Source organism: Canis lupus, chromosome 16, assembly GCF_003254725.2.
Source record: "Canis lupus dingo isolate Sandy chromosome 16, ASM325472v2, whole genome shotgun sequence".
In the NCBI taxonomy this organism is placed as follows: domain Eukaryota; kingdom Metazoa; phylum Chordata; class Mammalia; order Carnivora; family Canidae; genus Canis; species Canis lupus.
In genome coordinates, this window is record NC_064258.1 from 34,384,211 (window position 1) to 34,672,568 (window position 288,358).

Genomic DNA, 288,358 nt, shown 5'->3' on the forward strand with positions numbered 1-288,358 from the left:
TTCTTTGGTGCGTTAAGTCAGCCTCGTCTGACTCTGCCATTTGGTCTCAGCTCCTGTGAAATGTAAGCACCTGACAGTTGGCCTTTTTGATTGCAGTGGAAGTGCCTGACATTAAGCTTTTGATTGCTAAGGCATCCACTTCTAAGGCTGCTTTCTCAAATAAACACATTGCCAGCCACCAGACTAAAAAGTTAAGCAGACCCACCTTTGAAGTTTCCTTTGTTTTAGAGATCTCTGGCCAACTTAGCTGGAAAGTTGACTGGAAAAACCATTGTTTTTCCTTTTCCAGTCTTTAGTTACCAATCTTATTTTTTAAATTTACCAATAAAGAGCAGAACCCTAGGCACTCAACCTGATAAAAGCAGAAACCCAGATGCACATGCACTCTCTCCCTGAGACCTCTTGTATGGTCCCAGACCAGCCATGGGCCCTCCAGGATCTGTGAGAAATAAACCTTGTTTTGTTTTGTTTGTTGGTTGGCTTTAGGATTTTATTTATTCATGAGAGACACACAGAGAGAGGCAGAGACATAGGCAGAGGGAGAAGCAGGCTCCATGTAGGGGGCCTGATGCAGGACTAGATCCCAGGACCCCGGATCATGACCTGAGCTGAAGGCAGACGCTCAGTCCCTAAACATTGTTTTTCTTTCCAAAGTTCCCTGATAGTCGGTGCTGAGGTGTATCTTATAATCAGAACGAGAATCACAAAAGCCATTTCAGCCACAACGTTGGCTCTGAAAGGGGAAATGTCTGTGGGGTCTCACCTTGGGCCTAGGTGAATGACCCCAGGCAGTCATAGCCAATAGCGTCACTATCAATGGGCTGAGGTTGGCACAAAACACCCAGTCTCTGAAATGGTCCCAGAGAAGCCTGCTCCCTCTTCCATTTGCCAAATATCAGCGACTGCTTACTCATGTCCTACACTTGGCAGGCTCAGCCTCATTAAAGTGAAAATCTAGTGTGGTAAGAATTAAGAAGCTCCCCTCAATACTAAGTACTGGGGGTATGGAAATAATTGATATACCAAAGAGGAAGAGAGTCCTGGAAGCCTGTGTAAGCACTGAGCCACAGCCTGCCTACAATTTTTCACTCCCAGAAGGCAAACAGATACACACCCACACTTATGGCTCCCAAATATAGCCAGTGTGTCTGATTTGTCTACTAAGGTTCTCTGCCCCCAAGCAATTTCCTTACTGAAAGTAAAGGTTGGTCCTAAATCCCAGCTTGGTAAACCATAATCCAGATTTCCTTCACTGAGTTTATTCCACTGTCTTTGCTCCAGAATTCTTGGTATTCCCCACAATGACTCTACTCTGAGTCTTAAGATTCTGGAAACCCACCCGCACAGCATTATGATCATTGCTATCAGAATCAAGTTTTCCCTTTGAAGAATATCCTGCCTTAGAGTCACCTGGAGTTAGCCACATCCCCATGAATTTGCTGGTTTGATTGCACATCTTTTCCTCAGGCTGAGCTAATGCCCCTGGGGTTTCTCCACAGCACTGCCCCTTTCTGCTCCTAGGTCCCTGATCCGGCTTGTCTGAATGTCCCAGCATGCCATGCAGCTGGGACTGTGAATTATGACATATGATTGAAAGAATGTTAGAACTTGAAGGAATCTTACAGATCATCTTGTCCGGTGCCTCTCAAACTTTTCTCTGAACCATGAATCTCAGGAAAAAACACAAACAATAGCAGTGAATACCTTCTCTTTACAGACAAAAAACAAGAAGCTAAGTGCCAAAGGTCTTACAGCCAGTTATGATTAAGAACTAATTACATGAAAATAGTCTATAGCATTTATTTATTATGAAGAGTCATATTCTTTTGGATCTTTTTTCTGCTAGCTTGGGTTCATCACTCACCTATAAGAATTTTGAGGACTAGTATGTGCACAGTTCAAATTAACTAAATCAAGCTAAATCAGGGATCCTGACAAGTATTGAAAACAATAATACTTAAGGTGGAATTAATTCTTTTAAAAAAAAATTCCTAACTTTATTGAGCTACAATTGACATACCACACTGTGTAAGTTTAAAGTGTACTAAGAAAAAATAAAATAAAGTGTACTAAGGACTTGATACATGTATAGAGTAAGAGATGTTTACCACAATAGTAATAACATATCTTTTAGTTCATGTAATTGCCATTTTGTTGTTGCTGCTGTTGTCATTATGATAAGAGAGAATTCTTTACTTCTGACGTTCACAAAAAAATAATAGTTTGACAATTCTACTTGACTAGAAACAGTAATCCTGATAGCCTGATGGGGAGGGTCACCATTTTTCAAATGGATTCAGATGAATAAAGTTAATATGCAGGGTATAAAGAAGATAATAAAATGTGTATGGAAATTAAGGTATTTTGGCAATTTAATTCTAAACCAGACTTATGAGGTATATTTTTCTTAACCAGTCATTTCAAAAAACAAAAATCACATTGTATTACGTACATTTTCCTCAGTTTCTTATCTAAAGAGCACAAGACTCTATTTTAATAAAATCTGAGCAACACAAAAATGATAAGAAATGGTTGAGAGAAAACAAGATTGAGGACAATAGATAGAGATGAAACTGGAAGTTTGAATCCTTTGAAAAAAGACAAGAGGCGATCTTGGTTAAATGAAAGAATCTTCAAGAAAGATACTAGGGCACTGTATTAAGCCTGCCAGGGCTGCCATAACAGAGTATCATAGTCTGAATGGCTTAAACAACAGAATTTTATTTTTTCACAGTTCTGGGGATTAGAAGTCCTAGGTCAAGGTAATGGCAAGATTGGTTTCTGCTGAGGCCTCTCTTCCTGGCTTGTGGATAGATGCCTTGTCTCTGTGTCCTTACGTGGCCTTTCCTTTGTGCTTTCACACATACAGAGACGGAAATCTCTGGAGTCTCTTCCCTTTCTTTTTCTTTTCTTTTTTTTTTTCTTCCCTTTCTTAAAAGGACACCAGTCCTATCAAATTAGCAGCCCACCCTTCCGACCTCATTTAACTTTTACTACCTCTTTAGAGGCTCTACCTCCAGTACAGCCACATTAGAGGTTAGGGCTTCATCTGAATTTTGGAAGGACACAATTCAGTCCGTAACAGGCACTTATTCAAGTTTTTCTCAATATTATGCACTAATTCACTGCTTTTTTGAAAGTTATCTTGTGTGTTCACAGAAGAGAAACAAAGAACTAGTGTCTGTCAGGGTAGCAGCTTTGCCACTGCAATACAATGTTTATTGTGTGAGTAATGGGTTTATCAGTCTCCAGAGAGCATGCAATACCTGCATTCACCTCCCATTTGATGTAAATGGAACACAGAGGATTTGGCCAGTCTTCATCTTGTGACAACTCACTCTGCACTGATCAAATCGATTATTAACAGCTCCCTGCCTTCCTCATGATTTTGTTCAGGCCTTTGCTGTCACCGGGTAGCTTAGTTTTTTCTTTTCTGGAAATACTGCAAGTTTTCTACATATTGTTACCTTGGCAGTCATATATATTAAAATTGGTTCAACATGCTGATATCTGATACAGTAAAAATGGAAAATATTACAAAGGCCATAGATAAATGTGCAACTAAATATCTCCCTTGAACACCGAAGTTGTATGTTGGCAAATTGAACACCAATAAAAAATAAATTTATTATAAAAAAAAAAACACTGTAGTTAATGGTGGTAATAATGTTGGTTGATTTTATTAAGCCCTGTATGTAAAATGCTTTCCTTTATTTTTTTCACTTATTTTAGTTGTAAAAGCAATACATGATATTGTTTTTATCTTTATTTTTTAAACCAACCCAGGAGTATAGAGTAAAAAATTAAAATCTTATCTCCCTAGGGTACCTGTGTGGCTCAGCCAGTTGGCCATCTGACTCTTGATTTTGGCTCTGGTCATGATCTCAGGGTTGCGAGATTGAGCCTGAGACTGAGGTGGGTGTGGGGCCTGCTTGGGATTCTTTCTCTCCTCCTTTTGCCCCTTCTCCCCTACCCACCTCCAGTTCATTCTCTCTCTCTCTAAAATAATTTAAAAAAAATAAAATCTACTTACCTTATTCTTACCTATCTCACTCCCCACACTAGAAATAATCACGTAATCACAGATGTGTTTTTTTCTAGATCTCTTACTAAATACACACACACAGAGGCATGCACACACTCTCCTTCTCTTTCTGTGTGTGTTACTTTTTTTTTTTTTTCAATTTTTATTTATTTATGATAGTCACAGAGAGAGAGAGAGAGAGGCAGAGACACAGGCAGAGGGAGAAGCAGGCTCCATGCACCGGGAGCCCGATGTGGGATTCGATCCCGGGTCTCCAGGATCGCGCCCTGGGCCAAAGGCAGGCGCCAAACCGCTGCGCCACCCAGGGATCCCTGTGTGTGTTACTTTTAAAATAAAAATTGGATGATACTTTGTGTATTTGTGCATTTGACTCCTCAAATATATCATGAACAAAAGAGAGAGATGAAATGAAAATTGCAGAATGTTGATAATTGTTGAATCTAGATAATGGATACACAGAATTATATTATTCTCTTTATTTCCTGGCTAATACAAACATTCTTCAATGTGAGTACCAAAAAAAAAAAAAAAAAAAAAAAGCAAAAACAAAAACAGACAAAAAAGCCTCATAGAAAAAAATCAAATATACCAGAGACAGGGGTAAAGAGTGGAAGAACTGGACGAAGTTATTCAAAAGGTATAAATTTCCATATATAAGATAAATTAGTAATGAGGATGTCATGTACAATATGTTCACTACAGTTAACACTGCCATGTGGTATATTTGAAGGCTGAGAGAGTAAACCTGAAGACTTCACAAGGGGAAAAAATTTTTTTTCTTTTTTTTTTTTTGTATCTATATGATGATGGATATTTACTAAACTTCTTGTGGTAATCATTTCACAGTAAGTCAATCATTATACTGTACATCTTAAACTCATACAGTGCTGTATGTCAATCATGTTTCAGTAAAACTTGAAAAAATGTTCCACTGTATAGCATCATTTACAGAAGGAGACTTCTAATGGAATAATTGGATTTTCCATGTGTTATGTCAAATTATGCCTAATATCTCCTTTCTGCCACCAACCCCCTATCTAAACCAGGGAATACTTTATCACTAGGGTCAGTTCTAATCTTTGGAAGGCACTGAAGGAATTCTAAACCGAAAATATTGGACTTGATACCATCACATCTATTCTTCCATACTTCTGACATTTTACCTGAATTATCATGACCAGCATTCTTCCATCTTGTTCCACATTCCTTAATTCTAATCTTGGTCACCTTTCCAGGTTAGCAATCTTTTTAGGATCGGAGATCTGATTTCTTCTCAGTTGTCAATTCCAGTGGTTGATCTCTCTACCTTTTTTTTTTTTTTTCAGGTAGGTTCTATGCTCAACGTGGGGCTCAAACTCACAGCTTCAAGATCAAGATTTGCATGTTCTAACAACTGAGCCAGCCAGGCACCCCTTTACCTATCTATTTGCATCTCCGATTTTCATTGCCTCCAGAATTCACCTTTATTTATTCCACAAGCCTCTTAAGCACTCCCTATCTTACTTTTGGACTACCTTGAGATCAATATTGTTGATTTTCCAGATCTCTCAAAAATTTTATTCTGTCTGTTGACCTGGACTCCCTCCCCACCTTCCAGGACATTCTGTAGCTGCTATTGCAAGGCCCATTCCACCTTGTAGGTCTAGGTCAGAGTCTCCATAATCTCCCATCTACCTGTGATCTGGACTATAATAAAACTCTTCAAATGCAAAAAAGACCATTTTCTTCATACCTCAGAAAATGTCACATGTTTCTAGAAATGTATAAAGGAAGTGTCATTCTGAATTGAGAGAAGCCAGTAAGGATCAAATTATAATAGTTTAGGTGAAACTGGGAAAGACTCACTCTGTAAAGAGAGATGATGATGGTGTGAGTGATCTCATGAGGCTGGTTAAAGATGAGTATTTCAGAATAAATGAAATTGCACAGAGATTAAGGGATTATATTGTCATAAATAATAAATTCTACAAAGCAGAAATTGCTGACCAAAATAATACTGAAAAATAGAAGCTATCAATGAAAAGGAAACTTTTCAAAAAATCAATTGCCTGGAAATGTTAAATGACACCTCTAAATAACTCTTAGGTAAAGAAGAAATTAAAATTGAAATTAGGGCAGCCCCGGTGGCGCAGCGGTTTAGCGCCGCCTGCAGCCCAGGGCGTGATCCTGGAGTCCCGGGATGGAGTCCCACATCCAGCTCCCTGCATGGAGCCTGCTTCTCCCTCTGCCTGTGTCTCTGCCTCTCTCTCTCTCTCTGCATCTCTATGAATAAATAAATAAAATATAAAAAAAATAAAATAAAATTGAAATTATATAATAAAATTGAAAAAACTTTGAAATTACCAACTATTTAGAGTATAGCAACTATGTCACAATATAGTTAAAAATCCTATTCAGGGAAAATTCAATGCTGCTTAATATTTATATTAATAAGGAAAAAACATTGATAGATTATGCATTTACCTCTAGAAACAAAAAAGAGAGAGGGCGGCACCTGGCTGGCTCAGTCAATAGAGCATGTGACTCTTCATCTCAAGGTCAAGAGTTCAAGCCCCACATTGGGCATAGAGATTACTTTAAAAAATACACAAACAAAAAAAAGAAAGTAAAACAAAAGAATGTTTTAAGAACCACACTAAAATCAGAAACCATGAAGGAAAATATTTACAGGTCTAACTACAAAACTTATTTTTAAACTTCCAGAGCAAAATAGACCATAAATAATAATAAAATATAAATGACAAACTGGGAAAAATACACGCAGAAAATACATAGCAGAAATGTAATTAATGCATCTAGCATTAGTACATCTTTCAAATTGATAAAAAAAAATCATCAAACATTTCAGTAAAACAATGAATGGAGATTTAACAAAATTTGCAGAAACAGAAGCTAAGATGGTATTACACAGACTTTATTCTAATTAATAAAATCATGAATGAAAAAGGAGAGATCACAACCAATACCAAGGAAATATACAAATTATTTTAAAAACATTATGAGCAGCTATACGCCAATGAATTAGGCAATCTAGAAGAAATGAACACATTTCTAGAAAACCACAAACTACCAAAACTGGAACAGGAAGAAATAGAAAGCCTGAACAGGCCAATAACCAGGGAGGAAATTGAAGTAGTCATCAAAAACCTCCCACGACACATAAGATAATAAATTCACTGAAAATCAGAGAAACACAAATCAAAAGAAAAATATTTTGAATCAATGAAGCTAAGAAAAATTTGAAGAGAGATTTAGCCCAGCGCTGGCATGGGAATGGGAAACTGGCACTCTTGTCAACTACTGATAGAAGTGTAAACTGGTACAAATTTTATTTTGGAAGATTGATTTTGACAATATGTTTTGAAATTTAAAATTTGCATATTAATTCGGTGGCCTGAGCAAATGTGTTTATCTCACACCTGCCAAACTCGCATTGAAGTGATAGAAAAATACATAAAAAGAAGTTCTTGGGGTCCCTGGCTGGCTCAGTCAGTGGAGCATGTGACTCTTGCTCTACAGGTTGTGAACTCGAGCCTCACCTTGAGTATAGAGATTACTTAAAATCTTTTTTAAAAAGAAAGTTCTTTGCCCTATGAGAAAACTGTAAACTAAGAAACCTGAAACCCAATATAGAGGCCTAAATCCAGCTGAGCATCACTTTCACCAGTGGTTTCTAGGAAGAACTCCCAAGTTCAGAGTGAGCTGCCGCATGTCCCCTAGAGGCAAAATTGCCCTCGATAGAGAACCACTAATACAGATGTAGGGATGAACATGGCCCTATCTATACTGTCTTAACAATGATATTTGTGGTATGGGATTACAGAGTTTGACCTCTGATATGTTATTTGAATATATGATATATATTCACATACATGTGTACATTTCATAGCAGTCATTATTACTATTACTAAAAAAATTCTGAGGAGATAAAAGGTTGAGGCACACCATTTTGTACTCATTGAATAAAGACTGGGATTAAATAAAATCTGAATTATCTGAATATGTTATTCTGAGTTTAAGGGTAAAAATCCAAAATCTCCAGGTGAGAGAAACTGGAGCTGGTCAAACTGAATTGCATTTTATTTATTTATTTATTTGTTTGTTTTAAGATTTATTTAAGAGAGAGAGAGGGCATGAGTGGGAGGGGCAGAGAGAGAGAGAGAGAGAGAGAATCTGAAGCTGACTTCAAGCGCTTAGAGCCCAACAGAAGGCTGGATCTCACACCAAGATCCAACCAGAGCTAAAACCAAGAGTTGGATACTCAACTAACTGCATGCACCACCCAAGCACTCCAAACTGAAATGCACTTTAGGAGAGAATCAGAAATAACTCCTGAGAAAATATACCTGTGGTATTTTGTGAGCGACTTGTTTTCTGAATAATTTCAGTGTGAGATCACCTGTTTTACCTTTACCTTGAAGAGTTTGCAGCACAGCTGAGCTAGGCAACGCTTTCAGGGGAGCCAACCAGAGGATCCACCACTGAGTGTATGTGTTACCTTCTCTTAGACTTATTGTTATTTCTCTAGTCTCTTCCTTTGTAGATATAAAGTCTTAAACATTTCCAGTGACCTATAGGTTAGACTAGGAATTAGAGAATCAACACAACATAATGTTTACTGGGTGCCAAGTAAATTCTCAGAATTCTGGATAAGAAAAATCACCCATGAAAGTAGGCTTCTTGCCAAAAACAACCCTGTAGAAAAAGAAATCCTGTGCTAAAATTTTAATAAATCTCTTGTATTACTTTATCAAGGTTTTGTAGGTAAAAGGATACATGCCTCAGAATAAGAAATTTAGCTATAAATTTAACTTCTCCTTTCTATTTTTTAAATCAATACAGTTCACATACAATAAAATGCACCCTTTTAAACAGTACACTGCAGTGGTCTTCAGTATATTCACTACCTTGTGCAATTAGCCCCAATATGTAATTCCAGAATATTTGTCATCACCCCCAAAAGACACCCATATCTGGTAACAATGACTCACCATCCCCCAGAGTCTCCTGGCAACCACTAATCCACTTTCCGTTCTATGCATTTGCCTATTCTGGATATTTCATAAAAATAGGATTATATAGTATGTGACCTTCTATGCATGGCTTCTTTCATCTAGTGTGATGTTTTGCAGACATCCATGTTGTAGCATGAATCAGAACTTCACTTCTTTCAATGCCTGAAGAATATCGTATTGTAGGGACATATTACGTTTTGTTTAGTATTTATTAGTTGACGGATATCTGAGTTTCTGCTTTTTGGCTATTAGGAACAATGCTGGTATGAACATTTGTGTACACTTGTGTAGATGTATGTTGTCCCTTCTCTTGTTTATATACTTAGCAGTGTTAATGCTGGACCAAATGGTGAATCTGTATTTAACTTTTTAAGGAATTTCCAGACCATTTTCCTTAGCACATGCACCATTTTACATTCCCACCAGCAATGCATGAGGGTTTAATTCTCTACATCCTTATCAACACTTGTTATTTCCATTTTATTGACAAAGAAATTTAACTTTAAACTTATTGGACACGAATTTAAGATGAAATCTCAAAATGTGAGCATGCAAATGTTCTTCAGATATATACATTGCTTATAACAAACCCGAACTGATTAGAAGAGGTAAGACAAGACTGATCTTCAAACTGACCTTGGGATTACAGGTCTGAGTTTGAACCCTACAAATTTTGTGACTTGAAGTTGTTAATCTCCTGAGGCTCTATTTTGCTATTTCCAGAATAGAAGCCAGGATTTGGGGTCCTGAATCTTATACAGTTTTGAGGGCCCGAGTTTAAGGAAAAGAATAAAAAATTATGAACACAAAATTGGATATGAATAAGAAAAGACACCATAACAAAGTACAGATTTAAGCAGTTGACAAACATCACAACATCACAAAACCCAGGAAAATAATATATTTTATTAACTACCTGACACTCCTCTAATATATTTTCTCTCTGCATTTAATCTTCATTTTCTCTGAATACCTCTTTGTGTGATGTAAATGTTGTAGTACCATTTTCAGTGGTGAGAATAGGAAAACAATTTAGTCTTCCAGCTTGGTTAGATGATTTTTTATTTTACTACTGTTAGTTGGGATATTAAAACATAAGAATTCCTACATATATACTTGCTGTTGGAAGCTCTATTACAGATTTGTGTCCCACAGACAGAGGAATTCTGATAAATATTGGTGCTTTTGTACACATTTAAATCATGATGCAACTTCTCATCGTATATGCTAGACACAGAAGTGGCTGTGAGATACAAAAATATATGATATAAACTCAAATTAAATTAAATGTATCCCTAATTTTAGATCCCCACAATCACATCCTAAAATTACCCACAGCCCTTTAACACTACCCCCAAAGGAAGAGGGAAGTGGAAGAGGGGAAATGAAGTTTAATTCTTGATCTTAACCAACTGCCATTAAAAGATCTTTTGGGGGCATGTGTGGCTCAGTTGGTTAAGCATTGGGCTCTTGATTTCTGCTCAGATTATGATCTCAGGGTTGTGAGATAGAGCCCCACATTGGCAGCACACTCAGCGTGGAGTCTACTTGCGACTCTCTCCCTCTGTTCCTGCCCCCACTTGTACACTCTCTCTCAAATACATAAATCTTTAAAATAAAAATAAAAATAAAAGGTTTCCTGTAAATTTTAACCAAAACATACAGCCATGCAAAGACACTGTTGCAACCCCTTTCAGGATCTTGGGAGGGGTCATACAAATGAGGATCCTGAATCATATTTCTTTAGCTTCCTGATAAACCTACCTCTGCATATTTCATAGAACAGCTGTGAGAGTGAATGAAATAACATGTTAACTATTCACTTTTGTTTTACACAGAACTTTACACAGTTCCAATCTGTCCAGGATAGTCCATTTTCTACTGTCTAAGATCAGTGCATCTCAGTGGGTACATCTTTTCTTTTGGAAAAAAAAAAAAAAAACAAGAGAAATCATCCTTTCTCCAGTCCTGCACACTACACAAAGCTATACTAGAAATAGAATGCCCTTTATGAACATGATTACCTCTATTTTTTTCCTCTAAGGCAGCTTAGTGTATGATATGAGCCAAAAAGTCATATGGAAATAATTTCTCTAAAGGTCAAGTTAATGTAATATATTAAAGGGTGATGACAACACCTAGAATTTCTAGAATTCTGTATAAATATATCAATATATCAAAGTATTATTGTTTTGTTTTGTTTTTTTAAAGATTGCCCATATGGATTTTTTTTTCAAGTGTTTTCTAGTAAGAGAATTCTGCATTTCTAAAGAAGATTTTGATTGAGATTTTCCAATAAAACAAGAAAAATTGTTCAAAATAACTGATCTTGATTCTGTGTCTATTGGCATGGGCCCGAGGTGGGGTGGGGTGGGAGTAGGGGAGTGGCCCTCCCTGCTATAATCAGAGAGTGGAAGGAATAGAATTTTTCAAATTCAGAAGGCTGGTTTACTCAGTCTTGATGTAGGGGTTGCTCTGTACAGTACTGTGTGCACAGCTGCCCTCTACTGGATGGAACGACAATTTGCCCAAGTTCATTGAAACTGGAATTCAGTTATTCAAGTGTTCATTTAGCAGTTAACAAATATGACTTCCCTAAGTATTGTGTTGGTTTTCAGGGATACAGACATGGGGAAAAAGCAGTGCTTTCCCTCAAATGGCTCACAGAAAATTGAGGGAGACTCATAAGAAAATAAGTGACTGCAATCAGTGTTAAGTGCTATAATATTGGTAGGCATAAGTACTATTATTAGACTACAAAGAAAATACTATTTATTTATTTTTAAAGATCTTATTTATTTATTCATGAGATACAGAGAGAGAGAGAGAGAGAGAGAGAGAGAGAGAGAGAAGCAGAGGGAGAAGCAGGCTCCATGCAGGGTGCACCAATGTGGGACTCGATCCTGGGACTCCAGGATCATGCTCTAGGCTGAAGGCGGTGCTAAACCGCTGAGCCACCCAGGCTGCCCGAGGAAACACTATTTATAGTCCGTTTTGGTTTATTAACTGGTATGACTCCTGTTTGAGACCTCATCTGACAAAATTATACAGACATTCTCTAATTTTTACCTTGGAGCAGAGTTAGGGGTAGAGTTGACATAAAAACGGATGCACAATTAAATTTTAATTTCAGATAAAGATTACATAGAAAATACTTATATTATTGTTTCCTTTCCAGGGAAACATCTCTCAAAACCAAACGATTTAGAATTAAGTCTAAAAATATTTAAGAAAATTTTGGCATTTTAATATGTCTGAGTAATCTTAGGAATCTAGTTGAAATTGTATAGCTAAATAATCTATTTACACTATAATTTTAAGCCTATCTTAAGCTTACAATATTGGAACACTTTAAAGATATCAAGAAACACCATATTTATGTGTAACTTTTTAGCATCATAAAAATTATTTAATACTTGGGGAAATTTGTCAGTTGGACAACTCATATGTATCAAAGAATCATTGATTAAATTTAAATATATTAAATTTCCAAATGCAATTCAAAAAAATGAATTCAATTATCTAAGTTTATAAATGGGACCAAATATTTAGCAAATGCCCCCCCCCCTTTTTTTTTCAGAGAGGGAGAAGCGAAGGGAAAGAGAGAGAGAGGGAGAGAATCTTAGCAGGCTCCACACCCAGCAGGGAGCCTAAGGCAGGAGTCAGTCTCAGGAACCTGAGATCATGACCTGAGCCAAAATCAAGTCAGTCACTTAACTGACTGAGCCACCCAGGTGCCCTGCAAAAGGTTTTTAGAGTATTACTACAAATGTATACTTTAATACATTTATAAATCAAATAGTAAGATTTATAAGGTGGATTTAAAAGCTTTAGGAAGAACCAAGCTTTAAATCTATAACTTTAATAAATAGCACATTAATTTTACAAAAGCAAGGAATCCTGGAGTAACCTTTTCTGGGTGTAAAAGCAATCCTGAAGAATACAAATGCATACATTGAAGCCAGTCATTCATTGGATAAATATTTATGAAGCATTTACTATGTGTGAAACACAAGCACACAGTAGTTAACAAAAGAAACCGGAATGGGCTTAAAAGCATAGTGTTTGAGAGGATATGGGAATTACAGATTTTAGTCCAAATAAGCAGACATCAATCAATGGATAGAAGGAAGGGAAAATTCTATAAATGAAATAGCTGAGTATTCCTACTTGAGCCTAAGGAAAGATCCTGCAGTATAAAAGGAGGAAAAAGTAACATTTTATTTTCAAAGGAAGTGCATATATTTGAAAAAAACTAAGGGATGCCTGGCTGGCTCCGTTGGTAGTGTGTGTGACCTTTGATCTTGGGGTTGAGAGCTTGAGCCCCATGTTGGATGTAGAGACTACTTTAAAATAAAATAATTTTTTTAAAAAAAGGAAGAAAGAAAAACTAATAGAAGAAACATAATTTTAGAAAACATCTTTGTACTTGGAAAACTCAGAAAATATAGATAAGCCGAGGGATGAATGATGAGATTATAAATCAGTAGACTGTGATTAAAAAGGAGGTAGAAACAGAAACTGAATTAGGTGCCAAGTACAATGAATGGCAGAGTTAGAAAAGTCATTGTTTTGTGATCATCACGGTGAAAATTGATTCAGACAAAAAAAAATCAGTGGATACCAAAATTATTAGGGACAAGTTTGATGATAAACAGGAACTATATACAGTCTCAAGGTATATACAGTCTCAAATGTCATATTCACTATAAAGGAAAAAAGTAATGTTACAGTGGAGAAATCTGATGGACACCACTTTAAATGAGGGATCAAAGTTAAAATCACCAGTAATAGGACAAACAGACATAATGTTCTTCCTGATGTGATTGAGAAGGATCATGGGATGCCTGCATGGCTCAGCGGTTTAGCACCTGCCTTCGACTCCAGGATTGAGTCCCACATCAGACTCCCTGCATGGAGCCTGCATCTTCCTCTGGCTGTGTCTCTGCCACTCTCTCTCTCTCTCTCTCTCTCTCTGTCTCTCATGAATAAATAAATAAAATCTAGAAAAAAAAGAGAGAGAGAGAGAGAGAGAGAGAGAGAGAGAAGGATCAGCATCATGTATGTGGTATTCTTGCCAAAACTAAATAACCTGATTCTAATTACAACAAACCCAAATTGAGAGATACTACAAAACAATTGGCCTATACTCCTCAAAACTGTCAAAGTCACAAAATACAAAGCAAAGCTGAGAAAGCATTCTAGGTTGAAGGAAACTAAAGAGACCTAATAACTAAATGTAATGTGTGCTTACTGATTGGCTCCTGTATTAGAAAAAAAATTTAAGCATTACTGAAATAAATGATGAACTTTGAATATGGACTATATTTTAAAATAGTATTGTAACAATGCTAAATTCTCTGAATTTATTTTTTTAATTCCCTGAATTTAATCATCGTACAATGGGTTATGTACAAAAAAGTCCTCACTTTGGGGAGGTAGAAGATGAAAGGTAAAGAAAAATGATATATGTAATTACTCTCATGCATTTCAGCAGTAGTAAAAATAACACATATATATTGAGTAAGAGGATAATAATGTATTCATAGAAAGATATCCTGATAAAGCAAATCTATAAAAATATTAATAATTTGCTAATCCAAGAGGCACATGGGTGTCTCAGTTAGTTAAGCATCTGCCTTTGGCTCAGCTCATGATCCAAGGATCTTGGGGTCAAGTCCAGCCTCAGGCTCCCCGCTTGGAGCCTGCTTCTCCCTCTCCCTCTGCCTGCCACTCACCCTGCTTGTGCTTTCTCTCTCTGTCAAAAGAATAAATAAATAAATAATCATTTTTAAAAACTGATGAATCCAGATGAAAATACATATAAGTTCATTGTACTTTTCATGAGATTTTCTGAGTTTTGGAAATGTTTTTTCAAAATAGGAAATTCCAAATAAAATAAAAACAGAACAAATTAGAGAAGATCTCACAGATAGAAGAAAAAAAAGAAAAGAAAAATGATAAACAGGAAGCTAACAAAAATGAAAAAGAACAAAAACATATCAGGAACATATTCCTGATAAACAGGAAGCTAACAAAAATGAAAAAACAAAAACATATGTTTCAGGAAACATATCTGGTTTCCTGAAGAAGCAAGAACAAACGTTATGTTATATATGCTATAATTAATGCAGTTATAAAAAAAACTGTTAATTGCAGGTAAGCTGGTTTGCAGGCAAAAGGGTCCATCAATTACCAGGCAAAATTAAGTTTTCTTTACTAATATTTAGGTATGTCTGGGTGGCTCAGCAGTTGAGCATCTGCCTTTGGCTCAGGTCATGATCCCGGGGTCTGGGATCGAGTCCCACATCAGGCCTATGGGGGAGCCTGCTTCTCCCTCTGCCTATGTCTCTGCCTCTCTCTGTGTCTCTCATGAATAAATAAGTAAGTAAAAACTAAAAAAAAAAAAAAAAGGAAGAAGGGTAGCTATAATAGGACCAATTAAAGTAGAAGTCAAAGGAAGGAAAAAAAAAACATTAAATCTGATAAAGAGGGTCAGGGGATGGGTGAGATAGGTGATGAGGATTTTTTTTTAAGGTTTTATTTATTTATTTATGAGAGACACAGAGAGAGAGAGAGAGAGGGAGAGAGGCAGAGGGAGAAGCAGACTCCATGCAGGGATCCCAATATGGGACTCGATCCTGGGATTCCAGGATCATGCCCTGGGCCAAAGGCAGATGCTCAACCGCTGAGCCACCCATGCGTCCCACGTGATGAGGATTAAGGAGTGCACTTGTGATGAGCACCAGGTGCTGTATGGAGTGTTGAACCAATATATTGTATACCTGAAACTAATATAACACTGTAAGCTAACTGGAATTAAAATAAAAGCTTTTAGGAAAGGGGCACCGGGGTGGCTCATTCAGTTATGCATCTGCCCTTGGATCAGGTCATGATCCCAGGGTCATGGGATCAAGCCCTGATCTGGGCTCAGCAGGGTGTCTGCTCCTCCCTCTGCCCCTTCCACCCAGCTCCTCCCCCCTGTTCTGTCTTTCTCTTGCACGCTCCCTCTCAAATAGATAAAATTTAAAACAAAAAAGTTATAAAAAGATTTGTCCTACATTGATAAAAGATACACAAAAATATAATCCTCATAAAGCTTTTTAAAAATATTTTATTTATTTATTCATGATATACACAGAGAGAGAGAGAGAGAGGCAGAGACACCAATGCCAGAGACACAGGCAGAGGGAGAGGCAGGCTCCATGCAGGGAGCCCTATATGGGACTCGATCCGGGGTCTCCAGGATCATGCTCTGGGCTGAAGAGGACACTAAACCGCAGAGCCACCCAGGCTGCCCCCTTCATAAGGCTTTATGATACAGCTCTACATATATGAGGAGAAAGCAGTCATAAATTTGAGGAGAAATTGATAAAAACACATTTCTCTGAGTGCATGTTTCTCTGATTTCTTGGAAAGATCAAAAGGCAAAACATTAAGTAGAAAAAAATAAAAATTTGAACAGTCTGAATAATGTGAGTAGTAAGATAGATATAATGTGTGTATGCTAAACTTTATACACTGTAGAAAACAGCACTGGGAATTTTATAAATATCAACACATTTTAGGCTACATATTAAAACTCCAGTAAGTTCCCCAAAGCAAAATTGCACAGATAACATTTTCTGATTATATTGTAATTAAACTGGAAAATAAGAACTGAAAAAAAGCAACACCTAAATCACTTGGAAATTAAAAAGGCTTTTCCAAAGTAACTCTTGACATAAAGAGGAAATTAAAAATGTAAATATAAATTCTTTAGAAAATAACAATAATGGAAATGCTAAATATAAAATCTCATAGGATGATGCCAATATATGGCCTCAAAGGCAGACTCACAGTCTTAAAAATGTTTTCTTAATATGAAAAAGATGAAAATAAAATAACCAAACCACGAAGTTAATAAAAAATGAAGGATATTTAAGAAAATAATACTGAGGAGCAAGATGGTGGAGGAGTAGGCTCCCTGTATCACCTGTCCCCACCAATTTACCTAGATAACTTTCAAATCATCCTGAAAACCTATGAATTTGACCTGAGATTTAAAGAGAGAACAGCGGGAACACTACAGAGAGAAGAGTTTGCGCTTCTAACAAGCACAACTCATTTTTAGCCACTCTGCACTGAGCAAAATGACTAGAAAGAAGAACTCACCACAAAGGAAAGAATCAGAAACGGTACTCTCTGCCACAGAGTTACAGAATTTGGATTACAATTCGATGTCAGACAGCCAATTCAGAAGCACAATTATAAAGCTACTGTTGGCTCTGGAAAAAAACATAAAGGATTCAAGAGACTTCATGACTGTGGAATTTAGATCTATTCAGGCTGAAATTAAAAATCAATTAAATGAGATGCAATCCAAACTGGAGGTCCTAACGATGAGGGCTAATGAGGTAGAAGAAAGAATGAGTGACATAGAAGACAAGTTGATGGCAAGGAAGAAAGCTGAGGAAAAAAGAAGAAAAACAATTAAAAGACCATGAGGAAAGGTTAAGGGAAATAAATGGCAGCCTCAGAAGGAAAAAATCTACATTTAATTGGGGTTCCAGAGGGCACCGAGAGGGACAGAGGACCAGAAAGCATAGTTGAACAAATCATAGCTGAGAACTTCCCTAATTTGGGGAGGGAAACAGGCATTCAGATCCAGGAGATAGAGAGGTGGCCCCCTAAAATCAATAAAAACTGTTCAACACCTTGACATTTAATAGTGAAACTTGCAAATTCCAAAGATAAAGAGAAAACCCTTAAAGCAGCAAGAGACAAGAGATCCCTAACTTATATGGGGACAAATATTAGATTAACAGCTGACCTCTCCACAGAGACCTGGCAGGCCAGAAAGGGCTGGCAGGATATATTCAGAGTCCTAAAAGAGAAGAACCTGCAACCAAGAATACTCTATCCAGCAAGGTTCTCATTCAGAATAGAAGGAGAGATAAAGAGCTTCCAAGATAGGCAGAAACTGAAAGAATATGTGACCACCAAACCAGCTCCGCAAGAAATATTAAGGGTACTCTGTAAAATAAAGAGGACAGGGGATCCCTGGGTGGCGCAGCGGTTTAGCGCCTGCCTTTGGCCCAGGGTACGATCCTGAAGCCCCGGAATCGAGTCCTACATCGGGCTCCCGGCATGGAGCCTGCTTCTCCCTCCTCCTGTGTCTCTGCCTCTCTCTCTCTCTCTCTGTCTATCATAAATAATTAAATCTTAAAAAAGAAAAAAAGAAAGAGGACACCCAAAGAAATAATCCACAAAAACAAGGACCGAATAGGTATTACGCTGACATTAAATTAATACCTTTCAATAGTAACTCTGAACTTGATTGGGCTTAATGATCCCATCAAAGATGCAGGGTTTCAGACTGGATAAAAAAGCAAGACCCACCTATTTGCTGTCTACAAGAGACTCATTTTATTTTATTTTTAAAGATTTTATTTATTTATTCATGAGAGACAGAGACAGAGAGAGAGAGACAGAGACACAGGCAGAGGGAGAAGCAGGCTCCATGCCAGGAGCCTGACGCAGAACTCGATCCCGGGTCCCCACGATCACGCCCTAGGCTGAAGGCAGCGCTAAACCACTGAGCCACCTGGGCTGCCCTACAAGAGACGCATTTTAGACCTAAGGACACCTACATTCTGAAAATGAAAGGTTGGAGGACAATTTATCATTCAAATGGTCCTCAAAGGAAAGCAGGGGTAGCAATCCTCATATCAGATAAATTAAAGTTTATCCCAAAGACTGTAGTAAAAGATGAAGAGGGACACTATATCATACTTAAAGGATCTATCCAACAAGAGGACCTAACAATCATGAATATTTATGCACCTAATGTGGGAGCTGCCAAGTATATCAATCAATTAATAACCAAAGTAAAAACATACTTAGATAATAATAATACACTAATACTGGGAGACTTCAACATGGCACTTTCTGCAAATGACAGATTTTCTAAGCACAAACTCTCCAAAGAAACAAGAGCTTTAAATGATACACCGGACCAGATATATTTCACAGATATTTACAGAACTTTACATCCAAACGCAATCGAATGCACATTCTTCTCAAGTGCACATGGAATTTTCTCCAGAATATACCACATACTGAGTCGCAAATTAGGTCTTAACCAATACCAAAAGATTGGGATAGTCCCCCTGCATATTTTCAGACCATAATGCTTTGAAACTTGAACTCAATAACAAGAAGAAATTTGGAAGAAACTCAAACACGTGGATGTTAAAGAGCATCCTGCTAAAAGATGAACCGGTCAACCAGAAAATTAGAGAAGAATTAAAAAGATTCATGGGAACTGGTGAGAATGAAGATACAACCATTCAAAATCTTTGGGATACAGCTAAAGCAGTCCTGAGAGGGAAATACATCACAATACAAGCATCCCTCAAAAAATTGGAAAAAACTCAAATACACAAGCTAACCTCACACCTAAAGGAACTGGAGAAAGAACAGCAAATAAAACTACAGCAAGCAGAAAAAGAGAGTTAATAAAGATTCGAGCAGAATTCAATGAAATAGAGACCAGAAGAACTGTAGAACAGATCAATAAAACCAGAAGATTGTTCTTTGAAAGAATTAATAAGATAGATAAACCATTAGCCAGCCTTATTAAAAACAAAAGAGAAAAGATTCTAATTAATAAAATCATGAATGAAAAAGGAGAGATCACAACCAATACCAAGGAAATATACAAATTATTTTAAAAACATATTATGAGCAGCTATACACCAATAAATTAGGCAATCTAGAAGAAATGGACATATTTCTAGAAAACCACAAACTACCAAAACTGGAACAGAAAGAAATAGAAAGCCTGAACAGGCCAATAACCAGGGAGGAAATTGAAGCAGTCATCAAAAACCTCCCACGACACAGAAGTCCAGGGCCAGATGGCTTCCCAGGAGAATTCTATCAAACGTTTAAGGAAGAAACAATACCTATTCTACTAAAGCTGTTCCAAAAGATATAAAGGGATGGGATACTTCCAAACTCATTTTATGAGGCCAGCATCACCTTAATTCCAAAACCAAAGACCCCACCAAAAAGGAGAATTATAGACCAATATCCCTGATGAACACAGATGCAAAAAATCTCAACAAGATACTAGGCAATGGGATCCAACAGTACATTAAGAAGATTATTCACCATGACCAAATTGGATTTATCTCTGGGATGTAATGTTGGTTCAACACTCATAAAGCAATCAACGTGATAGATAATATCAATAAGAGAAAAAACAACCATATGATCCTCTCAATAGATGCAGAGAAAGCATTTGACAAAATACAGCATCCATTCCTGATCAAAACTCTTCAGAGTGTAGGGATAGAGGGAACGTTCCTCAGCATCTTAAAAGCCATCTACAAAAAGCCTATAGCAAATATCATTCTCAATGGGGAAACACTGGGAGCCTTTCCCCTAAGATCAGGAACACAACAGGGATGTCCACTCTCACCACTGCTATTCAACATAGTACTAGAAGTCCTAACCTCAGCAATCAGGCAACAAAAAGAAATAAAAGGCATTCAAATTGGCAAAGAAGTCAAGCTCTCCCTCTTTGCAGATGGCATGATACTGTACATAGAAAACCCAAAAGACTCCACCCCAAGATTGTTAGAACTCATACAGCAATTTGGCAGTATGGCAGGATACAAAATCAATGCCCAGAAATCAGTGGCATTTCTATACACTAACAATATGACTGAAAAAAGAGAAATTAAGGAGTCAATCCCATTTACAATTGCACCCAAAAGCATAAGATACCTAGGAATAAACCTAACCAAAGAGGTAAAGGATCTATACCCTAAAAACTACAGAACACTTCTGAAAGAAATTGAGGAAGACACAAAGAGATGGAGAAATATTCCATGCTCATGGATTAGAAGAATTAATATTGTGAAAATGTCAATGCTACCCAGGGCAATTTACACATTTAATGCAATCCCTATCAAAATACCACGGACTTTCTTCAGAGAGTTGGAACAGATCATCTTAAGATTTGTGTGGAATCAGAAAAGACCCAGAACAGCCAGGGGAATATTGAAAAAGAAAACCAGAGCTGGGGAATATTGAAAAAGAAAACCAAATCACAATGCCAGATTTCAAGTTGTACTACAAAGCTGTGATCAAGACAGTGTGGTACTGGCACAAAAACAGACACATAGATCAATGGAACAGAATAGAGAACCCAGAAATGGGCTTTCAACTCTATGGTCAACTAATATTCGAGAAAGCAGAAAAGACTATCCACTGGAAAAAGAACAGTCTCTTCAATAAATGGTGCTGGGAAAACTGGACAACCACATGCAGAAGAATGAAACTAGACAATTCTCTTACACCATACACAAAGATAAACTCAAAATGGATGAAAGATCTAAATGTGAGACAAGATTCCATCAAAATCCTAGAGGAGAACACAGGCAACACCCTTTTTGAACTTTGCCACAGCAACTTCTTGCAAGATACATCCATGAAGGCAAGGGAAACAAAAGCAAAAATGAATTATTGGAACTTAATCAAGATAAAAAGCTTCTATACAGCAAAAGAAACAGTCAACAAAACTGAAAGACAACCTACAGAATGGGAGAAGATATTTGCAAATGGCCTATCAGATAAAGGGCTAGTATCCAAGATCTATAAAGAACTTATTTTTTTTTAATTTTTATTTATTTATGATAGTCACAGAGAGAGAGAGAGAGGCAGAGACACAGGCAGAGGGAGAAGCAGGCTCCATGCACCGGGAACCCGATGTGGGATTCGATCCCGGGTCTCCGGGATCGCGCCCTGGGCCAAAGGCAGGCGCCAAACTGCTGCGCCACCCAGGGATCCCTATAAAGAACTTATTAAACTCAACAGCAAAGAAACAAACAATCCAATCATGAAATGGACAAAAGACATGAACAGAAATCTCACAGAGGAAGACATAGACATGGCCAACAAGCACATGAGAAAATGCTCTGCATCACTTGCCATCAGGGAAATACAAATCAAAACCACAATGAGATACCACCTCACGCCAGTGAGAATGGGGAAAATCAACAAGACAGGAAACAACAAATGTTGAAGAGGATGTGGAGAAAGGGCGACCCTCTTACATTGTTGGTGGGAATGTGAACTGGTGCGGCCACTCTGGAAACTATGTGGGCGTTCCTCAAAGAGTTAAAAATAGAGCTACCCTAAGACCCAGCAATTGCACTGCTGGGGATTTACCCCAAAGATACAGATGCAATGAAACAGCAGGACACCTACACCCCAATGTTTCTAGCAGCAATGTCCACAATAGCCAAACTGTGGAAGGAGCCTCAGTGTCCATCAAAGGACGAATAGATTAAAAAGATGTGGTCTATGTATACAATGGAATATTACTCAGCCATTAGAAATGACAAATACCCACCATTTGCTTCAACGTGGATGGAACTGGAGGGTATTATGCTGAGTGAAATAAGTCAATCAGAGAAGGACAAACATTATATGGTCTCATTCATTTGGGGAATATAAAAAATAGTGAAAGGGAATAAAGGGGAAAGGACAGAAAATGAGTGGGAAATATCAGTGAGGGTGACGGAACATGAGAGACTCCTAACTCTGGGAAATGAACAAGGGGTGGTGGAAAGGGAGGTGGGCAGGGGGACGGGGTGACTGGGTGATAGGCACTGAGGGGGGCACTTGATGGGATGAGCACTGGGTGTTATGCTATATGTTGGCAAATCTAACTCCCATTAAAAAATATACCAAAAAAAATAGAAAATAATACTGAATAAAACAAAAATTAATTTTCTAGATAATGGAAAACAAATGGTAGGGTATTTTTTTTTTCAGAATTTCAAAAAGGAAACAAAACTGAGAATAGGGGAAATAGAAACTGATATTGCAGTTTTGGTGTAGTTATATAGTGTTGCTCACAAGATAATTCTTTTGCTCAGTTTCATCATGACATTTTACCTTTGTCCTTTGTATACAGAGAGCAAACTAGTGGTTGCTAGCAAACTAGGGGAGTGGGGACAGGTGAAATAGTTGAAGTCGATTAAGAGGTATAAACTCCAGCTTATAAAATAAATCATAAGGATGAAAAGTACAGCATGGGAAATATAGTCAATAATACTGTAATACCTTTGTATGGTTACAGATGGTAACTACATTTGAGCATTTCATAATGCATATAATTGTCAATTTCAGTATGTTGTACACCTGAAACTTACGTATGTCAACTATATTTCAACTTTTAAAAATATCATCTATTTTTTTCCTACTGATGATATATGTCCATTTTAAGAAATTTGAAAGCTACAGGCCGCCCGGGTGGCTCAAGTTAAGCGTCTGCCTTAAACTCAGATCATGATCCCTGGGTCCTAGGATGTAGCCCCTAATCAGCGGGAGTCTCCTTCTTCCTCTCCCTCTGCCCCTCTTTGCTTGTGTTTTCTCTCTCTCTCTCTTGCTCACTTTCTCTTTCAAATAAACAAATAACATCTTTTTAAAAAAAGAAATTTGAAAGTTACAGAGAAACACAAAGGAGAAAATAAAAATCACCTATAGTGCTGCAACACACTTTCTTGGAAATCACTTTTTGCTTTTCTGTATACTTTAACCATGCAAGTATGCATCCCTAAATGAGCTTAGTTTTGCCTATTTTTTTAAAAAGATTTTTATTTGTTTATTCATGAGAGACAGAGAGAGAGGCGGAGACAGGCAGAGGGAGTAGCAGGCTCCATGTAGGGAGCCTGAGGTGGGACCTGATCCCAGAACCCCGGGATGACACCCTGAGCTGAAGGCAGATGCTCAACCATGATCCACCCGCTGAGCCACCCAGGCATCACAGTTTTGCCTATTTTTTAACTGTATGTAAATGGCAACTCACAATATGTATTCTTTTCTGCCTGATTTCGTTCCCTCACTATTGTGTATCTCCTCATGTTATTGCATATAAATTGTTGTTTTCATATATAAAACTGTTAAATATACCAGTGGATGAATATGCCACCATTTTCATTGACAGATATTTGGGTTGTTTCCAGTATTTGGCTATTATGAACAGTGTTGGTATGGAGTTCTTATACATGTCTCTTGGGTACAAGTTCCTAGGAGTACAGTTGCTTGGTACCCTAATTCTTTTTCTTTTTTTAATTTTTATTTTTAAATAGGCCTCATGTCCAGCATGAAGCCCAATGCAGGGCTAGAACTCACAACCCTGAAATCAAGACCTGAAGTGAGATCAATAGTCCAACAATTAACTGAGCCACCCAGGGAAGTGGAAAGGAAGGACTGAACCACCCTGGTACCCTAATACTTAAGTGTAAAAGGAAGGATAAAAGGGGCACCTGGCTGGCTCAGTGGGTAGAACTTGTCACTCTTGGATCTCAGGGTCATGAGTTCAAGCCCCTTGTTGGGTATAGAGATTACTTTAAACAACAATAACAACAACAACAACAAAAAAACAAAAGGAAAGATGAGGGTCAGTGAAGGAGAAAATGAGAAATAGATTAATTTTGAACTTTTGTTTAATATCAAATAGATTTTTAAAAATATTTTATTTATATGAGAGCAAAAGACAGCTCATGGGTTGGGGGAGGAGCAAATGGAAAGGGAGAAGGAGAAAGAGAAAATCTCAAGAAGACTCTGTACTGAGCCAGGGAAGAAGGGACTCAATCTCAGGACCCTGAGATCATGACCTGAGTCAAAACCAAGATTCTGTTGCTTAACCAACTGAGCCCCCCAGATGTCCCTGAAAACAGATTATTAAGAGGAACAATAAAATTTTATTTTACACATGGAGTAAAACTGGAACTTAAAATAATTTTTTAAAATACTAAGGTTTTATAGGCACATAAATAAGAAGTGGTTCTTACCACTTTGGGGAGAGTCACATATCTGAGAGTCTGGTAACAGTTATAGAACCTTTTCCGTCTAAATTGAACTTAAACATTTTCTTTTTTTTTTTTTTTTTTTAATTTTTTTTTAAGGTATTTATTTATTTATTTGTGATAGTCACAGAGAGAGAGAGAGGCAGAGACACAGGCAGAGGGAGAAGCAGGCTCCATGCACCGGGAGCCCGACGCGGGACTCGATCCCGGGTCTCCAGGACCGCGCCCTGGGCCAAAGGCAGGCGCCAAACCGCTGCGCCATCCAGGGATCCCGAACTTAAACATTTTCATATCGTGTTAGTGTATTCATAGATCCATGAAGCTCCCCTTTCAATCTAAATTAAAACAAAAGAGCAAAAACCTTACTGTGTACTTTTTTTTTTTTACACGTCTCCTGTTACATTCAGGTTTTAAAGTACATTTAAAATTTGCCATATAATAAGTGACTATTGGGAAATGGAATGCTGTATCCTTTGGGTTCCTTGCCTCAACATCTTTACCCATAAACACTGCAGGATGCTTCAGGCATGCAAATGTGACATTAGATCCAAGTTACTGTACTGGAGAACCTGGATTCTCTGGTCTACATACTCCTTGAATACAGCTGGAAGAGCCATGCAACAAAGATTTAATTTTCTGAATACACGGAGTCTTAAAAATCTTGATATCTCAGATCCCCCCAATTTGTGATGTGTTTGCTACCTTCAGGCTCAAGCCTTAACTAAGGCAGTTGGCCATTACCTGCGGAACAGGAATGGCCCTTTTTGGAAGGGCCATTACCCTTCCAAATTTTTTAAATCATAAAGTCAACCAAACATGTACCAGAATGGCCCCTTCCTAAGAACTGAGGATGCCTGGAGGCTTACTTAAGCAAGGCCCATTCGCCCAATTTAAGGAAGAGAAGCCAGGCTTTCATCTGGGTTGAAAGGGTGCCAGTCGCGGTAACATTCCATTCACGTGGTCATTCAACCAATGTTTGTTGAGCGCCTACTGTGTGCAAGCTTACTGAGCACGCAGCCCACGGTAGGACACCGACTGGCCTATGAAGTCCCTTCCCTCGCAGCCGCTAGCACCCCCTCGGGCCCAGCCCCCAGCACCTCAGAGCTCCTCAGGCCCCACCGCGTGCTCTGCGCAGCCGCATAAGCGCCCCCTCCCCGCCCAGAAGCCTCCGCGTGCGCACGTGCGGGGCGAGCCCCGCTTTGTTCCTGAAGTTTCCGAGGAAGCAGGTGCGAGCAGCTGTGTTTCGCCGGGAAGACTTGGAGTCCGAGGAGCTGACTGGACCAACCAGGCTGCCGAAGGTGGGTGTGGGGCACGTGGCGGCAGGGCGGTGGAGACACAGGCGAGGTTCTCCGAGAATTACAGAGGGAAAGGCTATTATAACGAAGCTCGCGGACTTCTTTTAAAGATTTTTTTTTTTTAAGTAATCTCTACACCCAACGTGGGGCTTGAGCCTAGAACCCCGCGAGGGTCACAGGCCCCCCCACACTAAGCCCGCAAGGGCCTCAAAGTTCAAGATTCTTTACTTGAGCCCAGAGGAGGGCCCCCCCCCCACCCCCCGCCGTGGGCGCGGGCGCCCTGGTCCTGAAGGTGAAGTATCCGCTTCCCTCAAATGAGCCACTTCCCACGCTCGCGCCCCGTTTGCTCCGGTGCAGAGCGCCATTGAGGTCGCCCGACGCCTCTGTGGGCATGTGGGGAAGATGAGGCACGGGGTTGGAGGGGACCCTACAGCCTGGACGTGGCTGAGAACCCGGCTTCCGGGAGGCTCAGCTGCCGGAAGGTCGCAGGGAGCAGCGCGAATCCTGTGAGCCTCGGCGCGGAGCCTGGCGCCTCCAGCGTTCCTTCAGCCCGGGTTCCAGGCCGCGCGCGCCCTCCCCCCCGGCGGGGGCGGGGGCGGGCTCGCTGGGGGCGGGGCGGGGCCTCGCCGGGGCGCCGCCCCCTCGGGCCGCGACTCGGGCCCCACGCACTGCCCAGCGGCTCGCGAGCGCGGAGGCGAGGAACGCCGCCCGGGTGACTGCTGCTCTCGCGCCGCCGAGAGAGGCGAGGCGCTGAGCCGCCCGGGCCCCCCGGACCCCCCGCGCGAGCCCGCACTCAGAAGATGCCCGCCGGTGCCGGCCGCCCGCTGTCTCGCTGCAGCAGCCGGTGGACGTGGGGGCGCTCGGGTAGGCGAGGGCGGCTCGGGAGGCGGGCGTGCAGGTGAGCCCGAGGGGAGCCTCCTCCGACGCGCCCCGGGAGGCGGCCGCCGCGTGTCCGTGGCGCCTCGGCCGTTGTAAACAGGGCTGAGTGGAGGTTTTGCGAGACTGCTTCGCCTTCAGTTCTTGACGTCTTGGTTCACCTGTTTGAACGTACTGAAACTTTTCGGGTCCCACAGGGCTGTGGGTGTAGAGAAAGTCTCCTGACCGTCAGGTAGTTTAGTATGAGCCGCTACTGAAGCCCGTTCCTAACTCATCTCTTCTGAGGCAGTTTCCATCTTTTTTTTTTTTTTTTTTTCAAAACTTTGTTTATTTATTCATGAGAGAGAGACAGAGAGAGGGCGGCAGAGACACAGGCAGAGGGAGAAGCAGGCTCCATGCAGGGAGCCCAATATGGGACTCGATCCCGGGACTCCAGGATCATACCCCGGGCTGGAGGCGGCGCTAAACCGCTGAGCCACCCAGGGCTGCCCAGTTTCCATCATTTCCACTCTAGGGTCGGATATACTTGGAGTGCTCAGCTTGAGGTGCTCCGCCGCCCTGGTGGCGATGTGGGAGACACTGTTTAGTAATGAAGTTACAGAAAGTGAAAAGGTCCAGGGTTATTGGTAACCTCAAGGCTTTAAAAGAACACAGTTCCCCTCCAGTTTTAAAAACTGTGGGCTCCAAGTGCAATGTAAAGCACCCCAACACCGTAAGTGCACTGTTTGCCTTTTGGGTGACAGCAGAAATATGGGACTCTTTGGAAGTATACAGTGGAAGTGACAAGATTATATAATTCGTTTATTTAAGTTTTTGAATTTGCTTTTTGACAATTATGTGTTAACTCTGTGTAGAGAGAAGTGGTACAAGCTTTAAGAAAAGGGTCATTGAATTCGCATTTAGAAAATGGTTAATTTTGTTCATTAGAGAACCTAAAGAGGTTTTAGGCTTCATTCAAAATATTGTTCAGTGGAAAGGAGGGTACATTTTAATGTTAGAGGCCAAGGCACCTGGAGGAGTGAAATGATTATTTATAGGTATTTTCAATGTTCTGTCATTGCTCATTTTCTTAAAAGCTTCTAATTTAAACACACACACATCAAAACTGTCTTTATTTTATTGCCCAGATATTTTAAAATCTGAACTTAATCACAAAGATGTCAAAAGTTTGGAGACAATACCTAAATGTCTTGAATAGCCATGCACATATTCTTTTTTAAGATTTTATTGAGGCATTTGGGGCCCTTGACTGGCTCAGTTGGAAGACCATCTAACTCTTGATCTCAGGTCATGAATTTGAGCCCTGCTTGGGTGTAGAGATTACTTAAAACAAAAAAATTGTATGAAGAATTCATAGAACTAGGGTAAAATGGAATTAGCTTTAGAGGTTAATAGTTAACCAGTAGGGAAAATAGCATAAGTTTTATTTACATTTTCTGACATTTTAATTCTAGTGGCTAGTGATAATTTTAACATGTATTTCAGCCATATTTTATAGATTAATACATTAAAAGTGTTTTATTTTACAGCACATACATATGAAATTACCACTGTACACCTGAAACTAGTAAAATGTTATGTCACTTATATTTAAATTTTGTTAATGTTTTATACAACCAGTAAAATGTAATTATGCTACTTTTATTAATAACATATATCATGATGGTGCTTTACTCTATTGCAAGTGACTTGAGGATCACTTTTTCTCTCAGTACACCAACTACTATACTTGGGCATTTTTAAATTGTAAAGTTATTTTTTATTATGCCAAAGGACAATATACTGTACTTGGATTGCAGAATTTTTTTTTAAGATTTTAGTTATTTATTTGAGAGAGAGAAAGGGAGAGAGTAGGAGAAGCAGACTCCCCACTAAGCAGAGAGCCCTACGCAGGGCTCAGTCCCAGGATGAGAGCTGAAGGCAGACACTCAACGGACTGAGCCACCCAGGCTCCCCCAAATTTTAAATTAGAGAAAACAATCACCCTTTTCATTATGCCTGAAGATTAATTTTAGAAAATTGACAGTTATGTTTTTTGGTAAATGTGTTACTTTGGTCTGCTTCCTGTGTCCTATTTTTTCTGTCATTTATTTCTAAATGCCTTTGCTTTCATGAAGGATTTAGGGGATTAGAAGTGCCTGTAAGTTATTCTGTTAGATGTGATGGAATCTGATTAACTGCAAGCCTTAAACGTGTTGCATTATTGGGATTAGTTTTCCTTTAACAGTGCCTTTTTTTAAATCATATTTGTTACTTGTTTTTATTTATCAAAAAGGAACTTTTTGTTTAACAAATATTTCCAGAATACCAGTGTTTTGGGTTTTTTAAAAGATTTTATTATTTATTTATTTTTTAATTTTTATTTATTAATGATAGAGAGAGAGGCAGAGACACAGGCAGAGGGAGAAGCAGGCTCCATGCAACGAGAGCCCGATGTGGGATTCGATCCCGGGTCTCCAAGATCGTACCCTGGGCCAAAGGCAGGCGCTAACCTGCTGCGCCACCCAGGGATCCCCTATTTATTTTTTTAAAAAATATTTTTATTTATTCATTCATGGGAGAGAGAGAGAGGCAGAGACACAGGCAGAGAGAGAAGCAGGCTCCATGCAGGGAGCCCGACATGGGACTCGATCCTGGGTCTCCAGGATCACGCCCTGAGCAAAGGCAGATGTTCAACCACCCAGGAGTCCCAAGAATACCAGTGTTTTACATTACTTTTTGTGTCTGTTTATAAGTGATAATCTAGACTGATTTGTTTTTACTTTGTCATACTTGCGGTTTTATGAAGTTAATCTAGGTGTATGGTTAGATTGTCAGAAATAACTTTTCAGTAATAGCTCTATTTTACAAAATGAAGTAAGGTTTCGTAGTAAACTGAGCAAATTTCAGAAAATTTTAAACTCCTATATAGAATAAATTTGATGATTGCTTTAATGAGCAATTTTGCCTATTAAGATAGTCCCTGAAGTCTGGTAGCAACTCTATATCTTTGGAATGTATAATCCACATAATGCACAGCCTTTGTAATTACTGGTCTTTGAAACTAATGATAGTTGCTCCTGAGAGTCTGTCTTTAATTACAACAGCTGAGTCTTTGGCAGAGCTGCAGCTACTGCTTTCACTAGTGTGACTGTGGATATATGTGAACAATTAAATCCTTATCAGAATGTAATCTTCATATTGGATTCCTTGGTGGTACTTATTAGACCCTAGATTTATTTTGATTTTTAAGTTTTTCAGACAAGTTTTTTAGCCTACTATAACTCAACTGGAGGATTTGAAGGACAATATTGCAATAGGGAAAACCACTGTTGTATCTAGTTTGTCAGGATACAATTCTGAAACCTGCACACACACCTCAAGGGGGGAGTACTTTCTGCCAATGAAGGTAAAACTTAATTTCTTTTTCCCTTTTATAAGCATAAGTTTGTTAGCACTGGTATGTTTATAGGTGGAACAGCAAAACTGCAAAGTGCATGTGTGAGAGAAAGAGGAAGAAAGAGAAGGGGAATGACTAAATGGCATTTTTTATATTAAACCAACAGGACCATTGTAATACTCTTGTCTAAAAGTTCTTAACTTGGGATACGTGGACTTCAGTGATTATTTGAAGCCCCTGATTGTTTGCAAAAAAAAATGTGTGGATTGTGTTGATTTTTTTTTTTTTTTTTTTATGATAGGCACACAGTGAGAGAGAGAGAGAGAGGCAGAGACACAGGCAGAGGGAGAAGCAGGCTCCATGCACCGGGAGCCTGACGTGGGATTCGATCCTGGGTCTCCAGGATCGCGCCCTGGGCCAAAGGCAGGCGCCAAACCGCTGCGCCACCCAGGGATCCCGATTGTGTTGATTTTTGCTGAGGAAAACATACAGCTTTATCAGACTCGAGAAGGTGTGAGCCCCTCTCCCCCAAAACAAATTTAGCAGTAATAAGCTTGAGGTTGTTTTATAGGAACACGTTACCAATGTTATAAACCAAGATAGCTAGATACTAGCAAAACTAGGAGTCAGACTTAAGTTTTTGACTACTAATCCTTTGCTACTTTCCACAAAGGTCCACAGTTACTGAACCTTATAGTGACCTTTTTTTTTTCTTTTTCTTTTTTTTTTTTTTTTGGTAGGCCCATGTTCTCTACTGTGTGGCTCATAAGTAAAGCTTTTAGAGAGACATTTCAAGTTATGGAAGAGTTTTAATGACAGGTCTTAACAGAAACTATGAGCAAAAAATGAATTATTATATGTAAAGGAAGACAGGAGCAAATACTTTCTGATATAGGTAGATGAAAGCTTTGCCATAATTTTGTGCCATTAATATAAAAGAACAAATCCAAAAAGGACAAAGCTTTTCTAAAATCAACAAATTCTCTGTTAGAATTACATATTATAATAGTGGTCAGGGAAGTCCATAAGCCCTTTGACCTTGGGCTTATACTTTTTTTAAGTTTCTATACAAATTCAAATTCCAATTAGCTGACACAGTGCAACACCAGATTCAGGTGAACAACATAGTGATTCAACACCTTCACACAATACCCAGTGCCCATCATAGCAATCCCTATCACCCACTCCCTCCCACCATCAGTTTCTTTTCCACAGCCAAGAATCTGCCTCTTGATCTGCCACCCTCTTCCATTGAACCCCTTGTTCTGTCTCCTAATTTCTGTATGTGAGTGAAACCACACAGCATTGTCCTTCTCCAGATGACCCACCCTACCCAGCACACTTTCTAGGTTTATATATCCTTCATTTTCTGTAGCATATATTGTATACAATGACATATTTAGACAAAGAATATGAAGCAACTTCAGGAAATAGCAGAAGGACAAATTTTAAAGAAAAGTTCTGGAGCACCTGGGTGGCTCAGTGGTTGAGCATCTGCCTTTGGCTCAGGCTGTGATCCTAGGGTCCTGGGATCGGGTCCCACATCAGGCTCTCCACAGAGAGCCTGCTTCTCTCTCTGCCTCTCTCTCTGTGACTCTCATGAATAAATAAAGAAAATCTTTAAAAAAAAAAAAAAGTTCCTCAAATCCATCTTTCTCTTTCAAAAACCCAATGGTTTTGTATTTGCAGGTGTCTTTCAAGCCCATTTCAATCTAGCATTGTAGTTTTTCAAGTTTATTATGTGCCTGCCCATCTGAGGTATTTAGCCCATACAAATACATACACTTCATATGTTTTGTTCTCTTAAAGCTAAAAAAGAATAGGGCTTCACACGTCAATAAAATGGCTGTTGGGAAAAATGGATGAATATTAGATGATTAACATTAAACTATAAGAATTTAAAAATTACATCTCTTTATGTAATTAAACATGTGCTAATAATAGCCAACACTCAATAGCACTTTGTTCTATAAGTTAGTGTTGAATGTACTGCACATAATTAATCATACAGCAAAAGAATATTGAACTGAATTAACAACTTGAGTAGGTATTTGTTAATTTTTTATTTTTAATGTATAAAGAACTGAAGCACAGAGAGATTAGGTAACTGGTCCAAAGTTGCACAGTTATTAATAAGGGGCAGAGCAGGATTTGGAACTAGGTGATCTGGCTTTACCAAACTGCCACCAAAAATATATTTCTCTGATTTATGGCACAAATGAGTCAAATAATTTTCTTTTAAAAATAATTTATCTGAACTACTTATGTTAAATTTTTTTTTCATAAAGATTTTATTTGAGAGAGAAAAGATAAAGCAGAGGGAGGGGCATAGGGAGAGGAAAAAGCAGACTCCCCGCTGAGCAGGGAGTCCAACTCAGGTCTCCATCCCAGGACCCTGAGATCATGACCTGAGCAAAAGGCAGGCACTTAACTGACTGAGCCACCCAGGCACCCCCTTACGCTCAATTTTTTTAACAAAAGTTATTTGCGGGACGCCTGGTGGCTCAGTGGTTAAGCGTCTGCCTTCAGTCCAGGGCGTGATCCTGGGGTCTGGGAATTGAGTCCCGCATCGGGCTCACTGTATGGACCCTGCTTCTCTCTCTGCCTGTGTTTGCCTCTTTCTCTCTGTGTCTCTCATGAATAAATAAAATTAAAGCAAAAAAAGAAAGATTAATCGCTGCAAATTTTCTGAGCCTGAAAAAAAGCTAATGGCAAATTGTTCTGTTTTGTTCACCTTGTATTTATGGACTATCTAAAAGCAGGACTTACATTTTTAGCCTAATGGAAGACTAGCATGAGAAATGCCAAGAAAAATTATCTAAGTTCATTTCTCTGCCTAGGATGCTATAACCCATGTTCTAGTTAGTTTGGTTGTGGAGACTCGATAATACTCAAGTTTTGCCTACACTTTTCTTTGAAGTCTACAGTCTGTCTACTTGGTATAACCCCCACCAGGTTTATTTCAGTATCCTTAAGAAAGGGAGAGAGAGAAAACGAGAGAGGAAAGGGGGTGGCAGTGGAGGGAGAGAGAGATTCTTTTTTTTTTTTTTTTTAAAGATTTTATTTATTTATTCACGATAGTCACAGAGGAGAGAGAGAGAGGCAGAGACACAGGCAGAGGGAGAAGCAGGCTCCATGCACCGGGAGCCCGACGTGGGATTTGATCCCGGGTCTCCAGGATTGTGCCCTGGGCCAAAGGCAGGCGCCAAACCGCTGCGCCACGCAGGGATCCCGAGAGAGAGATTCTTAAGCAGGTTCCATATCCAGTGAGGAGCCCAAAGGCAGAGCTTGATGTAGGCCTTAATCTTAGGACCCTGAGATGATGACCTGAACAGAATTCAAGAGTTGGATGCTTAACCCACTGAACCACCCAGGTGCTCCTTAGACATTGCATTATTAAAATGCTTCTACAGAACTTTTGAGAAACCTGCTTGTTGCTACAGTCAGGTAGAATCTTAAAATGAATATAATGTTAGAAATAGACAAATTATATTAAAGTCCATTCTTGATAGGAGTATTAGTAAGGATGCATATTATTATTGCTAGTTGTTCTCTTGTCATGTTTAACTTAAATATAGGAAAAGATTTTTATTATTTTTAAAGATTTTATTTATTTATTCACAAGAGACATAGAGACAGAGAGAGGCAGAGACACAGGCAGAGGGAGAAGCAGGCTCCATGCAGGGAGCCCGATGTGGGACTCGATTCCGGGTCTCCAGGATCACGCCCCAGGCTGCAGGTGGCGCTAAACCGCTGCGCCACTGGGGCTGCCCTAAATAGTATCTTAAAAAAAAAATTTCTTGTACCTCTGGCCCCAGCCATGCATTTCTTGTAGGTTCAGCAGATTGGAATTGGTAACTAATGATTGGTGGCTACATTTTCCATACAATATGTGTAGAAAGGAAGCTGCTATTGAATTTTTTGAACCAACATAGATAACTTAATATTTTAAAATGAAAAGAACACCTTGAATAACAAGAATGATTCAGGGCACCATTCATTGACATTAAAGGGGCAATCTGAGGAATACTATTGGTTTTTAATTAGAAAACCATCCAGGGCAAGAGGAAAAATTGATTTAGTGTTGGTCAGACCTAGTTAGAAATTTATCAAATAGTGCTTCATATATTACCTGTATACATTAATAAGAATGAATTTTGTGGGTTTTTAAATAAGACCAATTTTAGAGATGACTTTGTTGTTGGAGAAAACTGATAAATTTTCTACAAGGATTAAATAAGAAGCTCTTTATTATTCTTTCTCTTCCAAGAGTTTCATGTGTTTAATTCCCTTGAAAATTATGTGTCATTATCTTTAATCATCTGATTAGTTCTTTGTATTTCCCTAACGTCTTTTTAAAAATCTCATAATGGCAATAGATTAGTTACTAATCTTATTCCTGTGCCTTTACAACAATTCCCTAACTCCTTTTGTATGTGATTTTCTTCTGCTACACAGAGAATGCGCTCAGTTTGGAGTTCAATTGATTGATCTATTCATCTTTCACAGCCTGGTAGCACCATATTTTACACCCTTCTGTCAATACATCTGATTTTCAGGCAATCATTTCTCTGTTTATATCTGCATAGGGAGGAAAGAAGTGGCTTTAGGCTGGCAAGGTGGTAACTTTCTTGCTATTTCATCTGCTTTTCACTAGTTTTCAGTATATTAATTTAGAGGAAGGCATTCTTTGTATTTAATAATTGGGCTCACTAAGTAGTAACAATCTCTCATTATGTTCGTCTATAGATTGATACATAGGAGAGGGATAGGTAATCCCAGATTTTTTTCCGTGTTGTGCAATAGCAAATTATCCTTTGCTAGTTTACTTCTTGGTGGAGTAGTTCTGTTTTGCTTAAGCCAGTCAGAACTTGGGCATTTGAGAAGGTTGAAGGAAGAACTAGGAGTAGAGGATTGAGTTAATAAAGCGTTGAGCTGTTTTCTCACCTTTTCTGTGGCTGGGATGACCCTGGCCCCTTTGTGGAACCTGATCTATTTTTACCAACGCTCCTAGACTCCAAAGGGAAAGAAGCCAGGGGAGTCCTAACCCTTGGGGGCCCCTTAACTTTAATTATTCCCCTGATGAAAAGCAGCTGGACTAGAAGTACTCTTTCCCATAGCCTAGACTCTTGGGATAGTCTTTAAAGCATATAAATTACTTTTAACTTTACTCTCATTTGACCATGTATAATTAAATAGATACGGGATCCTCCTTGGGCCTGAAGGGACAGACTTCCCCAAATTTTTAGAGAAATTCATTTATATAGTATAGGACAATTAAAACAAAATTTAGACGTTCTGAATCACAACAAAATCATGGAAATGTTGGAGTACTAGCTTTTGCTTCTAGTTTAGGAAAACTTTCATATTGGAAGTTGGTTGAGGCAACATAGACACCTGAAGATAGGTTGTGATAAAATAGTTAAATCACATAGTTTAAAAAATAATCCATCCCCCCTTCCCTATTCTCTCTGCCATCATGGCAAGAGACTCTCAGCAGTAAATATACATGAAAAGGTCTTGAGAAATGAACTGGTAATTCTTAGACATTTCTTTCCTGGAGTGCCCAAACTTTATGATGCCTGATCATCTAGATTGGTGGTTATCAAAGTGTGGTCCCTGGCCATCAGCATTACCTGGGAATTTATTAGAAAAAAAAAATCTTGGGCCTCAGCTCAGACAGACTGAATTAGAAACTCTGGAGGTGGTACCCACTAATCTATGTTTAATGAGCCCTCCAGGTGATTCTGATAGATGTTAACATTTGAGACCCACTAGCCTTAGATATCATGGATGGACCATGTTTTTTTTTTTTGCTTTGCTAGTCCATTGCTTCAGTGTAAATACAATTATTACTTATCACTTATTTGGTATTGCCAGGAATAGGCAATTATGTTATTAATTATATTGTGTTAATTATTTTGAATGGTATCCAAATTAAAATTGTTGGTAGCTTCCGGAGTTCTCTTTCTTGTCTTTCCTCCTTGCTGAGTACCCTGGAACAAGGTAGCTGTTCGGTGATTACTTTGTTAGATGAATGGTTTGCCTGCTTCCCTTCCCACCCTACAAGAGGCATTCTTTTTTTCATTTCTTTTAGATTATTCCTTTGCAGGAGCAACATTAAAAATGAGGTTTCCAGTTAAGAACATTTCTTTCTCCTAATAGTGACACTAGTTGAAAAGATTGCTAATAACTAAAAAGGAAAAAGGAAAAAAGAAACAGTTCTTATGTAGCTGATAGAATGCTTTCCTCGGAATTATCTACCAGTAGATCTCAAACCTAGCTTACATCAGAATCACCTGGAGAACCTGTCAGATCACAGTTTGCTGGGCCTAATTCCTAGAGTTTTGGATTCAGTAAATCTAGGATTGGGCCGGAAGATTTGCATAGCCAGTAAGTTCCCAGGTGATAATGGATGCTGCTGGTCTAGGGACCACAGTTTGAGAACCACTGCCCTTGACTCACTGAGACCAAAAATAATAGGTAATTTCCTGAATATGAATGTTCCTGGTGCTTGTGTAGCCAGTGATCTATAATTGGAAAGTATAATATAATTGGATAACAAACTTACTGAATACTACTTTTTAGAGGTTTCTGGAAAATCTTTTTTAACACAAGACTTTTTCAAGCCTCTTTAAAAAGCAATTCAAGGGATGCCTGGGTGGCTCAGCAATTTAGCGCCTGCCTTTGGCCAGGGCATGATCCTGGAGTCCCGGGATCGAGTCCCACATTGGGCTCCTTGCATGGAGCCTGCTTCTCCCTCTGCCTATGTCTCTGCCTCTCTCTGTGTGTTTCTCATGAATAAATAAATAAAATATTAAAAAAAAAAAAAAGCAATTCAAGGGATGCCTGGGTTGCTCAGTGGTTAGCGTCTGCCTTCAGCTTAGGGCATGATCCCAGGGCCCTGGGATGGAGTCCCGCATCCAGTTCCCCACAGGGAGCCTGCTTCTCCCTCTGCCTATGTCTCTGCCTCTCTCTCTGTGTCTCTCATGAATGGATAAATAAAATCTTTAAAAATTTTTTTAAATGATTCAAAACTCAGCCACCTAAATAATTGAATTTGAAAGGGATAGATTCTTCCTAAAGCGTGCCACACAGATCATTTCTCTGCTTCTCTTTCACCTCAAGTTTTTTGAGTTTAGCTAAGCTACTCCACAGTATTGCTGCCTCAGCAATCATTTTGTTTGGCCAGGCAGCCTTTGGTGACCTTAAACTGACACTAGCCCCCTCATGCAAATGCGCACCCTAGATACTAGCCCTCAGACTCAAAAGCACATGAAAGTTTATGAAATGACTTCCCCAACAGCCCTTCTGATCAGCAGTCTCCTGCCTCCCATTGCCTTTCCCTTAAGCGCATTTAATAAGACCCCTGTGTAGCTTAGCAAAACCCTGCTCTTTTGGTTTATACTGACCAATGCAGCTTAGCCTAGGAACACCAACATGCTTCACCCACAGACCCTAATAAAGGTGTGTGCCCAGGTCCTGCCTCTCTGTTTGCACTCTGCCTTGGTCTCCCCATGCGGCATGTCAGGGACTTCTTCCAGGACCTCTAAAAAATTCCTCTTGTGGTCTGTTGTTGAACCTTAGCTCATCATTCTGGCATCCTGTGCTCCACTTCATAAATGTTAATTTGACAAATTCATAACAAGCTTACCTAATTTTCCAATATTATTGGAAAACTACAAGTGCCTAAAGAACAGGAAAGTTGACATTTCTTGTGGATTTTTTTCTCACAACTAAAGTTTTGTAGGCTTGACTGCTTGTCACTTGAGTTCTTACATTGTTAGCATCTCCTAAAACAGTTTAAAATGAGGTTCCCCCCAACTCTTTTATAAGCCTTTTTTTCTTGCTAAATGAGTGGTTCTAAAGAAGGAAATTTGAAATCTATCTGTGAATATAGAATTTTCATATTTGATAGAAACTTTATTTTTTATTTATTTATTTATTTATTTATTTATTTATTTATTTTATTTTTTTTTTTGATAGAGAGAGAGAAAGAGAGAGAGAGAGAGGGGCAGAGACACAGGCAGAGGGAGAAGCAGGCTCCATGCACCGGGAGCCCGACATGGGATTCAATCCCGGGTCTCCAGGATCGCGCCCTGGGCCAAAGGCAGGCGCTAAACTGCTGCGCCACCCCGGGATCCCTAATAGAAACTTTAGTTGAATATTTTCAACCATACCAATATGAACGCATATCTCCCTCTGCAGATTTAATTCAGAGGTTACTGTACTGGATACGTTCTAGTAGAGAAAAGTCTTAGAAGACAGTTTGTTGTTGTTTTTTTCCCTTAATAAAATATCTCTCATCAACTTACGGAAAGGCTAACCAAATCAGTACCTTCTTTGTTAAATCTGTAGTTGGTGTTGCTCTGTAATTTCAGTGTCCCCATAGCCAATATTTCTCCCTATTTTCAGGGGTTTGCCTGTTTTGCTATTTTAGAAAGTCTGGAACAGTTCTGTGCAGGTGTTCTTGTGTTACTATCCTTTCCTGAGCAACTTTTATTAACAAATTAGGAGTATTGGTAACTTCTACATCTTCATACATACTTGTTTTGTACACACTCCAGTTGTGGTAATTTATGTTTGCTTCAGATTATTATTAATGTACTGACTTAAAAAAAGTGTCCTTAGGTTACTACAATTATAGTAGACATGGAAATCAATTTCCAAATGTATATATTATCCATATAATTTTATTAAATATTTCATACCTTTATTGATATGTGAATGCCAGCTCTCATCATGGAAATTTATGAATGACAGACCATCGCTATTAAATTCTCAGAATTTTTAGTTTCCAAATTATTTGGTATTTTATTTTTATATGTCAGTCTCTTGTCCTTATTACCTTGGTTATATTTACTCCTTACAGTTTCTTTATGTCCTCTACTTTTATTTCTCTGGATCTCTTTGGCAGTGACACTTCATTAAAATACTTAACTAAAACATAGGCAAAATAATCAGTAAAGGGTAACATATTCTTTTGTTTTTATACAGTTTTAAAATGAGTAGTAGTGATCTTTTCAAAAGTAAATCTACAGTGTCTATTTTAAATACCTTTTTCAGGGCATTTGGGTGGCTCTGTTGGTTAAGTGTCTGCCTTTTGTCAGGTCATGACCTTGGGGTCCTGGGATTGAGCCCGAGTTGGACTGCTGCTCAGTGGAAGTCTGCTTCTCCTTCTCCCTTTGCCCCTCTTCCCCACTTGTGCTCACTCTTTCTCTCTCTCAAATAAGTGAAATCTTTAAAAAAATAATATCTTTTTTATTTGTTTGAATGCTTAACTTGGAGAAAAGAAGAACTCTAGAATTTGGAGTCCAAAGTTTTGCTGGATGTTTCACTAATAAAAAGATACTTTTAAAAAAATTTCTTTTTAAGGTTTTATTTATTTGACAGAGAGAGCACAAGCAAGGGGAGTAGTAGCAGGCAGAGGGAGAGGGAGACTCCCTGCTGAGTAGGGAGCCCAATGTGGGTCTCAATCCCAGAACCCTGAGATCATGACTTGAGCTGAAGGCAAATGCTTAACCAACTGAGCCACTTGGTAACCCCAAAAATAGTTTTCTTAAAGAATGTGTAGCATTAAATTTTTTTAAAAGATTTTATTTGAGAGAGCTAGCATGAGTAGGGTGGGGCAGAGGGAGTGGAAGAAGCAGATTCCTCACTGATCAGGGAATCTGTCTCGGGGCTCCATCCAGAACCCAGAGATCATGACCTAAGCCAAGGGCATGTGCTTAAACCAGTGGAGCCACCCAGGGCACCCCAAGATGTGCAGCATTTTAATGTATGGAATAGTATCATATAGCCACCTGGGTGGCTCAGTGGTAAGCATGTGACTTCGGCTCAGCTTGTGATTCTGGGGTCTTGGAATTGAGTCCTGCATCAGGCTTCCCACAGGAAAGCAGGTTTGGGAAGCCTGCTTCTTCTGCCTATGACTCTGCCTCTCATGAATAAATAAATTTTTTTTTAAAAAAGGAAATAGTATCATATAGATATTACATAACCAGTAGTATTATCCTGAAATCAAGACAAAAGTCTGTTATCCTGAAATCAACACATAAATGTGAAGCTAATTATAACAGATCATTAAGATTCAGCTAATTATATAATTGTTTGTGTTTTCATGTTGCATACAGTTACAGCTTAAATGTCTCCAAAAGAAACTTAAGAAATGGTTGGATAGTTTAGTGGTTTAGAACCCAGACATCAAGCCTAGGGGGAGTTGAAAACCAACTAAGCAATTGGTTAACCTTAGCAAGTTTCTTAAACTTTGGGAATCTCTCTGTTCTCATCTGAAAAAATGGAAATACTGCTACCAATCAGTGCAGATTAAATGAGATACTGTATATAAAGTACCTAGATGGTACATAGCATGTACCACAACTGTTATAATGACTTAATTAAAATTTTGGTATAAAACTGTCAGTGTTAGTGTTCAGTGTCTTTTGCTATATGTAAAAATCCAAGAACAAGCTCATCTGCTGTGTCACAATGTCATTTTGTGTACTGGATGACAACGTAAAAGTGGTGACCTGACTCTGAATAGCAGATGAGAATGTACTGAAGAGAGGAGAAAGACAATCAGAAAGAGGAATGAGAGAGGAGAAAAGAATGCAAGGATGTTATAGAGAAGGCACTGAGACATGTGGAAAACAGACCCCTTCCTCCTCACAAATGAGAGAGGACTAAAAGGAAAGCGGAAATCAGGAGGAAAAAAATGGAATGGACAATAAAGTGCTTGTTCTGGAGGGAGCTTCTGACCATAATTCTCTTCATGTCTCCTTTTTCTTTTTTGTAGGTATTCCTTTGTCATTTTTCATGTATGGACTGAATTCTGATCATAACTGTATGATGGTAGATTCCATTGAAGAGTGGTAAGTATTTCAAATAATGGTTTTGCTATTGCTGTTACTTATAATGCTGTATTAATTTTTTTCAACTCACTGTCAGTAATCTGCTTTACAGTTGACTTGTAAATAATTTGGCAATAAAAAAGATACATGAGGGGGATGCCTATGTCTCAGTTAAGCATCTGCCTTTGGCTCAGGTCCTGATCCTGGAGCCCTGGGATCAAGCCCCGCATTGGGCACTCTGCTTGGCAGGGGGCTGCCTCTCTCTCTGCCTGCCACTCCCCTTGCTTGTGGTCTCTCTCTCTCTCTCTCTCTCTCTCTCCTCCCTCTCTCTGTCAAACAAATAAATAAAATCTCTAAAAAAAATATACATGAGGAATATGTGTAGTCTTTCACATTTTGGAGGAATGCTTTTAAAGCGTCCTTTGCAGTAAATATTTATTGGGTACTTATTTTATGAGGATTTGTGATTGGAGCTTAGATTGAAAAATGGGTAAATTATAGTCCAGGGGAGAACATTGGCCCAAACAAAATTGACCTTAACTTACCATAAGTATTCAATTTTTTATTAACTAAATTGGAAAGTCAGACCAATATGCAGATATTGCTTAGAGCATTTATGTTATTCGAGATTTGGAACTGCCTTTGAACCACTACTTAAAAAGAATACGAAACTGGGATCCCTGGGTGGCGCAGCGGTTTAGCGCCTGCCTTTGGCCCAGGGCGCAATCCTGGAGACCCGGGATTGAATCCCACGTCGGGCTCCCGGTGCATGGAGCCTGCTTCTCCCTCTGCCTGTGTCTCTGCCTCTCTCTCTCTGTGACTATCATAAATAAAAATAAAAATTAAAAAAAAAAAAAAAGAATACGAAACTTAGTTATTTTGTAGCCAGATTTCTTTCCTTGCTCCATTTTTAATCAAAAGTAGCATTGTCAAATTTGGTCACCCACATATTAATCAGATGGGTTTTAAATGATATTTGGTTGATTCTAAAAACAAAACATATCAGAGGATGGAAATTGGACCAACTGTTGACATTTAAAAAATAAAAGTGCCATAGTCAGAGACAGAAGTACTCTAAGGAAATAAGTTGTCTAAGTAGTTTAAAAGTTAGGAGAGTTATCAAGGCTCTAACTTATGAAGCTGTTAGATTTTTATGACATGGACTTACATATGCTGTACAGTTTCTTGCATATGCCTATATGTGGAACCACAGAGAAAATGAAAACAAAGCCTGAAAGTGGTAGAAAGAGATATAGGTAAAGGAGGAAGCAAAACATTTTATAGTTTACAATACAGATTTAAGTGTTACTGAAACAGATGAGAAAAGTAAAGATTAAGAGTAGACATTTAGTGAGCAGCAGAATCAGGACAAGAAACCCATGTCTGAAGACTTCTTGAACAGAGCCCTTTCTTTACTGTATCATAAATACTTCAAAAACATTCTTTTTCAAGCTAATTTTGTAAAGACAATTTGAAAAGAAAATGAGAAGTTGGATTGTTAAGTCACAGTGAACGCTATATAGCCAGGTTAGCCTCAGCTACTTGTAACTGGGCCTGAGGATTCAAGATATTTTTCTGCCAATGTGATCAGTTCCAGACTTTTTGCATTTGGGGAAAAAATTGCTTGTTCAATCTTAGCAACATCTTCAAAACAAATCTCAGAGCTCTTAATTTTTGTTTGATAATTCACAGATTTTTATTTAACATTTCATAATGTATTTATTACATTCAGCCTTAGGTAGTAAGATTTTATTTGTCCCTAGTAGTTCAAATTAATATAGTTTTTTAAAATAAATTTCTAGGAGGTTAGATAAATAGTACATTCTAATGTATGAATTTTCTTTTCATATAGCACATCTTTCTAGAGAAGTGGTTGACATGGGCACTGATTTTCAGAAGCACACAGTTCTACTTGTCTAAATCTTTTAAACCTAAGAAACCTATTGACAAAGTAGAACTGTTCTCTTGGGAGTTATGTTGGCTTTTTTTTTTTTTTTAAATCTTCCTTGTTTTCTGTAAGTGAGTCCAGGTAGCTACTGGAATTACTGTGTAGTTATTATAAGCCCTTGTCTCTGATTCAGAGTAATGGCCTCCAGGGAAGTAGGACTCAACAGATGGCTCATCTTTTCCAAAAGCATTTGATAATCTCCACATGGTGCTCTTTCTAAAAGATTCTGAGATTTGGCAGTGACAGAATAAACAAGATGATCAGAAAAGAAATAAGGTAGTCCTAGTGTCCATCATAAATAAAATTTAAAATAAAATAAAACTTCATGAGCTTCCTCTGTTAAATTTTCCACTAATTTTATAGAAGATGGAGATGATCTAGAAACATTTTTTATTAAATAATTTCTACCTTTTGTGTATAAGACTGAGCAGGTTTTTTTTTTTTAACTTATTTTTTTTTTTAAGTATTTTATTTGTTCATTCATGAGAGAGAGAGACAGGCAGAGACACAGGCAGGGGGAGAAGCAGGCTCCATGCAGGGAGCCCAACGTGGGACTCTATCCCAGGATTCCAGGATCACTACCTGAGCCGAAGGCAGACGCTCAACCACTGAGCCACCCAGTCATCCCTTTTTTAACTTACTTATTTAAGCAATCTCTATACCCAACATGGGCTCAAACTCAAAACCTCAAGATCAAAAGCCACATGTTCTACCCACTGAGGGAGCCAGGTGTCCTAAGAGACAGTTTAAAAAAAAAAAAAAAAAGTCAACAACTTGTTATTATCATTGTTCTGGCATCCCTCTCTCCTCCTAAACCAAACCTCAAGAACTTGACAAGGATAGAACTTGCAGAGTCACTACTGTGATGAAATTGTGCTTTCTTAAATGTATGTGTTCATGAAGTGTAGGGGTGCCTGGGTGGCTCAGTTGGGCATCCAACTCTTGGTTTTGGCTCAGGTCATGATCTTGCAGTTGTGGGATTTTGAGTAGGCATCAGGCTCCATGGGGATTCTCTCTCTCCCTCTCCCCCCTCCCATCCCAACTTGTGCCTTTCTCTCTCTCCCAGAAAATAAAATTATAAAAAATAAATGCATGTGTTCACGAAATTTTGACATGTAAACCTTTGGATAACTTATAAATGTATCTAATGGGATGTGTGTCATGTAATAATGGCTAAATAGATATTGAATCTGAAATCAGTAAGAAGAAATGATCTGACACTCAGCCAGATGCTGCTGCCCAAATTGATAGACAAAAATCAGTAACATTCTGTAAGTGAAACAAAAAAATTACCAGATTTTACTGATAGCAGCTTAGGGGCATTCTCTGCTCCTTCAAGGGGTTACAAGCTTCTAGTCCATGAAAAACAACATATTTTTTTACCTCTTCAGTCACCCCTCTCTAATTTAAGACTTTATTGAAAATCTATTTGTGTAAACTTAGGTGTTAACCTTTGAATCATTATGCTATATGTTTTTTTTTTGTATGAGCTTTTTTTCTTCTCATGCTATAGATCACAATCCTTTTTTTTAAAAGATTTTATTTTCTTATTCACTGGAGACACTGAGAGAGAGGCAGAGACATGGGAAGAGGAAGAAGCAGGCTCCATGCAAGGAGCCTGATGTGGGACTTGATCCCAGGACGCCAAGATCACGCCCTGCGCCAAAGGCAGATACTTAACTACTGAGCCACCCAGGCGTCCCAGATCATGATCCTTTTGATTATGACCTTGCTCTTTTATGTTAGTTCAGCCTCACCAGTTGGAGAGCTTTGAAAATTCCTCCAGTATTCTATTCATATTTTCTCTCTAAGTGTTCTATTTGTTTATTATGGCATCCAGAAGAAATTTCTCCTTCCAATTTTCTGTCACCACCCGATTCCTCTCCATGGGCCTGGACCTTTCTGCTCTTGGTTTCCTCAGTGTAATGCTTCATTTCCACTTGGAAACTCTTCATTACCAGAAACCAATACTAGCCACTGTGCTAGTGTTACAGACACTTTAACCCTCTTTTTTTGAGGGAAGGAAAAAGAATTTATTTTACATAACTGATTGAAAAATAGTAATTCAGGAAATAGTAAATAAAATAATAATATGGTCTCATGCACCCTGAAGGAGGTGGTGCCCGATTTGGAGTTGTGATTGCTATGTCCAGACAGTCTCCTATTTGGAACTTCTGTGACTGCAGGGTCATGGAGTCATCAGTCTCCTTCCTCCCAGACATGGTGCTGCCAATTTCCTTTACTCAATAGGCAGGCCTTTTAGGATCTGTAAAAACAATAGCAAAATTGAACTGTGTGCCCTTCTTTCTAGCTTCTGGGTAGACTTTTACTAAACTAGTCAGTTCTTTCAGTGTTGCATCCATCCAAGTGTAGATCTGCAACTCGCTGGACGGCATGTTTCCATGGGAAAACTCGTCCATTCCGTGGTGGCCGCCGGTATTGGTGGTGAAGATATGCAGCAGTAGCAGGCACGTTTTTTCCTGATTTTTCTCCGGCTCCTTCTTAATTTCCTCCTGGGAAACGCGCAACTCCACTGCCATCTTCCTCCTCCCTTGTTTTTTTTTTTTTTTTTCTTAAGTAGGCAGCGCAGAGCTTGAACTTACAACTGCAAGATCAAGACCTGAGCTGAGATCGAGAGTCAGATGCTCAACTGACTGGCACCCTTCTTTACTTTTTTTACTATGATCTCTTTTCTTGATGTGTCTCCCATTCCATCTTTCCTGTTGTGCTTTTTTAGCTTCATTATAATCTCTTTATCTTTAACCATTGTTGTTGGTTTTTTTTTTTCCAGCTGCTTTTGCCATACTTTGTATCATGATCGAAGCTAAATTTCCTCCTGGTCTCTTACTTCATTAATAATTTTCCTAAGGTTTTAGATTTCCTTTCCCCTGAAATGCCCACTATTGCTAAAGAGTGTCGTGAATGATTGTACTATACATTCATACCCAACTTGAAATTTTATATTACGTTCTCGGGATCTTATTTCACTACAAATATGTAACCATTTATGTTGGCACTATTTAAAAGATAGGAACTAGGGAAAGAAGAAACTTAGCTGTAATTTAGTAGAGGAAAGAAATAACAAAGGAAAGTCAGAAATAAATAAAATAGAGACCCAGGTAAACAATAACATAACATTGAACATGATGACCAGTTTTTTTAAAAAATAAATAAAATTGGGCAGCCCGGGTGGCTCAGCGGTTTAGGGCCGCCTTCAGCCCAGGGCCGCCTTCAGCCCAGGGCCTGATCCTGGAGTCCCGGGATCGAGTCCCATGTCGGGGTCCCTGTATGGAGCCGGTTTCTCCCTCTGCCTGTGTCTCTGCCTCTCTGTGTGTGTGTGTGTCTCTCACGAATAAATAAATAAAATCTTTAAAAAAAATACTGATCTGTTCTATAATGATTAAAAAATAAAATAAAATAAAATTGACAATACTTTAACTATATTAACTAAGACAAAGAAGAGTGCCTGGCTGACTCAGTCCATAGAACATATGATTCTTGATTTTGAGGTTGTAAGGTTGAGCCCTACACTGGGTATAGAGATTACTTAAAAATAAAATCTGAAAAAAAGAGAAGACTCAAAAACCAATGAGAAATGGAAGAGAAAACAATACAACAGATAATCACAGAAGTATATACTATAATAACAGATTACTATAAACAGTTATATACTGGGGGACCTGGCTGGTTTAGTCAGAAGAGCGTATGACTCTTGATCTCAAGGTTGTGAATATTTTTTTAAGATTTTATTTATTTATGAGAGACACAGAGACAGAGAGGCAGAGACATAGGCAGAGGGAGAAGCAGGCTCCATGCAGGGATCCCGATGTGAGACTCAATTCCGGGACTCCAGGATCATGCCCTGAGTCAAGGCAGATGCTTAACCACCGAGCCACCAAGGCATCCCAAGGTTGTGAATTTGAGCTCCACATTGGGTGTAGAGAGTACTAAAAAAAATAAAAACTGAAAAACAAAAAAAGAATTATATACTAACAAATAACTTAGGGGGAAAAATAGTTAATTCCTAAAAACACACAGATTACCATGTGACTGAACCATGAATCCAAGAAATAGGAAGTCTTAGACCAATAACAAGAATGAAAGTTGATAATCTCCCAGCGCAGAAAAGCCCAAGACCACGTTTTCATTGGTGAATTCTACCAAACATTTAAAAACAGAATTAATGACAATCTTTATCAAAATCTTCAAAATCTTATAAATAATGGAATAGAGGGAACACATTCAAAATTATTTCCATAAGGTGTACCTGGGTGGTGCCATCGGTTAAGTGTCCAACTTTTAGTTTTGGTTAAGATCATGTTCTTGGAGTCATGAGATGGAGCCCTGTGTCAGGCTCCGCACTCAGTGCAATCTGCTTGAGATTCTCCTCCCCTCTCCCTCTGCACCTTCTTCTCACGCATGTGCATTCTCTCTGTCTCTGTTTCTCAAATAGATAAATCTTTGGCTGTCTATAATTTTTTCCTTAGAACTAATAAATGCTTTTGTAGCCTGTTTTTCTATAAATCTAATATTTTTTTCTGCAAATGTGTTGGTACTTGTCAGTAATGGTTTTTTGAGTGGTAAGATATATAAGTTCCTTTTTCTTTTTTTTAATCTGGAGAATTCTCTTTTTTTTTAAAATTGTAGTTGATATACAATGTTATATTAGTTTCAAGTGTATGGTGAGTTTTTTTTTAAGTCTTCCATTTCCCTGTTTTAGTCTAGACTGATGATTTCCTAGAAATGGTGTGTTACTCTCATCCATCCTAGGGTTACTGCCCGATGTTGTATCCATTCATTTTTTTAATCCCATTTTAGATTCAGTCTTTTTTTTTCCCCCAAAGCACATCTTCCAGTAGCTTTCTAAGAAAGGGTGTATGTTAAATATATACATGTATCTTAGACCTTGCCTACCTTTAAAAGACTTTCTCTTACCCATGTACCAATATTAAGTGAGCCAGGCATGGTAAAAGAGCTAAAGCTTCTATAACTTTCTACCCTAGCCCTCTTTTTCCTAGTGTTACCTGAGTTATGAAACTTTAGTCTTACCAGTAAGAACACTGCATTCTGGTTGCACAATTCCTGTCTCTATTTATACTAATTCCATATTCGGTGGTGATTATAGCCAAAACTATCAAAGAAACAATATTTGGTCAAAGTATCCTTTGTTGACATAATCTATTAGCAGTGGTCTGATTAGAGATTTGATCTCACCATCTCTACATATCATGAGATGAATTAATTTTAAAACATTGAGATGTTTCCAGTTAGGATGAACAGAATCTAATTAATACTATTTTTATTTTATTTTATTTTATTTTATTTTTTTACTATTTTTAAATTTATGGTTACTTCCTTAATAAAGTTAGGAATTCAGATTGATAAAAAATGTTAAACTCAAATAAATTATTTAAAGCCAAATTTTAATATAATTCTGGTTGTACAAGTTCCCCCTGAAACATTAGACCAGTTTTGTCATAATAGGCTGGATATTAGTTCAGGATGAGTGCCAGTATGATACTTTAAGAAATTTATAAAGTGTAATAGTTATAGTATGGAATGGTAAATGGAAAGTATTGGAATTATTGGAAAATAGTAAATTTTTGGTGGTCACATTTTCTTTGTTTTTGACAGCATTTAGCTGCCATTCAGTTAACACATTTGTATTTTTTCTGTTGTAGATTGCCATTTGATACAAGACCTATCAACTTAATTGTAATCTTTGGTGGGGGAGATAATAGAGTACATTAAAATTCAGTTGATTTTTAAATTTTTTATTTATTTCAACTTCTTATTAATTTTAATAAATGTCCTAATTAAACAACATTGAAATTTGAAAAAATTGTTTTCTGGAAATGATATGATAATTCTATCAGTCATCAATCATGGGTATATAATGAAACCCCATGAATGAGTGATAAGGAGGAGGAGAATATTTCTGTAGATCTGTTAAGCACAAATTTGTCTAAATCCTTCTTCTGTATGTATTTTTTTTCTAGCCTCACTTAGTTGTTCACCTGGTATAGAATTGAAAAATTTTTGTTGAAACTAACCAAGGTTGCTATACACCAAGCTGATGACTTGCTTGCTATCATATTTCTTCTTTTCTTTTTTTTAAGATTTATTTATTTACTTTACAGAGAGTACACAGGGAAGGGTAAAGGGAGAGGGACAGAGCATCTTAAGCAGACCCCACACTGAGCATGGAGCCCAACATGGGACTCAATCCCACAACCCTGAGTTCACAACCTGAGCCAAAAACCAAGAGTCAGATGCTTAATTGACTGTGTCATCCAAGTTCCCCAGTTTCTTCTTTTCTAAATTATTCAGTTTTACTTTCTTTATATAAATGGCATCATACTTTAATCTTTCCAATGTGTTTTGACATTGTTTCATATAGCTTAGTTCATTTTCACTTGTGTTATATTTCCTGACGTATTATATACTATAGTTTATCCACTCTGGTGGTCAGCAGTGGACATTTCAGTTACTCAGTAACAGTGCTGCTTTGAACACTCTTCTACTTGCCTTTAGGTATACATGAATGAGAGCGTCTCTGGGGTAATAGTTCTCAGAGATTTGGGTTTTAAAATTTGCTGTTTCCACCTTAACTGTAGTGTAATGCAGTCCAGTTCAAACACTAGCCACTGACGCCTGGGTGGCTCAGTTGGTTAAGCATCTGACTCTTGTTTTCAGCTCAGGTCATGATCTCAGGGTTGTAAGATCATGCCCCATGTTGGGCTCTGCACTGGGCGTGGAGCCTGCTTGGGATTCTCTCTCTCTTTCTGTCCCTCCTCCCCTTCTCTCTTTCTCCCTCTCTCCCCCTCTTTCTTTCTGCCTTACCCCCTCTAAACACACACAACCACAAAAGCTCTCACACCTGGACTGAGTGGCAGACTCCACAAGACCTGAGTCTTCCACAGAACTTCCCTTACTTCGGATGTTAGTTGCAAGTGGGTTCCCGAAGCCATCCACACCTATGGCCAACTGGTTACATATTCAAGGGTTCCCATGGACCCCTCAACTTCAATAATTCACACAGAACTCTGGAAAGCACTTCACTTAAAACTACAGTTTTATGACAAAGGACATACATAGAATAAAGTCTTGGAGGTTCCTGAACACAGAGCTTCAATGACCTCTCTCCATGAAGTCCAGAAGCATCACCCCTTCCAGCACATCAGTGTGTTTATCAAGCAATAAGCTCTATTGAGCTTTAGTGTTTGGTGTTTATTGGGGTTCCATTAAGGAGGCACAATTGATTAAATCATTGTACATGTGGCTAAACTCATTCTCCAGCCCTTTTCCCCAATAGAACAACTGAAAAGTCCGAACTCTCTAATCACAAACGTCTCTTTCTGGTGACCAACCCTCATTTTGAAGCTGTGTAGGGTCCCACCATGAGTCACCTTTTAGCAAAACAAAGTCACTCCTTCAGGAAATTCCAAGGTTTTTTGAAGCTCTTTGCCAGGACAAAACCAATATATTCTTTATACAGGATCCCTTTCATTACCCTTCAAATTTAAGACCTAAAGAACTTTTGTTGATGAGGGTTACATCTATTGATATTTACTGTATCAAGTTAAAATCCAGAAATTTTTTCATTTAAAAATAATAACACATCCATCATGTATTAATATAAATATTTTAGTAAAAAATACTTCCCACAGAAAAGTGCTGTTGTTTTTCATTATTGCAAATCAGGCCTAATAGAAGTCAGGTGAATTCTCATACCTGCTTCTGCATTTAGTCTTTTGCGATTTCTGTTGTTTTGATAGAAGAATATAAAGAAATAAGACCTCACAGATACGTAGTTGCTGACACCTTGAAATGCTCTTGTGGGGACCCTCAGAAGTTTTCAGATCACACTTTGTGAATTGTTGCTTGAGTGTTGATGCCTAGAGAATGGAGTTGCTAGTCAGAAGATAATGCACATCTTCAACCTTAAAAGATAATAGCTGATTGTTTTTTCTAAAGTGACTGTGCCAGTTTACACAATCACCAGAAGTGTATGAGAGTTCTGGTTGCTCTGCACCTTTTTCAGCATTTAATATTGTCAGACTTTAATATTTTATCCTCTAAGGGGTATGGAAAAAATACACTTCGTTGTAGTTTTAACTTTTGTGTTTTTGTTTCCATATGGCTAGTTACTGTTTAAATATGATGGATTCCTCACTGGTTTTTTTTTTAAGATTTTATTTATTCATGAGAGACACAGAAAGAGAGAGTCAGAGACACAGGCAGAGAGAGAAGCAGGCTCCATGCGGGGAGCCCAATGTGGGATTTGATCCCAGGTCTCCAGGATCATGCCCTGGGCCAAAGGCAGGCACTCAACTGCTGGGCCACCCGGGCGGCCCATCTTATAACCTTTAGTATTATTTTTGTCAACTTCAAGATTGAATCAACTTTACGGACTTAATATAGGAAGATTTTGCATATCCACAGTAGTAAGTATTCCTCAAAAATAAAGTATGCCTGTTCCCCCTTTCAGCAAATTTTTTATGACCCTCAGTTTTTTAGAAGTATTCCTATTAGCCCAGACCATTTCTTATGCTTATGCTTAGGTATTTTATGTTTTTTGTTACAATAGTGAGATTATTTTTGTTTTTAAGAGTTTATAAATTATGAAGATAAAAATTAAGGTAATAAAGATATAAACTAATAAATCGCTCTCCACCCTATTTCTAAATCACTTATTATTCCTTTCTTCATAGGCAATTAATATTATCTTTTTCTTTTAAAGATAATTTATGCACACTTAGCTGAACACTCTTATACTTCTATTTTTCTTCTGGAAAATTCTAACATATATGACGACAGAATACTATAATGAACCCCAGATACCATTTTCAAGCTTTAGCAATTATAAACTGGATAATTTTAAAGCAGAAAACCCAGATATTATATCACTCCTTTTTTAGTATGTGTATGTTAAATCAACTAGTGATTTTATTTTTTTTAAAGATTTTATTTATTTATTCATGACACACACACACACACACACACACACACACAGAGAGAGAGGCAGAGACATAGGCAGAGGGAGAAGCAGGCTCCATGCAGGGAGCCCAATGTGGGACTCAATCGCGGGTCTCCAGGATCAGGCCCTGGGCCAAAGGCAGCCCTAAACCACTGAGCCACCTGTGCTGCCCTCAACTAGTGATTTTAAATCAAGTTTATTGAGAATGCAACCTAGGAAAAAGCAATGAAATATATGAATTAGGAGTTAAGAAGCATGAAGAATAAAGGTAGAGATTTGAGCATAGGTAACTAAAAGTTGTAAGGAAATGGAGCAATACCACAACAGTACAAAGATAACATTGCCAAGAATTTCACATAAATGTCAAAGATACCAAAAATTAAATACAAGAAGTCCATGATATGCTTATACTAGAATGTTATAATGAAAATGAAGAACACCAGAGACAAAGAGATCTTCAAAAGCTGTCAGAGAAAAAAGATTTGCCCATAAATGAGTGGCAGTTAGATTGGAGGCAATTTCTTAATAGAAGCAGTGGATGGCAGTAAGTAGTGTGGGATAATAGCTTAAGAGTGCCAACAGAAAATGTCAGTCAGTCTAGAATTTTATACCCAGGAAGATTTAACCTGATATAGCAGGTCTTTCAAAAAAATAGAATTTATCCAGTTCTAAAATATTTAAAACATCCCCTTGAAGTTAGGGAAAGACCAATGCATCTGACATTATCACTTATATTTGGCATATGTTGGAACTCCTAGCCTGCCCACTAAGGCAAGCATAAGAAATAAATGGTATAATAATTGGAAAAAAGAAATAAACTGAAAATTGTTATATACCCTTCATCATTTACAAAAGATATAGTTGTTTATGAAGACAAATTGTTAGAATTAACAGGAGCTTAGCAAGGTTCCCCAGGAGTCAATGTATAGAAACCAGTTTCACTGAAGGTCATTTTGCTCATAGTGGGTGCATTCACTCTGATACCAGACTGCCTGGCTTTGAATTCCAGATTCAACAAATACTGTCTACTGTATGTCCCTAGGCACATTATTTAATTTATGCTTTTTTTCATAATTTAAAATAAAGGGTATCTCCTAGGGATACAATGATTAAATGGATCAATATGTATCTAAACCACTTAAATAAGTATTCCTAATAAGTGTTGCAGATGAATGTTAGTCATTATTTTTATCATCCTGTAAGCCATTTTAAACATTAGCAATGAATAAGTGAAAAATTTTTTAAAAGACAGCATATGTAGTAATTTTAAAATTATTAAAAACTTAGCATAAATTCTTTAAAACCTGTTATATCCTCATGGAAAAAAAATAAAGCTTTATAGAAAGATATTAATGACATGAATAAGTGGAGAGATAGCCCATGTTCAAGATAGAAAAACTAGTAAAACAGTGTCATTGATCAGTAGTAGGTTCAGTGAACTTCCAATTAAAACCTAAACAAGATTTCTTATTAGACAAACATTTAAAAATATGCATGTCAGAGCAAAGATGTTTCAGAAGAACAAGATTTCTTTTTTCTTTTCTTTTGGTTATGTCCAAACATGGATCACTTAACATGGTGTGGTGTTGGTATAGGAATACAGATGCCTGGGTAAGTGTCTGCTTTTGACTCTGGGTGTGATCCCGGACTTCCAGGATTGAGTGCTGCATCAGGCTTCCCACAGGGAGCCTGCTTCTCCCTCTGCCTGTGTGTCTCTGCCTCTCTGTGTGTGTCTCTCATGAATGAATGAATGAATGAATGAATGAATAGATAAATTAATTAATTAATTAATTAATGTTTTTTTAAATATAAAAAAAGAATACAGAAAGATACCAACCAATACAACAGATCAGAGTGCCCAGAATATGTGCATATATGGGAAGTTGGTTTATATTAGAGATACCATAGATATATAGGGAAAGGAAAGATTTTTCAAATAAATACTAGCATGATTTTATACTCACATGGAAATATTGAGCCCTTCTTACTTATCTCAGACCAAAATTAATTTCAGGTGCATTAAAGACTTAAAGGTAAAAGGCAAAACTATAAAACTTTTAGAAGAGAATAGAGGGGATTATCTTTAAACCTTAGAATCATTTCTTAAATTTGATCAAAAGCAAAAATATAAAGGAAAAAAAATAATTTCAACTACATTAAATATTTTTGTTAAAGTGAAAAACAAGTTTAAAAAGTGGAAAATTATTTGCAACAAGTGTAACTGGTAAAGACCTAATATCTCAAAAAGATTTTTTGTGCAAAAACCATAGAATAGGATAAATAGCCTCATAGAAAAGTGGATAAAAAAACGTGAACAGGCATTTCACAGGTTTGAAAACTCAAATGACCGATAAATATACTCAGTCTCATAAAAAATCAAGCAAATGCAAACTAACCATAGTGAAATAGCTTATGCAGATATCAGATTGGCAGAAATTAATGCCAATCAAATGAGATGAGGATATGGAACAACAGGAACTGTCACACACTGCTGGTGATAGAATAAAAATCTAGTACAATAAAAGATTGAAAAATTAAATAACAGGAAAATTAAAATTTTGCTATGGGAGGCAAATGCCATAAACAAAATTAAGAGAAAAATATTGCAACACTTATTATGACAGACAAAAACTAATTTCTCTGTGTGTAGAGTCTTTAAAAATCATTTAAAAACCATCTTACCTGTAAAAAGAAAAGATGGGAACAAATGATAGAAAAAATAAAATTACTCAACCTCATGAGTAATGAAAGAAATGCAAATTAAAACCTCAAGATTCTGATTTTGTTGACTAAAATTAGTTGGATAACATACTAAAAAAATCTTCAAAGAGATTATTCTCTTCTTTCCTTTATGTAGGTAAAACTTAAAACAGTAATAAAAACCAGGTAAAGATGAATTATTAAAAGGCTGAGAAAAGAAAGCACTGCTTGAAATCAGGATTATGAAGTCACAAAAGTCAGGGGAAGAATGTATTATTTCAGGCATAGATTGGTCAAAAATATCAAATGTAGAGAGGCCAAGTAGTTTATGAGCCAGGAGTATCCTTACATGAGTGAGAGACTGATGTGAAAAATCATTAATAACCATTGAGGTAAAGTCAGAAATCAAAATAAGATTGAGGAGAAAGTGGGAGATGATCTAGATAAGGGCAAAGATGACTCTGGCAGATTCTGTTTTTGAAATGATTGGGTTTGAGCTTGTTTAAATACTTTTGAGCAAGATCCAGAGAAGCTAAGTGAGTAGGGATAAAATTCAGAATACAGTGGAAAGGGGCACCTGGGTGGCTCAGTCAATTGGGTGTCTCTGCCTTCTTCTCAGGTCATGATCCTGGGGTCCTGGAATCGAGTCCTATGTCAGGATCCCTACTCAGCAGGGAGCCTGCTTCTTACTCTCCTCCCTGCTCATGCTCTCTCTCTCTCTCTTTCAAATAAATAAGTAAAATTTTTAAAAACAAAACAATACAGAGGAGACATCAGTGAGACAATGGGAATATAGGAGAAAGAACTCTAAAAGGGGAAATCATGAGACCTAGTTTTTATTGTCCCTATTCCTAGATACTTAGTTGTATTGCATCATCTCTAACAGGTTGGCAAACTTTCTGTAAAGACTAAACATTTTAGTCTTTGTAGGCCATAGAGTCTCTGTCACATTTACTCAGCTGTGCTTTTCTAATAGTAAAGCAGCCATATAGCCATAAAGCAGCAGACAATAGATAAATGGGTGTGGCTGTGTCCCAGTAAAACTTACTATGGATATCATATACCTTTTAAGTGCCATAAAATACTGTTCTTGATTTTTTTGTCATTTAGTTTGTAGTCCCTATGAAAACTAACAGTGAGCTGTAACTTGCCAATCCCTGATCTATAAAATGAAAAATAAGACAAAAATATATTTTATCTTTACATTATACAATCTTAACTGAGGGATTCTTGGCTTAATGTCACTATATATGTAGTTTAACATATGTATGATCTGATTTAACCTTTTGTTTATCAGAGGTAATTCTTAGTCTGAAACATTTAACACTCTGCAGAACAACTCAGAATTTACTTTTGTGACTACAGTTCTGAGAATTTTATTTATTCATCAGAAACTCTGTCCCAAGATCACTAGAAAAGCAATGAATGATCTTTGCCATATCATCATTATATATCATTACAGTAATTACTGTAATATTATAAAATAGAGTTATTTTTACTTAAGCATATTTTGGGATGGAACATGGATTAAAAATCAGTATTTGGTGCAAATAAAAGGTAATTGTGAAAAGAAGTTAAAATAGAACATTGTTATTTGCCAGAAAATCCTGAAACAGTCATTTTTTGTTGTTGTTAGAGATTAGCAAACTTTTAGACTTTTTTCTTAAAGATTTTTTTAAATTTATGTATTCATAGAGAGAGAGAGAAAGACAGAGACACAGGCAGATGGAGAAGCAGGCTCCACGCAGGGGGCCCGATGTGGGACTCAATCCCGGGTCTCCAGGATCACACCCCGGGCTGCAGGCAGTGCTAAACCTCTGCGCCACTGGGGCTGCCAACTTTTAGACATTTTAAAGATAACAAGCTGACCCATCAAAAGTTTGAGGGAGAACTGAAAAAAAACTTTCTAATTAATGCTTTGTGTATCTGCAGTTATTCTCAGTTACCTTATGTTAGGAAACCTTTTCATAAATGATAGCAGTTGAATTTTATTAAACTCTAGGGCTCTCTAAGTTTTTCCATTGAAACACCTAGTTATGTTATTAAGAATCTGACAGTAATCAAGTAAAAGATTTTGCAGGTTTATTTGGTAATCTCTAATCTCCCAAACATTCAGATTCTTAACGTTTGATGGTGGTCTTAGGAAACTCAGTACAAAAACTCTTTTAAAATAGACTTTGAGAGATCAGATCTTTAGACTAGTTGACATAAAAGGGGTTTACTCTTTTGCTACCAACTTGTCGCTGAACAATGTATTACGATTCATAGTGCACACAGAGTAATACACTGTTGATGTTAGTGAGATATCTAAGGGTTAATTGATTAATTTCTAGTGTTAGAATCAACATCACTTCTAACCTGATTACCTTTGCAATACTGTGCTTCTTGACAAATTCTGTGACTTGGTTTCATAGGATGAGCTTTAGGAATACACACACAGTTAATTCTGTGCAGTTACAGTGTACAGGTGCTACAACCATGTGAGGTGTTGATACTGTTAACCTCAGAGAAGTTAGGCATTTTGCCTAATGTAACATTGTTAATTAATGGTAGAACCAAAATTTGAAACATTTTTTTGTCTTACTTGCTATCTACCTCTGTGAAATAAAAAGTATATAAAGGCAAGCTAAAGGGGAAAGGTAAAGGCCACAGGGAAATGAATTCTGCAGAGCCAGGGCCAGGTCTTCTGTCTTCACCCTCCTCTGATTGGCATCTAGCGTGGCATATATGTCAGCAACGTGAAAGAGTGTGAGTCTCAGCTTGTAGGAGAAAATTTAGGTGGATAAAGTTTTAGATGGATGAATGAATTTTACTTAGGTAAAATATCATAACAGCCCACTGTTAAAAGGAAACAGAGATAAAGGAAACAAACATATTCTTGTTTTATTCTTAATTTAGAAGGTAGTGCTTCTGGTAGTTAGCAAATTCCTATAAATTTTTGGTAAATACTCATCAAATTATGAATGTTTCCATCAATTCTTCTTTACTAATTTTTTTTAAAACTGTAGGTGAAATTTTTTTAGATTTTTAAAAAAGATTTTATTTATTCATGAGAGACACAGAGAAAAGGCAGAGACCTAGGCAGAAGCTCAACCATTGAACCACCCAGGGGTTCCTTTTTTTTTTTTTAGATTTTATCTGCTTCAGAAAGAGTACAAGGATGAGCGGGGGCGGGGTGGGGGAGAGAAGCAAGCTCTTTGCTGAGCAGGAAGTTCAGTCTGTAACTCCATCCCATGACCTGGGAATCATGACCAAGCCAAAGGCAAACATTCAACTGACTCAGCCACCCAGACACTCCAATAAGTGAATTTTTAATTTGACTAGATGCTTTTTCTGCATCTATTGAGATAATCGCTTGATTTTCCTTTTTTTGAAGGTTTATGTAGGTTTTTGAAGGTTTGTGCCTGGGTGGCTCAACGGTTGAGCGTCTGACTTTGGCTCAGGGCATGATCCTGCAGTACTGAGATCGAATCCCACATCAGGCTCTCTGCATGGAACCTGCTTCTCCCTCTGCCTGTGTCTCTGCCTCTCTCTCTCTCTCTCTCTCTCATGAATAAATAAATAAATAAAATCTTTAAAAATATAAAAATAAAGATTTATGTAGTAAATGAAATGTACATATTTCCTGTGATAAATCTCCTTTGTGTTGCAGGATGAACTCAGCTTGTTTTTGATATATTAATGCTTTTATTTTTATTTTTTTTAAGATTTTATTTATTTATTCATGAGAGACACACAGAGAGAGAGAGAGACAGGCAGAGGGAGAAGCAGGCTCCATGCAGGGAGCCTGATGTGGGACTCGATCCCAGAACTCCAGAGTCACATCCCGGGCTGAAGGCAGGCGCTAAACTGCTGAGCCACCCAGGCTGCCTTGCTTTTATTTTTAGAATCAGTTTGTAACTACTAATTTAATTTTTTCTTAATAGTACTAAGATGATGAATTCTTTTAATTTCTTGAATCAGTTTTAATACATTTTTCTTAAAATTATTATTTTGTATAATTAGTTTTTTTAAAGATTTTATTTATTCATGAGAGATAGGTAGGGAGAGAAGCAGGATCCCTGTGGGAGCCTGAATCAGAACTCAATCCCAAGACCCTGGGATCAGGACCTGAGCCAAAGGCAGATGCTCAACACTGAGCCACCCACATGTTCCTAATCTTTTTTGTTGTTGTTGTTAAGATTTTATTTATTAGAGAAAGAATGAGCCCAACCAGGGGATGGAACAGAGGGAGAGAGAGAATCTGAAGCTGATTATACTCTGAGTGTGAAGCCCAACTCAGTGCTGAATCTCACAACCCTGAGATCATGACCTGAGCTGAAGTCAAGAGTCAGGCACTTAACTGACTGGTTATATAGATGCCCCTTATATAATTTTTAAATGTATTAGCTTAAAGCTGCTCATAATATACAAGTCCTATATGAATAGATGTTTTAGCTGTTGGGGAACCTTTCTGCTTTTGGTTTCTTTGTGTGATCTTTTTCATTCATTCATTCATGCAAATATCTGCTAAGGACCTAATAATATGTGCTGTGCCCTGTGGTTTAACTATTCTTGAAGTTTTTAGAATTGATTTTTCTCTACTACTCATCTAGAATAACCCAGGATCTCATAGGACAGCCTCAGCATAAATACTTAGAATTAAAATATATGATATATGTCATATATGTAGCATTTACATAGTGGTTAGGACTATTGTATATATTTTGCAGTATATAATGGAATATATTTTTGCATATGTATGTAAAAATAATATAAATTAATGGTTATGGAACTTATATATATGAATGTAAAGATTTGTATGAAATTGTTATCACTTTTACATGGCTGATTTGTTTGGCTGAAGTTAAAAGAGTATTATTCCTACTTGAAAAATTGCTGAGTGTAACCTATTTAATGAAGAACATTGAATACCATTGTGCCCTGAATATTCGTCTTTCATCACAGTTTTTAACTTAGCTACTTGGAGGGGCACCTGGCTAGCTTACTCAGTAGAGTATGTAACTCTAGATCTCAGGGTTATGAGTTCATGCCCCACATTGGGAATAGAGCTTACTTTAAAAAAATAATAAAAATAAATGCTTCCTAACTTAGCTACTTTGTGGCTAAGTATTATCCTAAGCACTAAGGAACAAAATCACTGAATTTCAGAGGTCTACTTTATTAGTAAATTCTATTAAAGGAACATTTTATAAGAAACCACAGAGCTGAGGGCAGCCTGGGTGGCTCAGCGGTTTAGCGCTGCCTTCAGTCCAGGGCCTGATCCTGGAGTCCCGGGATCAAGTCCCATGTCAGGCTCCCTGCATGGAGCCTGCTTCTTCCTCTGCCTGTGTCTCTGCGCTCCCCCCCATTCATGAATAAATAAAATCTTAAAAAAAAAAAAAAAGAAAGAAACCACAGAGCTGAAATAGCATTATTCATCTTTACTGAAAATACAATTTAACTATAGTTAAAAGCAATATTGAGTATTGTTGCAGTACTTGGCTCCTCAAGTATATTCAACTGATAGTATACCTTTGTGTACAGTAGGTATAGATCATGATTAATTGAAGAGGTTCTTTTGTAATTTAATTCATTAAATAAGTTACTCTTCCCTTCCAACACAGGGCTCAAACTTATACCCCAAGTTCAAGAGTCGTGTGCTCTACCAACTGAGCCAGCCAGGTACAGTGTATCTTAAGGGTATTTTTTTTTTTTTTTTTTTTCTTAAGGGTATTATTGTTAGGAGGCAATTACTAGTGTCTATCAATGAGACTGGATGAGGAAACAGACTGATTTTCTTCTATTTCTGTTGGTCTCTGTCCATTCCCTATTTTGATCCACGTTTGATTGGGAGACTGTAAGATTATCTTTCATAGGGATCCCTGGGTAGTGCAGCGGTTTAGCACCTGCCTTTGGCCCAGGGCGCGATCCTGGAGACCTGGGATCAAATCCCACGTCGGGCTCCCGGTGCATGGAGCCTGCTTCTCCCTCTGCCTGTGGCTCTGCCTCTCTCTCTGTGTGACTATCATAAATAAATAAAAATTAAAAAAAAACATTATAAAAAAAAGATTATCTTTCATAAAGGGTGGAGAGGAGATTGAGGGCAAAATCTTTTGTGAGCTTTTTGTAGAATCTTATCCATTGTGATCCTTCTGTAGAATTTTGGCAACTCTTAATATAGATTATGATCTAAGTTTGGACTAAGCAGTTGATAGCTACCAGGAGGCCTGTGAACCATATTATGAAATGGTATGAAAAATCCATGTCTATATATATTTTTCTGTGTGTACGCTCCATAACTCTCCTTCAATACCTAGTATGAGTTTTACTTAAAAGGTTAAGAATCATTGTGTTGAATGGGGAGAGAGGGAGGGCTTCAGAGAGGAAGGAGAAGGGAGGAAAAGAAATCTGATACTAGTATAAATATATAAGGTCTTAGTCCATTTAGTGATATTATGGAACAATAGCCAGTGAGTGACTGTTTAGGCAATCAATTATAGGGATAGTTGTGCAGAATTTGGTTTACAACTTTAATAAGTTTCTTCCAAAGGCAGAGATTCTGATTTAGAGAATATCATTCTATTCACAGAAATGTGTTGGCATAATACTTTAAAAACTACAGTATCTGGTGAGAATTTTACCAAATGTTAATAAAAATTGTTTGGAAGTTATTAAGCTTTTCAGGAACACAGACTTTTGGTTACCTAATTACAGTTACATATATATTACTCAGGAAAGGTCTATTAGAAACTACAAAATAAATACTCAAGGATTATATAAAAGCTAAAGTTGTTAATTTATTTTTTATTTTGGGTAACCTGGCAAATTGAGATTTGAATCTGTTGTGAATGGACCAAGAATAAATATTCAATTCTATGTAAAAATTTTTAAAACATTTTACTAAGATTGCCTCTTATATATGTATTGACCTTTTGTTTAATAATTTGGGGTTGATTTTAGGCCACCAACAAAATGGAAATGAAAGAGATTGCTAAAAACAAGACACTATGGAAAATGAACTCAGTCAGTGAACCACTATTAGTCACTGGTGTAGAAGTCAATCCTCTGAAAAAATTCACTATTCCCAAGATCCGGAGGACAGCTGAGAAAGGTAATATTTACTATCTCCATGGAAGATGGGGTTATTTCGTAACTATTACTGCATTTCTCTGATTCTTACTTTATGTTCATCTTCTGTTTTGACTATATAAAATTAGGTTAAGTCATGCATTTAATTCCTTAAACACACGTGTACCTACACAAAGCTACATGGAACAGACATGTTCATTAAGTATACTTAAAAATTCTGGACATCATACATAAAACAAATATTAGAAGACTTTGAAAGGTTTAGAGAAGAAAATGGACCAGTTAAGGACTCTGGTAATCAAGGAATGTTGTTACAGTAAGTTCTCTGGATTTTATTTTTTTGTTTCCTCCATGTCTTAGGTTGGATGCCAACAGTCTAGGAATGCCAGCTGGAACAGACACAGAAACCCCCAAGAAAAGTCTGTTCTCCCTTGCCAAGGACTGGGAAAGACATATCCTAGAAAAATAGATACCTGATTGACTATAAATACCTTACTCCTACAAAATACTAGGGGTAGGAAATAAAACCTGTACACCTTTGTCAGCAAAGATTTAAGTGGAGAACTTGGACTTCCACTTAGGCCTTTCCTTTTATGGGTAACAAGTTCCCCTCCCTGCCATCCCCTACCTCTGCAGTGTCAGTGGTTTTCCACCCCTGCCCTCTGGTGATGACCCACCCCTTCTTACTTGGAGTAGAGTCAATGAAGACCAAGTAAAGAGCCTGGACTTCTATCACACCTACCAGTTACATAGCACACATCTCTCTCCCACTATGTCAGTAGAAGCTGAGTTAGGAGCACTGAATTCTACCCCTTCCTCATGGTAACAAAGCATCTCCCGACAGTGTTACTAGAGTGTCACTTTCCACTGCCCTGTGGAGAGCCAGAACTTCAGTCCCACCTGGTAGCAAAGAATAAGTACCTCCCTTTCCCTGCTGGTAGATTCCCTTGCTGGCTCAGTTTCAGTAGAAGCTTGCTAAAACCTAAGATCACTTAACATCCAAAATGACCAAGATATAATTTTTGAAATTTTTTGAAATCTGTCATTTACCACCAACAAGGAAAATCTCAACTTGAGACAAGAAAATCCACAGATGCCAACACTCTGATGAAACAAAAGTTGGAATTATCTGACAGGGCTTTTAAAGCAGCCATTTTAATGATGTTTCAGAAAGCAATTATGAACACTCTTGAAACAAATGAAAAATAGAAAATCTCAGCAAAGAAATGGAAATGTAATAAAGAACCAAGTAGAAATTTTGGAACTGAAAAATACATAATTGAAATAACTCAGTGGATGGGTTCCAGAGATGAATTGAGAAGACTCTGGGAAGAGTCAGTGAATTTGAAGATAATAACAATAGGAACTACTCAGCCTGAACAACACAGAAAAAAAGTTGGCAGAGCTTCAGGGACATGTGGAACAATAATAAAAGATTAAACATTTTTTGTCTTCAGTGTCCCCAAAGTAGAAGAGAGTGTAGAAAAGTATTTGAAGAAGTATTAGCTAAAAATTTCCTAAATTTGGCAAAGAGCATATAGTCAAGGGGCTGAATAAGCTTTGATAAATAAGATAAACCCAAAAAAGTCCATGCTACAGCACATCATAATCAAACTCTGAAAACTAAGGATAGAAAAAATCTTGAAAGCAACAAGAGCAACCATATATCTATAGGGGAAAAAATTATTTAAGATTTATTTTTTTAGAGAGAGAGCACATGGGGGAGGGGGCACAGGGGGAGGGGGAGAGAAAATCCTCAAGCAGACTTCCCACTGAGTGTGCAGCCCAACACAGGAATCAATTTCAGGATCTCAAGATCATGACTTGAACTAAATTAGCCACCCAACCAACTGAGCCACCCAGACTACCCTGGGGGAAAGTGTTTTTAAAGTAAGTTCTACACCCATTGGGGGGCTTGAGCTTATGACCTCAAGATCAAGAGTCATACGTTCTACCAGCTGAGCCAGCAAGGTGCCCCAAAGGGGACAACTTTTTTGAATGATGGAAGATTTCTCATTAGAAACCGAGTCCAAAGGAAGTGGCACATTTTTCAAATATAGAAAGAAGACAACTGTCAGCCCAAAGTTCTGTTCTGTCCCTAGCAGAAATATCCTTCAGAAATAGAAGTAAACATTGTCAGATGAAGTAACAAAATTTTTCATCAGCAGATATACCCTGAAAGAAAAGTTCCCTTAACAAAAAAATGACAAAAGAAGCTCGAAACATTAGGAATGAAGAACAATAGGAAGAGTCAAAATATAGGGAAATTTAATGGACCATCCTTCTCTTGAGTTTTCTAATTGTATTTGACAGTTGGAGAAAGAAGAGTATTCTTTGATGTGATTCTCAGTGTTATATAGAGGAAATAATTATAAAATGAAATATTACCATTGGAGGGAACTGGGTGAATGAGAATAGGTTCTCTCTGTGTTATATATTGCAACTACATGTGAATATACAGTTACCTCAGAATTAAAAATTTTTTACAAAAACAGATCAAAATGAATTTTTTAAATGTTTAAGTAACCCACAGGTAGTCAGGAAAATGAAATAGAGAATTGAACAATGAAGGGAAAAATAAAATAAACAGATAAATGGTAGGCTTTAAGCCCTAACATATCAGTTTTATTAAGTGTAAATGATCTAAACATATCAATTAAAAAACAGGTTGACACATTATATTAAAAAATATGACTCAAGTATACACTGTTGATAAATTCACTTCAGATACAGTGGTACATTTTTTAAAATAAACATAATCCAAAAGATAGGCCATGCAAACAATCAAAATAAAGTGAGAGTAGATTTATTAATAATCTATAAAGTAGACTTTTGAGCAAAGAAATTACCAGGAACAAAGAGGGATAATGCGCAGTGATGAAAGGGTCAGTCTGCCAAGAAGACATAGCAAACCCTATGTGTATGCACCAAACGACAGAGTTTCAATATGTATGAAACAGAATTATTAGAACTGAAAGAAGAAATAGACAAATCCAGAATTATAGTTGGAGACTTTAGCACACTTCTCTCAACAATTGATAGAACTAAAACCAGACAAGGACCCCAATAAAAAGAATTTTACATCAATATTCCTGATGAGCATTGATGGAAAAATTCTCAACAAGATACTAGCTAATTGAATCCAACATGTTAAAGGGATTATTTACCATGATCAAGTGGATTTATTCCTAGGCTGCAGAGGTGGTTCAGTATCTGCAAATCAATCAACATGATATACCACATTAATAAAAGAAAGAATAAGAACCATATGATCCTCTCAATAGATGCAGAAAAGCATTTGATGAAATACAGCATCCTTTCTTGATAAAACACCCTCAGGAAAGTTGGGATAGAGGAATATACCTCAACATCATAAGGGCCATATATGAAAGACCACAGCTAATACCATCCTCAAAGGAAAAAAATCTTGAAAGCTTTTCCCAACTAAGGTCAGGAACATGACAGGGATGTCCACTCTCACCACATAATACTAGAAGTTCTAGCCTAGCAGTCTTCAAGATACAAGCTTCTGCAGAGCGAAGAAACAATCAACAAAACTAACAGGTAACCTTTGGAATGGAAGAAGATATTTGCAAATGACATATCTAATAAAGGGTTAGTGTCCAAAATCTATAATGAACTTACCAAACTCAATACCCCGAAACCAAATAACCCATTAAGAAATGAGCAGAAGATATGAATAAACATTTTTCCAAGGAAGACATCCAGCTGGCTAACAAACACATGAAAAAGTGCTCATCATCACTCATCATCAGGGAAATACAAATCCAAACCACAATAGATATCACCTCACATCTTCAGAAGGCTAAAATGAATAACTCAGGAACAACAGATGTTGGGTAGGATGTGGAGAAAAGGGAACCCTCTTGCACTGTTGGGGGGAATGTAAGGTCTGGAAAACAGGTTGGAGGTTCCTCAAAAAGTCAAAACTAGAACTACTTTATGACTCAGCAATTACACTGCTAGGTATTTATCCAAAGGATACAAAAATGCTGATTCAAAGGGGCACCTGCACCCCAGTGTTTATAATAGCATTATCAACAATAGCCAAATCATGGAAATTGTCCAAATATCCATCAACTGATGAATGGATAAAGAAGATGTGGTATGTACACATACACAAACACACTGGAATCACACTCAGCAATCAAAAGAATAAAATCTTGCCATTTGCAACAACGTGGATGGAACTAGATGGAGTGTATTATGCTAAGCAAAATAAGTGAGAGAAAGTCAAATACATGATTTTGCTTATATGTGGATTTGAAGAAACGAGACAGATGAATATAGGGGAAGGGAAGGAAAAATAAGATAAAAACGGAAATGGAGGCAAACCATAAAAGACCTCTTAATTATAGAGAACAAACTGACATTTGGGGGGGAGCAATGGAGCAATGGGCTAAATAGGTGGTGGGCCTTTAGGAGGGCACTTGTTGGGATGAGCATCGGGTGTTTTAAGTAAGTGATGAATCACTGAATTCTACTTTTGAAATCAATGCTACAATATTAACTAGCTTGAATTTAAATAAAAAAATAATTGGTAGAACTATTAAGATAGAAAATCAGCAGTTGGGGCACTTGGGTGGCTCAGTTGGTTGAGCGTCTGACTCTTGATCTCAGCTCAGATCTTGATCTCAGGGTCATGAGTTCAAGCCCAATGAAGTCAAGCCCCACATCAAGAAAGAAAGCAAAAATATAGAAGAACTTAATACTGTCAAGCAACAGGATCTAATTGACATTTATACGTAAGTTCACCCAACAACAGCAGAATAGACATTCTTTTCAAGAACTCTTGTGACACCCATCAAGATAGACGTATGTTGGGCCACAAAACACATCTCAACATATGTAAAAGAATTGGAGTCCTACAGAATATGTTTTTGGACCACGTGCAAAGTAGAAATTAATAGAAAGTAATATGTAACTCTACAAACACACAGAAAATAAACATATTTATAAATATTCATGAGATTTCAAGGGAAATCAAAATATACATCAAATAAAAATGAAAATATTTCAAATTTAAGGGACACAGCTAAAGCATTGCTAACAAATTTTTAACTCTAATTACTTACATTAGAAAATAGGGAGGAGGGCAGCCTGGGTGGCTCAGCGGTTTAGCGCCGCTTTCCGCCCAGGTGTGATCCTGGAGAACCAGGATCAAGTCCCACGTTGGGCTCCCTGCATGGAGCCTGCTTCTCCCTCTGCCTGTGTCTCTGCCTCTCTCTCTCCCTCTCTCTCTCTCTCTCTGTGTCTCTCATAAATAAATAAATGAATAAATAAAAATTTTAAAAAAAGAAAATAAGGAGAAAAGAAAAAGAAAAGAAAGTAGGGAGGATTTCATATCCTCCAGTAATATTGCTACTGGGTGTTTACCCAAAGAATACAAAAACACTAATTTGAAAGATCTATACACCTCTATGTTTATTGCAGTGTTATTTGCAATGGCCAAATTATGGAAGCAGCCCAAGTGTCCATTGACAGATGAATGGATAAAGAAGATGTGATACACACACATTTGTGCGCACACACACACACACACACACAAACTGGAGTATTATTCAGACATAAAAAAGGCTGAAATCTTGCCATTTACAACGACCTGGGTGGATCTAGAGAGTATAATGTTAAGCAAAGTAAGTCAGCAGAAAAAGACAAATACCATACGATTTCATTCATATGTGGAATTTAGGAAACAAAACAGATGAATCTACAAAAAAAAGGTGGGGGGAACCCTCCAAATAATAGGTTCAGCAAGGTCACTCACTGGATACAAGATCAAAATAGAAAAATCATAGAAGCAGCCTAAGTGCCCAAGATGGATGAATGGATAAAGATGTGGTATATGTATGTACACACACACACACACACACACACACACACACACACACACTGGAATATTACTCAACCATAAAAAAGAATAATGTCTTTCCATTTGTGGCAACATAGATGGACCTAGAGGGTATTACACTCTGTGAAATAAGTCATACAGGAAAGCACAAATACTGCATGATTTCACTTACATATGGATTCTAAAAAACGAAACAAGTGAACAAACCAATCAAAAGCAGAAATAGACTCATAAATACAGAGAAGAAACTAGAGTTTGCCAGAGGGGAGAGACGTACAAACTTCCATTTATAAGTAAGTCATGAGGATGAAAAATACAGCCTGGGGGATAGTCACTAATATTGTAGTAACTTTGTATGATGACAGTTGGTAATTACACTTTCTGTGGTAAGCATTTTGTAATGTATATAATTGTTGAGTCACTATGTTGTATACTTGAAACTAATACAATATTGTATGTCAACTATGTTTCTATTTAAAAAAGAAAAATTGGGACACCTCGGTGGCTCATTGGTTGAGCCTCTGCCTTCAACTCAGGGCATGATCCCGGAGTCCCAGGATCAAGTTCCACATCAGGCTCCCTGCATGGAGTCTGCTTCTCCCTCTGCCTGTGTCTCTGCCTCTGTGTCTCTCATGAATAAATAAATAAAATCTCATAGATAGATAGATAGATAGATAATAAGAAAAATCAGTTGAATTTCTTATATTAGCAAAGAATACGTGAAAATCAAAATGATATTAAACATGCCATTTGTAATAGCTCAAAACATGAAATACATGTGTATAAGTCTAATAAAACATCTACAGTATTTTTATGCTTTATTATTTTTTAAATATTTTATTTATTTATTCATGAGAGACACAGAGAGAAAGAAAGAAAGGCAGAGACACAGGGCTGAAGGCGGTACTAAACCACTGAGCCACCAGGGCTGCCCTGTTTTTATGCTTTAAACTGCAAAAGCTAGGTGCCTGCGTAGCTCAGTCAGTTAAGCATCGGACTCTTGGGCACCCAGGTGGCTCATTGAAGCATCTGCCTTTTTGGCTCAGGTCATGAACCCAGGATTCTGGGATCTGCTGAGCAGGGAAGCCTGCTTCTCCCTTTGCCCCCCCACCCTACCACTTGTGCATGCGCGCGCGCTCTCTCTCTCTCTCTCATAAATAAATAAATAAAATCTTTTTGTAAAAAAAAAGCATCAGACTCTTGATTCGGCTCAGGTCATGATCTCAGGGTCCTGAGATCAAATGCCACATTGGGGTCCATGCTGAGTGGAGCCTGCTTAAGATTCTCTCTTTCTCCCTCTGGCCCTCCCCCACCTTGCTCTCATGAGCACAATCTTTCTCTAAAAAAAAAATAAACTGCAAATGCTGATTAAAGAAATCAAAGAGAATCTCTTATTAGGGAGATATACTTACATTCATAGATTTGAAGATTCAACATAATGATACCATTTTTTTTTTTACAAATTTATCTTTAGATTTATTGCCGTTTTTCTCAAAATCCCAGCAAGTCATTTTCTAAATAAACAAATTTGTTCTCAAATTTACATGAGAAGGCAAAGAAACTAGAATAGCTTAAACAATTTTGAAATAGAGAAAGTTTGTAATTACTCTGCTCAATACTAAGGCTTACTGTGTAGCTACAGTAATCAAGATAGTGTAGCAATGGCAGAGGGAAAGACACATCAGTGAAACAAAATAGAGATTCCAGAAATAGACCCACATAAATATGCTCATTTGATTTTCTTTTAGTTAATTTTTATGAAGGTATATTCAATTGAGGAAAGGTAGCCTTTTTGTCAAATGTGGCTGGAGCAATTGGACAGCATCCATAGGCAAGACAAGGAACTTCCCCCTACTTCACACAAAAAATAATTCAAAATGAATCGTGGTTGGAGCCCCTCGCTGGCTCAATTGGTACAACATACAACTCTTGATCTTGGGATTGTGAGTTCAAGCCCCATATTGGGTATAAAGATTACAAAACAGACTTTAAAAAATAAAAAACAATTGATACATTAACTTTATCACAATTAAAAAGCTATTTTCTGAAGGACTGTTAGTTAAGTGAAAAGGAAGCCTAGAGTGGGAGAAAACGTGGGGTTTTGGTTTTTTGAGGGTAATAGTTGACATACAGTGTTATATTATTTTGGGGTGTACAACAGTGATTCAGCAACTCTATACATTATACTATGCTCACAACTAGTGTACTTACCATGTGTTTACCATACAACACTGTTAACAATCCCACCCACTATATTCTCTACTCTGTATCTTTTCTCCCCGTGACTTATAAATTTCATCATCAGAAGCCTGTATCTCCCATTTTACCCATCCTCCCATCCTACTTCCCTCGGGCAGTTATCAGTTTTTCTATTATAGGTCTGATTCTGCTTTTTATTTATTCATTTGTTTTTCATTTTCCACATATAAGTGAAATCATATAATATTTGTCTTTCTCCCTCTGACTTACTTAGCATAATACCCTCTGGGTTTATCCATGTTGTTGTACTTGGCAAGATATCATCTTTTTGATGGCTGAGTAATATTCCTCTGTGTGTGTGTGTGTATGTGTGTGCATGTGTGTGTCACCTCTTTATCCATTCACCTATTATTGAACACTTGGGCTGCTTCCGTATCTTGGCTATTGTAAATAATGCTGCAGTAGACATAGAAGTACATGTATCTTTTCACATTTGTGTTTTCATTTTCTTTGTGTAAAAACTCAGTAGTGGAATTATTAGATCATATGATACTTCTATTTTTAATTTTATGAAGAACTTCCATTTCCACCAATAGTGCACAAGGGTTCCTTTTTTTTTAATTTACATTTTTAAAAGATTTTATTCATGAGAATACACAGAGAGGAGAGAGAGAGAGAGAGGCAGAGACACAGTCAGAGGGAGAAGCAGGTTCCATGCAGGGAGCCTAACGGGCTCGATCCCAGGTCTCCAGGATCACGCCCTGGGCTGAAGGCGGCGCTAAACCGCTGAGCCACCCGAGCTGCCCCAAGTGTTCCTTTTTATCCAGATCCTCACCAATACTTGTAAGTCATGTATCTGAAAAAAAGTGCTTTCAAAACTCATTAGTAAGGGCAGCCCCAGTGGCCCAGTGGTTTAGCGCCGCCTTCAGCCCAGGGTGTGATCCTAGAGATTGGGATCGAGTCCCACGTCGGGCTCCCTGCATGGAGCCTGCTTCTTCTGCTTGTGTGTGTGTGTCTCTCTTTCTGTCTCTCATGAATAAATAAAATCTTTAAAACAAAACAAAACTCATTAGTAAGAAAAAAAGAGGGGGAGACAGTCCAATTAGTAAGGAAAAAGGCATAAATAGACATTTCACCAAAGAGGATGTATGGATGGTAAATGAACACGTAAAGAGATGTTCAGCACCATAGCCATTAAGGAAATGGAAACCACAATGAGTTATCACTACACAGCTGTTACAGACAGCTAAATTGAAAGAGTAGCAGTGCCCAGTGTTAGCAAAGATATGGAATAACCAAATCAGTCATATAACCAGTGGAAACCAGGTAGCTCAGCCACTCTTTGAAAAACAGTTTGATAGTTTCATTAAAAACTAAACCTGCAACTACCATATGACCCAGCAGTTGCATTTTTAGGCATTTATCTGAGAGAAATGAAAACTTACATCCACACAAAAACCTATACACAAATGTTCATAGCAGCTTTACTTGTAAAAACTAAAAATTGGCAACCATCTGGATTTACAGCGAGTGAATGGTTAAACTATGGTACATCCATACCATGGAATACTTAACTCAGCAACAAAAAGAAACCATCTATTGAAATAACTTAGTTGGATCTCAGAGGGATTGTCCTGAATGGAAAAAAAATCAATGTCCATGGGTCACAACTGCAAAATTCTACTTACAAAATATTGTTGAAATGACAAAAGTACAGAGGTGGAGAATAGATTTGTAGTTTTCAAGACTTAGAGGCAGAGAAAGGGAATACAATTATTAGTATGATTCTATTTCTAAAACAGCATAAGGGAGATCTTTGTGGTGATGGAACACTTGTGTATATCAGTTATAATGGTTGACGTGGATCTATACATACAACAAAAGTTGCATAGAACGATATGTACACACACGTGCATGTAAAACTGGTAAAATCCTAAGATCTGTGAGTTTTACTAGTGTTTTTCTGGTTTATATTATAGTTATATGTGTCATTGTGTAGATGTACAAAAATATAATTTTAAAGTCAAATAACCACTTCCCTTTTCTTTATCTTTAGTTTACTTATCACCTTGTTGCACCAATACTAGAGAGTATAGTTTCATACATGATACTCTTAACCAGTGCCAGCTTGATGTAGACTGTGATCTACAATCATCATGGCAGTTTGGAGACACAAAACTGGTTCACAATGAGGATCTGGAAAAAAATTTTACTTCTAAGAGGTAAGTTCCTACCACCCAAAGGTGGTTGAGATTTGGGGGGGGTGTTCTTTTAATATTGAAGTCATGTATCAATTAGCAATTTCTACCATTTAAGATTTGGTAAGTATTACTAAGAAAATAAGTACAGAGATTGTTTATTCATTATTTTGTTGGCTTCTCATAGCCTTGAGTAATAGTGAAGAGCTAAGTGTAAGATTTAGAGGTTAATGTAGCCAGAGTTTCAGACACTTCTAATTTTTTAATCTTGGTAAATTTTTCAGAAGCATACATAAGCACATTTGTTAAGCACCATTTTGTATATCCCTTGTGCCTCCTGCATAATATAAAACAGCAGTGAAAGTATTCAGAAAAATAACTTTTTCTTTTAATTGTTTAGAGACTTAGTTGATGTTTTAATTAGGCAGGATTGTATCTGGCTGTGTCTACCCATTCTGCTAGAGCCGCTATTTTTTTCTTTAATTTTTTTTATTTGAGTATAGTTAACACGAGTGTTACATTAGTTTCAGGTGTACAAATATTTTTGATACTAATTCTTTAAAAGTACTACTTTCATAAGAAAGAAGAAAAGCGTATGCAAAATTCTCATTGTAAACATTTTATATTTATAGATCTAGATCTTATGTGAACACAACTTGTTCATTTTCTGAATTTCCTCCTTCACTAATTAACATTTAACTTAAAACCTGACTGTAGTTTGTATATGTGCTGCCGAAGCGAGCACTGTAGTTTGATCAAGGAAACACACTCAGAACTCATTTTGGAATGTTTTTGGTTTCTTTGTTTGTTTGTTTGTTTTAGAATTAATTCCTCTTGACTCATACTTATCCCCTGATATCACTTTGAGAGAATTGGTAGGAGTGACAGATTCAGGTGGTAGCATACATACTCTGTCATCCAGAAAACAGTTTTGAGCAAAAGTGGAATGCAGTGGGCATTTCCTGCCACTTCCATGTTGAAATGACAGTTTGATCAAAAATTTTTCCTGGTATTGTTCTTTGGTTTCAGTTCTTTTGGTATTGTAAAACTTGGTCCTTTTTCATAATGCCCCCTTCATTTACAACCTGTTGATGTTAACCAGAAAAATCAGAACAAGTACCCAAAAATATGAGACATGTTAGAACATTGCTAATAACCAACAAATGTAGGATTTATTGGTTTCTGAGTTATTTGCACAATTAGACAGACTCATTTGTTTCCCATAGTACATTATACTCATTTCATAGCTTAATACCGTGTGTTTTGTGTGATTTTCCTGCATTGTGAGTTTTATCTTCTTTGTTCTTATGTCCGTAGTATGAAGCTGACAACACAGTGGGCACATAATTGTTAAGATACATTTTTATTTCATTAAAAAAAAACAGTGATGCTATAAAATGCCCTTAATTAGCCTTAAGGAACAGTGGGGAAAAAATAAAAGGAAAAATAAAAAGAAGGAATAGCAGAAGAAAATAATATAATGAAAAAAATACGTTAGTAACTGCCTCTGGCTATTCTTTCTTCTAAAGATATTTATTTATTCATTTATTCATTTATTTGAGAGAGTGGGGAAGTGGTCAGAGGGAGAGGAAGAGAATCTCAAGCAGACTCTTCACTGAGAACAGAGCCTGGCATGGGGCTTGATCTCACAAACAAGTGTTGGATGCTCAACCAGCTGAGCCACCCAGGTGCCTCATAGCTTTTCTATCATTCTCTTGAGAGGAGTTACTGTATCTATGAGCTCAGCAAAAACAAGTATTTCCAAAAGGATACCAATTTCTACTTCTTATCTGCATTCTATCTACCACTTCTTAAGTCTGATAGTAGCAAAGGCATTAAAAATCTAAACATGGGGATGCCTGAGTGGCTCAGTGGTTGAGTGTCTGCATTGGGCTTAGGGCGTGATCCTGGGGTCCCAGGATGGACCCCCACATCAGGCTTCCTGCAGGGAGCCTGCTTCTCCCTCTGCGTATGCCTCTGCCTCACTCTGTATCTCTCATGAATAAATAAAATCTTTAAAAAATATCTAAACATCTGTGTATTCAGTCATTAAACATTTGAGTGCCTATTGTGTCAGACACTATATTTGATACCCTCAAAGAACAATGAATATTTTTTCCTGTCTTGAAGAATTCACATTCTAATTTAGAAGACATACAACTAAATATGAAATGTTATAATAAAGATATAGGTGCATAGATGAGGGACTGATTAGTCTTAAGAGTTTTGAAAGATGCTTTGAAGAGTTAAACTTGAGCTGATCTTAATGGGTAAAAGAGAAACTGAATTATTCTTAATTCTGCTGCCTTACTTGTATTAGTTTGACCTTTTTAAAAAAAAATATTACTTACTTTTGGGGAACCTGGATGTCTCAGTAATTGAGCATCTGCTTTTGGCTCAGTCCATGATCCCGGAGTCCTGGGATCAAGTCCCATGTCAGGCTCCCCACGAGGAGCCTGCTTCTCCCTCTCTCTCTCTCTCTCTCTCTCTCTGTATCTCTCATGAATAAATAAAATGTTTTTTTTAAATGATTACTTTTAAATTTTTCAAATTTGTATGAAAGGATGTCGTTTTAAAGATTGTCAGTACCCAGATTAATGTTGTGATTGAATTAGTACTTGACATATCAGTTTCTGTTTACTTCAGATGTAGTCTGTGGTTAATTTCATTTAGTTTATTAAGAGTTGGTTTCAAGGGTGGACAGAAGTAAATCAGTTTGGGTCAGTAACACACTCCAAATGGATTGGCTTGGGTCTCTGGGGAAGAGAAGCCAATCTGATGTGGACAAGGAATCATGTTGCTTAAGCTACTGATAGTACCCTTGAGCTAAGAAAAAGACTAGTGGGGCAGCCCCAGTGGCTCAGCGGTTTAGTGCTGCCTTCAGCCCAGGGTGTGATCCTGGAGACCGTCCCACATCAGGCTCCCTGCATGGAGTCTGCTTCTCCCTCTGCCTGTGTCTCTGCCTCTGTGTGTGTGTGTGTGTGTGTGTGTGTGTGTGTGTGTGTGTGTGTCTAATAAATAAATAAAATCTTAAAAAAAAAAAAAAGCAGAACAAAGAGATGGAAAATACCTGGATCCTTGATGACATCTGGAGCTGTGGAATCTATCAATCCTGATAAAGGCTGCCTGATATCTGAATTTCTTGTTATAAGAAATCAACTTATTTTTAAGCCTAGTTGAGCAAGTTTTTGTACTTGAAGTTAACAAGCATTCCAGCTGATAGTTTTGTACTGGATAGGAGGTACTGGCAAATAAGAGATTCCTAATTATAGATATAAGTTGGATATTGGGAAGTAAGGGTACCAACTTGAGAAGTTGGTAATAATCCTTTATATCTTGGGGCATAACCATTTGCTTCATGAGGCTGTGGTTTTGGGAGAAGTTATACAGAAAATTCAGGATGTTGAAGTACCTTGATCATGTCCTGCTTCAACTCAAAAGGCCTTTAAAATTCAGATTTGTTAAGGATTCTTTCTTCTTATGGTCTGGTTTCACAGATCAGCTTCATAAGATTAGCTCATCTTCTCTGAAGTTAGTTTGAATTTGGGTTTAAAAAGGAGATTTAACAGGAGGTAAGTATGCTGCAAAGCACAAGTCTATTGCCTTCAACCTTTCCCAATATCTCCTTTTAAGTATTTTCTACAGGGTAAATGGAAAGTACTCAGGTTTATACAATAAAGATATATTTCAAGTGCAATTTAGGGGAAGAAATGGGTAGTTTCTTTTTTTTTTTTTTTTTATACTCACACACACAGAGAGAGAGAGAGGCAGAGACACAGGCAGAGGGAGAAGCAGGCTCCATGCACCAGGAGCCCAACATGGGATTTGATCCTGGGTCTCCAGGACCGCGCCCTGGGCCAAAGGCAGGCGCCAAACCACTGCGCCACCCAGGGATCCCCAAATGGGTAGTTTCTAATTGGAATGCAATAGGTAAAGGCCATTTCAAATTCTGAGCTTTGGAGGATGAGAAGGTTTCAGAGGTTTGTTGCCAGGAGACTGAAGGTCCTAATTGCAACCATAGTCTAAACATGATCTTGCTATGGTTACTAGCCTTTGGAAATTTGAAGGTAAAGAATCCTAGGTTCTTCTTTCAAAAGGATATACTGTTGCTAAGTGTCAGTTAATACCATTTTTGTGTCATTCTTCGTTTTTCTGGATTTAATTGTAGTTATTCCTAATTTTTTCCCTTCATCAGAGTATTTTTTGGTGTAGATAACTTAATCTTATTGCTATATATTGCCTAAATGGATGTTAACTATATACATTTATATTCAGACCTGTTAGAAATGAAGGCATATTACTCACAACATGTATCTAAAGTTAGATGCAGTAACTAGATGACACTTTGGATGGTTCCCTTTTTGTGAGGTGGATCGAAAGTGTTTTATGTGAGCATGAGCACTTCTGAAAGTGTATATGTTGGAAGAAGGATGTTTATGAAAGGTAGTCAAGTTAGTAGACTGCAGTCTTTCTAACAATTCTAAATCATCTTACATAATTTAGACTATTCCTTGTCTTATTCTCCTTTATTGGTTTACTGATACACAAGCCTAGCTTGTATGGCTCATTAGAACACAGCATGAGACTTGCCTGGAAATCCTGAGATGAAGTCAATGTCTTTGTTAAGGACTACAAGCAAGGAAACCTATAGGTCTAGTTGCTGCTTGGCAGCCTTCTTAAGACTTAGAGGAGCCAGAAAAAGAATAAAACTGTGAGCAGCAGTGTGGAGTGTCAAGGCAAAGAAACTTGAATTGTTAATATTGTTGAGCTAAATAAATTCAGAATCTGCCTGCAGTAGGCAGCATATTGCACTCTCAAAGATGTCCACATCCCAATTCTTAGAATCGGTAAATATGTTACTTTACATAACAAAAAGGACTCTGCAGATCTGATTGAACTCACAGACCTGCAGATAGGTGATTATCTTGGGTTACCTGAGTGGGCCCAATATGAGTAAGTGGACTTACAATATGAACTCTTAGAAATGTAGAGGAAGGCAGAAGAATGGGTCAGAGAGAGGAGACAAAAGAAGAATTTCAGAGGGATTCAGCCTGCTTTCCCTGGCTTTAAAGATGGAAGAGGCTTTATGACTCAAGGAATGTGGGTAACTTCTGGAACCTGGAAGCAGCCTTCAGCTAACAGCTAGAAAGGAAATGGGATGTTAGTCCTCCATCTACAAGCAATTAAATTTTGCCAAAAAATGAAGAGATCCTCCCTTGGAACCTGAGACCAGAACACAATCCAAGTGATATCTTTATTTTAACCCGATAAGACCTATATTGGACTTATGTCCTGCTTAACTGTAAGATAATAAACTTGATTTGTTGGGGGCACCAGGGTGGTTCTGTCAGTTAGGAGGCTGACTCTTGGCTTTAGTTCAGATCATGATCTCCGGGTCCTGGGATCGAGCCCCGTGTCAGGCTCCCCTCCGAGTCCTGGGATCGAGCCCCGTGTCAGGCTCCCCTGAGCAGGGAGTGTGCTCTGGGATTCTCCGAGCTCCCTTTGCCCCTCTCCTAACTCACACTCTCCCTCTAACATAAAAAAATGAATCTTTAAAAAAAAAAAAAAAACTTGATTTGTTTTAATCCACTAAGTCTGTGGGCATTTATTACAGCAGCAATAGAAAATTAATACACTGCATTATCTCCAGACTTCTTGTGTAAGTTAGAAGATTTTTCCTTCTAGCTTTGAAATATGATTAACATATGACACTGTGAAAGTTTCAGGTGTATAATGTGATGATACATTATGAAATGTTTACTGTGATAAGGTTAGCTAACTCATCTTTTACTTGACTTAATTAACTATTTTGTTTGTTATTATGGTGAGAACATTAAAGCTTTATTATAGCAGCTTTCCAGTATATGATACAGTATTGTTAACTGCAATAACCATGCTGTCCCATAGATCTTCTGAACTTATTCATCTTATAATTGAAAGTTTGTATCCTTGACCAGCATCTATCTCCCCATTTCCTCAATTCTCTAGGCCTGGCAATCACTACTCTCATCTCTGTTTTTATGAATTTGATGTTTTTAGATTCCATATATAAGATCATATGGTATTTGTCTCTCTCTAACTTAAAGTAATGCCTTCAAGGTCCATTCATCTTGTCACAGACTGAAGAACTTCCTTCATTTTTATTGCTGAATAATATTCCATTGTGTGTGTGTGTGTGTGTGTGTGTGTGTGTGTGTGTGTATACCACATTTTCTTTATCAGTTCATGTGTTGATGGATACTTAGGTTGTTTCCATGTCTTGGCTATTGTAAGTACTGCTGCAGTGAACATGGTGGGTGCAGATATCTCTTTGAGATGGCAGTTCCATCTCCTTCAGATACATACCCAGAAGTGGGATTGCCTGATCATATGGTAGTTCTATTTTTAATATTTTCAGGAATCTCCATACTATTTTACATAGTGGCTGTACCAATTTATATTCCAATTAACAGTGCACCAGGGTTCCCTTTTCTCTTCATTCTCACCAGCACTCTTTACTTTGTCTTTTTGAGAACAGCCATTCTGACAAGTATGAGATAATATCTCATTATGGTTTGATATGCATTTCCCTAATGATTAGTGGTGTTGAACACTTATTCGTGTACTTACTGGTCATTTATGCATTTTCTTTGGAAAAATATCCATTAAAGTTCTCTGCCATTTTTTAATCAGATTGGTTTTTTGCTTTTGAATTGTATGCTCCTTATGTATTTTGGATATTAACCCCTTATCAAATATATAGTTTATAAATATTTTCTCCCACTCCATAGGTTATTTTTTCTTTTTGTTGATTCTTTTTGCTGTGTAGAAGTATTTTAGTTTTATATAGTCCCATTTGCTTATTTTTGCTTTTGTTGCCTTTGTTTTTGGAGTCAGATCCAAAAAATGATTGCTGAGACCAGTGTCGAGGAGCATACTGCCTAGGTCTCCTTCTAGGGATACATGATTTCAGGTCTTACATTCAAATCTTCTATCCATTTTGAGTTAATGTTTATGTATGGTGTAAGGAAGTGATCTAGTTTCACTCTTACATGTGGCTGTCCGGTTTTCACACCTTTGTTGAAGAGACTGTCCTTTTCCCATCGTGTATTCTTGGCTTCTTGGTCATAAATTAATTGACTGTATATGCCTGGGTTTATCTCTGGCCTCTCTATTCTGTTCATTGATCTCCGTGTCTGTTTTTATGCTAGTACCATGCCATTTTGATTTTTATAGCTTTAAACTGTAATTTGAAATCAGAGAGCATTGTGCTTCCAGCTTTGTTCTCTCGCAAGATTGCTTTGGCTATTCGTGGTCTTTGTGGTTCCATACAAATTTAGGATTATTTATTCTATTTCAGTGAAAAATGGAATTCAGTAGGGATTGCACTGAATTGTAGATTGCCTTGAGTTGTATGGATATTTTTTAAAATCTTAACTTTTCCAATTCATGAGCAAAGAATATCTTTCTTCATATTTGTGTCTTCTTCAGTTTCATTCATTAATGTCAGTTTTCAATGTACAGGTCTTTCCCTTTCTTGGTTAGATTTATTGCTAGGTATTTTATTATTTTTGATGTAGTTGTAAATGGGATTGTTGTCTGAATTTCTCTTTTCTGGTAGTTCTTTTAAGTGTATAGAAATGTAACAATTTTCTGTATATTAATTTTGTATCCTGCAACTTTACTGAATTCATGTATGCTAAGGGTTTTTTGGTAGAGTCTTTAGATTTTCTGTGTGTAATATCAACTCATCTGCAAATAGTGACGGTTTGACTTCTTCCTTTCCAATTTGGATGCCTTATATCTCTTTTTCTTGCCTAATTCTTCTAGCTAGAACTTAAATACAATGTTGACTGTTTAGAGCAAGTTTGAATTCTTAGTAGGGTAAATCCTATATCTTCATTTCTTTGTGCAAGTTACTGGAGGTTTACTGTATGCTTTTGGTGGAGACCTATTTCCCTGATTCTTCATAATCCTCATAGCTTTGCATAAGTGTCTGTAAATTTGAAGAAGTGGTCATCTCTTCTAGACTTTATACATTGAACTTTGGTCTTCACCTGCAGATGGGGCCATGCTAGAATGTTGGTTAGTGGGACAGGTTGCTAAGTGCAGGGCCTGTGGTTGCTCCAGGTGTTGGTTGTTGGGTGAATAACAACTCATTGTATCATGCCTTGGGTGAATAGCAATTCATTATAGACAATTGTGTGGTTTTTGGTGAGTGCTGCCAGGCATTCTCATGAGATAAAAAGGCTATTGGGATTTTCAGCATCTCCTCCTGGTCCATCAGATAGGGACCAGAGTAAGCAGTGGTAATGGCCTGAGTCTGTTATATGCATACACTCAGTTGTAGGGGCCTGTGTTGTGGCAGGGGCCAGTTGCTAATGCATAGGTAGTGGTGGGTGCCAGGAGAGGCAGCAAGGGCCAGCCAACAGCACGTGTGCACTGGCAGCTGTGGGGATCCTGGCTGTTGTTCATTACCATGTTGGCTGTATCTCACCCTGGACACATGGCAGTATAGAGGTTAATGATGGGGATGGGCCAAAGGATATTCAGGTGCATAGCTGGAGTGGCAAGCTGCAGGTGAGCCTAGTGATACAGGCTTGACAGAAGACAGGACTTGATCTGGGCCTTCATGCAGCTAAAGGAGCCTTGGCTATGGGTGTGGTCTAATGTGGCTGCAGGATCTTGCCATGGTGTGCACATAGCAGTTTAGGCTGGTGACAGATGTTTAGCCAACATCATGTAAGTACACAGCTGGAGGAGCTAGCCCTGAGCACCTGCATGTTGGTGGGTCAGCTGCAGGATCTAGCTTTGTGTGTTACAGTCTTGGAACCAGAGAGTCTTCGGCTGGCTTCTGGTAGAAGATGGGTGGGGAGACTCAGGTGGCTGGTGTCAACAAATATAAATACCTAAGGGTCTGAAACTAGTGAAGTTTGCAGGGGTATGCTGCAGCTGCACTGGCTGTCAGTGTCATCTTTCAGTGGTGAAAGATGCTGGTGGTATTTGCTGAACAGTTAGTGGGAAGGTGGTTGCTCCTACTGTGTCATTGCAATTGGTAGCCTCTGCTTTTCTTCCTTGTTCCTAGCAGTTTCTTTGTGTCTCAGCTTTGCCATTCTCCAGTTAGGGTAAAACCAAAGCTGATCCTTGATCCTTCGTATAGTGCCTCTACTAAGGTTGGGGAAACTGGTTACTCATCTCACTCTCACTTTCCTGGTGAGGGGAACTCTTTTTATCTGGGGAGTTCCCTCTTGATACTGAACAATGTCAGCTCAGTGTGTGGAATGGTACAGGCAAATTGAAGCTCTTCATCCTTCCCTTCTTGTGCAATTATTCTCTGACTTTTTGCGCCACCATGTTGCCGAACTCCAAAGCTCCCCCAGAGCTGTTTTGTTTATAGATAGCTATCTTACTGTTGATCTTTGTTGGGGGTCAAGTGGTAGGGTCTGCTACTCTACCATCACTACTCTTGAATCAAAAATGTACTTCTTTGGAGGCACCTTGGTGCCTCCATTGGTTAAGCATCTGACTCTTGATTTTGGCCCAGGTCATGCTCTTAGGGTTGTGGAGTGTAGCCCTGTGTTGGGCTTCTCACAGGGCTTGAGGTTCTCTCTCTTCCTCTCCCTTTGCCCCTCCCCATCCCCACTCTCTCGAAAAAGGGAAAAAAAGAAATTTACTTCTTTTGTAAACTTAGTTAAATCCCAATTTTTCTTACCTTGTTTATGCTTTATTTCATATATCTTACTTTCTGCCGGCTAGACATTGATCACTTATCAGCAGTCTGATGGATTTGAAAACAAATTATTTTTCCAGCTCTCCAAAGCCAGTTACTTCATTTTCTTTAACTGTTTCCTAAAAAATATACTTATGCTTACATTCTCCCCTCCACATAACCCCAGTAGCTAAACAGAGTTCTTTTGTTTCCGGTTAAAGTTTGAGATATGATACTAAAAGTGTTTGATTTACTCAACAAAAAATTATTCACTACCTATTATAGACAAGGTATCTTGGAAATCTATATAATTTAATTAATTAGGATATGGGCATTCCACCTGAGGCACTTATCCCTTTTATTCTATTGTAGTTGGTTTTGGTAGATAAACATCATAGTAGCACACAGTCAATTTTAAGTTAACGATCTTCCAAAAGATATCCAAATTTCTAATATTGTTTCTACCACTCATTTGTTGTGCTGTGTTCACTTATACGTAACTTCTCTGTCCACACAAATTTTCTTATCTAAGTTTTTACATTTCCTTACTTAATGTTTAATAAAATGGTGGTAAAAAAAAAAATAATGACCAACCCATAACCAAGAGTATTTCTACAGGCTGGGTTGATTTTAAACTTTCCACTCCAGAGCTTAAAGTATGTATAAGGTACAGGGCTGACAGATTGTGACACTTCCTCCTCATAAGTGTGCCTGCATAAAAACAGGAGGAAGTATTTTTGGAAAATTACTCTTTTTTTTTTTAATTTATTTTTTATTGGTGTTCAATTTACTAACATACAGAATAACCCCCAGTGCCCGTCACCCATTCACTCCCACCCCCCGCCCTCCTCCCCTTCTACCACTTTGGCCTAGTTCGTTTCCCAGAGTTAGCAGTCTTTACGTTCTGTCTCCCTTTCTGATATTTCCCACACATTTCTTCTCCCTTCTCTTATATTCCCTTTCACTATTATTTATATTCCCCAAATGAATGAGAACATATAATGTTTGTCCTTCTCCGACTGACTTACTTCACTCAGCATAATACCCTCCAGTTCCATCCACGTTGAAGCAAATGGTGGGTATTTGTCATTTCTAATAGCTGAGTAATATTCCATTGTATACATAAACCACATCTTCTTTATCCATTCATCTTTCGTTGGACACCAAGGCTCCTTCCACAGTTTGGCTATCGTGGCCATTGCTGCTATAAACATCGGGGTGCAGGTGTCCCGGCGTTTCATTGCATTTGTATCTTTGGGGTAAATCCCCAACAGTGCAATTGCTGGGTCGTAGGGCAGGTATATTTTTAACTGTTTGAGGAACCTCCACACAGTTTTCCAGAGTGGCTGCACCAGTTCACATTCCCACCAACAGTGTATGAGGGTTCCCTTTTCTCCGCATCCTCTCCAACATTTGTTGTTTCCTGCCTTGTTAATTTTCCCCATTCTCACTGGTGTGAGGTGGTATCTCATTGTGGTTTTGATTTGTATTTCCCTGATGGCAAGTGATGCAGAGCATTTTCTCATATGCATGTTGGCCATGTCTATGTCTTCCTCTGTGAGATTTCTCTTCATGTCTTTTGCCCATTTCATGATTGGATTGTTTGTTTCTTTGGTGTTGAGTTTAATAAGTTCTTTATAGATCTTGGAAACTAGCCCTTTATCTGATATGTCATTTGCAAATATCTTCTCCCATTCTGTAGGTTGTCTTTGAGTTTTGTTGACTGTATCCTTTGCTGTGCAAAAGCTTCTTATCTTGATGAAGTCCCAATAGTTCATTTTTGCTTTTGTTTCTTTTGCCTTCGTGGATGTATCTTGCAAGAAGTTACTATGGCCGAGTTCAAAAAGGGTGTTGCCTGTGTTCTTCTCTAGGATTTGGATGGAATCTTGTCTCACATTTAGATCTTTTATCCATTTTGAGTTTATCTTTGTGTATGGTGAAAGAGAGTGGTCTAGTTTCATTCTTCTGCATGTGGATGTCCAGTTTTCCCAGCACCATTTATTGAAGAAACTGTCTTTCTTCCAATGGATAGTCTTTCCTCCTTTATCGAATATTAGTTGCCCATAAAGTTCAGGGTCCATTTCTGGATTCTCTATTCTGTTCCACTGATCTATGTGTCTGTTTTTGTGCCAGTACCACACTGTCTTGATGACCACAGCTTTGTAGTACAACCTGAAATCTGGCATTGTGATGCCCCCAGCTATGGTTTTCTTTTTTAAAATTCCCCTGGCTATTCGGGGTCTTTTCTGATTCCACACAAATCTTAAAATAATTTGTTCTAACTCTCTGAAGAAAGTCCATGGTATTTTGATAGGGATTGCATTAAACGTGTATATTGCCCTGGGTAACATTGACATTTTCACAATATTAATTCTGCCAATCCATGAGCATGGAATATTTTTCCATCTCTTTGTGTCTTCCTCAATTTCTTTCAGAAGTGTTCTATAGTTTTGAGGATATAGATCCTTTACATCTTTGGTTAGGTTTATTCCTAGGTATCTTATGCTTTTGGGTGCAATTGTAAATGGGATTGACTCCTTAATTTCTCTTTCTTCAGTCTCATTGTTAGTGTATAGAAATGCCACTGACTTCTGGGCATTGATTTTGTATCCTGCCACGCTACCGAATTGCTGTATGAGTTCTAGCAATCTTGGGGTGGAGACTTTTGGGTTTTCTATGTAGAGTATCATGTCATCGGCGAAGAGGGAGAGTTTGACTTCTTCTTTGCCAATTTGAATGCCTTTAATGTCTTTTTGTTGTCTGATTGCTGAGGCTAACACGTCCAGTACTATGTTGAACAGCAGTGGTGAGAGTGGACATCCCTGTCTTGTTCCTGATCTTAGGGGAAAGGCTCCCAGTGCTTCCCCATTGAGAATGATATTTGCTGTGGGCTTTTCATAGATGGCTTTTAAGATGTCGAGGAATGTTCCCTCTATCCCTACACTCTGAAGAGTTTTGATCAGGAATGGATGCTGTATTTTGTCAAATGCTTTCTCTGCATCCAATGAGAGGATCATATGGTTCTTGGTTTTTCTCTTGCTGATATGATGAATCACATTGATTGTTTTACGGGTGTTGAACCAGCCTTGTGTCCCAGGGATAAATCCTACTTGGTCATGGTGAATAATTTTCTTAATGTACTTTTGGATCCTATTGGCCAGTATCTTGTTGAGAATTTTTGCATCCATGTTCATCAGGGATATTGGTCTGTAATTCTCCTTTTTGGTGGGGTCTTTGTCTGGTTTTGGAATTAAGGTGATGCTGGCCTCATAGAACAAATTTGGAAATACTCCATCTCTTTCTATCTTTCCAAACAGCTTTAGGAGAATAGGTATGGTTTCTTCTTTAAACGTTTGATAAAATTCCCCTGGGAAGCCATCTGGCCCTGGACTCTTGTGTCTTGGGAGGTTTTTGATGACTGCTTCAATTTCCTCCCTGGTTATTGGCCTGTTCAGGTTTTCTATTTCTTCCTGTTCCAGTTTTGGTAGTTTGTGGCTTTCCAGGAATGCGTCCATTTCTTCTAGATTGCCTAATTTATTGGCGTATAGCTGTTCATAATATGTTTTTAAAATCGTTTGTATTTCCTTGGTGTTGGTAGTGATCTCTCCTTTCTCATTCATGATTTTATTAATTTGAGTCTTCTCTCTCTTCTTTTTAATAAGGCTGGCTAATGGTTTATCTATCTTATTAATTCTTTCAAAGAACCAACTCCTGGTTCTGTTGATCTGTTCCACAGTTCTTCTGGTCTCGATTTCGTTGAGTTCTGCTCGAATCTTTATTAACTCCCTTCTTCTCTTGGGTGTAGGATCTATTTGCTGTTTTTTCTCTAGCTCCTTTATGTGTAAGGTTAGCTTTTGTATTTGAGTTCTTTCCAGTTTTTGAATGGATGCTTGTATTGCGATGTATTTCCCCCTTAGGACTGCTTTTGCTGCATCCCAAAGATTTTGAACGGTTGTATCTTCATTCTCATTAGTTTCCATGAATCTTTTTAATTCTTCCTTAATTTCCTGGTTGACCCTTTTATCTTTTAGCAGGATGGTCCTTATTAACCTCCACGTGTTTGAGGTCCTTCCAAACTTCTTGTTGTGATTTAGTTCTAATTTCAAGGCATTATGGTCTGAGAATATGCAGGGGACAATCCCAATCTTTTGGTATCGGTTCAGACCCGATTTGTGACCCAATATGTGGTCTATTCTGGAGAAAGTTCCATGTGCGCTTGAGAAGAATGTGTATTCAGTTGAGTTTGGATGTAAAGTTCTGTAGATATCTGTGAAATCCATCTGGTCCAGTGTATCATTTAAAGCTCTCGTTTCTTTGGAGATGTGCTTAGAAGACCTATCAAGGATAGAAAGAGCTAGATTGAAGTCACCAAGTATAAGTGTATTATTATCTAAGTTATTTCTTCACTTTGGTTAATAATTGATTTATATATTTGGCAGCTCCCACATTCGGGGCATATATATTGAGGATTGTTAAATCCTCTTGTTGAATAGATCCTTTAAGTATGATATAGTGTCCCTCTTCATCTCTCACTACAGTCTTTGGGGTAAATTTTAGTTTATCTGATATAAGGATGGCTACCCCTGCTTTCTTTTGAGGACCATTCGAATGGTAAATGGTTCTCCAACCTTTTATTTTCAGGCTGTAGGTGTCCTTCTGTCTAAAATGAGTCTCTTGTAGACAGCAAATAGATGGGTCCTGCTTTTTTATCCAGTCTGAAACCCTGCGCCTTTTGATGGGGTCATTAAGCCCATTCACATTCAGAGTTACTATTGAGAGATATGAGTTTAGTGTCATCATGATATCTATTCAGTCCTTGTTTTTGTGGAATGTTCCACTGAACTTCTTCTTAAAGGGGAATTTTAAGAGGCCCCCTTAAAATTTCTTGCAGAGCTGGTTTGGAGGTCACATATTCTTTTAGTTGCTGCCTGTCTTGGAAGCTCTTTATCTCTCCTTCCATTTTGAATGAGAGCCTTGCTGGATAAAGTATTCTTGGTTGCATGTTCTTCTCATTTAGGACCCTGAATATATCCTGCCAGCCCTTTCTGGCCTGCCAGGTCTCTGTGGAGAGGTCTGCTGTTACCCTAATACTCCTCCCCATAAAAGTCAGGGATTTCTTGTCTCTTGCTGCTTTAAGGATCTTCTCTTTATCTTTGGAATTTGCAAGCTTCACTATTAAATGTCGAGGTGTTGAACGGTTTTTATTGATTTTAGGGCGGGATCTCTCTATTTCCTGGATCTGAATGCCTGTTTCCCTTCCCAGATTAGGAAAGTTTTCAGCTAGAATTTGTTCAAATACATATTCTGGCCCTCTGTCCCTTTCGGCGCCCTCGGGAACCCCAATTAAATGTAGGTTTTTCTTTCTCAGGCTGTCGTTTATTTCCCTTAATCTATCTTCATGGTCTTTTAATTGTTTGTCTCTTTTTTCCTCAGTTTCCCTCTTTGCTATCAACTTGTCTTCTATGTCACTCACTCGTTCTTCCACCTCGTTAACCCTCGTCGTTAGGACTTCTAGTTTGGATTGCATCTCATTCAATTGATTTTTAATTTCTGCCTGATTAGCTCTAAATTCTGCAGTCATGAAGTCTCTTGAGTCCTTTATACTTTTTTCTAGAGCCACCAGTAGCTGTATAATAGTGCTTCTGAATTGGCTTTCTGACATTGAATTGTAATCCAGATTTTGTAACTCTGTGGGAGAGAGGACTGTTTCTGATTCTTTCTTTTGAGGTGAGGTTTTCCTTCTAGTCATTTTGCTCAGTGCAGAGTGGCCAAAAGCAAGTTGTATTGGGAAAAGGAGAAAAAGAGAGGAGAGAAAGAAGGAAAGAAAAGAGAAAGAGAAAAAAAAGGGAAGAAAAAAAACGAAAAAAAAAGAAAAAGAGAAAGAAAAAGAAAGGAGAAAAAAAGGGGGTGGGGGAAGGAAGCAAATCAAAAAGCAAAACAAAACAAAACAAAAAAAAGAACCACGGGGGAGTATCTTCTGATTCTGTGTACTTTAAGTCCCTTGGCTTCTCCTGGAAGTTGTCAGTCTAGCTGGTGTCCTGGGGGAGGGGCCTGTTGTGCTGATTTTCAGGTGTTAGCAGTTGGGGGAGCTGCTGTGCCCCTGCCTGGTGCAGGGCTCAGTGGGGGTTGTTTACCCCGTGAGGCCGCAGGAGGAACAGCCCCAGTGACGGGGCCAGCTCTGGAAACCTGGATTCAGCTCCGGCAGGAACTCCGTCTGCAGGGCCTGGAGGCTCCGGGGCGGGGCCGCTGATCTGCTCAGCTCGGGGCAGGAGCTTCCTTGCTGTCCTGAGCCCTCCCAGCCTCTGCCTGTCCCGGGGGAGGCCGGATCCTGGGCTGTGTCCCGGCGCCCTGTGCTCCGGGGCCTGCGCTGTTGGATTCGCGCTCCCGGGCCGCGCAACCCCCTCCGCGGAGCTGCCGCCCGAGCCCCTCCGAGCTGCTCCTGGAACCGCGCAGTTCCCTCCGCGGAGCCGCCGCCCGAGCCCCTCCGAGCTGCTCCGGGTGCCGCCGCGCTGCAGCCCTTAGGGAGCTCGGCGCACTCTCCTGGGCGCGCAGTTGCTCTGTTACTGTCCCAGGGAACCCGAGGGCATCCTCGCCCTCCTGGGTCCTGCTCCAACTCCCTGGAGCCCCTTTCCCCCGGGAAGGTCGGTGCAGCTCCTGCGTCTCCGGGACGGGGCTCTCCTGTCCTGGGGACACTCGCCCCGGCCTCAGCCCGGCTCCTCGCGGGGCCCCTCCCCCTTGGAGGCCTTTGTTCCTTTATTTCTTTTTCCCCCGTCTTCCTACCTTGATAGATGCGCGAACTCTTCTCACTGTAGCATTCCAGCTGGTCTCTCTTTAAATCTCAGGCCGAATTGATAGATTTTCAGGATAATTTGAAGGTTTTCTAGGTAATTTGGTGGAGACAGGTGATTTGGAGACCCTACTCTTCCGCCATCTTGCTCCTCCCCCCCTGGAAAATTATTAACTTATTACTTGTTTCTTTATATTTAAGATAATATAAATATTGCAGCATTATTTATAACAACCAAATGATGGAAGCAGCCCAGGTGTCCATCAACAGATGAACGGATAAAGAAGATATGGTGTGTGTGTGTGTGTGTATATATATATATATAATATATATATTATATATATATAATATATATATATAATGCAATATTACTTAGCCATAAAAAAGAATGAAATCTTACAATTTGCAACAACATGGATGGCCGTAGAGAGTATAATGCTAAGTGAAATAAGCCAAGCAGAGAAGGACAGATACCATAGTATTTCACTAATATGTGGAATTTAAGAAACAAAACAAAAGAACAAAGGAAAAAAGAGAAGCATAAAATGGACTCTGAACTATAGAGAACAGATGGTTACTGGAGGGGATGGATGAACTAGGCAAAGGGGATTAAGGTTACACTTACGGGACGCCTGGGTGGCTCAGTGGTTGAGCGTTGGCTTTCAGCTCAGGATCTCATTGAGCTCCTCACAGAGAGCCCGCTTCTCCCTCTGCCTGTGTCTCGGCCTCTTTCTCTCATGAATAAATTTTTTAAATCTTTAAAAAAAGAGAGACATTTACCTTGACAAGCACTGAGTAATATATGGAATCGTTGAATCATTATATTATACACCGGAAACTAACATAACACTGTATGTTAACTACACTGTAATTAGAATATTTTAAAACTTCTAAAGGATAATTTTTTATTGCTCACTTTTATCTAAATATTTAGTCCTAAATGATTTTCAAGTGTTATTCTGAAAACATATATTGAAAACAAGAGCATATTCAGTTTTATTACTAATATAAAACTCAGAGAATATTTTCTACTTTAATTTTAAAAGGTTTTTGGAGCTCTGGGTCAAATCTTTATTAAGTTATAATTACATTTTAGTCAATCCTTTAAGAGGATATAGTGCTAAGCCAGTAAGATGACTGGATAACACAAAGAATTATTTGGCCCAAAATGTTAATGGTGTGTGCCACTGTTGAGAATCCTTGCTCTAGGGTTTACACACAGTGTACCTTCATGTAATGTCCTATTCATGTGTAATGTAAGAACCTTGCAACAATGAACATTTTCCTTCCTTCCCCCCAAACTTTGAGCTGTTGTTAGTACTGTCATATAGGAATTCCTCCTAAGCACGCTCAGAAAGTTAATACTTTTCCAGATTTTAGGGAAAACTAGTTGAGAAAGTACTCTAATTATTCTGTAATAATTAGACCTTATCGACATTGATATCTTAGTAGTTCATAGAATTACTGATGTTACGTTGTAAGCAAGAGCAGGAGATAACAATATGTGGAGTTCAGAGTTAGGGTTGACGTTTCCGGGAACAGGACAAAATGGTCATGATCTAATCAGTCCTTTTTTTTTTTTTTTAAGATTTTATTCATTTATTCATGAGAGACACACAGAGAGATGCAGAGACACAGGCAGAGGGAGAAGCACGCTCCCTGTAGGGAGCCCGATGGGGTACTCGATTCTGGGACTCTGGGATCAGGCCCTGAGCCAAAGGCAGACACTCAACCACTGAGCCACCCAGGTGTCCCTAATCAGTTAGTCTTCCTTGTACCTGTTGCCATGTGTTTTGTGGCCCTGTATACTGTAAACATTAAGTTATTCATGCAAATAAAATAGATACTAATATGCTGATGTGCTTAGTGTAATTTATACAAACTCTGTGAGTGGTATTCCAGGAAACAACAAATATTGGTAGCATGTGGTATTCAAGAACAGTTTTCCTTTTGTTGTATACACATTACTTTCTAGGTTCTGAAATTCTCCACTGCTGACAATCATTTGGAATCACATTTCTGTCCTATTCTAGTGATCGACCTCTCTACTATATCACCTAGTATGGCAGACATAGCTGCTACTATGTAGATTCCCTGTCTAATCTGCTAGTTGGGGTATATGTCTTATACAGTTAAGTGGCTCTTGTTATGGAATATAAAATTTGAAGAGTGTGTACTTCAGATTATAAGTGTGTGTACTTCTTTTCTGAGGATGATTAATAATTTCCTTACTTCTGTGATAGGAGTACTCTGTAATCAAATCCTAGCTTGTTTCTTCCAGCTATTACCTGGACCCCTGAAAAATAGAGAATGTCCCTAATAATTTACCATGTATGTATCTCTATATATTTATTTAAGAAATGCATGTTCTTTAATCCATAGCACAAATAAGAACTTGAGGAACGCCTGGGTGACTCAGTGGTTGAGTGTCTGCCTTTGGCTCAGGTCATGATCCTGGGGTCCGGAGATTGAGTCCCACATCGGGCTCCCCGCAGGGAGCATGCTTCTCCCTCTGCCTGTGTCTCTCTCTGCCTCTCTCTCTCCATGTCTCTCATGAATAAGTAGTTTTTTAAAAAAAGAATAACTTGAGCTCTGGAACTTAATGAGCAAAAGTTCATATACATAATTCCAACTCTGTCACCTTGCTGTTTTGGCAAGTACACTCTCTGAACTTAATATTCCTCATTTTAAAAAGGAGTCTAACAGAGGCAAGGGAGATGAGGGGGAAAATGGCTATAACAACAATAAAATAATAACAATAGCAATCAATTTTTGGAAAATTCATAAAAATTTCAAAAAAATTAGTGTGCTAGGTTTATTAGTAGCATTCAGGAAATGTTAGCCCTTATTATCACTGGCCTCTACCGAGTGTAGTCCATAATTCTGGATGAGTAGTTATCTACTTCTTGAATTCTTTCTTTAGATGATTTTCAGCCTCACTTGTTATTATAGGATAATGATGCTTCTGAATGTTATCAATAGTTGTCTTGTTTTCTAACTGTTGTTAATCTGAAGTATTTACCTTCTCCTTGAAAATTCTGTTAATATTCTCATTTAACTATACACAGTTTGTTTTGCCTTAGGTCAGAGATGCGTGAGAGTGGAAGACATGGCAGAGAACTTGAAGAACATTTCTGCTTTTTAGCACTTTCTCAGAATGATGTGGCTGAAATATATCAAAATGGGATAAGTACCAGAACATCTACGTTGAAGATACTAGGAAATCCTCTTCTTGGAACTTATATGTTTAGACATGTTGATGTTGCTTTGAATTATGCTCATAGTAGAAGCATTACTGTAGAAAGTATTATAATTTTTAAGGTGGGTAGCATAAAACAAATACTAAATATTATATTCAGCTGCTTTAAATTGACCTGAAACATATTGTCCTTTCAGTATGAATTATTAGTGTTTTTAAGTTGCATTATATAAAATAAATAATACATATATTACTTTCATCATCATGATGATTTGGAATTTTCCCCTATTTCTGACTTTAGTTGGGTATGCAGCATAAAACAAAACTCCAACTAATTAAATACAGCCATTATCATCTTTGTCTTTCCAATTTATATTTTTTTCTGTCTTAAATGACTCTTCTCTCTCTTTTGTTCAGACTATAATGAATACTAGAGTATTTTAAGTATTTTTCTCCAAAACATTGGTTATAGTAATTCTGCCTTAAGCTAGTTACTAAGCTCTTATTCTTTATTTTAGGTAATAGTATTATACAATGTTAATTTCTTTTTTAATTTTTTATTGAAATGTAATAGACATACAGTGTTACATTTGTTTCAGGTTACAACATAGCAATGTTTCTTAGTTTTGATCATTTTGCCATGCTTATGAAAGATGTTAACTTTAAGAAAACCTGGATACAGGTATATAGGACCTCTGAAAAGTTTCACAACTTTTCTGAAAGTCCAAAATTACCCAAAATTGAGAAAAAAAATAAGTCTTACCAAATCTTAAGCATCAATAAGTGTGTTTAAGACACACTTTTATAAAGTTTTATTTTATTTTTTTAAGATTTTATTTATTTATTCATAGAGAAGCAGAGAGAGGGAGAGGCAGAGACACAGGCAGAGGGAGAAGCAGGCTCCATGCAGGGAGCCCGATGTGGGACTCGATCCTGGGACTCCAGGATCATGCCCTGGGCCGCAGGTGGCGCTAAACCGCTGCGCCACCGGGGCTGCCCTATAAAGTTTTATTGTAGCTTTGTCAGGACTACTAAAATCACAGTAAGTAGGCAGGATCCTCAGGTTTATAACATAAGATGTGTGTACATAAAACCATTGCTTCCATTGGAAGGTCTCAAATATTATCAAATTCATAAAGCATAATTTATTTTTATATTAAAAAGTAATACATACTCATTTTAGAAAATTTGATGCATACTAAGAAATTCCAAAAAGCCCGTTAATAACCACAGTTAATTTTTTATATATCTGTAGTCTTGTATATATAGATAGATATGCATGTATAATGATAATTAAAATGTATTCTTTATATACTGTATAACTTTTTTTTCATTGATTATAAGACAGAGTTTTCATTGCATTAAATAAGTATTCTTCTCCAATAGCCTTTTGTTGTTGTTGTTTAATTTTTTTTTAAGTAAAATCTCTACACCCAGCATGGAGCTCAGACTTAAAACCCCAAGATCAGTAGTCACACACTTTACCAGCTGAGCCATCCAGGTGCCCCTCTAATAGTCTTTTGAATAACTAACTACATAGTATTCTACTATATAGCTCTACCATAAGTCTGCATAACAAATTTTTTAATTTGAGGTTATAAATTGTTTGGTTTTTTGTTTTGTACTTTTAATTACTACTTTGTTCAAATACCCCTTGTAGGTATTTTACACACAACTCTGGTTATTTGCTAAGAATTAATTGATTAATTCCTACCTAGAAATCAGATTAGGAACCAAAGCTATATATACTTTCATAGCTTTCGATATGTAATGCCCAGTTGTCCTGAGAAAGGTTATATTATACTTTTTTAATAATCTTTACCAATCTTAAATGTAATTTAATTCTCATTGTTGGTTCAATTTTTTTTTCATAGTTACTGCTGAATTTAAGCATTCTACATATATTCCTTAATAATATATGAGTGTGTGACTCTTGATTTTAGGATTGTGAGTTCAAGTCCCATACTGGTCATGGAGCCTACTTAAAAATTAAAAAAAAAATTTAAATTAAAAAATATAGTTGTCTATTTATATCCTTTCCCAGTTATTATCCATTCATTAAAGTATATTTTGAATATACTTTGAATTATATTTTATCACTTAATATTTTCTTTTTTAGAAAAATAAACTTTCATTTTGGAATGAATTTAAATTACAGAGAAGTTAAAGGTAGTACAGAAAGTTCCTGTATACAGTTCACTCAGTGTCCCCCCTAATGTTAGCATTTCATATCACTATGGCACATTTGTCAAAACTAAGAAAAGTAGCATCATATATGTCAATTATATTTCAGTAAGAAAATTAAAATAATAAAATGAAAAGACTAACATTGGTACAGTACCGTTAACTATAGACTTTATTTGGCTTTTGCCAGTTTTCCTACTATTTTTTTCTTTTCAGTACCCAAATGCAGTATATCACATTACATTTAGTATTTTTAATTTTGAGTGAATGTATTATTATTATATTGAAAAATAACACTAATAGAATTGCTGACTTTAATTAAAATGTGCACTTGTCATATTAATTGTACTTTCTTTTCCCTTATTTTTTACCAGTTAATTATGTTTGTGGTTTGGGTTTTTTTTTTTTAGGATTTAATTTATTTGAGAGAGAGAGAGTGAGTGTACAAGCAGGGAGAGTGGAAAGGGCAGAGGAAGAGGGACAAGCAGACTCTGTGCTGAGCACACAGCCAATGTGGGGCTAGATCCTAGGACCCTGGGATCATGACCTGAGCCAAAGGCAGACACTTTACCAACTGAGCCACTCAGGCACCCCTGTTTGTTTTCCAAACACAGCCACATAAGTGTTCCTCACTATATCCTACTCAATGCCATTATCTTCACCCTGATCCAGATTAATATATATATGATACATCATAGTCTTACTTTATTTTATTATTATTTATTTTAAAATTTTAATTCCAGCATAGTTAACATACGGTGTTATTTTAGTTTCAGGTGTACAGTGTAGTGATTCCTGAGTTCCATATATTACTCAGTGTTCATCAAGATAAGTGTACTCTTGGAGCACCTGGGTGGCTCAGTTGGTTAACCATCTGACTTGATTTCAGCTTAGGTCTTGATCTCAGGATCATGAGTTCCAGCCCTGTGTTTGGGCACCATGCACCACCCCCCTGAAAAAAGATGTGAGTACACATCTTTTTTAATCCCTTTCACCTATTTCACCCATCCGCCCCCTCTCTGATAACCATCTGTTTGTTCTCTATAGTTCAGAGTCTGTTTTTATGGTTTGTCTCTCTTCTCTCTCTCTGTCTCTCTCTCATAGATTGTATACCCAGTATGGGGCTTGAACTCACGACCCTGAGATCAAGAGTCACAAGTTCTGCCAACTGAGCCAGTGAGGCATTCCTGTCAATTTTCCCTTTGCTCTTTTGTTTCTTAAATTCCACAATTGAGTGAAATTCTTTGACTGCCTTATTTCACTTAGCATTATATGCTCTGGATCCATCCATATTGTTGTAAATAGCAAGATTTCATTCTTTTTTATGGCTGAATATATTCAATTGTATACATACACCAAATCTTTATTTATCGTTGGGACACTTGGGTTGCTTCCATAGTTTGGCTGTTACAAATAATACTGCAGTAAATAGAGAGGTGCCTATATCCCATTGAATAAATATTTTTTATTCTTTGGGTAAATACCCAGTAGTGCAATAGTTAGATCATAGGGTAGTGTTATTTTTAATTTTTTTGTGGAACCTCATACCATCTTCTACAGTGGCTGCATCAGTTTGCTTTCCCACTGCGAGTGCACAAGGATTCCTTTTTCGCCACATCCTTACCAACACTTGATTTTTGAGTTTTTTATTTTAGCCATTCTGGCAGGTATGAGGTGATAGTAGTTTTGATTTGTATTTCCCTGGTGATGAGTGATGTTGAACATCTTTTCATATGTCTGTTGGCCATCTGTAAGTCTTCTTTGGAGAAATGTCTGTTCATGTCTTCTGCCCATTTTTTAACTGGATTGTTTTTCGAGTGTTGAGTTTTATAAGTTCTTTATACATTTTTGGATACTAACCCTTTATTGGATATGTCATTTGCAAACATTTTCTCCCATTCAGTAGGTTGTCTTTTAGTACATTCATTTGTTTTTGATGTACAAATGTTTTGAAATGCCTTACGATTTCATGGTTTTGGTTTATGGGTTCTTGGCACATATGCTTAGAAAAGAATTCTCACTTTGAGATTAGATAAATGTGACATATTTCTTTCTACAGTGTTTGCATCACTAAATATTTAACTTGTTTGGCACTTATTTTGGTCTATATATTAAGAAGGGAATTTAATTTTTTTCATTTGTCTCACACCATTTATTGAATGTTTTTGGTTCATTTATTTCAAATGGTACTTTAAGCATACTATATTTTTACAGATGCTTGGATTTACCTGAAGCTTTTTATTTTATTCATTCCCTGCCCTCCCCACCCCACCCCCGCTTCTTTTTGTGGTAGTAACATCCTTTTAAAAAATATTTAGGAGTGCCTGAGTGGCTCAGTTGGCTAAGTGTCTGACTCTTGATTTTGGTGCATTTCATAATCTCAGTTGTCCTGAGATCGAGCCCTGCATCAGGCTCTATAGGATTCTCTCTCTCTCTCTCTCTCTCTGCCCCTCCCCTCCTATCTCAATCTCTCAAAAAATTAAAAGAAAACAAAAAAATTTAATACCTTGGAAGTGTAAGTCACCTGCCCTGTTCCATCATTCTCTTATCTCTGACCCAACATTTTTTTCTAAAAATTTTTTTCCAAATTTTCTAAGCTATTCTTTTTTACAGAGAGAGAGAGAGGCAGAGACATGGGCAGAGGGAGAAGCAGAGTCCATGCAGGGATCCCATTGTGGGACTCGATCCGGAACTCCAGGATCACACCCTGAGCTGAAGGCAGACACTCAACCACTGAGCCACCCAGATGACCCTTCTAAGCTATTCTATTTTGTTTAGTCTTCTAGATAAGTTTTTAGACTGACTAAATTTCATTTCTACAAATAGATTTTCTAAAAAAAATTTTTTTAACATTTTATTTATTAATTTATAGAGACACAGAGAGAGGCAGAGACGCAGAGGGAGAAGCAGGCTCCATGCAGGGAGCCTGATGTGGGACTCGATCCCAGGTCTCCAGGATCAAGCCCCGGGCTGGAGGCGGCACTAAACCCACTGAGCCACCAGGGCTGCCCCTATTTTCTAAAATTTTAATTACAATTACTAGAGTATTAGAGTTTAATTTAGAAAGGGAATTGACATGATTATAACTTATCCTAGTCATCTAAGACATGGATTCTCTCTCCATTTGTACTTTTTTCCTTAAAAAAAGAGTTAGCCTTACTTTGCGTTCTAGCATGAGAGTTTAAAATGTTCTGGTGTATTTTTATGAACCTTCTTTTTGCCTAATTTTTTTTTTTTAGGTTCTCTTTGGAAAGGTGAAGAAAATTCAGCCTTCAGTGTGTAAAAACAAAGTTTCTTTGGATCCTTCTCCTAATTTTGATTGCCATATGTCAAGAAGTGTACCTTCTCTGAAAGATACCATTGAGTTACAAGCCTACAATTCAGCAGTATGTTAACTTTTTAGGTCATTTGACTACTTGAAAGTGACATGCTTCACTCTGTATGATACATGACTTAAAACAACTTCTCAGAATATTAAATGAAAATCTCTTAATTTATTCAATATAATAAGAGCATAAATAATTAGTATAAGTTGTATTAATATTTGTGATCTAGGAATGTTAGTAAAAAAGTTTCCAAATTTGCATTTAACTATGTTCAGAATACAGTGACTGCTTTCTTTTTTTTATTTCTTCCATAGATTAATTAATTCCTAACTAGCAAAACATGACAACTTTTTTATAAAAAGCGATTTTGAAATAATGTTATTGATTTTCTCTACTTTGCAATAGGAGAAAGACTTAATGTGTTCATTATGCATGAAACATTAATTTTCTATCATAAATTGCTGAAACAGTAGACCCTTCTTCTTCTATAGAAGATTAAATTATATGTAATAAACATTGAATATCATCATATATATGATTAAATGAAGATAAATTTTCTAGAAGTATATATATGCTCCCACATGTAAAATGTATTGAGCTATTGTTATTTTTCTAATTGACGTTTTCTTCCAACTAAAACATTACAGGTGTTCACAGCATATGCAAAACATTGAACTTTTAATAGAAAAATACTTTTTTGTTCAAAAACAGATCATTTCTGCTGCTGCCCACACTGATACCCTACCAAGGAAAATATGTGTGGTTGGCAGAAAAATTTATAGTTTTAAAAAAACTAGGATTGAAGAATGAGGAGAAGCGGCAGGTATATAGAAGCCAGTGAATAAATATCATGCAGTCACACAGCTTTTAAAAAATATGAGCAGGGAATCCCTGGGTGGCTCAGCGGTTTAGCGCCTGCCTTTGGCCCAGGGTGTGATACTGGAGTCCCGGGATCAAGTCCCACATTGGGCTCCCGGCATGGAGCCTGCTTATTCCTCTGCCTGTGTCTCTGCTCCTCTCTCTCTCTCTCTCTCTCTCTCTCTCTCTCTCTCTATAGTAAATAAATCTTTAAAAAATAATAATAATAATAAATAAAAATAAATTTAAAATATGAGCATATCCAATTCTGCTAACACTAATTAGCTTTAAAATGTTCTTTTTTCCCCTTCTTTATCTTTCAGGTATACTTCTATGAATACAATGTTCTTTCAAAGCCAGTAGATAAACCTAGGCAATGTCTTCCATATGCAATAGTAACAGTAAAATTTATTGGCCAAAAAATAGATAATGGGCACCTTATGACATCTTTGAGATTCCTCTCAAGCGGATTTCCTAAGAGGGCTGGTAAGATACATCTATTATTCTGTTTCACTAGCATTTGTGCATGTCTTAGAACTTCTGAGTATTATTTTTGAATACATTATGAATATGTAAGCAAAATAGTTGTGCTTTAACCTATTTTTTATTTAATGTATGTAGAATTATAATGCAGATATTTTTTATGACTGCTTTTGCCCAGTATTATGTTTGTGTGGTTCTATGCTGTTAGGTATACTTGTAGTTTTTTCATTCATACATATGTATTCACATGTTATTATTCCATTTGTTTGTTGACTATACACTATTTCTCTGGGGATATGTGGATATTTGCCGGTTTTCCTCATATTGCAAACATTGCTGTTTTAAACATTTATGTGTCTCAGTGCATATGTGTATAGAGTATTAAATATCTACATCAGAAATGTGCAACTTAATCCAAAGAGGATATCAACTAGTTTTCAGAAGCAACTGCATCAGGTTACATAATTACTTTATATCCTTGCCAACACATACTTTTAAAACATTTTTTGTTTCTGCTAGCTTACAGAATGTAATATGTTATCATCATCATCTTAAAAAGAAACTGTGTAAAAAAAAAGAAAAGAACTATGTGCTCTTAGAAAGCTATCTTATCTCTTTCCTCTCAGTCCCTTGCCCTTAAAGCAGTCACTAATATACTTTCTGTCTTTATGTATAGCTGACCCTTGAACATGGAAATTTGAGGTACCAACCCCCTTGCAGTCAAGTCATGTATGACTTTCGACTCTCTGAAAACCTAACTGCTAATAGCCTTGTGTTGTCTGGAAGCCTTACCCAGAACACAAACAGTTGATTAACACATTCTTTGTAGTTATATATTCAATATACTGTGTTCTTACAATAATACCTATTTCTTAATTTTTACTGGCATTTTTAGGCTACCTCGTTCATCTGTGAGTTTTTTTAAGTTGTGGCAAATATCAAAAAAATTTTCCAATATATTAATTGAAAAAAATCCATGAATGAGTGGACCCACACAGTTCAAACACATATTATTCAAGGATCAACTGTATTTGCCTATTGTGGGCATTTAATATAAAGGAAATCATAAATATGTGAAGTGGCCTTTTGTGACTAGTGACTTTTCACGTAACAGTATTTTCAAGGTTCTTGCATATTGTAATATGAATTAATACCTCATTCTTTTTCATGGAGTAATATTACATTGAATAGATACACTATATTCATCAGTTGAAGGATGTTTGGGTTGTTTTCATCTTTCGGCAATTATGAATAATTCTGCTATGACCATTCTTGTACAAATTTTGGTGTAGACATGTGTTCACATTTCTCTTGGTATATACCTAGGGTTGGAATTGCTAGGTCATATAATGACACTATGTTAACCATTTAAAGAACTGCCAAACTGTTTTCCAGAATGGCTGCACCATTTGCATTCACACCAGCAGTGTATGAGTGTTAGGATTGTCCACTTCCTATGTTATTATCTGACTTTTTCTTAATAGCCAGCCCAGTGAATGTGAAGTAAAGGTTTTCAGGGTGTAAGTTTTATGCTGCTTTTGTTAAATTTACTTCCCCCTTTATTTTCTTCCTTTTTAAAAATTTTCTTTATTTATTTCCCTCCTTTTTTGGCTTTGGGTTTAGTTTGCTCTTTTTTTCTGGTGTCTTAAGGTGGAAGGTTAGGGTATTGCTTTGAGATCTTTCCCCTCTGATAATATATGTATTTACAGCTATAAGTTTCCTTGAAAGTACTGTTCTAGGGATCCCTGGGTGGCGCAGCTGTTTGGCGCCTGCCTTTGGCCCAGGGCGCGATCCTGGAGACCCGGGATCGAATCCCACATCGGGCTCCCGGTGCATGGAGCCTGCTTCTCCCTCTGCCTGTGTCTCTGCCTCTCTCTCTCTCTCTGTGACTATCATAAGTAAATTAAAAAAAAAAATTAAAAAAAAAAAAGAAAGTACTGTTCTAGCTGCTTCCCATAAGTTTATGTTGTATCTTCATCTTCATTTTCATTCATCTCAAAATATTTTCCCATTTTCCTTTTATTTGTCCCATTGGTTTTCTTAGAGACATGTTATTTAACTTCCATGTATATGTGAATTTCCCAGTTTTTTCTGTTACTGATTTCTAATTTTTTGTCCACTGTATCTCCTACTCTCAAGAATACATCTTTAGGGGATCCCTGGGTGGCGCAGCTGTTTGGCGCCTGCCTTTGGCCCAGGGCGCGATCCTGGAGACCCGGGATCGAATCCCACGTCGGGCTCCCGGTGCATGGAGCCTGCTTCTCCCTCTGCCTGTGTCTCTGCCTCTCTCTCTCTCTCTCTGTGACTATCATAAATAAAAAAAAAATTAAAAAAAAAAAAGAATACATCTTTATTATGGTCATACTTCTACTATAGCTTACTATAATTAAAAAGTATAATTACAAGTGGTTATATAATGTAGAAGTCTTCAACAAAGCTATCTTTCAATATATTGTGATATAGAATCTCATGATACATCCCAATAATATGATTATAGTTTCACATATGTCATAAATCTCACCATCAATTTCTCAACATTATGAGGTTTTTTTTGGTATTACCTATGAATGCTTTGTGAACGTTTTATTTGGTAAATATGTATTTTTACAAGTTCCTTTGTTATTACATTTAGTTCTTTATGAAATTGTAGGAATGAATTCCTATAAATTAGAAAATATGATTCCATTTTCCAGATTTTTATCTATATATATTATTTGCAGAAATACCTATTTCACTATGGAGCAGGGGTAGTGCTTTTGCTCCTGAGGAGGATTTTATGGACCCTTTTTGCTCTTTTCCCCTGTTTCCCCACCTCATTCCCCTTTTCTGTTTTTCTTCTCTCCTGACAAAGAGAAAAGCAAGGTAACAATAGATGAAGACATTTTTGCCTTATTAATATGAAGATTCTATTATTAGGTATCTGAATATAGGAAATTAATACAAGAAATACCTAGTCTTTGAGGTCTTTGAGCAACATGTTTTTATTCCTTTTTAATTTTTCTCTTTCGTCATAAAAAAAAATTTTCTCTTTCTTTGTATTTGTCAGAATTCAAAAATTTTTATGGCAAATACTTTTTTTAGTAAGGTCTGTAGGACAGAGTTTCACGTTGCATCATTTCTATTGTATGATTTGTCATTCATCCTCTTCTCTCCTTTTTTCTGATGAGACCTTCCTTAATCATCATTAGGTTATTTAATGAACTTTCAGTTAAAACCACTGTGACATAGTTTACTTACATTAAGAGTTGAATGTAGAAATCCTTTTCCTTCCTGTTTTTTCTTATTTTTTTATCATTTCCACAGAAAGAACATGCTCTCTGAATAACTGTACAGTGGCCAAAAGAATTGGAAAAGGAAAAGATGCTACTGTCATCTTTGAGCATTTCAGGAAACCTGTAGATCCATTTGTTCCGGAAAACTGTTCTTGCAGTGTACTAAATGCAGAGATAAATCCTTCCAATGCAAATATTTCAAATACCTATGGAAATGTGCAAAATGGAAACATTTCTATACATGAAACATACAATGGACAGAAGGAGCACAATTTAGCAGAATGTAGAGACATGTCTCAAGTACATATATGTGATTCAAGTCTTTCATTTATTCCCAGTGGTACCAGAGAAAGTGTTAATGGTGACCTCATGTTAAATTTGACACATTTTACAAATGTTTTAAGTGGTCTTTCTGCTGCTTTTCCCCTTCGTAACAATACTGGCTCAAGCACAGTTATTACTTCAAAACTCATTAAAGACCCAAGACTGATGAGAAGAGAAGAAAGCATAGAAAAACATAATAATATTGCAGGCTTAAATGAGATTTTGCCACTTGAGAAGAGTTTAGATTTTGTTAATTCAGGAATAAACCTATCATCGATGCCAAGTAATTCTGCCTCCTCATCTGAAATTGTGGCTGGTGATCATTCTGTGCTTACTAGTTGTTTGGACACCCCTTGCTTCAAAATTTCTCTTGACAATTCACAGTCACAGGCGCACAACTTGGACTTTCAGAGCTATAATTATACAACTCCCAATAAAATGGCAGGACAGTGTAAGGGCCAAGACAATTTTTCCTCCCCAATGTGTTTGCCAAACATAGTTTCAGAAGTTGAAAACCAAAAACACAGTGAGGGAGAAGTCCAAAGATCCCAACAGAGAAGCAACATCCCACTTTTAATTGAAGAAAAAGATGAACCACATAACTCTTATGAATCAGTGAATACTTGTATAAGAGGGTACAGCACTCACATCTCTCAGAAATCATGGTCTTCTAATTCAGAAACTGTATGTCAGACTGGTCAGCAAATGTCTACAGTTTTTCCTCTCCAAAGGAAGGAAAACATAGATGGGTACATTCAAAACATTGAAAAAATGAGAGACTTCACTGACCCAGAAGATAATTCCAGGCATGGAGAAAAGCAGATTTTATGGAAAGAAACTGAAGCAAAAATCAGTCCAATAGATAATTACATTTCTTTGTACCAAGAATGCAAAGGGGATGAGAGTCATGATTCTTTTGGGAAAAATTCTGATCAAATATTAATTACACAAGAATTAGAAATACCAAAATCTTCCACATCTGCCACAAAGGATAAATATAAGTTAGACCATCTAGCATTGGAATTACAAAGTAATCTTACTCCAAGAACAGAAACCCTTTCACAAAAGCATCCTCAACCTTCTTTGGAGTATGAAGATAACATTCATACAAGTTTTGCAGTTTCTCAAAAACTAATGGAACTAAAATTGGAAAAGCCAAATGAGAACTGTGTTAACATTATGACTAATGCTTTCCAGGAAGCAAAAGACATTCCCCAGGCCAAAGAACTGCCAATTGATGGGGTTATTTCATCTCATGACGTTAAAACAACTCATGACAATTCAAATTGCAGCGTATCTAGAGAACATATCTATGTCCATAGGAAAAATGAAAATGATCGCATGTCATTGGAGAACATGCAGAGAGACTGCAAAGTAACTTTTCAAATTGCTGATAAAGGTCAAAGTCATACTTTGTCATGTAATGCAGAGTTGCACAATGATATACACCTGAATATTGATTTCAAAGAACAAGGAGATCATGATAAAGAAAATGAAAATGAGACTAAAGAGGAAAACACTGCTTTGTCTACAGAAAACAACAGAGTAGATATATGTGGACATGAGAAGCAGGGTTCTCATACAAACAAAAATTATGCCAATATAGATGAAAGAAAGAATAAAAATTACAATAATGTAGAAATTTTGAGTTCTGAAGAATTTTGTACATTTAATTTGACTGGAGGAGAAAAATGCATATCAACAGAAGCTACATTTTTAGATAGTGAAAATACTGTCACTGCCATAAAACAAAAAGATACTCAAAATACAGGCAGAAGTGTAGAGCACTTGACTTCCATAACATTTCCCCAAATTGCAGAGTCTTCAGTGCATGTAGCCTCAAATGCTGCAGTACAGATAGCTGGTAGTATGGTGCCTACATTAGGCACAAATCATGAAGATCACCAAAGATACCAGATTAAAGAGGCTTGTTCTTCTGAGAGTCTAGATTTTGGTTTATTAGTAAAACATAAGGTTTATGACTGTGAAATGGATATAGATGACAATAAATTACATGAGTCATTTCATCAATCAATAAGTGACAGCTCAGTTCTTCAAAGTTTTGAAGTGGAAAATAAGATTGAAGTAGGATCAGAACAGTGTAATGATGCTTTTCTAATTCAACAAGATCCTCCTAGCCATGGAAATGTTCTGTATGAAGAATTTAGGGCCTCATTTGAAGCTCTAAAGTCTCGTATTGATTGGGAAGGTCTGTTGGGAAGTAATAATGGGGAGAGGGAAGTTTTGAAAAGCTCCAAAAGAAGGGAGAATAATGATCAACGTTACTCTGAGAAAAGTAATTGTCTTTATTCCTCTATACAAAAAAACAAAGCAGAACTCTGCCATCCAATTTTACTTCCAGATTTACAAGTGAGAATCACTAATATATTTCTGCCAGGATTCAGTCCCACTTCTGAATCCCTTGCATTGAAAGATAAGTTTTGCAAAAACATAACTAAAACCACAGAACCAGAAATAAACAAGGAGGGTAAAGTGCCAGGATTTGAAATGTATTCCCAGTGTTCTGGTGAAAATTCAGGTTATTCACTTGAAGATGAATTTGGTAATACAAGACAAGAATCAGGACTGGTGAGTAAATCTGAAATCTCGCATTCTCTTGACGTGAATCATAATACACAAGGGAATCATGCTTCTGAAAAACAAAACAGTGGACCTTTGCTTAGTGAACCCTCTAATGTCACAACATTAAATAATGAAAGCAGATATTCCTTGACAAAGTCAAAAACTAATTGTAATGATACTAGAAGTAAAAAGGACACAGAATCAAAAATTAGCAAAAGAAAGCCACGTGTGCCTTTTAAGGATGAGAATATGGCACATAAGGATTTAAGAAATCATGAAATTTATGGCAAGAGGAGGAGGCTAACCAGTCAAGATTCATTTGAATGTTTTTCTTCATTATCCCAAGGACGAATTAAAACCTTTTCAAAGTCAGAAAAACACATTAAGAGTGTCCTGGATATTCTAAATACTGAAGCATCTTTATGCAAAAGCAAACGTCTTTCCAGAAAACTTGACAGAGCTGTTCTTCACTTAAAAAAAGCTCATAGGAGAGTTCACACATCTTTGCAACTTATAGCTAAAGTAGGAGAAAAAAGAAAAGGCCCATTACCAAAATCATATGCAATAATATGCAATAATTTCTGGGAAAGTTGTGACCTTCAAGGTTATAGCTCTGTGTCTGAAAGAAGATATTATTCTACTAAACATTTTTTGTCAAAAAGAAAATACGACAAGCCAAGAGAGAAAAGGGCTTTGGGATTTGAAATGGATAAATCATTAACTCCTGTATCAAAGCACAAGTCTTACCAAGCAAGTAGAGAGAGAATCACAGAGTGTCTTTCTAACACAAATGTGGCCAGCAGTGTCTCCAGTCACACCACTGTTCATGTAAGAGAATTTTGTGATCAAGAATATCCTGAATCACAGTTAACCCTGTGCTCTACACCCCAAAGTACAAGTTGGTCAACTTATAACAAGAGCAGTATGAGAAGTCTAAGATCATCAGAACTTCAGACATTTTCTGGAAAAACTGGGTGCCTGTTTTCCCCACCCTGCCCAGATGAGAAACTAACTAAAAAAGAAAATCAAATTGGCATAAAGTTTTTATCTAACATCAGTAAATATGAAAAGCCTGGGAGCCATTCAGCAAATCATAAAATTAAGGATACAATGAAAGAAAGCCATTCTGAGACTAATAAGGTAATAAATAAGAGTAATTCAGTATCTTTAAGTAACATAAAAGAAAACAATGTAAGTTTTAGCAGAGACAAAAATTATGATGCAACTTGTATAACACACACAAAGGTAAAAACTGACATAGTTATTTCAGTTTTGGAATCAAATGTGAAGCACTTTTTAAACGTTGATATCTATAAACCAGATAACCTTATTTTATCTGGTTATAAAGGAAACCTGGAAGTAAATTTTCCTATGGAAGAATGGACAGCTCCTAATCAGAGCTCCAAACCAGGCATTATTACAGAAGACTTCCTTATGGACCCATTAAATCTAACTCTGATAAGCCACAAAAAATACAACAGTGTTCCTCAGTTGTTACCAACTACTCCAGTGACAGACAATGAAGTAGAATCTTCAGAATCTTATTTGGATAAACAGAGAATTTTTGCTAAAGATTCTTTTGCAACATCCACCAATGTACCAAACTGTCAGCCAGAATGTGGTGGAAAAGAGTTTCTAAAGGCAGAACAATGCTCTTCAAGTCATTGCTTCCATATAGATGGGAATGAATCAAATGTTCTTGAGAATCCTAAGTTGGGTCTTAAATCCGTAACTGAAGAAGGTAAAAGTTACAGGAAAAATACAATGAAGAGGCTATTTTTCAATGATAGTTCTTTGCCCTTAAAAGATAATGTAAAGGATTCTTCTTCAAAAAAATGTATGGCAAAGACAGACATTCAGGCCAGAACAATGTGGAAAACTAAACAAGCAGAAAAAGCAAAAGATTCACTTCATAGAAAAAGCTTGACTGAAGGATCCATTGCTAAGACAGAGTACAAAAATCAAAAGAATAAGACCTTAGAAGAATCCTCCTACTTAGGTGAGAAAAGAATTAGAAATAACGTGATTGATTCTCATCTAAGCATTGAAGATATTACTGAGGCAGTAGTCTCTTTGAATAACCCAATTTCTAATCATCTTAGCAAAAGAGAGAAAGAAGGGGGAGTTAAAGTTGGTAATGACTCTCATTCTGACTCTGCGTTGCATTCAGAAATAGCCTGTAATTCCAAACCAGGCATTATAAGAATGAATCATGGGCCTGCTTTACATAGGCACTCTCAAACCTCCCAACCCTCTACTCCTCAGAAGATGACTACATCAAACATGAACGGATTAAAAGAAAAACATTGCTCAGCTAATCATTCAGCTCTTATAGCTAGGCTAATTCAGATTTTGAGAAGGGCAGATGAAACATCATCTTTGCAGATTCTACAGGAAGAAACTAAGGCTTGTCAAAATATTCTCCCTTTATTTGTTGAAGCTTTTGAAAGAAAACAAGAATGTTCTCTTGAACAAATCCTGATTTCAAGAGAACTATTGGTAGAACAAAACCTGTGGAAAAATTGCAAACACAAATTAAAACCATGTGCTATTGACTCCTTGGTAGAACTCCAAATGATGATGGAAACTATTCAGTTCATTGAAAACAAAAAAAGAGTCTTAGGAGGTGAACCAACATTCCGAAGCTTGCTTTGGTATGATGAAACATTGTACGGTGAACTGCTTGGTAGACCACGTGGATTTCAACAGCAATCCAATTTCTATCCTGCTTTTCAAGGAAGGTTAAAATATAATGCATTCTGTGAGTTGCAAAACTATCATGATCAATTAATTGAATTGTTTGAAGAATCCAAAAGGGAAAACAACTCATACTATGCATTCTTAAAATACAAACGACAGATTAATGAGTGTGAAGCAATAATGAAGCATTGTTCTGATTGCTTTGACTTTTCTCTCTCTGTTCCATTTACCTGTGGAGTTAACTTTGGAGATAGTTTAGGAGACCTAGAAATCTTAAGAAAAAGTACTTTAAATCTGATTGGTATGTATGGGGACTCTCCTAAAGTTGATTCCTGTCCAGGAAAACAAGACCATTTGTGGATTATCATAGAAATGATCTCTTCAAAAGTTAATTTTATTAAGAACAATGAGGCAGTAAATATTAAAATATCTCTTTATGGTCTGGAACATATCTTTTTTGATGCTGCAAAAAGTCTTGTTTGGAAAGAGAGGAGACAGTCTTTCTGCAAAAATTACTCAGGAAATAAAAATAAAGAAATGCTACTCAAAATGAATCAGTATGCTTTTTCTAAGTTGAAAAACATATATGATATGTTGTCTAAAGACTTAAGCAGTGAACAGATTTCCAGTATTGAGCTTGAGAATACAGAGATTACTTCCAGAGCATCAGATGATCTAATAAACAAAGCTACAGTTAACATTGAAAACTGTAGGTTTAACAGTACTTTGCCTTCACACCCAGATTTCTGTTGTATTAGTGAAATATTGGATCAGGCTGAATTTGCAGACTCTAAGAAATTACAGGAACTCACTTTGAGATGTACTGAACACCTAGAAATTTTAAAAAAATATTTTCAGATGGTGCAAGAAGAGAACATAGATAATATTTTTATCACAGAAGAAAATGTTTTGGACATGGTGAAAAACCACAATCATGGGGCTATAATTTTAAAACCTGCAGCCATTGAAACCTATATTGAAATTGTCATGCTTTCAGAAACAGTTCACTTTCTTAAAAACACAATGGCAAAGAATTTAGACAAACAGAGGTTTCGAGGTATGCTTTGGTTTGATTTGTCACTTCTTCCTGAGCTGATTTGCTGCCAAGAAAAAATGACTTGTTTTTCATTTCTTAAAGATAATTCAACAGATTGCCTTTGGAAGGTCATAGAGACTGCTATTTCTGAACTGAAGAAAGATCTGGATATTATTTATAAATATGATGAAGCTGTTAATTGCTCATATGCTCTTCATTTGCTCTCAAGAGAACTTGAAGAGCTTTCAGAAATAAAAAAACTTCTAAAGAAGTCTGAATATTCTGTTTCTACGTATATTGACTTTGTGCCATATATAGCATCCATAAATTATGGAAGCACTATGACAGAGTTAGAATACAATTACAATCAGTTTTCTACACTGCTCAAAAACCTAATGGCTGCCCCTCAGAAAGATTTAGGGAAAATGGCTCATATTATGAAAGTCATGAAAACTATTGAACATATGAAGATAATATGTGCTAAAAATGCTGAGTTAACCATTTCCTTTATTCTGTGCCAAATGCTACATAACAGAAAGAAGACTTTCCCACTGAAGAGAAAAGAAAAAATAAATACGCATGTAAAACCTAGGAAGAGTACCAATAAATCTAGTACTTTTATGAAGGTGCCCTCAATTTCAGAGTGCATAATGAAAAATGTTTCAAATTCCTCTAGAAAACGATCTACTACTGTAGACCAATGTGAAGACTCTCAGGAACAAGAGAAAAACACTACTGTTTTCAACTGTAAAAAACAAAAGGTAACATGTTTTAAAACAAAACCTGTGTAAGTGTTACTTTTGAGAACAAATCTACTCTTCAAACAGGTAGTTTTCTGATTGGTAAAAATAGAGAATGCTTTGACTGTTGCCTTGCAAATGAATTTAAAGAACTGGATTGGGGTGCCTGGCTGGCTTAGTCAATGGAGCATGCAACTCTTGATTTCTGGGTCATGAGCTTAAGCCCCAGAATGGGTGTAGAGCTTATTTTTTTAAAAAAGAAAAGAAAGAATTCCTGATACCTAAAGTGATATGATTCTATATATGAGAAACATCTTGCAGATGTCTACTTTAAACTAAAACTTACTTAATTTAGAAAACATTTCTTAGAAGAATATAAATCTATATAACTTCTTAAGGGATAATCCAGTGTGAATGTAAGTTAGTAATTTATTAAGTAGCTTCTATATAACAAGGCTACACTTAATGTAGTGAATATTAAAAACTGGCTAGTGGAGCCTGTGTTCTTGACCATTATCATCCACATGGAAAAATAGGACACATATTTTTAAATAGATGATTATGAGGGAATTAAAAGAAGTCCTACCTAAACATTTTATTTAGCAAATCATAGAAAACATTTTCTTTTGTACCTGGCACTGTTCTAATGATTTCACAAAATCTTTGTGATGTAGGTACTATTACTATCTTAAGGTATAAAACAGATCCATAGAAACATTAAGTTACTTTCCCAGGGTCACAGGGTTAGTAAATAGGCAAGCCCGGATGTAAAACTAGGCTCCCGAGCCCATATAACCTAACAACCTACACTCAGAGGCTTCTCTTAAAATTTTTTTAGAATTTCTCAGTTCAGAAGTAAAGAGAAACCTATATGCACACTGAAAAGTAGGAATTCTTTCTCGGGCTATTGTAATTGTATTTGTTAAACTAGTTCTGGTGACCAGGAAACCAGTCATTTATTTCACTGTTTATAGGAAAATGCTTAATAAAAGAACAGTTTGTAAGCATACTTCCAAAACACAATAAATACAAGTTGTGTACTCTACATCAAGAGTAAAATGAGGATAATACTTAAAAAGGTATTTTAAGTATTGAGAAGAAAAGAAAAAAATGGAGGTTTATTTTTTAATTTCAATGAATAGCACACAATGAAGTTTTGCCTTAAATTAGGAAAAAACGGTTATCTGATGAAGGTTAAAATAAAGAAGGGGGTATCTAAGTTATGGAAATAATATGGGCAAAAATACAATGTTTATTGACATCATTTGAGAAGTGAGTTTAAAATTAAGTCTAGAACAAAAATTTAATTTAGTGGACAACAGTAAGCTAAGATAGAGAGGAATGTTGTTTCAGATTATAAAATGTCTTAAATATAGGTCCAAGGAGTTTAAACTTTATTCTGTATTTATTGAAGGTAATGTCCTGTGAAATGTGTTGTAGAAAGAATGATGTTTTACAGAATAAGAAAAGAAAGTCCATATTTGACAGACAATTACTTAACAATGGGACTTAATGACTGATCTACTAAAAAGAGTATGTTTTTAAAAAGGGCAGTTAAAATTGGACTCCAAGATTTGTTATAAGATATGGGGATAAAGGGATCCCTGGGTGGCGCAGCGGTTTGGCGCCTGCCTTTGGCCCAGGGCGCGATCCTGGAGACCGGGGATCGAATCCCACGTCGGGCTCCCGGGGCATGGAGCCTGCTTCTCCCTCTGCCTGTGTCTCTGCGCCTCTCTCTCTCTCTGTGACTATCATAAATAAATAAAAATTTAAAAAAAAGATATGGGGATAAAAAGAATGTTGCAGATTGCTTGTTTAGAAAAGTTTCTCCAGACATTTATGACATATGGGAAGTCCAGCAGAGTCACTGGTTTTTAAATGGGGAGGATTAATGAACGTAGCTTATGACAGTGCATTTTAGATGATGACAGAACAAGCAATTTTAAGTATCTGATGTGAAAATAATATTTATGTTGCATTTTATACCATCACCAATGTAGGTTTTCTTTATAACTTTTTAAAATGTAGATTGACATGAAAGATGTCACAAAAGTCGACAAAGAAAAGACAACATTCAAGCATCCAAGGTAAGAGTTGCCATCAGCCCTATCTGAAGAAAAACTAAACAAAATTAAGCACATATTAAGGAACAATACTAACACATTTATTTATATACTTCTATTGGATCATGCATGTAACTGAGAGGAAAAGAGTAAGGTTAGGAGGGAGAATAAGATTTCAGATTATACAGTGCATTAAGGTTTAAGGAATTTGAACTTCATTCTGTAAGTATTGAAAAGTAATGTCCTATGAAATGGGTTTTTTTTCAGTGATTTAAAGGATAAGAAGAGGGATCCCTGGGTGGTGCAGCGGTTTAGCGCCTGCCTTTGGCCCAGGGCACGATCCTGGAGACCCGGGATCGAATCCCACATCGGGTTCCCGGTGCATGGAGCCTGCTTCTCCCTCTGCCTATGTCTTGCCTCTCTCTCTCTCTGTGTGTGACTATCATAAAAAAAAAGGATAAGAAGATTCTGAGTAGAGTTAGAAGTAGTAGTAAGTTAGAAAAGAGTGATGTTTTTAGAATAAGAAAGTACAATTCGTATTTGACAGACATCATTTAAAGAATTCATGGGGATTAGTAACTGGTTTGCTAAAAAGGAGATAATATGACAAGTGATTAGACTGAGTTTTTTTAAACTTGTGGGTATTACTAGGCAGATTTCAAAATTGGTTAAAAAGATAGAAATTGCTGACTTATATTACTAAGTGGGAACTTAGTCATCAACATACATATATTATAAATGTACTACTATTTCATAAAAGGATGTTTAAACATCATAATATAGGAGGAACATGATTTCAAAAATAAAGGCTAGTTCTTTAAACTTAATTATTTTTATGAAAAACTCCCTACATGGTTTATATTTTGACATGAGATGGCACCACTGAATATGTTGACCATCTCTAATTTCATTCAGCTCTCTGCAATTTTCAAATTATCACAGGCTTCATTTATTCACATCTTTTTTCCATTTTGTGAAGGAGAATGAGTAATACAGAATTAAAAAGATGAGCATTCTCGTTTCTGTCTTACTTGGTTTTGGTTCTTTAAATCTACATTTTATTTATTGCATTTCTAGAATCCTTTTCTAGAATCTTTGGTTGTGTAGTGGCATAAAGATGAAAAGGGATAACATAAACCATTTATATAATCGTCTTAGCAACTAAATATAGGTGGTATTTGCTACTCAAAGAATCAAACTTTGTCTCACATAGCAAGAAAATGAATCCAAATAGAAGGTTAATACAGGGTGCTTGGGATCCCTGGGTGGCGCAGCGGTTTGGCGCCTGCCTTTGGCCCAGGGCTCGATCCTGGAGACCCAGGATCGAATCCCACATCGGGCTCCCGGTGCATGGAGACTGCTTCTCCCTCTGCCTATGTCTCTGCCTCTCTCTCTCTCACTGTATGACTATCATAAATAAATAAAAATAAAAAAAATACAGGGTGCTATTTTCATGGGAGAATATTCTCTAAGAGAATGCATAAAAGAGTAACCATACAGGCAGCTGTCAATCTATAGGGTTAAGACATCACTTAAAGATTGGAAATGTGGGCAGCCCGGGTGGCTCAGCGATTTAGTGCTGCCTTCAGTCCAGGGCGTGATCCTGGAGACCTGGTATCGAGTCCCGCATCAGGCTTCCTGCATGGAGCCTGCTTCTCCCTCTGCCTGTGTGTGTCTTTGCCTCTATGTGTGTGTCTCTCTCATGAATTAATAAATAAAATCTTTAAAAAAAAAAAAGATAGGAAATGTGATAAAGCCAAAATTGTACTTTCTGAAAACTGTCAAAGTATTATACAGGATTGGATAAGAATGATGATGTTGTCACTAAAATGCCTTTTAGGGGAGACTGGATTAGGTAAAATAAAATACAGAGCTGTTAGTTTCATGAGTTAGATACACAAACTCCAGGCCCAAGATTAATTTCTTTTGCATGGGAGGAGTGATTATTTTTTTCTTTTCATCATGTTCTTTTCCACATGTAATTCAAAGAATTTGATGAGACACCAAAAAATATAATCATCCTGGGGGACCTAAATTAACTATCTTGCTCTAGACATTTCCATAGTGAATGCTTCCTTCAGCCCGGGTGAGACTTTCTAAATTTAGGTAGGAATGTCAGGGATATTAAATTGGCATCATATTTTGGAGGTCTGTGTTTCCTCTTCTCAACCTTGAACAAACAAAATATCTTAGTAGTTCCTGATAACAGAAGATGATTTTTTGGCAGGGGCAGGGCACAGCTGGTGGTTTTGTCAGTTCTATATAGCCATTTACAAGTAGAGAAGATCAACAAGTTGGAAATATATGAATGCAAAACTACAGTAAAAAAAAAACTGGATGTAATTTCCTACTTCTAAAAGCCGCTTTTAGGAAATGTCCAATGCATAAAATAATTACAATATTGATGCACTGTATATATTTCTAAATGTATTAGAAATACATTTGAAATGTGGAGTATATCACATTCAGCAGGAAAAAATCTGAATTCAAAACAAGGGAGTAAAACTGGGGAAATAAGTTACCCAAATACTGCTGATAGAGAAAATGTAAATCTTAAGAATTCTCCTGAATAAAAACTTCAAATATGTGTTTACATTAAGATTTGGGGACTCCATGTATTTTAAGTTGTTTTTATGTGTGTGTTATACTTAATAGGACTACAAGATCTCATCCCGAAAGTGAAAGTGAAATAGGACCAAGTTCATCTGACAATCTGAAAAGACACCATGTATCTCCAAAAAAGGTTGAGGTGGAAAGATCACTACCTGGCTCAGTTTTACCTTTAAAGAACTTAAAAGACATTTGCACATCAAAGTCAGAGGGCAAAATATATGTAACTAATACTTCACCTGATACTTCAGAAGACTTTACTGGACAACAGGGGAACTTAAATAGCATGAAGAAAAGTAATGTGAATTTTAGTGCTACTGAAACGAGTGATAAGAAAGATTGTTCTTCTTTTGCAATTTGTGAACAAAGAAGTGTAGATGGCAGAATATTTCCAAAAGACTGCAGGATGCCTTCACAGAGATTTCTTACTCCTGCAGAGAAATCTTGTCCCTCAGACATAAAACCAGGAACTGATGCTTCTCCTCTGCCTGATGCATCAGTGCTCTCAAACCCTATTTTCCATTTCATTGGGGACATCCCTGCCAATTTAGGAATGAATGATGACACTGTCTTTGAACTGCAAGATAATGAAATATTAAATTCATCTATTAAAAATTCTGCATGCACCAATGCTACAGAACCCAAACTTACCCAGAACAAATCTCCTATTCTGCATGTAAATAAAACTCAGCCTGCAAAAACTGAGTTAAAAGAAAAATATATGAAGGATACTTTGAGTCCCAGTATTATACCTGTTGAAGCATCTGAGAACTTAACCCTTAATGTAAATCAAACAGCAGAATATTCTTTTTCTGAACAGCAGAATAATGAAAATTCAAAAGTCCTAACTCAGAATGCTGCTGCATATTGGAATGAACTTCCACGGTCTGCATGTACCCCAATATATAATTCTTCTGAGCATTCATTTGGAACTTCATATCCTTACCATGCTTGGTGTGTTTATCATTATAGCAGCAGTGGCAGCAGTTCCCTTACACAGACATATCGTGGAATAACATCATATGAGGTACAGGCACCTCCTTCTGGGATGTTGACTGCAATTGCAAGTACTGTCCAAAACACACATCCTAATCTTTTGTACTCTCAATATTTTGGTTACTTTGCTGGGGAGCCGCAAGCAAATAACTTTGTGCCAGTGGATGGGTATTTTCAATCTCAAGTGCCTGTTTCTTACAATTTTCAGCAGCCGATTTTTTCACAGTATGCTCCCCATCAGCCATTCCAACAAGCTGTATACCCTTACCCTCCTGATTCAGGTGTGCTTCCAGAAGCTCCTTGGACATATGGTGAGTTTTAGAAGTTTTAGTGCTCTATTGAGTTTTTACTTTTATTTCTTTGTACATTTATGTAAATGAAATTTACAGCAGGTGATGATCTATAGCAGTCATTTTTCTGTGCAGACTTGTAGAATTGTTCAAATCTTAGGCAGAGTTGAATTATGTTGTCAGATGGGAATCCGATCGTCAAAGATTGAAACAAAAAGAATCGGTAATATCACTAGTATGTCCTTCAATAAAACCCAACTTTGGGAAGTAGTTAAGTAAATTATTCTTAATCCATTCCATGAAATACAATGCAACAATCACAGGGTTTATAAAAGTTTTTAATGACAGTTTTTAAAACTTTGTCATATATATTTACCTGTGTAAATAAAGAAATGCCTAGAAATACTGAAATGAAAGACACCAACATTTTGACTTGTCTGCCTCTGGGTGATAAAATTGGGGAATTGTGGAGAGAGTTTTTTATATTTTCTAGATTTCCTACCATGAAAATACATTATTTTGATAAATGGAGACGAAGAGTAAAAAACCAAGTTGGAAAGAAACTTCAGTCAGATAAAGCAACCTTTCTCTTTCTCTTGGTATTCTAATACAGTATATCTGGCCATAAGTGAATGGAACAACTTGGTAATTGCCACTAGAACTTGAAATTTTTTTCTCTTAAGTACAATTCCATTTGTAAAATATCATAATTAAAACATAGATTTTTAAGATTAAATTGAAATATAGATTTACCAGCATAAAACAAAATATAAAAACAATGATTAATCATGCAAAAACTACAGTTATCCATTAACATCCCAATATTCTACCATCAGAAGTAATATATACTGTAAGTAAAGCTTAACCTAATCTTTTATGGTCTTAAACAGAAAAATGCAAGAGAATTTCTTTCAAGTTAAAAGGTTGTTTCCTGGGACACCTGGCTGGCTCAGTCAGAAGAGTATGTGACTCTTGATCTCTACACATTGGGTGTAGAGATTACTAAAAATAAATAAACTTAAAAATAACAATAAAAGGGGAACCCTGGGTGGCTCAGCGGTTTAGCACCTGCCTTCGGCCCAGGGCGTGACCCCGGAGTCCCGGGATCGAGTACCGCATCGGGCTTCCTGCATGGAGCCTGCTTCACCCTCTGCCGGTGTCTCTCCCTCTCTCTCTGTGTGTCTCTCATGAATAAATAAATAAAATCTATAAAAAAAATAATAGCAATAAAATAAAAAGTTGTTTTCCAACTCTAGATTCTTATAAATTAGTAAATAGAAAAAATTAATTGAATTCATTTATTCATTCATTGTCTGAATTGGATAAGAAGCAGCTTGTTAAAATAGTTCTGTTTCTAATTTAAAAATCTGATCACAGTAGCACCTCTACATTGGAGTTGCCACTGACACTCTGTGACCTATAGGATAAAATTCAAATATTTTAGCGTGGAGTGCAGAGTCTTTCACAGTTTATACAGCCTCATCTCCCACCACTTCCACCTTTGTATTCAAGTCACGTTGAACTTCATCCTGTTCTCCCATGTGACATTTCCTCTGGTACTTCATAGTACTTCTTGTGTGTGTTTCTCACATGATAAAGCATGTGAGTATTATATGGTATTGTAATTACCTGTGTATCTTTCCCTTCCTATCCCGGTCCACAAAATGATTTAAACAGGAATGGAAATTGTTCACCTAAAACAGAACCTGAAGAAAAACCTGTAGAGGAAAGGAGAAAGACATAGGAGTGGAAGTGGGGAAGTATATGACGGTGCTTTATCCTTTTTGATTAATTTGATACACTGCTGCTGTAATGTAAACACACCAAACATAGTAGATGCGGCGAGTCTAAACTAGAAATTTTCATTTCTGAAATAGGAAATCTTGAATGTAATTGTTTCATTAACATAAAGGTTTTCAGAGTTTGAGCTTTCTCTTGTTAATAATTAATGTTTGTGATGCTTAAAAAAGATATCTCTGAATCAAATCCAGCTTTGATTCTCAAGAATTTTAATTGTTAACCTACTTGGTTATATTAGTCAAGTGAAAATAAAGGAAAAGAAACAACTATCTACCTATTGTATTATTAAAAAGTAACTCTAAAAATATTACAAGGCAATAAGCCACCTCATTTAGTTTTCCTAAGTGCAAATAATCTGTAGAGTTCACTTCTCATGCTTTCAGGAACTGCATTCTTCTAAAGGTATGAAAATCCCTGTGACCCATTTCTTGATGTTTTGCTCTTGATGCTTATATTCAGCACCATAAATGGAATTAAAGGAAGGGGCTAAATGAGCTCTGTGTGTGAGACACATTACATCCTTAACCCCGTTTATCTCTCGCAGAATACCTGTAGAGACACTATTGTTCTTTTACAGATAAGGAAAGTACTACTTGGAGAGCCTTATATAACTTTTTAAGATCCCATGGCTATTAAAGGGCAGATGTGCAGTTTGGCTCTAACTTAAGTCGGGTCTTCCACTGTACTATTACGTACCATTAGTCGGCATCTTTAACTTATCTCAAATCTTTGTGGCTTTTTTTCTTTCAGTTCCATGCCAACAAGAACCCTTTCAGCCAGGACATTGAAAAAAGCCTTCTGTCTACTGAAATAAAGGGGATTTAACATGTTTTTCCAAGTATTTTTTACTTATTTTTTTTGTTTTTACATTTTTTATATGTAAATATGGTAAGAAACAGAAACCATATAGCTCTTTATAAAATGTTTAAATCAACAGTATATCATATAATGTAATTGGAAACATGTCGATTTCTGACATCTTAAATACCAAAATTATTTCCATGCAATATTTTAGTGAATGTAGTAGGCCATTTTCAATATCCATCAGAAACATTAACAATATTTTGAAATTTATATTTTGAAATGTTTCCATCACAACTGTTACAGTTATATAGAGATTATTTTGAGATTATTCTAATGGAATAAGAGTAAATGTAACATTTGATATGATTAAAATTAAGCAATAGTAGTAAAATCTTTAAGATTTTTCTGATATTTTTAATACATTTATGCTAGCATTTTGCCTTTTGACTCAGACTAAAGAAGGATTTTTTTTACTTGAATTAGTCAATTAGACCAATTATTTTATAATTATTTTTTTTATTTTATAATTCTTGATACTTCATATAATTTACAATTCTGTGTCTAATGGGAAATTCCTTTCATTTCTATATTTTCTAATTTGTACTTGTAAAATATGTTTTAATAAGGAACTTGGTTTGTATATGTTCAGTGTTTGTTCTTGAGTAGAGATTTTTAAAGTTTCTATGTTTGAAGTAGTTTTATATCATTGTATTGAATTTACAGTATATTTAATTAAAACTTTTCCCATGAGCCCCTTCCACAAGATTTATTTCCTTTGTATTTCACAATTCAAACATTTTTTAAAAGTGATTTTGTAGCAGATAATAAGGAATAATTTCTTATCCTTTTGCCATTAGTTTAGTCAATATTTTAGTAGTTTAAATAATGCACCACAAATAGAAGTTTTTTAATGCTCTGGTCATAGGTTTTTTTTTTCCTTTTCCAATGTTCCACAAAAGCAAAAAATGTCTCAGAGATAATCATCATAGAACAACTGGGATTATAGTATATAAATGTGGTCTTCAGCACCATCTCTGCCCATCAACACCCATTCCTGTTTCCTGTCAGATTCTAGCTATAAAGATCCCACAAAACTGGATAGACCTTTCTCAAGCCGCAGTGGGCCCAAAAACATGACAAGAAATTTGCATTGGCTAAATCTAAACAGATAGCTAGCAGAGCCTTAATGTTTTCTCAAACTTTCTATGTTGGCAGACTTTTTATGTTACCTAGTACAAACCTCTAAAAAGAGTTTAATTCAGCCTAATTTATTGTAGAATAATTTTTCAATTTAGAAAAACACTTAGAACCCCCAGGATAAGCCTCTTTACTCACATCCACCAAATAGAATGGAATTTGGAATACTTTAGATTCTTCTCTAACAGATCTTTAAATGAGGAAAGTCAAGCAAAGAGCTGCAGCTGAAAGAACTAAGGAATTTGAAGACTATAGAATTAAAGCAATATCAAAACAACATGGACAGGAGAGGAGGATAGGGAGGTTTGTCCATATAGCTGTTTTATTTGAAAATAGTCTATAACACCTGAACTCCTGAACAGTAATACTGTGACTTAAAAAGTGACTTTGTCTCCATCATTTGGTTTATGTTTAGTTGTGGAAAAATGTTATAGATTTATTATTTAAATGTCTCTATTAGGTAAGCCAGAAGTTAAATGTTAAAAGGATATTTTCTTTAAACAATGTTCAGATTCTGTTAATACTGTTTTGTGATACTTTTATTTCAAGAGTTTTGATTTCTTCCAAAAAAAAGACACCTTATTTAAATATTCAGTTACATTTTAAAATCTACACTTTGAAATATAACATGAAAAACTGAAGCATTTTCTTCCCCAACCCCCCGCTCAAATATGTGTTTTGGTTCTAAAAGTAAAAGTAGAACAAATTAAAATCTGAGCAAACATTATTTTTAAAAACCTGGTTATTTGCAAATATTATTGTTCTGGAATTAAAGAGTTACCTGAATAAACCAAATTCCTTCTAGTTTCAGTGTTTTTTTTCTTTTGTGTTTCTTGACTAATGAACAAAGATACAAATGGTCCTTGGTTTACAAGTACCCATTACATGAGAAACAACCCACAAAGAACTGACTAAATAAACTGCTAGAGACTTCCTCCCTTCCTCCAAACTTCCTTACTGCCTGGAGTTTCGTAGGACAAGCCAGAGTCCTTGCCTTCATGCAGTTCTCATACCATTAAAGAGAGGTAAGTGATACACACATAAGTAATTTCTTTCACATCATGGGAATATGGAAAAAAAACAAAATAATGGAATAGAGAATGATTACATGATTGATATATATGCAAGCTGAGATGTTCAGGGAGGTAATCAAACTAACTTCTATATTCTTTTTTTTGTGATTTTTTTTTATTTGTTTATTCATGAGAGACACAGAGAGAGAGGGGCAGAGACACAGCAGAGGGAGAAGTAGGCTGTATGCAGGAAGCCCGATGTGGAACTTGGTCCCAGGACTCCTGGATCACACCCCAAGCCAAAGGCAGATGCTCAACTGCTGAATCACCCAGGAGTCCCTAACTTCTATATTCTTATGTTTTAATTATATCACTCTGCCTTCCACATAGAAGTGCCGCTTAAACTTAAGTTCTGAATCTAGCCAAATACAAGGCTGTACCCCCAATTTCACAAAGAGAATTCCCAAAACCGTTTTTAATGAACTTAAATACATAAACTTTTAGAGACATGGATGTATGCTTAAATATCAACTGTGTTATATAAAACTATCTAAAATTCTTTTAATTAGAGTATCTGGATGGCTCACTTGGTTAAGCATCAGACTCAGTTTCAGCTCTGGTCATGAAATGGAGCCCTGAGTCTAGCTCCTCCACTCTCAGCATGGAGACTGCATGGAATTCTCTCTCTCCCTTTGCCCCCTGCCCCTGCTCACACGTGCTCTCTCTCTCTCTCTCTCTCTCTCTCTCAATAATTGTTTTAAAGATTTTATTTATTTATTTGAGAGAGAGTACAAGCAGGGGGGCGGGGCAGAGGCAAAGGAACAAACCGACTCCTTAATTCAAGACTCCCTACTCAGGACCCCTGGGATCATGACCTGAGCCAAAGGAAGATGCTTAACCTACTGAGTCACCCAGGAACCCTAAATAAATAAGTCTTTTAAAAAGAAAAATTGGGGGCAGCTCAGGTGGCTCAGCGGTTTTGCGCTGCCTTCAGTCCAGGGCCTGATCCTGAAGACCTGGGATCGAGTCCCATGTCGCACTCCCTGCATGGAGCCCGCTTCTCCCTCTGCCTCTGTGTGTGTGTGTGTGTGTGTGTGTCTCATGAATAAATAAATCCTTTAAAAAAGAAAAAAACTTTTAACTCATTTTGTAGAACAATGTCATTGTATCCTGTCATGCATCTTTGACATCAATGTCTTTGTCATCATTAGAGCCTTTTTGAGTTCTATTACAATGTTCCAAGGCATATCATCCTTACTTATAAGTTTTTTGAGGTATATGCTTTTTAAATCTGTGTACATATCCAAAGTTTCTTTTCCACTGAAGTCATTTCAGGCTAATTTTTCCCTAAAGACATTTTTTAAAGTAATGACTTAAGTTTTCAAAATAGAGGAAGGCTCCATACTTTTTTCGATGGGTATAATTTTAAGAGCAAAAAATAGTATGTTCAGGAATATGTGGTTTCTTAAAAAAATCTTTTATAGACATAGTTTGATTTCAATTTGTACAATATTGATAGTGCTTGAGTACCATGATAAACTCCCAATTGTCCATGCAGTTTGAGATTGTGGAGGAAGAAAATGTAATTATTTTTGTAAGACAAACACTTTAAATTCTGACAAATACAATTGTAAGAGCAGTGACTTCAGATTCCCAGTTAGGTTACGAAAAGAAACAAAGAGGTTGCTTAGTAATGCAATGTGGAAATAAGATTAAAAGAGCCCGGGTGGCTCAGCGGTTTAGCGCCGCCTTCAGCCCAGGGCCCGATCCTGGATACCCAGGATCAAGTCCCACATCGGGCTCCCTGCATGGAGCCTGCTTCTCCCTCTGCCTGTGTCTCTGCCTCTCTCTTTCCCTCTCTCTGTGTCTGTCATGAATAAATAAAATCTTTAAAAAAAAAACTCAAAGATTAAGACAGGAAAATTCTATAAGACTATAAATCCTCATTTCCTGAAGTGTACGCTCTGCTGCCTGCTTTATTGTTAACTTCTTATTTCTGAATCTTGTAACCATTAAAGAATCCCTCTGGCAATTTTAAGAAACCTCCTTTGAAATACTCTTTGGAACCCTTAATCCCATAATACACCGCATTCTACATTGCCACAGGAAACTGCATTCTACATTCTACATTCTACATTGCCACAGGAAACTGCAAATATCTTGGGATTTGTAACTCCTTTCATTTTTAAAGTCTATTTTCCTTTATTAGGTAAGAATAACTTAGATCTGGGGCACCTGGGTGGCTCAGTCGGTTTTAAGTCTTTGACTCAGGTCATGATCCTGGGGTCCTGGGTTCCAGCCCTGCTTTGGGCTCCCTGCTCAGTGGGGAGTCTGCTTCTCCCTCTGCCTATGCCTACAGCTCTCCTTGCTTGTGTGTTCTCTCCCTCACTGTCAAATTAAATCTTAAAAAAAAAAAAGAAATTAGGGATCCCTGGGTGGCGCAGCGGTTTGGCGCTTGCCTTTGGCCCAGGGCGCGATCCTGGAGACTCGGGATCGAATCCCACATCGGGCTCCCGGTGCATGGAGCCTACTTCTCCCTCTGCCTGTGTCTCTGCCTCTCTCTCTTTCTCTGTGACTATCATAAATAAATTTTAAAAAATTAGATTTATGACATTCATTTTTTTTAATATGAGTATCTTTGTTTTGAGAAAACTAGTCAATTGAGCATATTTGGTTAAAGATTGCATTTACAATGAGGCAGCAACTATTGAACATCAGACTTGTGCTAGAAGTATGCTATTCTATTTGCACGTGCATCAACTAATGTTTATATCAACCCCATAAAGGAAAGCATTATTTGCTTATTTTATAATGCCTTCATTCAGAAGGCCCTGCAAGATCCCTCCAGTCATCTTTGTGTATATCAGTTAATAGTTTCCAGTATCGTTGGTTTGAAAAGAATGTAAGATGTCTTAAGTTTCTCTTCTTTGACATGTCACTTGCTTTTTTAATTCCAGACATCAATTTATGTACCTTATACATAATCCTTTCTTTTAAAATTTGAATTACAGAATATGCAAAAAGCATTACAGTAATTTTACATTTTTGCATGTTTGATTAAAAATTAATTGTTCTATGTGCATACAAGTATTTCTAGTCCTTTGGCTAGGATCATTTTAGTTGTATTGAGAAGTGAATGTATTTTTCATGTTGGGAGTTCTGCTATATCAAGTAACTAATGACTTCTACTCATTCTCAACCAAGGTGTTCTGAAACCTCATCTGAATATTAATGAAAATATTACTGCTAACTGTAAACTTGAAAAATAGGGTGATAAATTTTGTTATGTACATTTCACCATTAAAAAAATAAGAACTCTACCAGGAATACTTGAACCAGGGATATGTTCTATGGGATGTGCCTGTACTTCCTTTTCTTCCTGGGGTAAACTGAGGGTTCAGCCAAGGGATAATGCTATTTCTCTTTGTCAACTTAAATCATTCCATGGGAAATGGGGTGTGATTTGTATCCCTTTTACTTCCCCGTAATGCATACACCCACATACATGAGTGGAATACTTTAGGTTATAATCACATGTGTCCCCTCTATCTAAAGACCTCTGAACTTTTCAACATGTATAACTCAAAAAAGGTTGTTCAAGACTCAGGCTAGGGTTGCCTTACTCTTCTAAGTGTTCCAAATTCTAGTAGGATGAATTATATAGTCTTAAGACCTATTAACACCAACAAGAAGCATCTCACATTATTTACCTCACTTTGTTTTAACGGCTGGTTTCCTGCATGTCTCTCCCACTCTTTTTTTTTTTTTTCTTTTTTTGTCTCTCCCACCCTTAACAAAGACTGTACACTGCTTTCAAGCCAGAGATATCTCATTGATTCTTCAATTCCAAATGTCCATCATACTGCTGAGCTCAGAATATGCTTAATATACATCTGCTGTTTGTAACTTAGAGTAAATACCGAATGGAATGGATTTTAATTTTGTCTTTTCAAAAACAAACAAACTTGTCAATACCATCAGATCTTTTCTGATTTTTTTTTTTACTCTAACCGCCAAGAGGAACACTCAGGATAAAATATTCACTAACAAATTGCTTTTACTTTGCCATTTGATGGGTACTCACAGAGGTTATAGGAGAACTTTTTCATTATTGCAGGTTCCTAGATCAAGAACCCAAAAAGCAGGATGAGAAAATTGTTTTTTAGTCCATCCCCAATATTTTGCCCTGAAAAATTAGTGGAAGATCACAAAAGTAGCATCGCTGGCTGAACAGGCTGTATGTGAGCATTTTCAATAGATGACATATTTGAAACATTACTTTGTTTTATTTGGTATAGTTGACCTGTGGGAAAGGTTTAAGAGGGTGGGTATAAAGCCAGGAAATTATCAGAGAAGTAAATGGTTTGGGGATAATGAGAAAGGAAGAGAGGTAGAGAGCCTGCCTCTCATGAGGGATATGGAGCAGAATAAGCTTCAGAATAGCATTTGAAGAGAATAAGTTTGGGGCGGGGAACAATCAATTTTGAAGAAAGTGCCACCCATCTCCCGAACTTTTACAACTGGCAAAGCCGAAACTAAACCCGTTAAACAACTCCCTCTTTTTCTCTCTTCTCCAGTCCTAGCAACCACTAGTTTGTCTCTGATTTTGACTCCTCAGAAACGGAATCCTACAATATTTGTTCTTTTTTGACATTTCACTTAGCATAATGTCCTTCAGGTCCATCCATGTTGTAGCATGTGTCACAATTTCCTTTTTAAGGCTGAACAGTATTTCCTTGTATGTATGTACTCGTTTTGTTTATCCATTCATCCTTTGAACATTTGTGTTGCTTTCATTTTTTGTCGATTATGAATAATAATATGAATGACTGATGCACAAGTATCTCTTCAAGACTGCTTTTCATCAGTGAGGGAGACAGAACACGAGAGACTCCTAACGCTGGGAAACAAACAAGGGGTAGTGGAAGGGGAGGTGGGAGTGGGGGGGGGATGGGGTGACTGGGGGACGGGCACTGAGGGGGGCACTTGACGGGATGAGCACTGGATGTTATGCTATATGTTGTCAAATCGAACTCCAATAAAAGAAATATACCAAAAAAAAACCAAAACTACTTTTCAAGGGCGCCTGGGTGGCTCAGATGGTTGGGCTTCTACAGCTCAGATCATGATCTCTGGGTATTGGGATCGAACCCCACATTGGAATCCCTGCTCAATGGGGAGTCTGCTTCTCCCCCCCCCCCACCCCTCTCCCCTGCTTGTGCTTTCAAATAAAATCTTTTTAGGGAAGATTGGGTGGCTCAGCAGTTGAGCATCTGCCTTCAGCTCAGGGTGTGATCCCAGTCCGGGGATGCAGTCCCACATCGGGCTCCCTGTTAGGCGACTGCTTCTTCCTCTGTCTCTGCCTCTCTCTGTGTGTGTCTCATGAATAAATAAAATATTTAAAATAAATATTAAATTAAATAATATTTCCAAAAAAAGACTGCTTTTCATTATTTTGGATGAACCACCCAGGCACCCCATGTTTGTGTTTTTTCATTGTAGTCATCCTAATGGATACGAGGTGATATATCTTTGCAGTGTTGATTTTCATTTCCCCAATGCTGCATTTGGCTTTTAATATACAAAACTCACTATATATTTTTTTCAGCCAGTTTAATATTGGAAAAAATATACCCCCCACATTTGATGAAATGTTTAACAACATGATGTATAGAAAAGTCTTGTGACATTCCAAAGGCAAAGATAGATCTTTTAGAATCCCATTTTTAGAAATGCCCCAAGTGTCAAAAATAGGATACGTATCTTGATATCACAGCCAATACTCAAGATGAACTTTTCTTAGCTATTGCATATTTGTCCTAACGGCTTTTTTCCACATTTATCTTTCATGTGTAGCCCTTGGTATGCCTGGTACCTGTTATGAGTCCCATGCCAGATGAAAGCACATTGAAGAAATTTGTAGATAGAAAAAATAACTAGCATATACAAAGCTACTTTTTATTAAAACCATATTGTTGGGATGCCTGGGTGGCTCAGTCTCAGTGGTTGAATGTCTGCCTTCGGCTCAGATCATGATCCGCGGCTTCTGGGATCGAGTCCTGGATTGGGTTCCCCACCCGGCAGGGTGGGAGGGAGGCCTGCTTCTCCTTCTGCCTGTGTCTCTGCCTCTCTCTCGTGTGTGTCTCTCATGAACAAAATCTTTTTTAAAAAATTTAAAATTAGGGACGCCTGGGTGGCTCAGCAGTTGAGCATCTGCCTTCGGCTCAGGGTGTGATCCCAGAGTTTCGGGATCAAGTCCGGCATCAGGGTCCCTGCGAGAAGCCTGCTTCTCCCTCTGCCTATGTCTCTGCCTCTCTCTATCTGTCTCTCGTGAATAAATAAAATCTTTAAAAAATAGTCAATTTTTTTAATTAAAAATTAAAGAACATTGGTGATCAGAAATCCATGTTTTAAGCATTTTATACTCGAACATGATAGCCTGTTATTTGTATATGGATAATTTATCATGTTTTTGCTACATTTTAGGAAATTGGAAATTTGAGGCTGGCGTGTGCATTATAATTTTTCCCATTTAAAAAATTGGAAAATGGGCTCCTGTTGATGTAAAATGATCTTGTTTTCAGGTAAGGGTTACTGATTTTTACCTCTATTTGTATCTGCAGAATAAAAAAGTTTTTTAAACAGTCACAAACTTACAGAAAAGTTGGAAAAGCTTTTACTCTTGAACTATTTAAGGGTAAGTTACTGACTTGATTCCTCACCACTCCTGAATACTTCAGTGTGTTTTCCTACAAAGAAGAAAATTCTCCTACATAATAGTGCAATCATCAAAATCAAGAAATTAAAACTATTACTTTACTACCATCTATCCTTAGACCCCGTATAATGTTCACCATTTGTCCCAGGGGTGGGCCTTACAGCAAAAGGATCCAGTTGAAAACCACATGTTGTATTTCATGGCCAGGTCTCATTAGACTAGAATGTCTCCTCAGTCTTTTCTTGATTTTTGTACCTTGACACATTTGAAACATAATTTATAAAATGTCCCTCAGTCTGAGTTTATGTGGTGTTTCCCTATCATTACATCTTCATCTGGACCCCTGCTTTTCACAGTGAACAAACATATACTAAGAGTTAAACTAAAATGTAGACCTAAGACTGGGAATGATTTAAGACTCAACAATCCCAAAAAGGAAAATCAAATGGATTTGGCAACAGTTTCTGTTCAAAGAACTTCAGAGAGAGATGACAGACTGAGAAAAGTTACTTGACACAAATAAAACTAGAGACTGACATATAGAACATACTCCCAGAAATCAACAAACAAGAATATTGAGCCTCCTGTGATTTGAATAGGCAAATCACAGAAGATGATGTCCAAATGGCCAACAAATGTATAAAAAGATGTTCAAACTAACTAGTAGAGGAAAAATGCAAATTACAATGAAATACCACTTCATACTCCTCAGAATTTCAAAAAAAATCAGAAAAGTAGGTAATATCATTGGAGAAATTAACTACAGTGGATTCAGACAGTGGAATAGTATACATTAAAAGTTAGAAGCTAAATACTAAATCCAGTAATGGTCACCATTTAGTGAAGTTGGAAATAAATGTATACATGGTACAATACAAATATATTTAAATGCATATGAGACATAATAGTATATATTTTACATGGATAATTCAAGGATATATGTCAAATACATTAAAGAATACTTTTCAAGAGAGAGAAATGAGATTCTGTATCCAGGAAGAAAGAGAAAAGCAAGGATTTTGCACAGACTTGTTGACAAAATGCCTAAAATAATTATACCTATGCATCTGAGAACCAAAAAAAAGTGGGGAGTTAATTTCTACAAAATGATATAAACTATATACGTGAATTTTAAAAATTATGTAACTATGGCAACATTTTTTAAATGTTAAGATGACAATAAGCTAAATATAGTTGTAACCAAGACTGGAAATGTCATAAGTTCACCTGTCAAAAGATGTATTAAGATAAAAACTTTATGTGTTGCACTGTTCTGTCACTAATTCCATGACAGTAAATGGGTGTATTGCAATTCATTTCAATTCTGACACTACATGGTGTTAGAGCCCTCAAGTGATGTACAAAGTCCTTCACAAAACTGTCCCCATTTCAGGACACAGCCACTTCAGCTCAGCCAAAGTTTCAGGTGTACCCCATACAGGCTACAAATTCAGGGGTTCCCATGACCCTTTTAGATTCAATAATTTGCTTGAACAAGTTACAAAATTCACTCAAACACTATAGTTATAATTATAGTTTTATTATAAAGGATAGGTCAGGAAGAGCCAAACTAAGAAATGCGCAGAGCAAGTTTCTTGCCAGTGAATGGGGATGCAGAGCTTCTGTGTCTTCTCTTCTTGTAAAATCCAGGCACCTTACCTCCCAGCACATTGATGTGTTCACCAACTTGGAATATCCACAAGAGTTCTGATGTCAAGAGTTTTCGTTGCGTTCCATTATGTAAGTATGCTTAAGCAAATCATTGATCACGCAATTGAGCTCAATCTCCAGCTCCAGCTCCACATTCAGGCTGGCCCAAAGTTGGCTGACCCATCATACGATGTGTCTTTTGAGTGATCAGTCCCCATTCGGAAGCTATTTTGAGGCCGACTGTGAGTTACCTGGTTAGTATAACAAAGACACTCCTGGGGTGCCTGGGTGGCTCAGTCAAGCATGGGACTCTTGATTTTGGCTGAGATCATGAGCTCAAAATTGTGGGATCAAGCCCAGTGTTGGACTAACACTCTGGGCATGGAGCCTGCTTGAGATTCTTTCTCTCTCCCTCTGTTCTCTCTCCCCCTTCTCTCTCTAAAACATCAAACAAAAAAAGAAAAACAAAAGATACTCCTATCACTCAGGAAATTCCAAGGCTTTTGGAAGGTTGGTGTCAGAAACCAGGAACAAAGACCAGATACATTCTTTTTATCTTTTTAACTATTTTTTAAAGTAAGATCTATGCCCAGGGCATCTGCGTGGCTCAGTGGTTGAGTGTCTGCCTTTGGCTCAGGTTGTGTATGGTCTTGCGGTTCTAGAGTTGAGTCCCGCATCAGGCTCCCCATGCCTGCTTCTCCCTCTGCCTATGTCTCTGCCTCTCTCTCTGTGTCTCTCATGAATAAAAAAATAAAATCTTAAAAAAAAAATCTATGCCCAATGTGCAGATTGAACTCATGACTCCAAGATCAAGAGTCCTACTGAGCTAGCCGGGTGCCCCCAGATACATTCCTTATCATACCACTGTTACATATAAAAGGTGTTATAAGTGGAAAGATAAACAATCTTCACAGTTTAATATTGGGTAAAGATTTACCAATTGTCCTGTAGAAAAGAAAATTGGTGATATATTAATAAGCAAACTTAAGATAAAATTTGAGAGTAATAAGTTATAAAGTTAATATCAATACATAATATATGAATGTATTATACATAATATTGTGTACTTTAAAATTGGAAAAATTTTTAGGAAAAAAAATTTTAAGACCCCAGAAATAGACAAATAAGGATTATTATGGGAGATTTTTCACTTTATTGGCCTGTGATATATTTAGTAGATTTAAATAAGGCCATAGAAGAAATGAAAATATAAATAGATAAATAGACTCAGAACAACTTTTGCTGTTCTAGCTTTCAGTGTTATTATCAGTGGCTTTTTGTGCAGTGCAGAAACATGGAACATTTTCAGGTGATTTAATCCCAGTATTCATTGACTCATAGACAGTTGCTGAGTACTCTCAAGTGTTCTCCTGTATTTTATTTCACGTGTATCTCCAAAAACAGCTCTCAGAATGAATCAGTACATCAAGCACTTTGTTAAATGAAATCTTTTGCTTCTGTCAGTATTTAATGTATTTTATTTACTGTATTTCTTATCCACAAGATCTTATTTTACTATGTTCACTGTTGTAAAACATTATTCCCCATGATACTCTTTTCCAGTTTGATTACTACTTTTCGGTCTTTGTATCCAGTAATTTGGTTTTTAATTACCTGAGGTACCTCCACTTTCCAATTTCCAAACATTCATAGCTTTCAGATCTTGAGTCAGAATCCATCTCAACACTAATTTTTAAATGATTTTGTTATTTTTAAAACGATTAATAACTCATCCAATTCTTGACATTTACTCCCTACCTTGCCTGTTAGCAACAGCACTAATAAATGTACCAGTGTGTTTCTTAATTACTCACTGACTTTTTGCATCTTAATTTCCTTGAAGGCTCATCATGTGAGAAAACATGCATAAATAAATTTTGGATAGATATACCTTCTGTATGTGTGACAGACTGTTCTTTGCCTACTCAACAGCTATCCCTGGTTAGGCATGCATTTCTTTGCTGTTAACCAAACCCCAATTTTGTTCAGATACTGCATGGAGTGTCCTTGAAATAGGCGGAATATACATCCCTGCTCCAGATCTCAGGAATTATTCATAATTAAGCCACTCATAGTAATCTAGTTTGGGAGAAAAATGAAAAATGGACAAATGCAAATTAAAAACACATGAGATACCATTTCTCATCTATCATTTTGGCAAAAGTTTAAAAGCTTGAACGTGTACTCTGTTGGAAAAGCTATGGGGAAACAGACACTCATACACTGTGGGAATGTTAAGTTGTACAATTTCAATAACAGCAGAAATTGTCAATATCTAATGAAACTACATATGCCTTTACTCTCTGATCCAGTAACCCTGCTTGCAGGAATTTATTTAGATGATAAATCTCTCATATAAAATGTAAATATATTATTTGTAATTGCAAAATCTTGGCAATTACCTAAATGCCCAAACATTCAGGCATAGTTGAACAATTATGTTACATATACCAAGGGAGAACTATGTAGTTGTAAACAGAATGAGGACAATCTATATGAGCCAACAATGAGTGTTTTCTGTGAAATATTAAATTGAGAAAAGCATAGGAAAGAGGGAAATACATATGCATATTTTTGCATAAAAGAACACTGGAAAACGTAGAAAACAATGAAACTGGTTACTACATAGAAAACTGGGTGAATGGGATAAGGGAAAAAGGGACATTTTTCTGAATTCACCTTTTTGGATAAGTGTTACTTTTGGAAACTTAACGTAATGTTCTACATATCAGAAAGAAAAAAAAATTTTTTAAAGCTGATTTATTTATTTTTATTTTTTTATTTTTTATTTATTTATTTATTTATGATAGTCACAGAGAGAGAGAGAGAGAGGCAGAGTCATAGGCAGAGGGAGAAGCAGGCTCCATGCACCGGGAGCCCGACGTGGGATTCGATCCCGGGTCTCCAGGATCGCGCCCTGGGCCAAAGGCAGGCGCCAAACCGCTGCGCCACCCAGGGATCCCTCAGAAAGAAAATTAAATCAGTAAGGATGGAAGTAACTTAAACTATACACACACACATACATCACATGACCACTCTTAGGCATTTTTTTTTTAAGTAGGGCATTTTTTTTCTTTTATTCCAAACAGAATTGTACAGTGGATACTAGCTAGGCTTCCAGCAATCTCTGCTATACAGTGTTGACTAGAATGAAAATTATGGTATCAAAATTGTGATGTGTAAACAGGAAGATACAAGTAAAACGCATAGCATCTAGGAAGGACTCAAAAAAAAAAAAAAAAAAGCTAAACTTTTCAGAAGCACCATTTTCACAAATTCATTTCCCTACTCCAACTCTAAGAACATTCTCAACGTTAATTCTGAACACATTTGCTTCTACTTTGAGGACCTCTCTCCCCAACCACTATCAATAGCTATTCAGGAGAGACAGAGAGGCAGAGACATAGGCAGAGGGAGAAGCAGGCTCCTCGCAGGGAGCCTGATAGGGGACTCCATCCCTGGACCCTGAGATCACGCCCTGAGGCAAAGGCTCAGCTGATGGGCCACCCAGGCATCCGAATATTTATATATTTTAAAAGAACCCAGTCAGTTGTGTAAGAACAAAATCTAGCATATAATTTTAAGGCAAAGGATCTGCTGAAATCAATGATTTTAAAAGTATTTGACCAAAAGGAAAGAGGTAAACAAATACAAATGAGAACACTTCTGGTAAACAAAAAAAATTAGAAGTGGCTTGCAAAAAAAAAAAAAAAGAAGTGGCTTGCAAACCTAAGATTAAATGCAGTTTTATATGGTAAGTGATGAGTAAGGATCAGAGATTGATGATTATGTTCCACAAGATGAAACACACAACATGTATATACATACATGCATGGTAGAAGAAAAGAGAAAGAAAGTTGTTTAAGGATTATAGTTTGGGGGGATCCCTAGGTGGCACAGCGGTTTAGCGCCTGCCTTTGGCCCAGGGCGCGATCCTGGAGACCCAGGATCGAATCCCACGTCGGGCTCCCTGCATGGAGCCTGCTTCTCCCTCTGCCTGTGTCTCTGCCTCTCTCTCTCTCTCTCTCTCTCTTTCTGTGACTATCATGAATAAATAAAAATTTTAAAAAAGAATTATAGTTTGGGGGGGGGGCAGGTGGTTCAGCAGTTTAGCGCTGCCCTCAGCCCAGGGTGTGATCCTGGAGACCCAGGATCGAGTCCCACGTCGCCTGCTGCTCCCTTTGCCTGTGTCTCTGCCTCTCTCTCTCTCTCTCTCTGTGTGTCTCTCATGAATAAATAAATAAAACCTTTAAAAAAAAGAATTAGTTTTTTTAAGTAAGATGCCTTTACAACCAAAATACCAAAAACTGATAATGCAATCACCAAGTCCCTTTTTTAAAAGATTGATGGACTGATTTATGATAGACAGAGAGAGAGGCAGAGACACAGGAGGAGGGGGAAGCAGTCTCCATGCCCGGAGCCCAATGTTGGACTCGATCCCGGGACTCCATCCCAGGACTCCAGGATCCGCCCTGGGCCAAAGGCAGGAGCTAAACCGCTGAGCCACCCAGGGATCCCGACCAAGTCCCTTGACTGCTCAGCCAACCTCAGCTTTCCCTACTCTGATCGGACTGCAGAGGTCAGAGAACATAATGCAAAATAAAAGTAGAAATCAGGCTGACTTGGGTGTTCATTCCTACTCCATCAGTTCCTATCTGTGTGACTAGATATGTTTTTGACCCCCTAGGTGTCTGTTTCTTCACCTGTAAAATAGAGGATGATAGTAATACCTGTGTCATTATTGAAGGATTATTGAAGGATTAAACAGGAAGATACAAGTAAAACGCATAGCATCTAGGAAAAAAAAAGCTAAACTTTTCAGAAGCACCATTTTCACAAATTCATTTCCCTACTCCAACTCTAAGAACATTCTCAACGTTAATTCTGAACACATTTGCTTCTACTTTGAGGACCTCTCTCCCCAACCAGTATCCATAGCTCCCATTTCTCCTCTGGCTTTTTGTTGTTGTTTTGTTTGTTTTGTTTTGTTTTACTGTTCTCAATTCTCTAGGAACTTCAGAAATACCATCCTCATTTGAGTTCTGAGCTCTCCAGGCTTGGCTAGAATTCAGCCTCCTTTAAACCTCTAATGTCCACAGAGACTACAACATCTATTGCAGTTAAACAGGTGCCAGGCTCTTCAGTATTGTTTCATCACCTTTTCATGTTTTGTGCTTCTCTTCCAGCCTTATTTTGCACCATATGACCTATTTCTATTGATTAAAGTAGCTTTCCAGACCATAATATTTCACACGTGTTCTCTACCAAAAAAAAAAAAAAAAATCCTTGCAACTTCTTTCCTCTTCTTCAGACAAATTCAAAGTTTTGCCTGGGAAGAAGGTTCAAAATTCAATTCCAATGCCACCGTCCTAAAGCTTTCTGTAACTGCTGCCCAGGAGGGATAAGGCATGTTGCTCCCCTACTGTACTATTGGATAGGCACTTGTAAAATGTTTCTTCACAACCTGAAAAGGTAGGCCTTTCTGAGCCCTTTTAATAGATGAGGAATCTGAAGTTGGGAGAGATTTGGTGATTACCCAAGGACACTGCTATGAAGTTGGCAAAGCCAAGATCCCAGCGCTCGCCTCCTGACAGAGGATGTTGCTCTCGCCTGGGTTAGTGGCAGTATGTGTCTTCTGTAGAGTCCGTATGGCTGCTTAGCACCTGCTCTACAAGGGATGTGGCACTTAGCAGGTGCTCAGTAAGTATTTGTTGAATGTCCAAATCATTAGAACTCAGTAAACACTGCAGAAAATGCAGTGAAGAACGCTGGAGCTGGAAGGGACACAGACTGTTATCACGGAAAAATCATGAAAGGGAGGCTTGGAGAGCCGCCTGGGTGGCTCAGTCGGTTAAGCGGGGGACTTGGGCTGGGGTCGTGATCTCGGGGTCCTGGGATACGGCTGGGGTCAGGCTCCCCCCACTCCCTCCCTTCCCCCCAGAGGGGGCATCTGCTTGTCCCTCGCCCTCTGCCCCACCCTCCCCTCGCGCTGGCAAGCCGGGGGGGTGGACCTAAAAAAAAAAAAAGAAAAAGAGGCTTTAAGATGTTAGGGTCCACGGCTAGTTGGCGGCAGGGTTAAGGCTAGAAAGAATCCATTTATAGACCCAATAAACACTGAATGCTTGGGATCCCTGGGTGGCGCAGCGGTTTGGCGCCTGCCTTTGGCCCAGGGCGCGATCCTGGAGACCCGGGATCGAATCCCACGTCGGGCTCCCGGTGCATGGAGCCTGCTTCTCCCTCTGCTTGTATCTCTGCCTCTCTCTCTCTTTCTCTCTCTCTGTGACTATCATAAATAAAAATTAAAAAAAAAAACAAAAAACACTGAATGCTTGCTCTGGGAGAGTGCCTGACTCTGGGGGGACAGCGCTGCAGGGGAAAGGCCCAGGTTTCCCAGCTCCTCCCCAGAGTGCGGAAACAGCACTGCAAGAGGCTAAGGTGGGCCTACGTCCCCAGAGAAAAGGATGTGAAGAAAAGGCTTTCACCCAAGTGGGAAAGGAAGAGAGAGGAGGGAGGAGGGAGGGACAGGAGCCCGCCTCGGCGCCATCCCCGGGCCGCTTGTCCGCCGAGCCGCACGGGGGCGCTGCAGCCTTCTTGCGTCCCGAGCCCCGGCGGGCGCCGCCGGCTCCCCGCTCCCGGCGGAAATGCCCGGGCGCTGACGGAAACCCGGAGGGAGGGCAGCGAGGGAGCGAGGGAAGGGGCGAGAGAGCCGGGAGAGGCCGGCGGCGGCGGCGGCGGCGGCTCGGGGTGAGCGTCCGGCGGGTGGTTCGCCGAAGGCCCGCGCCGCGCTCCCGCCCACCTCCCCGCGCCCTTCGCCGGCTGCGGGGCGGGCGAGGGACCCCGCAGGCCGCGCGCCGGGAGCCGCCCGCTGGCCTTGGGCGGGGCGAGGGGCCCGCAGCCGCGCCGCCCCGCTCCCTCCTCTGCCGCTGGGAGCCGCTGGCGGCGGGAGAGGGGAGCGGCGCGCGGGGCGCGGGAGGGCAGGGGCGGGGTGGGGGGAGGGAGGCAGCGGGCCGCCATGGACGACAAGGCGTTCACCAAGGAGCTGGACCAGTGGGTCGAGCAGCTCAACGAGTGTAAGCAGCTGAACGAGAACCAGGTGCGGACGCTGTGCGAGAAGGTAAGCGAAGCGGCCTGCGGGGGCGGGCGGGGCGGGGCGGGGCGGGGCGGGCCGCTGCTCCCCGGCCCCCGCCCTCCGGAAGCCCCTGCGCCGGCCCGGGGAGCCCACGCCCCGCTTGGGTCGGGGTCCCCGGCGCCCCGCTGGGGATTCCTGACCCTAACGTCTCACGTGCGCGCCAGCGGCGGGGTAATCCAGCGCGAGCTTTTGCTGGAAAATGCACCGAAAGTGAACCTGGATGGTCTTAATTATTAACCGAGCTTGTTAAGAGACGTAGGGCTTTTCTCGGGTGAATGGGGGGGGGGGGGCTGGGGGGCTCCAAAAATCAGCAGCTTGCAATGTGCCAGCCCGTTTGTCTCTGGAGGGGTGGGCGTAGTGGCCGACGGATGGGTAAACCGAGGCTGACTTCGATCTCAGCACGCGGCGACTGGTCTTCGCACGGATTCTTGATTGTCCGAAACCAGGCGGTCTGTCTTTTAAATTGGACCACAGGGGCACCTGGGTGGCCCAGTGATCGAGCGTCCGCCTTTAGCCCAGGTCGTGCCCCCGGGGTCCTGGGATCGAGTCCCACGTCGGGCTCCTCCTCGCAGGGAGCCTGCTTCTGCCTCTGCCTGTGTCTCTGCCTCTCACGAATAGATAAATAAAAAGCTTTAAAAAAAAAAAAATAGTTTGGCCACAGTGATAACTTGAAATGATAGATGGGCTACGTGTCTTTGATTCAGGGCAGCCCTTTTCAAAAGTTATTTCCGTTTCTGTTATATGTAAAGTGTTTGGGGTTCTTTCTTTTCTTTTTCTTTTTCTTTTTCTTTCTCTTTTTCTTTTTTTTTTTCTTTTTCTTTTTCTTTTCTTTTTTCTCTTGTCCCAGGGTAATAAAATCTGCAAGTGATAAACTGCTCACAGTCGTCCTTGACTGGGTGATCTTGGACAACTTTCTTGAATTCTGTGTCCATTGTTTTCTTAACCGCTGGAGTTGTTTCACACTCTTCATCTTACCGGATAAGTCTTGGAATTTTTCTCGTTCGGTTTTTATGATTGGACTAGATAACTTTCACACATTTTTATGGAAAAAGTCTGTATGAAAGAGTAACCAAGTTCTTTTTCTTTTTTTAAGATTTTATTTATTTATTCGTGAGAAGACAGGCCGAGGGAGAAACAGGCTCCATGTAGGGAGCCAGACGCAGGCAGGACTCGACCCCAGGACTCTGGGATCACACCCTGGGCTGAAGGCAGATGCTCCACGGCTGAGCCACACAGGTGTCCCTAACCAAGTTATTCTTAATGCTGTTGGATTTGTTTGTATTCTTAAGGCATAAATCTAAGACTTTTTTTGAGAGTTTGTGTTTGGAAATCGGAATGCCTTAGAAATGCATTGGAGAGGGCATTCCTTTTTTTTTTTTTTTTTTTTTTAAGATTTTATTTATTCATGAGAGACATAAAGAGGCTGACACAGGCAGAGGGAAATCGCCTCGTAGGGAGCCCTATGCGGGACTGAATCCCGGCCTCAGGAATCACGCCCTGAGCTGAAGGCAGACAGACGCTCAACCCGCTGAGCACCCACCTAGGCATCCCCAGTAATAGGGCACTCTTAAAATTATGCAACTTAGGGATGGAGGAATAATAGCTAATGTTAAGTTAGAATAGTTTTTAACAAGTGTAATGTTGCCTAGCACTTTTGTATATTATATAACTCGTTGCGGGACGCCTCCGTGGCTCAGCAGTTGAGCGTCTGCCTTTGGCTCGGGGCGTGATCTTGGGGGTCTTAGGATCGAGTCCCGCATCAGGCTCCCTGCATGGAGCCTGCTTCTCCCTCTGCCTGTGTGTGTCTCTGCCTCTGTGTGTGTGTGTGTCATGAATAAAATCTTTTAAGTAAATCACTCACTCACTCCCTCTTTGTTAACAGGAGAATTTCTGTAAATAGGACTGCCAAGCCAGTGGTATTTTTTTCTTTCTGAAACAAACATTACTTACAGCTTCAAGTAGACATTCTGTGTGCTTGTTTGATAACCTAAAATTTCACGAGTCTTAAATTTTACATTTTAAATTCCTTTCTCAAATTTTACATTTTAAATTGTTCTCTTGGGCAGCCCAGGTGGCTCAGTGGTTTAGCGCTGCCTTCAGCCCAGGGCCTTGTCCTGGGGACCCGGGATCGAGTCCGGCGTCAGGCTCCCTGCGTGGAGCCTGCTTCTCTCTCTGCCTGTGTCTCCCTGCCCCCTTCAAATAAATAAATAAATTTTTCTAAAAAAAAAATAAAAAATAAATTGCTCTCTCAAGGTCTAGTGTCAGCATTCAATCTTAAAATACCTAGTCTTGAAATTAGTTGAGTCAGTTAACCCTGCTATGAACATTAAAGACTTGAAGTTATGAACAAAGCTGATGTTGAATCCCTTTGACTCGCTAATAGTTTTGATATATTCCTAGAGAAGAATTCAATCACACTTAAATCTTTTTGTTTTTGTGGAGTTTTTTAAACTTTTCTTTAATCTCTATACCAAACATGGTTCTCGAACTCACAACCATAAGATCAAGAGTGGGATGCTTATCTGACTGAGCTAGCCAGGTACCCCTCAGTCACAATTTAAGTCTTGAGGAGGCTTTCTGTATTTATCCAGAGATAAATTCTCCAGGCATCCCTGGAGAATGTACTTCAAAAGAGATTTTATATAAAATCTAAAATCTGGGGATCCCTGAGTGGCTCAGTGGTTTGGTGCCTGCCTTCGGACCAGGGCGTGATCCTGGGGTCCTGGGATCGGGTCCTGAGTCGGGCTCTCTACGTGGAGTCTGCTTCTCCCTCTGCCTGTGTCTGTGCCTCTCTGTGTCTATCATGAATAAATAAATAAAATTAAAAAAAAATAAAATCTAAAATCTTAAATTCCCGTTCAGGGCACCTGGGTGGCTCAGTGGTTGAACATCTGCCTTTGGCTCAGGTCGTGATCCCCGGGTTCCTGGGATCAAGTCCCACGTCAGGCTCTCCATAGGGAGCCTGCTTCTCCCTCTGCCTATGTCTCTGCCTCTCTGTGTGTGTGTCTCTCATGAATAAATAAAATCTTTAAAAAAAAAAAAAAAAAAAAAGATTGAATTCCTGTTCTAATTCAGGTTGCCTAAAAAACTGAAGGAGTCAGCTGAAATTGAGACTAAAGTGGTACTGATGAAAGCCCTATTTTGAGGTAGTGGCAAAAATAATATCCATCCTAATGCCAAATGGGAAAGAAATACAAGAAGTATGGATATGGATGGTCTGGCCTTCGAGGTTAATTTCTGCACAGAAAAAAAAAAAAGTTTGTATAAAATAGTAAGGCATATCTTTTGAAAAGACTAGCTCTTAAATTAGCAGTCCAGCTTTTTTTTTTTTTAGCAGTCCAGCTTTTGAAGCTAATTGCAAATTTGACTTATGTGTATAGAGAAACTGTTTCTGTGATTCATTTCTGCATCAGCAGTGTGTACAGTAATTTTAAAAGATAGTGTGCCTGGAGAGCCAGTCTGGCACTGTTCAGGACATTGTGTGACTAGAACTATATTTAATTCTTGGTAGATCTCAGGAAGAGAAACATTTTAGTCTCTTTTACCTGATAAACTTTATTTTATACTGAAGAACCTCCCTTGTGGTACTCTGAGTAGATAGGGAAATTTAGTCTATTTGTGTGCTAGCAGAATCTTTATTCTCATGATTATAAAGTGCCTACTTAGAAAAATTTTGAGGCTTTTGTAAGAATATAAATATGTAAATATTATGTAAGACTAATGGATAGGTTTTTGGGTTGTGGCTTCAGCTTTGAAATAAACAGAAATATCATTAGGATATTACTTACCCCATTAATGTGAAGTAGCATGCTTAAATTCCAGAATGTCTGAAACCATCTTAATGAAGATTAGATTCTAGTAAAAATGAATGATTTTTGTGCATAGAGAAAAATCTCTTGGATTACTTTTTTCCTTGATAGATTGTAGCAAAAAATTAGTGGTCTTAACAGCCAGAAAGCATAACTGGTACTTCATTTTAATTTCCCTTGAGCTTTGGTGGTCCATTTGACAGAGTCTAAAATGCTGTGATGCAGAAAGTAGTTCCTTCCTTTCTTAACTATAACAGAATGACCTGATTACAGTGGAATATAAGGTTAAAACCCAATTCTTCTGACTGAACCACTTGTTTCCATTTCTTATCTAAGCCAGCCTCTCATAGCAAACAGGTAAAGAAACTGAGGCAAACTAGACTAGCATGAACTACTAATGACTAGAGCAGACTTTTGAAAATCAATTCATTTCTCTACTTTATATATGATGTGTGAAACAGTATCTGTAGGTAGATGAAATGAAGTCTACATTACATACCTTTTTTTTTTTTCATATGGACTAGTGATTTTGTAGCATATGCATTCTAATTTGAAGACCTGCAGAAATTTTTTCTTCATCTTTTCTTCAGGATAAATACTATGAGGGACTTAGTGAATGAATTTCTTTGGTAAAAGGAAACAACATACCATGCTTTGAAGATAAAAATTAATGCCAAAACAATCACTGTATTTTAGACTTTATAAACTATATTTTCTGAACTTAGTCTTTCTAATGAGAATGCATTAAAATCATAGACATATCTATTGTGTATGAGAATTTAGGTTTACTTTAGATTAAATAGGAATTTTGAATTGTTTTGGACTGATTTCCTTATAATTCTCCTTCGTGTAAATGTATGTTAAGTGTAAACCTAGGGGGCACCTGGGTGGCTCAGCGGTTAAGTGTCTGCCTTTGGCTTAGGTCATGATCCCCAGGTCCTGGGCTTGAGTCCTGCATCGGGTTCCATGCAGGGAGCCTGCTTCTCCTTCTGCCTATGTCTCTACCCCTCTCTCTGTGTCTCTCATGAATAAATAAAATCTTTTTTTTTTTTTTTAATGTAAACCTGATCTTGGTTCTTCAGAATAACTTGTGTAAAGAAATATTTTCTTTCACACTGTTCCTTTATTAATGATTAAGTCTTGTCTGTACTTCCTATATAACATTACTTTTCAAGTCTTTATTTCTTTAATAATATTAAGCTAGGGAATGAGGTCAGTTTATTACAGATTTGGTTTCTTTTCTAGGGAATAAGGGAGCTCAGGCTTAGACTTGGTTTGTTGTCTCTTGTACTCTGAGACAGTTTACTATGCCTTGCAAACTGTCCTTTGAAATAACTTTTTTGAGCAAGATTTGAAATAACTTTTTTGAGCAAGAGAATTATATTATAAACTTGAGGTGCAATCTGAGATAACTGAATTGTACTACAGTAGCACTATGATATAGTACAAGTGTGCAAAATTACATTGAAGATCTAAATAATATTTTATACAAAGATAGTCATTTTATTTTGAGAATGGGATGGGAAGGTGAGACTGTCCTTACCAATTCAATTCAGTCTCTTTTTCTTTAAGATTTATTTTTAGAGCATGAACAGGGGGAGGGGCAGAGGGAGGAGAAAATCTCAAGCAGAATCTTCACTGTGGACCCCCCATGTGGGATTTGATCTCACAACCCTGAGATCATGACCTGAGCAAAAACCTAGAGTCAGAGTCACCCTGGTGCCCCTCGCCCATGCAGTTCTACGTGAAACTTTGTTTGAAGTGACTTTTTAGCATTTTTTTTTTTTTATTGTGCCAAGGAAGTGTATAGGCTAGGCTTTAATTTTGCTCTTTCCATGTCATAGAGAGTAAAGTAGTTATAAAGTTTCTTCTACCTGGATAAGGAGAATTGCCTAGGTGCAGTCTTGCCTTTGCTTTAGTAGCAAGAGAGGTACTTGTTCTGTGGGAAATGAGAAGAGTGGCTAAATAAATGCTGTCATTCCATTTTTACATCATAGATTCAACACATTTTAGTTGTACTCCTATGTGCCAGACACTGTTCAAAGTGCTGGAAATTCAGCTGTGAACAGAAGAGGGGACAAATGATAAACAGATTTAATAGAATACCAGATGGATTCCTTGTAGAAAGAAAAAGCAGAGGATAGGGGAGAGTGATGGACTTGAGCTTGGAAGGCTCTTTTAATAGAGTGGTCAGAGAAAGCCTTGCAAATTCTTCATAAGGTAATTTACTTTCGTGATCTGAATGGGTATTGCAAGAATTAGAGGGCACAGTTCCCAAGACTGCCCTCATGTGTGACACCAATTACGTGTTCAATTGGTCCCAGAACTGCTCTCTCAGGTTCAGTAATTCACAGGAACGCTTTGCAGAACTCATTGAAAGCTGTTATACTTGTGACTACAGGGAAAGTATACAGTTTAAAATCAGCCAAGGGAAGAGACACACAGGGCAGAATTTAGGAAGGCCTGGTATCTTCCATCTCTAGTTCCTTCAGAGGCAGACTGGACAGTGGGTTACCCAAAGCCCTCATTATAAATCAGCTTGTTAGACTGTCCAATGGTCAAAGCCCCCAGGCAAAGACACTCATATGAAGCAGGACATTCTGGGGCCCAGCAGTTGCCTCCCAGTAGGCAAGAGCATATGTCAGACCTCTCTCTGAGTAGGGTTCTTAACTACACAGGTCTTTACTGCACAAATTTTAGGTGACAAAAACTTTCATAAATAATCAATGGAAAAATAATGCCAAATACATGAAGAAAACATGGGTACATTTATCAGAATCATACTGTGTAGGATATAAGGTTATTTTCCTGCTAATTGAGATGGTATATTCTTTGTTGTAATTTCATGACATTTTCTTTTGGATTTTGTAAACTCTTTGCAAATGCAGAAAGTTAGCCATTTAATGTTTAAAATATTCTTTCCCTGGGGCATCTGGGTACTTAGTTAACCATCTGTCTTGGGCTCAGGTCATGATCCCAGGGTCCTGGGATGGAGCCCCACATAGGGCTCTCTTGTCAGTGGGGAGCCTGCTTCTCCCTCTGCCTGCCACTACCCCTTCTTGTGTTCTCTCTCTTCTCTCTGTCAAATAAATAACATATTTTTAAAATAAAGTAAAATAAAATATTCTTTACCTTTATAAAAAATTTCTACTGGACGTTTTAGCATTTTTGTGCAGTCAGAATGGTCCAGCTTTTCCTTAAACTTTGTGTGCTTAAGAATCACTTGGAAAGGAAATAAAGAGTTGAGGTTTCTTAATTCCATTCCAGAGACTGATTATGGCTTGGCAATCCAAAAATCTGCATTTTTAAAGACATCGCAAGTCTTATTTCCAGATTGCATTTTGAGAAATGCTACTTTGAGGAATATGCTAAGTAAGATTCTGATTTACCTTTTTTCTTAAGTTTGGATCAGCTTCCAACAGTTTCTTTGTGCTTTCAGAGCTTCTTTACTGAGATTTTTGCCAGTGTCACTTCCTCTGGGATATCTTCTTTCTTTTTGCCACAACCTCTTTCTTCATATATGTCAATAAGTTTCCATGTTTATTTATGTTACTAAGTCTATTTCCTGGCTGCCTATCTAGAGTCTCTCCAAGGGCACCGCATCCTGCAGTCAACCATTTTATATATATTTCTTAGTTGAATTTCATTTCCAGTTTTACCTCTTTTCATTTCTTTGCTCAGTTTTATCGTTGTTGACCAAATCCCTCTTTTAAGTATCCAGTTTTGTAAAATGTCACAAGATAAGGAGGCAATATAGCTATATACTTTGCTGTCTGGATATAAACCTAGTAACAGATGTGCTATGAACCATCCCTAAGAGACTTTAAAAGAAGTGATGTGATTGGTTATTGATCACGATGCCATACCTTCTGTTTATGTAGTGACTTGTATACCAGCAGCAAAATTTTTAATTGCAGTAAATACAGTGTGTTAACTCAAATTTCAACCATGTTGTTAGGGACCTAATTAAACCACAGTGACTGAAATTCGTGCATATGGGAACTAACACAGAGTGAAAACTGGCTATGTAGAGAGAAATGATTGGGTAGGATTCAAAACTACTAAATAATCTTGTTCTAACTCCATTGGGCTACAACAGTATTTCTCACATTTTCATCATCTCGGGAAAGAAACTGTGCCCATTAGCAATCACTCCCTATTCTCCCCTCCTCCATCCCTTGGCAGCCACTAATCTACTTTCTTTATAGATTTGGCTATTTGAGGCATTTTATATAAATGAAATCATGCAATATGTAGTCTTTTGTGTCTGGCTTCTTTTACTTGGCATAAAATTTTCAATACCCTTCCATGTTGTAGCAAATATCAGTGCTTCATTCCTTTTTATGGCTGAATAAAATTCCATTATGTGGATTTAGCTCTGCAATTGTTTTTATGACTAAGTTATTGCCATCTGGAATTTTTTTAAGTTTAAAATTATTTTTTCAGATTTAAAAAGTAATACATACTTTTAAAAATGTAAATACCTTACAAATGTAGGGCAAAGAATGCAAATGCTCTTTACTATTGCACCCACCTTCCCCAGCCACTGCCCTCTTACATCAGGGACAAATGTAGTCTTCCACAGTTTGGTCTTGCTGTGCAAAAATCATGTGTTGGGGAGTAGGGTATTTTTGGTATATTGTTTTTATTAAAATGGGATCATTGGTATAACATCCTAAAACTTTTCCCTGAGCAATCATACTGATACTTGACTATTGCTCAACTGAAAGGAAAGGTTTATTTCCTTGTATTAAAAAAAAAAAAAGGTCAACTGTCATTTATGGAAGAACCTTGTAACTACATGGCTAAAGTCAAAAACACAAGAAATAGCAAGTGTTGGTAAGGATGTGGAGAAGGAACCATTGTGCACTGTTGGTAGGATGTAAATTGATGCAAGCACTGTGGAAAACTGTAGAGTTTCCCCAAAATATTAAAAATAGGATCATCATATGATCCAGTAATTCCACTACTATTTCCAAAGTAAAAAGAAACATTAATTAAATAAAATCTTTGCACCCTTATGTTTATCACAGCATTATTTATTTATAATAGCCAAAAAATGGAAGCAGCTGCAGTGTCCAGTGATAGAAGAATGGATAAAGAAGCTGTATATATGATACTGCTCAGTAAAAAAAGAATGAAATATTGCCATTTGCAACATGAATGGACCTAGAGGGTATAATGCTAAGCGAAATAAGTCAGGGAAAAACAAATACTAGATTATTTCACTCATAGATGGAATTTCAGAAACAAAACAAATGAACAAATAAAAAATGAAACAAAAAGACTCTAAAATAGGGATCCCTGGGTGGCTCAGCAGTTTGGCGCCTGCCTTTGGCCCAAGGCGTGATCCTGGAGACCCGGGATCGAATCCCACATCGGGCTCCCGGTGCATGGAGCCTGCTTCTCCCTCTGCCTGTGTCTCTGCCTCTCTCTCTCTCTCTCTCTGTGAGACTATCATAAATAAATAAATAAATAAGACTCTAAAATACAGCAAACAAACTGGTGATTACCAGAGGGGTGGGATGAGGACACAGGTGAAATGGATAAACGGGATTACCAGTACCTTGAACACAAGAGATATATGGAATTGTTGAATCATTCTCCTGTACACATGAAAACTAATATAATACAGTATAAACTATACTTGAGGAAAAAAAATAGATCAAATGTCATTTATCAAGAATCTTGTAGGGGGATCCCTGGGTGGCGCAGCGGTTTAGAGCCTGCCTTTGGCCCAGGGCGCGATCCTAGAGACCCAGGATCGAATCCCACGTCTGGCTCCCGGTGCATGGAGCCTGCTTCTCCCTCTGCCTATGTCTCTGCCTCTCTCTCTCTCTCTCTCTCTCTGACTATCATAAGTAAAAATTTAAAAAAAAAAAAAAAAAAGAATCTTGTAGGGATCCCTGGGTGGCGCAGCGGTTTAGCGCCTGCCTTTGGCCCAGGGCGTGATCCTGGAGACCTGGGATCGAGTCCCACGTCGGGCCCCCTACATGGAGCCTGCTTCTCCCTCTGCCTGTGTCTCTGCCTCTCTCTCTCTCTCTCTCTCTCTCTCTCTGACTATCATGAATAAATAAATAAAATCTTTAAAAAAAAAAAAAAGAACCTTGTAACTGTAGGAGGATGGGCACCCTGCTTATTATTAACTTAGCTTTGCAGAACTTTTCATTTAATCTCACCTGTTTCACAGATCAGTCTGTTCTGTGGCTTAAGAGAGGGGTGGTTTTTGGTTTTTTTTTTGTTTTGTTTTGTTTGTTTGTTTTTTCTTTCATGAGAGACATGGGAGCAAGGAGCTGGGAGCCTGACATGGGACTTGCCCTAGGCTGAAGGCAGATGTTCAACCGCTGAGCCACCGGGGCATCCCTGTTTTGTTTTGTTTTGTTTTGTTTTGTTTTGTTTTTTTAAGATTTTATTTATTCATGAGACACAGAGAGGCAGAGACACAGGCAGAGGGAGAAGCAGTCTCCTCGCAGGAAGCCTGATGCAGGGAACTTCATCCCTGGACCAGGATCACACCCTGAACCGAAGGCAGATGCTCAACAGCTGAGCCACCCAGGCATCCCTGTTCTGTGGCTTTCTTCAGATGAATTTACTTATAATGTTTTAGAACTGATAATTTATGTGTAAATAGAGGGGACAGAAAATCTGCATACTGACTCTGCCAAAACTAGATTCAGTGGTTTCTCATTAATGTGGCTCTGGTAATGGGCACCAGCACAAAAATAGAAATAGAATGTCACCTTTTGGGCAGAGGAGATTTTAGCACGTTTTCATATTCTGTGTTCCTAAAACATGGGTAGAAGGGAAAACGTTTCATTTCATCCTATTTTATTTGAACATTATTCACAAATTTTTGTTTTCTCAGTTCTCTTCCTAAATAGATTTGGTTCATAGCAGCAAAAAAGAATATGTCTTTAAATAGGTGAGAAAGGAAACAAGTTTGAATGGCTAGGTATACAGCATTGGGTGCAACAGTAACAGCTTCCTGCCAAGTGGCATCCCACAGCCATTCACATTACAGGTTTAAAATTAGTCTTATAGGTGTCCTAGACATATTTAAAAATTTGGGTGCTAAGTAACATTAAAAATCATTCATGACTTTTACATATAGAATCACAAGTTGTAAAGAAGAAAGTTGACCTAGTGGTCCTGAAAATCTGTAGAAAGGCCTCGTTTTAATGTCTGGGAATTTTAATTTGGGGGAGAGTTCCCACCATCCCCGTTAAGAATGACTCACGGTGCCTAAACTGTTACACAGACGGTGTGATGCTGAGCACATGCTTTCCTCACTTTGGTAAATGCTAGGCAGGGGTACCTATGTTACCAGGTCCCAATTACAGATCCTGGGCACTAAGTCTCTAGTGAGCTTCCCTGGTAGTCAGCATTTCACACTTGTCATAACTCATTGCTGCAAGCATCCTGTGCACTCTGAGGCTTCCCGGGAAGAGGACTTGGAAGCTTGCACCTGACTTACTCTAGACTTTGCTTCCCTGTGCCTTTTCTCTTTGCTGATTTTAGTTTGTATCCTAATGTTGTAATAAATCATCAGTATGACTCTATACTGAGTTCTGTTGGTCTTTGTGAATCACTGTCAAACCTGGGGATGTTTTGGGGGGCCCCTGACACACAAAAGTTTTTACATTAAGAATTTTAAATATTAGCTGAACTGTATACTTCTACCAGTACGACACAATTTCCCTGAAGGCAAGCCAAAGTGATCTTACAATAATATGATCGCTCGGTGAGCCAGGTATCTGAAGAAAAGGTAGAAGTTAAAAATCCAATGTTTAAAAAACATCAGAGGATCTATACAATGGAGATAAAAATTGGGGGAGTGGGGTGGTTATCACACTGGCCTGAGAAGTACTGTCTTCACTACTATGTAGTTAGAAGCTCAGGGAGTATAACTGAAACATACACACATTCTGTATCCAATCTTATTAACGCATCCTTGTAGATTTGTAAAATCTGCTGGTTTAAGATAACCATATATTCTTAAAAGAAAAATTGAGCTTTGTGCAGTGGCAGTATCATAGCCAATGAGGTTTATCCGAGGTGCAAAATTCACTAATTGAAAACTTAAAAGAACAATTGCATTGGATAATATTCGCATTTTGGTGCTTTTTATGTTTATATTTAAAGTAAGACAGTAAATGATAGAGATAACATATCAAGCAGATTTGCTTTTCAGAGTTGGAACTGATTGGTATAGATAGATAGATAGGTAGATAGAGAGAGAGAGAGAGAGAGAGAGAGAGACACAGACACCTGGGTGGCTCATCGGCTGAACATCTGCCTTCAGCTCAGGGCCTGCGGGATTGAGTCTCGCGTCGGGCTTCCTGCATGGAGCCTGCTTCTCTCTCTGCCTGTGTCTTTGCCTCTCTGTCTCTCTTTCTCTCTCTCTCTGTCTTTCATGAATAAAATCTTTTTTTAAAAATGAAAAAAAAATAGATGACATCAGCTCCAGTTGAACTTTCTACTGATTTTTGCTATTCAGTAGATTTGTTTTCTCCTCAACAAAATTGGGAAGCTCTCATATGGAGTAAACTTGGTAAAAAATTGTTTCATTTGTGATTTTTAGACACTTTTGAACTATTTGTCAGACCCTGTGTTAGAGGACTGATAATTTAAAATTTCCTTGAGGGCGTCTGGGTGGCTGTGATTGAGCATCTGCCTTTGGCTCAGGTCGTGAACCCAGGGTCCTGGGATTGAGTCCCTCATCGGGCTCCCCGTGGGGATCCTGCTTTCCCCTCTGCCTGTGTTTCTGCCTCTGTGTGTGTGTGTCTCTCATGAATAAATCTTAGAAAAAATTTCCTTCAGTTGTAATTGGAATTACACGTTGCAGCAACTCTACCTTACTCTAGTTGCATGCCAGTGATACATTGGAGCAGCAGGGAGCTTGTCTCAGCTGGCTAGTAAGAGGTAACAGGAATGGCTGAGTGAGACTTCTGGGAAAGTTTTGTAAGATGGATAAACTAGGCTAGCATGTACTCTCTGGTCCTTTGTCCTTTCTGCCTTCTTGCTGAAATAGGGTACCAGATACAGTGACTAGAGATGCACCACCATCTTGTGACCACAAGTTGGCAGTTTGGTTTACTGAGGGTCACAAAGAAGGTGGGTGTAAAGAGTCCTGCGGTGATGGCCCTTAAGGGCCACAAATCCAGGGACACCTACCTCCAGGCTTCTCATTAATGTGAGAAAAATAAGCCCACAGCTTGTCTTCTCTGCCCCTCCAACCAGAAAAGGATAATTTCAGTAATATAATAAAATAATGCATTTACCAAACAGCTAAAAAATCAACGCTTAAAGAATTTCAGTTTGGAAAAGAAGAGCTATTCCCAGATTCTACATGCGGAAGTAAGACTGCATATCTTTTTTATTTCAGTGATTTCTACACCCACCATTGGGCTCAAATTCATAACCCTCAAGATCATATTTTAGAATTACAGACCAATAGATACCTTTTCTAAATGAAGAAAGTGAAAAGTAAATAATTCTTAAGGTTACACAGTTAGATTTGAATCAGGAGGAGAGTCGCTATTTCCTGGAAGATTTCTATACACATATCTCATTCTAACCAACCACAGGCAAAGAGAAGAAAAAATATGGGCTACATTGTTCATAACTCTTAGGAAAGTCTACCAGGCTAACTTAAGCAGAAATGGAAAAATGTATAGTAGCCTAGAATCAAAAGGAAAGCTGGAGAACCCAGAAGGAAATTTTACAGGAATTAAGAGCTAATGGAGCCCACAGTCAAAATCATACCTTAGAAATGTTTTAGAACGCTGGAGAGGACAGCTCTTGGAATAGAACTTGCCATTGTCCCTACTGCTTAGGGTCACTTCAAATTAAAAGTCAGGGCTAGGTGCACCCAGTTGACCTAGATGAATCCAGAAATAGACTTTGTGATTCCTACAACATAAATGCAGACTTTCCTTGTGATTTGTTTTACATATTCTAACTTTAGTACTTTGGATTAGAGTAATAGGACACCAACAGTCACTGAAAACAAGTTGCTGTGAACAAGATACACGTCTTTGTAGAAATATGAATCTGCTTACCTTTTATATGATCTCTCACATTACATGTTGGTCAACAGAACAGGCATTAATTAGCATAGAAATTTTGAAGCTTCTTAGGCTCCTGACCCCTTTATACTCTTAGCATTTAGGGATTGAAAAGAGCTTTTCCTTATGTAGGTTGTATTACTGATATTTTATTGGCAAATAAAACAAATTTCAAAAAATAAAGTTTTTTCAACAGTCTCAATATTACAAATCTTAGAACTATTAAAACCATCAATATTACAAAATCTCCTCACCTAGACCTAAAATAAGTTTATGATGTTACAATATAGGAAAATATAACTTTAAATTATAGTTTAAGTCCATTAGTATAAAAAGAGTTACAAGCCCTCTTCCATTTAACAATTGAAACAGAGATGGCTAATTCAGAGCTTTATATTTCCAAATACTCATACAGTTTCTTAGGATTTCCCAAAAATGTGACTGCCAGTCAATGATTTTTTAAGACATATTATAGTTTATTCTACAAATATCTCTAGATGATAGAGGTCAGTATGTTTCTATTCTCTTGTGTGCTATAAATATTTTCCCAGGCTTCTCCTTTATCTCTAACTGTATACAGAAAGTTTTATTTTGTTTAGTTGAGCCCATCTAAGCCAGCCTGTTGATGCTAGAGAGTTTCCCTGTTCCTCTCTTTATCTCTAGTGCCTGGCCTACAACAGATACTTTACAAATAAATGTTTGTTGCAGGAACACATAAACGTTACATTCAGGAATATTTTGATGTGTCGGGTGAATGCTATGTATGGTGTACATCAAAGTGAATGGTTTATCAGCCTAATGAATGTTGTCCCATACAATTACTATCTGTTAAGTAACTTTTTCTCTGTTTTTGATGTTTCCTTTAGTGGATTTTTACATGTGATTAGCTGGCTAAATTCTTAATATTCTGATTTGAGGATTCTATTTAACTGCAAAATTTCGGTTACTCCTATTTAACTTGAAAAACAAATTACTTGTTGCTTGCTAAGTAAATGACAATTTTAAGCTTTCTCATTTTAAGCTTGTTGCCATTGGCTTTTTTTTTCCCGTTGATAGTTCCATTGCAGGAGGTTATGTTGCTTTTGAAAAACCTCTGCTAATTGTTTTCTCAGTCTTCAGCTATTTTACCAGGATCCTATTGACTTTAGGATTTGGATTTTATAAACTCCTTAAAAACTTTCTTCTTTACCCCCTGATGTATCAGTGGTTTCACTGGACTTGGCTGACTTTGCTATAAGTATTTTGCCCCTATGAGCTAAACCAGCTACTTAACATATTTAAAAATTAGTAGAGCAGCTTCTTAGAGTGGACCTCCTAGACAGTTTTCCTTACTTAACAGATGAGCATGTAGTAGTTTTATGACTTGCCTTTTTCATTTTTATATCAAATACTGTTTATATCCAATATCAGTATTAGGTTTCACATATGTAACAGAAAACCCAAAGTAAAGGCTTAACTAAAGTAGCAATTTTTGTACTTTTCTTATGTATAAGCAAATACATAGATAAGCACTCCTGGGATGATACGGTAGCTCTACAAAGTTGCTAGGAAACCAGGCACTTGCTGTATTACTTTTCTGTGGTTACTGTAACAAATTATTACAAACTGCCTGGCTTAAAAGACCAGAAATATATTTTCTCACAGCTCTGGAGGCCGGAAGTCCAAGATCAAGGTGTCAGTAGGGCCATACGCCCTCTGGAAGCTCTGGGACAATCTGTCCCTTGCCTCATACAGGCTTCTGGTGGCTGCTGGCATTCCTTGGCCACAGCACTTCATTCTATCTGTCTTCTGGGGATGTATGTATCTGTCTGTCTCTGTCTCTCTCAAAACTCATTTAGGATCTGTCAGGATAATCTAGGATAAGCTCCTCCTGTCAAAATCCTTAATCGCATGTTTTTCACGTGAGATAATATTCACGGGTTTTGATGATCAGGAAGTGACTGTATCTTTGTGGGTGTTTTTTCAGCCTGCCACATCTTCCAGCACTCTGCTCTGCTGTTATGAGGGAGCAGCTCTTGTCCTTGTGGTCTGACATGGCCTCTGGAGTTCCAGCCATTGTTACATAAACATTCCAGGAAACAAGATGGAGAGTGTTGAAGGGCATGCCCCCTCCTTAAGGAAACTTTCTGATCCCCATGTAACAGTTCTTATATCTCACTAACCCGAACTTAGTCTTATGGCCCTTTTTAGCTGCACAAGAGGCTGGTACTATGGATTGAGTATTTGTGTCCTCCCAAAATTTATATATGAAGGCTAATTACCAATGTGATGGTATTTGGAGGTGAGGTCTTTGAGAGATAGGTTATGAAAATAAAGCTCCCATGAGTGGGATTAGTGCCATTATCAGAAGAGACACTAGAGAGATGATTTTTCTCACTACAATGTAAGCATGCCTCTACAAAACAGGATGAGGGTCCTCACCAGGAATCAAGTCAGCTGGCACCTTGATATTGGAATTTCCAACCTTCAGAACTGTGAGAAAGCAGTTTCTGCTGTTGAAGCCACCTCGTCTATTGTGTTTGTCATAGCAGCCTGAACAAGGCAGCTGGAAAGTAGTCTTTGAGCTGGGAATATGGCTACCTTGACTACAATTATATTAATTATGGAGAAGGAAGGAGAGAGTAGACATTGAGGTTAGGCAGTCTTTGCCTCAGATCACCTTACATTTTGTTAGCTACTGTCAGTTACTTTCCAAAGAAGATGTATAAATGTACATTTTCACCAATAGGGTATGAGAACAGCCTTGCTAAAAAAAAAAAAAGAAAGAAAAAAAGAAGAAGAGCCTTGCTAACAGTGGGTAAATGTCATTTATACCAATCTCATGGATGGAAAAGAAGCATATGTTTGTAGCCACTGCCCCTTTGTTTACCACCTAATGCATCGGGTTACTCCAGATGTGGTCTGGCCAACAGCAATGAAAATAATTACCTGCTGTTTTTCTGACTACTAAAAATGATGTGAACAACCAACAGGAAAAAAGTTAAAGGACAGGAAATAATCAGTAACTGAAAAGAGACATAGCCCCGGGCTGTGATCACGGAGTGACACAATGAGGTACCACTCCTTACTATACCCTGCCACTCCAAACTATGTGCATGAGCCAGCAAAACCCAAAGGATTCTCATTGATATCCCAGTATCTCTGAAAAGAGACAGTTAAGTGGGATCTTGAGCTCACTCCTCTTTTATCTGAGAAATAGTGGAAATGGGTATTGGAAAGAAATGGGGAATGACAGGGACAGAATTGAATGCATCAAGACTGCTCAAACTAAGACAACACATTGGCTGGGGAACATGTCCAAAGCCTGAGAGTATTTTCCTGTGGGAATGGAGTGGCCCCTAAAAACCCTCAGTTTGTAGGCATTCTAGATCCCACATTCCCCCTTGTGAGCCCTCTCACCTTTCTTGGCTACAAAAAGAATTTCAGTTCTTTTGCACCTTGACTTTAAACCTGTGGTTCATTGGGGAAGTACAAATCAACTCCACATGTTGGTAGAGTGGGAGTTAATAAATGTCACACAATATGTTGGAGTAAATAGAAAGTTTAGACTGATAGCTCAGTGACAAAGGGAGAACAGCATGGCAAGCAAATAACTGCCAGCAAGGAAGGAATATATAGCTTGGGAAATACACTATACAAAGAACCCAATATAAAAAAGCAAACTTCATCCTAAGGAACAGGAAGAAACAGTGTGATACATGACGATGTTGCCTTGGGAGGTAGGGCTTCTGCCATTCGAATCCAGACAAATGCTCCCTCAGAGGAGTCCACGAAAGGAAAAAACAGGATGGCAGTTTATTTTCCTGTTCCTTCTTTCTCTTTTCCACTGGTCAAGATGCACACAATGAAATGACTCCCACCTATTTCCAGATTGTGCATCCCACTTTCAGCCCCTAACCATGTGGCATTCCATCCATGTCTGGAAATAGAGGAGCAGCTTGGCAGAGTCCAGGCCCAGCGTGAGGACCACGTCCACAACTTCAGCCTAGATTCTAGCCAGCTCAGGGCACCATCAGTGATGACAGCAGTACAGTTCAAAAGACTGCTTCTTCAGGAAAATCTGAGAGAGTATAGATAGAGGTTGTTTCCAGTACAAATAAGAAATCAGGAAACAGAGTATGGGTCTTTACAAAAGGATGGCACTATATAAATAATGCTGGACTAGCTGATTAACCGATAGGAAAAATAAAGAAAGAATGAATCACAGGGTTCCTGCCTGGCTCAGTCACAAGAGCATGCGACTCTTGATCTTGGGAGTTTGTAAATTCGAGCCCCGCATTGGGTGTAGAGATTACTTAAAATCTTTTAAAAGAAAAAAAATCCCTACATTATATCATATAACAATTTCCAGCTGAATTAAATACCTGTTAAACATGAAAAACAAAACTAGGATAAAAAATGCAGGAGTGCCTTTTTTTACCATCTTCATGGAGAACAGGGTTTTTTGTTTTTGTTTTAAGCTTTTATTTGTTTAAGTGCGCACAAGGGGTTGGGGGAATGAGGTACAGAGGGAGCAGGAGAAGCAGACTCTTTGCTAAGCAGGGAGCATGGCACAGAGCTCCATCCCAGAACCCTGAGATCATGACCTGAGCCGAAGGCAGGTACTTAACTGAGCTACCCAGGAGCCAGCCCCTGGAGAACAATTTCTAAAAGAAGACCCAAGCAGCACAGATCATAAAGAGGGAAAACTAGTACAACTCTATAGGGAAAATATAAACCAAATAGAAAAATTAGCCTAATTTTGAGTTAAGCATTTCACCAAAAAAAAAAAAAAAAAAGACCAATAAACATTAAAAAGCCACTTAAGGGCAGCCCGCGTGGCTCAGCGGTTTAGCGCCACCTTCAGCCCAGGGTGTGATCCTGGAGACCCGGGATCGAGTCCCACGTCGGGCTCCCTGTGTGGAGCCTGCTTCTCCCTCTGCCTGTGTCTCTGCCTCCCTCTCTCTTTCTCTCTCTCTCTCTCTGTGCCTCTCATGAATAAATAAATAAAATCTTTTAAAAAAAAAGCCATTTAAAAAAAAATTTACCTGTCAGAGGTGCAAAATAAAATACTATTTCACACCCATTGGCAAGAATGTTAAGATCGGTTAACACAGATGCAGAATGATAGGAACTCAAAATTCATGCTTTTAATGCTCTTTAGATGATCATATCTGGCAAGGCAGATATCTGTCGCTAAAATTCTACTCTCCTACAGCCTCCACTTTTCTGTGCTGGGTCCTACCTTAAGTTTCATCCTTAGTGTTTGAATTCTGTTGCCATGTCATTTTCTCTGCCATCACCCTCACATATTGGGTTGTTTCTTACTCTTAGTTTGTATGTCTACAATGGGCCCAGTTCTTACCTCTTGTTCTTCTTGGTTTTCTGTTCCTAATCTGCCACAGATCTGGAAACTCCATAAATAGCTTATTAGAATTTTGCACATAACAATAGGGCCAGAAAAAGCCCTAACAGACTCTTCTGGCAGGTTAGTGGGGAGGTACATCTACTTTAATCATAATCTGCTTTATACTTCAGAGGCCTTTTTAATTTGCTCTGATTCTGGGCTCTTTCTATTAGAGTTGCTGGGTAGATGAGGTATAATGTTAGAAGGTGTTTACCAAAAAATTAGAATAACTGATTTGTAACTTTATTAACCTTTTTAAAAATGCAAATAAGGGCCATCCGGATGGCTCAGTCATCTGTCTGCCTTCCTCTTAGGTTGTGATCTCAGGGTCTTGGGATCGAGCCCTACATCAGATTCTCTGCTCAGTGAGGCATCTACTTCACCCTCTCCGTCTCCCCCTCCGTCCTGTTTGTGTTTGAGTATGCTCTCTCTGTCTCAAATAAGTAAATCTTAAAAAATAAAAATGCAAATAAGATTATTTGTTGAGAGGGAAGAAAGGGGGGGCTTTTTGTTTTGTTTTTAAATAGGCTCCATGCCCAGCGTGGAGCCCAGGGCAGGGCTTGAACTCACAACCCTGAAATCGAAACCTGAGCTGAGATCAAGAGTTTGACGCTTAACTGACTGAACCACCAGGTGCCCTCCAAAAAAACAGGGTTTTTTTCCACTTTCCTGAACTTTATTAAAGAAAAAAACTATGGGGATCCCTGGGTGGCGCAGCGGTTTGGTGCCTGCCTTTGGCCCAGGGCACGATCCTGGAGACCCGGGATCGAATCCCACGTCGGGCTCCCGGTGCACGGAGCCTGCTTCTCCCTTTCCCTCTGCCTGTGTCTCTGCCTCTCTCTCTCTATGTGTGTGACTGTCATAAATAAATAAAAAATTTTTAAAAAAAAGAAAAGAAAAAAACGATGGTAAATCTTGAGAACATAATCAATTTTCTAGGATTCTTCCCTTGAAAATGTGACATTTGATTTCCAAACACATGCCAGAGCGTACATGGTTCCCAATTGTACTAATCAGATGAGAAGCTGAAATCCTAAAACGTTCATCTTCCAACTTTACCCAGTCTGTGGTCTGTCTTTGGATCAGCAATAATTGCCTGAACAGCTACTATGGCTTCGTTAATTTTTGTCTGTAGCTCTCTGAGCTCTTCTATATGCAGTAATCGCAGAATTTGAGCAGCTTCATTAAGAACTGCATCTCCTGTGTCAAAACCAAGAACGTGTTTATCTAACGCTACAGGCAAGCCCTCTTTTGTTTGGTTTGCTTTGGCAACTGCATCTTATGTCAGGCACTCCCGTACCAAAATGCGAATTGCCTTAAGCATTACCAGGTAATCATCATGATGCTGAATCTGAGGAAGGTTAGCCAAAGCCATTAAACCAGTCTTAAAATCAGGATTATTTACATCCAAATTGATCAACGGCTCGGCATTTTAAGCTGCGTTGTCAGCAATCTTTGTATTTATAGGGTACCAAGTCCTTGTATTTTTCAGCATTATCTCTATATTGAAGTCTAACAGCTAAACCAAGAAGCCAGTCAATTGCTTCTTGTCGATCTTGAATCTTGAAAGGACAGTTAACATCTCTGAGATACTTTTCAAAGAACTTGGGCCAGTCACTGCTGTGGATGTTTCTTAAATTACCTCTGTCTACAATCTTGTAGTGTCTGATTTTCTGGTCTTCAAGCCAAACAATAAAGTTTCTAAATTCTGTTTCGTCTTTGCAGTTGAAGCCAGCCAGGTTGTGGTGGTAGAGGGCCATCAGCTTGCGTCAGAACATGGTCCTCGTGTCTCCCAAAAAACGGTTTTTGAGATAGAATTCCCATTGACATCTTTCTCATGAATATAGTGCATTCATTTAGAGTATACAGCTCACTGCCTTTTAGTATAGTACAGATATGTACATCACCACAGTATTAGAACATTTTCATTACCCACCAAAGGAACCTCTTGTACGCTTTTATCCCTTACTCCTCTCAGCCCTAGGCAGCCTTTAAATCTTTCTGTCTCTGTTGATTTGCCTCTTCTGGATGTATCATGTAATTTGAGTCATAATACATATGGCCATTTGTGACTGCCTTCTTGCATTTAACAGTGTTTTCAGAGTTGTGGCATGTATCAGTACTTTTTACTGCTGAATAATACTCCACTGAATGAGCAATATCACATTTTATTTATCGCCTCATCACTTATTGGACATTTGGGTAGTTTCTACTTTTTGGCTATTATGAATAAAGCTGCCATGAACATGTGTAAACTTAAGTTTTTATTTCTCTTAAGCATATACCTAAGAACAGAATTGCTGGATCACATGATAATTCTGTTTAACATTTTGAGGAACTAAAAAAAAAAAAAAAAAAACATTTTGAGGAACTGCCAGACTGTTTTCCATGGCAGCTGTACCACTTTACATTCCCACCAACAGTATTTAAGAGTTCCAATGTCTCCATATCCTCAGAAACATTTGTTACCTTTTAAATTTAGCTATCCTGGTAGATGTAAATTGGTATCTCATTGTGGTTTAAGTTTTATGATTTTCTAAGACTAATTTCAGATGTCTTTTTTCCCAGTATTTATTTTAATATGCAAAAAAATGACGTTTTTAATGATTTCATTCCTTTTTTTTTTTTTTTTTAACAGGCTAAGGAAATTTTAACAAAAGAATCAAATGTGCAAGAGGTTCGTTGTCCTGTAACCGTATGCGGAGATGTGCATGGTCAATTTCATGATCTTATGGAACTCTTTCGAATTGGTGGAAAATCACCAGATACAAACTATCTGTTCATGGGCGACTATGTAGACAGAGGCTATTACTCAGTGGAGACTGTGACTCTTCTTGTGGCATTAAAGGTATGATGAATGAAATCCAATTTTTTTTCCAAACTTAAATGCGAGGGTGGCTATATTGCATGTCATCTGTTCTATTTTATGATCTATTCAGTTTATAGCCCCTTAAAATATAATAGTTGGTTTTACACCTTGTAAAAGAGAATGAAAATGATGCATTGAACTTGCCCTGCCTACTTCTGTACCATTCCCTTAGGTAATTCACAGCTGAAGTCTTGGAACCATTTTTTACTTAGGCAGGTATCCCTCATATACAGTCAATTAGCAAGTTTTTTTTTAATTCTTGCCTTGAGAAGTCTGTTATTCCGGTTTCTATTTTTGGCACCCAATCCATACCTTCATCACTTCACAGCTTCAGTTAGTGTAAGAGTATGGGAACTAATGTTTCTGACCCCTCCAAATTTGCCTTACATGTGTTTTAAGATTAAATCTCCGTTATTTAACACTTTCCTGTTGTTACTTTTCTGCTCCCAAACTCTTCAGAGATTCCATGTTACCTATAGAATCAAGCTCAGACTCCTTGGCTGGCCCTTTTTAGTGTAGCCAGAATTTGTCTGCCAGTAGTTGGTAGCATAAATTCTGAGTCTCCAGTCAAAGAGTTTCAGTGCTCTGCCTGTCTTCATTATTTCTTTCTCTGATTTCCCCATAAGGTCACCCTGATTTCTTAAGTCTTCTGCCAAGACTCAGTTACATCTTCCTTGAAGCCTTCACCCATTTTAGCCTTACTCCTTCTACACTCAATTACTGGGAAACTTACTTTCCCACCCCTTATTTATATTGCATAGTGTTTTGTTTTGTTTTTTTACATCTTTTATTTTTATTTTACTTTTTTGTTTATTGATTGTCTCTGCTGACTGAAATGTGCATCAAGAGGAGCACACTATGAATTTGTGTTGTTTTCTATCGCATCCCCCAAAGAACAGTGCCTGACTCATAGTGGGTGCTCAGTAGACGTTTGTGGAATGACTGAATGAATACATGTCAAACACGGAATTTGGAGAAAATATGACTTGTGATCCAACTCTTCTTTAACTTATTAGCTCTTGACCTCAGGAGTAACTTTTTCTGAGTCTCAGCCTCATTTAACTCATCTGTAGCAAATCGTCCATGGACCAGTCTCCTTGTTCGTGAAACTCGAATCCAGTCTTTTTATTTAGGCTCCAGAGTAGTTTCAGGATGTTTCCCTACTGTTAATCTGCATGGGTTAGCTCTGTTCTTGCAGCAACTGCACTATCAGTTATGAAAGATGCCAGACACCATGCCAGTCCCTTCAACTCTTTCCTCTGCTGAAGCGATTGAAGGAGCTCTGAAGGAAACACTTTAGCTCCTCACTGCGCAGTTTGAATGTATTATTTACATCTCATACCTCGTAAGTGAGATGAGTCTCTAAACAGAAGTCATCTATTAATGTTTATGTGGATCTGGCACCTAGCTTTAAACAGTGAGCTTAATTTTGGACACTTAATGGTAGTTTATATGTATAAATTGAAATACAATTTGCGCTTTTAGGTTAATTTGATTTACAGAATCTGTTGCTTTTTCATACTTATCAGACACATTCCTAACTAAATAGTATGCTATAAGGTATGTCTCCGTGTTTTGTTATGAAAAGGAGACTTTAAATACATTTGAAATCTTGTCCAGATTTGGCAAGGGCCTGTTTTTGTTAGCAAATAGTCTTTCTGTGGGAAATAAAAATTGAAAGTGGAGAAAGAAATTAATATATAAAGGAGTTTATCTCAGGTACAAATCTGTAACCTTCTGTATTCATTCAGCAATAAGACATCATAGTGTTGTGGAAAGACCTAGAAGACTAGTGATCATATGAGGATGAAGAAGATATTAAAGACCAAGAATCAGGGATCCCTGGGTGGCGCAGCGGTTTGGCGCCTGCCTTTGGTGCAGGGCGCGATCCTGGAGACCCGGGATCGAATCCCACGTCGGGCTCCCGGTGCATGGAGCCTGCTTCTCCCTCTGCCTATGTCTCTGCCCCTCTCTCTCTCTCTGTGACTATCATAAATAAATAAAAATTAAAAAAAAAAAAAGACCAAGAATCAGATACAATTTTATTATAATAGCAGGTATCAGTTAGTAAGGGTTCCAGTGAGGGTGGTATAAATAGAAATGAAGAAGGACTATAAATATTTTGAAGGTCAGTCAATAATGAGAAAATTTTTAATTTTGAAACAGAATTAACATTTAATGTAACAGCACACAAAATATAAACATTTAAAGAATTGGGTCAGAAAAAAAAAATAAAGAATTGGGTCAGAAGTTAATGTGCTTAAAAAAAAAAAAGTTGTTAATGTGCTTAATGTAATTCTAGTAAAAATATGTTTTATACCATGAATTTCTTTTGCTCTTCATGCAGGTGCGTTATCCAGAACGCATTACAATATTGAGAGGAAACCATGAAAGCCGACAAATTACCCAAGTATATGGCTTTTACGATGAATGTCTACGAAAGTATGGAAATGCCAATGTTTGGAAATATTTCACAGATCTATTTGATTATCTTCCACTTACAGCTTTAGTAGATGGACAGGTGTGTATCCGCTTGTTTGGTGGGTGGGGGAGGAATGAAAGAAAAGATTTTCGATTAGTAATTTAGGGTTTAGATTTACATGACATGATTTCTGCATCTCCTTGGCTTTTTCTGCTTCTTTTCCTTCTAATTAAAATCTCAGAATAGTGAATTAGGATAAGTTTTATGTACATTGTGACCGGCAGAGTTCCCTTTTGTCTCAGATATGTGTGTAAATGTTTCGGCCAAAGAATTTGTCAATATGATTTTTCTGTTACAGATAAATATCATAAATAAATAAATAAATAAATAAATAAATAAATAAATAAATACTTAAGATCCTGAAGTACAGTATTAATAAAGCAAAGCTGTTTTTTAAAACTATCTCCAGGGCAGCCCTGGTGACGCAGCGGTTTAGCACCGCCTGCAGCCCGGGGTCTGATCCTGGAGACCTGGGATCAAGTCCCGTGTCAGGCTCCCTGTATGGAGCCTGCTTCTCCCTCTGCCTGTGTCTCTGCCTCTCTCTCTCTGTCTCTATGAATAAATAAATAAAATATTTTAAAAATAATACATAAATAAATAAACTAGTTCCATACATATACAGTGTTTGCTGGTTACCATTAATAACTTTTTATTCCTGTTTTCATGGTAATTGCAAGCAGTAATATTGTATATTACATCTCTATTAAGAAGTACATGCTTTGTTTCCACCTGTAATGAGTATTATAGACATACTGTAAAACATTCAGAAATATAAGAAAATTGTGCAAGTTTCTATTATCCCAGTTTCTAACATAATCACTGTGAACATGAACTGATTTAACTTTTTTTTTTTAATTTAACTTTAAATATAAAACATGTGGTACCAAAAAATAAATATATAACCTATGGTACAACTGTACAGTTCCTAAACTGCATAAAAGCCCAGAATTGTCATAGGCATAATAGATCCATTCAGAATTTGATTATAACCTTTTCTGTGTGTCCTAACCTGCCCCTTCCCCTACTCCCTCAAATAAATAAATCTTAAAAAAAAAAATGGCCACCAAAAACCACTAAGAATGAGAAATAAGACATTACTATCAGAGGATGGGTCTGGGGATAGATATTTTACCCAAAACATACAAAACAATGTATTTTTCAGTTTTGTCTTAGAAATTCTTGCTAGTGCACTGAGCAATAAAAATAATTAAAATGGGGCAGCGTGGGTGGCTCAGTGGTTTAGCACCACCTTCAGCCCAGGGCATGATCCTGGAGACCCGGGATCGAGTCCCATGTCGGGCTCCCTGCATGGAGCCTACTTCTCCCTCTGCCTGTGTCTCTGCGTCTCTCATGAATAAATAAATAAAATCTTTAAAAAATAATAATTAAAATGTATAAACATTGAGAAGAAATTAAGAAATATTTTGCTAACAACATGATTATGTACTCAGAACTCTAAGAAAGCTGAAAAGCTACTGGAGCCAATAACAGGAATTGGTAGTGTCTTTGCTGTAAGAGAAGCAACAAAACTTACGTGTTAGCAGGAAATGTAATGGTGAATCCCAAGAATAAAGATCCTATTCACTAGAGAAGGGGGAAGAAACACTACAAAATATTTTAGAAATTTTCCACAGAGGGGATCCCTGGGTGGCGCAGCAGTTTAGCGCCTGCCTTTGGCCCAGGGCGCGATCCTGGAGACCCGGGATCGAATCCCACGTCGGGCTCCCGGTGCATGGAGCCTGCTTCTCCCTCTGCCTGTGTCTCTGCCTCTCTCTCTCTCTCTCTCTCTCTCTCTCTGTGTGTGTGTGACTATCATAAATAAATAAAAATTTTAAAAAAGAGAAATTTTCCACAGTGAATATTATTAAACTCTATTTTGAAAAGAAGAGCTATCAAGATTTACATTTTTAGGGGCAGCCAGGGTGGCTCAGTGGTTTAGCGCCACCTTCAGCCCGGGGTCTGATCCTGGAAACCGGGGATCGAGTTCCCACATCAGGCTCCCTACATGGAGCCTGCTTCTCCCTCTGCCCGTGTTGCGCTCTCTCTCTCTCTCTCTCTCTCTCTCTCTCATATGAGTAAATAAAATCTTAAAAAAAAGATTTACAGGGATCCCTGGGTGGCTTAGCGGTTTGGCGCCTGCCTTTGGCCCAGGGCACGATCCTGGAGTCCCGGGATCAAGTCCCGTGTCAGGCTCCGGACATGGAGCCTGCTTCTCCCTTCTGCCTGTGTCTCTGCCTCTATCTATCTATCTATCATGAATAAATAACTAAAATCTTTAAAAAAAAAAAAAAAAGATTTACAATTTTTTAAAGATTTATATTTTGTAACCATTTATTTTACTCTGAATTAACTTTCAGCATTTAAAACTTTTTTTTTTTATTCACAAACAGATATTCTGCCTCCACGGTGGCCTCTCTCCATCCATAGATACACTGGATCATATCAGAGCTTTGGATCGTTTACAAGAAGTTCCACATGAGGTAAACTTAGTTTTAATTTTGAAAGGAAAGAAATATAACCACATTGTGGTAAAGCTAAATTGGTTAAACTTGACTGTTAAATTTTTTTTTTTTTTTTGACTGTTAAAAATGTCTAACATGTACTTAATTTTCTTGGCCAGGGCCCAATGTGTGATCTGTTGTGGTCAGATCCAGATGATCGTGGTGGGTGGGGTATTTCACCTCGTGGTGCTGGCTACACATTTGGACAAGACATTTCTGAAACATTTAACCACGCCAATGGTCTCACACTGGTTTCTCGAGCTCACCAACTTGTAATGGAGGTATGATGATGATTTTTATTTCAAATAGATCTATGTCTCTGTAATAAGGCTTCATGAAACATTCCTCCCTATTAACTAAACAAAAGGAGAAAAAAATTGAGCTGGTTTTAGCAAATAGGGGAAAGTCCTAGTCAATTGCAATTTGAATGTCAATTGCAGACATGGTTCTTTACCTCCAAGTTTCCATGTGTATTTTGCAAACATAAAGATATTCTCATGTTACTACAGTATAATTACCACAGTCTAGAAGTTTGCATTCATATAATACTATGATCTAAACACTTCATTTGAATTTTTTTAGTATCTCACTAACATTATTGTTTGGAAAAAACGTAATCGTGTGTATGCTTTTGTAATCTAATCCAGGATCTGACTGAATGCTACATTCAGTCTCTTTTGATATGGAAATAATTCCTTGGATTTTCTCTGTTCGGTGAACAGTTCTTTGATTTTATGTTGTAGAAATATCCTCCATTTATGGTTTGACTGATGTTTCCTTAAGATTCGGGGTATGCATTTTGGGCAGGCACACCACAGCATGATGTGATATTCTCCCCAGTGCATCATATTAGGGTCAGCTTAGTATTTTTTAAATACTAAAGGAATATAAATAGAATTTTTATTCTTTTAAATCAGAGAATAGCTTCAAAATGTTAGAGAAAACTTCAACCCAATTGTGGCATGAGGAGTTAATAATGGAATATATGGTTAATAAGGAATATAAATTCATATGGTAAAGGTAAACATAATCATATCAGTAATCCTAAGAAATGTGAATGGATGAAAATGTTTACTTCCCTAAAAATACTGAGACTCTGAATTAGATAATAAAAATTCAGCTGTTACTTGGGATGAATCTAAAACATAATGAAAAACATAAATAAAAATTAAAACTTAATGACACTACAGACTATAAGTAGAGGGGAAATGGTATATTGGAATATCAATTAGGTAACTTTCCAAAATACAGCTAATAGTGTTCATCAGAATACCTCTAAGATAAAGAGTATATATAGAAAGAGGTCATTACTGATGAAAATTGGTCCAGTTCTCTAGGGAAGAAATAATTCTGAGTTTGTGTTTACTTAGTAATAAATAGGTTGAAAATATATAAAGCAAAAACTGATAAAAGGAAAAATTGAATCTTCCATCATGGTGGGAGAAATTTTAATACATATTCTAGCCAAGACCTGAAGCATAGATTTAAATAAAACAACACTATTACTGAGCTCCATGTCGCAGTACCCTGTGCTCAGCAGTTAATATTCAACTGGAGGTTCATTGGAGGTGTGTAGTGTGTGTTTTTTTTTTGTTTTTTTTTTTGTTTTTTGAGGTGTGTAGTGTTAAGGATGAACGCCATTTAAGGCAGCATAGAAGACTACATTTCCACCAAGAATATTTGTGATTTCTGAATTTAGTTTTCTAAATTTACCCATGTCAGGAGTCTGATTTTATAGTGAAATGTTGGTGTTTTTCTTAATGCTGCAGGGATACAATTGGTGTCATGATCGGAATGTGGTTACCATTTTCAGTGCACCCAATTACTGTTATCGTTGTGGGAACCAGGCTGCTATCATGGAATTAGATGACACTTTAAAATATTCCTTGTAAGTAACAGAAAAAAATGTAATTGTATATAATTGCTTTTAGAAGGAAAAAGTTAAATGTACATTATTAAAATTAGAGGATTTCTGCTTCTTCTGCTTCTGTAATAGTGGCGTGAGGAACGTGCCAAACCCTCTCCCCAACAGAAACAATCACTTAACTGGAAAAAGTTATTTTAAACAATTATTGTAGGTTTCTGAATGTTGTCCTAAATGCATACAGCCCATAGAGAAACACTTATTTTAGAAAATCTAAATATCAGTAGTAGGGACACCTGGGTGGCTCAGCAGTTGAGCATCTGCCTTTGGCTCAGGGTGTGATCCCGGAGTCTTGGGATCAAGTCCCACATCAGGCTCCCTGCGTGGAGCCTGCTTCTCCCTCTGCCTGTGTCTCTGCCTCCCTGTGTCTCTCATAAACAAATAAATAAAATATTTTAAAAATAATGATAATAAATTTCAGTAGTAACAGCCAGCATCTGTGGAATTTGAGCCACCACCTGTTCCCTTCCCATCTTTCCAGATCCCTTGTATAGAAGCTACTCCAGAGTCAGTCTGCTCTGGGCCCTGCTCAGATTTTTCTCTGGTTTTAATCTGTAAGCTTCTGTTAACTAAACAGTTATTTAGAAGTTCCCTCTGGGTGGCACAAGCCACTTTTTGGTCAGAGGTTGTGCTCAAGCTTCTTTGGTCATTAAAATTTTAGGGCTCAGGACTCCTGGATGGCTCAGCGGTTGGGCATTCAGCTCTGGGCATGGTCCTGGAGTCCTGGGATTGAGTCTCCCATCAGGCTCCCTGCATGGAGCCTGCTTCTTCCTCTGCCTATGTCTCTGCCTCTCTCTCTCTGTCTCTCATGAATAAATAAAATCTTTAAAAAAAAAAATAAGGGCTCCCCCTAATCTAGTGAGACCACTAAGAATGTATATGGCTAAGAAGTTGCCATCAAAGTTGAAGAAATTCACATTTTGGTTCACAATTCAACCAAGCACTAGTACCTTGAATTCTCCTCGCTTGATTAATTCTGAGAGGGTTCAACTTTAAGGATGCACATAGTGTCCTTTTCCAGACTGTCGGAGATGTATGTAATTGGGATTTTAAGCCTGACTTCCTAGGATTTGCTCCTGGGTCAGAGTAACTTCTTCAGACAGTATTTGATTAGAGATTGTGTTTTAGCCCCTAGTATCATTGAGGATTATACCCTTTTGTTGATTAATCTATGTATTAGTTTCCTAGGGCTGCTGTAACACATTACCACAAAGTGGGTGTGTTAAATGGAATTAATTCTCACATTCGTGGAGGCTAGAAGTTTGAAATCAGGGTGTTGGCAGGGTGATGTTTCTAGGGGAGAATCCTTTCTTCCCTCCCCCTAGCTTCTGGTGTCTCCTACAATCCTTGTTTTATATAGATGCATCACTCCAGTTTCTGTCCTCAAATGGCACTCTCCCCTGTGTATCTATGTTTCTTCTTGTAAAGATGTAAAGATACCATCAGAATGATGGGGCACCTGGGTGGCTCAGTTGGCTAAGCCACTGACTTGATTTTGGCTTAGGTCATGATTAGGGTCATGAGATAGAGCCCCATGTTGGGCTCCATGCTGAGCGTGAAACCTGCTTGAGATTCTCCCTCTGCCCCTCCCCCATTCACCCTCCTCTCTTTAAAAAAAAGGGGGGGAGGGGGATGATGATACTACCAGATTGAATTTAAGGCTCAGCCTAATCCAGTATGACCTCACTTTAATAACATCTGCAAAGACCTTATTTCCAAATAGTGTCACATTCTGAGATTCTGAACAGACATGAATTTGGAGGGTAAACTATTTGACGCAGCATAGTCTGTATGTGACTTGGAAATGTTTTCAAGAATACCCTAAATGCAGGGTGCCTGGGTGGCTTGGCGGTTGAGCATCTGCCTTTGGCTAAGGGTGTGATCCTGGGATCTGGGATCGAATCCTGCATCGTACTCCTTGCGGGGAGCCTGCTTCTCTGCCCCCCTCTCTCTCTCTTATGAATGAATGAATGAATGAATATCAATCTTCTTAAAGAAGAATACCCTGGGGATCCCTGGGTGGCTTAGCGGTTTGGCACCTGCCTTTGGCCCCGGGTGCGATCCTGGAGTCCTGGGATCGAGTCCCACGTTGGGCTCCCGGCATGGAGCCTGCTTCTCCCTCTGCCTGTGTCTGTGTCTCTCTCTCTGTCTCTCTATCATGAATAAATAAATAAATCTTAAAAGAAAAAAATAATACCCTAAATGCTACTCTAATTGTTCCTGTGTGGGTATAGCTAAAATATGTGCACAGTCATGTTGATGTGATCCCAGGAAGGCTTTTCTTGACTCTTCTTTTGTGTACTCTGTTTCTTAGAAATTCAGCTGTATTACAAATGTGTGCATATTGTTTTTGCACCCATATGCCCCTGGTTTTTAAATCCGTTAGGAAAATGCAATTATACTGTCATTTATAATTACTGTTGTTTCTTAACTGGTAAGTTGAATCCAAAAGAAGAATATGAATAAAAATGAGAAGGTTAATATAACAAAATATTTGAATACACATGCTCTCCTTTCTCAACTTCTGTAAGGGCATGAGGTTGTATGAAATAGTAATTCTAACTGCCTTTTGGGGGTTATAACATAACATCAGATACTATATAGGAACAAATTTCTCTTTAATTCACTAGAATTTATAAATCTGCAGTAGTATTCCGTAAGTTAAGTTCTTGCGCAACTAGTAATACAATAATTTAGGAAAAATAACTGAAGTTATTAAATTAAAATGGCACACTAGAAAATATCCTTTTAATAAAAAGAAAGAAAGCAGTTAAAGTGGGAATCAAGAAACAGGAAAAGAAAATGGCAGGTATAAATCTAGTCATATCAATATTAAATGTGAGTGGTTTAAGTAATGCAGTCAAAAGGCAAAGATCAGATTGTTTTGTTTTTTAAGATCCAGCTTTTGATAGCTACGGAAAACATAATTTAGATTAAAAACAAATGGGTTAAAAGTAAATTAGGTGAAAAAAGATATACCATGCTAATAGCAACCACATGACTGCCGAACTGGTTATACTAATAATTAGACAAAATAGATTTCAAAGTAAAAATTGTTACTAGACATAAAGACATTTCACAATGATGAGTCATACGTTGAGAATTACCAGTTGTAAACATATGCACTTAACTATGGAGCAAAAATGAACAGAATTGAAGAGAGAAGTAGACTTTTATTCCACTTTATTGGAGTTGGAGACTTTATTGCACTTTCAGTCAGATCACCAGTGACATAGAAGATTTGAGAAGTACTATAAACATTTATGAACACTGCACCCAACAGTACCAGAATATGATTTTGTCACATGCACATGGAACATTCTCTGAGATTGACTATATGCTGGGCTATCAACCAAGCCTCAGTAAATTTAGAAATATTGAGGGATGTGTGGGTAGCTCAGTCCGTTGAGCAGCCAGCTCTTAATTTTGGCTCAGGTCACCTCAAGGTCATGAGATCAAGCCCCACCTTAGGCTCCACACTGGGCATGGAGCTTCCTCAAGATTCTCTTTCTCTCCCTCTGCCCCTCAAATATTGAAGTCATACAAAATATGTTCTCCAAACATAAAGGAATAAAACTAGAAAACTGGAACATGTATTAATATGTGAATTTTTTTTTAAGATTTTATTTATCTGAAAGTGAGTGAGCTCACAAGCATGGGTCGGGGCTGAGGAAGAGGGAGAAGCCGACTCTGCACCAACCAGGGAGGCTGACACCAGGCACCCCTAATCATTCTTAATCATGAGAGACTAAATGCTTTCTGTCTGAAGTCTAGAAAACAAACATGGCTATTTTCACGACTTTTATTCAACTGATAATTATATTGCAAATCTTTTATGCCAGGCACTGAACCAGACATTTTATCTGTTTCAGTTAAAACAGATAAAAGAGGTTCATCATTGAACCTTTGGGAGATAGTTTTATGGAAGAACACACCTGCAGCGACTGGCCCAGGGTCATTCCAGTCATAAACATGATAAAAGTGGAAATCAGTACTGCTCTTTATACTACAGTGTCTTATTCTTTGATTGCTTGCAAATTCAAGTCCTTTAACTATTTGCTTTCTTTTTTTCTATTTATAGCCTTCAGTTTGACCCAGCACCTCGTCGTGGAGAGCCTCATGTTACCCGGCGCACCCCAGACTACTTCCTGTAAATTTCTCCTGGGAAAAACTTGCCTTTGTATGTGGAAGTATACCTGGCTTTTTAAAATATATATATTTAAAAACAAAACAAAAAAAGCAACAGTAATGTATGTGTTTCTGTAACAAATTGGGATCTGTCTTGGCATTAAACCATATCATGGACCAAAATGTGCCATACTAATGATGAGCATTTAGCACAATTTGAGACTGAAATTTAGTACACTATGTTCTAGATCGGTCAGTCTTAACAGTTTGCCTGCTGTATTTGTAGTAACCATTTTCCTCTGGACTGTTCAAGCAAAAAAGGTAACTAACTCCTTCATCTTCTTTTGCACTTATTTGGAAATTTTAGTTATAGTGTTTAACTGGCATGGATTGATAGAGTTGGAGTTTTATTTTTAAGAAAAATTCACAAGCTAACTTCCATTTAATCCATTACCCTTTATTTTATTGAAATGTATAGTTAAATTAACTGAAGAAAAGATTCTTGGGAGTATGTTGTCATAACATTTTAAAAGGTTTCCCTTCATTTAAACTAAATTACTGTTTTATGTTGATCTGCATATTTCTGTATATTTGTCATGACAGTGCTTGCATCCTATTTGGTGTACTGAGCAAATAAACTTTCCATTTTAAACAAAAACAGATTGGTTTACTGTGGTACACTTTAAATGAAAAGTTCTGCTATTTTGACACTTGATAAAAAAAAATAAAACCTTTTAACCTGTGATAAACAGTTATGTTGAGATAATTTAAGTATAATAATATTCTTTGTATAAGGCTTATATTCAGAAGAAAACTTCAAATAGTAGGATCGTAACTTATAGACCATAAAAACAATTTTTATTTCTAAACATCATTTCAATAGGTAGTTTGTGGGCCACCTGGAGTGGCTCAGTCGGTTTAGCATCTGCCTTCAGCTCAGCCTGGAATCCTGGGATGGAGTCTGCTTCTCCCTCTCCCTTAGCAGCTCCCCCTGCTTTGTGCTCTCTCTCTCAAATAAATAAAAATCTTTTTTAAAAAAAATTAGGTAATTTGTGTTAATATATTCAAGTATGGAGTATATACTAAAACTGTAGAATGTTCTGTAGCTTAGAAGACTCTTAAAAGCCAAAGTATATTTTTATCCATTGGCTTAGAAAGAAGAGGAAATTAATCTCCAAAAGAAAATTTAGTAGAAGTAGTATACTAATAGCACCATTACTAGCGTATAATATAAATTCCAAGTAGGAGGAGGAAATGTTGAGGGTGAGTGGGAGGGTGGAAGACACAACTAAATTTAAGTCTATATTTATAGAAGAAAACAAGATGATAGAGTAACAACAATGGACAGAGTTCTCTAGTTAAAAGAGGGCCAAATTTGATTTTTTAAAATCCAACTATAGGGCTGCCCTCAACTCTTTATTAAGTCAAAGATGTAGGTATTTTTAATAAGATTGTTATAATAGAGGGGCAACTGGGTGGCTCAATTAAGCTTCTGACTTGATTTCAGCTCAGAATCATGAGATCGAGCCCCACATCAGGCTCCACTCTCTCTTCCTCTCCCTCTGCCCCTCCCCATCCTTGGCAGCAACCTCTTTGACATCAGCTGTAGCAACTTCTTACTAGGTACATCTCCAGAGGCAAGGGAAACAAAAGCAAAAATGGAATATTACGACTTCATCAAGATAAAAAAAGCTGCACAGCGGGCAGCCCGGATGGCTCAGCGGTTTAACACCTGCCTTTGGCCCAGGGCATGATCCTGGAGACTCGGGATTGAGTCCCACATCGGGCTCCCTGCATGGAGCCTGCTTCTCCCTCTGCCTGTGTCTCTGCCTCTCTCTCTCTCTCTCTCTCTCTCTCCTGTGTCTCCCATGAATAAATAAATAAAATATTAAAAAAAAAAGCTGCACAGCAAAAGAAACAACAAAACTAAAAGGCAACCTACAGAATGGGAGGAGATATTTGCAGATGACATATCTGATAGAGGGTTAGTATCCAAAATCTATAAAGAATTTACACACTCAACACCCAAAAAAACAAATTATCCCCAGTTAAGAAAAGAGCAAAAGTCACATTTTTCCTTTAAAAAAAAAAAAAAATTTTATTTAGGGATGCCTGGGTGGCTCAATGGTTGAGCGTCTGCCTTTGGCTCAGGGAGTGATCCTGGGGTCTGGGATCGAGTCCCACATCGGGCTCCTTGTGGGGAGCCTGCTTCTCCCTCTGTGCTGCTGCCTCTCTCTGTGTGTCTCTCATGAATGAATAAATGAAATATTTTTAAAAATAAAAGAGATTTTATTTATTCATGAGAGTGTGTACACAGAAAGAGAGGCAGAGACACAGGCAGAGGGAGAAGCAGGCTCCTCACAGGGAGCCCAATGTGGGAGTCGATCCCAGGTCTCCAGGGTCACACCCTGGGCCAAAGGCAGGCCCTAAACCGCTGAGCCACCCGGGCTGCCCCACAAACATTTTTCCAAAGAAGATGTGCACATGGCCAACAGACACATGAAAAGATACTCAACATTAGGGGACTACGAATCAAAACTGAGATACCACCTCATACCTGTCAGGATGGCTAAAATCACAACATGGGAAACAACATGTTGGCAAAGATGTGGAGATAGGGAAACCCTTACACTGTTGGTGGGAATGCAAACTGGTACAGCCACTCTGGAAAACAATATGGAGGTCCCTCAAAAAGTTAAAATTAGAACTACCCTATGACCCAGCAATTGCATTGCTAGGTATTTTCCCAAAGGATACAAAAATACTGATTTGAAAGGATACATGCACCCCGATGTTTGTAGCAGCATTATCAACAATAGACAAATTATGGAAAGAGCCCACATGTCCACTGACTGATGAATAGATAAAGAAGAAATGGTATATGGGGCATCTGAGTGGCTCAGTTGGTTAATCATCCAACTCATAATCTCAGCTCAGGTGTTGATCTCAGACCCAGGGTGGAGCTTACTTAAAAGAATAAAAAGGGATGCCTGGGTGGCTCAGCAGTTGAACGCCTGCCTTCGGCCCAGGGCATGATCCTGGAGTCCCAGGGGTCGAGTCCCACATCAGTGTCCCTGCATGGAGCCTGCTTCTCTCTCTGCCTATGTCTCTGCCTCTCTCTCGCTGTGTCTCTCATGAATAAAAAAATAAAATAAAAGGGTTTTATATATATTTATATATATAAAATAATATTCCATTATCTCTCTACCGATAGAGATTAACCAACTTAGCCACTCAGATGCCCCATATACCACCTCTTCTTTATATAGATATCTATATATACCTAGAGATAGATAGTGGAATATTATTCAGCCATAAAAAGAATGAAATCTTGCCATTTGCAATGACACAGATGGAGCTAGAGAGTATAATGCTAAGCAAATAAGTCAGAGAAAGACCAGTACCACATGATTTCACTCCTATGCGTAATTTAAGAAACAAAACAGATAAACATGAAAGAATAAAAGAGATGAAAACCAGAAAACATACTCTTAACTGCAGAGAACAGAGGGTTACTGGTGAGTTGCTTCTAATTTGAGCTGAGGAGGGCGCCTGGGAGGCTCAGTGGTTGAGTGTCTGCCTTTGGCTCAGGGCATGATCCCGGGGTCCTGGCGAGTCCCACACGGGGCTCTCTGCAGGGAGCCTGCTTCTCCCTGTACTTATGTCTCTGCCTCTCTCTGTGTGTCTTTCATGAATACATAAATAGTTTTAAAAAAATTACAAAAACAATCTTAAAACAAGTAACATTGTGAAAACACAATGGTCCAAAATTTTTGGGATGCAGCAAAGAAGTTCTAAGAGGGAAATTTACAGCAGTATGTGCCTACCTCAAGAAACAAGAAAAATTGGGATCCCTGGGTGGCACAGCGGTTTGGCGCCCACATTTGGCCCAGGGCGCGATCCTGGAGACCCGGGATCGAATCCCACGTCGGGCTCCCGGTGCACGGAGCCTGCTTCTCCCTCTGCCTATGTCTCTGCCTCTCTCTGTCTCTCTCTCTCTGTGTGACTATCATAAATAAATAAAAATTAAAAAAAAAAGAAACAAAAATCTTAAGTAAACACAACTTAACCTTACCCCTAAAGCAGCTAGAAAAAAAACAAAGCCAGTGGAAGGATAAATATAATAAAAATTAGAGCAGAAATAAATGAAATAGAAACTAAAAACACAATAGAACAGATCAATAAAACTGGGAGCTGGTTCTTTGAAAAGATCAACAAAATTGATAAACCTTTAGTGAGACTCATTAAAAAAAAAAAAAGTGAGAGAACTCAAATAAAATCAGAAATGAAACCCTGGGTACCTCAGCGGTTGAGTGTCTGCCTTTGGTTTGGGGCATAATCCTGGGTCCAGGGATCAAGTCCCACATTGGACTCCCTGTGAAGAGCCTGATTCTCCCTCTGTCTCTGTCTTTGCCTCTCTCTCTCTCTTTTATTCATGAGTAAATAAAATCTTTTATAAAAGAAGTGAAAGAGGAGAAATAACAATTGACACCACAGAGATACAAAGGATTATAAGAATATTATGAAAAACTATATGCCAACAAATTGGACAAACTAGAGGAAATGAATAAATTTCCTTCCAAAACTGAATCAGGAAGAAATAGAAAATTTGAACAGATAGGTTACTAAGCAATGAAGTTGACTCAGCAATCAAAAAACTCCCAAAAAACAGAAGTCCAGGACCAGATGGTTTCACAGGTGAATTCTACTAACAATTAAATATGACTTAATACTTTTCAAACTATTCCAAAAAAACACAAGAGGAAGGAAAGATTCCAAATTCTGAGGCTGGAATTACTTAGATACCAAAACCAGATAAAGTCCTAACAAAAAAAAAAAAAAAGAGAGAGAGAGAGAGAGAGAGAGAGAACTACAGGCCAGTATCTCTCATGAGCATAGATGCAAAAATCCTCAACAAAATGTTAGTGAACTGAATCCAACAAAATATTTAAAAATCATTCACCACAATCAAGTGGGATTTATTTATTACAGGGATTTATTTATTACAAGGGTGGGCTCAATATTCACAAATCAATCAACATGATATATCTGATATATCAACAAAAGAAAGGATAAAAACCATATGAACATTTTAATAAATGCAGAAAAAATTTCAACAAAGTACATCTATTCATGATAAAAACTCTCAACAAAATAGGTTTAAAGGAAATATACCTCAACATAATAAAGGCCATATATGAAAATCCCACAGCTAACATTGTATTCAATGGGGAAAAATAGATTTTCCTCTAAGATCAGGAACAAGAAAGGATGCCCACTCTCATCACTTTTATTCGACATAGTACTGGAAGTCCTAGCCCAGCAATCAGATGAGAAATATAAGGCATCCAAATTGGTAAGGAGGAAATAAAACTTTCACTATTTGCAAATAATATGATGCTATATATAGAAAACCCTAAAGACTTCACCAAAAAACTACTAGAACTCATAAGTGAAATCAGTAATGTTGCAAGATAGAGTGTTAATATACAGAAATCCACAGCAGGGGTGCCTGGGTGGCTCAGTTGGTTAAGCATCTGACTCTTTACCTTACCTCAGGTCTTAGTTCAGGGTTGGGAGCTCAAGCTCATGCTAAGGCACAGAGCCTACTTAAAAAGAAAGAAAGATGGGACACCTGGGTGGCTCAGCAGTTGAGCATCTGCCTTCAGCTCAGGGCTTGATCCTGGGGCCCGGGATCAAGTCCCACATTGGGGTCCCTGTGTGGAGCCTGCTTCTCCCTCTGCCTGTGTCTCTGCCTCTCTCTCTCTTTCTCTGTCTTTCATGAATAAATAAATAAAATCCTTAAAAAGAAAGAAAAAAGAAATCCACTGTCTTCCTATACACTAATAATGAAGTAGCAGAAACAGAAACTAAGAAAAAAAAAACATTTACAAGTGCATCAAAAAGAATAAAATACTTAATAAACTTAACCTAGGAGGTAAAACACCTGTATTCCAAAAAAACTGTAATAAAACACTGATGAAAGAAATTGAAGATGACACAAATAAATAGAAAAATATCTATGTTCATGGATTGGGAGAACTAATATTGTTAAAATGTCCCTACTACTCAAAGCAATCTACAAATTTAACGTAATTCCTATCAAACTACCAACAGCATTTTTCACAGAATCAAACAAATAACTGTAAAATTGGTATGGAACCACAAAAGACTCCAAATAGGCAAATCAATCTTGAAAAAGCAGCACAAAACTTAAGTATCATAATCCCAGATTTCAAAGATGTACTAATCAAAACAGGAGGGTATTAGCACAAAAACAAACACACAGATCAATAGACTAGAGCGTCTAGGGCAGCCCGGTTGGCTCAGCAGTTTTGCGCCACCTTCAGCCCAGAGTGTGATCCTGGAGACCCCCGGGGATTGAGTCCCTGCATGGAGCCTGCTTCTCCCTCTGCCTGTGTCTCTGCCTCTCTCTCTGTGTCTCTCATGAATAAATAAATAAAATCTAAAAAAAAAAAAAAAAAAAAGAATACCGTCCAGAAACAAACCCATGATTCTATGGTCAGTGAACCTATGACAGAAGATGCAACAATAGGAAAAGGAGGGGCACCTGGACAGCTCAGCGGTTTAGTGTCTGCCTTTGGCTCAGGTCATGATCCTGGGGTCCTGGGTTCGAGTCCTGCATCAGGCTCCTCACAGGGAGCCTGCTTCTCCCTCTGCCTATATCTCTGCCTCGCTCTCTGTGTCTTTCATGAATAAATAAATAAAATCTAAAAAAAAAATAGGAAAAGGAAAGTCTCTTCAACAAATGGTACTGGGAAAACTGGACAGCTACATGCAAAAGAATGAAACTGGGCCACTTACACCATACACAAAAATAAATTCAAAATGGATTAAAGACCTAAATATGAGACCTGAAACCATAAAATTCCTAGAAGAAAACATAGGCAGTAATAACTTTGACATCAGCCATAGAAACGTTTTTCTAGATAGGTCTCTTTTGGCAAAGGAAATGAAACCAAAAATAAACTATTGGGACTACTCCAAAAATCTTTTGCACAGTGAAGGAAATTATCAACAAAGCAAAAAGACAATCTACTGAATGGCAGAAGATATTTGTAAATGATATCTAGGATAAGAGGTTAATATCCAAAATATATAAAGAACTTAACTCATTACAAAAAAAAAAGATCAAATTAAAAATGAGCAGAGAATACAAATGGACATAGTTCCAAGGAAGATACATAGGTGTTCAACAGACACATGAAAAGATGTTCAATCATCACTTACCATTAGGGAAATGCAAATCGAAACTACAACGAGATACCTGTCTTAAACCTTAACCCTATCAGCATGGCTAAATTAAAAAACAGAATAAGTAAGTGTTGGCAAGGATGTGAAGAAAAAGGAAATGATGGAAATGCAAGCGGGTACAGCCATTGTGGAAAACAGTATGGCAATTCCTCAGAAAATTAAAAACAGAATTACCAGGGCACCTGAGTAGCTCAGTCAGTTAAGTGTCTACCTTTGGCTCAGGTCATGATCCCAGGGTCCTGGGATCAAGCCTCGCGTTGGACTCCCTGCTCAACAGAGAGCCTACTTCTCCCTCTCCCTCTGCCTGATGTTCCTCCTACTTATGCTCTCTCACTCTCTCTGTCAAATAAATAAATAAAATCTATTTTTTTAAAAAATAGAATTACCAGGCAGCCTGGGTGGCTCCCCGGTTTAGCGCTGCCTTCAGCCCAGGGTGTGATCCTGGAGTTCAGGGATGGAGTCCCACGTCGGGCTCCCTGCATGGAGCCTGCTTCTCCCTCTGCCTGTGTCTCTGCCTCTTCCTCTGTCATGAATAAATAAATAAAATCTTTTTTAAAAACATAGAATTACCATGTAAGCCAATAATTCCACTACTCGGTATTTACCCAAAGAAAATGAAAACACTAGGGACGCCTGGGTGGCTCAGCGGTTGAGCATCTGCCTTTGGCTCCAAGCATGATCCTGGGGCCCTGGGATCAAGTCCCACATGTGCTCCCCATGGGGAGCCTGCTACTCCCTCTGCCTGTGTCTCTGCCTGTGTGTGTGTCTCTCATGAATAAATGAACACACAGAGAGAGGCAGAGACATAGGCAGAGAGAGAAGCAGGCTCCCTACAGGGAGCCTGATGTGGGACTCGATCCTGGGTCTCCAGTATCACACCCTGGGCTGAAGGCAGCGCTAAACCGCTGAGTCACCCGGGCTGCCCTAAATAAAATCTTAAAAAAAAAAAAAAAAAATAGAGTACACTTATCTTGATGAGCATTGAGTAATATGCGGAATTTATGAATCACTCTATTGTACATCTGAAACTAATATAACACTGTATGTTAATTATACTTGAACAAAAAAATAACAAAAGTTGTGAATGTAGAGAAATTGGAGCTCTCTTATGTACGATGATACAGCCCCTTTGGGAAATGTGGCAGCTTCTTAAGTATAAAATTACCTTATGACCCAGCAATTCCACTCCTACATCTACCCAAGAGAAACTAAGATAAATGTTCACATGAAGACAAGTATGTAAAATATTTATAAAAACATTAATTGTAAAAAAAATAATAAAAAAACATTAACTGTAAAAAAAAAAAAACATTAATTGTAACAGGTGAAAACTGGAGATAATCTAAATGTCCACCAACTGCTGAATGGATAGACGGAAATGTTATATTCAGGGACGCCTGGGTGGCTCAGTGGTTGAACGTCTGCCTTTGGCTCAGGGCATGATCCCCGAGTCCCAGGATCGAGTCCCGCATCCGGCTTCCTGTGTGGAACCTGCTTCTCTCTCTGCCTGTGTCTCTGCCTCTCTGTGTGTTTCTCATGAATAAATAAATAAAATCTTTTTTAAAATGTTATATTCATACAATTATAAAGTACCATTAGTAAAAAAGAGTGAACTGAAACATATTACAACATGGATGACCTTCACAGCATGCTGGTGACATGAGAAACTACATATTTATGATTCCATTAATATGAAATACCTAAAAAAGATAAATTTAGGGACAGAAGGAGATTAGTGGTTGCCTTGGCTGGCCATGGGAATGAGAAGCAACTGTAAATAGGCATGAGGAGTCTTATTGGAACAATGAAAGTGTTCTAAAACTGATTTATGGTCATAGTTATTTCTCTTGGTAAATTTATTTAAAATATTTTTTAATTTATTGTATTTAAATGCAATTAACATATAGTATATTATTAGTTTTAGAGGTAGAGGTCAGTGATTCACCAGTCTTACATAACACCCAGTGCTCATCACATCACATGCCCTCCTTAATGCCCATCACCCAGTTACCCCACCCTCCCACCCCCACCTCCCCAGTGACCCTGTTTGCTCCCTATGATTAAGAATATCTTATGGTTTGTCTCCCTCTTTTTTAAAAAATTTTATTTATTCATTCGAGACACAGAGAGAGAGAGGCAGAGACACAGGCAGAGGGAGACGCAGGCTCCATGCAGGGAGCCTGATATGGGACTCGATTCTGGGTCTCCAGGATCAACGCCCTGGGCTGAAGGCAGGGGCTAAACTACTGAGCCACCCGGGCTGCCCGGTTTGTCTCCCTCTTGATTTCATTTTTATTTTTCTTTCCCTTCCCCTATGTTCATCTGTTTTGTTGCTTAAATTCCACATATGAATGAGATCATATGATAATTATCCATCTCTAACTGGCTTATTTCATTTAGCATAATACCCTCTAGTTCTATCCACATTGTTGCAAATGACAAGATTTCGTTTTTTGATGGTTGAATAATATTCCATTGCATATAAATACCACACTTTTTTATCCATTCATCTGTCAGTGGATATCTGAGCTCTTTCTTTTTTTTTTTTTTTAATTTATTTTTTATTGGTGTTCAATTTACTAACATACAGAATAACCCCCAGTGCCCGTCACCCATTCACTCCCACCCCCCGCCCTCCTCCCCTTCTACCACCCCTAGTTCGTTTCCCAGAGTTAGCAGTCTTTACGTTCTGTCTCCCTTTCTGATATTTCCCACACATTTCTTCTCCCTTCTCTTATATTCCCTTTCACTATTATTTATATTCCCCAAATGAATGAGAACATATAATGTTTGTCCTTCTCCGACTGACTTACTTCACTCAGCATAATACCCTCCAGTTCCATCCACGTTGAAGCAAATGGTGGGTATTTGTCATTTCTAATGGCTGAGTAATATTCCATTGTATACATAAACCACATCTTCTTTATCCATTCAACTTTCGTTGGACACCGAGGCTCCTTCCACAGTTTGGCTATCGTGGCCATTGCTGCTAGAAACATCGGGGTGCAGGTGTCCCGGCGTTTCATTGCATTTGTATCTTTGGGGTAAATCCCCAACAGTGCAATTGCTGGGTCGTAGGGCAGGTATATTTTTAACTGTTTGAGGAACCTCCATACAGTTTTCCAGTGGCTGCACCAGTTCACATTCCCACCAACAGTGTAAGAGGGTTCCCTTTTCTCCGCATCCTCTCCCAACATTTGTTGTTTCCTGCCTTGTTAATTTTCCCCATTCTCACTGGTGTGAGGTGGCATCTCATTGTAGTTTTGATTTGTATTTCCCTGATGGCAAGTGATGCAGAACATTTTCTCATGTGCATGTTGGCCATGTCTATGTCTTCCTCTGTGAGATTTCTGTTCATGTCTTTTGCCCATTTCATGATTGGATTGTTTCTTTGGTGTTGAGTTTAATAAGTTCTTTATAGATCTTGGAAACTAGCCCTTTATCTGATATGTCATTTGCAAATATCTTCTCCCATTCTGTAGGTTGTCTTTGAGTTTTGTTGACTGTATCCTTTGCTGTGCAAAAGCTTCTTATCTTGATGAAGTCCCAATAGTTCATTTTTGCTTTTGTTTCTTTTGCCTTCGTGGATGGATCTTGCAAGAAGTTACTATGGCCGAGTTCAAAAAGGGTGTTGCCTGTGTTCTTCTCTAGGATTTTGATGGAATCTTGTCTCACATTTAGATCTTTCATCCATTTTGAGTTTATCTTGGTGTATGGTGAAAGAGAGTGGTCTAGTTTCATTCTTCTGCATGTGGATGTCCAATTTTCCCAGCACCATTTATTGAAGAGACTGTCTTTCTTCCAATGGATAGTCTTTCCTCCTTTATCGAATATTAGTTGACCATAAAGTTCAGGGTCCACTTCTGGATTCTCTATTCTGTTCCACTGATCTATGTGTCTGTTTTTGTGCCAGTACCACACTGTCTTGATGACCACAGCTTTGTAGTACAACCTGAAATCTGGCATTGTGATGCCCCCAGATATGGTTTTCTTTTTTAAAATTCCCCTGGCTATTCGGGGTCTTTTCTGATTCCACACAAATCTTAAAATAATTTGTTCTAACTCTCTGAAGAAAGTCCATGGTATTTTGATAGGGATTGCATTAAACGTGTATATTGCCCTGGGTAACATTGACATTTTCACAATATTAATTCTGCCAATCCATGAGCATGGAATATTTTTCCATCTCTTTGTGTCTTCCTCAATTTCTTTCAGAAGTGTTCTATAGTTTTGAGGGTATGGATATCTGAGCTCTTTCTATAGCTTGGTTATTGTGGACATTGCTGCTATAAACTTTGGGGTGCAGGTGTCCCTTCAGATCATATTTGTACCTTTGAGGTAAACTCCTAGTGGTGCAATTGCTGGGTTGTAAAATAGCTCTACTTTCAACTTTTTAAAGAAATTCCATACTGTTTTCCAGAGTGGCTGCACCAGTTTGCATTCCTTATAAATCTTTTTTCTTTTGAAGATTTTAAGTAATTTCTACACCTAATGGGGCTTGAACCCATGACTCCAAGATCAAAAGTCACATGCTGTAATCACATGCCAGCCAGGCATCCCCAAAAATCTTGTGTTGTACCCTTGAAATGGGAAATCTTTATATATAAACTATACCTTAATGAAATTATTTACAGAACAAAATAAAACTTGCGCAATGCAACCAAACTATGAATGGAAAATTTATGACTAAATGCTTGTATTGTAATAAAAGAAATGCTGAAAATTATGACCTAAGTGTTTTTGACTCCAGACAAAGTAAAAGATTGGAGCAAATATAAAAAAAAAAATAGTTTCCAGGGTGCCTGGGTGGCTCAGTGGTTGAGTGTCTACCTTTGGCTCAGGTCGTGATCCCAGGGTTCTGGGATCAAGTCCCGCATTGGGCTCCCTGCAGGAAGCCTGCTTCTCCCTCTGCCTATGTCTCTGCCTCTCTCTCTGTGTCTCTCATGAATAAAAAATAAAATACAAATAAATAAATAAATAAATAAATAAATGTATGTATGTATGTATCCAAAGAAAAGAGCAACAGAAGGAAAGTTGGTCCTTGAAGACCAACAAAACACAAAAGAGAAGGGGGCACAAAGAAAACTGTGAATTTGCAAAATAAAAGATACAGAAGGCTAAAAAAAATTAAGAGAGTCTATGAATAATATTTGCCAATAAATTGAAAACAGAAGCAATGAGCAAACTACTAGAGTATCTTGACCTTATGGAACTGACTTAAAAATAAATGCAGCCTAAATACTTATCTCACCATTAAAGTAGTTGAATCCCTCATTTAAATCTTATAAAGAATACACTAAGTACCAATGTCTCTAGCAGCATTAGTCACAATAGCCAAAAGGTGGAAACAACCAAAATGTCCATCCACAGACAAATGGATAAACAAAATGTGGTATAAACATCCAGTGCAATACTATTCAGCCATAAAAAGGAAATTGATTTATTTTACAACATGGATGAACCTTAAAAACATGCTAAGTGCAATAAACCAGACACAGATTGACAAATATTGTATAACTCCACTTACTTGAGATTCATAGAATAGGCAAATTCATAGAGACACAAAGTAGAACAGAGATTACGATGCCCAGGGGAAAAGGAGAAGGAGGTAATGAGTTATTATTTAATGGGTATAGAGTTTGGGATGATGAAAAAGTCCTGCAAATAGTGGTGATGGTTGCAAAATATTGTAAATATACCTTATGCTACGGAAGTGAATACCTTAAAATCGCTAAAATGATAAATTTTGTGACAAATATTTTACAATGAAACAACTTAGAATCAGCTTTTTTTTTTTTTAATTTTTATTTATTTATGATAGTCACCAAGAGAGAGGGAGAGAGGCAGAGACACAGGCAGAGGGAGAAGCAGGCTCCATGCACCAGGAGCCCGACGTGGGATTCCCTGGGTCTCCAGGATCGCGCCCTGGGCCAAAGGCAGGCGCCAAACCGCTGCGCCACCCAGGGATCCCAGAATCAGCTTGTTATATTCACACCCGGAGAAAACAAATAAACAAACAAACCTAGTGAGATTTTCACCAGGATTGTATTGCATCTCTATTATTTTGGGGAGAATAGACTTTTTCACAATGTGCCGTAGCATAAGTCAATGAAGATGACATAGCTCCTTTAAGTCTTTCTTAATTTCTCTCAACAATGTATTAATATTTGGTGAATTCCTGCCATATAGTTGATGGTTCTTAAATTTTTATTTATTTATTTGAGAGAGAGAGAGAGAGAGAGAGAGCACAAGCGGGGAGGTGGGGAGCAGAGGGAGAAGCAGGCTCTCCGCTGAGCAAGGAGCCCCAAGGTGGGACTCGATTCCAGGACCACAACCTGAGCAGAAGGCAGACGCTTAAAAAACTGAGCCATCCAGGCGCCCTGCCATATATTGGATTTTAGAGTGTTGTCGGGATGCAACGACCAGTGGCTCAGCAGTTGAGCGTCTGCTTTCGGCTCAGGGCATGATCCCAGGATCTGGGATCGAGTTCCGCATTGGGCTCCTTGAAGGGAGCCCACTTCTCCCTCTGCCTCTGTCTCTCATGAGTAAATAAATAAAATCTTTTTTAAAAATGTTGTCGGACAGCCCCGGTGGCTCAGCAGTTTAGCACCGCCTTCGGCCCAGGGTGTGATCCTGGAGACTGGGGATGGAGTCCCACGTCAGGCTCCCTGCATGGAGCCTGCTTCTCTCTCTCTCTGTATCTCTAATAAATAATATTTTTAAAAATGTTGTCAATGACCCTTTTCTTTCCATTTATTTTCCAATTGTTTATTGATAATAAATAGAAATGTGATTTTTAAAAATACATATTGTGCCTGTATCCAGTAGCCATACCAGAGGCACTTAATTCTTATACTTACCAAAAATTATTTTAGGGGTGCCTGGGTGGCTCAGTTGGTTAAACATCACTCTTGATTTCAGCTCAGGTCATGATCTCAAGGTTGTGAGATTGAGCCCCATGTCGGGCTCTGCGTTCAGTGGGGAATCTGCTTGAGATTCTCGCTCTCCCTCTGCTCCTCCACCTGCCCTTTCCCCCTCTCTAAAATACATACATACATACTTTGGATTTTTTTGTTATAAAATCATGTTTTCATGAATACAAAGCTTTTATTTTTTCCTTCACAATCTTTATTTTTTTTAATTAAACTTTAACCCCAACGTGGGGCTCAAATTCACAACCCCAAGATCAAGAGTCACACCCTCTATGTGCTAAACCAGCCAGGCGCCGCCCCTTTAGCTTTTCTTATGTGTTTCCTATTGCATTAGGTAAGACAACCGGTATTTCATGTTAGCTGTAGGTTTGGGGGCTATTTATCTATTACCATTATTTATTTTAGACAGCATCTAGTTGGGCATTATTTTTTAAAGATTTTATTTATTTATTCATGAGAGACACAGAGAGAGAGAGAGAGGCAGAGACACAGACAGAGGGAGAAGCAGGCTCCACGCAGGGATCCCGACATGGGACTCCATCTGGATGGAGGATCATGCCCTGGGCCAAAGGCAGATGCCTGACTGTTGAGCCACCCAGGTGCCCCTGGTTGGGCATTATTTTTAAATCCAATCTAACACTCGGTCTTTAACTGAGGTATTTAAACCATTTAAATTTAATGGGATTATTGGTATGATTAGTTTAAAATATATCATCTTACAATTTTTTTTCTATTTGTACCATACATTCCTTTTATATATATATAATTTTGGATTAAATATACTTTATTTTTATTTTAAATATTTTATTTATTTGACAGAGAGCGTGAGAGAGCACAGGCAGGAGGAGAGGCAGAGGAGAGAGAAAAGCAGGCTCCCAGCTGAGCAGGGAGCCCCAGTACAGGGCTGAATCCCAGGACCCTGGGATCATGACCCCAGCAGAAGGCGGTCGCCTGATTGTGACCTCGGGGTCCTGGGATGGAGTCCCGCATAGGGCTCCCCGCAGGGAGCCTGCTTCTCCCTCTGCCTGGGTCTCTGCCTCTCTGTGTCTCTCATGAATAAATACAATCTTAAAAAAAAAAAAAAAAAAAAAAGGTGGGGCAGAGGGGGGAGGAGGAGGCGGAAAACTAGTCGTAATCAGTTAATTGCTCTACCAGCTGAAACTGAGATCCTAAAAATAACAAGTTCCAAACCATGCAGCAGTTTTGGATTTCTGCTTAGGCTCATGAAAGCTGCAAAGAATGTTTCTCTCAATCTAACAAGGAACAGCTGGATGCTATACAAAATCATAACCTCTTTGCGCCTCAGATTGCTGAGGCTGCAAAGAATCCATGGAACCTGAATTCCAGAGAGGGGTAATCCACCCCCAGGAGAGCCAGGACAACCCCACGTTCTTCCCTTTGGCAGAACAGGACAGAATTGTGGGGGTTCTACAAGCGGATAAGAAAAACCCAGGGAAGATTTTAAACATTTTTAAAAGATTTATTGATTTATTGATTATTTATTGATTAGAGAGAGAGAGTGCATGAGAGAGCACAGGCGGCGGAGAGGGAGAAGCAGGCTCCCCACTGAGCAGGGAGCCCAATGCGGGGCTCAGTCCCAGGACCCTGAGATCATGACCTCAGCTAAAGGCAGACTCAACCCACTGAGCCACCCAGGTGCCCCAGATTTTAAACATTTTTAAAGGGGTGGGCTATGCTATCACTTTGGAATAGGACTGGCTATTTGTGGGTCTTGGTGCTAAATAAAAATGTGGGAAACCTTGCTGAACAAGGAAGAGTTCAAGATGATGCCGGCCGAGCATTAAATCAAGCATAAGGACCCGCTCAGTGTGGGTGTGTAACTGCCCAGGGCACAGCCGTGGGGCCAGCCCTGCCACGGCCTCAGCCGCGGAGTTTCCGCTCACCTGAAAGCCCTTCACAGGTGTTCCTGGGACGGGGCGAGAGCCTGCAGGAGGACCCGGGCGGGGGTGGGGGGCACCCTGGTTGCAGATCAGGCGACTGGCGGCTGTGGAGGAGCAAGCCTAAGCTCCCTAGCTTTCCGGGATCCTTCACCCCTACAAAGCCAGAGTCCTAATCCACCGCAGGCGGTTCACCGAGAACCGTGACCACAGGACCCTGGCATGGATTGTTTCCGGAGAAGCTGTAAAAAGCAAAATCGATCCGCCTCTCTCGAGACACAGGTGAAAGATGCGTTGCTGCTGGAGGAAGCGCAGAAGCAGAAGTGTTCTGGTAGATGCAGCCCAGGCCGCTGCTCCTGCGGGGTGCGCACAGCACAGCCACCCTCCGCCGGCCCCAGGCAAAGGCGGACTTGGGTGCCACAGGTGGGAGGAGCCCGAGTCTTCCTCGGGAAGCCTCACCTGGGAGGCCGGAGCGCACTCCCCACCCCCACCCCCCACCCAGCACGAGCTGGAGGCCGCGGCAACGCGCAGGGTCAGGGCCTGCGGGAGGGGGGCGCTGGGAAGCGGAGGGGAGAGCCCCGCACAGGACACCTAGGCCCCAGCCCGCCCCGCGATTCAAGGTGGTAGCAGCAGCGCCCCCCCCCCCCCCCCCCCGTTGGCGGAATTGAGGGCCCTGGGCTCGGAGTTTGGGGAATGATAGAACCCTACCCCTACTGAAAACATGTGCCAAAATGCAACAGGTCAGACGTACAGACACGCAAGGACTTCATCACCCGCAGACTTACCTACAAGAAATATTCTTTAATATTTAATACTCTTTAATACTCTTTTTAAAATAAAAGTCTTTAAGGCAGAAGAAAAAAATTTATGTAAGATTTATTTATTCATGAGAAACAGAGAGAAAGAGAGAGAGAGGCAGAGACATAGGCAGAGGGAGAAGCAGGGTCCCCATGGGGAGCCCGATGCGGGACTCGATCCCAGGACCCTGGCCTGGGATCACGACCTGAGCCAAAGGCAGATGCCCAACCACTGAGCCACCCAGGCATCCCGCCTCCCCCCTTAAAGGAGAATGGCACAAAAAAAAATTTTTTTTTAGAGATGGCTCTATGTTTTTCCTAGGGAAATTTTTTCCTAGGGAAAAAAAAAATTTTTTTAAAGATGGCTCTATGCTCATTTTCCCCCATGACAAGATACCCCTTAGTGTCGTAGTCGTAACAGGGCAACCAAAAGTGACATTTATGTTGTTTTGATAACAGGTAGCTATTGTATTACCAAGTTCAAATGAGTCACCTGCCACATGAGTCCATTACAGTGCAGTTTACAAAGTAAAGAGTACCTGGGTGGTACCTGGGTGGCTCAGTTGGTTGAGCATCTGGCTCTTGGTTTTGGCTCAGGTCATGATCTCAGAGTCTTGAGATCAAGCCCCACATCAGGCTCCATGCTCAGTGGGCAGCCTGCTTGAGATTCCCTCCCTCTGCCCCCATGCCTTCACTTTCTCTCTCAAATCTTCTTTTGGAAGATTTTTTTTTTTTTTTGGAAGATTTTATTTGAGCCCTTTGCCTCCGGACTTCTCTGGGGCCAGCAGCCACCCGACCAGGGGCCTGGGGCTCAGCCGACTCCCGTGGGCTCTGCGTCAAACCAGCAGCCAGCAGGTGGCTGCGCGGTGCCCGCACCTGTAAGTGGGTCAAAGTGCGCAGGGGGCTCGGCTTCCTGTCCTTGACCCCGGGTGGGTGTCTGGGGCACCAGAGCAAGCTGCACATGGAGGGCTTCCGGAGCCTGAAGGAGGGTGAGGCGGGGGGCCCACCTTTAAGACGTCTGCTAAAGGCTTGGAGCCTATCCGGGTCACCGCCTGCTGGGGTATTTGTATTGGGAGTGGGAGGCCGCCCAAAGGGAAGAACACGCAGACGTGCAGGTCACCGGGACACAGGTGCTACAACTGTGGAGGCCTAGGCCACCATCCAAGGAGCGCAAGCTGCCACCCCAGCCCAAGAAGAGCCACTTGTGCCAGGGCATCAGCCACAGGGTGGCCTCGTGTCCACTGAAGGCCCAGCAGGCCCCCAGCTCGCAGGGAAAGCCAGCCTACTTTCTGGAGGAAGAAGAGATCCATAGCCCTGCCCTACTCCCAGAGGCCCAGCATTGAGCTACAGTGGGTGGGGGCAATCCTTTTGTGATCAGGAAGTTTGGAGGAGCAGGCGTCAATGGGCAGAGTGGAGAAAGTGGGGACAAGGTGGTAGGGGGCAGCTGGCTCTGCCATAGATCTCAGGCCGGGGTCCCACAACATCACCCCCTCTTCCTTCTTGGCCCAGGGTAGGGGGAAAGGGGTGAGGCAAATGAACTACAACCATGCTCTATCCAAATGCTTATGGAGGGTTCTGGAGAAAATCCCTCCTCATGTGCTTTACCTGAGTCTCCACCCTCAGATTTCCAGCTTTTGAAAGTGGCCTGGATAGGGAAGTTGTTTTCCTTTCAAAGAAGGACATGTAGGGCAGCCCGGGTGGCTCAGCGAAACGTTTAGTGCTGCCTTCAGCCCAGGGCGTGGCCCTGGAGACCCAGGATCCAGTCCCACTGTGGGCTCCCTGCATGGAGCCTGTTTCTCCCTCTGCCTGTGTCTCTGCCTCTCATGAGTAAATAAATAAAATCTTAAAAAGAAGAAGAAGAAGAAGGAGAAGGAGGAAGAAGAAGAAGAAGAAGAAGAAGAAGAAGAAGAAGAAGAAGAAGAAGAAGAAGAAGAAGAAGAAGAAGGAAGAAGAAGAAAGAAGAAGAAGAAGAAGAAGAAGAAGAAGAAGAAGAAGAAGAAGAAGAAGAAGAAGAAGAAGAAGAAGAAGAAGAAAGAAAAGGAGGAGGAGGAGATGTAATAATAATTTTTCCCAAGCCAGAGTGTAGAGTTGAAGCGTGAGACCAGATTGGTGGGCCCCACCCATGAACCACTAGACTCTGTGGGGAGGGAATCTCTAAGGCGTAAGGCAGGGGTTTTCCCACGTCGTATCCCATAACCCACTCTTGGGATAGGGTGTGGAGGACGGTCCCAAGCAATGGGTTGTGATATAGCCACAGGGATTCTTGGAGGAATAGCTACAGACCTCCTGTTCCTAAACTTAATCCCACCCCATTCTGGGCCGATAGGATTTTATTTATTTGCTCCCTTAGACGACAGCACCTTGGGCCCCACTTTCTCCAGGACGCCAACTGCACTAGCTGTGTGCGAATGACGTATCTTGTTCATTTTAACTTTTTTTTTTCCGTAATATAAATATTCTGGTTTTTGTATTTTTGTGTATTTTAATCTTAAGGCCCTTGTTCCTGCACTGTGTTCTCAGGTACATGAGCAATCTCAGGGATAAGTCAGCAGCAGCTCCAGGTCTGCTGCTGGGGCGTGATCCCAGAGTCCTAGGATCCTAGGATCCCGTCCGCATCAGGCTCCCTAAAGGGAGCCTGCTTCTCCTCCCTCTGCCTATGTCTCTGCCTCTCTCCCTGTGTCTCTAGTGAATAAATAAATAAAATCTTAAAAAAATAATAATGAAGCTAAGTTGAAATAGGATTCAAGTTAGTGTTCCCTGGGGCTATTTTTTTTTAATCTAAAGCTATTTTAAGTCAGCTTTCTCATATATCACTTGACAAATTTACAAGTCTGTCCTTTTTTTTAAATCTTAAGCCAGTTAGTATCATGGAAAATTATACAAAATTAGAAAGAAGCGTGTAAGGTACCCCAATGTATTTTTCCTTAAGCAGGAATACTTTTTTATTACCAGGGAGAACTATTTGGAGTGCATAGCCTATTGAATTACCTCATTTTTGCCAATTAGAGCTGGCTTTTCTGCCACAGTGTTCTCTTGAAACCCCTCTACCTTCAGTGTTTCATGGGAGATGAGGTTTTAACTCAGTTGCCCCATGACTTAATCTCCTTCTAGTGGAAGATTGGAAATTGGTCTAAACAGGAAAAGCTGGTACAGGAAGGAACATTAGGAGAGGCTGCACCAGCTGAAAGGTGCAGAGGGGAAGCCAGGATTAGTCAAGGGTTGTCTATACGTGTAATAAAAGATTCCTGTTCCAGATTTCTAATCCCAGGGCATGGGACTCACTTTACATACCAGATCCATCCCTCGCTGGATTGGGCTAGGCCTACCATGCACAGCAGGGTGTGTGTGTGCATGCGCGCGCGTGTTTTAAAGATGAGTTGGTAAGGATAGGTTTAAGAATAGAAACTCTGGAACCCACCTTGAGCTGCACAGGGATGGGGTGTATGAAGCAAAGGCTAACTTTCTTAACCTTTATAAATTCTGGGCTTTTCTTGTTGACTTCCAGAGAGACCATAAGCCATGGCTCCCTTGCAGTGTCCAGAGCCAGTGTCCTGCACTGCTGCAGCAGTGATTAGGGTCTTGGTAGCTAAAGGATAAAAGACGGTTTTACTTAATATGCTGTGAGATCACCACAAACCTACCTGACGCTGTTGAAATGGGGCAGATGCAATAGAACACATTGGTGATGTGTGTATGATCCTGGGTTCTTGTCTCCCCTGCTTGCTGCCTCCTCTAGTGATTGTATTTGTCTGGGTTTTGTAGGTTTTCATGAATAGCTGATTGGGTGATGGCTAGGTGGCCTGGTTTGTGTAAATATAATGTGTTGGTCTTCCCCCACCCCCGAAAAAAAAAAGGATTTTATTTGAGTGAGAGAACGAGAGAGAGAGACAGAGAGAGCACATGCGCGAGCATGAGCAGCTAAGAGGGGCAGAGGGAAAGGGATAAGCAGACTCCCCACTGAGCAGGGAGCCCAGCTCGAGGCTTAACCAAATGCCTATCCAGATGCCCCTTGAATAAATAAATCTTTAAGAAAAAAAAGTAAAGCATGCACAGAGATGAAGAGTAATAAAATTAGGAGAAATTAAAAATACGCGGCGCATGTGCTAGAGAGAAATAGGTTGTATAGTGCCCTCCTGGTCATTTTGACTACATGCTACATTTAAATACTCAGAATATTATTTATTATACTTAAGATGTAGGTCTTTTAGTTCTTCAATTTCAGTTCTTCACTCAAGTGGTTTTTTTTTTTTTTTTTTTTTTTACTCAAGTGTATTATTAAAACAATAGGGGCTCCTGGTTGGCTCAGTGGTTGAGCGACAGCCTTTCGGTTTGGGGCATGATCCCAGAGTCTCAGGATCAGGTCCTGCATCAGGCTCCCTGCATGGAGCCTGCTTCTCCCTCTGCCTATGTCTCTCCCCCCACCCCGTCGCTCATGAATAAATAAATAAAATCTTAAAAAAAAAAACCAAAATAATAATAAGCAGGCTAAGTTGAAATAGGATTCAAATTAGTGTTCCCTGGGGCTATTTTTTTTTTTAATCTAAAGCTATTTTAAGTCTGCTTTCTCATATATCACTTGACAAATTTACAAGTCTCTCCTTTTTTTTTTAATCTTAAGCCAGTTGGTATCATGGAAAATTCTACAAAATTAGAAAGAAGCGTGTAAGGTACCCCAATGTATCTTTTCCTTAACTTTATTTATTCAGCTAAATCTCTACCTACTGTCCTCTCCCCATTATTTTGAAGCAAAATTTTGCCCTAATTCCTATCATACTGTAGCATGTATCTGTAGAGAGATTCTTTTTTTAGATTTATTTATTTATTTATTTATTTATTTATTTATTTATTTATTTATGATAGACACCGAGAGAGAGAGGTAGAGACACAGGAGGAGGGAGAAGCAGTCCCCATGCCGGGAGCCCGACGAGGGACTCGATCCCGGGACTCCAGGATCACCCCCTGGGCCAAAGGCAGGCGCCAAACCGCTGAGCCACCCAGGGATCCCCTTTAGATATTTTTTCTATCGCACACAATGCCATTGTCACACCTAAAAATAATTCCTTAATTATGTTCCTAACTTTTCCAACTCATTGCAAGAAGACTATAGTATAGAATAGTAGTATTACCGAAGAATTTAAAGATTTAAGGCATCTCTAATTCCCTTCCCTACACCCAGAGGGAAGAATTAGCTTTTGTAACCAAGGAAACAATTAACCATCTATCATTAGCACTTCAGCTATACATGCAACATAGTGTTTTTTGTTTAAAGAAAAATGTATTGCTACGCAAAGAAATTGGCCCTAATGATTTTTGTGTTAGAAATTGGAGGAACAGGGCAGCCTGGGTGGCTCAGCGGGTTAGCACCACCTTCAGCCCAGGGCCTGATCCTGGAGACCCAAGATCGAGTCCCACGTCGGGCTCCCGGGATGGAGCCTGTTTCTCTCTGCCTGTGTCTCTGCCTCTTTGTCTCTCTGTGTCTCTCATGAATAAATAAAAATCTTAAAAAAAAAAAAAAGAAAGAAATTGGAGGAACAGAAGGAAACTTTATTCCACAAATTTTAAGGACTATTTGTTAATTACTAAAATTTTGGCTTTTTAAATGAGAATTTTTTTTTTTAAGATTTATTTTGGTGGGGGGGGGGGGCGGGGAGGCCAGAGGGAGATGGAGACTCTCAAGCAGACTCCCCACTGGGTGAGGAGCTCCATCCCACAACCCTAAAATCAGGACCTGAGCTGAAATCAAGAGTCCGATGCTTAATTGACTGAACCATCCAGGCGCCCCATATATATATAAATTTTTTTAAAGATTTTATTTATTCATGAGAGACACAGAGAGAGAAAGAGAGGGGCACAGACACAGGCAGAGGGAGAAGCAGGCTCCATGCAGGGAGCCCGATGTGGGACTCAATCCCGGGACTCCAGGATCAGGTCCTGGGCTGAAGGCAGCGCTAAACCGTTGAGCCACCCGGGGATATATATATATTTTTTATGATAATCATTTTCTGTAGTCTGTATCTTTGGACATGTTTGTGGATGGACAACTGAAAATAGAGCTTATGAAAGTCTGTGATTGGAACAGGTAAATATGGAAATGTTCATTTTCTTTTGTATTCCTATCTGCATTTGAGTCTACTTCAAATAATAATGGAAGCTTACTGACTCTTCAAAGGAATTCTAAGACAAGTTACCAGCCACTAAAGAAACTAAAGAATCTATCCAGAACAGTAAAAGTCGTTCATCCCAAGGATATCTTATTCCACCCCCCGCCAGGACATCTTTAAAAAAAAGAAAAAAGAAAGGCCAATACACAGAGGAGTCAACTTTTTTTTTAAAGATTTTATTTATTCATGAAAGACAGAGAGAGGCAGAGATACAGGCAGAAGGAGAAGCAGGCTCCATGCAGGGAGCCTGACGTGGGACTCAATCCCGGGTCTCCAGGATCGCACCTTGGGCTGAAGGTGGCGCTAAACCGCTGAGCCGCTGGGGATGCCCAACTTAACTGACTCTTAACATAGAACATAAGAAAAGAAAAAGGGAGTGACCAGAACAAAGAGCTTTTTAGACCACACTTGTGAGCTGAACTTGGTATTATAGCATATGAATATACCACTGCAGGAAAATGAAATAACCAGATTTAAATATATATACATATATACACATATATTTAATTTACCTATAATGTTTTCATTGTTTTATTTTTAAAATACTGATCCTGGAACTTGTGAATGTTCCAATTTAATGCAAGGTGAAGTTAAATAAATTTTGACATTAATTCAGTAAACAATTCAGTAAAATTAATTCAGTAAAACATACTTATCAAAAAACTTTTTTAAAACTTTTTTTCATTTTTTTTGTCACCCAGCACTCACAAGGGTAAGTGCCCTCATTAATCCCCATCACCTATTTCATCCATCCCCCCGACCTCCCCTCTGACAATCATCAGTTTATTCTCTATAGTTGAGTCTGTTTTTTTCCCTTTGCTTGTTTTACCTCTTAAATTCCACGAGTGAAATCATGTATTTATCTTTCTCTTATTTTGCTTAGCATTATACTCTCTAGCTCTATCCATGTCATTGCAAATGATAAGATTTTGTTCTTTTTTATGGCTGAGTCATATTCCAGTGTGTGTACCCACCTCTTTATCCATTCATCAACTGACAGGACACTTGGCTGCTTCCAGATCTTGGCTGTCGTAAATAATGCTGCTATAAACATAAGGGTGCACGTATCCCTTTGAATTAGTATTCTTGTATTCTTTTTTTTTTTTTTTTTTTTTTGTATTCTTGTATTCTTTGGGTAAATACCTAATAGTGCAATTACTAGATCACAGGGTAGTTCTATTTTTAATGTTTTGAGAAACCTCCTTCCATACTGTTTTCCACAGTGGCTGCACCAGTTTGCATTCACACCAAGAGTGCAAGAGGGCTCCTCTCCACATTCTTGCCAACACCTGTTGTTGTGTTTTTGGTTCTAGACATTCTGACAGGTATGAGGTGATATCTCATTGTAGTTTTGATTTGTATTTCCCTGATGATGAGTGATGGTGAGCAGCTTTGCATGTGTTTATTGGCCATCAGGATGTCTTCTTTGGAGAAATGTCTGTTCATGTCTTCTGCCCATTTTTAATTGGATTATTTGGGGGGTTTGGGGTATTGAGTTGTGTAAGTTCTTTACATATTTTGGATACTAACCCTTTATCAGATTATCGAAAAGAACTTTAGAGCATTAAAGACCTTTGAAATGTCTTTAAGGTTTAATTTCTAGAAATACAGCAGAACAAACATTCCTACTTAACAGGCATTAGAGAATTTGACTGAATTATGAAATGTTCAGTGTGACAGGTGGACCAAAGAGGCAGCAAACCGAGTCATATGACTTTGTTTTTCAACACAGCGATAGATGATGTCGGCTAGGAAAAATACAAATCTTTGAGTGCTTACCAAATACATCTTTATCTAGTTTTCATTTGGTACACTGTAAAATGGCACATTCCAAAAACTATTATGTATATAGAGTAATCCTTTTCTAATCCTCTGTCCCTATGTTCCCAAGGATATCAACATTACAGTGTTTATCTACTTGAGCTGAATCAAGCCAATGGCGTAATTTCAATGTGAATCCTTTATTGTCCTGTAAGGTCATGGCATAACTGATTTTATGTAGAACAGGTAGTTCTCATTTCTGAATTAGCTGCTCTGCTCTCTCTCTTCCACGTTGAGTACAGTATCCACGGTTATTCCTATGTCCTGCAGTGACCAGCCTCCCCCCACTTCCAGAGGCCGTCTGGGAAAGGAAGTAGAAAGGCTGTATTGGGATGTGTGGTACCCGATTTTCTTCATCCAGTCAAATAAGACCTAGAAGATAAAAAGTTTAGCTATCAAATACGGAGTACAGTTGTGTCCCTCGAGGTCACCAATGATATTTTATAATTCATTCACTGTTAAATCCTAGGGGTAACAGCATGATTACCCCTAGAAGTAATGAAACAGAACCTTCTAGAGTATAAAGGAAAGTAGCATGCCAAGAATCGTGAAATGCAAATACCTTTTTTGTTTTGTCTTTCTAAAGATTTTATGTATTTGAGAGAGAAAGTGAGAGTGTGAGAGAAAGCATGAGCAGCAGGGAGGGGCAGAGGGAGAGGGAAAAACAGACTCTCCACTGAGCAGGGAACCCGATTTCAGGTTTAATCCCAGGACCCTGAGATCATGACCTAGTGGAAGGCAGATGCTTAACTGACTGAGCCACCCAGGCACCCCTGATGCAAATACCTTAAATACCTTTCCAAAGTTTCAGAGAAGGCCTAGGGACTAAAGGCACTGATTGACAGCAGGGACATTTAACACTTAGGAAAGACCCAACCATAGAGAATAAAAAGGTTATTCAATTTAAAAGTTGAGAACAAAAAGTAAGCTTGGAAAAAAGTTATTTAGAACAAAATCTAAGCCAATAGTCCACATCAAAATGACTCAGGAACTTTGTCACCAGAGACCTGTCCAGGCCCCAGTGACTCTGCCTTATGATCCCCATTTTCAATGGGCTATTCCTATAAATTGAAGACATTTCCTGTTATGAAGATTTCCACAGTAACTGTCAAAACTTCCAGGTACTACTGTCTAAAAGTGTCTGCCAAACGGCTGTTTGCTGCTTTCGGAAGAAAGCTGGATCCTAGAATGTTCTTGGGGGAAGCTAGAGTATCAATTACAGATACTCAATTATAGATAATCTCTGACTTCTCCGGGTAACCACCATCCAAGAATCTACTGATATTCCATGTAATAAACATACATCTAAAAAAATAAAAAAATATACATCTAGGTCATAAAGCTTCGTAATTTTCCAATATTTGGATATGCCTTAATTCAACCAATCCCTATATAAACACACACCTTTGATCATTTCACTTATTTCCATAGAATAGATTCTCATAATGAAATTAATGGGAGCACCTGAGTGGCTCATTCAGTTAAGTGCCTGCCTTCAGCTCAGGTCAGGATCCCACAGTCTTGGGATAGAGCCCTACATCAGGCTCTTTGCTCAGCGGGGTACCTGCTTCTCTTCCCTCTGCCCTTCCCCACCCTGCTTGTCTTCTCTGGCTCTCTCTCTCAAATAAATAAAATCTTTAAAAAAAATTAATGAACCAAAAGATATAAAGATTAATTATCCTTAGGAACAGAGGCCCAATTTATATTCACATGAACAATTAAGGAGAATCACTGTTTTCTCCACACACAGGCCAAAACTGCGTACTCATCTTTTTAATCTACAACAATCTAATAGGTAGAAAATTGTGTCCCATTTCAGTTTGCACATCTTTGATTCTAAGTAAGGCCAAAATTTTTTATGTCACTTGTTTTTTTCTTTAGGAAATCCTTCATTTTTTTTTTAGCTGCCATTCTACTAATTTCCTTGATTTGTACAATACCTCATCATAAAGAAATGACTATCATATATAGATGTAAAATATTTTTTTCTGAAGTTTTAGTTTTATGAACTTTCTCTCTTTTTTTAAAACAAGATTTTATTTATTTGAGAGAGAAATCACAAGTGGTAGGGAGGGGCAAAGGAAGAGGGGGAAGCAGACTCTCCCCTGGGCAGGGGGCCTGATGTGGGGCTTGATCCCAGAGCCAAAGGCAGATGTTCAACCAACTGAGTGACCCAGGCGCCCCTTAACCTTTCCTTTATAGAATTTTACATTTCAGGGCACTTGGGTGGCTCAGTTGGTTGAGCATCTGCCTTCAGCTCCGATCATGATCCTGGGGTCCTGGGATCCAGTCCCATGTTGGGCTCCCTGCTCAGTGGGGAGCCTACTTCTCTCTCTCCTCCCTGGCTCATGCTCTCTCTCGCTATCTCTGTTGCTATCTCTGTCTCTCTCAGATAAATAAAATCTTTATTTTTTATTTTTTAAAAGATTTTATTTATTTATTCATGAGGGACACAGAGAGAGAGAGAGAGAGAGAGAGAGAGAGGCAGAGACACAGGCAGAGGAAGAAGCAGGCTCCATGCAGGGAGCCTGATGTGGGACTCGATCCCGGGACTCCAGGATCACGCCCTGGGCCGAAGGCAGGCACCAAACCACTGAACCAGCCAGGGATCCCCCAAATTTTATTTATTTATTCATGAGAGACTCAGAGAGAGAGGCAGAGACACAGAGGGAGAAGCAGGCTCCATGCAGGGAGCCCGATGTGGGACTCGATCCCAGGACCCCAGGATCATGCCCTGGGCCGAAGGCAGGATAGGCTCTAAACTGCTGAGCCACCCAGATGTTCCAGATAAATAAAATCCTTTTTTTCCCCCAGATTTAATCTTAAAAAAAAAAAAAAAAGAATTTTATATTTCTATGTAGTCAAATCCTTCAATATTTTCCATTATAGTTCTCAGCATGCTCTTCATAGATGGCTAAATCCAACAATCAGGACAGAAAACTGTTTAGACATACTTTTTTCTTTTTTTGGAGTGTTTAGACATATTTCTAATAAAATGCAAACTTAAGTGTGCTTAAAAGTAGAAATATGCCAAAATATTAGCAATCTGCCTTGGTGTCAAACAGCAGATCAAGTCTTTTTTCTATTTTCTATTTTTCTAGATTTTCCAGAATATGGCTAATGAATACAGCATTGATTTTAAGAGAAAAAAAGACCCCTAAAGAATGATCTAAAAATTACATAGAGATTTGAAAGCATCTTGTCTTTTTAAAGATTTTATTTATTTGAGAGGGAGACAGAGATAGCAAGAGGGTAGCAGAGGGAGAAGCAGGCTTCCCACTGAGCAGGGAGTCTGATGCAGAGCTCAATCCCTGGGATCATGACCTGAGTGGAAGGCAGACGCTCTACTGACTAAGCACCACAGGTGCCTGGATTTGAAAGCATCATATCTACCAAGCTGTGAAAAAGTAATTAATAACAAAAACAAAAAATAGGAAAAGAACTGAAAAAAAAGAAGTGTTGCAATCACAATTCAGAAAGATCCAGCATGCCGAATTATCAAATTTCTGCAACACAGAGTACATATAATCCCCTCTACCCTCACCTGAAGGGAGTACCAGACAAGAAAGTGGTAATACCTCCCCCACTGCATGAGAGTAAATTACTGTCAAATTCAACAAAAGAATTTCTCAAAATAGGGATTTCCTCACCTGTGAACTGCAAGACTTCAAAAATCTTCTTCTCAGGACATTCCCGCTTGGACATCGGAGAGCAACAGCAACTACCTAAGGAGTAAAAATGTTCAAATAAGAATTCCAGTGCATAGGGCAGCCCTGGTGGCCCAGTGGTTTAGCACTGCCCTCGGCCCCGGGTGTGATCCTGGGGACCTGGGATCAAGTCCTGTGTTGGGCTCCCTACACGGAGCCTGCTTCTCCCTCTGCCTGTGTCTCTGCCTCTCTCTCTCTCTCTCTCTCCATGTCTGTCATGAATAAATAAATAAAATCTTTTTAAAAAATGATAAAAAAAAGAATTCCAGTGCACTGCTCTTGCAATTCCAAAATTGCTACTCTTGTGAAACGTCCATAATTCTAAACAGTTTGTGTGGGGGGTTTGTAGGCATTTAGCTCTGAGAGTAGTAGGCCAACATAAAGATCCACATAAAATTCACTCTGAATATAAAAATGCCTTCTGAAATGGAAGAACATCTTCCTACTGATGGAGATCAGTGACAAAGCCCTCCAGAGAGGACAACAGAAACTACATGCTTCTGTCTGTCCAGATGGTATCAAGGCTGCACGTGGGCTTCAAAAATTCATCTACCAAACCAAGAAGATCCTGTGCCATCCCAGTCTAGAGACAAGAAAAACACTGGACTGGAAGGAAACAGTTTCCCAAGTTACTCTATCATTCCAGCCTGGAGTTGGTCCTAGGAGCTGGGATAGAGCTCCTGCTCTATCTGCATTATGTACTGAGTTTCCCCCATCATTTCTCCTTGAGTCAACAGTTAAATAGCTAAAAAGAGCTTGCAAATGGCTAGTTAATATTAAAAGACATTTAAAGGGCAGCCCCGGGGATCCCTGGGTGGCGCAGCGGTTTAGCGCCTGCCTTTGGCCCAGGGCGCGATCCTGGAGACCCGGGATCGAATCCCACATTGGGCTCCCTGCGCATGGAGCCTGCTTCTCCCTCTGCCTGTGTCTTTGCCTCTCTCTCTCTCTGTGACTATCATACATAAATAAATAAAAATTAAAAAACAAACAAATAAATAAATAAATAAATAAATAAATAAATAAATAAATAAAAATAAAGGGCAGCCCCGGTGGCTCAGCAGTTTAGCGCCGCCTTCAGCTCAGGGCGTGATCCTGAAGACCGGGGATCAAGTCCCATGTCGGGCTCCCTGCACGGAGCCTGCTTCTCCCTCTGCCTGTGTCTCTGCCTCTCTCTCTCTCTCTGTGTTTCTAATGAATAAATAAATAGAATATTAAAAAAAATAAAATAAAAGACATTTAAAAAAAAGTAGTCGTCATTTTTTTCTTTTATTAAAAAATAACTGTCAGGAAACCCTTTCTTATGGTTAACATTATCATAACTGTCTTGGGAGTTATGCAGGCATCATAGGACATAGAAATGGTGGTTTTGCAGCAGCACCTATCCTCCACAGGAAAGCCATGTTAGAAAATATTTCCATTCAAGTAGGTATCTGATTCATATCCAAACCAGTGCAATGCTGTGTTGTTAGTACTTCTAATAAGTTTTATAATAAAAAAATCACAAAACAACTAAATCATAGATTAAAAGCCAATTTTGCTTATTTTTAGAAACAACAAAATTTAACCTTTATAGTGAGGTTTCGTTCAAAGGTTAATGATCTGGAAGCAGAATTAAAGCCAAATGGTTTATGAGAAACTAGGGTTAAAATCTAGTGAATTAAAAATATATATTATAGTGAATTAATGTTTCCCATTATGATTAGATTACTCAAGGGAAATCAACTATCATTGTTTGAAATCTAGCAATTCTTCTGTTATTACAATTACTATGAAAGTTGGTTGTGCCATTTCTCCTAATGTTACTGACAGCGTATGGACTGAAAAATGAACAGGGGAACACAATCCAAATTGGAAAGTAAATCATTATGCCAAACACAGATTGTTAAATGAAATCTAAATTAAAAGTGGCAGCAAGGATAGCTGGCTGGCTCAGTCTGTGGAGCACCTGACTATTGATCAAGTTCAAACCCTACGCTAGGTGTAGAGATCACTTAAAATTTTTTAAATATTTTTTTTAAAAGCAGCAGGAATAATTAAAATTTGATTCCCAGGGACTCCTTAAAATGAAAGATAGTATACATAGTGAAAATAGTTGATGGTAATATAGTTACATAATGATTTACAAAATTTTCAAGTCATCTTCAATTCTATAGTTATTGTCTTTTCAATTTAAAAGTATAAGTTATATCTGGTAAATATTCTGGATTCTAGACTACCAGGACTTATTTCCTCTACTCACTTATTTTTTTTTAAAGATTTTATTCATTTATTCATGAGAGACACAGAGAAAGAGAGAGAGAGGCAGAGACACAGGCAGAGGGAGAAGCAGGTTCCATGCAGGGAGCCCGACGTGGGACTCGATCCGGGGTCTCCAGGATCATGTCCTGGGCTGAAGGCGGCGCTAAATCCCTAAGCCACCCAGCTGCCCCACTCACTTATTTTTTAAAAATTTTATCTGTTTGAGAGGCAGAGAGAGAGAGAGAGCGAGCGCATATGTGCATGCATTTGAATGGGGGTGGGAGAGGCCACGGGAAGGAGAAGCAGACTCCCTGCTGAGCCCAGGGCCTGACCTGGGTGCTGGAGCCAGAAGCAGATGCTTAACCAACTGAGCCACTCAGGTGCCCCTCCTCTCATTTCTAAATTCTTACCATATTATTTTAGAACTCTATGGATGGTTGCAATACTAAATAAATAACAGGCACTTAAAAAAGTCAGAGTGTACTGCTCAAGCGAGAATAGCATTACTTATATTTCAAAATATTTCCCTTTCCTATCAGAAATCCATGGAGTCATTAGTTTGCTCATCTATTAGTCCACTCCTAAATCCAAGCAGCCTTCCACCAGAATAGGAATTTCTTATGGCTCACTATCATAGAGTCACAGCTACCATATACAGGAATATACATACATATATAGTAAAAGCTCCATCTAGTTCTGAAAACCTTTTAAATTAATCTTAGGGGGCAACCTAGGTGGCTCAGTTAAGTGTCTGTCTTTGGCTCAGGTCATGATCTCAGGGCCCTAGGATCAGGCCCCATGTGTTCCCTGCTCAGTGGGGAATCTGCTTCTCCCTCTCCTCCTTGCTTGTGTTCTCTGTCTCAAATATATAATTTAAAAAAAAGTTAGTCCCTTCCCTTAGCAATACAGAATTATAAAGATGTTTCTCTATTCTGTGGGTGACACCAGACATTTAATGGGACTAACTTTAATAAGGAAATAAGAGATTTCATGAAAATCATAATTTCCAGCATCTCTAAAGGTAAAATTATTTGTATTCATAAAACAGTTATATAACTTAGGGATTAAAATATATTTGTTATAGGGGGATGAGGGTGGAGGGACAATTTTAAAAAATATATATACACACACACACACACACACATATTTGTTATGATGGAGGCAAACTTAATATATGATGATAGGGGATAATAATGCAATATGATAGGTAATGACTGTTAGTTGCCAGAGCAAAACTGTTAAGCTGACAAAATAGGAAACAGCATTTAGCCAAGAGGACTACATAACTTAACAAAGATAAATATCCTAAAATCTTGAGTAACATGGTGTATCTCTCGTTCTCTACTTCAGGCATGCCTGTTTTACTCTGAAAACACTTTATTAGGGTGATAGGATAGGTTGGAAAGGCATACTCCTCAAAAGAGAATGCTTTCTCTCGTTTTTAACTTTTTTTTTTAAATCATATTTTTCTGAGAATGGGGGTGCAGGGAGGGCAGAGGGTCAGGCAGTCTCCCCGCTGAGCACAGAGCCCAATGCGGGGCACAATCCCACAACCCTGAGATCATGACCTGAGAGGAAATCAAGTCGGATGCGTAAGTAACTGAGCCACCCAGGTGCCCGTTTTCATCATTCTGAGTAAGTTGGCTGTGAAGGAGGGCAAAAGCCAGGCAGAGAAGTCCAAAGGGACCACACTAACTGCCCAGAAGCAGGTCTTTAGATCAAAGGTAGGATTAACAAGATCTAAGTCAATGAAAGATGGAATGGGACATTTAAAGTCATCTATGGAAGGAAAATTAACAGCCTGAGAATGGTTGGTGGGAATTAAGGATTTTTGCATTGAATTCTTAGAAATCTACAAATAACAGCAACTGCACAGATAGAAAATACCTCCCCAATGAGGACTGATAAAAATATTTTAATATTTATATATTTTTCTTTTTTCTCGCTAGTTTGAGAAATAACTGACATACATCACTGTATGAGTTTAAGGTGGTTTGATTTACATATATTGTGAAATGATAACAGGTTCTTATATAGATAAAATAAAAAGAAACAAACAAAAAGATTTTCCTTGTGATGAGAGCTGTTATGATTTACTCTCCTGTGTATCATCCAGCAGTGTAAGCTATAGGCATCATGTCACACACAGTTTTTCTCATGTAATGTAGAACAGGCTACAACGTAAAAATATCAAGTAGTACCAGCTGCCCATTAGTGGCATTCTTGACAAAATCTTATTATGAAATCTCAAAGTCGACCGCAATGATTAATACAATATATACATGTGGTACATATATGTTACATGTCACTTTATGTAACGATTATTTGCCATAATTTTATTGACTTTATTTACCAAAAACAGAGCTAAGAGGACCAAAAATGAGTATAGAGCCAAAGCAGGGAGAAAGAGGTAGGGACAGTGTTGCTTACAGAATGAATACGGGAAGAGCAGAGGCTGAGATCTCCCAGCAGGCACCGGGGACGCTTCCCACCTGTGCCTTCAGCTTTAGGGAAGGAGATGGGATGAGATGGTTTTTGAGGTTCATTCTATGACTCTGACGAGCACTTTAATGAGTAAACACAAAATACCATCTATCAAGTATTAGAAAAGGTTAGAGAAGAACCAAAATGGAATGGCCATAAATAACTTATAAAAAGGGTAGTAGTATTGGCTTGCCTGTTAGAGGTTTCTTTTTTTTTTTCTTTTTCTTTCTTTCTTTTTTTTTTTTTTTTTTGTGACAGAGGTTTCTAAAGCTTATAGGGTCATAGAGCTGAGATCCTCAAGAAACACCTGACTGCTACCCACCATCACAAAAAAGGTGCAATTTAAATAAAGCACGCATTGACAACATGACCTCTGTGATCCATGCACCTTTGGTGACAGACTGCTGTCCTGTAGGACTGAAGTTATGTGTTTTAAAGCCAAGAGTAAATTCATAAAAAAGTAAATTCATAGACAGGTATTCCCTGTCAATCCTGAGCTATATTTAATTACTTCTGTGTTATAAATGGTCGTCATGGATACCAACCCAGTGCTTGATGAGAAGTGAGAATATAGAGTGTGCAGGTCAGGATGGACAAATCACAGACTTGAATTTGTTGGATATCACAGAAAGGAATTAGAAGTTGTTTTTCTTTTTTTAATTGTGTTTCTCCTGGAGGGTCAGGATCTGGATTGTACACTTCATTGTCTCTATTTTTGTATGACTTTGGGATTTTCCTCAGATGTCCAATGTACTCAACTGAATTGCTGAGAATGTGTTGATAAAAATGAGACCCTCCCAGTGGCTTTCCTGGCAGCCTCAAAACCGGTTTTCAAGGAGTAGAACAGCCCAGTTTAGAGCCCTAAAACATGGAAAACCATCAAGGTTTTCCTTCACCCGAAGGACTTTTTGGCTTTAAAGACAGGTGCCCCCAGGACATTGGAGACCCATCTGGAACTCAGCTGGCCAACTGGAGGAAGGCAGCAGACACCATAGCAAAGCCGCCAGGCAGAAGGCTCCTCTACCCTGAGTGGAGGTTCAGTGAGACCCTGCCCCCAAACCTGCACGCTATCCTTCAATTCAAACATCTACACAGTAGCTGCATTCTTTAGTTCCTCTACTTTAAGTGGAAAACCACAATTTTAAGTAATCCTATTATCCTGATTCTGTTTAAGTAACTCCTTTGCTGACCTAACGTTCTAGAAAAGCCCAGGTATCCTCCCTCTGCCTGATGCAGTGGGAGGGCTCTGAAACCCTTCAGGGTAAAGCCAGCCACTCCAAAGCAGGTCGGGAGTGGAGGGGTTGAGATTACAGCACATTCAAAACAGGCCTAGTTACAGTGTGATCGCATAAACATGGGTGCTTTCTTCTCTTTCTAAACTCAAACTGAGATCAGACATACGCACTTGATGTTAAAGAAAACAGAGAATATATTTAATTTCCAAAGGAAAAAAAATAAGCTTACTTCTTCAGCTGCTTCAGGAGGTTCTTCAGGTAGATTAAGAACCTAAAGAAAAGTGAGGGTGTGTAAGAGGAATGTAAATATTTTGAAGAAGAAAAAAAATCAGTCACAGTGAGAAGAGTTCCTTTTAATACAGAGTTTAGGTACATTTAAGCTTAGTGAAGTCTTTTAATAGACATTTATAAAGAATTTACAATATGAAAGAGCTCAATAAACATTTTTGGACAAGCAACTTTGTGCTAAGTAGATTATAATAACAGGATGTGAGATGACAGCTACCCATCTATGTGCATGTAAGAATCTTATTTTTATGATTTTCTAAGATATATAATATTTAAAGAAACAAAGGATAAATATTAAGTTTAACAGACTCCAAATTATTTAGGTTCATACATATACACAGTTAAAGTGCATATTTTTCTTTATCGGCACTCGTCAGGGGCTGGGTAACTACCATTCACTTTGGTTGTCTTCACAATTTACTCACATTTCCCTAGTTTTACTTATCCATGACAAAACCAGGTGTTCAGACCATTTTCTCTCATTAAACACCGTTGCCAACAATTTCATCTTTGGGGATGCTTTTTGCTTTTTCATACTACTCATGTTTTATAGCATTTTATCTAACCAGCATTAATTGCATTTTATCAAATAAACCATCTGTTTTCCTTTGGTATCAAAAGCATATGACAGTCACCAAAATTTACCATCAACATGAGACAAATCACGTTAGTAACAAAAAGCAAAGAATCCTAAATTTTTACTTAGTCCTTACAATTCATTAGATCTTTGTGAAATGCTAGAAATAGTTCAGTGACCTGATTGCCCCCTTCATGCCCCATTAAGGGGCCAAGAGTCCTCAGACACAGAAGCAATACATGAGAAACTATTTTCAGGGAATATATGGCCTCCCAATTTTCCCTAAGAGCCAGTGCAAAGAGACTTATTTCCAACCTTTGCCACTTCCAAATGAGAGAGAGGAGACAGGATTGAAGATTGTAAAGAACAGAAGAAATAGGGGCAGCCTGGGTGCCTCAGCGGTTTAGCGCCGCCTTCAGCCCAGAGCATGATCCTGAAGACCCAAGATCGAGTCCCACGTGGGGCTCCCTGCAGAGAGCCTGGCTTCTCCCTCTGCCTATCTCTGCCTCTATCTCTCTCTCATTCTGTGTATCTCATGAATAAATAAATAAAATCTTTAAAAAAAAGAACAGAAGAAATAATAAATCTGAGCACTGTTCCAAAGTGAATGGTTGCTAACCCATTTCCTAGGAGGGCCACTAAGAAAAATGATACTCACGTGTTAATAATATTACCCACTCACTAGGGACGCCTGGGTGGCTCAGTGGTTGACATCTGTCTTCGTCTCAGGTCGTGATCCCATAGTGCCAGGATGGAATCCCACATTCAGCTCCCCACATGGAACCTGCTTCTCCCTCTGCTCATGTCTCTCTCTCTCTCTCTCTCTATGTCTCTAATAAATAAATAAAATCTTGGGGATCCCTGGGTGGCTCAGTGGTTTGGCACCTGCCTTTGGCCCAGGGCGTGATCCTGGTGACCCAGGATTGAGACCCTCGTTGGGCTTCCTGCATGGAGCCTGCTTCTCCCTCTGCCTAGTCTCTCTCTCTCTCTCCTGGTCTCTCATGAATAAATAAAATCTTAAAAAAAAAATTACTTACTAAATAGGAGCCAATCATGTCTTAGATACCCACAGGAATGTATCCTTTAGTAATCATTATATTTTTCATTTCTACATAACTGAATTCCTTCATCAAAAAGAACAGAGTATCTTCAGGATGCCAGGGTGGCTTAGCAGTTGAGCATCTGCCTTTGGCTCAGGGCATGATCCTGGGATCCAGGATCGAGTCCCACATTGGGCTCCTTGTGGGGAGCCTGCTTCTCCCTGCCTGTCTCTCTGCCTCTCTCTGTGTCTCTCATGAATAAATAAATAAAATCTTAAAAACAAAAACTGAGTATCTTCAAAACCTATTAGCATTTACTTTCATGTCTTCCTTCTATGTGGGGTTCACAGCATTAATAGCAAATAGGAAAAGTGATTCTCAATGAAGCTGATCCCTTTGTAAGATAGTGGGAAGATACCACCTGGATTAAAAGCCAGTCCTAGTTTTCACCCAGTATACCACCTGGCCCAGAGAACAATATTCCTACTGCACACTGATAAAATTAAATGAATAGGCATTCGGTAATGAACCTCCTTCTGCGTAGGCTGCTCAGCAGATGGTGAAATTTTGGTTAGAGGCTTAGGCAAGTTCCTTCTCTTTGCTGCTTCTCTGTTTGATGTTTCAAAAGATGTCTGGCTCTCATTTTCAAGCCCCAAATCTTCGTCACCCTGGTCAAAAATAACAGACAATTTCTAAATGCTCTCTATTACCACCTTTATTCCATTCACAGTGGTTATTTCTTTTACTATGATGGCATTTCAGTAGAAAAACAGAATTTCGTTGGGGTGCCTGGGTGGCTCAGTCATAAAGCATGGAGCTCTTAATCTCAGGGTCATGAGTTCAAGCCCCACATTGGGCATGGAGCCTACTTAAAAAAAAAAATAGGGATCCCTGGGTGGCGCAGCGGTCTGGCGCCTGCCTTTGGCCCAGAGCACGATCCTGGAGACCCGGGATCGAATCCCACATCAGGCTCCCGGTGCATGGAGCCTGCTTCTCTCTCTGCCTCCCTCTCTCTCTCTCTGTGACTATCATAAATAAATAAAATAAAAATTAAAAAAAAAATAATTTAGTCATTATTAGGCCCAGAAATTTAAGGTATATCTCCTTAGACAAGAAAACATGGAGTTTAACATCTTGTGGAAACTACCCTTATCTAGCTCTGGGGCTCTCTCTGATAGATAGGCCAAGACAGCTTCTTCCATTTTAACAGATCCCCAAGTTTTTTAGTAGGATGGAAGAAAGAAGAAAATCTGAATATCGTTTTCTCCTTTCATGAAAGGAAGCAAGACTAGTGCAAGGGATTATGCCTTAAAAGGCTGTGGAAATAGAGCATGTACATAAAAACATGTCTGTATGTGACCAGCAATACTTTCATAGCTGAACGTGGCCCTGTCATATATAAACATATTTTAGTTATATATGAACGTATTTTGTTCTCAAATTCAAACTCTGACCTTTCTTTTGAATTAATCACTTTAGAAGGAAAAGGATTTTATTCCAGAAATCATAAAGATTACTTTATTAATATTATTCATTAAAACTTTTTCACACGCAAAAAAATTGTCAAATTCTCAGATACATTTATTAGCTCAATAATGCCTTTTTGCCAATCTACTGACCTGTAAATGTTCCCTTCATCGGATTAAAAAGGCCACCATTTTAGTGGGCTTTTCCCCCATTCCTTTGCCCTAAGAAAACTTGGAAGAAGCAAGGTCAATGGGAATCAGGAGGTTTTTATGCTCAATAATTAACTGGCCAAACTTAGGCTGTCTGACTACAAATTGCCAGGTTTCAGCTGATGCCCATACCTCCTCTTAGCAATTAACATTCCAATTCTCACATTCTCAATTAATTGTCCTAAGAACCTTAAGTCATAACAATGGCAACGGTCTGCTCTGTCCCTGACTTCTTGTCCTCGCTAACTAGATTAAAATATATGCTAGAGGAACACATGGGTGACTCAGTGGTTGAGGTCTGCCTTTGGCTCAGGGCATGATCCTGGGGTCCTGGGATCCAGTCCCACATCAGGCTTCCTGCAGGGAGCCTGCTTCTCCCTCTGCCCAAGTCTACTTATTCTCTCATGAATAAGTAAATAAAATAAAATATATACTAGTAGTGCCATGAAGACACAAGGCTAAAAGCAAGGGGCAGAATGACTAATTCACACTGTGACCATTTCCAAAAAAGATGTGGCCAGCTAAAATCAGGCTGTCAGTGTCCAACACCAAAAAAACAAACAGAAGACAGACTCAGAAGTGAAATCACTCCCCAGAGCAGGTGCATTTCACGTTGCACATCTTTCACAGTAATTTCATTACTCACTCTTGATTGCTTTATTACCTATTTAGCATTACAAAATGAATAAAAACTGATTCTGCTTCACTATAAGAATCTTGCTAACCTTTACAGGATCATTTTCTTTACAAGATGGTAAAAGGCATGATAGAAACAGAAAGCAAAAAAGAAACAAAACCCCAAAAAGTGTTTAGGACAGATATGACTTTATACATAAAATCTGTGACCAGTTACTCTAAAACTTCACTCCTTTATGAATATCCCTTTTCCTCTGTAACAAAACTTGAAATTGTTGGGACACCTGGGTGGCTCAGCAGTTGAGCACCTGCGTTTGGCCCAGGGCATGATCCTGGAGTCCTGGGAATGAGTCCCACATTGGGCTCCCTGCATGGAGCCTGCTTCTCCCTCTGCCTACGTCTCTGCCTTTCTCTCTGTGTCTCTCATGAATAAATAAAATCTAAAAAAAAAAAAAAAAAAAACCTTGAAATTGTAAACTTCCAGTAGCAAATGACAAGTTCATACACAATGCCAAAAGCAAAAAAGAGTCAATAGTTAATTTGACTTTATAGAAACAAAGCCAAACATAATGAGTATCATGTGAGTTTATAGTACCAGGAAGATCTTACTTAAGGAAAGATCTGAATTTCCTCATAAAACATATGGTGACTGATCAACAGTTTTCTCAAAGACTACCTTATGTGAGAGCTTCTCAGGCATCTAAGTTATACACTCTCTGGGCAACAAAAGCACTTAATTAGCCCTTCAACACACAAATATGCCCTATATACAATCATAATAAATAAAGACTCCTAAAAAACAGACCATACTAGCAGTTTAACATCATTTGAAAATTTTTAAAAATCAATATATATGATGGGACACCTGGGTGGCTCAGCGGTTTAGAGCCTGCCTTTGGCCCAGGGCATGATCCTGGGAGTCCCGGGATCAAGTCCCATGTCGGGCTCCCTGCATAGAGCCTGCTTCTCTCTCTGCCTGTGTCTCTGCTTCTCTCTCTTCTCTGTGTCTTCCATGAATAAATAAATAAAATCTTTAAAAATATATGTGATATACATTATACGTTGTATGTAATATACATATGTTGCATATATATGAGAATTCAAGAAAAGAGTGAGAATTATTTTCTAACCCCAAGTTTATGACCGGTGCTTAACTTCCAGGTTTCACCTGTCATCTGATAAAAGCGCTCTTCCAGTTTTCTCAATTTCATTTCCTGGTGAGGTTTTAGAACATTCTCTATGTATCTGCTGGCCTGTTCAAAAAAAAAATAAATGAGGCATTGTTACTTTAACATTCCTAAGATTTTACGTCTATAAAGTTATGAAGATGAAGAACCAGGTGAAGAAACTGGGTTTTCACACTAACTCAATTTTGCCAAAAAAGCAGCATCTTCCATGTTTACAGTACTCTCTAAAAATCTACATTTATACATAATGCAGATAAAAACAAATGTTCTATATTTATGTTTATCTGGAAGTCTGTCTCTATAGCCTTTAGTGTGTTTTCATTTCTTTTTGTTTTAATAAGATTTTGTTTTTTAAGTAATTAAAAATGACTTTTAAGTCATTTATTTTTAAGTCATCTCTACACCCAACGTAGGGCTTGAACTCACAACCCTGAGATCAAGAGATCACAAATTCTGTGCTCCACCAACTGAGCCAATCAGGTGCCCCTTGACTGTATCTTCAATGCAATGAAAACTACTAGGTGTTAGGGACATAAAGATGCATAGGATGTGATTCTTGACTTCTAGGAGCTTCACATCAACACCATCTGTTGAAGGCATGATGCCCAACACATGAAGTCACTTGGAAGAACGTTCACTGAATAGCTTAATCATAGGAAAGTTAAACATATTTTTGGACTTAAAAGAAATGGAGAGTCTGGTTTTAAGATGACACCGTGAAATTATTTCTGCCTCCTTCTCCTCTTGAAACTCATCCCTAAAACCAAGAAACAAGAAAGAGAAACCTAAATTCCATCACTGGTGAAACAAAGAAATACTACAGGCACCAAACCCACTGTGTGTAAGGACCTATGGAGGAGTGGGGTAACTGATAGCACACAGTGAGAAAGCTGCAGCCTAAGTGTCTGCAGAAGAGGAGCACAGGAAAAAGAAAGCCAGAGTGCTCCACAGATGCAGAACAATTTAGGAAGAAGACACACCACATACCATGGCTGGGATGTGGGGTGAGGTGCAGAGCTGAAAATGGGGAGTGGCGGAGGAAGCCACACATCAACCAATGATGAGATTGTAGTGAACCACAGATGTCTTTGCATCTGAAGGAAAAAAGGGAGGTAAAAAGGGAAAAGAACTTTTGGACCCCCACACCCAGTACCCTACTGCATACCCAAGGATGGAAGGTTTATTCTCTGGGAATATAAACCAGAGAGGCTCGAGAGTCCCAGATCCCAGGCCGAGTGCGAGCAGGAGTGCAAACTGGAAGCACGTTGTACATGAAAATGTACAGATCGACAATTGAGACTCCCAGCCGCCTTCCCCACTTGACTCAGACTGCTGCCAGTCGGGCTTTCGCTCCCAAGGTGAGAGAATAGAGGTGCCCCTTCTGGAGAAGGTGAATGGCAAAAGAACAAAGAGACAATGACAAAGTTAAACTACTCCTCCATGACCCAAAGGGTAAACTGGTGTACACCCGACACCAGCAGACAACCATCAAACCCTGCCCCCATACACAGAAATTCCAATTAGCTTTATTTTCCTTTTGTTTTATTTAAGTGCAACTTACAAACATTAAAGAATCCAAAGCTTGATGAAATTTTACAGATGCATATTCCATCAAATAACTTTTTGGTGCATCTTTCTTAAAGCTCAAAGGACAGAGCCAAGGATTACCACACGATTAAAGTCTCCAACACAAAAAATGGAGACTACAATTAACAGAGAAAATGGAACCTGAAAAACCACACTGGAATTTTGAGGTTTAATGGCGCAGTATCTCAAAATTCTAGTGATTTTCAATCTGCAATTCTGTGCCAAATCAAACTATCAATCAAGTGTCAGAAGAGAAGACTTACCTTTTTACAATGCGAAGCCTCAAAATTTTATTTATCAGCAGGTATGCATCTGTACAAGTTGGGCACTTCACCATGCACACAGACTATACCAAGATACTGATTTATTAATTTTCTTTTGTCCAAAGAGAGAACTTCAATGAGTTAAAGACTTTTGCCAAACTAAAGAATCCTAACTTTACATACCCTTAGGAATTACCCATGCCAATTACAGATAGTTGGCCCCTAGATGTAATTATAATACTAATTATCATGGAAGGCTTTACAATTAATAGTTACTTCCACAGGAAATAACATTAAGCTTCAAAAGTTCAAATATTTACAAGAGAGCTTCTTACAAAAAGATCTCACAACAACACTTACTGTTCTAAATTCAGATCAGGGTAGTTACACGTGTAGTAATCTCCCAACCCCTAACAAATACATAGACTTTTACTCTTGTGATTTGTTTTCAACCTTCACTTGTTTACTTAAAAAGGAATCATTTGTTCACCAGAAGAACAAGTTGTTTAGATGTTGAAACACGTTGATAACAAATTGAAAACAAGTTGATAGCTTTCAAAATATTAATGTCCTTGTACTAAGGCCTTTGTAAAGAGTTTATGTTTTTAGGGACACCAGGGTGGCTCAGCGGTTGAGCGTCTGCCTTCAGCTCAGGGCGTGATCCCACGGTCCTGGGATCGAGTCCCACATCGGGCTCCCTGCTTGGAGCTTGCTTCTCCCTCTGCGTATGTCTCTGCCTGCCTCTCTGTGTCTCTCATGAATAAATAAATAAAATTTTTTTTAAAAAGTTTGTTTTTAGGGGCAGCCCCGGTGGCGCAGCGGTTTACCGCCACCTGCAGCCTGGGGTGTGATCCTTGAGACCGGGGATAGAGTCCCACATCAGGCTCCCTGCATGGAGCCTGCTTCTCCCTCTGCCTGTGTCTCTGCCTCTCTCTTCGCTCTCTCTGAATTAATAAATAAATAAATCTTTAAAAAAAAAAAGAAAAAAGTTTGTTTTTAATATTTAGGTGGAAGTCCACAGGAGTCTCCTCTTTCACAAAGGTTAATCATCAATCTGCTAACTACCTGAGTGCTTACAGTTCAAGGTCAAGAAATAAGTGTTAGATAATCATCCATAGTAAATGTAATTCCTAGACAGCAAACACAATCTTGAATAGGATATGGCAAAAGCAATGCTAAAAAGGAAAGTTATAGCTATGAACATCTAATTAAAGAAGAATGATTTTATTTATTTTTATTTTTAAGATTTTATTTATTTATTCATGAGAGACATAGAGAGAGAGAGAGGCAGAGACACAGGAGGCGGGAGAAGCAGGCTCCATGCCGGGAGCCTGACGTGGGACTCGATCCCGGGACTCCAGGATCGCGCCCTGGGCCAAAGGCAGACGCCAAACCGCTGAGCCACCCAGGTTTCCCAAGAATGATTTTAAATCAACAAGTTATCTTTACACTTTAAAAAACTGTAAAAAGGGGATCCCTGGGTGGCTCAGCGGTTTGGCGTCTGCCTTTGGCCCAGGGCGCGATCCTGGAGTCCCGGGATCGAGTCCCACGTCAGGCTCCCGGCATGGAGCCTGCTTCTCCCTCTGCCTATATGTCTCTGCCTCTCTCTATGTCTCTCATAAATAAATAAATAAACAAACAAACAAACTGTAAAAAGGACAAACTGGGACACCTGGGTGGCTCAGCAGTTGAGCATCTGCCCTGCGCTCAGGGTGTGATCCCAGAGTCCCGGGATTGAGTCCCACATCGGGCTCCCTGTATAGAGCCTGCTTCTCCCTCTGCCTATGTCTCTGCCTCTCTCTGTCTGTGTCTCTCGTGAATAAATAAATAAATCTTAAAAAAAAAAAAAAAGAACTAAACAGAGAATAGAAAAAACAACCAGAACCAAAATTGGTTCTCTGAAAGATCAACAAAACTGACAAAGCTTTAACTTGACAAAGAATAAGAGAAGGCAAATAATTAAATCAGAAATGTGAGGTTATTACTACCAATCTTACAGAAATAAACAATTGCAAATCATCAAATCAGAAAACCAAGATGAAGTAGACAAATTCCTAGACACATACAAATTGCCTAAACTGATTCAAGAAGAAACAGAGTATCTCAACAGACCTAATAAACATTAAACATTAAAAACCTCCCAATAAAGAAAAGTAGGACCAGATGGATCTATAGGTGAAAGAATTCAAACCTTTAAGGAAGAGTTACCACTGATCCTGTTGAAATCCTAAAACATACAGGTGAGAACAGTTCTTTCTCAATTAATTCCATGAGGTCAACATTATCCTGATATCAAAGCCAGGCAAAGACACTACAAGGAAAGTACAGACCAATATCCCTTATAAATATAGATGCAAATATCCTCAACAAATTCTAGCAATGTAAATCCAATAGCATATAAAAGGATTATAGGCCAGCTAAGTGTGATTCACCTCAAGAATGTAAGATGTTTCAACATAAGAAAATCAATCAGTGTAAGACATATTAATAGACGGGGAAAATACGTTATCATCTCAATTGATTAAGAAAAAGCATTTTACAAAATTCAACACTCTTTATAATAAAAATACTCAGAAACTAGGAATAGGAAAGAACTTGCTCAACATAACGAGTGTCTAGAAAAAACCCATAGCTAATATCACATTCAATGGTGAAAGACTAAAAACTTTATAAGACCAGGAACAAGACAAGGATGCCTGCTTTCACCACTGCTATTTAACACTGTTTAGAAGTTTTAGCTAGAGTAACAGGCAAGAAACAGAAACCGTGCCATTTGGGAAAGACGAAAATAAAACTATCCCTATTCTCAGATGACATGATCTTATATAGACATAAACTGGAGATACTACAGGTTCAGTTTGCAATAAAGTGAGTATCTCAATAAAGCAAGTCAAATTAATTTTCTGCTTTCCCAATGCATATAAAAATATTTATACTACATTTATACTATAGTCTACTAAATATGCAATAGCATTACATCTACAAAAACAGTACATACCTTAATTTAAAGATACTTTAATGTTAAAAACAATACTAACCATTATCTGAGCTTTCAGTGAGTTGTAATCACCGATCACAGATTACCATGATAAATAATGAATAAGTTCGAAGTATTACAAGAATTACCTAAATGTGACAGAGACATAAATTTACCAAATGCTGTTAGAAAAATGGCACCTACAGACTTGGTTGATGTAGTTGCCATAAACCTTCAATTGGTTAAAAAAAAAAAAAAAAAAAAAAAAAAAGTAGCTGAAAAGCACAACAAAGTACAATAAAACAAGATTTGGCAGTATATAGAAAATCCAAAGAATCCACACACAGCAACCATTAGAGCTAATAAATAATGAACAAAGTACCCGGTACAAGATTAACATGCAAAAATCATTTGTATTTCTATACACCAGCAATGAAAAATCAAAAAAGGAAATTAAGACAACAATTATATTTAGAACAGCATCCAAAATAAAATACGGGAAATAAACTTAGCCAAAGGGTGAAAACTATGTACACTGAAAACTATAAAATACTACTGGAAGAAATTAAAGATATAAAATAAATGGAAGGACATTACAGGTGTATGTACTGAAAGACTTAATATTGGGACGCCTGGATGGTTCAGTGGTTGAGTATCTGCCTTCAGCCTAGGACATGATCCCGCAGTCCTGGGATTGAGTCCTGCCTGCATCGGGCTCCCTGCATGGAGCCTGCTTCTCTGCCTGTGTCTCTGCCTCTCTCTGTGTCTCTCATGAATAAATAAATAAAATCTTTAAAAAAATAAAATAAAATAAAACACCAATACTTCCCAAAGCAATCTACGGATTTTGTTGTAATCCTTCTCAAAATACCAGTCTTTTTTTTTCTTTAAAGATTTTATCTATTCATACATGCTAGACACAGAGAGGCAGAAATACAAGCAGAGAGAGAAGCAGGCTCCATGCAGGAAGCCCGATGTGGGACTCGATCCTGGGACTGCAGAATCACTCCCTGGGCCAAAGGCAGGCCCCCGACCGCTGAGCTACCCAGGTGTCCCCCAAAGGCCTTTTTTTTTTTCCCCAAAGGCCTTTTTTACAGAAATGGAAAAACAAAACAAAACAAAACAAAAAAACAAAAAAGGAAAAGCCAACTCAAATTCATATGAAATTGTAAAGAACCACAAATAGCCAAAACAATATTGAAAAAATTAAATTGAACCCCTACTTCAAACCATATACAAAAATTAACTCAAAGTGGGTTAATAGCTTAAATATAAAAGCTAAAACTATACAACTCTTAGAAGAAAATATATAGGAATAAGGGACGCCTGAGTGGCTCAGCAGTTAAGCCTCTGCCTTTGGCTCAGGGCGTGATCCCAGAGTCCAGGATTGAGTCCCACATCAGGCTTCTTGCATGGAACCTCCTTCTCCTTCTGCCTATGTCTCTGCCTCTCTCTCTCTCTCTCATAAGTAAATAAAATCTTAAAAAAAATAAAAAAAAAAAGGAATGAATTTTCATGGCTTTTGATTTGGCAATGGATTCTTTTTTTTTTTTTTGGCAATGGATTCTTAAATAGGACACCAAAAACATGAGGATCAAGAGAAATAAACAGATTTCATCAAAACTTTTGTCATCAAAGAACACTATCAAAAGAGTGAGGGGATCCCTGGGTGGCTCAGCGGTTTGGCGCCTGCCTTTGGCCCAGGACGTGACCCTGGAGTCCCGGGATCGAGTCCCACGTCGGGCTCCCTGTATGGAGCCTGCTTCTCCCTCTGCCTGTGTCTCTGTCTCTCTCTGTCTCTCTCTCATGAATAAATAAATAAAATCTTAAAAAAAAAAAAAAAGGAGTGAAAAGATAACCCATACAATGGGGGAAAATACTTGGAAATTATGTAACTGATAAAAGGCTAGTATTTAGAGTACATAAAGAAAAAGAACTCATAAAAAAAAAGATGGGGGCAGCCCAGGTGGCTCAGCAGATTAGCGCCCGCCTTCTGCCCAGGTCGTGATCCTGGAGACCTGGGATCGAGCCCTACATTGGGCTCCCTGCCTGGAGCCTGCTTCTCCCTCTGCCTGTGTCTCTGCCTCTCTCTCTCTCTCTCTTTCTCTGTGTGTCTCTTTCATGAATAAATTAATAAAATCTTAAAAAAAAAAAAAAAAAAAAGACAGGATGCCTGGGTGGCTCAGAGGTTGAGCTTCTGTCTTTGGAGTCCTGGGATCAAGTTCTGCATTGGGCTCCCTCTGCCTATGTCTCTGCCTCTTTGTGTGTGTCTCACATGAATATTTATTTATGAGTAAATATTTTTAAAAAGACAAAACTCAATCCAAAAATGGGCAAAGAACCTGAACAGATATCACTGTAAAGATATAGGAAGAGACATTTCTCCAACAAGCACACAAAAAGATACTCATCATCATTAGTCATTAGGGAAATGCTGATTAAAACCACCGTGTTATAACACTTCATACTCATTACAGTGGGTATCTAAAAGGAGGTGGGGATGGGATAATAAATATCAGTAAGGATATGGAGAAATTGGACCCCTCAGAAACTGCTGGTGAGAATATAAAATGGTATAGCTGGTGTAGAAAACAGTTTGGTGGTTCTTCAAAAAGTGAATACAGGGGGCATTGGGTGCCTCGCTCAGTGGCTGACTGTCTGCCTTCAGCTCAGGTCATGATCCCAGGGTTCTGGGATCAAGTCCCATATCAGGCTCCCTGCATGGAGCCTGCTTCTCTCTCTGCCTGAATCTCGCATCTCTGCCTCTGTGTGTGTGTGTGTGTCTCTCATGAATAAATAAAATCCTTTAAAAAAAATTATGCTGTACCTTTTCACCCTGTGCCTCTTGTTGTTTTTTTCTGACAAGTTTTTGCCGTTTCTCATTCTTCTCTTCTTCTTCTAAAACAGCAAACATAAAAGTGCTTTTTATTTCCAAATATCATAAATTGAAAGTTTTCTCTGAAAGTAGTCTGTAGACAACATTTTGGAGACAAGAAGAGACAACCTTTCAAAAAACAGACTATTTTTCAAATAATGAAAATGACATATATACAGACAGTTCAAACAAAGAAATCCACAAGTAAAATCTATAAGAAAAGGTCTGAGACAACAATTTTCTGACATGTATTAATATTAAATAGTTGTATTTTTGGTGAGGAGGCTTCAAGAATGACTATGGGAGCACCTGGGTGGTTCAGTCATCTACACATCTGCCTTCAGCTCAAGTTATAATCCCAGAGTCCAGGATTGAGTCCCAAGTCAGGCTCCCTGCTTAGGGGGGAGTCTGCTTCTCCCTCTCCCTCTGCCCCTCCCCACCTCATGCTCTCTGTCAAAACAATAAAATCTTAAAAAAAAAAAAAAAGAATGATTATCTTGGGGAGCACCTCGTTGGCTCAGGTGGTTAAGCATTCGACTCCTGATCTCAGCTCAGGTCTTGATCTCAGGGCTGTGAGTCCAACCCCTGCATTGGGCTCCACTTTACTTAAAAAAAAAAAAAAAAAAAAAAAGGACTCCTGGATGGCTCAGGAGTTGAGCATCTACCTTTGGCTCAAGTCGTGATCCCAGCGTTCTGGGATCGAGTTCCACACTGTGCTCCTGGCAGGGAGCTTCCTTCTCCCTCTCTCTGTTTCTCATGAATGAATAAATAAAATAAATAAATCTTTAAAAAAAAAAGTTGGATTTTTCATGTAGGCCCTTATAGGGCTTCAGCAGCTTCAAGACATGCCATGGAAACTCATTACTGCACATGAAGTGTGGAACACTGCACTACAGACATGAGTACCATTTGGTCACCCTTGGACATGATCATAAAAGCAACATGCCTGGGCACCTGGCGGTTCCAGTCAGTAGAACATGTGACTCCTGATCTCGGGGTTGTAAGTTCAAGCTCCACATTGGATGTAGAGATTTCTTAAAAATAAAATCATAAAATCATTAAAAAAATAATAAATGCAACATGCATATACTCTAAAGCTGGGATGTTTGGCAACTCCCATGACTGAACCAATATTAAGTTATTAGCTAAATGGCAAGAGAAAGGATTTTTGCTGTTTTATATTCTGGGTACACTAAGTTAGTTAGTTAAAGTAGGTTTGAGTTCACAACCCTGAGATCAAGACCAAAGCTGGTATCAAGAGTCGGATGCTTAACCAACTGAGCCATCCAGGAGCCTCTACTAAGTTTCATTTAAATTAATTTCATTTAACTGTGTTCTCTTAAGGAATTATCCATCCTTTTGAAAAATATATCCCTTAATGTGCCTGGCTCCTTATTTTTTTAAAAAACATTTTATTTATTTATTCATAGAGACACAGAGAGAGAGAGGCAGAGACACAGGCAGAGGGAGAAGCAGGCTCCATGCAGAGAGCCTGATGCGGGACTCGATCCAGGGTCTCCAGGATCATGCCCTGGGCTGCAGGCGGCCCTAAACCGCTGCACTACGGGGGCTGCCTGCCTGGCTCCTTAAATAGGAGCATTCCTTTGTCAACTACTTTCTTTCCTGGCAATAAATATTTCCTCAAGTTTATTAAGGGGAAAGATTAGGGCAGTAGCAAACCACATAGGAAATCAGGAGGCCACTAATCTGCTGTGTGATGAGTCAGACTTAATGATCTTAAGACTCCCTCCTGAACTCTGAGTCAAAGAATACAGCTTCTAAATAAATCAGTAACAGGTGGTTAAGGGGCCTTAATCCTTTTTTTTTTTTTAAGGAGACTCCATGCCCAATGTGGGGCTTGAACTCATGACCCTGGGATCAAGAGTCATATAATCTATCAACTAAACCGGCCAGGTGCCCCAAGGAGCTTTAATCCTTAAAGCCATTGAGAATTGACTACTTCTGAACTTTGATAGACCTCATCATGCAAATCTTTATAAAACATGGAGGATTAAAATTTTGGATGAATCTGAAGTCTTGTATCTCAACATCTGATGACACTAGGGAAGATAGAAAGTGTATAAACAAGCTGATTTTTTACTAATTTGAAGAAAATCTGACAATACTTAAGCACTTTATGCAGTTTTAATTACTTCTTTTTTTTTTTTTGGAAGATTTTATATATTTATTTGAGAAAGAGACCAAGAGCAGGGGGAGGGAGAAGCAGTCTCCCCACTCAGGAGGGGGACCGACATAGGGCTCGATCCCTGGACGCCAGAATCATGACCTGAGCTGAAAGCAGACATTCAACCAACTAAACCACGCAGGCACCTCTCTCTCTCTCTCTCTCTCTCTCTTTTTAAAGATTTTATTTATTTATTTGAGAAAGAGAGCACAAGCAGCATGGAGAAGGAGGAGGAGGCTCCGTGCTCAGCAGGGAGCCCAACATGGGGCTCGATCCCTGGACCCTGGGATAGTGACCTGAGCTGAAGGCCGACTCTTAACAACTGAGTCACCCAAGTGCCCAGCTTCTAACACTTTTAATATTATTAAAGGCTTTTAACAGTTAAACATTTTACTCATCAAAAATAAGAACAAGCATGGTTTCCTAAAGTTAGGAGTAAGCACCTAACTCTACAGATAAATAAGTGTAAAGAAAAACTACCGCAGTGAAATGAAAGATAAACTAGGTTGAAAAGCCTTTACAAATTAATGGTAGATACAATTACCAATTGTTGAATAGTTTATAAACTGAAAACCTCAAAGAACAATTAAACTGCACAATTTAGGGGCATCTGGGTGGCTCAGTTGGTTAGGCATCATGGGCTCAGGTCATGATGTCAGGGTCTGGACTGAGTCCTGTGTCAGGGTCCCTGCTCAGCAGGGAGTCTGTGTCTCCCTCTCCTTCTGCCCCTCTCCCTCCTTTCCCCAACTCCTGCACCCATACGCATGTTCTCATTCTCTCTCTCTCAAATAAAATCTTTAAAAATAAATAAACTGGAGCATCTGGAAGGCTCAGAGGTTGAGCATCTGCCTTTGGCTCAGGTCGTGATCCCAGGGTCCTGGGATCAAGTCCTGCACTGGGCTCTCTGCGGGAACCCTGCTTCTCCCTCTGCCTCTCTCTCTCTGTCTCTCATGAATAAATAAAATCATTTTTTTATTTTTTTTTTATTTTTTTTATTTATGATAGGCACACAGTGAGAGAGAGAGGCAGAGGCAGAGACATAGGCAGAGGGAGAAGCAGGTTCCATGCACCAGGAGCCCGACGTGGGACACGATCCCAGGTCTCCAGGATCGCGCCCTGGGCCAAAGGCAGGCGCTAAACCGCTGCGCCACCCAGGGATCCCCAAAATCTTTTTTTTTTTTTTAAAGAATCTTTTTTTTTTTTTTTAAGATTTTATTTATTTATTCATGAGAGACACACAGAGAAAGAGAGAGAGAGAGAGAGAGAGGCAGAGACACAGGCAGAGGGAGAAGCAGGCTCCACGCAGGGAGCCCGATGTGGGACTCGATCCCGGGTCCCCAGGATCACACCCTGGGCTGCAGGCCAGCGCTAAACCGCTGCGCCACCGGGCTTCCCCCCAAAATCTTTAATAAATAAATAAACATGGGGATCCCTGGGTGGCTCAGCAGTTTAGCGCCTGCCTTCGGCCCAGGGCATGATCCTGGAATCCCAGGATCCAGTCCCACATCAGGCTCCCTGCATGAAGCCTGCTTCTCCCTCTGTCTGTATCTCTGCCTCTCATGAATAAATAAAATCTTAAAAAATAAATAAATAAAAATAAATAAGCTGCACAATTTAAAATTAGAGAATTTGCAATGTATTATAGAAATGGTATCATTTCAAATGCATATAAAGGATAATGTACAATTTCCATATAAAGGATAATGTACAATTTCCTTTATATGCATATAAATGTTGGGTTTAGGGGCAACTGGGTGATTCAGTTGGTTAAGCATCTGCTTTCAGCTTAGGTCATGATCCCAGAGTCCTGGGATTGAGCCCCACGTCAGGCTCTCTGCTCAACAGGGAGTCTGCTTCTCCCTCTACTCTTCCCTGCTCATGCTCTCTCTCAAATAAACAAATAAAATCTTTAAAAAAAAAATAATGTTGGGTTTAAGGGCATCTGGGTGGTGCAGTCAGTTGAGTGTCAGACTCTTGGTTTCAGTTCAGGTAGTGATCTCCAGGTGATGAAGCCCCTTGTTGGGTTCCATGCTCAGGAAGGAGTCTGCTTGAGATTCTCTCTCTCTCTCTCTCCCTCCCTCTGCCTCTCCCACTCATGCTCTCTCGCTCTCTCAAAATAAATTTTTTTTAAAAAATTTTAACTGGCGATTTATCGTCCATTAAAAATCAAGAAGAGGGGCACCCAGGTGGCTCAGTTGGTTGAGCACCTACCATCGGCTCAGGTCATGATCCCAGGGTTCTGGAATCCAGCCCCCCACTTTGGGCTCCCTGCTTTGTGGGAAGCCTGCTTTTCCTTTTCCCTCTGCCTGCCACTCCTCCTGCTTGTGCTGTCAAATAAATAAAATAAAATCTAAAAAAAAAAAAAAATCAAGACAAAAGTTGCAATGATTACCTTGAAGTGGCATATCACAAATTAACAGTAAATGGTTCTTGTTATGCAAAGTTCTAGAATCAACAAAGAATTTAAGTATAAAATTATAAAAGGGTAGCATAAACAATAAACTTACCTTTCAGATATACTTGAGATGATTTAAATGAATTAAGCCATGAGGTAGTCACAGAAATAATTAAAGTAAGAAGAGCAAGCAGTAAGAAAATCCGACCACACAGCAAAATTAGATCTTTAACTCCTTATAAAGGTAAAGAAAAAAAAATTACTATTAAAATTCAAGACACTTTTCTTGATATTAATAATAAAGAGTAAGGCATTAAGATTATTTAGAGTAGTAAAGTACAGTAAAAGCTAATATATGCAACTGTCTTACGATTTTTTTCATATAGTCTCCTTAGTAAGCTAAAACTCATTGCGGATATCATTACCAAAACAAGTTTTCAGAAAACAATTTTAGAATAGCTTCTGTCTCAGAAATACAATTCAAGTGACTGGCTACATTATAAACATTATGACTATCAATAACGCATAAATTCTGGTTTCCCTCTGTCCAGAGGAAATAAAATTATCCCATTGGGAATTAAATTTTGACAGTATCATCTTGTCAAATTCTCATTCTATTTAAAAAGTCATTCTGAAACATGAAATTCATATTTCTCATAGTTAAATTATGTTCCTGTATACTTCTCTATTCCTCAATATTAATTCAGTCATTTGCAAAGAAAATTTCTTTTTTTTTAATTTTTATTTATTTATGATAGTCACAGAGAGAGAGAGAGGCAGAGACCCAGGCAGAGGGAGAAGCAGGCTCCATGCACCGAGAGCCCGACGTGGGATTCGATCCCGGGTCTCCAGGATCGCACCCTGGGCCAAAGGCAGGCGCCAAACCGCTGTGCCACCCAGGGATCCCCGCAAAGAAAATTTCTATATACAACCATGTTTGCCTAGAAAAAAGTAAAAATTCAGTATTTTGTCTCATTTTAAGAATAAATATGAAAATCTGGGATCCCTGGGTGGCGCAGCAGTTTGGCGCCTGCCTTTGGCCCAGGGCGCGATCCTGGAGACCCGGGATCGAATCCCACGTCGGGCTCTCGGTGCATGGAGCCTGCTTCTCCCTCTGCCTGGGTCTCTGCCTCTCTCTCTCTCTCTCTCTCTCTCTCTCTCTCTGTATGACTATCATAAATAAATAAATAAAAATCTAAAAAAATATATGAAAATCAAATGAGCAAAAGTGTAATAAGCACCTGCACTTCATGTAACACAATTTGCTATATGGTGAGGGAGCAAAAATAAAGTTGGGTTAAAAATAATTTCTATGCTCCAGGAGTTTTTAGTTTTGTAGCTCTAAAAGTTTCCAGGCAAAGGTACAGAAAAACCATCACATTCAGGGCTGGTAATTAGTCAATTTAAGATTAATGAAGAAAATATATATACAGACTTAAATCTTTCTTTCTTTCTTGAAGTATCATTGACTACACTTGTGATAAAGATTTTATTTCTTTTAATTTAATAAATTAATTTATTTTTAAAAAAATTTTATTTAAGTAATCTCTGTACCCAGTGTGGGGCTCAAATTCACAACTTGGAGATCAAGAGTCCCACACTCTTCTGACTGAGCTAGCCAGGTGCCCCATAAATATTTCATTTTTAACTGAAAAGCGATATATGTTATCCTTTTCAAAAACAGCAATTTAAAGTTGTTTAGAGAAGAGATACTTGTTTTGCCTCACAGTCCTCCAATTTTTGCCAGCATTAGCTGTTGATTTAAGTGTTGTTCAAAACAACACCTAACTAAGTCTAGGGTATCAGAAAAGTAATTTAATACCGACAGTACTGGGGACCCCTGGGTGGCTCGGTGGTTGAGCATCTGCCTTCAGCTCAGGTCGTGATCCTGGGGTCCTGGGACTGAGTTCCGCATCCGGCTCTCCGCAGGGAGCCTGCTTCTCCCTCTATGTCTCTGCCTCTCTCTCTCTGTGTCTTTCATGAATAAATAAATAAAATCTTAAAAAAAAAATACCTACAGTATTGGTATTTAGAGAAATCACTAAGTTATAGGATTTATGTTCCATAATACTGCTTTTGTGTTCTAACAAGCAAGCAATTTGCAAATGTCATATGGGAATATAAAAGAACTAGATTTGTGTGTACATCTTTCAAGTAAAAAATTACTTAATTAAATCGATTTTTTGGATACTTATTCTCAAGAGTCCATGTGCAGGGCAATCAACACTTGTAGTATTTGACTCCTTCCTGGGTGGGGGAGAGAGAAATATACAAAGCTAGGTCTCATCGTGGTCTCTACTTCAGAATTAAACATAAAGGGCAGCCGGGGTGGTTCAGCGGTTTAGCGCGGCCTTCAGTCCAGGGCCTGATCCTAGACACGGAGGATCCAGTCTCACGTTGGGCTCCCTGCATTGAGCCTGATTCTCCCTCTGCCTGTGTCTCTGCCTCTCTCTCTCTGTGTGTCTCTCATGAATAAATTTTAAAAATATAAAAAAAAAATTCAACATAAAGAGGGAAACATGAAGGTTAAACCCACCACTAATATATCCAAAAATGGACTGATTCTCCACAGGTCCACCATTTTTCCTGTTTTCCCTTTATCACTCCAACAACCAACTACTTAGGGTTGTTCAATTTCATAGGTAGGAGTCATTCTAGTCATTCTTGATCCCTCCTCTCCCATTAATCCATCCACAAATCCTGTTGATTCTACTTTGTAAATATTCCAAATCTGTGGCACCTGGTGGCTCAGTGGCTGAGCATCTATCTGCCTTTGGCTCAGGTCGTGATACCAGGGTCCTGGGATCAAGTCCTACAGGGGGCTCCTTATAGGGAGCCTGCTTCTCCCTCTGCCTGTGTCTCTGCCTGTGTGTGTGTGTGTCTCATGAATAAATAAAATCTTTAAAAAAAAAAAAGGGATTCCTGGGTGGCCCAGCGGTTCAGCGCCTGCGTTTGGCCCAGGGCGCGATCCTGGAGACCCCAGATCGAATCCCACGTCGGGCTCCTGGTGCATGGAGCCTGCTTCTCCCTCTGCCTGTGTCTCTGCCTCTCTCTCTCTCTCTGTGTGACTATCATAAATAAATAAAAATTTTTTTAAAAATCTTAAAAAAAAAAATTCTAAATCTGTGAACATTTTTTTCATCAGTTATCATCCTAGTCTAGGCCATCATCACCACTTGCCTACTTCACTCAGAGCCTCACTTGCTTCACTGCTTCCACTACAGCCTCCTTTCCACACATTCTCCACAGAATCCACTGACTGACTAATAATCTCTTCGCCCACTGTGGAGCTTGAACTCCCGGCCTGAGATCAAGAGTCGCACGCTCCACAGACGGAGCCAGCCAGTCCTCTAGTGACTCTCAAAGCCTTAGGGATGCGCTTAACCTCCGCCAAGTCTTGTTTCCTCAAGCGTAGGATGAGGATTCTACTAAGTACAGACGCCCCCTCCCCCCCCCCATAGTTATAATACAGATTGGATAAGATAATGAATAAACAGCACTTAGAGCGAGGCTTGTAACAGATGCCCAGTGACATGTTATCATCTCAAGCCACTCTCCCCCTAAGTCTCCCTGATCCATCAACAGTGGTCTTCAGCCCTTTCCTCCAACAGGTCACAATTCCTTTCGTCTGGAATGTTTGGACTCTGGCTCCGTAGCATTTCCTTATATTCCTTAGAAGGCCTCTATCACCTCACCCTACTTCTTTGTGAGCGTTCAAGACAATCTGAAAGTAGCGTCTACGCGCGTCCTGCGCTTCCCGCCAGCCTGCGTCCCCTTGCACGCGAAACCAGACGGACGCCTCCTGCGCGAAGACCGTCGTCGACCTCCCTCAGAGGGGCTGCGGACCCGGCGCCAGAAGAGACGGGCGCGGTGCAGTCTGGGAATTGTAGTCCCGGACGCCGAAGAAGACGCGACCGCGAGACTGGAATTCGATACAACATTCATGGGAAAGTTATGCGGCTGTGAATGCCAGAAGGGAAAAGACAACACTTACCTAGATCAGGGCTCCCACGCCGGAGCTCCAGACACAAGATGGGGAGAGCAGAGAGGAGGAAAATGCCAACAACCCCACGAGAAGCCATGGTGGCGGGAGCGCCGCGTCCGGGCGGGAGCCCCGCCTCTTCCGGTTGCGCCTTCCTCTGGATGGTGAGGAACGGAGCCCTTAGTGAGGGAGCGGTTTTCGGGGTCGGCTAGACCCTGAAGCCCGGTCGTTGGTTCGGCTACGATAGCCCCTGTTTTTGAACTCATACCCTGTAGCCTTATATCAGAAGAAATGCAGATCATCTCCCCACGTCACATTATGTCCAGAAGAGATGGCGTGCCTGGCAGCCTCCCTCCCTGGCCAGATGTGAGAAAGCAGAGCTTGGGCGCTGGCGGCTGCACCCGGGAGGCCGGCCCGCAGCGCTCGTCCCTCGGCGGCGAGCTGGACTCCGGAAGCTGTGAAAAAGAACTCTGAAGAGTAAAGCGTATTGGAAGATAAAGTGTAGTGTTACTGTGAATGACTTACCTTGGCGTCATGGTTCTATGACCTCATTGCCATCCCATGACTCGCCTCTATGGCGCTTCTGCCCACCTGCAACTCTTAAATGACAGTGGTCTCCACAGTTTACAAAGTTTCTTGCTTTAAAGTTTTGTGTTCTGGCCCATCCATCAGTCCTCCCACCTCACCCTTCTGTGGAGTCCAACACATTTATTGAACTCCACAGTGTGCCTGGTACTGTAGAACTATGGGAAATTCAAATATACGTAAGTTACTAAATTTGTCCTCAGGAAACTCAGTTTACTAGCCCTGCCTGTAAACAGATAAATACAGGGACGCCTGGGTGGTTCAGTGGTTGAGCATCGGCTTTCAGCTCAGGGCAGGATCCCAGTCTGGGGATGGAGTCCATCCCGCTCCCTGCAAGGAACCTGCCTCTCCCTCTGCCTATGTCTCTGTCTCTGTCTGTGTCTCATGAATAAATCCAAAACAAAACAAAACAAAACAAAAAACAAAAAAACGGATGAAAACAATACAGCACTTGAGTGCTATGATAGGGATACCCACCCGGTACAATGAAGTCTACCCCAACGGTTTGGGGGGAAAGCCTTCAAATTGTGTTGTAAATGTCAGGAGTTGAGTGGAGGAATGGCAGTGAGGACCAAAGGAAGAGTGGGATTATTATTATTATTTTTTTATTTATTTATGATAGTCACAGAGAGAGAGAGAGGCAGAGACGTAGGCAGAGGGAGAAACAGGCTCTACAAACCGGGCTCCCGACGTGGGATTCGATCCTGGGTCTCCAGGATCGCGCCCTGGGCCAAAGGCAGGCGCCAAACCGCTGCGCCACCCAGGGATCCCTGGAAGAGTGGGATTTCAAATTTAGGAAGCAATGCAGAGGAATTACCAGTTTAAGTATATAATGGTTTAAATAGTTTAAATATTAAATACTTAATAGGGGATCCCTGGGTGGCGCAGCGGTTTGGCACCTGCCTTTGGCCCAGGGCATGATCCTGGAGACCCGGGATCGAATCCCACGTCGGGCTCCCGGTGCATGGAGCCTGCTTCTCCCTCTGCCTATGTCTCTGCCTCTCTCTCTCTCTCTCTCTCTCTCTCTGTGACTATCATAAATAAATAAAAAAATTAAAAAAAAAATAAATATTAAATACTTAATAGTTTAAAATAATGCAGTTTAAAGTTTGAATGGAGGGACAGCTCAGTGGTTGAGCATCTGCCTTTGGCTCAGGTCATGATCCCAGGGGTCCTGGGATCGAGTCCTGCATCAGGCTCCTCACAGGGAGCCTGCTTCTCCCTCTGCCTATGTCTCTGTCTCTCTGTGTCTCATGAATAAATAGTAAATCTTATAAAAAATTTTTTTAATTTAAAAAAAGTTTGAATGGAGGGACACCTGGATGGCTCAGCGGTTGAGCATCTGCCTTTGGCTCAGGGTGTGATCCCAGGGTTCCAGGATCAAGTCCCAGATCAGGCTTCCTGCATGGAGCCTGCTTCTCCCTCTGCCTGTGTCTCTGCCTCTCTCTGTGTGTCTCTCATGAATAAATAAATAAAATTTCAAAAAAAAAGTTTGAATGGAGATGTATACACAGGTTGGAGGTAGGCCCACAGGGAACTTTGCTTTGTATATGGGCTAAGAACTTTGTCCTGAACCTGAAAGTGCAAAATAGGAAAGCACAATCTCAAAATCAATTCGGTGAAGTAATATAAATTATAACATGACATACCAATTAAATAATTAAATATATTGACTCACTAAGAGATTCTTATTTGTTGTCTGTATGAACACAGGAAAAGAAAGTTCCACAGTTCTTACCATCTTCATTTTTATACAGTTTCCTCCTTTAGGTATTTTTCTTGTTATTGTTCTCTGGCTTTATATATTCCTTTTTTTTTTTTTTTAAGATTTTATTTATTTATTCATGAGAGACAGAGACAGAGAGAGAGGCAGAGACACAGGCAGAGGGAGAAGCATGCTCCATGCAGGCAGCCCGATGCAGGACTTGATCCTGGGACTCCAGGATTATACCCTGAGCTGAAGGCAGACATTGAACCGCTGAGCCACCCAGGCATCCCTGGCTTTCTATATTCCTAATTTCATCTGTTGATAGCGCCAGTGAATTTCTGTCAAGAGAGTAAAGTGGAGGCTTGCAAGTACTCCAGGGTCATACACATTTTCCAAACTTTGTCCATTGTGAAATCTCTCTCTGTCCATTATGATTATCTATGCTAACTCCTTGCAAAAAGACCAGCAAAATAATCTGTTTTAGTAAAACCAAGTTTCCCATCTACTACATTAAGGGAGAATACTATCTTGACAAAGTCTTAATAGTGTCTCAGAGAAAAGGTCAAGGATTTTGAAGTTTAGATTGGAGTGGTTTAAGGTGGGCTTTTCGATTCTTTTGTGGGTACCTCACCGGGATTGGACATAGTGCATGGTATAATAGTTTAGTACTGGTGGGCTGAGCAAGATACCAGACTTGACAGCAGGTGAGTTTCCTTTTTTTGGTAAAGAAGGGGATTTGCCAATTGAGTGATGAGTTCAACTTCTCAGTACCTGAGAGGGAAACTTTTTACCCAGATGAGCAACCTATTGTTCAGATAAATGGATTTTCAGGAAAATTTAAAGTTAATGAGTTATGTACTGACAGCCTACTTACGGGCAAGAATTTCCTGGAACAATAGTAGAGTCATTATGGTGATTTATGTAATTCTTCTTTTTTTTTTTTTTGATTGATGTAATTCTAAGTGATTATAACCCATGGGCTACAGATGTCTCAGTTCTCACAATACAATCTTATAAACATCCTTGGGTATAGTATAAGAGAAAGAGATTTTAAAATCTACATACTTCATATTAAATTATTAACATTCTTAAAACACAAATTTCACATTTTTCTTAACAAGTGATGCAACCTGTTCATGTATTAAAAAGTAGGATTGCAAAGAAAAAAAAAGTAGGATTTCCAACATATTTAAAAATTATATGTAATTGGGCAGCCCTGGTGGCTCAGCGGTTTAGCGCCACCTTCAGCCTGTGGCGTGATCCTGGAGACCTGGGATCGAGTCCCACGTTGGGCTCCCTGCTTGGAGCCTGCTTCTCCCTCTGCCTGTGTCTCTGCCTCTGTGTGTGTGTGTGTGTGTGTGTGTGTGTGTCTCTCATGAATAAATAAATAAAATCTTTTATTTTTTTTTAAATAAAATCTTTTTAAAAAATTATATATAATCATATTTGGTAAGGGGACTAATATTTATTAAAATGTAGCCTGAATTATATACATTAAGTGTATCCAAAATGCTTTTGTGATGAAATTTTGGAATTTTGCATTTTAAAAACTCAACTAGTTGGAGCGCCTAGCTGGCTCAGTCAGTAGAGCATGCAACTCTTGATCTTGGGGTTGTGAATTTGAGCCCCTGTGGAGTATGGAGATTACCTATTTTTAAAAATACTGTTTAAAATTTTTTTTCAGGGCAGCCCAGGTGGCTCAGCAGTTTAGCGCCGCCTACAACCTAGCGTGTGATCCTGGAGACCCCGGATCGAGTCCCACGCCAGGTGCCCTGCATGGAGCCCGCTTCTCCCTCTGCCTGTGTCTCTGCCTCTCTCTCTCTGTGTCTCTCATGAATAAATAAATAAAATCTTGAGAGGTAGGCGGGGGGTGGGGGTGACTGAGGTGGGCACTTGACGGGATGAGCACTGGGTGTTATTCTGTATGTTAACAAATTGAACACAAATAAAAAATATTATTTAAAAATAAATAAATAAATAAATAAAATCTTTAAAAGTAAAATAAAATAAAAATAAAATAAATTTTTTTCAATATTTTATTAAGTTATTTTTCAGACAAGGGGTGCCTAGCTGGTTCAGTCTGAAGAGCATGTGACCCTTGACCTTGGGGTCATAATTCAAGCCTAATGTGGGGAGTAGACATTACATAAAAAATGAAAAGATTACTTAAATAAAACTTTAAAAAGAAAAAAAAATTTTCAGACAAGAAAGTTAAAAAATGTAGTGAGTATCCATATACCCACCACATTTTATTATATATATTTTAATCACATATCTATGAACCTGTCTTCTCTTTTTTTAACTTGTCTTTTTTTTTGAGGCATTGCAAAGTTGTAGACATTAAGGGCTCCTGGTGGCTTGGTTAAGTGTCTGACCATTAATCTCAGCTCAGATCTTGATCTCAGTGTCATGAATTCAAGCCCCACATTGGGCTCCACGCTGGGTGTGGAACCCAGTTAAAAATTAAAACAGGGATCCCTGGGTGGCGCAGCGGTTTAGCGCCTGCGTTTGGCCCGGGGCGCGATCCTGGAGACCCGGGATCGAATCCCATATCGGGCTCCCGGTGCATGGAGCCTGCTTCTCCCTCTGCTTCTCCCTCTGCCTGTGTCTCTGCCTCTCTCTCTCTCTCTATCATAAATAAAAATTAAAAAAAATTTAAAACAAACAAGCAAATAAACAATAGGTGCCTGCATGGCTCAGTCAGTTAAGCATCTGCCTTCTGCTCAGGTCATGATCCCCCAGGGTCCTGGGATTAATCCTGCCCTGTGGATTAATCCTTGCTCAGGATTAATCCTGAGCTCCCTACTCAGTGGGGAGTCTTCTTCTTCTTCTTCCTCTGCCCCTCCTTCCTCTCAGGCTCTCTTACTTTCTCTTTCAAATGAATCAATAAAATGTAAAAAAAAAAAAAAAAAGTTGCAGACATTAGTACACTTCCCCCAAAATACTTCAGTGTGCATATCATTAACTGTATGTTATGAATATGTATACTTGACATGATATGCATACTCTAGCATGCCTATCATTAACTACGAAAAAACGTAAATATCTAAACTGTACATTGCTTGAGTTCCAGTATAAACATTGTTAAAAGATAAACTAAAGGATATTAAAAACTTTAGGTATTTATTTGAGCAAAAATCTATTCGAATTGGGCAGCATCCGATCCAGGAGACACAAAGGAGCTCTGAGACTTTTATAGCCAGAGGAAGAGAGAATAAGGAAGTTATTCTAGGCAAAAAATAGGTTGGTTATTGCAAGATTACTTTCCTTTAGGCGATGGCAGGGGTCTATCAAGCAGATTACCTAAGTAGTACTGATGTAGTTTTGGAATATAAGTGAGGTTTAGTGAGATGAGGTCAGGAGCCAATGACCAAGAAAGAATTCTTTTTTTTTAATAATAAATTTATTTTTTATTGGTGTTCAATTTGCCAACACACAGAATAACACCCAGTGCTCATCCCGTCAAGTGCCCCACTCAGTGCCCGTCACCCAGTCACCCCCACCCTCCGCCCTCCTCCCCTTCCACCACCCCTAGTTCATTTCCCAGAGTTAGGAGTCTTTATGTTCTGTCTCCCTCCAAGAAAGATTTCTTGAGACATCTTTGGTGCAAAATGGTGGTTTTATTAAACCATGGGGCAGGACCCGTGGTCAGGAAGAGCTGCTGCCCGGGGCCTGTGAGGGGTGACTGATTATACACCTGGGAGTTGGGAGGGGTTTGAGGATAGTGTACTCTCTAAGGAATTTTGGAAGCAAGATTTCCAGGACCTTGAGGGGGCTAGCTATTGTTGGGAAAAGGTCACTTATTACCATCTAATAAAACCTGAGTCAGGAGACCCTTCAGATGTATATAGGTGGGCCATGTGCTTGGAGGATGATTACCAACACATATCTTGGGGGTTTAGAGATAAAGGGACATTTCTAAAGAAATTTGTTGTTGTTGTTGTTGTTGTTGTTAAAGATTTTATTTATTCATGAGAGACACACACACACACAGAGAGAGAGAGAGAGAGAGAGAGAGAGAGAGAGAGAGAGAGACAGGCAGAGACAAGGCAGAGGGAGAAGCAGGCTCCATGCTGGGAGCCAATGTGGGACTTCATCCCAGGACTCCAGGATGGTGCCCTGAGCAGAAGGCAGATGCTCAACCGCTGAGGCACTCAGGCACCCTATTGCTAAAGCTTTTTATGATCTCCCCCTTCTTTCAAAATACATTGCTAACACAATTAAGTAGAGATTCAAAGGGTGAAAGAGCTATTGAGTGCATGTGTGATTTCCCCCTAGATTTGTCTTCTGAGATAGTATCCAAGTTCCCCACAAAGCGGACTTGCTGTTCTTGTCAGAAAGATTCCTTCTGCTTACTGTAAAATTCTTTGTGTTAATCTCACTTTCAGTTACAGCTATTCTCTATCTCTTCATGATTTATCCTTTCCTCAGTATTACACACTGAAATTGTGTAACTAGTAATATTTGTTTTATTCCTTCCTCATATTATTTTATCCTCATAAGTGACTGCAATTATCTTTACATATGCATCATAAGAAATGCATGTCATTGAGCAACCTGGTTGTGCAAGATTCTTTGTATACCATTATTTCCTGTACAGACTTCTCAGATTGTTTATAGAAGTACTATTACCACCTTCCATCTAGTATAATAGCTCTTGATCTGTAACCTCAAATAACACGAAGTTGTGATATAAATTAGTCACTGATGAGTCATGAATACATTTCCTACAAATTATACTATAGAGAGAATGCAGAAGGAGAAAGAGGCTACATTTTAAAAAAGGGGGGTATAATGCTAAGTGAAATAAGTCATTCGGAGAAAGACAAATGCCATACAATTTTAGTCATATGGGGAATTTAAGAAACCAAGAAAAAATGAAAAGGAAAAAGAGACCAAAAAAACAGACTCTTAATTCTAGGGAACAAACTGATGGTTACCAGAGGGGAGTAGGGTAGGGGAATGAATGAAATAGGTGATGGGGATTAAGATTATGATGAGTATTGAGTAATGTATGGAATTGTTGAATCACTATAAATATGTAAATATGCATATATATGTATACATATACACATCATTGAAACTAATATAACCATATGTTAATCATACTGAAATTTCAAAAATCATGCACTTGTACCCACGTACAGTTGGTAAATTTTATGTATGTAAATTCTCAATTTTTTTTAAAAGATTTTATTTATTTATTCATAAGAGACAGAGACAGAGAGAGAGAGAGAAGCAGAGACATAGGCAGAGGGAGAAGCAGACTCCATGGAGGGAGCCTAATGTGGGACTTGATCCTGGGATTCCAGGATCACACCCTGAGCCTAAGGCAAAAGCTTAACCACTGAGCCACCCAGGCGTCCCCCAGTGGTTTTTAAAAATGGGTAAATGAAGAGATAAAAAATGATATTTGACATTTTCTCCTACACAAAATACCATGAAAAAATATTGGCTTCTTTAGTTTTTACCATAGGACACTATCTATAATGGTTTCTCTCCAGTAATTGTTAAGAGAATAGACTTCAGAGTTAGGACTCTAGATTTGAATTCCAGCTCTACCGTTTACCAGCTGTGTAGTCTTGTACAGGCTATTTATCTTCTCTGAACCTCAGTCTTTTCATCTATACAATGGAGATAATAATGGTATTTATTTCTTAGGTTGAGGAAGAGATAACATAAAGTTCTTAGCATTACACCTAATAAAGCTCTTAAGCATAGTACTTATTTGTATGTTAGTTGTTGGTTTATTTTTTTTAATAATTTTTATTTTTTTGAAGATTTTATTTATTTATTCCTGAGAGACACACACAGAGAGAGGCAGAGACACAGGCAGAGAGAGAAGCAGGCCCATGCAGGGAGCCCGATGTGGGACTCAATCACGGGTCTTCAGGATCATGCCCTGAGCCAAATGCAGATGCTCAACTGCTGAGCCACCCAGGCATCCCTAATTATTGGTTTATTATTTTGACAAATATTTCACAGTGTCTTGGTGGAAATCACCTAAGTTTTCTAATGTTCGAAGAAAAATTCAATGATGAAATTATTAAGAGATGAAGTAATTGCTTGGGGTTCTGCTATTTTTCACAAAATAACTTAGTTTTCATTCTTGTCTTTTTTTAAAAATTTTTTAAAAGATTTTATTTATTTATTCATGAGAGACCGAGAGAGAGAAAGAGGCAGAGACACAGGCAGAGGGAGAAGCAGGCACCCTGCGGGGAGCCCAGTGTAGGATTGGATCCCTGGTCACCAGGATCACGCCCTGGGCCGAAGGTGGCACTAAACCGCTGAGCCACCCGGGCTGCCCCATTCTCACCATTTTTTATTTTTTATTTTTTTTTAAAGAAAAACTAATTTTTTAAAAGATTTATTTATTTATTTATTTATTTATTTATTTATTTATTTATTTATGAGAGAGAGAGAGAGAGAGAGAGGCAGAGACACAGGAGGAGGGAGAAGCAGGCTCCATGCCGGGAGACTAACGTGGGACTCGATCCCAGGTCTCTAGGACCGCGCCCTGGGCCAAAGGCAGGAGCCAAACCGCTGAGCCACCCAGGGATCCCCAGTTCTCATCATTTTAAAAGTTTGTTTATTTTATTTATTGATCTCTACACCAAACATGGGACTCAAACTCAAGACCCAGAGACCAAGAGTCACATGCTTTTCCTAATAAGCCAGCGAGTTGCCTCCATTTTCAGCCTTTAATATCCTAAATCTACCTCTTATTAACTACCTTGACTATATTTTTAGTATAGCTGATAATTTTTTTCCTTGAAGAAAACTTAGAAACAGTCTGAAATCTTCAAGTGCTTGGGATATGGCTACCTGTTCCCCTTCCCATGTAAGTCAGAACCAAAAGGTAAAAACACTTATATGAAAATAAAACATTTTAGTCCCAAACAATACCTTATAAATCTTTAGTTTCAACATATTGCATGGGTTTATGTAATTAGGTGGCAAAATATTCTTTCCTCCTTTGCAACTAGCAGGGATTTATATAGATCTTTACCTCCTTTCATCTTCTTTGTGTAGTTTTATGGTGTCATCTTTCTCTCATATTTCCTGGTTCAAAACTTGTCATCCTTGACTATTGTACCCTCCCTCCAACCTTCACTTAGTTATACCTGTCCAATCTGCTTCTTCCTATCTGTTCTCAAAACGGCCTTGGGATCCTATACAGTCAATTTTACCATCTCCAGTTCATGTCAGATATTTCCAGGGAAAGATATCTCAGAAATTTTCAGCAACTACTTATGGCCTCTGGACTAATATCTAAACACCTTAGCCTGGGTACAAGCAAGACTTTCCAGGACTCCACCCAACTCCCATTACCCCCTTTTCACATTTCCTACAGTCCAATCTGTACTCCTCTACTGATGTATCTATCCACTCATTATCCTACCCCTATGGACTCATTTCCTACAAAGTTATCCTCTTTATTTGACATGCCTACCTCCTTTTTGCCAGCCTTCCCATTTCACAATTGAAGAAGTGATTATGACAATGTCTGTGGTAGGAAATGAATCCAAGTTTCTCAGACTCTTGACTCCTAAATACTTCAGTGATTCCTAAATACTCCAGTGTGTATCTCTTAAGAAACAAGGATATTGTCTCACATAACCACAGTACAATGATCACAGGAGGAAATTTTGCATCAATGTGGTACCAGGATATATTATATAGGCCACACTTCAAATATCACCAACTATTCTTTATAGTGAATTTTCCCCAATTCAGAATGCCATCCAGGATCAAGCCTGGTCTTTATTTCTCATATTTCTTCAATATTCTTTAACCTGGAATAGATCCTTTGCCTTGCTTTATTTTCAAGACATTGCTAGTTTCTTTTTTTTTTTTTTTTTCCTTTTTAAAACTATTATTTGAAAAAAAATTATTTGAAAGGAGGGGGGGCAGAGGAAGAGAATCTTTAAGCAGACTCCCCAGTGGAGCATGGAACCCATGGTGGGGCTCAATCCCAGGACCCGTGAGATCATGACCTGAGCTGAAACCAAGAGGGGGACACTCAACTGACTGAGCAACATAGGCGCCCCAAGACATTAACATTATTATTATTTTTTTTTTTTTAAAAGAATAAGGCTAGTTGTTTGTAAAATCTCCTCAGTGTGGGTTTTTCTGAACCTTACCTCATGATTAGATTCAGATTAGGGGGCAGCCCCAGTGGCTCAGCGGTTTAGTGCCACCTTCGGTCCAGGGCGTGATCCTGGAGACCTGGAATCGAGTCCCGTGTCGGGCTCCCTGCATGGAGCCTGCTTCTCCCTCTGCCTGTGTCTCTGCCTCTCTCTCTCTCTCTGTGTTTCTCATGAATAAATAAATAGGATCTTAAAAAAAATAGATTCAGATTAGGGATTTCCATCAGGAATACTACGTAAGTGAAGTTGTGTACTTCTTACTGCATCACATCACAGGGCACACTATGACAACTGTCTCATTAGTGACAATATTCAACTTCAATCACTTGGGTATGACAGTGTCTGGACCCCTGTAAAGTTGCTTTCCTCCCTTTGTGATCAATAGTAATCTGTGGAGGCATATTCTAAGACTGTCAAATTTTCACCCAAGGGGCTTTAATATACACTGATGTTTAATGACACACTTATCACTATGATAGTTGCAAAATGGTGACTTTCCTAACTGTTGCTCCTTCTACATTTATTACATGGATTTGTACTGGAGGAACTTTCCCTTCTTCCCCTATCTTACTTTTTAAGCAGGATTTTAAAAACCTTAAAAAATAAAGTGGAGGAGTGTGTGGGTGGCTCAGGGGTCAAGCATCTGTCTTTGGCTTAGGTTGTGATCCTCTGGGCCTAGGATCAAGTCCCCTATCAGACTCCTCAAGGGAGCCTGCTTCTCCCTCTGCCTATGTCTCTGTCACTCTCTGTGTCTCATGAATAAATAAAATCTTTTAAAAAGAAAAAAAAAAAAAAAAAAGGAAGAAGTGGATGCCATTTTAACCGGAGTGTAGTTAGTTCCCATTCTGCTTCAAGGTGCTGGGTGAGTTTCTCTGGACACGGACTTTCATTCCTGGGCCTCCAGTTGAGGGCTCTCAGCCTGTGGGTGATGGGCTGGGTCATATTCCTGCAAAGGGTGGACTATCATCACACAAATCGAAGCCCACTCTTCTGTTGTGTATGCAGTTGGCAGTTCCAGATATTCGAAAAGGACGCTCGAGGTGCTCCTGGGTGGCTCAGTGGGTTAAGCCCTGGCCTTCCAATTCGTCTGCTCAGTGGGGAGTTTGCTTCTCCCACTTCCTCTGTGATCTCATACATACATAAAACAACACTCGTCTCAATTGTTTGGGAATAAAATGCCTTTGGTCTCCATCTCTACCCTACCTTTCTGCTTCACTCGGGGGTCACAGAAACATTTATTCCAAATGTTTCCCAGACTAAATGTGCTCTACAGTCACCTGAAGGCTAGAGAATTGTTTAAAGCATGGATTGCTGGGGTTCGGCACCCAGAGAGTCCAATTTAACTCAGTAGATCTGGATTAAGGCCCAGGAATCAGCAATCCGGGTATAGTCTGCGGATCACACTCAGAAACATCACCTTCCAAAAGGATGAAGGGCAAACCTCCCTTCATCCAGACGTTGGCGCCACTGGCAACTCCCAAGGTGCCCGCCCGCTCAGGAAAAGGCGGGCGGGGGGGAGGGGGGAGACCAAAGCAGGGCTTTCACCCTCCCGCGCCCCGCGGCCTTCGGAAACCCACATCCGGTTGATGCGGGTGGGACGCGAGGTCCCAGGTGCGGGGTGAAGGCCGAGGAGTCGGCGCCGCCGCTCGGTGTGGGCAGGGCCGGCCGGCGGGCGCGCGGAGGGCGGGGTGGGGGCGGGTCCCCCTCGGCGCCCGCGGGGCCGCGGCCCGGGAGCCCCTCCCCGGCCCTGCCCCCTCCCCCCCGCGCCCGGCCGGGTGCTTAGTCACCGTGAGGCTGCGCTCGCCCGGGGCCCGCGCACCCCCTCCCCGGCCGCCCGCGGGCCGCTCCCCTGCGCGCACTTCCGCGTGCATGGCCCTGCTGCCCCGGGCGCTGGGCGCGAGCGCGGGGCCGAGCTGGCGGCCGGCGGCGCGCGCCTTCCCCGGCTTCCCGCGGCCGCCGCCCGCCCGCGCGCTCTCCCGCGCCATGGCCTGCAGGCAGGAGCCGCAGCCGCAGCCGCAGCCTCAGCGCCCGCCGCCCGCCGCCGGCGCCGCGGCCTCGTTCGACTACTTGGTGATCGGCGGCGGCTCGGGCGGGCTGGCCAGCGCGCGCAGGGCGGCGGAGCTGGGCGCCCGGGCCGCCGTGGTGGAGAGCCACAAGCTGGGCGGCACATGCGTGAGTACGGGGCCCCGCAGCCCGGCGCTCTCTCCGCTCCGTGCGCGCTGCCGGTGCTCTTTGCCCGGTGCGGTCCGTCCGTCCGCGGCGGCGGGCGGGCTCCCGGCAGGTGTAGAGGAGCCCCGGCTCCGTTGTGGGGCCCCCGGAGCTAAGCCCGGGTGCAGCCCTAGCCGTAGGTGGTGCATCTAACAGAACTTCCCCGCATCCTTCCTCCTCCAGTGGGAAGGGTGCCGTAATCCCCCGCTTGATCGCACCCCCAGATCCGTGGAACAGAACTGCCCGTGGAAGAATTGCAGCCGGGCTCGGGGGTCCGGGTGTTGGGGAGCGGAATGGGGGACATGCCCTTGAGAGATGCGAATCCTGAGCCTCTCCTTTCAGTTTCAGGGGCAGAGTGATTTTACAGTAGTGGTTCTCGCCCTTGCCTTGCGCATTCGGAGCACCTGAGGAGTTGGAAAAATTCTGCTGTGGGTTCCACTCCCGTGGCTTCTGATTTCACTGGCCCGAGGTGCAGCCTGGGCTTTGGGAGGTTTAGAAGCTCCACAGGGGTTCTGATCGCAGCCAACGTTGGTAATCACGGACTGTAGGTTACTCCAGAGTAGGAGTTACTGAATTCTCAGACGTTTGTTTGTTTCTTTGTTTTTCGTTAAGTCTTTTCTTTTTTGGGGGGGGGGGGGTCACAGAAACATTTATTCTGGGTGGCTTTAATATGGGGGCGGAGGAGAGCGGGTTTTAAAACTGCTTCCAAAAAAGAGGGTCGTAAATCTTAACGATTGAGAAACCTCATCACATGTATTTATTTTTAAAGATTTTTATTTATTTATTCATGAAAGACACAGAGAGAGAGAGGCAGAGGGAGAAGCAGGCCCCACGCAGGGAGCCTGACCTGGGACTCGATCCTGGGTTTCCAGGATCATACCCTGGGCTGAAGGCGGCACTCAACCGCTGAGCCACCCAGGCTGCCCCAAGAAACCCCATCATTTTAAAAAAAATTTTTGTTCCCATGTTATCGGTGTGACCTTTTCTATCACAAGACTTGGGTGAGGTACTTGCTGTTAATATTAAAATTCTGTGTCCAAGACTAACCTGGAATTGGGAAGGGTTCTCCAAATTATTTTGGAAACTGGTGTTTAAATTATACCAAATTGGGAACTCCTTAAGGGCAGGGATGGGTTCCTGTGTTTGTGCACCTCTTATCATCTTAACAAAATATCTTGCTCAATAACCATACGTGTAATGAATCAAACTCAGAATTGACAGTTTGTGAAAGGGCTGACTCCATTGTCCAGTACTTATTTTTCAAATTCAAAATGAAAGTGGGAATAGAATGGAGGAAAGGAAAAAATCCCTGGTAACGATCAACTTGCACCTTGACATCTTAGTACATACCTCCACTAGAAGTCTTGTGTCTGCAGAAAGCAGATTGAGGGGTCCCCCTGGGCAGCTTGTGAGAGCACTTAATGACTTCTTTGTATTCCTTTACTTTTGTCTTTTTTTTTTTTTTTTCAGATTTTATTTTTTAAGTAATCTCTACACCCAACGTGAGGCTCGAATTTATAACCCCAAGATCGAGTCACATGCTCTACTGACTGAGCCAGCCAGGCGCCCCTGTACCTCTTTTCTCAGTTTTCCACCTTGTGCATTATATCATAATCTGTTTGTGGCATCCATCATCATTGTCTGGTTCCACTGATATTAATCAAGAGAAGGGGCTGGCCTCATTTTTAGGTACTTGTTAGGAATATGAATTCACTAAGAGGTAAATTACTTCTGAGAGCGAGTGAAGGACAGGTTTGGACAGCCAGCCATTTACTGCTTCCTTATACAGTGCCTGGCCTTGCTTGTATCATTCTGCTACAGCAACTTTTGTTTTCCTGTGAGCATTGGTATCTTGAGGAAATCCCCTATTTCCCATCTTTATGACATTCCATTGGGGTTCTTTTCAAATTGGCTTTTGGTGTTGAATACAAGGAAGGGTGTAGGTATGTGTTGAATATAAGAGAATATATTACAATCAATAAGACCAGAATTTAGATTTAAGAATTCCAATTATCTGGGGCACCTGGGTGGCTCAGTTGATTGAGCATCTGCCTTCAGCTCAGGTCATGATCTTGCAGTTCTGCGATCTGGCCCCACAGGCTCCCTGCGCAGTGGGGAGCCTGCTTCTCCCGCCTCCCTGCTCTTCCTCTCTCTTGGTATCTCTGCCACTGTCTCCATTTCTCTCTCTCAAATAAATAAAATCTTTAAAAAAAAAATTCCAGTTATCTAGGCTATCACTAGTTGCAATATTAAACTTATGATATCCGGGATCCCTGGGTGGCGCAGCGGTTTGGTGCCTGCCTTTGGCCTAGGGCGCGATCCTGGAGACCTGGGATCGAATCCCACGTCGGGCTCCCGGTGCATGAAGCCTGCTTCTCCCTCTGCCTGTGTCTCTGCCTCCCTCTCTCTCTCTCTGTAACTATCATAAATAAATAAAAAAATTAAAAAAAAAAAAACTTATGATATCCAGTGATTTCCAAGCTGGTGTAGGGAACATAGGCCTTCTGAAACACATTATTTCATTTGTTCGAGTCCTCATTTCCTGTATTCTAAGTGCTAAGTACTTGGATTGAGGCTGGCGGAGAGAAAAGGGTAGATACAAACATATGTAAGGCAAAGATCCCCTCCCACAGGGAATTTGCAATATGGTGTGGGAGCAAAATGTGACGTCAGCTCCAAAGTGAGATGGTCTGTGTTAATTGCTGCAATAGTAAACAAAGTAGTTGAGAGTGTTGGAATCATCTTTTCTGCCTGGTTACCACGAGATGGATGGTTCTGTGAAGGAGAGAGTATCCTTCTGAACTTGAATGAATACCATGTTTTGATAGGGTAGGGTCAGAGGCAAAGGCAGAGAGGCAGAGTATGTTGTGTAATTGGATTTGACTGGAATAGGGGTGTCTCTTATAGAAGTAAGATAGGGGGAGCTGATGGGTTGGTTGTGTTAAAAATATGAAGTTTCCGGCAGCCCTGGTGGCTCAGCGGTTTAGTGCCGCCTTTGGCCCAGGGCGTGATCCTGGAGACCCGGGATCGAGTCCCACGTTGGGCTCCATGCATGGAGCCCACTCCTCTCTCTGCCTGTGTCTCTGCATTTCTCTCTCTCTCTCATGAATAAATAAATAAAATCTTAAAAAAAAAAAAAAAACATGTTCCCCCCCTTTTTTTTTTTTTTTTAAAAAAAAGAAGTTTCTAGGGGTGCTTGGCTGGCTCAGTCCGTAGAGCATGTGACTCTTGATCTTGGGGTGGTGAGTTTAAGCCCCACATTGGGTGTAGAGTTTACCTTAAAAAAAATGAAGTCAATTGTGTGGAAGGGGTTTTGAGTAGGAGGAGTGCATCAATAAAAGTGGTTTTGTGATAGTAGTACTATTGAGAGCTGTCCTTTGGGGAAATCAAATAGAAGTTTCTTTAGTATTGATAGTTTGACCATTTTTTTTCCTAAATAAAATATTTTGATTCTGGACCTTGGTGAATATTTTAAGTTGCTGTGGGTGAATTCACATTGAAGATTCAAATTAAAGTCTTCCAGTAGTTAATGGGATTGTGTTTTTGTTTTGTTTTTTTAAATATTTAATTGATTTATTTATTTGAGAGAGAGAGCGCACAGCCAGGGGGAGGAGCAGCGGGAGAAAGAGAGGGAGAAGGAGAAGCAGACTCCCCACGGAGCAGGGATCCCGATATGGGGCTGGATCCCAGGACCCTGAGACCGCAACCCGAGCTGAAGGCAGATGCTTAATTGACTGAGCCACCGGGTGCCCAGTGTTTTTGTTTTATTTTTGTTTGCTCATTTACTAATTCTTATGCCAGGTATACAGGTACTTTTTTTTTTCAGGTACTTTTTTAGATGCTAGAATCATGGCAACAAACAAATCCCTGTCCTTGTGGAGCTTACTTGTTATCTGTAGTTTCTAAGTTTTCCATGCAATATTTTTGTAATTTTTTTTTAAAGACCAAGTTCTTGTTTTTAGGGTTTTTTTTTTTTTTGCTTTGTTTTTTGGTCTGTTGTAAACCTTCCTCCGTGAAAGTTTAGACTCATGGAGTGATAGAGCTGGAAGTGATTTTGGAGAGCCAATAATCCAGATTGACTACAGTCTTTTTTGAAGATAGAAGCACTAACATAAGCTTGCTGACTTAATTTTTTTAGAGTAGTGGTCTTTTTTTTTTTTTTTTTAAGGATTTTATTTATTCGTGAGAGGCAGAGAGAGACACAGGCAGAGGGAGAAGCACTTGATCCTAGGACCCTGGGATCATGACCGGAGCCAAAGGCACTCAATCACTGAGCCACCCAGGTGCCCCTAGTGGAGTGGTTATTAAAATTTTTTTCTGGAAAAAAAAATTTTTTTTTTCTGGGAGGGGATGCCTGGGTGGCTTAGGGGTTACATGCCTTTAGCCCAGGATGTAATGCTGGAGTCCCAGGACCAAGTCCCACATCAGGCTCCCTCCTCCTCTCTCTCTCTGTGTTTCTCATGAATAAATAAATAAAATCTTTAAAAATTTTTTTTTTTTTCTGGGCAGCCTGGGTGGCTCAGGGATTTAGCGCTGCCTTTAGCCCAGGGCATGAGCCTGGAGACCCTGAGATCGAGTCCCAATTCGGGCTCCCCGTGTGGAGCCTGCTTCTCCCTCTGCCTTGTGTCCCTGCGTCTCTCTCACGCTCTCTTTGTCTCTCAGGAATAAATAAAAAAAAAATAAATTTTTTTTAGATTTTATTTATTTATTCATGAGAATAAACACACACACACAGAGGCAGAGACACAGGCAGAGGGAGAAGCAGGCTCCATGCAGGGAGCCTGACCTGGGACTTGATCCCAGGTCTCCAGGATCACACCCTGGGCTGATGGTGGCGCTAAACCCCTGAGCCACCTGGGCTGCCCAAATAAAATCTTAAAAAAATTTTTTTTTCTATCACTGTCTTATTTATTTATATTTTTATTTTTTAAAGATTTTATTTATTCATGAGAGACACAGAGAGACAGGCAGAGACACAGGCAGAGGGAGAAGCAGGCTCCCTGTGGGGAGCCCGACGCGGGACTCCGTCTCAGGACTGCAGGATCACAACCTGAGTCAAAGGCAGACGCTCAACCGCTGAGCCACCCAGGCGTCCCTATTTATTTTATTAAAAAAAAATTTTTTTTTTAAAGATCTTATTTATTCTTGAGAGAGACAGGCAGAGAGAGAAGCAGGTTCCCCTCAGGGAGCTCGATGCAGGACTTGATCCCAGGACTCCAGGATCTCACCCTGAACAGAAGGCAGACTCTCAGCCCCTGAGCCACCCAGGTTTCCCTATTACTGTCTTTTTTCAAAATAAAAAATGATGTTTTAATAAGTAGGAGGCTTATAATTTCAAGTAAAGGACAGTTCTTGAAATTGAATACTTTTTTTTTTTTTTTTAAGATTTCGAGAGAGAAAAAAAAAGTCACAAGCAGAGGGAGAGGGAGAAGCAGACTCCTTGCTGTAGGATCTTGACCTGAGCCAAAGGCAGATGCTTAACTGACTGAGCCACCCAGGCACCCCAATACTTTTAGCTTTATGAAACACTACATGGACCATGTTATTTTCATTTCATTTAGGATTGGACTCAGATCCTTGTAGTAATTTGGGAAGCATTGTTCTGGCTCAGCACCCTTACTTTACGGAGGAGCAAAGTGAGTGTCAGCTAAAATATGGTTGAAAACAAACCAAGCATACTGTAACCTAGGGAACTGATGGGCCCGGCCATCAGAAACTATAGTTTTGGTGTATTAGTATGGAGTAAACTGTGACTTGATTAACCTGTTTAAGCATTATTCTTTACTTCAGGGGAGGGGCCTTCTTAACTTCCTTCTTGGGAACCAGACAGCATTTACTCCAAAAACAGTTAAGGATCTACCACATAGGTCTTCACTACATAGCTCCTGATTTAGTAGGTGTGGTGTGAAGCAAAGCAGATGTATTTTAAAATCTTTTTTTTTTTTTTAAGATTTTATTTATTTATTCATGATAGACACACGAGAGAGAGAGAGAGAGAGAGAGAGAGAGAGAGGCAGAGGCAGAGACACAGGCAGAGGGAGAAGCAGGCTCCACGCAGGGAGCCTGACGTGGGACTCGATCCCGGGTCTCCAGGATCACACCCTGGGCTGAAGGCGGCGCTAAACCACTGAGCCACCCGGGCTGCCCGAGCAGATGTATTTTTAAAAAAGAGCTCCATTCTGGTTTTGGTGTAATGTGAGCCAGACACAGTGGCAGGGTCTTCATGGGAAGAAGGGACAGTATGAAGCATTGGGACGAAATCTGGTAAATTCTGCATAAATGTGCAGGTCAGATGACAGTGACTTTGGTTGTAGAGTCATTCATTTCCTGGTTGCATTATTATGCTTCTGAAGCAGCTAGTGGAGAATGCCCTTGAAGGTTGTCTCTACACCGTGTGACTGTCTGCCTTTATTTTCTGACTCTTCCTTCCTAGGAGGCTTTTTTTTTTTTGTAAATTTCTGCAATCTGATAGGGTAGATGCCTTCAAGAAGATACACATTTTCAAGATGAGTGATGCATCTTTGTGTTCGTAAGAGTTCACCTTTTGGGGCACTTGTAGGACAGTTGGTTAAGCATCTGCTTTTGGCTCAGGTCAGGATCCCAGGGTCCTGGGATTGAGGGCCCCCTCCCCCTGGCGTTGGGCTTCCTGCTCAGTGAGGAAGCCCACTCCCTCTCCCTCTGCCTTTCGCCCTGCCGGTTCTCTATCTCTCAAATAAATAAAATCTTTAAGAAAAATCATTTTCATTTAAAAAACTGAATTTTTTTAAAGATTATATTTATTCATGAGAGAGACAGAGAGGCAGAGACATAGGCAGAGGGAGAAGCAGGCTCCCTATGGGGAGCCCCATGTGGGACTAAATCCCAGGACCCCGGGATCACACCCTGAGCTGAAGGCAGCTGCTTACCACTGAGCCACCCAGGAGTCCCAAGTTCCTTTTTTTTTTTTTTTTTTTTTTTTTATAATTTTTTAAAGCTGTTAAATTCAGGTATGAGATGACTTTGTCCCATATTGTGTTCTGTAGGGGAGGAAAAACTTTTCCTCTACCCTTTGAGGTTCAGTAGCTGGATCCTGCAAATTAGACCAACAGTAGACAGATATGTAGGAGTTTATTTCACATGCACAAGAGTATCACAGAGGGGAGGTGGTGGTGGTGGTAAAAGGAGCACTCTGGCCTGGAAGCTTAATACCAATAGAACAAAGGGTGATAAATTGTGGAGAAGTGACTAACAAAGGAAAGGGGGTTTGGGCTCCTAGTAGCAGTAAATTGTGGGAAGGTAAATACATGAGGGGAACATATGAAAGATAAAGGTTACTTTTTTTAAAGATTTTATTTATTTGAGAAAGAGAGCAAGAGAGTGGCATGCAAGGGGCGGGGGTGGTGGAGAGGGAGAACCAGACTCCCCGCTGAGCAGGGAGCAGATTCAGAGCTTGATCCCAGGACTCCGAGATCATGACCTGAGCTGAAGGCAGATGCCCAACTGGTGCCCCATAAAGATCACTTTAATAAGATTTTTTGTATAGATTCAGCTCAGTGTTAATTTTTCCATCTTTGGTGATAAAGGTTGTTCGCCTCATCCTGGCACAGAAGAGGGATGAGGGATACCTTCCCAAAGGGAAATGTATGCCCTGCTTTTAGCAGAAAGGGGGAGGGAGAGAGGTCCTCCTTTGCTCTTAATTATCTTTAGCTCAAAATGATCTGCATGCCAAAGTAGCAGGGTTTGGGGTAGCATATCCTGATCTTCTTTAGTTCAAAGTGAAAGAAGCAACAGAGGCCAGAATTGCTACTAAACTAATGAATAAACCAAGTCAAGAGACATGTGTAGCTCTAATAACCTGATTCCACCCTTAAATTGGTCTTTATTTTTTCACCATTAGGCAAAAAGTTGTAGGGTATTAGGTTAGATGCTAAACGTGGGAAACTGAAGGAAATCATCTACTTTTCCCTAGAATTCAGTAAGGATAATGATCTCTTGTTGCATATTGCAATTAAGTCATTTCTAAGGGCAGAAAAAATAAAGGAGATGACCTTCAAATCTAGTTTCTGGCATCTCCAAAAAGTTAAATGCAATACTTCTCTCGTGACCAAGGAGAAATGCAAAGATTGCCCACAGCCAAGGTAAATGAGAGCCTTCTGGGAGCTTTGTCTCTGCGGTTCAGTTTTCTGCCTACGCAGACGCAGGAGGAATCAACTTGAGGAGTTGTTTCTGATTTACTGCTCCCTAGGCCCCAGGGCCTGTGGGAGCACAAGTTCCAGTGTTCTTGCTGAGTGTGCTGATTTTGTGATAAGGAGTAACCGGGTTCTTGTGGTATACACGTGCAGTTCTCACCAATGAGAGTTGGTACTAAGGGTTAATTACTCGGCCAAAAGTTTTCTTTTTCTTTTTAATTGAGGTATAGTTGACATCTAACACTGTTATTAGTTTTGCTGTACAGCATAATGATTTGGGTATACTGTGGAATGATCACCAGCAGAAGTCGAGTTAAGCTTGTTGCCATACATAGTTACAAATCTTTTTTTCTTGTGACAAGAGCTTTTAAGATCTACTCTCTTAGCAACTTCCTAATAAGCAATACGGTTATTATTAGCTCCAGTCACCATGCTGTACATTACATCCCCATGACTTATTGATTTTCTAACTGGAAGTTTGTACCTGGTAAAGACTTGATTATTAATGTCACTGTGAATGGGGCAGCCTGGGTAGCTCAGTGGTTTAGCGCCGCCTTCAGCCCAGGTTGTGATCCTGGAGACCCGGGATCAAATCCCACGTCGGGATCCCTGCATGGAGCCTGCTTCTCCCTCTGCCTGTGTCTCTACCTCTCTCTCTCTGTGTCTCTCATGAATAAATAAAATCTTAAAAAAAAAAAAAGTCACTGTGAATGGTGTTGCCATTGGAGATGCCAGCAGGAAAGGGTGGGGGCTCATTCATTCATTCATGAGAGACACAGAGATTGAGGTAGAGACACAGGCAGAGGGATAAGCAGGCCTCCTGCAAGGAGCCCAATATGGGACTCGATCCCAGATCCCTGGATCACGCCCTGATCCGAAGGCTGACGTCAACCACTGAGCCACCCAGGCGTCCCAAGGCGGGGGTTTTAAAAGATGTCTGAGGGCAGCCCGGGTGGCTCAGCGGTTTAGCGCCGCCTTCGACCCAAGGCGTGATCCTGGAGACCCGGGATCAAGTCCCACGTCAGGCTCCCTGAATGGAGCCTGCTTCTCCCTCTGCCTGTGTCTCTGCCTCTCTCTCTGTGTCTCTCATGAATAAATAAATGATATTTTAGAAAATAAATAAATAAATAAATAAAATAAAATAAAAGATGTCTGAAAAACAGGCTTCTCAGTAGACTGTTGTTTGTATTTATCTAGGCTGAAAACAATGACTTAGCAACATGTAAATCAACCTAACTTGATGTGATAGTGTGTACTTTGATATTATGATGTCTGTATCTCTACATAAGGCTGAATATACTTCTTAAAAATTTTAATGGTAAGAACACTTAACATGAAATCTATGCTCTTAATAGATTTTTAAGCATACAATACAGTATTGTTGACTACAGTACAATATGGTAAAGCAGGATACCTAGAACTTACTTATCCTGCTTCACTGAAATTTCGTGCCTGTTGATTAATAACTTCCCATTCCTCTCCCACATCTGCCCAGACCCTGGCAATCACCATTCCATTCTTTGGTTCTATGAATTTTTTTTTTTTAAGATTTTAAAAGATTTTTTAAGATTTTTTAAAAGATTTTAAATAAGATTTTATTTGAGAGGGATCCCTGAGTGGCTCAGTGGTTTAGCGCCTGCCTTCAGCCCGGGGCCTGATCCTAGAGTCCCGGGATCGAGTTCCACATTGGGCTCCCTGCATGAAGCCTGCTTCTCCCTCTGCCTGTGTCTCTGCCTCTCTGTGTGTGTGTCTCTCATGAATAAATTAATAAAATCTTAAAAAAAAAAGATTTTGAGAGAGAGTGAGAGAGAAAATGAGCTGGGTCAGGGTGGGGGAATGGAGGGAGAAGCAGACTCCCCACTGAGCAGGGAGCCTGATGTGGGGCTTGATGCTGGGACTCCGGGATCATGACCTGAACAGAAGGCCAGACGCTCAATGGACTGAGCCACCCAGGCACCCTGAATTTGACATCTGTTTTTTTTTTTTTAGGATTTGATTTATTTATTCATGAGAGAGAGAGAGGCAGAGAGGCAGAGACATAGGCAGAGGGAGAAGCAGGCTCCATGCAGGGAGCCTGATGCGGGACTCAATCCCAGGATCCCGGGATCATGCCCTGAGCTGAAGGCAGATGCTCAACCCTTGAACCACCCCGGCATCCCTGAATTTGAACCATTTTAGGTATCTCATGTAAGTGGAATCATGTAATATTTGACTTATTTCCCTTATTTTAGTATAATGTCCTAAGTTGAATGTGCATTTTTAAATGTACATTTGCATAAAGGAGATCACACACCTTCAGTTTTTTTGTTGTTGTTGTTTTGTTTTTTTAAGATTTTACTTCTTTAAGGGAGAGTGTGTGCACACGCATAACCAGTCAGGGAAGGGCAGAGGGAGAAGCAGGCTCTCCACTGAGCAGGAAGCCTGATGTGGGGCTCCATCCTAGGACCCTGGGATCATGACCTGAGCCAAAGGCAGATGCTTAACCAACTGAGCCACCCACCCAGGTACCCCAATACACCGTCAGTATTGACAGGTAGCCCTCAGAAACAGAAAGTTACCCTAATTTGTTTTGTGGGTTTAGAGTTTCATAAAGTGTGGCACACCTATATTCGTAAGTGCCAAATAAAGGAGTGATCAGAAAGGGTGGGGTTAGTTGAAGTAGGCAAATCCTAATGTTGAAATTGGTCTTTTGATTTACACTGTTGATTGTTTAATTTTTTGCACTAGGATTAGTATGATATTACTTTGCTATCTGCCTTAGAACCCACTAAATCTTCAGAGCCAGAAAAGAAAGGCTGCTTCTGAATCCGTCAGAGGTCCTATTTCTAAGAGGCACTTTGGGCTCAGCGGTTTAGCGCCGCCTTCAGCCCAGGGCCTGATCCTGGAGACATGGGATTGAGTCCCACGTCAGGCTCCCTGCATGGAGCCTGCTTCTCCCTCTGCCTGTGTCTGCCTCTCCCCCCCTCCCGCCCCTACCGTGTCTTTCATGAATAAATAAATCTTTAAAAAAAATAAGAGGCACTTTGAACAAGTCATAGCAGACTATTTCTTATAGAGTGGGATTGAAGGAATTTTGCGGAAAGACTAAAGACCTTATAATTAATAACCATTTATTCACTAGTTATTACAACATTAGATATTAAATTAGGATATAGGATCCTAGATCTTTTTCTTTTGGTGGGGGAGTAGATGTGAGGCCAGATGTTACTCTGAAGCACAGGTGACAGCTGGACTTGCGGATTAACATGTGAAGTAGGGGCAGCCAGCAGGCTTGAAGGACCAAACCCTCAATCTGTGGGAGCTGATGTTATCTCCAGGTAGATAATGTCAGAATTGAGTTAACTGGGGTACCTGGGTGGCTCAGGTCGTGATCCCGGGGTCCTGGGATCAAGTCCTGCCTCAGGCTCCTTGCAGGGAGCCTGCTTCTCCCTCTGCCTGTGTCTCTTCCTCTCTCTCTGTGTCTCATGAATAAATAAATAAAATCTTTTTTTTTTATTATTTTATGATAGTCACAGAGAGAGAGAGAGAGGCAGAGACACAGGCAGAGGGAGAAGCAGGCTCCATGCACCGGGAGCCCGACGTGGGATTCGATCCCGGGTCTCCAGGATCGCGCCCTGGGCCAAAGGCAGGCGCCAAACCGCTGCGCCACCCAGGGATCCCAATAAATAAAATCTTAAAAAAAAAAAAAGATTGAGTTAATTGCTTGATGGCCTGGAAAATTTTACACACTTTGGAGTTGGCATCAGTGTTGTACAGGCCAAGGGCCTTTAGTCACTGTTGGTGTGAAGCTGATGAAACTTGACAAAGACAGAGATCTTTGTTCTGCTTGCCTACTTATTCCAACTCCTAGGACAGTCATTCATTCATTAAGTGGGTATTCAGTATAGAGTTGCTGAAAGAATGAGTTGATGAATTGATAGGGTTTTGGTAGTGAATGATGACTGGTTCATCAGACTCTCCGTGTTCCTTCCCCATATTCATCTTGAACTAGATGGTAGGATGCAAAACAGGAATCTGAAGACTAGTCTGTGACAGGAGACAGAAGGGGTAACCAAAAGGAAGTTTACGGTTAAGCACAGGTGGCATTCTTGACAGGTGCAGTTGTCAATGGAACAAACCCTTGTTTTACCACCAACATGGGCAATGGGAAGTTTTTACTTAATTTCAGCTGAACTGAAGGTGAGAGAGCCCAGCCTATAAAAATGGTAAAGTGCGGGATCCCTGGGTGGCGCAGCGGTTTAGCGCCTGCCTTTGGCCCAGGGCGCGATCCTGGAGACCTGGGATCAAATCCCACGTCGGGCTCCCGGTGCATGGAGCCTGCTTCTCTCTCTGCCTATGTCTCTGCCTCTCTCTCTCTCTGTGTGACTATCATAAATAAATAAAAATTAAAAAAAAAAGGTAAAGTGCCTGAATGCTGCCACATGTATCATCGGACTCTTTACACGTTCTGTCCCTATTGGGAGAGGCCCCTGTCTTTACTGTGAGTGGATGCTGGCAGGCCGATGGGACAGGGAGTTCTTAGAGACGGATTGTCAGATTGCAAAGGAGACAAAGCTACCGGAGTGTCTCTGGCATTGGGTGTACTCAGGAGTTGGAGAAACTTGTCTCTAAGGCTTATTGTTAGTTAATGCCCCCCTAGGGAATGAGGGCTCTGCAGGGAAATTTGCCAGGTGGCGAGTGTTGTTTCAGGTCTTATTGGCTGTGTGCGCCCTTGGAGAGTCAGTGTCCTGAGAACCCATCATCGTGGTGTGCCAGCCTGGGAGACAAGCTTTATGCCATCAGTTGATTCATTCCTGAAGGGAGCCAGCCACCAGGGACGTTTATCTCCTCTCTTTTCAGTAAGCCTTTTGTGAGCTTGGGGATCTAGCAGAGTGCAGAAATAATTCAGGGGAGTCAATCTCATCGTCAGATCTATTATAAATGAGAAAAGAGGTGCTTTATTTGCATTATCTCTCATCTTCTCAAAACCTCTATTATATATTACCATTCCCATTTTATGGACTTAAGAAACTGAGCTCAGACATTTAGAAATTTACCCACCAACAGCCAGTAAATGGGAGGGAAGGTTGGGATTCAAACTCATGTCTGTCTGACTCTATGCTTGTGTTCTTTCTGATGACCTAAGGCACTTGTCAGCTAGAGAGGAATAAGGTCGAACATGACCGTACAGAGCTTTCCACCCCTGGCTTCCTCAGCTCGTTTGATAACTAAAAGCTGTTTTCATCCTCACAACTGGCCATCAGTTGTGTTGTGCCGAAGTGTAACTAGGCTTGTAAAACCAGTGGAAAGCCCTAGAGGCCTATTAATAGGAGCTGCCAAAATAAATAAATAGATTGTATCTCCTCTCAATCTCTCTCTCTCTCTCTCTAAGATTATTTGAGAGAGAGAGCAAGCGAGAGAGAGGGAGAAAAACAGACTCCATGCTGATTGGGGAGCCGAACACAAGTCTTTATCCCAGGACCCCAAGATCATGATTTGAACTGAAATCAAGTCAGCCACTTAAACTAACTGACCCACCTAGGCACCTCAGGGCGAGTTATATTTCAAGGTCATGGGTTTCTTTTCCATTATAGCCCCAATCACAGACCCAAAGTATACTGTGGTCTCCTTGGCTCAAGAAGGTCACAATTATCCTCTCCCTCAAGATTTCTAGCCCAAGGCTTCAAAATTGTAGGGAATGGGGGCTCCTGGATGGCACAGTTGGTTAAGCATCTGAATCTTGGGAGGCCCGGGCAGTCGATGGCGTCCGCGATGGCCCTTTGGAGCTGAGGCTGGCCCGGGCCTTCCTTGCAGGGGTCAGGAGAGGCTAACTGACGGTGGCGGGGGAGGGGGGGCGAAGGCCACCCAAGATGGGCAGTGGAGGCTCGTCACTGTCACCTTCAGGCCGACCACCCGCCGCTTCTAGCTCCCTTCCCGTGGGCCCATCTTGATTTTGGCTCAGGTCATGATCTCAGAGTCTAAGATTGAGCCCCAGGTCAGGCTCCAGGCTCCAGGCTCAGCATGGAGTCTGCTTGAGATTCTGTCTCCCTCTCCCACTTGTTCTCTCTCTCTTTCTAAAATAAACAAACATTAAGGAAGAAAACACCATGAAATTTTAGGGATTGGAGTGATTCTGCTGCTGCTGCCCCTTGAGTTAACATCTTGGATAGGCTGAGACTCTGTTTGGAACTGTAGGTTCCATGAGAACAGGGACTAACTATACCTATTGAGGGCTTTGTTTTACATAATGCCTGACGCAAGTGAATGAATGCTTGATCAATACTTCTTTTTTTTTTTAAGATTTATTTTATTTATTTATGATAGAGAGAGAGGCAGAGACACAGGAGGAGGGAGAAGCAGGCTTCATGCCAGGAGCCCAACGTGGGACTCAATCCCGGGACTCCAGGATCGTGCTCTGGGCCAAAGGCAGGCACTAAACCACTGAGCCACCCAGGGATCCCCTTGATCAGTATTTCTGAATGAATGAATGGTTGCAAGTTAAAATGTTTTAGAAGGCAAAAAAGGCAGAAACTTCTAAAAAGTAAACCAAAGTTAGTCATAACATTTGGCACCAATGAAAGTCAGGCCATCTTGGCCCTTAGAAGTAAAAGCCTGTCCCAAAGTTTTTTTTTTTATTTTTTTTTAATTTTAATTGCCTTAAGTAACTTATAGATATCATCAGATGTACATGAAGAATAAATTGATGATGCCTGAGAGTGGTTCAGAACAGTTAGTACCTTAAGATAATTTAAATTGCTTTTAGAGGTTCCTGGGAAGCTGGAGACGGTTGACTATAGGACAAATACAGTGTATTTATTTCGTGTGTTGAAATCATCTCTGCTTTTGGAGAAATTAGTTTTGGAGTCTGTCATCATTGAAGCCTCTTAGTGAATGTAAGCTTTGAACTGCAGAGTGTAGAGATGTGGATAGACAGAACCAGGAAGCACTCTGCCTGCCAAATGAACTGGAAAAGGCAAGTCTGATGATAAAATCTTTCTCACAATGGGCTGGGATTCAGCTGGCTTCCTCTCTTCTACCACATGGGAAGCACCTGTCCTCCTCTTAGAATTGGCTCATTCCATCTATTCTCCTAACTCAGATACTTGGGAGTTGAGAAATAGCATGTCCTCTGCTTAGACAGATGGCAGGGCAGTGTAGGGAGAAAGCCATAAATTATTCTACTTGCTAATATAAAGTACTTTCTGAATAGCCTGCTTGTAATGCTATTGTAGGTGTGATTCCTGTATTTTATGAGGCTTGAATTCTGCACCCTCTTAATCCTGTGAGTTCCCACTTCTATTGCCTTCTGAAACCTCACTATAGCAAGAGCTCATAAAAGATCCAAGTCCACAATGACCTGTCTCTTTCTAGGAGAAAAACCTCCAAATGACTGATAGCTTGAAATTGTATGGAAACATAACTCTCACTCCTTTATAATTCCTGAGTGCAATATAATAGGATTATAATGAAATTGCAGGTAGGTATGCTGCTAGCAAGCAGCATGTGGAGCAACTAGAGTAATAGCAGGTGACTGTTCATAAGACCTTCTTTTTCAAATATACGAGATCTTAATGAGATTTGGGCAGGATTTTTACTCTAGCATTTCATATAAAGTCCCTTGTCAAGTGCGTATATAGTTCAGACCACAGGATGCCCAGAAAATATTCTGTGAGAGATAGGCTTGTGGGGTTCCTGGGTGGCTCAGTTGGTTGGGTGTCTTCAGCTCAGATCATGGTCCTGGGATCCTGGGATTGAGCCCAGCATCTGGCTCCCTGCTCAACGGGGAGTCTGCATCTCACCCTCCACCTGCTTGTGCTCTCTCTCTCTGTCAAATAAATACAATCTTAAAAAAAAAAAAAAGTACTTATAGGGAGCCAACCTAATTCCTCAGGGTCATGATCAGCAGATCTGCAAGCACCTAGTATAAATTATGTCCAGAAGACACCAGTATTTAAATATTTAGTCTTTACTCCATGCCAATAGGCATGAGGGAACATAACTGACTTTTTTAAGGATATACAGTTGAGACCTCATTTAAATCTCATAACTTCAGGGGCACCTGGACTTTTGATTTCGGCTTGGATCATAATCTCAGGGTTGTGAGATCGAGCTCCATGTCAGGCTCTGTGCTGGGTATGGAGCCTGCTTAAGATTCTCTTCCTCTCCATCTGCTCCCACCACCCCCTCCTGTCCCCGCTGTGCTCCTTCTCTCTAAAAGAATTTTTAAAAGTCTTATAACTTCATTGTAATTCCCAATATGTCACCAATACCTCCTAGGCAATATTTTAAGATTAAAGGGTATCTGCAATACATATTATATGACAGGTTTCCAGAGCTGAGGGGGTCTCTAATTTGCCCCTCAAAAGAGTAGGGAAGCCCAGGTGGCTCAGCGGTTTAGTATCGCCTTAACCCTGGGGCCTGATCCTGGAGACCGGGATCGACTCCCACATCAGGCTCCCTGCATGGAGCCTGCTTCTCCCTCTGCCTGTGTCTCTGCCTCTCTCTCTGTGTGTCTCTTATGAATAAATAAAATCTTAAAAAACAAACAAAAGTGTGAGAGTCTAGTTTTCCTTCTGCAACCAGCTCCTCTGCTAAGATATACCCAGTGTGCAACCATTTAGCTGAGTACAAATTTCCTCATCTTTGGGGCAGTTTTAATCAGTTTTACTGGGGACCCTGGGTGGCTCAGTCAGTTAACCATCTGCCTTTGGCTCAGGTCATGAGTCCTGGGGATCGAGCCCTACATCAGGCTCCTTGCTCATCCGGGAGTCTGCTTCTTTCCTGCCTCTGCTTGCTGTTCCCTGTGTTTGTGCTCTGTCTCTCGTTTTCTTTCTCTCTAATAAATAAGTAAAGTCTTTTTTTTAAATCACTTTTACTCTTTATTTTTTTATTGAATTCATTTAACGTGGGATCCCTGGGTGGCTCAGCGGTTTAGCGCCTGCCTTTGGCCCAGGGCCTGATCCTGGAGTCCCGGGGATCGAGTCCCACATTGGGCTCCCTGCATGGAGCCTGTTTCGCCTTCTGCCTGTGTCTCTGCCTCTCTCTCTCTGGGTCTCTCATGAATAAATAAATAAAATCTTAAAAAAAATTGAATTCATTTAACGTGTAACATTTGTGGAAGTTTAAGGTATACAGCATGTTACTTTGATACATTTATATATTATAATGTGATCTTCAATGTAATGATATTTATCACAGTACATAATTATATACAATATTATGGTCTATATTATAATTAATCTTACTCTTACACTCTTAATCTTACGCTTTTTTTCCATGTTATAAATTTTAGCATGCAATCAAAAGGAAATAAACAGATGTAAACAAAAATTTGTGTGTAAATATATATCACAGCTTGGTTTTTTTTTTTTTTTTAAATATTTTTTTTTTTAATTTTTTTTTAAATTTTTTATTTATTTATGATAGTCACAGAGAGAGAGAGAGGCAGAGACACAGGCAGAGGGAGAAGCAGGCTCCATGCACCGGGAGCCTGACGTGGGATTCGATCCCGGGTCTCCAGGATCGCGCCCTGGGCCAAAGGCAGGCGCCAAACCGCTGCGCCACCCAGGGATCCCTCACAGCTTGTTTACAGGGACTGATGAGAAGAATTTGCCTTTAGTCTGAGGGGTATGAATAGTTGTTTTCTTAAACAATTGGCTAGTTTTTTTGTGAAATCTTAACAACTGTTTGTTTTCCTTTGTGTTTTGGCAGCTAGAAGGCTAAGGATCAAATTTGTGGTCTGTCTCTATCAAGTATATAAACATGGATATATATCAGCATTCATTCATTCATTTGTTTACTTATTTATTTAAAGATTTTTTTTTTTTTTATTCATGAGACACACAGAATGAAGCAGAGACAAAGGCAGAGGGAGAAGCAGGCGCCCTGTGGGGAGCCCAATGTAGGACTCGATCCCAGGTCTCCAGGACCTGGTCTGGAGGCAGGCGTTAAACCGCTGAGCCACCCAGGGATCCCCTCAGCATGCATGTGTGTGTGTGTATGGACACACACACACACACATATACAGATGTATATACATACATAAATACATACATATATACGTATATAATAGCATAGATGAACCTTACTGCTTGATTCTTCGTTGTCCTTTGGTCCTGAAAATGAATGTAGATTTCTGCTAGAGATTTTTCCAAAGGGGCATTCTGAGGGTTTTGCCCAGCATATACCAGAATAAGTTTCCCAGAAATCCTCTAGATTAGCTGCTCAGATGTTTCAATTGCCCTTATTCAGCTGGTGGGTCCTCTTCTTGCTGCTGTTTCTCTCTCTGACTTATACCAACCCTGCCCTGCATGGCGCCATGGACATGGAATTAATTTCTCTCTTTTTCTCAGTGACTATTTTTCTTGGGAAGATGCTGATGAATAAAATTTTCTGCCTCATCATGTAAGAAAAAGAACATATCTTGGGCAGGCTTTGTGGCTGCCTCTGCCTGTGTCTCTGCCCCCCCCCCCCATGAATAAATAAATTTTAAAAAATTAAAAAAAAAACATATCTTTAACAACTCTGTAATAGAAAAAAGAAAGTACCTGTAGATTGTGACTTAGAACTTAAGGAAATCTCCTGGGTTGATGCTTGGGGTTCATTTCTTAAAGGTTTATGTGATGATTTGAGTTTAATATTCTTAAAATTTGTTCCTTTTTCCCCCCTAGGTGAATGTTGGATGTGTACCCAAAAAGGTAGAATTTTTATTTCTTCTTCCTTTCATACTCCTTTTACATATTTGATAAAGAAATGTATTGTTTATTAGCTTAGAGTGAGTGAGCGAGATTATATCTAGGTCCATTAATTAGGACTGGTCAATCTGTGCGGGATTGCTTTTTCTCAATTTAATTTACTGAATGGAATCTTTATAAGTATTCCCATTTAATTCTGTAGCCTCATGGATTCTCTTAACTGTGGTGATTTTCACTCCTAGTATCTGTGGTACAGGGCACACTGAATGAACTTGTCCTTTACCTGTGACAAAAGAGGAAGAAATGGAAACTCTTATTTCCAAAAGCTGCATCTTGCTTATACTGGCAAATTATTTTAACTCTACATTTAAATGTGCTTTCAAAACATGTTATAATCCTAAATTTAGAACCTTTTGTTACTGAGATTTCATTTTAAACTGGCTTTTTTTTTTTTTTTTGGTAACAGGTAAGCAAATGTTCCTAATCTCATCAGTGACACATACCTGAGTATAATGGCAGAAGGGTTTTTTATAATCTCTTCCCTAGTATAAGTAGGTGGGGTTTGGGTTTGGGTGTGTGTTTGGGGGGGGGGTGTGAGTGTGTGGGTGTTTTATCATAGGAAAGTTTCTTTTTTCTGTGGGACACTTTTCCTCAATTATTTTCTTTCCCTTTGGTCTTTGATTTTGGAATATGTTTTAATTGGAGTCATGCAATTATGATACATGAATTATGTAAATCAGTTATAAGGTGGTTTTATGTAGTTTAAACCAGTTATGGTAGAAAATCTGTTGATTGGTGCTACCTCATTATTTAAAAATATTATCTGGGCATAATAGTAGCCTGAGATTGTAATATTTTGTTCCCATATATTATATGTCATTTATTTCTTCTGTTCTGATGATACATGCAGGAAACTTACCTAATATTTTCATAGGGCTCTACTGACTTCAAAGCGCTTTTGCATTTTTGAAGATCAGTTGGTAATTGCCTCTTGTTTTCTAGAACAGCCTGAAGCCTGGAGTAACTGCCCTCTAGAAGGGTGTAGAGTGAGACAGCAGTAGAAAAGGAATCAGATGGATAGGCCTGCTACTACCCTCATTAGGATGAGCCTAGAAGTCCAATGTAGTTCATATAGAGCACCTTCTCCAGAGGGTGTCTGATGCTGTAGCATCATATATAACATGAATTGGAAAAGAATAAATATGATACCAGGACACCTGCGTGGTTTAGTGGTTGAGCGTCTGCCTTCAGCTCAGGGCGTGATCCCAGTGTTCCGGGATCGAGTTCTGCATTGGGCTCCCCACAGGGAGCCTGCTTCTCCCTCTGCCTGTGTCTCTGCCTCTCTCTCTGTCTCTCATAAATAAATAAAATCTTTAAAAATAAATAAATGAGCATAATACCTCATGACGAGATGCTGTATAGTGTTTATTAAAATAACTTATTTTGTAGTATTGACAAACCTTTCATATGTATTATTTAAGATAAACAATCTAGCGGATAAAATGGTTAATTTTGTATCATGAATTTCACCTCAATTTTAAAAAAGGAGCAGAGTCCAACAGGGTCATCGCTTCTTCATCTTTAGACATAAAGGGAGAACAGTACAAAGAAGGAATCTAAGGCTTGTCAAAAATGGAGTCTCAGGCTTGTCTGACAAAAATGATAGTTTGTCATCTAGAGTTTTGGCTGCCAACTTGAATTCAGTCATCATGATGATCAGTCGGCATAAAAGGCCTTTACAGATGTTAGGCTACATTCCTCAGAGATGCAACAAACCTTTGAGTTCCAGGTGTCTGATTACACAGGTCCTTAAAAGGACATGTTCGTAGGTACCGAGTTTATGATAGGAATTCATTCTCTTAAGGTTTTTAGTCCTCATCCTGATCCCATAGCTTCTTCTAAATCACTTTACTATAAATATAAAGCTGCAGATGCAGTTCCATTTCCTAGAACTAATCACAGAAGATAGGGCTTCAACAAATCTGAAAATGTAAGCAATAATAAAATTTTTTAAAGATTTATGTATTCATGAGAGACACATAGAGAGAGGCCGAGACATAGGCAGAGGAAGAAGCAGGCTACCTGCAGAGAGCCCAGTGTGAGACTCGATCCTGGGATCTGGGATCACCCTGAGCCAAAGGCAGATGCTCAATCACTGAGCCACCCAGGTGTCCCAGCAATAATAAATTTTACCGGAAGGCTTGGGAGGTTTATAGCATCCTGCCTCTATAGGGTTTTTTTTTTTTTTTTTAAGATTTTATTTATTCATAGAGACAGAGAGAGAGGGGCAGAGACACAGGCAGAGGGAGAAGCAGGCTCCACACAGGGAGCCCGACGCGGGACTCAATCCCGGGTCTCCAGGATCACACCCTAGGCTGCAGGCGGCGCCAAACCGCTGCGCCACCAGGGCTGCCCTATAGGGTTTATAATGTAGAGAATTTAATAGAAATAATTCCCCACGACATTTAGCCGCTTCCCTGCAAAATCTGTCTGGTCATATTTCTGAACTTTTCAAATGTTTAGTTTTGTTTTTAGTTTAAAGTTCATTATTTTTATTTGCCATTATATAGTTACCTTTCATACAGGATTTCTTTTTTTTCTCAGGACTCATGTACTACTGTTGTGGCTACTTTTTTTTTTCTTTTTCTTTTTTTTACAGGTAATGTGGAACACAGCTGTCCACTCTGAATTCATGCATGATCACGTTGATTATGGCTTTCAAAGTTGTGAGAGCAAATTCAATTGGCGGTAAGAGTTAATGCTCAGAGGGCTCTGTTTACAAATATAAATATTTTTCTTTCATGATTAAATGAACCATAAACATTTTGGGTGGGTGTTACAGTGGTAAAATCTATATAACCTAAACTTTGGAGGTGATCCATGTATCTGTGGCCTAGCTTGTGATGCTAGTTTTACAGGTATATGCTTCTCTCTAAACTCCTCAAGTTGCGTACAGTAAATATGTACAGTTTTTTGTATGTTGGTCTTACCTCAATAAATGATTTTCAAATACACACAGGGTCCATTTTAGTTATTTTTAAGTTGTCAATACAAAGTCATTAAGTACATTCCTAGGGGGATGCCTGGGTGGCTCAGCAGTTGAGCATCTGCCTTCAGCTCAGGGCATGATCCCGGGGGTCCTGGGGTCTACTCCTGCATTGGGCTCCTGGCAAGGAGCCTGCTTCTGCCTCTGCCTATGTCTCTGCCTCTCTGTGTGTGTGTCTCATGAATAAATAAATAAAATTTTTTAAAAAGAAAAAAAAAGTACATTCCTAGTGATGTGCAACCATCACCACCACCCCTTTTGAGAACTTTTCCATGGTTCAGAGCAGAAACAAAGGGTTTGTTAGATAAGAACCCCTTCTCTCCCCGGTATCACTATCCTACCTCCTGTCTCAATGAATTTGCCTATTTTAGGTACTGCATACGATATTTGTCCTTTTATGCCTGGCTTATTTCACTTAGCATATTGTTTAGAGAATTTATCCACGTTGTGGCATGTGTCAGAACTTCATTCCCTTGCAAGGCTGAAAAATATTCTCTTGTGTTCAGACCACATTTTGTTTGTTTATCCATTCATCCTTCAGTGGACTTCAAGGTGGTTTCTACCTTTTGTCTACTGTGAATATTGCTGCTGTGAACATTGATCCACAAGTCCCTGCTTTCAGTTCTTTCAGGTCTATACCTTGAAGTGAAATTGCTGGTTCAGATGGCAATTTTATTATTATTTTTTTAATTTTTATTTTTTCCCCACTTCCTCAAATGACAATTTCATGTTTAACTTTTTTTTTTAAGATTTTATTTAGGGGATCCCTGGGTGGCGCAACAGTTTAGTGCCTGCCTTTGGCCCAGGCCGCGATCCTGGAGACCCGGGATCGAATCCCACATCGGGCTCCCGGTGCATGGAGCCTGCTTCTCCCTCTGCCTATGTCTCTGCCTCTCTCTCTCTCTCTCTGTGACTATCATAAATAAATAAAAATTAAAAAAAAAAAAGATTTTATTTATTTGGGATCCCTGGGTGGCACAGCGGTTTGGTGCCTGCCTTTGGCCCAGGGCGCGATCCTGGAGACCCGGGATCGAATCCCACGTCGGGCTCCCGGTGCATGGAGCCTGCTTCTCCCTCTGCCTGTGTCTCTGCCTCTCTCTCTCTCTCTCTCTCTCTCTCTCTCTCTCTCTCTCTCTGTGTGACTATCATAAATAAATTAATTAAAAAAAAAGATTTTATTTATTTATTCATGAAAGACATAGAGAAAGGCAGAGACACAGGCAGAGGGAGAAACAGGCTCCACGCAAGGAGACCGATGTGGAACTCGATCCCGGGTCTGCAAGATCATGCCCTGAGCCGAAGGCAGACGTTCAACTGCTGAGCCACCCAGGCATCCCTCATGTTTAACTGTAAGGAACTGCCATGAACTTTTAGAAGCCATCAAATTTTCAAAAATTTGCAAATCCAATCATTTATTCAACACATATTTATTGACTAGCCACTCAGTACTAGGCACTGTGCCAAAGCAACTCTCCCTGTCTTCTCTGCAGAAAGAAATCCACATACTGTGGATGCCACCTGAACATGTCCCTGGAATAAGGGTTCTCTATGTGTGGCAGGGCAGACGGACACAGGGGAAAGGGCAGCTGCCTTCAGATATACTCACCCATGGGGTTCTCGTTGACTGTTCTGTGTGTGATTCTCTGCTGACAGAGTGTTCAGGGACAGGTGCCCCAGTAACTAACTAAAAGGAGAGAATCCTGTTTCTCAGTACTGACTCAAGTTTCACTGCAGGGTTATAAAGGAAAAGCGTGATGCCTACGTGAGCCGCCTAAATACCATCTATCAGAATAATCTAACTAAGGTGAGTGTTCTGGGTTTGGAACTTTGAGAAGGAGCTGTTGTCTCTGCTGGAGTAGGTTATCAGTCTGGCTAGACAAAAACATAGCCTTTGCACATATTTCTTGTTGTTTCTTTTATTTCTTTTGCAATTAATGATTTTGAACAAGTCTGTGACTCAGTAGGCCTGTCTTTTTTCTACAGAGTGGGCAGTGCATACCATGATTGGTAGACCAGGTCTCACATGATGGCTGCGCCTTGAATAGGTCTGGCCTGCAGTTAGTTCTAGAAACCAAAAATATAAGAGACTGATTTAGGGACACCTGGGTGGCTCAGTGGTTGAGCATCTGCCTTCAGCTCAGGGCTTGATCCCAGGTCTGAGGATCGAGCCTGCGTCAGACTCCCTGCAAGGAGCCTGCTTCTCCCTCTGGCTAGGTTTCTGCTTCTCTCATGAATATATAAAATATTTTTTAAAAATAAATAAATGTATTTAAAAAAAATAAGAGCCTGATTTATATATAAATCAGCATTTATATAACAGCATGCCAGCTTATTAATTAAAATCAGAAGTACTGCCTGGCTGGAAACCTTCCATTGTTCATTTGCTCACAGCAATCTCGTCCTTGGCTACTTATACTCAAGAGAAAATTATGGTTCAGAAGGTTGCTTTTGTGAATGAAGTCTGATCAAGAACATGGGGCAAAGGTGTGTTTACCTTCAGCAAATATATATTGTCCTTTGCTGGTCTGAGGCTTTTTTCTGCCTTGGTGCTTAAATGTCATACTTCTTCCCCTAGGGGCTACTGGAGACATCGACAAACAGTGTACCAGCCAGCTGTCCTTCTTGACAGCATATGTCAGCCCACCCTTCATTTGCCTTTGTGGTTTCACTTTGCAATTTCTAAGATTTCTGCCTAGCTTTTTTTTTTTTTTTAAGATTTTTTATTTGTCTATTCATAGAGACACAGAGAGAGAGAGAGAGAGAGGCAGAGACACAGGCAGAGGGAGAAGCAGGCTCCACGCAACAAGCCTGATGTGGGACTCGATCCCGGGTCTCCAGGATCACACCCCGAGCTGCAGGCGGCTCCAAACCACTGCGCCACCAGGGCTGCCCTCTGCCTAGCTTAGATTGTATTTAGATCAGTAGGTTGTTGGTGCTATTTGAGCCACCATCATCTGATTGGCAGCATGTTTATAAACCAACTTTTAGGGTGAATTAGTTCTATAAATGGCTCATGTATTTTTATATTGATTCTTGTTCATGGGTTTATTTTTTGGAGAGTGATATTTTCTGACCTTTATCACCAGTTCAAGGGGGAATGTTGGGGGGCCTTCACCCCCCTTTGCACTGCTGACAAGAGATTTTAAGACTGTTAGACATGACCACAGAAGTACTACTAGCTATATACTAAAACACCGACATCAATTTTTAAAGATTTTTTATTAATTTGTTTTTAAATATTTTATTTATTTATTCATGAGAGACACAGAGAAAAAGGCAGAGACATAGGCACAGGGAGAAGCAGGCTCCCTGCAGGGAGCCCAATGCTGGACTTCATCCCAGGACCCCGGGATCATGCCCTGAGCCAAAGGCAGATGCTCAACCACTGAGCCACCCAAGTGACCCTCAGTTTTTTTTTTTTTCAAATGGAGCAAGCTAAAACACTTTTGCCAAAGAGCTAGGAAAATTGCTCAGGGAACAGCTTTTTTTTTTTTTTAATCACAAAATTTTTTTTAAAGATTTTATTTATTTATTCATGAGAGATGCACACACACACACAGAGGCAGAGACACAGGCAGAGGGAGAAGCAGGCTCCATGCAGGGAACCCGACGTGGGACTCGATCCCAGGTCTCTAGGATCACACCCCAGGCTGCAGGCAGCGCCAAACTGCTGCGCCACCAGGGCTGCCCAATATTCACAAATGTTGGTGTGTAGTCGAACTTACTGTGTGTGACCTCATGAGAAAGGAATTACTTACTGTCGATCCAGAAATTCTGAGTAGAAAAGGCAGCTTTCTGTCACATATCTTAGGAAATGAAAATAAAAATTGTATCAGTTCCTCCACCAAATGATTACTATTGCCAGTTGACGCATACCCCCTCTTTATCTAGCATCCTATGGGAAACCGGTTGTTCCCTCCTGAGGAGGGTTTTTCTTGTAGCTTCTGGCACTGATCTTGATTTAGCTTGGTTAAGCAGAGCATCTGTAGAATAGGCCTGATAGGCTGTTTGGGAAGAAGGAAATGACTTAATTCCAAACGAAGCATTTTCTGGAATGTTGAAACATGCTATTTTGTGATCAGGCAATTCCACTATCACGATTCCACTATCCTGGTTAAGTTGCCTAGATTTGCTTGTCCATACATAAATGTGTCATGGCTTCAGAAGCTTGCCCGCAATCCCCAGATGGAGCCCCTGGCACAGAGGGTGCCCCAGTCTGAATTCTCAACATCTCTAGCATAGAACTTCATTTTTGAGGTATTTTGTGGTGTTCTTCCATCTGGTTTAAGAAAACAGAAGCATTGCATTTTCCTCCGTTGGCCAGAGTGTTTCTCTTTTTGCCTCCACTTCCTTCACCTTTATCCTTTTGTCTTTCTCAGACTTTTCTCCCTCTTCTAGACATAAAATTCTTCAGTGTGATTTCATTACAAATGAGGAGGACTTTCTCAACTCCTGGGGACAGAAATGTAATGTTTTTCCCTGTGGAGGTGATTTGCACATGTTTTTTGGTCCCTGGATTTGGGCCCAAGATAGCATCTTTTATTTCTTCTTATGGTATGCTTCCTTCATTGAATGGCAACCGCCTTACCTAAGGATCAATGAACAGAAATTCTACAGAAACTCAGACATTAGAGAGCTGTCTTGGGATCAGCAAACTTAAAATCCAAATCCTCCGTAGAGAAATGGGAAGAGCTTATACGTTGCCACAGGTGTTTTTCTTTTATCACGAGAACAGACTAATGTTGCGGTTCCTTCTCCAGTCCCATATAGAAATCATCCATGGCCATGCGGCATTCACGTGTGATTCTGAGCCCACAATAGAGGTCAATGGGAACAAATACACTGCCCCTCATATCCTGATTGCCACAGGCGGCGTGCCCTCCCGTCCTCAGGAGAGCCAGATCCCTGGTAAGTCTTGTTGTTAATAGTCAAGCGGAGTTTACTGTTGTCTTTAACCTATTACAGTCCATGCCAGGGGATCTGTCTGAACCAGTTCTTTCTCTTGGACAAGGCCACACGGCCCTGAGAGGTCTCTGCAGAACCGAAATGTAATTGGCTTAACTGGTGCCCAGCATTGGGACTGAGAAAGGTATCTCTTCCAGCTCCAAGCTCACACTGACTACAGGTAACACAAGGAGAAAAATCAGGGAAGAGTCTCATCCTTTCCTTCTCAGCATGACAGATCACCTGCCTGAGTTTGTCACATGGGTTGTTATTTGTTAGACATGTTCTGTAGTTACTATTTTGTTCAAGAAGGTGAAATCTTGTAGGGATGTAACTTAATGACTTATTAAGCCTTCTTTGTATGCATAGTTTTCTCATATAGAGAATGATAAAATTAAAGCAGTAAGGAATTCCAGATAGTCATATTTGCTGTTACATTTTATGCACACAGGGATAAACCATGAACATACTACCTTATTCTCACATAAGAAACGTGGTTCATGGACAGTTGCGTGGCTCACTGGTTTAGTGCCACCTTCAACCCAGGGCGTGATCCTGGAGACCTGGGATCGAGTCCCACGTCGGGCTCCCTGCATGGAGCCTGCTTCTCCCTCTGCCTGTGTCTCTGCTTCTCCCTCTTTCTCTCTGTGTCTCTCATGAGTAAATAAATAAAATCTTAAAAAAAAAAAAGAAAGAAACATGGTTCATGTCTTTCTCCCTAACTAGATTATAAGGTCTTTTTTTGAGTGTATATGCATTTATGTATTTTGTTCCCTTAGGGGAGAGGATCCAAAAGTTTTCACTAGCTTTTTTTTTTTTTTTAAGATTTTATTTATTCATGAGAGAAACAGTGACAGAGAGGCAGAAGCACAGGTAGAGGGAGAAGCAGGCTTCATGCAGGGAGCCCGATGTGGGACTTGATCCCAGGTGGATCACACCCTGGGCCGAAGGTGGCGCTAAACCGCTGAGCCACCGGGGCTGCCCAGTTTTCACTAGCTTTTAAAAGGGTTTCATGACTCCCAAAAGGTCAAGACCAACTACTGTAAAAGACAGTAAGATACTGTTCTCAAGTACCTTAAAAATTAATTGGGAAGATTGATTGTTAAGTGAAAAAATTAAGGTGTGGAACAGTGTGTATAGTATGCTACAATTTGAGTCTTTTTCAAAAGGGGAAGAGACTGTACATACGCACCAGGATATCTCTGGAAGGATACTCAAAGCCCTGTCATGCTGACTCCCTCTAGGGAGAGGACTAGAGGTCGGGGGTGGGAAAGATCTATGCTTTTCACTAGATGTTCTGTTGTGCTTTTTGAATTTTTAAAATATATACATTTATTAATTTAAAACCTAGAATAACAAATGAAAAGAAATAATAAAAGGTATGTGCCCCCAGGTTATTTCTAAACCATGAGGCTTGGGGTGCTCACAGATGGGACAGATTACTATGGAATGGTATAAACCAAAAAGACTTCCCAGAAAAGGGGCTGGAGTGATATGTGCTGAGGAAGAGGAAGACTGAAAGAGCCAGTGGGTAATAAAGATGTCTTCGAAAAATATCCAGCCGATTCAACCAGTTTTTCCAGCATTGACGTTCTGGGGTCGCATTCACTAAGCTGAAACCAGAAGAGGTTAGGGCCAAATTGTAGAGACTTACAAAGTCAAATGAAAGAATCTCTGTAATTCATGACAACTGGGTCAGATAACTAACTGGTGGCTTATAAATAGGCTTGTGTCAAGATCTTAAGTGATAATTTTAGAAAACTAATCTGACAGTGACTCACAGAGGATGGAGATCGGTATAGAAAGCTGTGGCTGTAGAATGTACAGGAGGTGATGATATGGTTCTGAACCCCAGCGTTAGCATCTGACCTGTAAAGGAGAAGCTCAGATCTGCAGCCGGTCACTGAGCCACTGCTAGGGGCCAGCCCTTAGCAAGGAGAACAGGCGTAATAGCCTCAGAAGGAAGAATCTGCTACTGTATACTTTTTTTTTTAATTTTAAAAATTTTTTTAATTTATTTATGATAGTCACACAGAGAGAGAGAGAGAGAGAGAGGCAGAGACACAGGCAGAGGGAGAAGCAGGCTCCATGCACCGGGAGCCCGATGTGGGATTCGATCCCGGGTCTCCAGGATCGTGCCCCAGGCCAAAGGCAGGCGCCAAACTGCTGCGCCACCCAGGGATCCCCTGTATACTTTTTTTTTAAAGTATATTCATCCCATCTGAAATCAGGATGTGTCCTTTATTTTTTATTTTTTTAAAGATCTATTTCTCTTAGAGAGGGAGAGAGAGAGAGAGCACAAGTGGAAGGGCCAGGGAGAAGGAGAGAATCTCAAGCAAACTCTGCACTGAGCACAGAGCCTGATGTGGGCCTCAATCTCACGACCCCGAGACACGACCTGAGCCAAAACCAAAAGTGGGATGCTTAACCGACTGCGCCACCCAGGCGCCTCTGATAAGTCATTTAATCATGGCACCTCGAATTTGGTAAAGTGCAACATTTTTATTAATTGATGAGATATTGTGGGGGTCACTGAGAGAAGGAATTATAGATTAACACCTCAGGATTTCACTTGGGTTATTGGTTGGAAGGTGCTCCATTTAACTCAAGTGATAAACTTGAGAGAGGGAGACAGGACATGAAATTAAGGTTCAGTTCTAAACATAGTGAGTTTGAAGCAAAAGTGGGATTATATAGCAGGGTAGTTAGAAATATGGGACTCGGTGGGGGGGGGCACCTTGGTGGCTCAGTGGTTAAGCGTCTGCCTTTGACTCGGTGTGATCCTGGGGTCCTGGGATCGTATCCCGCATCAGGCTCCCCACAGGGAGCCTGCTTCTCCCTCTACCTATGTCTCTGCCTCTCTATGTCTCTCATGAATAAATAAACTATTTTTTCTTAAAAGACAAATATTGGACAGGAACTTGGGGAAAAGGTGAAAACTCAAATGTTTGAAAGTCCTCCGCAGTGAGGGGGAAGAGTTGGTTGAAACCTTTGAAGAACACAGAAGAGAGCCAAGGCTGAGCCAAGGGGTTCATGCCTACATTTGAGGGCAGGAGAATGGAGCAGAGCCAGCAAAGTCTCTTCATGAGAATCAAGAAAGTCTTAGTTTTCAGAGAAAGGTAATCAATAGTCATCACTGCTCTTATTTCTAGAGAGAAAACTGAAGTGTGCACTCAGGGAAGACTGGGTTGGCAGCTTCCCAAGTGGAGACTTTGACAAAACTTGTCAAAACAGTGTGTGATGGCAGAGAACGTGTCTGGGTCCTATACAAAATGTTGATATTGTTTTACAAGAGAAAGCTCAGTCTGTGTGATCAGTATTGCATTTTCCTACATAGGTGCCAGCCTAGGAATAACCAGTGATGGATTTTTCCAACTGGAAGAATTACCTGGGTAAGCCGGCTCCCTTTCCAACCTGAGTGTTCGTTCTTCCCTAGTCTCTCCAGCTAACATTTCTTCTACCTTTCCCTCCCAGCCATTAAGTGTGGGCTTTCCTTGAATTTTTATCACCTACTTCTCTTTTTATGACCTTGGGTATCTCATCCACTAATACCCTGTGTGACTTGAGTTGGTCTTTCTTTCTTTCTTTTTTTTTTTTTCTTTCTTTCTTTCTTTCTTTTCCTTCCTTCCTTCCTCCCTCCCTCCCTCCCTCCTCCTCTCTCTTTCTTTTCTTTTTTAAAGATGTTTTTATTTATTTAGGGGGAGAGAGAGAAAGAGCATGGGCAAGGAGGTACAGAGCAAAAGGGAAAGAAGCAGGCTCTCTGCTGTGCGTGGAGCCTGACACAGGGCTCAATCTCATGACCCTGAGATCACCACCATGAGATTACAACCTGAGCTGAAATCAAGAGCCAGGTGCTTAACTGACTGAACCACTCAGGTGCCCCATGACTCAGACCTTTCATCACAGTTTTTAGGACCAGAATAAATAGAGGGTTAAGTCCTAAAACTCTTCTTTCTTCACCTTAGTACAGCATCAACTGATGATGTGTCTCAAGTAACTGACTCTGTTTCCAAAGCAGCTAGTTTAGGGGAAATCTTCCTAAATGAAGGCTCTGCCACTTTCACAAAAAATAGGTTTTCTGAATCCATCTTTTATGTGTGTTGGTCCAAACAACCTTAGTAAACATCTGTCATAGATTTAGATACTTAGAAAAAGATATACTGAGGAAGATTGTTTCTCTAACATGAAGAAGGTGCCAGTTGCGGGATTTCTAGGTCGGAGGGAGCCTCCTTTCACTCATGATAAGTGAAGACACCTTAGAAGCTGGAGGAGGGATCCTTTTCTTTTGGCCTAGGACTCGCCTTTATCTCCCTCTGAGGAGTTCTCACTCTGGAATCAGTATTACTCAACGCTGCTGCTCCCTCCCTCGGCAGTGCTGCCAACCCAGTATGAGGTCTTAATCCTGTAATTTTATTAAGTGCTTCATGGAGGGTGACTAATAATCCATGTTCATACCTTTATCTTAGTTCACCTGGAGCCACAGATGGTTACTAAGGGGCAAGAGGGCTTCTTTGAGTTCCACAGCGGTGGTGTAAATCTCCCATGAAGGTGCAGGCAATCTTCTGACTTCGAAGAAAACATAGTTGTTTTAGATTTGCTGTCTGCAGGGCATGCAGCTGTGTTAGAGAACAGCTTTTCTTTCCTCATGATCTACTGATCTACCCTGTACTGTTTGGTTTTAGGGTTGAATGATGACACATGTGAGAATGTTTCCAGAAATGTGGTCATGACTCATCATGTTTGGATGATACAAGTCAATCTAGACTCACCCTCATAAAAGCTTCTTTATAGATACTTGTCCATTAAATACTTTAAAATAGGGATCCCTGGGTGGCTCAGCAGTTTAGCATCGCCATCAGCCCAGGGCCTAATCCTGGAGACCCGGAATCAAGTTCCACGTCAGGCTCCCTGCATGGATCCTGCTTCTCCCTCTGCCTGTTCTCTGCCATCTCTCTCTCTGTCTCTCATGAATAAATAAAATCTTTAAAAAAAAAAGTATTTTAAAATAAATGATTTAAAAATAGAGTCATTTATTTTAAAATATTTAAAATGCTAGCAACACAAGCTTAATAAGTGAATTTATGCATCTTAGGACCAAAAGACTCTGGGAAATAGGAAATGAATGGACAATATTTTTCTTCTTTTAAGATTTTATTTATTTTAGAGAGAGAGGGTGGGAGTGTGCAAGAGCGGGGAGGGGTGGAGGAGGAGGGAGAAAGATTGAAGCAGACTTCTCACTGAATGGGGAGCCTTGACACAGGGCTCGATCTCCTGATCATGAGAAAGGAGAAGAGGTCAAATATAATAGGAAAGAGTTAGGTAGAGATGGAAGAGCTATTTCATAGTTTATTTAGACTGTGTAGCCATTTCTCTTCAAATCCTGGGTTGTAAAATAAGCTGACTTGTAGCTATTTGGGTTCACACTTTGTCCTCTATCTAGACCAGACCCCTCTGATGGCACAGACTCAACACATGGATGTCTTACCTTTGGAACATAGTAAAGAAAGTTTTTCTTTTTCTTTCCAGATTGGTTACTTCTCATCCAAGCATTGTCATGATGATAGAGCACTCTGTTTGAAGCATTAGAGAACTCCAGCCCCAAACAGGGCGGCTCTGGCTAAGGGGCATTTATGACTCAGGCTGCAGCATAGAAGTAATCCTCATTGCTCTAGGGCCAGGATTGACTTCACCAATGATTCAGACTTTCATTAGCATTTATCTAGTGTTTAAGATGCCTTCTTAGACCGAAATTTATACAGGGAGTCTACTTTTTCAGATCTATCATATAACTTAAAGGGCTTGCTTAGTTGGCCTTTAACCTATTGCAAAGATGGGTAGAATTGAATAGTGATCAAGAATTTCTAGGGCACCTGGGTGGCTCAGTCAGTTAAGCGTCTGCCATTGGCTCAGGTCATGATCCCAAGGTCCTGAGATCGAGTCCCATATCGGGCTCCTTGCTCTAGGGGAGCCTGTTTCTCCCTTTACCACTCCCCCTGCCAGCACTCACTTGCTTGCTCTCTGTCACTCTCTTCGCTCTTTCTCTGTGAAATAATAAAATCTTAAAAAAAGAAGAAGAAGAAGTTCTGAGCAGGGAAGAATCAGGGTAAGTGTTGCCAGTTTTAGTTTTAGGTGCAAATGTTACTCATAAGGAATCATCTCTAGTTTCAAAGGGTTTTTTTGTTGTTGTTGTTTCTTCTCTGAAGAAATGAGACTAAAGAACTTTTTTTCTTAAAGGTTTATATATTCATATGAGAGAGAGAGTGGAGTGTAGGGGAGAGGAGCAAAAGAAGAGTGAGAAAAAAATCTTTTTTAGCAGACTCCACACTGAGTATGGAGCCTGACATGGGGCTCGATCTCACGACCCCAAGGTCACCACCCTGAGATCATGACCTGAGCTGAAACCAAGAGTCAGAGGCTCAACAAGCTGTACCACTCAGGTACCCTGAAGCTGAAGAACTTTTATTTTATTTATTTATTTATTTATTTTTAAGATTTTATTTATTCCTGAGAGACACATACACACACACACACAGGCAGAGACACAGGCAGAGGGAGAAGCAGGCTCCCTGCAGGGAGCCCGAAGCGGGACTTGATCCCCAGACTCCAGGATCATGTCCTGGGCTGAAGGCGGCGCTATACCGCTGAGCCACCGGGGCTGCCCTGAAGAACTTTTAACAACTAAAAATATATTTCCCTTTCACAAAGAGGTATTTTCTGCATAAAATTGCAATGTGGGGGCAGCCTGGGTGGCTCAGCGGTTTAGCGCCACCTTCAGCCCAGGATGTGATCCTGGAGACCCAGGATCGAGTCCTGCATCGGGCTCCCTGCATGGAGCCTGCTTCTCCCACTGCCTGTGTCTGTGCCTCTCTCTCTCTGTGTCTCTCATGAATAAATAAATAAATAAAATATTAAAAAAAATTGCAATGTGGTATCCAGGATTGCATCCTAGAGCAGAAAAAGGAAATGAAAAACCGGTGAAGTCTGGATAAAGCCTGGAGTTTGGTCAATAGCAAATAGTTTCTTAGTTTTGACAAGTGTATCATGGTTATGCAAGATGTTAACTTGCAGAGAAGCTGGGCAGAGTGTATACAGGACACTACTATACTATCTTTTCAAAATTACTTCAAAATAAGCTTATTTAAAAATATTAACCCTCTCTCTCATTTTAGCCGCAGTGTCATCGTTGGTGCAGGTTACATTGCTGTAGAGATAGCTGGGATTCTTTCCGCTCTGGGTTCAAAGACATCACTAATGATACGGCATGATAAGGTAAATTCTGTCTTTTTCCAAAATTCCCTTTGCTTGACACTAATCTTTTAAAAAAAATCTACCCTGAGAATACTCTCATGTTGTCATTAAATTCTAGGGTGTAGAGTACGTGGGCATCAGCTGGTGTGTGCTGCATGGAACTACGTATAAGCTATTTGATTGGGCCATATGTTCCTCACCAGCTGTCAGTTGATAATGATTTTGATTTGATCAAACTGGCTGGTATTTTCATCGTGAAGCAGTGGATAGTATCAGGTGCCTTAAAAGGAAACAGGCAGGCTTAAATATAAATATTAGTTTAATTGAATGGACTGTCAGGTTAATTTCTTATTCTAGAAATCAATTTCACATGCTCAGAAGGTAGTGTTGGATTAAAAACTCAGTCAAAAAATTTACTATATTATTTGCATTAAAAGAAAAACATATCAGGGTGGTTCAGTGGTTACACATCTGCCTGTGGTTCAGGGTGTGATTCTGGGATCTGGGATTGAGTCTCACATCTGGCTCCTTGTGGGGAACCTGCTTCTCTCTCTACCTATGTCTCTGCCTCTCCCTCTCTGTGTGTCTCTCATGAATTAAATAAATAAATCCTTTAAAATATAAAAAGAAAAATGTATCAAAGATATTTGCATACCTATGTTCATGGCAGCATGATTCACAATAGCCCAGAGGTAGAAGCAACCCAAGTGTCCATTGACAGATGAATGAATAAACAAAATGTGTATATTTGTATGATGGAAGGACATTTTGACACCTGCTACAACATGGATGAACTTTGAGGACATTATGCCAAATGAAATAAACCAACCACAAAAAGACAAATATTGTGATTCCATTTAATCTGAGGTATCTAGAATAGTCAAACTCATAAAAACAGAAAGTAGAATGGTGGTTGCCAGGAATTGAGGGCAGAAGGAAATGAGGGGTTTAATGAGTATAGAGTTTCAGGTTTGTAAGAAGAAAAGTTCTGGAGAATAACTCATGACCTCCCATCTTTTACCCTGCCTGAGGTTTGTTGCATGTGGATTATTCCAAAAACTTCTCCAAGGCCATGTTCTTGACTTCTTTGCTTAGATAAGGAGATTTTTCCCAACGAGATCTTCCCTTAAATCATATCAGAGTGGAAGCTGCCCTGCAATACTGAAAGGGGAAGGAGAATTTCTGGTCCCAAAACATAATCATAGAAAAAAGACGCAAGCTTGGGAGGAGAGGGACATGGTGAAGAGAGTAGAAGCCTGAAGGTTGCCTGTCTATTTAACTCTAAAACTGGAGTTGCTGAAATCAGACCTAATACAGACATTGGTGGTGATGTAGGAAAATAGATTAAAACTCCACTTACAATATAGCCATGAATGAAGGAAGAGAGAGGAGGGAGGATGCTAATATTTGGCCCCCAAGTTTATAACCTATCTTCAATCAAGTTTTATTACTTTTCCATCACTCATCTCTCAGGTGTCTCTGTTTATATACAGGTACTTAGAAATTTTGACTCAATTATCAGTTCAAACTGCACTGAAGAGCTGGAGAATTCTGGCATAGAGGTCCTGAAGTACTCACAGGTATGGCCGAGTCCGGGGCATGCTTACTACCCTTCATCATCTGAGTGTCTTGAACCACACTTTCTGCTTTTGGTTTCTACCTGGGTGTTTCATAAACAAACACCGTGTCTACCCCAGTCATTGTGTGGCTTTCTAGAGTATTACCAGTTCTTTTCTTTATCCTAAGAAGCTATATTTCTCGATATATTAGTAAAAACAAGGTATAAAAGAATAGAAATCTGGTAGTTGAATTTAGTTAGAAATAAAACTCATGTTTTGTGCTCAAGTGCCTTATTGAACATGCTTATTTTTCAGGAAATAATATTTTGAAATCTATTTTTAAAGTATACCCTTTTGGGATCCCTGGGTGGCGCAGCGGTTTGGCGCCTGCCTTTGGCCCAGGGCACGATCCTGGAGACCCGGGATCGAATCCCACGTCGGGCTCCCGGTGCATGGAGCCTGCTTCTCCCTCTGCCTGTATCTCTGCCTCTCTCTCTCTCTCTCTCTCTCTCTCTGTGTGTATTACTATCATAAATAAATAAAAATTTAAAAAAATAAATAAATAAAGTATACCCTTTTGAGTCTGCAAATGGACAGAATTACAGGCCACTGGAGCTGAATTACAGAGTACTAGGGAATCACTAAATTTCAGAATTGTCTTGGAGTAATAATAGGCTTGTAATAACTGCACCCTCAGCAATGGCCTTATCAAGTAAAATAACAAATGTGAAGTTGCTTTGTGAATGTAAAAGTGCTAACCTAGTATTGGGGTCAGAACCCCTTGGGATCTTCACCAAGCTGTGTGCACCCAACTCTTCTGACCCAATTCTCATCCCCTCCCTGTTCTGATTTAGAACATCCAGGAGAAGTATCAATTGTGAGGTATGAGCAAGTTTTCTAGCGATGTTCCTACAGCCCATTTCCTTCCTATACTCCAGTCACCTATCACTGTGCTTATATTTGTAACTTAAATTTTATCGTGGTTTTTAAGAAGCACAGTTTAAAAAACTTGCTTTTAGGCTGAAGCAGTAAGGTGTAAGTTGACACAAGCAGACATTTCTGGCCATCAGGTGGATGATTTAGGGCAACCTAGGAAATGGTCTCAGCTCTTAGGAGTTGTAGTGTTAGTGTCCTTTGGGTAAAAGTGAATATGTCAGCATGAAGGATCTCCACATATAGGATTTGGTGAAGGTTTTTTAAATGTTAAGAATTCTGATTTCTTCTTTGTTCTCCACCTTCTCTCCCTCTCCCCAAATTAACACATTTTATTTGCCAATAGGTCAAGGAAGTTAAAAAGACATCCTCAGGCTTGGAACTGTGCATGATTACTTCAGCTCCTGGTAGGAAACCCACCTTGACCACAATTCCAGATGTTGACTGCCTGCTATGGGCCATTGGGCGGGACCCAAACTCCAGTGGCCTGAATTTAGACAAAGTGGTAAGCTGACTTGATCTAACCAAAACATTCTTTTTTTTTTTAATAAATCTTTTTTTTTTTAAATGTTTATTTATTTATGATAGTCACACACACACAGAGAGAGAGAGAGAGAGAAAGAGAGAGAGAGGCAGAGACACAGGCAGAGGGAAAAGCAGGCTCCATGCACCCGGAGCCCGACGTGGGATTGGATCCCGGGTCTCCAGGATCACGCCGTGGGCCAAAGGCAGGCGCTAAACCGCTGCGCCACCCAGGGATCCCTAACCAAAACATTCTTGAATCTGTTAGCATTCCTGTGTTCCCCACCCCTTAGCCCCCTAAACTTTGGTGAGTTCTGTTAGATTTTTTTCTTTTTATTTCATGCATCTAGTTTGTCATCAAATCCCATTATTTCTTTGAAATTAAAAACAAAACAAAACAAAACGATTTTCCCTGTTTAGTGTGGTCACTCTAAATCAAGTCTTTGCACCTCAAATCTAGATTGTCCAGCAGTGCCCTGACTAGCCTCTTCCTTACAGGTTTCCTTTTTACAAGGATACTTGTCTTTTTAAAGTCCTGTAATTATTCCTTATCATCTGCAGCTTTAATCTCGATTGCTGGAGGTGTGTCAATCATCCTGGACATTTGGAGCACTTGGGGATAGAAATGAATGTGAAGCTGATCTACCAGTGTTACGATTAACATTCTTAGTTCTTTTAAAATTTTTTAAAATGTATTTATTTGAGAGAGAGAGAGAATGGGCAGGGAGGAGAGGGAGAAGCAGGCTTCTTGTGAGCAGAGAGCCTGATGTGGGGCTTGATCCCAGGACCCTGGGGATCCTCACCTGAGCCATAAGCAGATCCTTAACTGACTGAGCCACCCAGGTGCCCCTGTTCTTTTGAAAAAAAATTTTTAAAAGATTTTATTTATTTAATCATGATAGATCCACAGAGAGAGAGGGAGAGAGGCACAGGCACAGGCAGAGGGAGAAGCAGGCTCCATACAGGGAGCCCGACGCGGGACTTGATCCTGGGTCTCCAGGATCTGGCTCCGGGCTGAAGGCGGCGCTAAACCGCTGAGCCACCGGGCTGCCCTGTTCTTTTGAATTTTGAAAAAAATTCTACTGTAGTAGCTTGGGGTCCAGATCCCAGAGTTTGATCCAATTTTGAATCTTAGTTCTGTTACTTACCAGTCGCATGGCCTTAAGCAATCAGCTTAATTACTGTTAAGTTTCAATTGCTTCATTTAAGTACAGGAATAAAAATAGTACTTGTCTCACTGGCTTATAGGCTACAGTAGATGATGAGAAAGTACATGCAAAGTAATTAGTTTAGATGCTGGCTTATAATATGAACTCATTCCACGTTAACCATCTACTGTTGTTAATAATGATTTTCCTGATACACTATACTACTCTACAAGTGATAATAGAATTATTTTATGTTTGAGGTTTACATATTTGATGGAACCTCTTGAGCAGTGTGTCACATTTTGATTTGTTCTAAGTAATATTATTGTGTGGATTATTTTTCATTTCATTAAAGGTATTTTTCAGCATTTTAAAAAAGTAAAATATCCAGGGAGATGTTTTTCTTGTTTTTAATCTTCATATTTGGTGAAATTTAATAAAACTTGTTATCTATTTTCCTATTAAAAAAACTAGTCATCCAGATTTTCACCTTTCAAGAGATAACTTTGTCATTGTACAGATATAGGCTTTGGTAGGTCTAGTTTTTTTTCTTTTTTTAAGATTTTATTTATTTATGAGTGACACAGAGAAGCAAGCAGAGACATAGAGGAAGAAGCAGGCTCCTCTTAGGGAGCCCAATGCAGAACTCGATCCCAGGACCCCAGGATCATGACTTGAGCCAAAGGCAGATGCTTAACTGCTGAGCCACCCAGGTGCCCCAGGTCTAATTTTCAACTATGTTTGCTGAATCTTTTAAAACTGAGATAAAAGTTTTAAGTCTTATTCAATGTTAAAATATATTTGTAGGGATCCCCGGGTGGCTCAGCGGTTGGAGCCTGCCTTCAGCCCAGGGTGTGATCCTGGAGTCCCGGGATCAAATCCCACATCAGGCTCCTGCATGGAGCCTGCTTCTCCCTCTGCCTGTGTCTCTGCTTCTCTCTCTGTGTGTGTCTCTCGTGAATAAATAAATAAAATCGATCCACAGAGAGAGAGGGAGAGAGGCACAGGCAGCGGAGAAGCAGGCTCCACAGGGAGCTCGATGCGGGACTCATACAATATATATTTTGTATGATGCAAATGGAATTATTACCATGTGTAGGTCTTGTCAACATATTACTAACCTACTTTAATCCTGTCAACAACTCTTTGAGGTCTAAGGATGAAGAAAGCACATAGATAATAAACAGCCCACCAGACTGTAATTCTATTGACTAGGCAGGATATCTGTATTATTTATCACTATTTAGAGTGAGTAGGTTAATGCCTCATTTGTACTAGAAGCTTAAGTATTTGTTGATAAATCGGCAGTTATACAAGCCTATACTAGCTAGTATAGGCATAGCTAGTAAGTGGCAGAGCTGGGTTTTGAACCTAGGTCTCTCTCCTTCCAAAGGCTGTACTCTTAACCACTATGCTACCTATTTCTACTCTCTGTCTTCTCACATGGGAGTTTATACACATGGAATCTGCAAAGCCACAATGTAATCATGGCACATCTTTTTGGAGCAAACACTGGCCTCAGGAAAAAATTTTGGTAAAGAAAACATCAGTATGTTTTAGAGAGAATACCATATTTCCTTGGATTTTTTAAATTAAAATGGTAAGCCTCAAAGAAACCTGCTTTTAATGATTGCTTCAGGTTGTCCCCGCTAAGTTATGAGTTAGCATGTGAGTTAGCTGCCAGAGGAGTACTTCAGTGGAAAAAGTTTTTTTTTTTTTAAATGTTTTTGTGGGTTTTTAAAAAAATGTTTTATTTATTTATTTGAGAGAGAGAGAGAGGAAGGGAAGAGAGAATCCAAAGCCGACTCCATGCTGAGTGTAGAGTCTGACCCAGAGCTTGATCCCTAAATAGGCAGATCTTGACCTGAGGCGAAACCAAGAGTCAGACGCTTAAATGACTGAATCACCCAGGCGTCCCTTTCAGTGGAAAAAGTTTGAAAGCACTATCTTTGGTGGACTCCACAGTGATAGAAAATAGCACATCTGATAGTTGAGTGTTTCCTTTTCATGTTTCCCTGGTGAGTTGATTTGTATAGCAAAGGCAAGACCTGTTAAATATCTCAAAATTGGATAAAATACCTTTTAAACTAAGCAAAAGACATGAACTTGTCAACTTGTTAAGATGTTTTTTATCTTTTGCTTGAGTGTTGTGGTTTTTAAAGATTCAGGCTGAAGAGGTTCTTGAAATGAAGATCCAGGGATTTGATCTGTCATTTTTCCTAGATATATCAAATACTGACATAACAGCCTTTCACTTTTTTAGGGAATTCAAACTGATGACAAAGGTCATATCATAGTAGATGAATTCCAGAATACCAGCGTGAAAGGCATCTATGCAGTTGGGGACGTGTGTGGAAAAGCTCTTCTCACTCCAGGTACTGTGTCTTTTTCTTGGGTAAGAGAGGCTGTGTGTGTCATATAAAACCATTCAGCTTTTTTCACAGTCAGATCAGCTTAAGCAGAGTGGAAAGGATGAGTGACTTACTGTTGTCAGAATAACAATGTATTGAAATAGCTTGGTACCTGATGTTTTCTGAATAATATTAATTTTTCCTTAGAAGGCTTTTAAAATGCTTTAGTGAAGACTGAGATTGTTAGAGAGATGATATGATCATCTTCTGAAGATTGCTGTAAGAATCTGAGTTACATATGGTGACAGTGGAAGGAAGTGGCTTTGGAAAGAAGTAATTTATTTTATTTATTTTTTAAAATATTTTTATTTATTTATTCATGAGAGACACAGAGAGGCAGAGACCCAGGCAGAGACAGAAGCAGGCTCCATGCAGGGAGCCTGATGTGGGACTTGATTCCGGGTCTCCAGGATCACACCCTGGGCCAAAGGCGGGCGCTCAATCACTGAGCCACCCAGGTGTCCCAGAAAGAAGTAATTTAGAGTGGCATTCTTATATGATTATTTAGTCTATTTTTTGGAAGATTTTAATTTTTATTTGTATATACATATTTTTTAATTTGTTTTTTTAAGTAGGCTCCATGCCCAACATGAGGCTTGAACTCATGATCCTGAGATTGATAGTCACACACTCTACCAAATGAGCCAGCCAGGTGCCCTGATTATTTAGTCTTGATAACGACTGAGATTGACCTATCTCCCCTAATCCTATACCTCAACCTACTTTCTGAGTTAACTGGCACCATTTCAAGCCCTTTGTCCCACTTTTATTACTGTTATCACTCCTTCTGCTTTCACTCTGTACCCCTGTGGTACATATGTCACCAGCCTTTCTAAAATGGCCGTGGGTCTTTCCTCAGAATGGAAACTCCCCCCAGTCCCACACCCAAAGCCTTTTAGTTCCTTCAGGAAGTTCTTTTAACAGTAGCAAAATAACAAGCAACATTTCAAAAACTTGATAACATAATCTAAGAGTCAAAAATGTTATCAAAGTGAAAAAAAATTTCTTATGTATCCTTTTGATACCTTATTTTGGGAAAAAACTGTCATTTTGAAGTCAACAAAATTTTTTTTTAAAGATTTTATTTATTTATTCATGAGAGACACAGAGAGAGAGAGAGAGAGGCAGAGACACAGGCAGAGGGAGAAGCAGGCTCCAAGCAGGGAGCCTGATGTGGGACTCTATTTCTGGTCAACAGGATCACACCCTGGGCCAAAGGCAATGCTAAACCACTGAGCCACCAGGGCTGCCCTGAAATCAACAAAATTAAGAACTGGTGCTTTTACTGAATGTAGGCATTTTTTTCTGCGTACAAGATGTAAACAGGCTAAGGAGAATAAACTTTAAAAAAAATGAGAAGTAAAAATAATTTTAAAAAATAAACTTGGGGAGCCCGGGTGGCTCAGCGGTTTAGCGCTGCCTTCAGCCCAGGGTGTGATCCTGGAGACCCGGGATCGAGTTCTGCATCAGGCTCCCTGTGTGGAGCCTGCTTCTCCCTCTGCCTGTGTCTCTGCCTCTCACACTCTCTGTGTCTCTCATGAATAAATAAATAAAAATCTCAAAAAAAAAACAAAAAAAACAACTTGGGCAGCCCGGGTGGCTCAGCGGTTTAGCGCCGCCTTCAGCCCAGGGCATGATCCTGGAGTCGCAGAATCGAGTCCCATGTCATGCTCCCTGCATGGAGCCTGCTTCTCCCTCTGCCTGTGTCTCTGCCTCTCTCTCTCTCCTCTCTGTGTAGTCTCATGAATAAATAAATAAAATCTTTAAAAAAATAAAAAATAAACTTAAAAAATTCTGAGAGCACCTGTGTGGCTCCATCAATTAAGCATCTAACTCTTAATCTCAGCTCGGACCTTGATCTCAGGGTCATGAGTTAAAGCTCCCTGTTGGGCTCCACACTGGGTGGAGCCTGCTTAAAAAAAAATACTCTGTCAAGTCCGTAGCAATATGACTATGTGTTTATAACGTGATTGTCTGAGAACCATGGTCATCAGAAGTCCCCTTGGACAGCAAGGGAGAATGTGTCATTCACCATCCAGGATTGTGGTCTTTATCCTTATCAACCAGAGCCCTAATCTGTCGGAACCAGCCAGAGAAGAGGAGTCACGATATAACCTGACAGAGAGGCTGAGGCTGGGGGCCTTCTATGGAATTAAATGAAAAAAAAAAGTAGAGGTTATAAAAGTACAAATGAAGTTGCTCAAAACTAAAATAGTTTGCTTCATTAATATTGTATCAAAAGGCTAATACTCTAATTAGGTAACTGCTAGATGATCAGGAACTAGTAAACATATCCCGCCCCCCCCCCCTTTTTTTGCCCTGATAGAATTTACAGAATTTATATAAGCTAGTAGTTTTTTAAAAAAAATATTTATTTATTCCTGAGAGGGTGGGGTGGGGTGGGACAGAGACACAGGCAGAGGGAGAAGCAGGCTCCATGCAGTGAGCCTGACGTGGGACTCGATCCGGGGCCTCCAGGATCAGGCCCTGGGCTGAAGGCGGCACTAAACTGCTCAGCCACCAGGGCTGCCCAAGCTGGTAGTTTTGAATTGTTAACTAAGGCATTGTTATGTCTTCATTATATTGATATAGATACTATAATGAACATGAGCATGAAACTTTGTCAGAAGTCGTACACTGAGCCAGATGAGGAAATGGTTAGTGGAACCATCTGGTAGTTTTAAAATTGAGTAATAAACTGAAACACTGATTTAAAATTATGTTTGTAGTTGCCATAGCTGCTGGCCGAAAACTTGCCCATAGACTTTTTGAATGCAAAGAAGATTCCAAATTAGACTATGACAACATCCCCACAGTCGTCTTCAGCCACCCCCCGATTGGGACAGTGGGACTCACAGAAGGTAGGTATTTAAAAACATGGGTAATTTATAGTTTCTGTCTTCCCCCAAATGCAGGGGGAAGTTACTGACTAAATCTATCTTCACTCCCTAAGCTACACTCCTTCCTGGTTGGCCTCTTCTCACAATTCCAGTTTTCTCCCTAACTGCTAACACTTGGGGAATAGAATTCCTTTTCCTCACACTGCCCTGTGTGTCTCTGCCTTTTTTTTTTTTTTTTTTTTTTTTTTTTAGCTTTTTCTATGTGAACTAATTTCAAGTTTAAAGAAAAGTTGCAAAAATATAGTAGTTCCCTTTATCTGTGGCTTCACTTTCCATGGTTTTGTTACCCATGGCCAACAGTGGTCTTGGAAGATGATCCTCCTGACTTACTCTCAGATCAATAGTAGCCTAATGCTAGGTCACAGTGTCTACATCACTGCCTCACTTCATCTCATCACATAGGCATTTTATCATCTCATGTCATCACAGGAAGAAGGGCAAGTAAGTATGATAAGGTATTTTGAGAGAGACCACATTCATGTAACTTTTATTGTGCATTGTTTTTTTTTTTTAATTTTTTATTTATTTATGATAGTCACAGAGAGAGAGAGAGGCAGAGACACAGGCAGAGGGAGAAGCAGGCTCCATGCACCGGGAGCCCGATGTGGGACTCGATCCCGGGTCTCCAGGATCCCGCCCTGGGCCAAAGGCAGGCGCCAAACCGCTGCGCCACCCAGGGATCCCTGTGCATTGTTTTTGTTTTTATTATCTATTGTTAATCTACTGTGCCTAATTTATAAATTAAACTTTATCATAGGTATATATGTATAGGAAAAATTTATATACATAGGCTTTGGTATTATCCACAGTTTCAGGCATCCACTGGGGATCCCTGAATGTTTTCCCGGTGGATAAGAGGAGACTATTATAGTACAAAGGACTCCTGTGTATAACATTTTTGCTATACCATAGTTTTTCTCTATACACACACACACACACACACACACACACACATACTAGTATCTATTTCTGGGGAACAAGGCCATTCCTTTACATAAGCAAGCCACAATTTTCAAATGGATAGCATTTAAATTGATATAAAATTGGATGTAGGGATAGACAAGATAGGTAAGGGGAAGTAAAAGGGTAAAGACCTCGATTTATAAAATAAATAAGTCATGGAATGAAGAACACAGCATAGAGAATATAGTTATTAATATTATAATAACTTTGTATGCTGACAGATGGTGACTACACTTAATCATGGTGAGCATTTTGTAATGTTTATGATTGTCAAATCAGTATGTTGCACACCTGAAGCTAACATAATATTGTATGTCAGTTATACTTCAGTTTACAAAAAAGTTATTAAAAAAGAAGTAAATTGATAGAAAATTATCCAAACTTTAGATCTTATTCACATTTTGCCAGTTATCTCAAATATCATTTTTCTTTCCTTTCCATTTTTTTAAAGTAATCTCTGTACCCAATGTAGAGCTCACACTCACAAACCCCAGATCAAGTCATATGCTTCACTGACTGAGCCAGCCGAGTGCCCCTCAAATAATGTCATTTAACACTTTTTCCCCCAGGGCCAGGATTCAGTCCAGGGGATGCATTGTATTTAGTTTTCATACCTCTTTGGTTTAATTGAGAGACAAAATTCCTTAGCTTTTCTTTCATCTTTCATGATATTGGCATTTATGTTATAGAATGTCCCAGGATCCTTGTAGTTTTGTTTGATATTTCCTCCTGATTTGACTTAGGTTATATATTTCTGGCCATCTCTTCAATAGCTCACTGGAATTGTTTAGGTTTTTGACAGACACTTTTTTCCCTGTGCATTATAGATGAGGCCATTTATAAATATGGAAAAGAAAATGTGAAGACCTATTCAACCACCTTTACCCCAATGTATCATGCAGTTACCAAAAGGAAAACAAAATGTGTGATGAAAATGGTTTGTGCCACCATGGAGGAAAAGGTATGGGAAAAATGCGGGAAGCTAAAGGATATCTTCAGACTTGGCAGGGATTGTGGGGGGGCGTATTTTGGTGAGGTGGGGGGTAGAGAGACCAATTAAGGAATTAAGCCTTCTCTGTTTCAACTAGTGCAGTCCCACTTTTATCTGCCTACATATACTAGAGTTCTTTGTAATAATTCATATAGAAAGAAGGTTCCAGGGGCACCTGGGTGGCTTGGTCAATTAAGTGTCTGCCTTTGGCTCAGGTCATGATCTCAGGGCCCTGGGATTAAGTCCTACGTTGGGCTCCCTGCTCAGCAGGGAATCTGCTTCTCTCTCTCCCTCTGCTCCATCCTACCCCCACCACTGTAAATGTAGCATTCAGTAGTATATTCTTGATTTATTTTTTTTAAAGATTTTTATTTATTTATTTGGGAGAGAAAGAGTAAGTGTAAGCGCACAAGTGGGCAAAGGGGCAAGAGAGGGAGAAGCAGACTCCCTGCTTAGCAGGGAGCATGACTTTATGACTCTGCTCAATCCCAGTGCCCTAGGATCATGACTTGAGCTGCAGGTGGATGCTTAACTCACTAAGCCACCCAGCCACCCTTATTCTTGAATTTTATTTTATTTATTTATTTATTTTTAAATATTTCATTTATTTATTCGTGAGACACACAGAGAGAGAGAGAGTGGCAGAGACATAGGCAGAGGGAGAAGCAGGCTCCACGCAGGGAGCCTGACGTGGAACTCAATCCCAGGTCTTCAGGATCAGGCCCTGGGCCAAAGGCAGCGCTAAACTGCTGAGCCACCTGGGCTGCCCCTGGAACTTTTTTTTTTTTTTTTTTTAATTTATATGATAGTCACAGAGAGAGAGAGAGAGGCAGAGACATAGGCAGAAGCAGGCTCCATGCACCGGGAACCCGACGTGGGACTCGATCCCGGGTCTTCAGGATCGCGCCCTGGGCCAAAGGCAGGCGCTAAACCACTGCGCCACCCAGGGATCCCTGATTTTTTTTTTTTTTTTTAAGATTTTATTTATTTATTCATGAGAGACACAGATAGGCAAAGACATAGACAGAGCCTGATGCAGGACTTGATCTCAGGACCACAGGATCACGACCTGAGCCAAAGGCAGACAGACACTCAACCACTTAGCCACCCAGGTGTCCCTTGATTTATTTTTAAACAAAATATTCTTGAGCTAAATTTTATACTTTCTAACTTTGCTAAGGGTATTTGCTAGAGGTGAACATTAGCATAGTTTTGAAATTATTGAGAAGCCCAACTGGAAAATACAATATGAAACAAATGCCTCTAAGTGGTCCTTCAAGCAGTTGTCCAGTATGTATGGACTGAGCACCATCTTTTGCTTCGTTGTATGGCGAGAGTGGGAAGCAAATGTAGGCAGGTCCCCTCTGTCTAGAGAGTAAAATCTGCAGGGAAGATGGGACTCTAATTTTCCATCTCCACATAAACAGAACATTGTGGTTGTGATAGAGTCATGATGGAGAAATATTGGTGCTGAGAAATCACATGATAAACAATGTAACTTGGTTGGGAAGGCAAGTATGGCCATCTGAAGAATGAAGGAGCTTTAACTCCAAAGGGGAGGAAGAATTGCCCAGACAGGGGTAACAACTTGTATAAAGGAGAGAGCATGGTGAATACTCAGGACAGAAGGAAAGCCAGTGGGGCCAGAATGAGGTGAGCCTGAGCAGGGAGGGTTGTGTGGGGTGGGCCGGGAAATATGTGGACACAGGACTGCGTAGCAACTTGTACGCTGTGGCATGCCATGTCCAGATAAGAGATTCAGGTTTTTTAGAGGTTTTAAAATATCACATATCTTGCATGACGAATAAAAATATATTAGTCAGGGATCCCTGAGTGGCGCAGTGGTTTGGCACCTGCCTTTGGCCCAGGGCGCGATCCTGGAGACCCGGGATCGAATCCCACGTCGGGATCCCGGTGCATGGAGCCTGCTTCTCCCTCTGCCTGTGTCTCTGCCTCTCTCTCTCTCTGTGTGTGGCTATCATAAATAAATAAAAAATTTAAAAAATATATATATATTAGTCTACCTAATAAAAACTTTTAAGAATTTTTCCTCTTTACCCCCAGGTGGTTGGGATCCATATGCAAGGAATTGGGTGTGATGAAATGCTGCAGGGTTTTGCTGTTGCGGTAAAAATGGGAGCGACCAAAGCTGACTTTGACAACACAGTTGCTATTCACCCTACCTCTTCCGAAGAACTGGTCACACTTCGTTGAAAACCCAGAGACTTGTATGGCCAGCAGCTGGACCAGTAGACCTAAAACGAACCAAATAACATGTTTTCTCACTGTTCCCATTTTATGTATCTCTTTATTGTAATCAGAATATTCTGATAGTGAAAATTTTCAGTGCATAATAGAACTTATGTATGTAATTAGAAATTTGTTTTGTCATCCGGGATTGATTTTCATTTGATTGCATCTCACAGTAATCAATATTTTAAAGGTGGTTGTTTTGTTTTGTTTTGTTTTGTTTTGTTTTGTTTTCCTTATTAACAGCTCTTTGCTAGCTGTTTTTTTGTTTTGTTTTGTTCTATTTTGTTTTTGTTTCAGCCTTATCCCAGGTAGAAGACTATATGAAGTACAGGTAATTAAAGTACTTGAAAGAATTTTACTTGCTAATTTTTATAGATGAAGATGACAACAGCTCTTCACATTTAGATGATGCAAGTGCACAGTCATGTTAACTTTTGAAGCCAGTACTGTGCTCTGCATATTGCAAAGCTGCTTCAAAGATGTGACCTTTTTCTAAAAGCATATAACATGAGAGACCCACCTTCCCTATTTTATTTTTGTTTTAAATGATTAAAAATCGTGTTCCTTTTATGAAGTGAAGTACATCACACTTGGAAAAGATGTGTGCCTCATAAGTGAGGGACATTTTGGAAGTAGTTTCTACTTTCAGAAGGAGAAGAATTCAAAGTCTCTTCCTCTGCTAAGAGTTCATAGTTCAATGAATGATTTCAAGTTTTTATGTGTTCTTGTCATTTTTTTTCCTGAAAACTATTTCCAGAAACCTGAAAATAAAATCATAGCCTTTTCTTCTTATAAAATTTGTTATTATGGGCAGCCCCGGTGGCCCAGCAGTTTAGCGCCGCCTTCAGCCCAGGGTATGATCCTGGAGATCCAGGATAGAGTCCCACGTCGGGTTCCCTGCGTGGAGCCTGCTTCTCCCTCTGCCTGTGTCTCTGCCTCTCTCTCTCTGTACCTCTCATGAATAAATAAATAAAATCTTTAAAAAAAACCTGTTATTATGAATTTATAGCTAATTGTTCGTTTTCTAAGACTATTTCATGTTGGAGATTACATGCTAATAGTGAGCTACCTTACGTAGGCTTAAGGCCTTATGAGAGGTGGATTTTTATAGATTGAGAGCAGAAGTATTCAAGAGAAACATTTAGGGACACTTGGGTGGCTCAATGGTTGAGTGTCTGCCTTTGGCTCAGGTCATGACTTTGGGGTCTTGGGATCAAGTCCCACATTGGGCTCCCACAAGGAGTCTGCTTCTCCCTCTGCCTAAGTCTCTGCCTCTGTGTCTCTCATGAATAAATAAATAAAATCTTAAAAAAAAATAAACAGCAGAGTTAATGATTGAAAAGGAAGAACAGTTTAGAAATCACTTAGTTTTTAGCATTTTATTACCATTAGCTTGTACCAACTAGGTAAGTTAGTTAAATTTTTCCATAGTTTTCATTAGTGACATAGTGCTACTGACTTTTTTCATGAAGCTTTTACTGAATGTCTTTCTGGTTAGCCATGGCCAGGTCGCTGCCCTGACTTGTTGAGTAAGTCCAATGTCAACAGAAAAAAAAAAAAATTACTATGTTAGTAACTAGATTATGTAACTGTTGCAGCAAGAAAATAGGATCCAAAAACCTGGGCATGGACTGATATCCCCTCTTCACCGCCCTCGAGTCTCTTTGCCAATAGCCTAAAAGGTAGTGGACTAAGGTTCTTGGCTCTGCTGACCTGGTTTGTTTCTTATTCTGCATAGGGCCCAGACTTCGGGTGTGACTTTGTAAAGAATAGGGGACACCCTCCTAGTTACATCCACTATAACACCATATATTTTTTATCTTCAATGTTCTTTGCACTGCTTTTTACTGGGTCTGTAGCAAACCAACATACAGAAAACCCTTTCCAAGTTGTGGCCTTCATTCTTATCAGTTCCCAAATGGGTCTAACCTGTGAGTTGATCTAGCACCACAGGCTTGGTTACACAAAGCACTGGGCAATGTGAAGCTGTACAAGGTAGCACATTGTATAACCTCTGGCACATTATTGGTCCTCAGTAGAAACTTGCTGAGGGAAAGGTATGGTACAGTTGACCCTTGAGCAATATAGGTTTGAATCGTGTGGATCTACTTATATGTGGGTATTTTACAGTACTGTGAATGTATTTTCCTTTTGATTTTCTTAATAACATTTTGTTTTATCTGTTTTTTAGTGAGCTCTACACCCAATATAGGGCTTGAACTCATGACCCCAAGATCAAAAGTCACAAGGTCTCCTGCTCTACTGACTCAGCCAGTCAGACACCCCTCTAGCTTATTATTGTAATAATGCAGTATATAATACATACAACATACAAAATAATGTATTAATCAACTGTTTAGGTTATCGGTAAGGCTTCCGGCCAACCATAGGCTATTAGTTCAATTGATGGGGAGTCAAGTTATTCAGGTGTTTTACTACATGGGGGATTGATGCCCGTAACCCCCTCAATCCATTGTTCAAGGATCAACTGTATTTTCAAGTCTAGAAATTAGAGATAAAATTCTACACGAATAACTCATTCAAAACAGTGTGCTAATCACAGGGTGACCATATGATCTATTGCCTAGAATAGGACACCGTTGGGAGTGAAAGGGGGGCACAATTAATTGGAACCACAGGCATTAATTTGTACCATTGTAGAAAACAGGACAGTGCCACTCTAAGCATTATTGGAAGAGGTAGAAGTATGCAAATTAAGAGGCAGAAAGTGCCATTTTGCTGGGAAAACTGAAGGGCATGATGAAGAGATTATATAGGGTGTGGAATTTGGGATTGTGGAGAAGACCAGAACATGTTGAAGG

General features: G+C 39.4%; 4 protein-coding genes, 3 long non-coding RNA genes, 1 other non-coding gene and 2 pseudogenes across 19 annotated transcripts; 5 read left to right on the forward strand and 5 right to left on the reverse strand.

The window, feature by feature from the left end:
- The first annotated feature begins 1,608 nt into the window (after positions 1 to 1,608).
- On the forward strand, positions 1,609 to 5,780 carry LOC112664497 (uncharacterized). Its single transcript, XR_003139773.3, has 3 exons — positions 1,609 to 1,745; positions 5,110 to 5,280; positions 5,371 to 5,780. It is a non-coding gene; the product is annotated as an uncharacterized LOC112664497 (long non-coding RNA).
- Positions 5,781 to 26,112: 20,332 nt separating this feature from the next.
- TEX15 (testis expressed 15, meiosis and synapsis associated) lies at positions 26,113 to 120,038 on the forward strand. 6 transcript variants are annotated; one of them, XM_025421205.3, is made up of 12 exons: positions 26,113 to 26,227; positions 41,272 to 41,347; positions 60,561 to 60,618; positions 61,897 to 62,047; positions 72,153 to 72,318; positions 91,853 to 92,090; positions 97,392 to 97,538; positions 98,660 to 98,822; positions 102,123 to 109,495; positions 111,503 to 111,561; positions 114,193 to 115,454; positions 117,984 to 120,038. In XM_025421205.3, the coding sequence occupies exons 4-12, from the start codon at positions 61,909 to 61,911 to the stop codon at positions 118,019 to 118,021; spliced, it is 9,585 nt and encodes a 3,194-aa protein (XP_025276990.1). In that variant the 5' UTR covers positions 26,113 to 26,227; positions 41,272 to 41,347; positions 60,561 to 60,618; positions 61,897 to 61,908; the 3' UTR covers positions 118,022 to 120,038. The 6 variants fall into 6 exon arrangements, with proteins under 6 accessions (XP_025276990.1, XP_025277132.1, XP_025277039.1 ...); XM_025421254.3 differs by lacking the exon at positions 26,113 to 26,227 and adding an exon at positions 27,185 to 27,332; XM_025421347.3 differs by lacking the exon at positions 60,561 to 60,618.
- Positions 120,039 to 135,571: 15,533 nt separating this feature from the next.
- PPP2CB (protein phosphatase 2 catalytic subunit beta) lies at positions 135,572 to 169,568 on the forward strand. Its single transcript, XM_025420887.3, has 7 exons — positions 135,572 to 135,729; positions 157,645 to 157,854; positions 160,223 to 160,396; positions 162,748 to 162,837; positions 162,978 to 163,139; positions 164,628 to 164,746; positions 168,864 to 169,568. The coding sequence occupies exons 1-7, from the start codon at positions 135,628 to 135,630 to the stop codon at positions 168,934 to 168,936; spliced, it is 930 nt and encodes a 309-aa protein (XP_025276672.1). The 5' UTR covers positions 135,572 to 135,627; the 3' UTR covers positions 168,937 to 169,568.
- On the forward strand, positions 147,564 to 147,694 carry LOC112664652 (U4 spliceosomal RNA; annotated as a pseudogene).
- On the reverse strand, positions 155,917 to 156,784 carry LOC112643096 (RNA transcription, translation and transport factor protein-like; annotated as a pseudogene).
- A 23,974-nt stretch (positions 169,569 to 193,542) lies between the features above and the next one.
- Positions 193,543 to 225,595, reverse strand: UBXN8 (UBX domain protein 8). 5 transcript variants are annotated; one of them, XM_035699764.2, is made up of 8 exons: positions 225,139 to 225,591; positions 221,257 to 221,379; positions 216,517 to 216,587; positions 208,806 to 208,928; positions 205,894 to 206,031; positions 203,688 to 203,729; positions 197,445 to 197,519; positions 193,543 to 194,166 (listed from the first exon to the last, which is right to left on the reverse strand). In XM_035699764.2, the coding sequence occupies exons 1-8, from the start codon at positions 225,224 to 225,226 to the stop codon at positions 193,999 to 194,001; spliced, it is 828 nt and encodes a 275-aa protein (XP_035555657.1). In that variant the 5' UTR covers positions 225,227 to 225,591; the 3' UTR covers positions 193,543 to 193,998. The 5 variants fall into 5 exon arrangements, with proteins under 5 accessions (XP_035555657.1, XP_048951248.1, XP_035555659.1 ...); XM_049095291.1 differs by lacking the exon at positions 208,806 to 208,928 and having other exon boundaries at positions 225,139 to 225,595; XM_035699766.2 differs by lacking the exon at positions 197,445 to 197,519 and having other exon boundaries at positions 225,139 to 225,595.
- Positions 225,596 to 236,848: 11,253 nt separating this feature from the next.
- On the forward strand, positions 236,849 to 286,538 carry GSR (glutathione-disulfide reductase). 3 transcript variants are annotated; one of them, XM_049095290.1, is made up of 14 exons: positions 237,424 to 237,741; positions 243,339 to 243,413; positions 256,595 to 256,621; positions 259,278 to 259,366; positions 261,399 to 261,468; positions 264,425 to 264,572; positions 267,946 to 268,000; positions 271,778 to 271,877; positions 273,350 to 273,436; positions 274,695 to 274,853; positions 278,282 to 278,393; positions 281,159 to 281,290; positions 283,120 to 283,253; positions 285,348 to 286,538. In XM_049095290.1, exons 1-14 carry the CDS (start codon positions 237,439 to 237,441, stop codon positions 285,495 to 285,497), a joined length of 1,641 nt encoding a protein of 546 aa, XP_048951247.1. In that variant the 5' UTR covers positions 237,424 to 237,438; the 3' UTR covers positions 285,498 to 286,538. The 3 variants fall into 3 exon arrangements, with proteins under 3 accessions (XP_025276343.1, XP_048951247.1, XP_025276258.1); XM_025420558.3 differs by lacking the exons at positions 237,424 to 237,741; positions 243,339 to 243,413 and adding an exon at positions 236,849 to 237,051; XM_025420473.3 differs by lacking the exon at positions 243,339 to 243,413.
- Positions 249,037 to 264,429, reverse strand: LOC125752711 (uncharacterized). Its single transcript, XR_007402837.1, has 2 exons — positions 263,423 to 264,429; positions 249,037 to 250,856 (listed from the first exon to the last, which is right to left on the reverse strand). It is a non-coding gene; the product is annotated as an uncharacterized LOC125752711 (long non-coding RNA).
- LOC125752710 (uncharacterized) lies at positions 272,700 to 274,696 on the reverse strand. Its single transcript, XR_007402836.1, has 2 exons — positions 274,175 to 274,696; positions 272,700 to 273,017 (listed from the first exon to the last, which is right to left on the reverse strand). It is a non-coding gene; the product is annotated as an uncharacterized LOC125752710 (long non-coding RNA).
- TRNAD-AUC (transfer RNA aspartic acid (anticodon AUC)) lies at positions 279,011 to 279,083 on the reverse strand. The gene has a single exon. It is a non-coding gene; the product is annotated as a tRNA-Asp (tRNA).
- Positions 286,539 to 288,358: the final 1,820 nt, after the last annotated feature.

Bases quoted from the DNA above. Each gene is read 5' to 3' on its own strand.
- PPP2CB (XM_025420887.3), top strand. From the start codon at position 135,628: ATGGACGACAAGGCGTTCACCAAGGAGCTGGACCAGTGGGTCGAGCAG. The intron at 162,838-162,977 runs GTAAACTTAGTT...TTTCTTGGCCAG, and splicing joins TACAAGAAGTTCCACATGAG to GGCCCAATGTGTGATCTGTT. The intron at 164,747-168,863 runs GTAAGTAACAGA...TTCTATTTATAG, and splicing joins GACACTTTAAAATATTCCTT to CCTTCAGTTTGACCCAGCAC.
- UBXN8 (XM_035699764.2), bottom strand. From the start codon at position 225,226: ATGGCTTCTCGTGGGGTTGTTGGCATTTTCCTCCTCTCTGCTCTCCCC. The intron at 221,380-225,138 runs GTAAGTGTTGTC...TACCTTTATAAG, and splicing joins GCGTGGGAGCCCTGATCTAG to GAGTTAAAGATCTAATTTTG. The intron at 208,929-216,516 runs GTACAGCATAAT...TTTTTTGAACAG, and splicing joins AAGAGGCACAGGGTGAAAAG to GCCAGCAGATACATAGAGAA.
- TEX15 (XM_025421125.3), top strand. The intron at 62,048-72,152 runs GTAATATTTACT...CTTTATCTTTAG, and splicing joins CCGGAGGACAGCTGAGAAAG to TTTACTTATCACCTTGTTGC. The intron at 97,539-98,659 runs GTATGTTAACTT...TTTATCTTTCAG, and splicing joins TACAAGCCTACAATTCAGCA to GTATACTTCTATGAATACAA.
- GSR (XM_049095290.1), top strand. From the start codon at position 237,439: ATGGCCCTGCTGCCCCGGGCGCTGGGCGCGAGCGCGGGGCCGAGCTGG. The intron at 271,878-273,349 runs GTAAATTCTGTC...GTTTATATACAG, and splicing joins TAATGATACGGCATGATAAG to GTACTTAGAAATTTTGACTC. The intron at 283,254-285,347 runs GTATGGGAAAAA...CTTTACCCCCAG, and splicing joins GTGCCACCATGGAGGAAAAG to GTGGTTGGGATCCATATGCA.